The 288358-nt window shown below is 37.8% G+C and overlaps 13 protein-coding genes and 2 long non-coding RNA genes across 46 annotated transcripts in view; 6 read left to right on the top strand and 9 right to left on the bottom strand.

Moving 5' to 3' along the window:
• Positions 1–105463, top strand: part of sox5 (SRY-box transcription factor 5) — a 251157-nt gene extending 145694 nt beyond the window's left edge. For 9 of the 19 annotated variants that reach the window (XM_048154934.1, XM_048154936.1, XM_048154941.1 and 6 more), the window contains 15 exons: positions 8537–8610; positions 37162–37360; positions 43520–43745; positions 65345–65431; positions 68630–68802; positions 70394–70462; positions 79759–79885; positions 82102–82187; positions 88791–88940; positions 92197–92368; positions 95564–95736; positions 98518–98623; positions 99063–99236; positions 100524–100740; positions 101105–105463. In XM_048154934.1, coding sequence (XP_048010891.1) covers positions 8585–8610; positions 37162–37360; positions 43520–43745; positions 65345–65431; positions 68630–68802; positions 70394–70462; positions 79759–79885; positions 82102–82187; positions 88791–88940; positions 92197–92368; positions 95564–95736; positions 98518–98623; positions 99063–99236; positions 100524–100740; positions 101105–101399 — 2280 coding nt within the window. In that variant the 5' untranslated portion in view covers positions 8537–8584 and the 3' untranslated portion in view covers positions 101400–105463. Of the gene's footprint in view, positions 1–8536; positions 8611–27798; positions 27988–37161; positions 37361–43519; positions 43746–65344; positions 65432–68629; positions 68803–70393; positions 70463–79758; positions 79886–81341; positions 82047–82101; positions 82188–88790; positions 88941–92196; positions 92369–95563; positions 95737–98517; positions 98624–99062; positions 99237–100523; positions 100741–101104 lie in introns of those variants that run through there. The other 10 variants (XM_048154944.1, XM_048154943.1, XM_048154942.1 and 7 more) reach the window with 8 other exon arrangements.
• LOC125244736 lies at positions 22576–27355 on the bottom strand. 2 transcript variants are annotated; one of them, XR_007179374.1, is made up of 4 exons: positions 26940–27344; positions 23530–23566; positions 23229–23427; positions 22577–23111 (listed from the first exon to the last, which is right to left on the bottom strand). It is a non-coding gene; the product is annotated as an uncharacterized LOC125244736 (long non-coding RNA). The 2 variants fall into 2 exon arrangements; XR_007179375.1 differs by having other exon boundaries at positions 22576–23111; positions 23229–23566; positions 26940–27355.
• On the bottom strand, positions 30472–119270 carry LOC125244735. Of its 4 annotated transcripts, none has more exons than XR_007179372.1 (4): positions 118945–119269; positions 118644–118740; positions 104357–104453; positions 30472–31428 (listed from the first exon to the last, which is right to left on the bottom strand). It is a non-coding gene; the product is annotated as an uncharacterized LOC125244735 (long non-coding RNA). The 4 variants fall into 4 exon arrangements; XR_007179373.1 differs by lacking the exon at positions 30472–31428 and adding an exon at positions 52929–56343 and having other exon boundaries at positions 118945–119270; XR_007179371.1 differs by lacking the exon at positions 30472–31428 and adding an exon at positions 86654–87463 and having other exon boundaries at positions 118945–119268.
• A 38355-nt stretch (positions 119271–157625) lies between these two features.
• On the bottom strand, positions 157626–174783 carry etnk1 (ethanolamine kinase 1). Of its 2 annotated transcripts, XM_048155939.1 has the most exons (8): positions 174520–174780; positions 170149–170408; positions 168541–168681; positions 167419–167561; positions 164315–164398; positions 164028–164188; positions 160547–160620; positions 157626–160457 (listed from the first exon to the last, which is right to left on the bottom strand). In XM_048155939.1, exons 1-8 carry the CDS (start codon positions 174664–174666, stop codon positions 160385–160387), a joined length of 1083 nt encoding a protein of 360 aa, XP_048011896.1. In that variant the 5' UTR covers positions 174667–174780; the 3' UTR covers positions 157626–160384. The 2 variants fall into 2 exon arrangements, with proteins under 2 accessions (XP_048011896.1, XP_048011897.1); XM_048155940.1 differs by lacking the exons at positions 157626–160457; positions 160547–160620 and adding an exon at positions 165666–165760 and having other exon boundaries at positions 164051–164188; positions 174520–174783.
• Positions 174784–175734: 951 nt separating this feature from the next.
• LOC125245378 (serine/threonine kinase receptor associated protein) lies at positions 175735–185866 on the top strand. 2 transcript variants are annotated; one of them, XM_048155943.1, is made up of 10 exons: positions 175735–175855; positions 177995–178126; positions 178269–178404; positions 178489–178570; positions 179216–179288; positions 179398–179497; positions 180616–180753; positions 180972–181108; positions 181462–181611; positions 185174–185866. In XM_048155943.1, the coding sequence occupies exons 2-10, from the start codon at positions 178015–178017 to the stop codon at positions 185233–185235; spliced, it is 990 nt and encodes a 329-aa protein (XP_048011900.1). In that variant the 5' UTR covers positions 175735–175855; positions 177995–178014; the 3' UTR covers positions 185236–185866. The 2 variants fall into 2 exon arrangements, with proteins under 2 accessions (XP_048011900.1, XP_048011899.1); XM_048155942.1 differs by lacking the exon at positions 175735–175855 and adding an exon at positions 177660–177871.
• Positions 185867–186163: 297 nt separating this feature from the next.
• Positions 186164–207438, top strand: tmpoa (thymopoietin a). 4 transcript variants are annotated; one of them, XM_048155935.1, is made up of 15 exons: positions 186164–186482; positions 194545–194662; positions 195332–195481; positions 195564–195706; positions 198552–198665; positions 198876–198944; positions 201613–201750; positions 202094–202162; positions 202250–202384; positions 202502–202594; positions 202709–202768; positions 202854–203063; positions 203425–203550; positions 203797–203900; positions 205768–207438. In XM_048155935.1, the coding sequence occupies exons 1-15, from the start codon at positions 186246–186248 to the stop codon at positions 206108–206110; spliced, it is 2109 nt and encodes a 702-aa protein (XP_048011892.1). In that variant the 5' UTR covers positions 186164–186245; the 3' UTR covers positions 206111–207438. The 4 variants fall into 4 exon arrangements, with proteins under 4 accessions (XP_048011892.1, XP_048011894.1, XP_048011893.1 ...); XM_048155936.1 differs by having other exon boundaries at positions 186165–186482; positions 198552–198653; XM_048155937.1 differs by lacking the exons at positions 202094–202162; positions 202250–202384; positions 202502–202594.
• A 79-nt stretch (positions 207439–207517) lies between these two features.
• On the top strand, positions 207518–214793 carry slc25a3a (solute carrier family 25 member 3a). Its single transcript, XM_048155941.1, has 9 exons — positions 207518–207606; positions 207912–208026; positions 208154–208298; positions 209965–210092; positions 210182–210361; positions 210524–210705; positions 212365–212537; positions 212654–212764; positions 214415–214793. The coding sequence occupies exons 3-9, from the start codon at positions 208169–208171 to the stop codon at positions 214576–214578; spliced, it is 1068 nt and encodes a 355-aa protein (XP_048011898.1). The 5' UTR covers positions 207518–207606; positions 207912–208026; positions 208154–208168; the 3' UTR covers positions 214579–214793.
• A 4917-nt stretch (positions 214794–219710) lies between these two features.
• ldhba (lactate dehydrogenase Ba) lies at positions 219711–225962 on the top strand. The gene is made up of 8 exons (XM_048154698.1): positions 219711–219871; positions 222268–222403; positions 222737–222854; positions 223278–223451; positions 223564–223737; positions 223872–223989; positions 225121–225244; positions 225351–225962. Exons 2-8 carry the CDS (start codon positions 222275–222277, stop codon positions 225516–225518), a joined length of 1005 nt encoding a protein of 334 aa, XP_048010655.1. The 5' UTR covers positions 219711–219871; positions 222268–222274; the 3' UTR covers positions 225519–225962.
• A 437-nt stretch (positions 225963–226399) lies between these two features.
• kiss2 (kisspeptin 2) lies at positions 226400–227680 on the bottom strand. The gene is made up of 2 exons (XM_048154702.1): positions 226927–227680; positions 226400–226847 (listed from the first exon to the last, which is right to left on the bottom strand). The coding sequence occupies exons 1-2, from the start codon at positions 227027–227029 to the stop codon at positions 226573–226575; spliced, it is 378 nt and encodes a 125-aa protein (XP_048010659.1). The 5' UTR covers positions 227030–227680; the 3' UTR covers positions 226400–226572.
• Positions 227681–228357: 677 nt separating this feature from the next.
• Positions 228358–241503, top strand: gys2 (glycogen synthase 2). The gene is made up of 16 exons (XM_048154697.1): positions 228358–228704; positions 230681–230862; positions 231510–231701; positions 232397–232582; positions 233859–234003; positions 234091–234208; positions 234309–234429; positions 234558–234664; positions 236309–236368; positions 236714–236792; positions 238137–238250; positions 238674–238800; positions 239523–239618; positions 239793–239956; positions 240079–240159; positions 240936–241503. The coding sequence occupies exons 1-16, from the start codon at positions 228584–228586 to the stop codon at positions 241146–241148; spliced, it is 2106 nt and encodes a 701-aa protein (XP_048010654.1). The 5' UTR covers positions 228358–228583; the 3' UTR covers positions 241149–241503.
• Positions 241504–242301: 798 nt separating this feature from the next.
• On the bottom strand, positions 242302–243736 carry spx (spexin hormone). 2 transcript variants are annotated; one of them, XM_048154704.1, is made up of 5 exons: positions 243634–243736; positions 243310–243390; positions 243044–243101; positions 242880–242942; positions 242302–242773 (listed from the first exon to the last, which is right to left on the bottom strand). In XM_048154704.1, exons 1-5 carry the CDS (start codon positions 243637–243639, stop codon positions 242673–242675), a joined length of 309 nt encoding a protein of 102 aa, XP_048010661.1. In that variant the 5' UTR covers positions 243640–243736; the 3' UTR covers positions 242302–242672. The 2 variants fall into 2 exon arrangements, with proteins under 2 accessions (XP_048010661.1, XP_048010660.1); XM_048154703.1 differs by lacking the exon at positions 243634–243736 and having other exon boundaries at positions 243310–243472.
• A 2720-nt stretch (positions 243737–246456) lies between these two features.
• golt1ba (golgi transport 1Ba) lies at positions 246457–252641 on the bottom strand. Of its 2 annotated transcripts, XM_048154701.1 has the most exons (6): positions 252500–252641; positions 251711–251802; positions 248762–248940; positions 248328–248409; positions 247143–247177; positions 246457–246965 (listed from the first exon to the last, which is right to left on the bottom strand). In XM_048154701.1, the coding sequence occupies exons 1-5, from the start codon at positions 252522–252524 to the stop codon at positions 247169–247171; spliced, it is 387 nt and encodes a 128-aa protein (XP_048010658.1). In that variant the 5' UTR covers positions 252525–252641; the 3' UTR covers positions 246457–246965; positions 247143–247168. The 2 variants fall into 2 exon arrangements, with proteins under 2 accessions (XP_048010658.1, XP_048010656.1); XM_048154699.1 differs by lacking the exon at positions 247143–247177.
• Positions 252642–253954: 1313 nt separating this feature from the next.
• stmp1 (short transmembrane mitochondrial protein 1) lies at positions 253955–255001 on the bottom strand. The gene is made up of 3 exons (XM_048154606.1): positions 254830–255001; positions 254575–254628; positions 253955–254390 (listed from the first exon to the last, which is right to left on the bottom strand). The coding sequence occupies exons 1-3, from the start codon at positions 254842–254844 to the stop codon at positions 254313–254315; spliced, it is 147 nt and encodes a 48-aa protein (XP_048010563.1). The 5' UTR covers positions 254845–255001; the 3' UTR covers positions 253955–254312.
• A 165-nt stretch (positions 255002–255166) lies between these two features.
• tcp11l2 (t-complex 11, testis-specific-like 2) lies at positions 255167–268053 on the bottom strand. Of its 3 annotated transcripts, XM_048154605.1 has the most exons (11): positions 267895–268053; positions 264537–264587; positions 263974–264157; positions 262479–262611; positions 260731–260851; positions 260418–260641; positions 259765–259901; positions 257658–257845; positions 257389–257570; positions 257072–257244; positions 255167–256576 (listed from the first exon to the last, which is right to left on the bottom strand). In XM_048154605.1, exons 3-11 carry the CDS (start codon positions 264143–264145, stop codon positions 256305–256307), a joined length of 1602 nt encoding a protein of 533 aa, XP_048010562.1. In that variant the 5' UTR covers positions 264146–264157; positions 264537–264587; positions 267895–268053; the 3' UTR covers positions 255167–256304. The 3 variants fall into 3 exon arrangements, with proteins under 3 accessions (XP_048010562.1, XP_048010560.1, XP_048010561.1); XM_048154603.1 differs by lacking the exon at positions 264537–264587; XM_048154604.1 differs by lacking the exon at positions 264537–264587 and having other exon boundaries at positions 263974–264154.
• Positions 268054–268767: 714 nt separating this feature from the next.
• Positions 268768–282701, bottom strand: pkp2 (plakophilin 2). Its single transcript, XM_048154602.1, has 13 exons — positions 282150–282701; positions 281470–281543; positions 280231–280841; positions 279997–280141; positions 277962–278169; positions 277599–277776; positions 276868–276985; positions 274925–275089; positions 274492–274668; positions 271588–271741; positions 271320–271512; positions 271138–271225; positions 268768–269198 (listed from the first exon to the last, which is right to left on the bottom strand). The coding sequence occupies exons 1-13, from the start codon at positions 282334–282336 to the stop codon at positions 269130–269132; spliced, it is 2367 nt and encodes a 788-aa protein (XP_048010559.1). The 5' UTR covers positions 282337–282701; the 3' UTR covers positions 268768–269129.
• Positions 282702–288358: the final 5657 nt, after the last annotated feature.

Raw genomic sequence — 288358 nt, 5'->3', positions numbered from 1 at the left:
TATCATGTTAGTAAGTGCACAGACATTTTCTTCATAACATGTCCAAGTTTTGCTGTACAGTATTTAATGGTGAACATGCTTTGTAGTGGATATATGTAATGTTTCCACATTCTACTGTGTGCACGTGTGTATTAATGCGAGCATTTATACATGTTGATGTCTGTGTGTCCATGTACTTTTATGTGAATTTATGTTTTGTGTGTTTGTGTAATTGTTTCTATTTGCGTTTGTGTCAGTAATATTAGGACATTCATACAAGTTGGTGTAGAATAAAAAAACGAGCCATTCTTCAGGGGTTCTGCTCCAATGTCAGAGAGACAGCGGTTGCCATGGCACTGTTTACAAACACTTCTCCCTCCCTTTAGCCTTTCTTCCCCTCAAGCGGAGGGGCTGGTGGGGAGGTGAGTACAATCGATTCACAATCGAACCGACATTACTCTGTTTGGAAGCTAATGCACTTTCGACTGAACTGGAAGAAAGAGGAGGGGAGAAGGAAGAGGGGAAAAAAAATGCACACAACAAAAACCAGTCGGAGAGTGTGTTACGCCGAGGAAAAGAAAGGGTTGTATTGAGGCGGAAAACATGTTCTCGGGGAAGAAATCAATTAAAACGAACCTTTAAATTACGCCGCATGGCCGCGCAGTGTCTGTTAGGGGCCAGGGCACTGCTGCGGTCTGAGCGAGCGACGAGCCGCGAGGGCCCACAACCGCTGTGAAAAGTGCTGCAATAATGGCAGACTGGTGTGAGATGTCAAGTTGTGGCGGCGCCTCCGCACTAAACTTTCTTGTGTGGGATTCGCTTGGTTTGCCGCCAAATCCTCATTGCGTATGGAAGGCATTCCAATTTCGATTCAATTCAATTGTATGCTTAAGGAGTCTTTCACAATTGTTATTGTCACCAAGCAGATTAACAGAATTGCATGGAGGTGTCGTGCTCGCATACAAAACAGTCTCAATTAAATATTTATGTCTGGGGAAATGAGCCCCTCCTGCACACTAAAGCCATTGCTAAGAAGCCCGTTATGAGATGTGGATGCGTAGTTTACTTAAAAATTAAAATTCTGTCATCATTTTCTCACCATAATGTCTCGTCAAACTCATTTGTCTTTCTTTTATAATTTGAATACGAAAGAAGAAGTTTTGATGAATGTTCATGCTGCTCTTTTCCATACAGTGAAAGAATATGGTGGACAGGGGTTGTCAAACGTAAAAATGAAGTAGATAATGTACATATGAGTCTTCTGAAGCCTTGCAATAGCGTAACATAATAAACAGACCAAAATGTAAGAAGTTAATCACTTAAGGTGCAGTCACATTTAGTGTTGATTGGCAAATTTTTGGGGGCAAAATCCAGTCATTTCAATAGGAATCCACTCAATTGCAAATTACATGCGAGGATGAAAGCTTTCCCCACACAGATTTCGCAACTGGTCAAAGTTGGTCACATGGATTTGCGATGCTGCTTGGTTTTAAAGTGACTTCTGTGTGAGCTGTGCTTCATAAACTGCTGACAGGAGACAAACTTTTTTCCTTGCAAAATTATGCCGAAATATGCTAATCTGACCACATCTTTAAAACAGGTTTGAAATTGCATGAGCATAAGTAAATGGTAACAGAATTTTTTATTTAAGTCCTCTTGTGGAGTTGAAGTAGAGGGTTCTTTATCTGAGGGACTGGGATGGGCCTTCTTGCAGAGCTGCGCTGTAGGCCCTTCCACTCTGTCACAAAGACAGGCCTGTATAAAGAGTCAGGATGTGTTCTCAGTTTGCGTCCGTACCACAGTGTCTTGTTTGTACAAGGCTGGCCTCAATGTTGTGCTGTTCTACAAGGCCATGTGGCTAGACATAGCTGAGTGCCTCTCGAAGGAGCCACATCAAAGAGCCCTGTATTCAGAAACAGACAGGTTGAGCACGTTACCTGCGCGGAACGGCTGTTTAGAAACGGGAGGGCTGTATTAAATGAAACATATTCAGCACTCTCAGGTAATTACATCAGCATGTAAAAGTCTAATTAGTGATCTCCGTTGGGACACATCTACTGACACTAATTAAATATAGTCAATCCTGCATTCCCCCTTAACCCCACCACTTACACACATCCTGATTCCTAACACACCACACAGACAGGTGAGTGTGTGTGTGTGGTTCAGGTAAACCCTACGTTATGGGGACAAAATGTCTCCAAAAAGATGGCAATATCTGAAATCCTTATCCTTGTGGGGAATTTTTTTGGTCCCCATGAGGAAAACGGCTCATAAATTACTCTAAGTGATGTTTTTTAAAAATGTAAAAATGCAAATATTTTTCTGTGATGGTTAGGGTTAGCAGTACATTTTGGGTTAGGGCATAGAATATACAGTTTGTACAGTATAAAAACCATGTCAATGGAAATGCTCAAGACATGAAAACCCAACGTGTGTGTGTGTGCGTGTGTGTGTGTGTGTGTGTTTGTGTGTGTGTGTGCAGGGCTCAACAGTAAGGTTTTATTCAGACCAGTTGTATAATTTTATTTGCCCTCACAAAAAGAAAAACATTCTCACAATTTTGACAGATCTTCATCAATAGATGGTGTTCCTTCCACATATTTTTATTCAAATTTTGAGATATTACATAAAATGAATGAAATGCCACATCTGAATAAAATTTTCAAAATGTGCATACAAACATACACGCTCGCATGAGGTGGATACTTTTTTATTTTGGTAAAAAAAACATGCATAGAAACTGTGGTCCTCTCTATTATTGTTTATTATAACCAATTCTTTCTTTTTTTCAATGTTCCTGCATGTTGGTTGACCGTATGGTTTTGATTTGGTAGACAAAAGTTATTGAAATATTAACAAGCAGTTTTATTTTTCAAAATTATAATGAAAGATTATACCAAAGTATTTCATATTTCATAGAAGAGATATATTAAAGTCATTGTATGTATGGATTGCATTTTAATGCATTTTTAATGAATTGTTTGAAATTCCTAGTTGAAGGAATCTATTCATAAATTCTTTGCCTCAAGTCATGTGATTGAATAATTCTTTAAATAAACCTAAAAACTAACCAGTGGACCAATACCATAATAATATGTGTGTGTTTGTGTGTGTGTGTGTGTGTGTGTGTGTGTGTGTGTGTGTGTGTGTGTGTGTGTGTGTGTGTGTGTGTGTGTATAATATATATAATATGTTTAATGCTGAATATAAAATCACAAGGTCAACAAATGTAAGTATGACAACACATAACTACCCCGAAACTCTCTCACAGCGGCCTGGGCTGCACTTATAAATACTTCTGGCCCTGGTGTGTGAAAGCTGGTATTTAGGAAAGAGGGCAGGGAATAGATATAGATCGGATACAGCTGAATGTGTGTATTGTGTCTCTGTCTGTTTTAAGGTTCGACTGTGGGCCTCCCGTGGCATTTTTTCGTCTTTCAGTCAGTGGCCTTTGACCTCGAAGTCCTTCTCTGATGACTGCGTTTGTGTGTGCGTCTGGTTTGGAGTGACTTGTGCACGGTTACAGTACTAATTTACTACCCCACCGTTTGTGTCTCTTCTAATTAAGGCCAAGTCATGGCAGACTAGAGCAGGGCCCCATCTTACGTCTGCTCCTTATTATACATCGAGCCTCGCACACTCTAGCACACAGTCGCACACACAAACGGAGAGATTACCCTCAGGTCCAGTTTAATCGCTTTCTTCCTTCAAGTGCAGGCTCGGGGGCGGAGCATGCTAATTCCGGCAGGGGGTCGCCAAGGTAGCAAGGGGCTGCAAGGGCGGGACAATGGCAGTGTGCAGGGCATTGATTTGAACCATACCTCTGCACATTCCTCCACAAAACACAATGAAGTGCATTATCCTGCTCGACTAACCCCCCTTCATCTCTACCCCTTTCCTCTTCTCTCTCCAACAAAGAGCCTTTCACCCTGTAATGTCTAAAGCTTCTCGTCCCACTTACTAACTGTTCTCACCTTGGACACACACATATGTGTGTATGTCTATATATACAGGTCTACATTGCCACTTTGTATACATTGGAACCCCAACTATAACGTGTTGTAAAACTTTTCTGGTTAAACTTTACCCAAAAATATCAATTCGGACATTGAAGAAGCAGTGCTGTTGTCAACTAAAACTATTAAAAATCATTTTTGTTCAATGAAATAAAGCTGAAATAAAATAAAATCTAAATATTTGATTGAAAAAGTTAAGCTAACTTAAATAAAATAGGTTTAAGTACTAAAAAAAAAAGCTAAATAAAATAAAAACAAATAAAAACTAAATATCACATAACAAAATTACTAAAACATTTACTGAAACTTGATAAAAGAAAATTTCTCACCCTCATGTCATTCCAGACTTTTTTCTTCCGTGGAACATAAAAAGAGATGCTTTGAAAAATGTACACGCTGCTCTTTTTCAATGAAAGTAAAGCATATTGTGAAAAAAAAAAGTACAAAGCAACATAATAAAAGCACCATAAAGAAGGTCCACATAATTGGTGTGCTATAATTTCAAGTCTTCTGAAGGTAAATGATCACTTAATTTGAGGATCAGGCTGAAATTTAAGTACATTGGAAATCTCCATCATGGCTCTCAAATCTCATTTGTGCTTCTTTCTAAATTCGCCCCGTAACAACTGATTACATGCAAGAGCGAAAGGTGCTTGATGTCATGTCATGAGCGTGATTAAATAATGACCTCTTTTTTTTTTCGGGTGTATCGTCACTTTAAAAAACAGTATTACTTGTTTCCTGCTTTTTTAACATGGCAAAGTTCCTCAAGACCTGAAGATTTTTATCTATAAATCGAATCGGGGGCCTCATCGCACACAAAATGACAGGGAATTTATCTTTGTATCTGTTTCTTAGCAAATACAGATTATCCTTTAACTCGTGTGGCTGTATGTTTGCATATCAGTAGGAGAGAGAGAGAGCAGAAAAACACTTAAACCATTTTATCGGACTGGTTCGTCGTGTAAACAGCGCAGAGTAAACAGTGTCAGGCTCGAGTGTTGAGTCCAAATCTATTCCAGAACCGTTCAGTTAATTAAAGCCATCCTTCCCCATGTACAAGCGAACAAATCAGCTGTCTTAATTATGATAATTAGCAGCAACATCCTTTCAGATTCCTGCACAAAAAAATAGAGAAATTGAATCGCATGATGCCACTCGTTAACGAGGTCGTCAGTCAAGCAGCGCAGCTAATTACGACAGGAGGGAGATTTCTCTTCAAAGAAACGCAGTGATTTTTCACCAGCGAGTCAAGGAAGATGCTCACACACACCACGCCTGGGTTTCCCAATGCTATCACACACACACACTCTGCTTGTAGCATAACTTCCTGTATACGAAAGCAACTCCAGGCAGGTTTATGAACTCGCCCCGGTGTATATTTGTAGCTCTGTTCTCTTTCACTAACCGTTTGGATGCCGTTTTAAATGGTTGACTGCGTCTCTGTGCTGCCCGTCGTGGTCATTCCAGATGCTTCAGCTCCCATTTAAAAGAACAAGTTGCAGCAGCCTCAGTCTGAGAGTGTACATCTGTATTTGAAAGAGAGAAGAGGATATTGTTGATGTGCACTTATGTAAGTGTGTTATCTGTGTGTGTGAATGTGTGTAGAACAGGGCTGATTGAATTAGAGTAATTAGAGACAGCTCACAGTGTCAGTATTAATCACACTGCAGTCTCATTATGGGCCCTGCACATCATTCCTTTCATCTCGTAATGATCCTCAGTCACCAAGTCACACATATTAACCCACATCCCCCATTTCTCTTCTCTCTCTGTCTCTCTTGTTCCCTTTTACACACAGACATATATGCATACATACACATAGGGCCTATTAAAGGTAACCCTTACCTCCACACACACACACACATATTTATATTAAGTTTTTTTTATATATTTATTTCAATGTAAAACATTTGTTTATCAATTTTTATTTTTATTTATTTTTGATTTTTTTGATTGATCAGCATTAAAGAGTCATATACTGAAAATTCAAATACTGAAAAATGGTTGTGTACTATACATATGTACAGGTAGCTGTAAAAATATGCATATGCAAATACTAAATATTTTTTATTATTTTGTTGTAGCAATACCAACCATAACATTTCATAATATTTTACCACTTATAACTTTAACAGCAAAGAAAATGTCCATGCATTATATTTATAATATAACCGTAATATATTACAGTTATTACAGACCATTTCAGAATTAAATTTTCATATTATTATAAACTGCTGTTTTATTTTATTATACTCACCTGACATGTCACCCATTGAGCATGTTTGGGATGCTTTGGATCGGCGTATACGACAGCGTGTTCCAGTGCCTGCCAATACTCAGCAACTTCGCACAGCCATTGAAGAGGAGTGGACCAATATTCCACAGGCCACAATCAATAACCTGATCAGCTCTATGCGAAGGAGATGTGTTGCACTGCGTGAGGCAAATGGTGGTCACACCAGATACTGACTGGTTTTCGGACCCCCCACATTTACACATTTTAGAGTGTCCTTTTATTGTGGCCAGGCTTAGGCACACCTGTGCAATAATCATGCTGTCTAATCAGCATCTTGATATGCCACACCTGTGAGGTGGATGGATTATCTCGGCAAAGGAGAAGTGCTCACTAACACAGATTTAGACAGATTTGTGAACAATATTTGAGAAAAATAGGCCTTTTGTGTACATAGAAAAAGTCTTAGATCTTTGAGTTCAGCTCATGAAAAATGGGGGCAAAAACAAAAGTGTTGCGTTTATATTTTTGTTCAGTGTGTGTGTGTGTGTGTGTGTATATATACAGTACAGTCCAAAAGTTTGGAACCACTAAGATTTTTAATGTTTTTAAAAGAAGTTTCGTCTGCTCACCAAGGCTACATTTATTTAATTAAAAATACAGTAAAAAACAGTAATATTGTGAAATATTATTACAATTTAAAATAACTGTGTACTATTTAAATATATTTGACAAAGTAATTTATTCCTGTGATGCAAAGCTGAATTTTCAGCATCGTTACTCCAGTCTTCAGTGTCACGTGATCCTTCAGAAATCATCCTAATATGCTGATTTGCTGCTCAATAAACATTTATGATTATTTTCAATGTTGAAAACAGTTGTGTACTTTTTTTTCAGGATTCCTTGATGAATAGAAAGTTCAAAAGAACAGCATTTATCAGAAATACAAAGCTTCTGTAGCATTATACACTACCGTTCAAAAGTTTGGGGTCAGTAAGAATTTTTATTTTTATTTTTTTGAAAAGAAATTAAAGAAATGAATACTTTTATTCAGCAAGGATGCATTAAATCAATCAAAAGTGGCAGTAAAGACATTTATAATGTTACAAAAGATTAGATTTCAGATAAACACTGTTCTTTTGAACTTTCTATTCATCAAATAATCCTGAAAAAAAATATTATACACAAATATTTTGTACAATTGTACACATTAAATGTTTCTTGAGCAGCAGATCAGCATATTAGAATGATTTCTGAAGGATCATGTGACACTGAAGACTGGAGTAATGATGCTGAAAATTCAGCTTTGCATCACAGGAATAAATTACTTTGTGAAATATATTCAAATAGAAAACAGTTATTTTAAATTGTAATAATATTTCACAATATTACTGTTTTCACTGTGTTTTTAATTAAATAAATGTAGCCTTGGTGAGCAGACGAAACTTCTTTTAAAAACATTAAAAATCTTAGTGGTTCCAAACTTTTGGACTGGACTGTACATTCAGTACAGAAAGCTGTGCATTAGCAATGGCAAGTTCAATTCATCAATCTCGCTGACAGAAATGTTGCAAAAATAAACCATTGTTGAAAGAACTCATATCACTTTTAGGCTGAAGTTTGCCCATAGGGATGTAACGGCTTCATTTTGCAGATATTTCCTATGACCTGATAATACCAAAATTTTTGAGCCTCAGGCAGTATGCAGCATCCCTGCAGTGAAACATGGTGGATACTTTAGGGATCCTTCTGGAAACTGGAAAACTCATAAGGATAGAGGGGGAAAATGGATGGAGCTTAGTCCAGATAAACCCTGGAGGAAAGCGTGCTGAAATCCGGACGAGTGCCTGGACCTGGAAGATGATTTAGATTCTAACAGGACAATGACCTGTAACATACTGCAGTAGTTAGACTGGAGTGGCTTGAAACCAAAATAGTTAATGTCTTGGAGTGGTCCAGTCGATCTCAAACCAACTGAGCACCTGTGAAATTACTTACATGCTGTTGTTCATGTAGGAAAAATTGACAAAAATGAAGATACACGATGACAGAGACTTGGAGATTAACATCTGACATGACTGCTGACAAATGTGTCCAAACTCTGTTAACTCTGAGAGACAGTTTCTTCTTTTTATTATTATTTTACTTAATGAAATATCATATGATTCATATGATTCTTTCGGCCTTTTTTTTTACATTGCAGTTCTTGTTGTAACACAGTTCCTGAGATAATGTCCAAAGATCATAAAGGCACTGTGCACATGCACGCTAATCTGAATTTTGTAATGATTGTGTGTTGCAGACTGTTCAGAACGATTTGGCCACACATTCACAGTCACTATAGAGAAGAATGAAGACAGGTGAAGCTGAAGACAGGTAAGAATCGCAGCTCATGGTCACTTCTGGGATTTGACTATAAAATATAATAAAACCTAGTACACAGACACATCTCATTTCCACACTATAAACAGGAAAATTGAGCTAGTTGGCACACGCGTAAGATATCACAAGGACTATCTCTTTGTAACAATAAGATTTTGTGTTAAATGTCCAATTACACGTGTCTCCCACTCTAGGCTATTTATGGTAGGTTCCATTGTGTCAACTTACTCCATTAAGTGTGACAAGTGTGGCATTGTCACAAGCGGTTAATGTGTATCCAGTGAACTGTACATTGTTTTTTTTCCTTTGCAATAACAGCAGAAATGTTCAACATCTTGTTTGTAAATTGACTGTTACACACGCACTGTAAGAATGTATCTAAAGAAAAGAAAAGATACTTAGCATTTTATTGCATTAGTCATTTGGAAATTACAGATCTCTGGTAGAAATATAAGTCAATTATGGACAGATTAGATTTGAGATTGTCCACAAGCTTGGAGTAAATGGGTTAATTTAAATATGCAACTTTTTAAATTCCTGACATAATGAATATCAGTCTGCTTGCAATTATGGATCTTATAAGTTTATGCCAATTATGTTATAGCAGAAATGCTGAAATTAATATCTGGCCTGGGCTCTAGTTTAGGTGCCTCGGCTTTTATTCGTTTCTGCTCATTACATGCTGAACTTGTGTTTACACAACAGCAAAGGGAAAATATCCCTGTTTAAGAAGTCTCCAGTGTTCCCAATGTCATTATTCATTTTTTTTCCTTTTAATGACTTTGAAATAATTATTTGGTTTGAGAAGTGCAATCCCTAATAAGGTGTATCAGGAAAAACAACAGGGGGAAAAGGAATCAGGGGAGCTGCGTCTTTTGAGTACAGCCACTGTGTTTGTGTTAATGAATGCAGGTTGGGTTAATGACGAGGAATAGACTTCAAACAGCGCAGTGAGGCTGTCTGTCTCTGATGGGGGTCTTTTTGATGCTTTTTCATAACCGCTTCTAAGGATAAAGTCTTTGCATTGGCTGCTCTTATCTCTATATCGCACAGTGTCACATACATGCTGAACTCTGATCAGGGCTTTAGGTCAGCAAGTCTCTTGTAGAAATCTGGCATAACACTTAGTGATTGGAGATTGAAAATGGCTCGTCCAATCACTGACTGCCGTCTTCAAGTGCTCGAGAGAGATGCAGCGTGACAGTCCGTGAAATCATTAAACAGGTCTGCTGAGGTTAACAATGTGGGCTGATTTGGAATTTTAAATAACTTAAGGCATCATATTATCATCAAGGTAGTTTTTTTTTATATATATATATATATATATATATATATATATATATATATATATATATATAGGAAGCCTGTGGTGTGTGTAGTGTGAGAGTCGCAGTACAAGTCAGACCGCATCTGTACCTAATATGTGAAGTGATCCTTAAATACACACATATATATGATTTTAGGGCTGTCAAAGTTAATGTACTAATTTAACTAAATGCAATTTAACACATTTACTGAATTGTTTTGTTTGTTTTTTTCATAACAAATCTGCATATACAGGTTTGTGTGGAGGGTAAATTAGTTAATTACCAAAGTGAATTAGTTAATTACAATAGATTAAGTTCAAGAATAATTGCTGTTGTTACATGTATATTAATGGGGTTCCTTGAAATGGGATCATCATATTTGGGGGTCCAAAATAACAGCCTTGTATCTGAACCCTCCTTCATACCTTTCTTTATCTGTGTCTGTTTTTACACCCTCTTTCAGTCTGTTACATCCTATCAGTCATTCTCTTTTTATCTGTCTTGTTTGATGACATAAGTGCATGTTGTCTAGCTGACTGAGGGCTGTTTAATTTGATCTAACCAGATGAAAACAAACAGGCTGTTCCATCACTCATCTCTGTTCTATGGACTTATTTCCTTCCTTCCTTCCTTCATTCCTCCTTTTTCCGGTCTGCTTCTCCTATCATTCTTTTGTATACACACCCATTCCATTCGCTTCTCCTTCATTTCACCCTCTCTCTCTCTCTTTCATTTGTTCATTTTCTTTTGTTCTCTCAATCATTTCCTCCTCCTTTTTTCTCCCCCACAAGCTCTATCCCGCTTTCCCTCGCACTAATTGTGTTGTGAAACACCTTTGCAGTGTGTTCGGGGCCCGAGTCCATCAGGGCCAGTGTGTGTGCGAGTGCGCGTTTGATGTGTAGTGCTGTCCGCGCTGCTCTGTATGCTGGTGAGAAGGGGATCATTATGTGTGCTTGTATTCGAGTCGTTTTTATTTAAGATGCCAGACAATGGACTGGTGATTGAAGAAAACAGCAGGCTGACAATGAGTCTCTGTGTCTGATAATGCAGCACCATCCTGCCGGGCAGCTTTAGGAGGGCCCCGGCTCATTGTGGCTCAGAGGAGAAAGGGAAAGAGGGAGAGAGAACAAACCCGCTGCTTAGTAGGAGGAATATTTTGTCGTGGTATGTCATTATTTTGCAAATTTGTATTATCTCATCATGTTGTCTTCATTGTAATTGCGGCTAATTAGAGGGCTAGTTAGAGGCCGGGCTTTGAGGCTAGCTTTAGCGTGAAAGAAGCCCGCCGATTAGCACTCTCCACCGGAGGAAGCACAGAAAGGGGAGATTAATCTGGTTACCTTGACGACACTCGCTTCCATCTGCGAGGAACAATGAGGTTTTGTTTCTTTGGATCAGTTCGGATCAACAGAACGTGGTGCTCTCGCTTTAACAATGCCCAATTCTCTCTAACCTTCTCTGCCGCCCTCCTGTTTTGGGCCCCCCTGCCACCTCCACTCCTTCTCCTTTAAATCTTCATCCCCTCATTTCTTCAGTACTCAGTTTTCTCGCTTCTTGATGTCCCCGTGATCTTTCAGACTTGTGACTTATAAAGTCTTTAAAGTGTGTATTAGGGATGGCCATTGGGGTTGTTTTGTCTACTTGACAGATAAAAGATAAATCATCAGACTACTCAAGTACTCAACAAAACCATTACCCAACTATTTGACAAGTACATCATCTGACTTCTAGACAGGTAAATCACCTCGAAAGGTATACATCATCTGACTACTCACATATTCAACTGGTAAATCCTCTGACTATTTGAGAACTCAACAGATAGATCATTCGACTTCTTGACAGGTAAATCATTTGATTACTTCTAAACTCGACAGATATAAATCATCCAACTACTCAACAGATATAGTCTCAGATGATTTATCTGTCAAGTTCACAAGTAGTCATGATTTACCCGTCAATTTACCTGTCAAGTATGCGAGTAGTCAGATGATGTATACCATTCGAGTAATGATTTACCTGTCAATTGGCCGTATTATTTATCTGTCAAGAGTGTGTGATTTATATTTGTCGAGTTTGGCAGTAGTCAAATAATTTACCCGTCAAGAAGTCGAATAATCTATTTGTTGAGTTCTCAAATAGTCAGAGGATTTACCAGTTGAATATGTGAGTAGTCAGATGATGTATACCTTTCGAGTAATCAAATGATTTACTCGTCAAGAAGTCGAATAATCTATTTGTTGAGTTCTCAAATAGTCAGAGGATTTACCTGTCGAGTATGTGAGTAGTCAGATGATGTATACCATTCAAGTAATCAAATGATTTACCTGTCAAGTGGCCATATTATTTATCTGTCAAGAGTGTGTGATTTATATCTGTCGAGTTCGGCAGTAGTCAAATGATTTAGCCGTCAAGAAGTCGAATAATCTATTTGTTCAGTTCTCAAATAGTTAGAGGATTTACCTGTCGAGTATGTGAGTAGTCAGATGATGTATACCATTCAAGTAATCAAATGATTTACCTGTCAAGTGGCCGGATTATTTATCTGTCAAGAGTGTGTGATTTATATCTGTTGAGTTTGGCAGTAGTCAAATGATTTAGCCGTCAAGAAGTCGAATAATCTATTTGTTGAGTTCTCAAATAGTCAGAGGATTTACCTGTCGAGTATGTGAGTAGTCAGATGATGTATACCATTCAAGTAATCAAATGATTTACCTGTCAAGTGGCCATATTATTTATCTGTCAAGAGTGTGTGATTTATATCTGTCGAGTTTGGCAGTAGTCAAATGATTTAGCCGTCAAGAAGTCGAATAATCTATTTGTTCAGTTCTCAAATAGTTAGAGGATTTACCTGTCGAGTATGTGAGTAGTCAGATGATGTATACCATTCAAGTAATCAAATGATTTACCTGTCAAGTGGCCGGATTATTTATCTGTCAAGAGTGTGTGATTTATATCTGTCGAGTTTGGCAGTAGTCAAATGATTTAGCCGTCAAGAAGTCGAATAATCTATTTGTTGAGTTCTCAAATAGTCAGAGGATTTACCTGTCGAGTATGTGAGTAGTCAGATGATGTATACCATTCAAGTAATCAAATGATTTACCTGTCAAGTGGCCGGATTATTTATCTGTCAAGAGTGTGTGATTTATATCTGTCGAGTTTGGCAGTAGTCAAATGATTTAGCCGTCAAGAAGTCGAATAATCTATTTGTTGAGTTCTCAAATAGTCAGAGGATTTACCTGTCAAGTATGTGAGTAGTCAGATGATGTATACCTTTCAAGTAATCAAATGTCAAGTGGCCGGATTATTTATCTGTTGAGTAGTTGTATGATTTATATCTCTCGAGTTCAGCAGTAGTGAAATGATTTAGCCGCCAAGAGGTCGAATAATCTGTCTGTTGAGTTCTCAAATAGTCTGAGGATTTTCCTGTCGAGTATGTGAGTAGTCAGATGATGTATACCATTCGAGTAATCAAATGATTTACCTTCCAAGTGGCCGGATTATTTATCTGTCAAGAGTGTGTGATTTATATTTGTCGAGTTCGGCAGTAGTCAAATAATTTACTCGTCAAGAAGTCAAATAATCTGTCTGTTGAGTTCTCAAATAGTCAGAGGATTTACCTGTTGAATATGTGAGTAGTCAGATGATGTATACCTTTCAAGTAATCAAATGTCAAGTGGCCGGATTATTTATCTGTTGAGTAGTTGTATGATTTATATCTCTCGAGTTCGGCAGTAGTCAAATGATTTAGCCGTCAAGAGGTCAAATAATCTGTCTGTTGAGTTCTCAAATAGTCTAAGGATTTACCTGTCGAGTATGTGAGTAGTCAGATGATGTATACCATTCGAGTAATCAAATGATTTACCTGCCAAGTGGCCGGATTATTTATCTGTTGAGTAGTTGTATGATTTATATCTGTCGCGTTCGGCAGTAGTTAAGTGATTTACCCCTCAAGTACTCAGATGATATATCTGTCAAGTTCACCAGTAGTCAGATCTGTCTAGTTATCAAATAGACAGGTAAATCATTTGACTACTGCCGATCTCGACAGATATAAATCATACTACTACTACTACTACTACTACTACTACTAAATCGTACTCAACTACTCAACAGATAAATAATCAGACCACTTGAAAGGTAAATCATCTGACTACTCGAGTACATGACAGATAAATCATCTGATGACTCGGGTAATCAACAGATAATGCTACTACTTTAGTACTTGGTGTACATGTGCACATTTAAAATAATTTTGTGTATGTACATATATGTCAGACTGATCTGATCACTGCTGTTATGATTGAGTACACTGGTACATGTGTCCATCCCTAGTATGTGTTGATTGAAAGGCAGGAGAATGGGGTTGTGTGTGCTGTGACAGGCAGAGGTTACCAGAGGTTGTGACCTTGTCACTCCAAGTCTGAAGATTTGTCCCCAAATCCCCCTTTGGGCTGAAAAGCACTTAATGAAATAATACACCCGCCTGACTGTAGACCCAGCTCAGGGACACCCGTACAAACACCAGCCTCAGAGACTGTGAGCTTTGAGCTTGTACAGTGGAAAAGAGAGGGTTGTTAAAGGTTAAAAAAAAAAGTATTTTGTTTTCTTTGTGACAAGGAGGAAAAGAGAGAGAAGGAAAAAGAAGAAAAAAAATCAGCCTCGCAGATCACATGTAAGTGTTCATTGTGATGAGCAGTTAGAGTTGGAGCACAAAACGCTGTCTCTCCATCTGGTGTTCACTTTGCACTCTGAACAGAGAGGGAGAAAGAGAGAGAGAGACAATTGAAAGAATGCCAGTGACATCTGCTCCCATGGGCGCCACAATGGAGATCCATAGAGATCATACTCACACAGCCCTCACTTACAAAGACACCACTGTACGTGTGTGTAAGTGTGTGTGTGTGTTCACAATCCATGTGATCTGGGACTTCACAGCATCTTGACAAAGCCATGCCCATTGTGCCATCCAAAGATGAAACTCTCAAACTTCTGTTCTGTGTTCTAATTTAGAGAAATGTAGCGAAATACATTTATTTATTTGTGTTTGGATATTGTTGACAGTCTGTTGGTCTGACAACTTTATGCCATTGTTAAATATATAACATATGTGTTTTTAAATGAGTTAAGTAAGGCATAATGTACAGTCAGCCTGATGTTATTGCAAAAATAAACCCAGACAGGATGATCAAGCTTCGTTTTTAGAGATTATGACCAGCTGACTGTATTATTCTAAAGTAAAGATCACTGTAACCTACTTGTAATAACTGAAGTATTACAGAATCTTTCAGAAGAAATTACTAATTATCTAGAACAGTATTCTAAAGTGAAAAGCAAGATAACTCTTTTAAAAACATTAAAAAAATCTTCCCAACCCCAAACTTTTGAATGGTAGTGCATACAATACAATATATTTTCATTACTTTTTACTCTGGACATTATCATTTTTAAATGTACCTGTTTTTGTCCATTCTTCCAATTTCAACCTGAAGTATCTTCAATCCAAACAAACGAGGGTAAGGCTAGTGCGTGTATGTGGGTTTGTTAGTGCGGGGGTGTGTTTTTGTGTGTTTCTGCATACTTATCTTTGAGGAAAATTTCCCCTGTTGTGTTTCATGTGCATTCAAACCGGAGTCTGACGATACGCTCGTAATTTTCGTAAGTCATCTCTCTCCAAATCGCTTCAAAGATTTACAGAGTGCCAAAGATTTCCACCATTTTTCCTTTGGCCAGTTCTGGCGCGGTGCAGCAAGGAGTGATGAAAAAATAAACAACAACAACAACAACAAAAAGAAAAGAAAAATGCAAAAAAACAATATCTAAACAGAAAGTGTTTTTTAAAGGACCTCCGTTGAGATGAACTTTCAGATGTGTCTCCAACGGCACACATCTGCTGCGTGTGGTACATCTGTTCTTCAGCCACTGAAAGCTGACAGGAAATATCCTCATTATTGAAGCGTCGCTGATTATTCATACATTCACTCAATCATTTGTTCATCCACCTGTTTATTCATTCACTCCTTCACTCTCCAAAATAGCTGCTTGATTTGAAAGAAGAGTGTCTTGTGTCTTCACAGAGGAAATGAGGGTGTTTTGTGTGGAAAATTGCTGTGGTTTGAGATTACATATGGAAGCCAACTGAAATGTTGGAATTCGGAGCCAAGATGGCTCTCATCATGCACTTGACCAGATAGAGCTGTGCATGTGTGTGTTTTGTGACTACACCTGATGATTATGCCTGTTTTGGCAGGAGCAGTGGGGGCTATCGTGCCACGTCCTCTCTATGGTCTGCTTACCGTCATGGCAACCCAGCCATGGCCCCACTCTCTTAATGGCAGCGTTTATGACATGATGTCACCTGTGTGAGCAAGCTATTGTTTGACTCCTGCCCACGTGGCATTTTCCCCCCCAAACACACAGCCTCTCTGTTACATATACTCTCAGAGGAAAGGAAAAAGAAATAGGAGCTGGGCTCGCATGTTTCACAATGCTTTCAATTCTACTGCTCGAGTCACGACTCCTTAATAATCTACAACACTTCAATGCATTTTTTTTTTCTCGTCCTCATGTTGTTCCAAAAATTTATGATTTTCTTTGATAAGAATACTTAAGAATGTGCTGCCAGTTCTTTTCAGATATATTTGCTATATTACAAGTCTTCATAAGTCATACAAGCATTATGTGAGAACCAGACAGATATTCACTGAAAATCTGAATATCTGCCCTAGCTCTTACTGGCACATTCATGATGATGTATGAGTCATGGCAATGTCTGAATTGTAAAAATGAATTGCACTGATTCAGTTAATCCAGTTCACCAAAGCTTAATGATTTGTTCACAGGTCGAATTGATCTGGTTGTTAAGTTCAACTCATTGATTCTGTTGAACCTATAACAGCAGTTAAAGGGTTAGTTCACCCAAAAATGAAAATTCTGTCATTAATTACTCACCCTCATGTTATTCCAAGCCTGTAAGACCTTCGTTCATCTTCGGAACACAAATTAAGGTATTTTTGATAAAATCCAATGGTTCAGTGAGGCCTCCATTGACAGCAAGATAATTAACACTTTTAAAAGCCTAGAAAGGTACTAAAGACATATTTAAAACAGTTCATGTGACTACAGTGGTTCAACCTTAATGTTATGAAGCGACGAGAATACTTTTTGTGCGCCAAAAAAAAAAAACTAAATAATGACTTTATTCAACAATATTTAGTGATGGGTGATTTCAAAACACTGCTTCATGAAGCTTTGAAGCTTTACGAATCTTTTGTTTCGAATCAGTGGTTCAGAGCGCGTATCAAACTGCCAAAGTCATGTGATTTCAGTAAACAAGGCTTTGTTATGTCATAGGTGTTTCGAAATTTTAATGGTTCACCACTGGGGGGGCGTGACTTTGGCAGTTTGATGCACGCTTCGAACCACTGATTTGAAACAAAACATTCGTAAAGCTTCATAAAACGTATTCTCGCCGCATCATAACATTAAGGTTAAACCACTGTAGTCACATGAACTGTTTTAAATATGTATTTAGTACCTTTCTGGGCATCTGAAAGTGTTAATTATCTTGCTGGTAATGGAGGCCTTACTGAGCCATTGGATTTTATCAAAAATATCTTAATTTGTGTTCTGAAGATGAAAAAAGGTCTTATGGGTGTGGAATGACATGCGGGTGAGTAATTACTTACAGAATTTTCATTTTTGGGTGAACTAACCCTTTAACTGCAGAATTTAAAAGAGAATATTGCTGAATAATGACTTAAATTCCACACAAATCTATTGTACAGTTTGACTTCAGAAGACTTGAAATATAGTGATTGAGTCTTATGGAGCAATTTTATGATACTTTCATGGTGCTTTGCACCTTTTTGACCTTGAAAGCTCCAGTCCCCATTCATTGTAATTGAATGGATAAGAGCAACCAGCATATTATTCAACATTTCAACTCCTCAACTAAAGTAGATCACTTTTTTTTTTTTAAGAGGATTTTTAAAATCTAATAATACATTCTTGCCACCCTCATATCATGGCACTTAATAGAACAGCCTTGTATCCTAATGAAACAATCAAAAGTGTGTGTAATTATGAACGGGGTGTCCGTGGAGATCAGCGAACAGATGGGAATTAGTCGTTGTTGAATATCAAAGAGTGCATGGCATCGGAAACAGATCCTACAATGAGAGGAAGTGACATGGGAGAGAGATAAAGAATGAAAAGTACAAGCAGTAGAAAAAGATGCAGAAGAAACAGAGTGAACCCTGTACCTTGGTATTGATAATGAGATGCCCTTTTGGGAGGGGAGGGGGGGTTTAGGGTGATTGAGAGTATACCAGGGTATTGTCTACCCCAAACACACACACACACACACACACACACATTCCCCTCCCCTCCTCGTGCCATGCAGTCTGCTTGGCGATGCCCTCTGTGCCATCTGTAGCCTGTGCCCTGTGTGCGTGCCCCTCCCCCGCCCTCCTGCACTGTGCTGGGTGGGCTTAACCATCTGTGTGCCAGAGGGGGATCACAGGAAATGGACATAACACACAAACATACACAAGCAAATATACATGCATGTATGAGCCCTAGTTATGTAATTATATATGAGTAGTTAAATTAGGTTTAAGTTTATGCATTGTAAGGTAAAATGTAGTGACCAATTGGTCAGGCCAATTAATTGGCTAATATTTGGGCCTTTTATTATCTCAATGGTGATAATTAAATTTTATAAATAAAAATGGATTTTTATAATATTTAATTATACAACATTTGTAATATACATTTACTTAAAGGGATAGTTCTCCCAAAAATTAAAATTCAGTATTTATAAGTAGCTTTGCAATGTCCCCATTTAGATAGCCAAGTACTGAACACCGTATTGATTACATTGTAATAATTCCATTGCAAAAACATCACCCCTTCAGTCTTTTTGTTTTCCGTTCTTTCCTCCCCTCTTTTCTGTTTTTCCGCTTTCCTCCTTTGCATTCCCAGAACCCTCCCTGAGGAAGTTAGTGCTGGATGGCAGTATTTGAGGGTATTTGGCAGTCTGGGAATGGGGAAAAGTCTTGGATGTTTGGCAGGTTTAAGGTGTGTGTGTGTGTGTGTGTGTGTGTGCGTGTGTGTGTGTGCGTGTGTGTGTGTATAAGGAAGGATCTAGGATGTTTGGATGAGATTACATGGCACCATGTCTGACAGTTTGGCATGGTAAGTGTTAGCCGTATGTGTTTGTTAGGTAGTCTAGGAGATTTGCTGCTCTGAGGGTCAGCAGTGTCAGGTGTTTGGCTGGAAAGGGGAGGTGGTGTAGGGCTTTGAGCTTGTAGTCCTCAGGAGTTGACAGGACCATGGTGGGCAGAGTGGAGTATTTGGCGGCAAGAGCGCGAGGGGCATAATGGGTGTTCTGGCAGCGGGGTCCAGGATGGACGGGGACGCCCATGGCATGGAGAGGAAACATGGCTGGAGGATTACGCAGAAAGAGAGGGAGAGGAGTCTGGGTGGCAGAGGGAAAGCTGAGAGAGAGAGAGAGGATGTGTCTCCAGGTGAACAGGATTAAGAGAAAGATCTGTTTGGAGTTCCCCTCAGAACTCCTGCTGCCTCTCTCTGCCTTCTCGCTCTCCCTCGAAGGCTAATCGGCTTCCTCAACAGTCATTGCAAACATTATAGTTCCCCAGAACAAACAGGAACACCACTGCCGTACCTTAACTTTCTCTCCCCAGAGGAAAGAAAAATTACAAATGAGATCCCTTTGATATCAACATTGTTTTATCTAGACGGCAATAAAATGACATGGAGAGCATTTGGAATCTCCTGCTTCCCAAGAGAAAGACTGTAGTCTCACGTGTATGGAAGCTTGTTTTCACCTCAGAGATTTTTAATAAGAAATAAAGTCCCATTGTGAGAGATGAAGAAATATAGTTCGTCAAGTCACCTTTATTTATATAATGCTTTATACAATAGAGAACGTTTCGAAGCAGCTTCACAGTAATAAACAGAATCAATGGTGCAAACATCATCAAAATGAGACTAATCCAAATTCTGCTGTTCAGCTCAAGTCAGTTCAGTGTGTATTCAATTCAGTTTCTCTGTTTTTGACAATTATGAAAAGAAATTGTTTCAGCTATACACTTGCAATTACAGGCTTCTGTACATGTGTCTCCTCCTGAAGTTCCTGAGGAGATCTCAACAACATCTCCAACTAAAACCTCTGAACAGTACATTTTTGCTCCAGGTCGTTTCTCAGGTAGACACAAATTGACTTTTTAAACAATAAACTCTATTTTCATCTTGCGGTAGAGCTTTGGTCTTTGCTTCATTCACCGTTAAAAGGCGATTGCGGTGGCAGCATCAGTAGAGGCGTGGAGGCAGGCGGAGGATGAGGAGGTGTTGTAGCTGCAGGCTGGAGATCTGAGAGCTTCGCTCCATCCAGCTTCTCACAGATGGACTTTTAGGAGCTGTACAAAGCCACTGTGGAGAATCATCTCAACGCCGCATTCTCCCTCTCTTGTATTTCTTTCCTTTCTCGTTCCTGCCTGTTATTTGTCAACACAGATCCGCAGGCACAGAAGTGCCGAGGCCGTGTAGAAGCATGTGCTCTTGAGTTTCCTGGAGAGACCTGCCAGCTTCTCTCAGCAAACTCTGTCACATAAAGAACTCAGGACTGACACTTAAATTTAAAAGTGTCTGGGCTTTTGTGAAGAGTTTTATGTACTATGTTGACGTATTGTGCTGTAAAAATTAGTCAGCAGTGGGTTACAAAAAACTACCCAAACACTTTGAAAATAACCCAACAAAATGACCCAACAGGCAGAACCACTAATAAGCTTTATGTGTTTGTTGGGAAATGAGAAAAGAGAAAGAAATTCCCACATTGTTTTTTTTTTTTTTTTTTGTCTCTAATGCTCACCAATGATGCATTTTTTTTAATCAAAAATACAGTAAAAACAGTTCTGTCATGACAACTCTCAGAGTGTTTGGGATGGTAATGGGTATGACAATGTTGATGTTTGGTCTTTGGTGGAATAGATCTGCTACGCTGCTGCTGTAGAGCAAGTACAGGACTTGCTAATGCTAATACGTACATAACATGCTGTTGTGAGCAAGTAAGACATGCTGATGCTGTACAATATAGCTTATATGAATTACCTGTAGCAGATCTATACAGGTGGAGCTAGGGAAGGTGGAGGGTTTCTGAAGTGCGCTGCACTGATAAGGCAAATGCTACCAAAGTATTTTGAATGTTGAGCAGCGAGCTCATTGGCTACTGATACAGCAGGAACCAATCATCTGTGTCCTATAGATAACGATGTGATTGTGAGCAGGTTGAGTTAAAGGACCTATTAGCCTGCGCCATCTAGAGTTTCACGACAGAACTTTGTATTTATGTTTGGAAATGTTATTACAATTTAAAATAACATGTTTTCTATTTTAATAGTTTTTAAAATGTAATATAAAGCTGAATTTTCAGCATCATTATCATTAGAGTCTTCAATGTTATGCGATATCTATATATATATATATATATATATATATATATATATAGGATTCTTTGATGAATAGAAAGTTGAAAGAACAGCATTTATTTGAAATGGAAATCTTTTGTAATGTTATAAATGTCTTTACTGTCAATTTAATCTATCCTTGCTAAATAAAAGTATTAATTTCTTTCAAAAAGAAAGTAGGTTGAGTCTAACACAGCAGTTTAGTGATAGGAAGAGTAGATGAATGAGTAAATGAACAGAGTGAGGTACGGATGAAGGGATTGAGAGAAAGGATGGATGGATGGGTTCCAGAGGGGCATTATCATTCGTCATTATTTGAGCTCATGCAGTGCTCCATCGCGGCTCTAATGGCGCGAAGACACTTGGTGTTTCTTTCCTCTCTTCTTTCTCTCTCTTTCATTCACACTATTCTTTCCCAAGCCTGGTGCTGCAAAGTAGTTTAGTCTGTTATAGAGCTCGTTTCAGCCTTGTTATGCGAAGTGAAACACAACAACTGTCTTGTGAGTACCTGTAATCCAGACTGGTTCTTGACTGCCTAGTAGTGGTGTGATGTCTTCGTTGTAATGCTTTTTTTTTTTTTTTTTAGCGCCTGAGTCGTGTGAGGTTGTATGTCTCTTTGAAAGTGAAATGAAGCGTAATTTTGCCCTCCAGGTTGTGAATTTTCTTCCCCTACTGAGAGCTTCAAAAGACGCACATCTCGCTGGACTTTCAGAGAGAGCAAATGTTTGGTTGTGTTAATATTCATGCCTGTCCTGTACATTCATGTATTTGTGTATCAGGAATTGGACACTACAAAACAGTGTGTCAGAATGTGTCATTGCAATTAAAGCAGGGAGTTTTAACCTTAACAGACCCAGAGACTCCCATCCAAACCAGGGATCAATGTTAAAAAGGTAAATTTCATTAATAAACTTTCATTAATAACATCAATATTATTATGTTCTGTAATACTGCACTGTAAAAAGAATTGCTGGTTTAACTTTAAAAAGTAAGTTATCTGGTTGCCTTGAAAATGAGTTCATTGAAATTAAAAATTTGAGTTAATACAATGAAGGCGATTGGTTTAATCAACAGAAACTCAAAATATTAAGTTATCTGAACAACATTATCTAAGTTGATTTGACAAAAGAAAAAAAATGTGATAAATCATGAAAATAATTTTTCAGTGTGAACAGATCAAAAAGTGGCAGTAAAGACATGTATAGTATTACAAAACGTTTCTTTTTCTAATAAATTCTGTTCTTTTAAACTTTTCTATTGTGTCACGGTTTCCACAAAAATTTTACGGAGCACAACTGCTTTCAACATTGATATAAGAAATGTTTCTTGGGTACCAAATCAGCCTATTAGAATGATTTCTGATCATGTGACACTGAAGACTGGAGTCACAGCTGCCCAAAATTCAGGTTTGCCGTAGGAGTACATTACATATTAAAATATATTTAATACTTAATTTGAAATAATATTTCACAATATTGCTGTTTTTATTAAATAAATGCAGCCTTCATGAGCATAAAAAAAATTTGACAGAGTAAAACGGATGCAATGTGCAATTTCATATTTCTTTCTACTCTACTCTTTTCATTTTCATGTTGGTTTAAAACCATACATTTGTTGTTGTTGGTGGTGCTATTTTTGTAACACAAATCTGTGCATCTGGTTGGTGGGCCATTCATGACTACAAACAGGCAATATAGACAGCCTAGTGGGTGAAACAGAGAAAAACAGTCATTACAACCCCAGAGCACCTTACAGACAAATAAACCTGTAAAACATTTAAAAGCAGTTGTTGTGTATTTTGTGATATGTTGATATTTACCATTGCAAGATGACTGACAGCAGCAGAGTACAACAGAGTGTGTGTGTGTGTGTGTGTGTATGTGTAAAGCCAGTCTTCTGCTGAGGAGGGAAGATAAGGACTCTATCTTAATGGCTTCTCTCGTCTGCCACTCAGCCATCAGACAGAGATTTCCTCTCTCTCAGTCCAGATAAACGCACTTCACAACCTTGTCACACGCCTCACACAAGCCAAAGAGAGAAAGAAAGGAAGCGAATGAGAGATGGGCAATCGTAGAGATCCAGAATGGATTAAAATTAAAATGCTGTCATCATTTACTCACCCTCATGTCATTCCAAACCTGCGTGACTTTACTTTTTCTGTGGAACACAAAAGGAGAAATGTTTACGAACGTGCTGCTCACACTTTTCCATTCAGTGAAACTGAATGGGGACTGAAGTTTTCAAGCTCAAAGGAATCCTAAAAATATCATACTGTAACTGATCCATATGACAAGCCAATCACAGAAGTTTTATTGTAGGCTTTTCACTGGCTTCATTCTATTAAAGTAGTAATATCCAATTTGTGAATGAATCAGTTAGACAGGATGAAGCATTTTATTGAAAGAACCTACTCAAAAGAACAATTCAGTGCAAATTGGGTGGATGCCAATATTCTCCGTAACCAAAGGTGTCATATGACTTCATAAGACTTAAAAAAAATCGCAGACACATCATATAAACCACTTTTATTATGATTTTGTGTCAATTCAGTCCTTATTCATTTATATTATATGGAAAAAAGTGACCTGCACATTTTTCAAAATTTTGTTTTTCATGGAGAAAATAAAGTTATATCCTCCTGAGACCCAAGCACAGACTTTTGTCCACTGTAGTGGACGTTATTTATTAGCGAATATCTCAGTTTGGATGTCCTGTAAAGACCAGATTCAGGGCTTTTCAGAGATACCAAATGTTTGGAAGTTTCACAATGACAACTTGGTCTTTAAATATGACTGACATTGATTGAATGATCAAATTTAGCACTCTTCTGGAAATATGATAATATTTTGTAATTATTATTTAAATCTGAATAATTTTCAAATTGTTTGTCATAAATCAACATCTCAGGAAAATGTTATGGGGTTTCAAATCAGAATATGACTTTCTCTTACGAAACAGGACATCAATTTTTATACGTCCACTGTAGTGGACACCAGGACTTAAAGCATGTAAATCAGATATTTTGGGAGATACGCAATAAGTGAATAGGGAAATAAATTATCAATATTACTATGAAATATTAGATATTCTTATGAAAATGTTGCCAATTATTACTCCCATTATTACACTTTTTTTTTCATTACGTTGCTCCAAGAACACATTAATATGCAAATTAGATACAATATATCAATGCACTGTATAGAATGGGAAAAGCCGCTTATGGCCATTTTACACATATATCACATAAAGTAAAACCGTATATCAAATCATTCCGTTATATTTTTCATAACATAGTTGAGAATCATCCTTATACAATGTTTGGTTAAAGAAAATGTTGAATAAAAAAAAAAATCCATTGTTTTTGCCTATACATGTCTATTCATGCCTGATGTCCAATACAGTGGACAATGCATAACATATGAATAAAATAGATTTTTTCAAGATTTTTTCTCCATTTGTTACTTATGCTTCAAGTAATGTTATGACAATAAAAAAAGAAAAACTAAATTCACAAAACTTTTTTTTCCCCAGGATATGGGTTTGGAACAATGAGGTTACGTAGAAATGTTTGATTTTGTGAAGGATATAAAAACTGTTGGGCTTCAGCCGAAGAACTTTACTGATTTAGGCTCTTAGGGGGTAGTAGCTGAATTCTAGCTGTGTGTGTGTGTGTGTGTGTGTGTGTGTGTGTGTGTGTGTGTGTGTGTGTGTGTGTGTGTGTGTGTGTGTGTGTGTGTGTGTGTGTGTGTGTGTGTGTGCCTGGTATTCCATACTTTTACAATTGTCCCCACAAGGATAGTAATATCAGAAAATGTTATGACCTTATGGGAACATTTATTTGGTCCCCATGAGGAAAAATGCTTATAATCATACTAATGAGGCGTTGTGAAAATCTAAAAATGTAGAAAGTTTTTTTTGTGATGGGTAGGGTTAGATGTAGAGTTGGCCTACTGTATAGAATATACAGTATAAAAATCATTGTCTATAGAATGTCCCCATAAAACATGGAAACGTGTGTGTGTGTGTAACAGTATAAGGGAATTGTTTACTGCCTGTCTGTGTCAGACCCTTACTACTTGGGGCCTCTAATGCAGCACAGCTGTGAGGGGGCTTGGACGCTACACATCTGCTGAAGGGACCTATTGTGTGTTTGCATATGTGCGTGTGCTGGATGCACGTATTTGTGGAGATAAACAGATAAAGACCGAGCACACATGCATGTATGTTTCTTTACATTTGTAGCATTTTTTTTTTTTTTTTTGCATGTATGCAAATACCTTCTTGAACATATGTGCGCAGTGCAGTTTAATTCTCACATAAAAGCCTGTGGTTAGAATGGTGAAGTTTGTAGATTTGTCGGAATTGAACGAATCAGCCCATCTGGAGAGTTTGAACCTTGAAAGCACCTGCCTTCTCCATTCACACTCTCGTTCTCTTAAAAAGCCATCTTCATCAATAGCAGCTTTTAAAGTGGATGAAACTGTTTGGAACTGCTCTTTATTCCTGTTCTGATGGATTTTCTGCTCTCCGTCTTTGTCTCACTGGCTGTTGTTGATGTTATTTCAACTTTTTTTTTTATTTTCATCTATTTCTCCATCACCTTGCAGCCTTGACTCGAAGGATCGTTAAAATGTTTAACTACAGATAATTGCTACCTGAGAGAAGCTAATTAATTTGCCGCTTGTGCTGGTGTGTATGTATGTGTGTGCATTTTATTCTCTACACTCTTTTCCCTTTGAAACATCTCTACAGTATCCTGTCTTCTGTCAGCACTTTGTATTAGTGCTTTCCAAAGCAAGCAACACTTACTATATTGCTCATACTTGGAGTTATAGAGATTTAAGCAAACCCTTGACCCCTAATATTAAATTTTGCCAATGTTGTCCAGCACAGTTTGTGCTATGGACGCATATGAAATTGTGTGGCTTATTGACTAGAATTGTGCTATAATGTTTCTAAACAATCAGATGATTTCTGCATGTTTGGCAATTATCTGGCACAGACTTATTCCCACAGACTTACACTGAAGGGGGGACCGAGTAAAGATTTTCATATACTTATGTATGTATGTATGCACACAAAACCACTCAGTTATTTGTATCAGGGCCGTTTTGCAAGCAGGGGTCAGACTGGGTCGGTGTATGCCTTGAACATTGTCATGCTGCTAACAATTTCCTCAGTGATCAACAGGAAAATGCACAAATAATGTTACCACAATGCCCTAACAACATTATTACAGTGTGTGCTGGAGAGGCCAAGGCACAGTGCTATTCTAAGTTCACTAACTTACTCAGTAAATTGGATTACCTACCAAACATTACATAATATTTTTTCATTCTTATCAAAAATTAAATACCAATGCAAAGGCATTTTTGCTGTAAATATTATAGTGACTTCAGGAGACGTAAAGGAAGTAAGATATTTCCTGCATGTATGTGTGTGCAACTTAAGAGATGTACACTAAATGTGTCTGCAGTATGTTCAGAAGGTGGACTGCAGTGTGTGTGTGAGGGGGTTGAGAAAGACTGACACTCTGTTTAAAGTTCAGCGTTACAGTCTTGCTGCTGTATTTCAATCTGTCAGACGTGCTTTCCTCCGTTTAGAAGAATAGCTCCTTCTCTCTCCCTCCGTATAGCTCTCTCTTTCTCTGTAATAAAGAGTGACAGGGGCAGTGTGTTAGTTACACTATGAAAACACAAAGCATACAGCTCGCTTAAACTCAGATGTGTTTGTATGTGGTTGACGTGCTTAAGCTCTGCATTGAGGAAGAATTCAGGTAAAACGGGCAATTTTTTGTCATTCATCTCCATTTGCCAGGGTTTGATTGTTCACGCCTTTGTAATATTTTATTTTAACATTCTTGTTTAGCCCAAAAAGTTGTGTAATTTTGCAAACCTTAGTTTGCAGACATCTGAGGACGTCCTAAAATGGAAAATGACTGAAAAATGTCAAATATATATACATTTTATTTATTCTAAAATTGAAAAACGCTTCTTTTACGAGTGTAGTCATTAATATTATATATATTAAAAAAAAACAATAGAAGCCTATGATATTGTACAGCCCCATTTAGATAGGCAAAGTATGTGTGTGTGTGTGTATGCGTTTGATCATAAGTGTGTGCATTTGATCAGAAGCACAACAGAGGGACACTGTGGCTGAAGGAAGGGGGCAGTGCTGCTGCGTGTGTGTGCGTGTGTCTGTATGTGTGAGTGTGAAGCTGCGCTCCGCGCTACACCATGTCATGCTCTGGCCCTTTAAGAGGCGATCTAGCAGCTTAGAGCCATAGAAGAGGGGAGGAGAGAGAGAAAAGAGAGAGAGAGAGAGAGAGAGAGAGAGGGGAGGGAGGGAGTGAGTGCGAGGTTCAGCGTGTGAGAGTGTGTGTGCAGCAGAGAGAAACAGAAACAGTCTTTGGTTTTGCGAGAGGTTAGAGGAGCACTAGGCAGCGTGCATGTGTGTGTGTGTTCTCGGAGGTCCCTGGGTGTTGGACGCGTATGTTGTCGTGGAAGGACTCCTGCATCTCAGACCCCTTGTTTCAGCATGCTTACTGAGCCTGAGCTTCCTCAGGAGTTTAACAGGTACGTTCACACACTCACGCACGAGACATTCACTTTTCCAAGCCGTACCGGGAGGAGACAGCGAGGGACAGATAAGCAAAATAAAGTGTGTGTGTGAGTTTGTCTAGGAAACAGGCTACTTTATTAGTTTGTGAGGCATGTTTAGAGCTGGCTGTGTGTGAATGTGTCTGCGGTTTAGAAAAGAGAAGAAAGTTCAATGTGACTGTGTGTGTTTTCTAGACGCACTCTGTGAGCATGGAACGCTGGGACTGTCTTGTCCATATCTCACTTTGAAACTAAGTTGTAAATGTTTGTAGTGTCTGGTCTAACAGGTTACATGTTCTGTCTGCATGTGTTTGTACACTATATGTCTAACTCCCTGTATATTTATATACGTGTGTGTGTGTCTGTGTGTGTTAGATGGTGTTTGATAAGGATCGGTGATCTCCGTCAGTGTTTCCCTGGAACAACCTCTCTTTTTTTTTGCTCATGTTGCACTTCTGTGTAACACACTTGGCAACCAAAAGACAGGGTGTTTTTGTACAGGTTCTTTTGTACAACTTTCTTGCTTTGCAAAGCCTCCCATTTGTCCGTGTTGTTTTAATCTCTGTTTGTGTTGTTTTTGTGTTTTATTGTGGCCAGATGTCTGCATTGGCCTTCTGTTGTGGTGGTCCAAGGTGGGAAATGTTCTCACCTACTTTAATATGTCAACAAAAGTGGCTTTGCTGCCGAATAAAGAAGGTTTGACTTTAAAGCTCCATAGGGAAGATTATCCATAATACTCAGTTTTAATGCGAGCTTCACCCCCCAACACACACACATTTTTTTTTTTTTTTTTTTTTTTTTATTGCATTAGAGCACTGCACTGTTTTACCAGATGAAACTAATCTTTTGTTCAGCGATAAACTCTGGGGTTTTATCCCTGAATTAAGAACACATTTATACGTCAGGAAAATGTGTTTTTAATAAATCATCACGCTCTCTCCGGGGGGAGGATGAGGAGGGGGCAGAAAAAGATAACAACAACTATGAGGAATTAAACATTTAAAGGATTACATAGGAAAGCAGAATGTATAGTCATAAATGCAGGGATTACAATGACTTAGAAGAAAAGGATGGTTAAACTCTACTTTCCAGTAATGCTGGCTGTCAGTGGTTAAAGAGCATGAGACTGAGTGTGTGTGTGTGTGTGTGTGTGTGTGTGTGTGTGTGTGTGTGTGTGTGTGTGTGTGTGTGTGTGTGTGTGTGTGTGTGTGTGTGTGTGTGAGGACGGGAGCGAAAGCGCTGCGTTTGTCCGTGTAGAGTGTATGTGTGGCTGTGTGTGTGCATGTGTCTCTTCTGTTCTGATGCTGACTGTTTCTGAAACACTGCAAGTTTTGGTTTAATTTTCAATTTGTGCAGAAAAAAAATATACGAGAAAAAATTATGCCAGAAAGGAGGAAATGATAATATTTTATGGTTATGTGATTTATAATTGTTGTTCGTATGTTGACACCCAAGAACAGCCAAGAATTTGCTTGATTTCGTCTTATGAATACTTAATTAAATTAAAAAGATGAACCTAAATTTAATTGTTTTCCTTTGAAAACTAGTGCAATTTAAAATGCAAGAGGTTTTGTAAAAAAAAAAAAGTTGTAATAAGATATGATATTAATAGTAAGATGATGGACAGTTATTCATTAAGAATATGTCCTGTTTGGTATTGTTTATTTTATATATTTGACATCTAAAAATACAGGATTATTAAGTGTTTTAAGCTATTAAATGCAAGTTATCTGTAATATAAATAATTGTATATATAATTCTAGGAAATATTGCTGTACCTTAAATATATTATATTAAATGTATTATTAATATTATTATTATTTGGTGTGGTGGTTTGGGTAAGTTTATTTTTATTAGAGTAGCACAGAGGATATTCTATGGCCAAACTGTCACATTCCTCAAAGAGAGAGAGAGAGAGACAGCGAGTAAAAGTGAGGGAGGGGGAAAGGGGACTTTAACACTTCTCCATTTGTCTCCCTCCTTTAATGGATGGTTGTGTTACATCTCACTCTCTCACTCTCTCTCTGTCCGTCTCTGGGTCAGTCAATTGTTCCTGGTAAATATACACAGAAAATACTGAGGGTTCGTTCACCACTGAGAACTTGCTGGTGACATGTGGCTGATGCACTCCCATTTTTGATTCCTTCATGTGGAAGATAAATCAGATTAAACCACCAGCCTGCCTTTACCTCCGTCACTTTAACACGTATTATAGCAAGCAAGCTGCTTTGTAGAGTACACAAAGTATCTAGTTAAAGAAGTGTGTGAATGTACTTTAGTATAGAGACAAAATTGACCATAAAAGCGGGGATAAATCTGACAAAACCTTTCTTAGGGGACATTCAGAGAACTAGTCATTCATTACAAAATCATAAATAATGTGTTTTGTAAGAGAAAAATATATATCTTAAAGGTAAATAATGTGTTAAGGCCAAAGTTTATCAATATCTGTGGCTGAAGGACTATGTTAAGACTGTATTACTATATATTAAGGGGACTAACTGTCTATTGTGGGGACCAGCCAGTCCCCTTGAGGAAAACATACTACATAATGTCTTAATTTGGAAAGGTTTCTTGGGACATAAAATATATTTAGCTTAGAAAAATAATAGAAGTCAATGGAAAGTCTCTATAGTGATAGAAACACAAACGTGTGTATATGTACTTAGCTATAGTTTGGATACAAATTTGTCCCCAAACAAGAGCTAAATCTGACGAAAACTCCCGTTGGGGACATTTAAGGATGTCCTCATTTGGAAAAATGATTAAGTAAATTTTTATTTATTTTTTTTTTCCCTACAATGCTGTAAGTTTAATTTTAGGATGTTAGAGTTAAGATGTGGGTTCATCTATAGCAATTATATTTATGTTATGTCCCTAATTTAGGTTTTGTGTATGTGTGTGAGTGTGGTTCAGGTAAAACCTACATTATGGGGACAAAATGCCCCCACAAAGATGGCAATATCCAAAATCCTTGTCCTTGTGGGGACATTTTTTGGTCCCCATGAGGAAAACTGCCTATAAATCATACAAAGTGATGTTTTTTGGAAATCTAAAAATGCAGAAAGTTTTCTGTGGTCGGTAGCTTTAGGGTTAGGGGATAGAATATACAGTTTGTATAAAAATCATTGTCTATGGAATGTCCCCAAAAAACACGAAAACCCTGTGTGTGTGTGTGTGCATGTGCGTGTGTGTGTTCTGTCTGATTGATGTTGGTTCTGGATCTTCTCTCTGGGTCATTCATTGCAGACTGGCTCCATTGTGTAGTCCGTGTTATGAGCTCTCGCAGCGGCTTGATAACCGTGTCTCCGTGAAAAAAGGAGGGTCAGCAGAGAAGAATGCTGAAGTGTTTCCTCCTCCCCCCTTCAGAAGTCTTCCCAGACCTCCCCTGTGCGATCAGCTGACCGTCGAGACATCCTGTGAGATAGAGGGGAACTGAGTTTTGCCGTTTAGGTTAAAGTCTTATTTATCAAGACCGAGGGGATAATAACACAGAAACCGTAAGACAACAGGTCAGAGGTGAGGGCCCAGACAATTGCATCATGGGAAGGATAATAAACATCAATGGACTGCTTAGCTAAATGTTTTCTTTTGTATCCGATCCCTCAAGCTGCATAATAACAGCTCTGTACGTGCAGGTAAAGGAGGGTGGAAGGATGTTGTATACATCTTTTAGACCCAATTACGGTTGTACGGTCCTATATGAATGGAGTAAATTATACCAGCACGCATTTTCACAGCAGCCGGGGCTTCTGGGAGCAAATCACGACGCACGGATAAACATTTGATGGGTTCATAGACCCTCACGCACTAAAAGAAGACAAGCAGAGGCTGAGAAAGTTTTCATAGAAGTTTGTGTGTGTAATATGTAAAATGTCAGTGAAAACATGAGTCAGTCCAGAGAAAAAAATAATTAAAGACAAGAGATGACAGGAAACTATGCAGACAGATGAAGCGATGACTAAAATACTGGCAACCCCCCTGTATATGTGTGTTGATGCAGCAGTTGCCTTGGCGCTGTGGGCACGACGCGCTCACTGGTGCCTTGTGTCCACCCAGCGGCAAACGCTCACCATTGCCTATTATGCGTTTGTGCGTGCAAACGGGTTGTTTTTGCTTTGCTCATATGACTTTTGATTGTGTGTGTGTGTGTGACTTCACCTCCATGCCTAAACAGTAATGGCTGACAGTGACATTAGGCTCTGTGTTCTTGCCTTTTGTGGCGACGCTGGACAGGAAATTGGGGTGGCCCTGGAGCCCTCGCGTCAGAGGGGAAAACAGAGGCGGCTTTGTGTTTTCCCTGAGTACGTGTGTGAATAATGAGTGTATGTAGAGACACATACGCATGTGTGAAATGATTATTCAGTGACTTTAAGGGTGAATTTTCGGTGAAAAATCTTTGTTAGCACAGTTAGCTAGCCATCGGCTATCTTAAAGACGTTGTAAACAAAAGAAAAACGTTTTGTGATTTGTGATGTGTAAATCTCTAATAAAGTCAAACTCAAGATCCTATTAGCATATTTTTTCTGATGTTAGTTCAGGTGAGAGCACTTCACTGTTACTGAGATGTTGTTAAAAGTACATATGCACTTCTTTTTTCTTCTTTTTTTACTCATTAAAGAGTGGAAATGTATTCTTTAAGATGATGTTCTGGCAAATTAACCCGCAGAAAATCCAAGTGCCCTCACAGCAGTGGCGAACACTGTGATTAGTGATTACAACGTGAATGATGAAGAGCCCTCACAAGTTTGCACTACGGATGAATTTACTTCAGCGGAGTCGCTCTCTCTTCACTCGCTCTTCGCTTCTGCCCTGCTGTCGGCCGCTCCATTCCCACAGAGAGAAAAATTGAGAGTGCTATAAATAGCTGTAAAGTAATATACTTAAAAGACTGTTCAAAACAGAAAGAGTTAGGCACAAACGGTTGATTGTGTAAAGGGGAACGTCCTGACGGGACTATCTGCGACTTTATCGTCCTGGGAGCAGAAGATAAAGAGTGAAGAGAGGGATGAGCACATCTCCTAACATCTGAGTGGATTGTGAGGTATTCTCAGTTTCCTACCGAAGGCATCGCTGTTGTTATCTGTGCTGAACGGGCTGATTGTCTGAACTTTTGGACACACTTCGTTTCATTCCCACAGTCTGATAACAAAGAAGAGCTGACCTCTCAAATCAAATAATCATATTACAAAGGAATTTACCTTCACCTGGTGTAATGATGTTTTTTTTTTGAGTATAATGCCTCACATTAAAAATTAAAAACTAAAAAAAAAAAAAAAAAAAGTTTTGTTGGAAATATGGCAGTGTTTGTGTTGATTTATTTGAAAGATATAAATGCCGCCACAATTGAGCGAAATTTGACAAAAACGTCCTTGGGGAATGTCCTCAAAAATAATTATTTAATGTTTAGTGATTTATTGTACAATATTCACATGTTATTCTTTTGCCGTTTTCTTTCTACAGGCTACAGTTAGCATTAGGTAAAATAATAATAATTACTTGCATTTTTATAAAAACGGTAGGTGTCTATCGTGACTTTTTCAACTATTCTCTGTATATCTGAATGCTTTTTATCGTAGGCGTGTATGCAACATCCGCAAAGCATCATCAAACAAGTTTTTCCGTGGGCCACGCACATCCGAGTGTGTGCGTATGTGACACGTTTAGCCTCTAAATTATGTCCTGTCATTAGAGGCACTTCTGGAGTGTTAACCACTGCTGATGGTGATTAGGTAAAGCTCCTAGATTCAGTATTTAAAGTGCAGCTCCACTCCGCTGTTTAATGGACCCTGTATTTTGGACGATTAGCGTCTGCGGAGAAATGTACATGTGATATGAGAGGGACTTAGAAGAGCGCTCAATCTGTGTCTAAGCTCATAGGGGAAGTATGCCTTTAATCTGGGCTTAGCGTACGCAGCCGGCGGGAGGGGGTCGAGCGGCACACCGGTGGGGCGGCCATTAGCTTTTAACGATTAGCCATGAAAGTTAGCCTGTAGATCTGCAGTTCATCTGCGACGGGACTGGGCGCAAATGCTAAAGTTCATGAAATATGAAAAAGTGGTGGTATTTTCTTTGATAATACACCCTGAACTGAATAAGACTGGTGTTTGGAGATTATACGGACATCATTTGTGTTACTGTATGTGTTTAGTCACCTCATCCGTATCAGCATGTTCGGCTTTGATATTCACTGCTGTTTATGAATAACATAATTCTTAGCCTTGTGAAAATGAATGGCAATAAAGTTATTAATCCACCAGATAATGAGCGAAGACTGCTGTTAAAGTTTACAATGCAAATTAAGCAGACATGACTAGCCTGCAAGGAAGCTTCAGAGACTGTTCTTTGTGCGTCTGTGTTGTGTTAGCGTGTGTGTGTGTGTGTGTGTGTGTGTCAGTGGACAAGGTCTGTGTGTTTGGCAGGCCGGCCTTTATTGGAACCACAGAAGGATGGAGTGAAATTATGCTAATGGCTGCTAATTATGACCTTGGAGACCAGCTTTTCTGCCAATTTATCTGCTTAATAAAACCCTCTCTTTTTTAATCCCAACATCTCGACAAGCTTTAAATGTTTCATGTAGACTCTCCACCATGACAGGTCTGCCAACTTTAAATGAAATAGTGGCTATAACCTGCTCACCCGGGGAGCGGAATTGTATAGTAATTATACTTCAAAGGCTCGCAGGAAAATAGACATTTTATTGCACAAGAGGAGCTGTGAAAAGCTTCTGTCTGTGTGCCGGCAAGGAAGTAGGAAAGAGAGAGGCGAAAGGAAGAGTGCATGAGACAGGGAAGAGCGCAAAAGAGATGGAGACGTGTGCACAAGTAGGAAACGGCTATGAATTAGTTGTAAAATGAATGTCGAAGCTATTTTTATATCACTCACCTATTTGTCCAAGAAATATTGCACTGGGAATGGGAAATTCTGAGAAATTCTGGTTCTGAAACCATATTTTATTTACATATTTTAATATTCTCTTTTATGTAAAGTATTTTTTTACTACAAATCTCTGATCTGAATGTGTACCTACTAGCTTTCCAGCTACTCATTAAGCTAATTTAAGTCTCACAAGCCTTAACTAAACAGTTTGTAAAACAACAGTTCTCGGTTTGAGTTGGATGTGACAAGCAATTTGCTGGTTCTAATAAGAGCCGTTTCTCGATTGCCTACGTTTAGATGAGGGTCGTGTGTGTGTCTTTGTTGGACTTGATGTGTGTATTGGGGGTTGGTGTGTTAGAGAGCGGCACAGAGGTGTGTGTGTCAGAGTGAAACAAAAGGGCTCAGTGTGTGTGAGTGTCTGGAGGTAGAGTAAACAGTGCTGGTGGAGGGGCAGACAGGCCGTGTGGCTCTGACGGCCCAAATGCAGTTTATACAGCTGCACTGACTGCTTTTACTGCCCCAGTGTGAACCAGCATACAGCCACGGTACCCCACGCACACACGTTCACATTCATACAGCCAAATTAACACAGATATAGTCTCTAATACTCACATTCGTACATATAACCCACCTGTGTTACAGAATTTGTTATGAAAGAGCAGTTGATGTCAGACTCTGCATCATAGTTTATCAGTTAAATCTCACCTTTATAGTCTTAAGCATGTCTTCATCATTTCCATAGCTGCAAGCCGTAGGTTTGATTGAGGTGAGTCTTATTTATCCCGTCCAGACGGTTAGAAACTTTATATGATGTTTGTCTTTACAGCTAATCTAAACCAAATAAGCATTAAATAAGAGAAAGAGAAACCTTAGCAGCACTCAGGAGCTTCGCCAGATGTGGCTTCTGAGTCAGACCAGGTCTATGAGAATACCATACAGTTCAGCACACGCAAAAACTGGACCGTACCGAGACTTTGGATGCTAGTTGGTGAAGGATATTTGAGCGAAAAAAGTAACTGCACCTATGAAAGTCTTCAAGTACTGTACATATGAAAGTCTCAGATTCCACCTCAGAGCATAAAATAAAATGAGTAATTGTGTAATATTAGAAATAACATTTTAAGGTATAAAAGTGAGCTATAAAGTCACTTATAAAATATATAAGATATAAAGTCACATTGTAAAAAAATAAAGATGCAGTTACAGGAAAAAAAGGTTCATACTTTTGAGAAAGTCACAATTGTGAGATATAAAGTCACAGTAATGAGAGAGAAATGATGAGATGAGTCAATTATGAGTCATAGTTGCAATTGTGAGAGAAACAAAGAATTAAACTGTGATATAAAGTCGTACTTGTGTGCAGTAGTCGAAATTGTGAGATATAAAGACACGTCGTAAAAAAGAAAGTTGGAATTACAGAAAATAAAATCACAATTATGCAATATGTGTGTTCATTGGCTTCCCTAACTTAAAACTTCCATAGCTTATAAAGCTTATGGAGGAAATCAAAGTTGCTACGACACTGCAGTCAAATAAAATTAGTTTGCCAATTCTTTTAGTTGCAGAGTACAAGCCAAATAAAAGTACTTCTCTCAGTCTCCCTTTATCCTTGTCTGTCTTTTTCCTTTAAAAGAGTGGTACTTATTCCCCAGGGCCATAGTAACACTAGCCCCAAGGCTGAGAAGCGTCTATGAAAGCACTTAGGCAATGCCGTAAGCCAGATGAAATCTTATTACGAGAGCATATTCATTTTTCCTCACCATGCATTGTGGGAGAGAGAGTTCATTTAATAAATGCTTTTTCTTCCTGACGGTATCAGAGGAACACAGACCATCATCAAGGCCTATTTTCTCTGGCATTGTCAACACCATATACACTGTCATTAACATCTACTGTGGCACACACGCTCACGCACACACACACCATTGTCTGTCTGTGTTCTTGGCTAACGTGATATTTGATGTGCGCTGGGCCGTCTGCACTTTTCTTTAATGGGCCGCTCGAGTCTTTACATCAAACAGGCTAGCTAAACACATTGTGCGTGGTACTGCTACAGTAAATGGCTCTGTGATAGTGTAGGTGGGACGTTTCTTTGATGGAGGGATGGATGTGGACAAAGCTATGGCTGTCATTACGCGAGTAGTGTGTGTCAGGTGTGTGTGCGTGAAATGCTCCTGTATGTGTCACTTACAATTAAACAACAGCCACGTCTCTGTCTCTGCCATGTCTTTCCTGAATGCCTCAGTCACTTTTCCTTTCTCATTTTTCCAGGATGTCTTCCAAGCGACCAGCCTCTCCATATGGGGGAACAGATGGAGAGGTAGTCATGGCGACGAGCAGACAGCGATTGGAGGATGAAGAGGTTGACGGACATGCTGTCATTCACTTGCCCCTGAGTTCGTACTGCAGCAAAGTGTCTCCGCGATCTCCTCGACTGCTCGACAGCCCCCCAACACTACACGCGAACATGGTAAGTCACCCCCCGGGAGGCGTCTATACGCTCAAACCCCTTTCACACTACGATTGGATGAAGCCTGTATTAGCCCCTCCCAGTTGATTAATATGCATTTGATTGACTCCTCCCACATAACTTGTCTCAGGATGAGTCCCTCCCATTGTCTCTCTCTCTCTCTCTCTCTCTCTCTCTCTCTCTCTCTCACTCACTCACTCACACTTTTGGTGTGGAAATGCCCGTCACGCTCCAATGATGTCATAGGCAGTGAGACAAGTCGTCTTTTTGAATGTGGCCAAAATGAATCATATGCTTGACTGTTCATCTGTCATTGTGGAGTGTGAGTTCATGATGGGTCAGTGTAGTCATGGAGGATACAGACTGTTTTAGACATTCAGATGCTGTTTGTTTAAAGCCCAAGATGAAATATAAGTGAGATGGACCCTGTAACCCTCGCATTTCCTCACGTTAACACGCACCTGAGCTGTAGTATCTCTCAATGACCTTTCCCCCGACTCCGCTATCTCTTTCTCTCTCGATAAACTTGTGTCGCCACAGGTTTTGAGAAGCAATTTGGCTGTAAAACAATGAATCAGTACTTAAGGAACTTAACAGTAAGCTAATTCTGCAATTAACTGTGATTACAGGGCACGCTGGACTCTGCAGCTTTGGAATCGTTTCCCACAATAAACCAAAGTCCTCAAGCTTTCTCACTCAAGGGTTTCCTTCGTTCTCACTTTACACACTCGACCGGCAGCGGTGTGTGTGTGTGTGTTTGTTTATGACTATCAGTTCTCTTTTTTAAAGTCGCTTGCAGTAAAACTACTACTAATGCGGGTACAACACTTAAAATGATGTACCTATTCTATCCTTAAAGGGGAGTGCATATATGTACTTTAAAGTAATAATATGCCCCATTTACACTCTTAAAAATGGGGTGGGAGGGGGTTGCAGCGATGCCAAAGATTCCTCAAAAAACCTTTTAGTATAGAGTTCTGTGAAGATTATTTTAATAATCTGAAGAAACCTATAAAGGACACTTTGTCCATTGGAAAGGTTCCATGGATGTCAAAGGCTCATCATGAAACCAGATGCCAATAAAGAACCTTTATTTTTAAGAGTTTAAGGGGTATATGAGGCACAAAGAGGGTACTCCCCTGTTGACTAACTAAAAATGTACTCTTTTTTTTGGTAGTGTAGTATGTTTGGATTCAGGCTCTGCAATGTGTCAGTTTAGTCATTCAAATAGTAAAGTTCCAGATGAAAGCAAACAAATGTTTATTGTATACAATTGATTGTTTTTCTTATTAATCGTAATGTGAATAATTATGTATCAGCTGCAGTGCAGTAGTTGTAATTGTTGTGTTATCTGAAAGACTAGACTGCTGTCTCTGTCTCTCGCGCTGACATGACAGACGTGGCATGAAAAAGCAGGCGCACTGTATTTGATGTGGATTAATAAAGCGTATCCGTCTCAAGCACGGGCGGATTTTGGGGAAAGCAGGCTGGCATGTGTGAGACATTAAGTTTCCCTGAGCCGATCCGCGCTGACTGGCAGAAGTGTTGAGTGAGAGAGAGATTTACACGAGTGGGGACTCGGAGGGGCTTTGTCACGGCAATTGTATAAAGTGATAGGGAAGTGTAAATCGACTCGGCGAGTCCCTGGGTAGCGCGCAGCGGAAGATTACCGCTTTATCTTGTCATTGTAAATTAACATGGCAGCGGCGCACACGCACTTCAGACTCTGCTGACCTCTTCATCCTGAGAGGGAGAGAGAGAGACACGCGTTCGTGACGATGGGGTCAGCGGGGCTGCAGCGCACGGAACCTGCTACAATAGAAGTTGGTGTGGTGGTGCGCGTCCATGGCGGTCTGTAAACTCCTGCCAGGTTTTTTTTTTTTTTTTTTTACAGGCGGGAAGTAGAAGGCTTTGAAACCGAAAGGTGGAAAGAGCTTTACACGCAGGTGATAATAGCGAGGTGTTAATTACTCTCCCTTTTGTCCAGTTAATAAGGAGAGGCATTAAGAGAAGACTTGTTCCTATGTGTTCCATGTTAAGATTTGCGTCAAATTCAGCCTTTCAATGTCAAAAACAACAAAATACCCATCAGCCTGGACTTTTGTACTTGTTCTTAAAAATTGCTTTTGTAAAAATTAACACTTTCTATATAGATATTAAATCAATTTAATCTTTTTTTCAGTTTTCCAAAACATCTTTAAAAGCTAATTTAATTTGTTGTCATACTTCTAACTTTATATATACAACCCTGGACCACAAAACCATTCATAAGGGTCAATTATTTGAAATTGAGATTTATACATCATATGAAAGCTGAATAAATAAGCTTTCCATTGATGTATGGATAGGACAATATTTGGCTGAGATACAACTATTTGAAAAGCTGGAATCTGAGGGTGCAAAAAATCTAAATATTGAGAAAATCGCCTTTAAAGTGGTCCAAAAGAAGTCCTTAGCAACTTACAAAATTAATTTTTGATATATTTACGGTAGGAAATTTACAAAATATCTTCATGGAACATGATCTTTAGTTAAAATCCTAATGATTTTTGGCATGAAAGAAAAATCAATAATTTTGACCAATACAATGTATTGTTGGCTATTGCTACAAATATACCCATGCAACTTATGACTGGTTTTGTGGTTTATATATATATAGCTTTTGTAAAAATTCCAAAACATCATTAAAGGCTAATTTAATGTTATATATTTTTATATTGTTTTATTAATTTCAACAGGGATGAGACAATGTAAGGTCTTTGAAACTGTGTGAAGCGTCTTCATCCGCGTGTGTGTGTGTGTGTTCACGGCAGGATCAGGGCTGACAATAGCTTGGTTGAGCCAGGTTTAGAGGTGAGCGGATTGCGCACACACGGTAGAGATCAGCAACACGGGCTTAAGACAACAGACGAGGCGTCAGCACCGCATGAGAGGAGAGATGTCCAACTCGAGCGTGTGTGTTTCAGCAGCGGGACTCTTGACAGTTTAACTGATAGCAAGCATAGAGGTTAGTTTCCTAGCGCGTGGTGAACGCAAGCCAGGGAATCACACTGCCACGTACTGAGTTAGACTCATTAGCTAGACGCTACCTGTGCCTGTAATATAAATGGATTTAAGTTAGCATATGGAAGTGTGCTTTATTTAGGAAGAGTGAACAAATGAGAGAAACGCTCAGGGAAACAGGTTGGAATCCTTCGGAGTACAGGAAGGACAAACATTTAAAAAAAGAAGGGAGAAAAGAGGTGGCATTTGGAGGAATGCTGGCATCTGTGCTGAAGGGAGAAGACTAGAGGAAAAAACTAGAGGGGGAAAAGAAGGCATTTTGCTTTTTTGGCAGGAGTTGAAGTGCGTTTAAATGTGCTCCTGTCACACATGAGCTTAAGAGGACAAAAGTTGTTTAATTCTGTCGCCATGCTGCCGTGGTTCAAGGATGAAGAGAGGGACGTGGAAAGAGGCGCAGTTTCAGCCTTTCCACGAAGAATTGACATCTGCACAACTAAAAGCAGAACCGCCCACACCGCGCAGAACGGCACATCAGAAATGCATATAAATACATATACTCACAAGCACAGGCTTTGCACACTTATTCATATGCGGCGTAAAATCGAACGCACACACAACGAGACGAAGGACAAAACAGGGGTATTAACCTGAATATCTAGACCTGTTACCCATTTAAAGATGGGGGAAAGAAAGCAACACATAAGCCATTAGCTCTTTAAGAACGATGCTTCATCTGTCCGAGACTTAGTGTCACGGCCGAAGACTTTAAAAAGCGAAGGAATACAGTTTCCTCCGACGCCATATCACCTTCTATTCGAATTGTTTTCTAGACATCTCTGGAGAAAGACGCGAGCTGCGGTTTGAAGTATGCAGTGGATTAGATAGATTGGAAGTGACAGGTGTGACCGTGTTTTAAGATGCATGCCACACTAAAGCAGGCAGAGAGAAACGCCTGCCATTCTGCCACTCGCTCCCACTCTCTCCCTGGCTTTCTCGCTCTCGTCCTCCCCTCTTCTTTCTATCTTCTCTGTTAGTTCTTTAACAGCGAGTTGACAGTTTTGTTTGCGAACGACGGGGTGATCTCGCACCTCTTTGGTCATTTATGACTACAGAAGTCTCTTAATCCCAGTTCAACTGGCCTGACTGGAGCTGATGGGGAAGAGAGGGATGAAACGAAGGGGTGTGTCAGGAAAAACATGCTTTTTTGCAGACAGATTACAGAAATGGGAAGAAATCAGTATGCAAGCTGTCATATTTTCCGTGTATCTCAAAAGCCTGTTAAAATCTTTTAAGCCTGCCAGTCATCGGTCTGTTTGTGAATGAGTATCATTGTGAAATGTCTCTCGGTATGTGTTCGTAGCGAGTGAAAGTGTTTCAGTTTAATTAGTTCTACAGTAATTATTATTATCATGATGATGATGATGATGATGGATTGTGGCGAGTCAATCTGTGTGATTATATTAATAACTGGATATATGAAGTGTTGACAACTGTATGTATCTGAATATGGTGTTTATTTGTCTATTTTGTGCAAAAGAAAGTGGTTGATGTCATTAAAAATAAATGGCATATAAATAGCTGAAATTAAGTGGCAACATTTAGTAATTGAATCATTTATAGATAGTTTTGTTGATATTATTCGATGTAAAAAAAAAAAAAATATGATGTTAAATGTCAAAAATTGTTATAATTTTACAACATTTAGTCATTTTATTATTTCTCAACATTTGTCATTTCTCAAAATGTGTCATTATAATTAAATAGTAGGGGGAAAATGCACGTATTTAATAAAAATTGTATAGAATGAATTGTTTTGTTGACAGGGCCCAATCAGATCACTCTACCTAATATCTATGTATTTGCCACTGTTCTGTATCTTGTGAAAGTCTTGTGTAACTCGTTGCATTAAGCTCTAGCAAATGAACCATCTGCTGCTCTCTGTTCACTCTCTGAGTTAATGATTAAAAACAGATGTCATTATTAAAATCTAAGCGGGTGAAAGACCTGCATGGAGAACTTGATCAATCCTGTGAACTTGAGTTTGGTTTGACAATATTTTGCTTTGCATGACTGATGCAGGTGGCACTGAGGAGCTGATGTTGATTGTTGAGGTGTAAATCTGGTCACCATATCCAAACACGTCAGTGGGATTATGCTATTGTCTGATTGGCTGAGGCTGCTGTCAGTCACGCTGGTGGTAAGGTAGATAATAGATGAGGATTAACCAAAGATTAACCCTGATTAACGGACTTGGACTGTTGACCTTGTCTCCAAATACCTGACTTGTTTTGTAATTAAACTTTATAAAGGAGATCCGGAGCTCGGTGAAAGTAACGTGGCGTGTGTGTGTGTGATAATTCGTCATAAATCTCCACATCTGTCATTTACCCAATTTACAGTATGTGTGCACATACATACATAAGTAAATTGATAAAAATAAATTATGTAATTATATTGTATGTATATACAGTTTATAGCATTAGTTTTTTATGCTGTTGCATCTATGAAAGGTTCACTGTAAAAATGCTTTGTCATTTGTAAACAAAATCATGAACTGAACTCATGACCTGGTTTTATTCAAGTCAAAGTTATTTAATTCGACTATATTAGGTTATCCCAATAAAAGTTGTCTTAATGACCCAGATTGGGTAGAGCCCCTTAAGGCAACAACTGCACAATTTCATTTATTATAGTGTACAAGCCTAATTCTGAACCACATTACATAAGAAACCATAAGATGGGAACTGTTATATATTTGGACAGAAGATCAATGCATGAAACATTGAAGATGGTGATTGATATTGCAGCTGTCATGTTGGTCAAGAAGAGAAGAAAAAATGTGGTTGAAAAACTTGGACGTTCTTGTGTGTTTGGAGCTGATTCAAAGTAGAAAAACTTCCTTTCTCAGAGGAAGAGACCGTTCCTGTGATGGTGAAACGACTGAAACTTTTTGCAGCTAATGATTTTGTCTAAAGAGACTTCAGACCGACAGAGGCAGAGAGAGAGAGAGAGAGACTTGCTACAGTACAGATGGGCAGATGAGGATGAAAGTAAATCTAAACATGCCTCAACACTCAGGAACAGGACGAAATAATTAGTGAAGGCCTGTTTATCGCTTTGTTTAACACCCTGTCTCTCTCTCCGTCTCTTTGTCAGGATCAGGATGGTTGTAAAGGCCTGGCCCTGAGCCCCTACCCCCAGCACAACTCTTCTACCTCACCCAGTAAGCAGCAGCAGGAGGAGGGGTCCATGCGGCCAGGGAGCGAACCCAGCTCCGCTTCAGCTCTGGGCACTCCGGAGAGACGCAAGGGCAGCCTGGCCGACGTGGTCGACACGCTCAAACAGCGCAAGATGGAGGAACTCATCAAGAATGAGCCAGAAGGTGAGTGATGGAGAATTTAATACACGTTTTGACACACATGATTGTGAAGTTCTCACAGAAAAAGCTGTTATGAAGCCTCAATTCTCACCTTGTTTACAACGTCTTGAGAGCCGAACAACAATATAACCTCTCCACTACTGAACATGTCACTTCATGGTGATTGTTTGCGTATTTTGAGAACATATATTAAAACCAACTCATTTAATTAAGCATCTTTATTACAAGCTACTTTTGGTGCCATGGAAAGAAAGATCGATTTGAAGTAGGGCTGTCAAACGATTAATCGCGATTAATCGCATACAAAATAAAAGTTTGAGTTTGCCTTATATATGTGGGTGTACTGTGTGTAATTATTATGTATATATAAATACAAACACATCCATGTATATATTTGAGAAATATTTACAAGTATATGTATTTATTTATATTTTTATATAATTTCTATTATATATAAATAAATTTTTTGTACATAAATAACATATTTCTCTTAAATATATACATTAACTTGTGTGTATTTATAAATGCATATGAATTACACACAGTACTCACACATATATTATGCGAACTCAAACTTTTATTTTGTATGCGATTAATCGCGATTAATCGTTTGACAGCCCTAAAGATGTGTAAATGCTTTTGATACCATGGGAATTTGTTTTATTATTATTTATCTATTTAAAAATCAATTGCAATTAATTTATAAATACTTTTGATGCCATTGAGTTAATTTATTAATTTATTTAATGTCATTTTAAATAAAATTCATAGCAATAAATAAAGACATTTAACATTGTCACATCAGACTTTTTTCCAGTGTAGAGAGTTTCTTTGATTAGTGGGAGCTATCTAGCTTTAACTTGTTGTTCTGAAAACTTCCTGGTTGGAGACCAGCAGGTTTTAGGAGTCATTGCACAGCCAATTTTTTCCCTCCAGAACCATTTTTTTTTTTGTATGGAAAAAGCACATGGAGTAGATCCAGATTGGGCACCAGCTCCGAAATCAGCACTGGCACCCTATTGGTGGAAAAAGTTCACTGTATTAGACAGTCAAAGGACATTGGCACACGTGTATGTCTTATTGTGATGAAATTACAATGTGAAACCGACTGAAAAAGTGTGAAGGATTTCATGGTGAGCATCTCTGTCTTTCTCTCCCTCACTCGCTCGCACACACTCATTCTTTCTTCCATCTATCTGTCCTTCATTCCTGACTAACAAATTCTGCTTAATGAGAGCTGTTGATAAAGTCAGGCCTTTGTTTAAGCAGGCAGGGATCAGCTGTTCGGAGCCATTGTGTGCCACACTTTGCATATTCATTTCAGACTGATTACTGAGAGAACGGCTCTCAGCTCCTTCCACAGGATCTCTCTCTCTCTCTGTCTCTTACATCACACCACACTCGCTCTGTAATTAGAGGCCAGTTCCTCATGAATAATCAGAACCTGCTCCCTATGTGAATTAGCCGATGTGTGTGCAAATAAACATGTGAACATACTGATACTGGACGGATTGAAGAATAAATGGATGGGTCGGTCGGTCGGTCGATAGATCGATGTGTGATTGTACAGTATTGTTTTCTTCACCCGTGCACACTGAAGGCTACTTAAAGCTGTCAACCATGTGAAGAATGCAGGCAAACAAAGCTAGCATTCACTGATTTAGCTCTCGCTGTAGTATTTACATACAGCAGGGTTTAGCACGCTCTGTTTTCTCTGTCTTACAACTGTTGAATTACTCCATGCTTTGTCTTAAGCTGAGGTCACACTAGATTTTGCTCCACGGTCTGACTTCCATTCAGGTCAGCAGTTTTAGAGGAAAGTTTTACAACTGTATTATATTTTATTTTATTTTCAGCTCTGATTTGGGGAAAAATCTGCAGAATGGATTTAAATATGATATTGGTATATAAAAGACTAAACATTTAATAGGCAAGGATGCGTAAGACTTCGTAAATGACAGGCGTTGGAGTTTTGCTGGCACTGATTCTGCTCGTTTGTGTGACTATCATTCAATTCTATAAAAAACAAGCAGGTTTTTGCTTCATTTACATTTGATTTTAATAGTTATGTCAGAGAAAATGGTTACATTAGAGAAATCCGAAAGGTCATGAAATTCAACAGCTGTCGTATACAGGAGGCCAGGAAAAAATATAGGAAGGATACTTATAGAACTCTTGAGAAAAAGCAAGCAAGTAAAAGAGACAGTCCATTAGCAGGAGACTACAGTAGCGCATTATCTCTCTACTTTGTTCAAATGAAATGTGCAAACAAAAGAAGCCCCAGTCCCTCAAGAAGCATGGACAGAGAGAAAAAGAAGCAGAAAAGAAAAGAGAAATAAAGTGGGGGAGGTGGGCAGTGCATTGAGCCAGGGCTCTCATAGCCTGATAAAAATCCCTTTTCAACTCGCCTGTCCATTGTTTGCTTGTGTACCTCACAAAGACCATTAGCTGCAAACGGCAGGTTATGATGAAAAATTAATGAATGCTTTAATCATTATGAAAGGGTTGTATTATTACAGTTCCCTTTCTCTCTCTCTCTTCCCACCCTCCCTCTCTTTCTCATACTCTGCTTCTAGCTGGATCAATCACACGCTCGCATGTACACGCGCATTCATCGAAGGTCGCTCGCGCGCTCGGTGTGGTGGAAACGTAGCGCTGGCTTGTAAAGGGAAAGTAGAAAGGAAATGGGTCAGAAAACAGTAAGAGAAAAGGAAGAGGGGGCTGCATGCATCTCACTCCCCATGTGAAATCGGGAGCGTGTTAGTCAGCGTGTTAGCGAGTCGTTTGCTCACCTGTCCCCCCTCGCTGCTCCACTTCCCCCCAGAAAAACTGCCCGAGCTGAGTCGTTTGTTACGAAGAGATACCAGCCAAACTTATACTGGGTCAGGCGAGTGTGTGTGTGTGTGTGTGTGTGTGTGGTTGTGTGTGTGTGTTTGACCAAGAGCAGAGCATTTGGCCTTTATAAACGAGCGTCCGAGTCTGTCCCTAATCGACTGGCCTCAATGATACTGCACATCTTAAAGCAGTTTCCCTTTCTACCTGTTACTGCACACAACTGGTCGACCAAAATGGCTTTATGCAGTATCTAGAAAGCAGGCTGGCATCATATATTAATATATGATGATTATAATTATAAATATTAATAAAAACTTTATATATAAATATATTTTTGTTAAATATATACATACATGTGTGTGTATTTTTAATATACATAATAAATATACACAGTACACACACATATATTATGTAAACGGGTTAGTGACGTGACGGTCATTTTTTTTGTCCAAAGGCCTTAATAATAATAATGAAAAACAAAGAACATCTAAAGTATGTAAGGTAGATCTCTTGTATTGAATCCAAAAGGTTTTAATTATATTTTGCTACATATAAAGGTATTTTAAAGATTTTGAAATGTCAAAAGGTCATTCGGTTTAACCGTCCAAAGGCCAATACAGCCATTTCATTTGTGATTAAAATATCTTAAAATGTAATAAATGTACATATTTTTTATTCTGGCATGATTTTATAACATCATATATCAACATAGTGCAAAATGGTATTAAAATTATGTGTAGAAGTTGTTGCTTTGTTATTAGAAAGAATGTCCGGAAAAATGAATTTCATTAATGTTATTCAGAGTAACCAATATAAAGGGACCATTTTGGATCAAGTCATGTGGTCAATATCATGTGACAGGATGTGACATCATTCAGACACCTGCAAAGGACCACATGTTCATGAAACAAAGTAACTAACACTGTCTTAACTATTTGAAAAATTCAGGTTTTCATTTGCTCATACGCAAGTCCCAAAACATCAGGTCATTCGGTACAACCGCTATAAAACGTGGACAATGTTGTAATATTTAAAAAACTTGTATACTTATATACTAATATATACTTGTATATTATGTACTAAATATAAAATGTTTGATTGTCCTTTTGCTAGCTAGCTATCAGCCTGTTAGCATTGTTTGAAAATATTGTCATTTGGTATAACCAAAAGTGTCATTAAGTAAAAATTCTGGTTAAACCGAATGACTTTTTTGATGACAAATTTTGTCCATCTTGTAAAAAATGACAAAAGCAGTGTTAATTTATGATTATAAAAACCACATAATCTCATTGTTAACACTTTATTAAAACTTTAAAATTAATTATATTTTCATTATGTTTTTTTTTTTGTTTTGTTTTTCACTTTTAAAAACCTTATTCGTCAATGACCTAAACACAAACTTTTATTTTGGATGTGATTAATCGTTTAAAAGTGCTATAAAAATGTTTCAAACTCCTTTTCAAAGATCATTTTCAAGCATTTTTGACTAAAATATTTTTTTAAATGTAGCTTTGAATAGCTTCTTCTCTTGTTTTTCTGCTGTATTGACTCATTCAGATGTGCAAGGAGTATTTATTCATTTTTGTTGGTAGGCCATATGCATTATCTATTGCCAGACAGGCACAGTTATCAGGAGATACCATCATCTCAATATGGTCAAATATCGGGCAATTATTAGGCCTGACCGATATATCTGCCTGTCATTTGTGAAAACTAGGGAGGGGGAATCTGTCATTTAGTCACCTTTTTTCATTTCATGCCTCTTTTTCTCATCTCTCACTATGTGTGTAGCAATATATTTCAAAACTGCAGCAAGAACAGTTTCCAGCAGCGTGTGTGTGTGTGTGTGTGTGTGTGTGTGGTGTGTGTCAGGCAGCAGCGTGCTGGAGTGTGTGTGTGTGTTATTAGCTTTAGTAATGGAAAGAGGGCAGGAGGGCTGTCAGGGGTTCAGAGGGAGCAGCACAGTGTCTCTCTCAGGGGTCTGGACAGCAAACACACACTCACAGAGCACTTCCTGTGTCATCCACACACAGCACACTCTTAAAGACTGACCGCAATCAGACGGCTATACTGCAAATGAACTTCATCCTCATCTTGAACTACTCCAAATCTTTGAGACGCTTTCTTCTTTGATGGTATGATCACGCTCCTCCTCCTCCCCCCGGCTCTCTGTGGAGGAGATGTAGTCCTCACTAGTGCTTGGCAGTCTGTGTTATGTGGGGCACAGATGTTCAGGGTCTCCTGAGTGTCCACGCGTGTGTGTGTGTGTGCGCGCGAGTGTATGTGTTTGTCAGCCTTGGCGCTGGGCTGAGCTTGATTCATGGTCAGGGCCGAGCTTTGGTTCCCTTAGCACTGAACCTTACACACACATACACACACAACTCTCAAGCTGAGCATACGTCACACAGCCCTTTACAGACAATAGTCTCATTCACCTTCCTGTGCCTCTCTTTGAGTCTCCCCACCCTGTGTGCTTTTACACAAAATAGATCACTCCTCTCATCAGTAACTCTCATCCAGAGTCCATAAAGTTATTTTTGCCATACCTGCTAAAAGTCTTAAATAGTATTTAATGGCTGTGAAACTTTTGCATTTTGCATTATTTTGCAAAGGGGACAAGAGAATATATATATATTATAGTGTTTAATATTATACAGTATTATATTATTTAATATAATGTGATTATTTTTAAATTTATTTGTATTTATTAGTGCTGTCAATCGATTAAAAAAATTAACTAATTAATCACACTTTGTTCTGTAATTAATTGCGATTAAAAACATTGGGGTTTTTAATATTTTTATATTTTAATAATTTCACAGTTACTCTCCAAATTAATGTAGAAATGACTTAAAGACAGTATATTTTAAATATTTGCTTAATGGCATCTTTTTATGAATGAAGGTCAATATCACTGATACTAATAACTGATGTCTCTATTAAATAGTTTTTTTTAACATTATAGACATTCAACATTACTGTATAATGGAAAGCTATCAATTTCAACATTTATTAGGCTTTAAAATAATATTTTTTAAATTTAAAACAATCTTCACATAAACCCATTATAATAAATGTCATATTTACCTGTGGTAGAAACGGAATAAAGTTATCAAACACTTTACAGGCTTCACTGCATAAATTATCAATTAAATATGGATTAATCCTTATTAAAGCTAAAATTTTTAGCATTACTGACAGACATCACAGCAAATGGTTTATTAGGCTGCTGTCACTTTAAGACCTGCCGCTGCCGAACATGACACAGATCTGATGCGCATCTCATTTTCTCACAACTCTAAGTTTATTTAAGACATTAATCAACTCATTTAAGAGTCCTCTTATGATTAGACGTGACAAAACAGGTATTTTGGCATACGTGTTATTGTTTGTTCAAGCACTTTTTTTATTGCTTAAATATGTATATTATTTAGAGTTTTATTATATTTGTAACAGAGCAGGTGACTACAGTATTAGAAATGAAGATTTCGATTTTGATTTATTCTTCATATTTTGTTTTTGTTGGCTCAATGCATATAATATTCCACATACATGAGACAAATCAGATTCAACTCTCCTCTCTTTTCCCATAAAGTTGTCATTAGTTCTCCACCTCAGATGCCGTACAGCCCTCTTGAAGTAACCGCGTGGTCTTGTTTACGAGTGCTGGCCCCCTCGCACCGGATGGCCATGGAGTGAGCCGAGATTGATGGTTCAATTTAGACTTGACTAATTGAGTCCCTCTCCTTGCTTCTCTCTCTGTGGGATGCTCCAGCTTCAAAGCCCGTCCTGGGGTCAGCTGCTGCCCGGATGCCTCTATTATCTTACGCTGCCTCCACCGGTCTGGGGTCAGACCGGAGGTGGCTTTAAATGCACAGTGGGCCGTAAGTTGTGCGACTGCACTGTTTTATAGCATGACACTGAACTGTAGGGCACGTCAAATGGTGTTTTAAGATCAGAGCAAGGCTGCACCGCACACACTCTCTCACCGAGTGTACGTCTTTTGTGAGACGTGCATGAGGGGGGTGTTTGGAGGCACTGGGGCATTTTATAAGACAGCACTTAGGCCCTGTCATTGTTAGCCAAGGGCTCACGCATTCATACCCCTCAATGAGAGAGAATAAGAAGGGCGGATACACTGTTCCATGAAGACGAAAGGGGTAGAAGAGCTCTGAAGCAGTTCAGCAGTGCATCTCTGTCTAAATCTCCCCAGGGTCTACTAATCCGCTATATGACTGCTGCTGCGGAGTGCTTTCTCACACACACACACACACACTATAATTTGACCCCAAACACACACATGTGCTTGAAAGCACACATAAACACAGTTGTGCACAGTTTGGTTCTTTAGCAGTTTTTTTAGGATGCTGCATCAAGTAAGAACGAACAGATCGAACAAGAAAAACTACCAAAGGACTTCCATATGCAGCCATAAACAGACAAATTCAGGCAAATAGAAGGCGAGGAGGGCACACTATGAGCGCTGAGAGCGTCTGTGAGCGAAGAGGCAGAGCGTGGGAGAGAACAACTTCCATGTGCAATTTCCAGCATTTGGTAGTAATTAGTTAGATGTATAAATTAACATTAGGAGGAAGGTTTTCACTGGAGTTGTTTGTCATTATCTTCCCCTCGTGCTCTGAAAAACGAGGGCTGAGTTAGAGACTGAAGACAGAAAAAGAGAGAATGGAGAACTACACAAAACAAAATATGGCTCCGTAGAGGTTATTGAAAGAGAGATTGTTGTCAGAGGTGTAACCTGAAGAAATGTATCAGTTAATAAATCAGTGTAAATCTAAAGCTGTTTTCCCTTAATTTTTCTCTTTCTTTTGCTCTATTTTTACTTAATTTTAGTACCTGATAAGTGCTGATTCATCTAATTCTGACAGCCAAGTGACAAATGCAATAATACCTCAGTGCTCTTACTGTACTATGTCAACAATTATCTCATATTTTTATGTCTCCTAAAGAATTTTAAGTTGATAATTGAGCTCTCAAAGAGCAACCTTTGAGCAATAAACCTTTCCTCTGGGCATATCTGTTTAAAAATGATGCAATCCAACCTGATAGACAAACAGACGCCTTCTGAATAAAGTTTTTATCTCTGTTTACTGAATCTAGTGCAACAAAACACCAGCTATTCTAACTCAGCCATTACAGCGCTACAGATTTTTCTTAGTAGCGCCGTCAGTCTTTACTGAGAAAAGCACAAGATGCCTCCTTTTTTCCGAGGAGACGGTTGCATGCCTGTTAATTTGTCTCTGGCTGAATCCAAGTCAGTGTACTTTTCTTTGAGGTTGGCAAAACAGCTGAACACATTAGAGTTAACGGGGCCCTATTGTGAGCGAGCCATTGTTCCAGCGTATGAAAGGCACATTCAAGTCAGTTGTATTGAATTGTTTGGGTCTGCCTTTCAGTTTGTATTCTTCTGCTGCCTTGCACAAGACAATCAATAGGGATGAGCCTTCTCACTGGATGGGTGATATTAGAGCTGAATGCCGCTTACGGGATGGGAAAAGCTGTCTGAGGACACACACACACACACACACACACACACACTTAGAGCCTTTGGCATAACAGCGCTGTGGTCTTTTTTTACTTTAAGTGTGGGCATCGGATTAGAGACTTGAGATGGACGTCTTTGTGCATTACTTATGTGTGTGTGTGTGTGTGCGATTGTGATTGTGTGTCTAAAGTTTTGTTATTGACCTCCTGGTGTGGCATTAAGAAAAGCACAAAAGCCGGAGGTTCATGAATTAGACTGTGGCTCCATAGCAGGGCCATTATAGAGCTGACTGTTCCATAGCCACACCATTGTGGCTCAAGACTTGGACAGTTGCACACAGCCGTCATTGACGTGCATGAATTGGAAATGCTCCTGAGCCGTGATGGCTGAATGCAAGGTCTGAACATGAGGAATCCATATATTAGCAGCTCCGTTTGCCTTGCTGGATTTAATGATGTGCCTGTGAATTGCATAATATGAATATCGCTTATGGAGATGTGTAGAAGATGACTGATTTCGTGAGATGTTTAAGAACTTCTCTGTATGCTAGTGCACACGCAATCGGTACGGCGAGGCAGACCCCTTAAAAAATAATCAGTTCGCACAAATAAAGTGAGTTCTTCACCGTTTGTTTAGTTGTTAAACCTGTAAAGCTCTCAGACGTTGAGCAGTTGTGTCATTCTTATGCTAATTTGCAGAGCACACCCATATCTATTAACATGCTAATTTTATTTTGTGTGTGTTGGCATTTTTGAAGCTAATGCTAAATAATGGAATACAATATCCCATGAATATTCATTGCAACTTTTAAAAACTGAGCGAGCTCTATAAAATATCACTCACCCCTCTCTTTGATCATGCTTTAGTAGATAGAGAGCTTTCTGAATCTCCATCACAGCACTTTTTCCCAATTGCACTGGTGGCTTTTTGAAACACTGTGTGTGTGTGATTTCTGAAAAGGGAATCAAGGCAAGAGGAAATATGGCAATAGCAGGCATGTGCGTATGGTTGAACCGCTAGGCTCTGGCGTGCTGTTGCATTATGGGTAATTGGGGGTCAGTGGTTGTTGGTTATTTTGATGTGGCGTTAGAGGCCTTTCACATGGCTTGCAAATCCCTTCCTCATATCCATTACACGCCCCTGTAAATCTAAATCTAAATCCATTCACTTCTTTTCTAACACACATATACACACTCACTTGAGGCTCAACAGGGTTAAAAAGGGATATGTAAAGTAAATTACAAAGCAGATTTAGGTGTATTTGCTTGGGTTGGAGTAGATTAGAACAAACAGTGGATGTGCACAGGCCAAATGTCAGAGGCTGCTCACCCGCACACAACATGTCGAGCACGTACAAACACACACTCACAAAAAAGTCTTTGGTAAAGGTAAACACACACAAGTCAGGACATTTTTCTGTAGAAGTTTGACTTTAGGCCAGAAACAAGTATGCAAACTTCATTGGCTAATGCATTGCAAGTGCACAGTCCTGTTGCGTACACTTTCACAGTGCGCAAGGAGGTGATAGTTACTTTCAAATGACTTTCTCATTAAACTGGAAGTGTTATATTTGCAGACGGTATTGTTTTCCCCAAACCCCAAATCCCATGTCAAGTCAATTCCACTGGTTAAATCAATCATGCAGTCACTTGTCAAGAAAAGTGCAGACTTTAGTTCAGAGTTCAGAAATATGAATGGATCTGATCACGACAAACCGTAAAGTTATATATCAGAATGTGCTACCAGTACTATACTTAGGTTTTAAGTTAGGGTTAGGAGTTAGTATGTGTAGGCAAATACCACATGACAAATGCAATCTTAAGATTTAGCAGCATTTTTTTTTTTTAAATATCATGCATTATGTCCAGGTAGCTAGCTAAAAATGCTAACAGTTTGGCTAACATAGTAAAATTCTCTTCAAACTGCTGCTCCACCTGACAGTAGTCAACCTTGCTCGCTATTGCACCCCTGGTGGTGATGCTAAGAATGCATTTGCATTGTATTGTCAATTGCAAAAAAGTTCAAATATTGTGCAACCTAGCTTGCACAGCCAGAAGCATTTGCTTTCATGTGCTTGAGTATACTGTGTTTCAGGCCGTAAACTCACAACCTAGCGGTCTGTATTGTGACATGCATCCTTTCAAGTGAAATGGAGAAAAAATGTAGGATGGGAACATGGTCCTGTGCATCAAAAGTTCTTGCGATTGATTGTAAGAAAGTTGCGGGGGTTTAAGCTGACTAAATGATTGGAGGAAACCAGCATACAGCATCGGAAGATCAAGTTATGACATTTTGATTTAAAAAAAAAAAAAATTAAAAATGATATGCACAGATGAATAATTCAAAATAAGATCAACATGCATTTTGATAACAGATAGGATGAATTCCATTTCATGCCGAATTTAATGTGATGACAAACTAAGATCTTCCCCTGGGGATTGTAAACACAACACAGTCTATTAATGACTCTCCATCACATACTACACACTCCATACTACACAGATGCTCCACTTCCTCGTCTTGAGTGTATGAGACTGAAGGCCGGTAGTGGACACCAGTAAGTGAATGAAGCTCCGGCAGGGGGTCTTTGAACATGAGGGGGAGCCTCAGAATTAACCCCAGCAGTCCTGTGGTCAGGCATCACACTTTGAAATGAAGCAATCTGTCTCTGCTGAGCGGCCCTAGGTCAGCACCCTTCGGCCTGCCAGAAAATAGGCCTTTTATTTGAGCCAGATGTTCAGAAACAAGCTAGGCGGATCCCAGTCCTCCCTCTTTCCCTTCAAGTGTGTCTCTCTCTGCCTTCCTTTGCTCTTGGACTCCTTCCTATTCCGCCACTGTTTTCATTTTTTTTCCCCCTCCCTACGCCCCTTCTCCTGTCCCATGGTGGCGGTGCACCCACCATACTTTTCCAGGAGAGAGAGCTCTAGCCTGGCTGCACGCCCGAGCCTGATCCCCTGCCTGGACGTGGGGACCGCTGGAAGACTGAACAGGTGTTCTCCACTTTTTGATTTCAGTGCATTTGAATTAATCCTGTCAGCTCAGCTGTTAAAACAACTGTCACCCCCAGCTGCTAGTCATTTTAGGCTGGATCTGACACACTCCGCCAGTCTACGGCAGTCGCCGATGACATACACACACTCTCACCGTCTGTTCCCTGGCCCATTGTCACGGCCACAAAGCGATCTGCACACGCACGTGCATACACAGACGCGTACGCACAAAGGAAATGCCTCGGCACCTCAGCATAGTCCAAAGAAAATTGAAATTGAATGTTAAAACGTTGTTTATGATATAAAGAACTATGACATAAAGAAGAAAGCAGTGTTCAGATTGGGCTTTTGTAAGACTCTGTTTAACACAGGTTGATGAGGCCTGATAAGGTTTTTTACCTAGCCATTATTGTGTATTATTACATGTGAGCTGTACATCAGCAAATTTATATGTTTATCTAAATGAAGACAGAGACGACTTATAGACACATTTAAAAAAGACTTTTTACATTCAAATTTATAAATGTTTTTATTTATTTAAATTGAAATGTATTTATGTAAATGTATTTCTTTATTTACATTTAAATTCATTTATTAATTAATTTTACTGTTTAGGGTGTCTCCAGAGGGATATTTGTCAAATTTAGGTCATTTCTGGGGACAATTTTGTCCTCCGACTATATCTATCTTCGTAAACCACACAAGGTCGCACACATCACCCGTTTCCTTCTCTTTCCACTATGTATATTTTTAATTATTGCCATGTAAACGTTAAACCTCCGCTTCATCTCCCCATCACCTCTTCTCGCCCTCCTCTGCTCAGAGGTGCTGTGTTTCAGAGAGTGCTGTTCCTGTCATTCATTTGGATCTTTTTCAACCTCCTTTTCTTTCATCCGGATTCACATACCCCTCAGATACAGGTTACACATTCTGGCAAATCTTTCTCGCACATTTAAATATCTGTTTACTTCTTTTTAATGCCAAGAGCACAGAAAAACGCAGTGGGTTAATTACTGGTGGATGATAAATGGTTGATCAGAGGGAGTGTTCAGAAACTTGGGCTGTTTAGTTTTTGCCCTGCCTTCCCTTTTATATACAATGCCAGTCGAGAGGGAATACAAGTTCAGGTGTGTGAGGAAATGTAGGATTCATTAGCTTCATTTAGGGCCAGCGCTCCAACTCTAAGTGTGTCAGGTTTCCAGTGTTTTTAAGTGATGAATTCTCTTTCAGAGGGCCGGGCCATGTTCTAATCTCCTCATAAAGCTGTTCTTACCTTTAAGAGAGAGAGAGATAGATTGAACGCAAAGCAGAAGTAAGCACTCTTTCACAATAGAATGTATAGTTTGTCATGTGTTTGGTATATTTGCTTACAGGCTTATGACGTTTCGGGGACTTTGGACCCCAGTATGCACACAACAGCAGGAGAACAGAGTGAGGTCGTGGATTTAGCCCCCACCACTTTGTTGTTTCTACACAGATAAACCTCTTCATACTTCTTTTTTTGTGCAATGCTGTAGTCTTTTCCAACATTTTTTGTTTTGGGTCTCACCACAGGCCCATCAGTAATGCTTAAGTAATCCATCATTGTTGCTTTTGTAACTATACATGTACATATAACCCTGGTTGAGAATCACTGCATTACAGTGTGTTTCAGTACTGGGTACCGGGATAGTGTACGCAATTAATATTTTTATCTGATGACTATATTTGAGGACCTCTAAAGTGCCGCGTTCCAGTGCATTTAATATGTTAACATTATTATGAGTGCACTGTACAGACTCGCACAGTAGGGGTTTAAATAAACGAATTAAGATGAAACAGGCCGTTTTTGCTGTCCCGTACCCCTGCTGGTGACTAACCAATGGAAATGCAATATAGCTTATTAGTGGGCAGTTATTCCCATGACCAAGCTTATCAAGCAATCAAAGTTTTAAGTTGAAAGCATTTACCGCCATCCCCCACCCTGTCCACCTCCCCTCTTCCTGTCCTACAGATGAAGAGAAAGAAGGAATCGAGTTGAGGGATGTGCCGGGTGGTGGCTGCAGGGGTCTGACTGGTTTGCTGGGCATGGCCAGCTTCTTGGGAGCTGTTAACAATCACCTAATGGCTCTCACATGGCTACCAGTATCTTGGAGCAGTGGAGCCCACACAATGCCGGCCATTCTTACGGCAAGCATTTTAACTGCCCCAGGCACACAGAGACAACAGCAACAATTAAATCCAGTGTAAATCCGGAGTGCGTTAGGGAAAAACATGCCTTTAGATTCCCTACTTCCTGTTTGCACAGGTCAGACGGAGCCATTTTCCTCATTGATAAGCATGTGTCCTTGCCTCCATCAGGAAAAAAGGGGGCGTCCATGAATACTTCACAAACTCAGAAATGAAAAACAATGTGAAGAGGAAGCAAATTGTAATATGGGTAATAACTGTTTTCATTTTTCATTTGTTATGACAAGTTTAAAATGGAGACTTCTGAGTGGGTCTGCCTTGGTTTTTTGTTTGTTTTTTGTTTTGTTTTTTATTATTTGCCTCCAAAATGCAAAGTAGCACTATCATGTCAGCATAGTTTGCCTGTGTGTGTGACAGGCCTGTGACAGCTGCTTTCTGAAAGCCACAGTACACTTCAATGTGACATACAGCAACTGTGATTTTAACAGACACCGTGGCCTCTGCCTTGCGCTTTGACAAATTTTATATATTTATTTCTTTACTTATTTATTTATTTTCAACCGTGCTTCTCAATACATTTCAGTCCGTGGTTCTTGTGATGCAGACTTTGTGATAGCAAGTGTTCGCAACCGTATGTGTATGTGTGGGTTGCCTCAGTCCAAAGCTTTTTTTTTTCCCCTGCTGTCCCGCAGTTAATGCATCAGAGACTCGGACGAACACGTTGTATTCTTTTGTTGTCATTTTAAAGTGATGTAATGAAAGCGGGTGGCGGCAGGGCCCCGGGGCTATGACAGCTCTCTGCTGACTGGGCTGCGCGCGAGACGCGCTGAAGAGGGGTTATTGCCACGAGACAGATTGAAAGTGTCATTTTCCATTATAGAGCACACGGAGGAAGCACAAATATGCCCTGGCCTACTTTAACAGGATGCCTTTGACAAGAGAAATGTGTGCGCTCCTCGGAGAGGGGAGCCCTGAGCCGAGATTAACCCTTTCTTCTGACATACCACGGCATGAGAAATTACGCTCTTGTCGGAATCTGGTTGTAGTACAGATGATCCATTAATATAGGAGGTAGTGTAGTTCACTCAAAAATTAAAATTGAGTCACTTTCATGTTATTTCAATCCCATGTGACTTTCTTTCTTTAGTGGAAAGCAAAAGGAAATATAATTTTTCCCAATAGATTGAAAGCGCAGGGGGGGAAAGTCACAACCTCTTTAAATGATCATGAACTTCAATTATACAAAGTAGGTTCCCTCAGATGCAAAACATAAGCCTCACTGCATACTATATTTCAGACCTAAGTGTCTGCTAACATCATATGTACTACTTTTAGCTTTTAAGAGTTTTGAGATGTTAATCTGTTAAGGCTAATTTACTTAGTCTGCTACTTAAAAGCAAAACTCAACAGTAAGCCACATATGGAATATAAAAAGGCTTGTTTTATAACTGCATTTGTGCACATTAATTAATTTCTGTATGTATGTACAATTGCATATATTTGTGCGTGCTTGCGTGTGTGCGTATCGGTAAGCATGGCTGATACTCAGATGTATGCCAGCCAGATTTGAAGTCTTGGACGTCCTCAGAGAATGTCTTAATTTTCTCAGACTTTCTCACACGTCGTGATGGTTTTGCTCACATTCTTCTTCACAATGTCATGCCCTCCACGCAGTTATTTCAATCTGGCAGTGTAAATTTGGCACCGCGCAAGAGGTGCCAGAATAAATTTGGCGGGAGTTTTGGTTCAAATCAAATTGGACATAAGCACCCACAACACCATCTGTCAGAGAAGGATTGCAGATATGTGAAGGGCACAATTCCGTCAGAGATAAACGACTTTTTCAATTTGTAAATCTCACCCTGCAACTTTAGTTGGGAATTATTTTCTATTAATTTATGGAAAATTGATTTAGCGTCATCTAAGTGAGGACTAGAGCTGAAGAGCACACTTTGTAGTGCTTGTGGGACTTCTGTATAACACTGCATAAATGTAGTTTACATGCAGGTTTTTCACATATTTCACATTTCTAAAATATTGCATTAATTTCTGTAAATTGTTCGTAAAACTCACTGCCAGTTTATGTACAAATGGGTTTGCAAACACTTTACAGTTTACACTATTCTGCTCGTGTTTCATTAATAAGACACATTTAAATGAGGAACTATATATAGTTCCATTTACCCATGATGTCATTGTTCTAGAACAAAATCTTTTTTTTTTTTTTACTGTCCAAAAAAATAATCTGTACAGATGGAGAACAAACGTTTTTTTTTTTTTTTTTTTTCAGGCAAGGTGTTTTTCCTTTTATATTTTGTATTACAAAATTGTTCCTGTTACCCTGGTGACTGCTTTTGAAGGGTGTTTAACATCCTGACCTTTAACTTCATCTCTGCTCTTTCCGTTGACTCCACACGCTTTACACGTTACGACTTCACACACACTCTAAACTCTCACCTTATCTCACTCCATCGCGCTCTGTCCCTCCACGTTTCCCTTTTTCCTTTCTGCTTGTGTCACCTCTCTGAGGCAGGAATGTTTTTTGAGCGAAAAGAAGAAAGAAGACATTCTCTGTGTGTGTGTGAATGTTTGTACAGAGTGTTGCTAAGCGTTGCCTTTTCCTCCATCAGCACACATAATTGGGACTTTTAGCTTGAATGGCGGCTTTTGATGAGAGATTTGGTCCGATGTTTTTTTTTTTTTCTTCTTGCTCTGTGCGTTTCTAAACTCACAGTCTCGCAGTGTCTGCCGCACTGGGAGAAAACACGAGTGACTGCCGATGTTTGAACGTCCTTTAGAAAGAATTTTCAACGTGGTCTCTGGGCAAATAACAGCCGTACATAAATTGATCATCAAGGGTGATTATAATCATCTTTTCATTTGACAGGGGAATTCAGGAGCAGAGTTTGCACAGCATGTTTGTTTCTGAATCAAACTTCTGCCGTTTGCTTTTTAAAATCTCATGAACTTTTTTTAAACATGACATCCTAAATGACTACTGATCTGGACTGCATTAATTGATTACAGTGTTTTAGTCATAAAGGCAGTAATTAATCACTAGTTTAGAGATTGAAACTCATCTTTGTGTGTTTGTATTTACTCCTCACAAAGATCTAAGCGCAGCTGGACTCCTGTGTGTGCGCGTCTCGTGATGGACATATATACTGCGCTGAACTCAAAGTGTGTGACGGTCCTTTCTGTCCAACCTTAGATAAACTAGCTGGGTGCTTGTATAATTGGTTATTCAATCCTGACCTCTGTGGCGACTGGGAGCTGCTGCAGCGTGTTGCTTTCTGCCAAGAGCAGTCAATGTGGAGCTTGTTCTGGTGCTGTGTGCTGGGCCGGGCCCGAGCCAGGGCCTTTCCTGTGAGCCCTCCCCACCCGCGTGAAGCTGGCGCTGGGACACTGGCCCTTTTGTTGTCCACTGTGGGCCTGGCTCTCCTTGTCTCATTCCCCCTCCGTCTCCCCACTTTTCTCCACTCCTCCAAAACCAACCCCCGCCCCCTCTTTCTTTTCCGAACAAAACATCTCATTGGCTTTGCAAATATGAGATAATTGGAAAAATGGAGTTGGCCGGGCTGAGTCAGAACGTTTGGGCAAAAAATAGCATCGCAACGGCAAGGCTTAGAGAAACAGAGAGTGAGTGATGAAATTATTTGTGAAGTACAGAGCCCAGACCGCCCTAAGTTGGACCATGGTGTGTGAAAAATGAAAGTGCGCTCGGTGGTGGCACATCTTGAGTGGTTCTTCCACGCTTTTGGGCCAGGTGGCTGGACATCTTGGCTTCGATTCTGCCAGCTGCTGAAGTCCTCTGGAGCCAATGAACTTTAATAATGCCCCATAATTCACCTATTATTGTCAGATTAACTTCCCCTCTCCAATTTTGGCATGGTTGGTGTGGTGGTTGGTGAGTTTGTGATCTCATATTCGGTTTACAGATGAGTGTGTGCGACCGAAGTGCTTGTTTGTCAGATCTGTCTGCCGAACATCCTGTTCTAGACAAATAGAGATGTATGAGTAGGGACAGTTCAGGCCGGTTGATGGTCCAGGTGTTCTCAAAATTGGATCCAGGGACCCCCAGGGGAAGGAGTGCTAGAATATATATCATTTTTTTCTCACCACTGCCTTTAATTTGCTCACTGTTTTTGCCACTATTTTTTTTTAAAGCTGCTTAGGATTTCAAATAGGATCATTACAAAGAAATAATAATTTCTCACTTTGTCTTTTAACAAACATTTTCTCTCAATCAGGTCTAACTGACATAAATCTAGGCACACACACTCCATTGCTCTGTGTTTTTCCACTGTTCTCTTTCCGCTGTACCCCTCAGGCACTGTTAGTCCCACCAAAAATGTGCTCCCCACCTTGTTAAGGGTGCATACGCAGGGTTCCACCCAGCTGCCACAAACAAGACCTCTTTACACTAATGCATACAAGCTGTGCTGCTGTATTGGAAATAATGGGACCAGTCCCAAAGTTTCTGCCCTTTCTCACTTCTTTTTGTCTCTTTTATGCACACATTTCCATTGCAAATAACCTATTCACATAGCAAATATTAGTTTTAAATATGCAGTTAGTATGTTTATCTTTTATCTTTATAGAACATTTTAGATTGCTCATTTAGACTTAAAGGGTTAGTTCACCCAAAAATGAAAATTCTGTCATTACTCGGCCTCATGTCGTTCCATACCCGTAAGACTTTCGTTCAGCTTCGGAACACAAATGAAGATATTTTTAATCAAATCTGAGAGCTTTCTGTCCCTCCATAGAATGCCTTTGCAATTAGAACTTTGACGCTTCAAAAAGTTCATAAAGATATCGTAAAACTAATCCATATGAATTGAGTAGTTTAGTCCAAATTTTCTGAAGAGAATTCAAGAGACTTGATTGCTTTATATGATGAAAAGATTGAATGTAGGCTTTTATTCACATATAAACATTAATCAGAGACATAAACAAAAGCTTAACCAAACCTGCTTCACACGTGAGAACAAACCTCTTGCGGAAGCTCAAATGTGCTCCATAACAGGAGAATGAACCTCATTGGTTCTCGCACGTCAACCAAACATGCTTGAGCTTTCGTTTACCACAACTGATGTGTGAGTTGATGAATGTTTATATGTGAATAAAAGCCTAAATTCACACGGTATCAAATAAAGAGATTGTATCTCTTCAGAAAATTTGGACTAAACCACTCAGTTCATATGGATTAGTTTTACGATCCCTTTAGGAACTTTTTGAAGTATCAAATTTCATCAGAAAGATCTTCATTTGTGTTCCAAAGTTAATGAAAGTCTTACAGGTGTGGAACGACATGAGGATGAGTAATTAATGACAGAATTGACATTTTTGGGTGAACTAACCCTTTAATGGAGTTTTCAGATGGGTTTTATTTAAGTATTAACTTTTTGCAGTAAGTGTATAGGGCTATAACATTAATATGGTTAGTTTTGATTTTTTTTAAATATTAGATGAGAGATGTTTGAGTTCGTATAGACTTTTCATTTCAGAATTCTGAGCATATTGTGAGATTGTTGTAGAGGAGACATTTCAGATTAGTTTGGCATTTTCTTTAAATTTGAGATGCAGGACACTCCACTAAAATTCTCAATCCATTTAATATCTTCGCTATCGAGAAGAAACAACTGGGATATTAAAGTAGTCTCATTTGTGATTTTTAGTTCACTACACTCAGAGTCTGTATTATTAGTACACTTATATGCTCATATAAAGAGGCTTATTTTAGAATTTTACAATTCCAGCATATGTTGTTTTTCATATTGAAAAAAAGAAAAAGAAAAAAAACAACAACATCACAGGCTGAACTGAAAGGTGCTTCTATCAAAGGCCCGCAGAAAAGGGGCGCCGCAACAGTCCTTTTCTTCCCAAACCATCAGAGAGAATGAAGAACGAGATCAAGACAGGGGAGCTGCCACGAAAGACAGATACATCAGCATATCTGCTTCCTTCTCTGTCCATTTTGCAGTAAACGATTGCACAGATCCCCGCTGCGGGCTGTCACATAAAAGAAGGCTTTCTATTTTTATTAATAGTTAAAGTGAAGGAGCTGTCAGCAGGGACAATAGCGTCCATGTTAATAAATAAAAATAATAACTATTATGGTGCCACGGTGAGAGAGAGGGAGAAAGTACTATACTATACACAGAGAGAGAGAGCAGGCAGGGGGGATAGACGGAGTGGCCATTTGTTGAAACCTTTCGCTTGTCAAAGCTCTTGGGCTTAAAAGCCTCTGTCATTGTTACGCACAGATGCCAGAATAGAGGAGAGAGAGAGAGCCGAGGGCTAATAACACCTGTTGGGGTGACAGTGAGACAGCTGTCAGTAGAAACAGCAGCAGTGAAGGTGATTGGCTGAACGGTGAGGCAGTGCGTCCATAAGACTGTGTCTGTTATAGGCTTGAAAGTGTCAGACTTTGAAGTCCAGAGGCAAGACCAGGAACGCAAAAGATATTCAGAAATACACAAGAGGCAAGAATGCGACAAACTTTAAATTGCAGACATGCCACTGAGGAAGTTTGAGCACTAATCAGACATGAAATATTTGGCAAGTCTTCTTCTATTTGGCAAGTCTTTGAGTGCAAGTGTGTGTGCCGCCCACCTGGGGCCTGTACAGTCTATCAGTCGCAAAGACACAGGTTAGTTCTCAGTGCATTAACTCCAGCTGAATTGGTAATGGTGCCACCTGGTGTTTTTACTTTGGTGGAAAAGAGTTTAACTGTATGTATGTTTGTGTATTTTTGCTTTTGGAGATGTGAATTTTCATTTTATCTAAGGGTTTTAGTGATTAGGATTTAAATGAGATGTTTTTCAAAACACCATTTATCATATAAAAACATGGAATCAAACACATGACCTTTAAATTGCAGGCGTCATGCTTTACTGTCTGAGCTACAGGATGTAGAATGACAAAAAGAAAGGATGAAAATTAAATGGAAAGGAAAAGGAAAAGGAAATCGTAATTGAATGTAAAGTTCATGCGTGTGTGTATTTTTGCTTTTGGAGATGTGATTTTCATATCCTGAAGGGTTTAGTGATTATGATTTAAATGAGTCTGAATAAACAAGTTAATGAGAGAAAGGTGTTTTTTTAGACACAATTTATCATATAAAATGATATGGAATCGAACCCTGACCTTGCCTTTGCAATTATCAGGCTATCTGGATGTAGAATGGCAAAAAGAATGGATAAAAATTAAACGGAGAAGAAAATGCAATTAAATGTGAAGTGTGTGTATTTGGTTTTGGAGATGTGAATTTTAACATTCTGATAGGTTTAATGATTAAGATGTAGAGTAGTCTGAAGAAGAAAAAAAAAAGGTCTAAAGATGTTTTTCAAGACGACAATTATCATTATAAAATAATATGGAATCAAAACCATGACCTTGCTGTTGCAAGCATCATGCTTTACTCTTTGAGCAACAGGATGTCGAATGACAAAAAGAAAGGATAAAAATGAAACAAAGGAAATCACAACTGAATCTAAATGTGTCTAAAGTTGTGTGTGTAGTTTCTCAGGCTGCTAAAATACTGACTGCTATCATTTACCACAAACACACACCTTTGTGTCTCTCTCTTCCTCTTGTTTTGTTTCATATCGCAGTTAATTGTTGTGATGGTGATGCTGGTACTGGTGTGTGCATGTATTTGTGTTAGAGAGGAATACAAGGGGGGTGTTGAGAGTTGTTGTAATTTTCCTCTCTCTCTCTTGTTTGAGACGTCCGTCCTTGGCAGGTTAGTAATTAGCGTGTGGGGTGGAGGGGTTAGCGGGTCCGTGGGGTGTATTAGAAAAACAAAGCGCACAGCCTCGATAATGTGTCCATTGTACCCGGTGCATTAAGAGCCTCTTTGTGTTAGCTGGAGCATAGGGCTAATGATTGGCTAACAGCAGGTGAGGAAGCCGCTCAACTCTCTCTCTCTCTGTCTTTCTCTCTCCTTCTCTCTCTCCATCCTCTCTTCCTCCTGCCCTACTGTTGGTGCCATTAGAGAGACGGGCCTTTATTACAGCAAATGGACTTTAAATGAGCTATATTGTGATGTTGCCTGCCCGTGGTAATTCTCTCTCTTTCTGTCTCTCCCTCCCCTCCAGAGGCCCCAAGTATTGAGAGGCTGTTGTCTAAGGACTGGAAGGACAAGCTATTGGCCATGGGTTCTGGCAACTTTGGAGAGATCAAAGGTAAAATAAAAGACTTTGTGTCTTCATTTGACCTCTGAGTGTATGCATGTTCATGTTCGGCCATTGATATAGCTGGTGTATCTCTTTTTAGCACTACAAAGGTATTCGCTATTCCGATCGGCGATTGGGTCAGAAGAGCTGGTTTTGCGGTTCTAACTTTGAATTGTACCTATAATCATACTTATAATTGTACATATCAAATGTCACATCTTCAAGCGTTCCGAGAGCTCAGGTATGCTAATCCACCTAGCGCTAGCCTCTTCGCCGGCCCCGGTTAATGATCTGCTGGGATGACTTGCTAAGCAACAGCCTTGCTCGTGTTAGCACGGTTAATGATACATCCTGTTAGGTCACTCAGCCGTAGCGAGAACACACTCCACTGTCACTTTAACAAGCCTCTGTACACCTTCCTCACACTAGTGTTCGCGAGGCTAACTCTGGAGTAAATGTACTTCATTAGGCGGCTCAGAAATATTTAATCAAATGAAGCTTGTTCACGCTCCTGGAGCAGAAAAGGGAACGCCATTGATCAAGCCGTCAGAGCGGTAACCCCACTGTGATGACATTTTAGCAAGAGAGCATCCCCGCCATGATCACCGATGACTAGTGGTTGGAAAGGGCCCTCACAACTGTCCTCTCTCTGTGTGTGCGTACCCTTTAAGATCAGAAATGAGCAGACAAATGTGTAAAAAAACAAGTAGGTCATTTTAAACGTGGTGCTGTAAGCAAGTTTTTTTTGTTGTTTTTTTTTAAATATCACGTTTTAGCCAATCAGGAACATTTTCAGTCTGTGAATAATTTTGTAAATTTGTTCATGTTTGGGTTTGCTTACATGTCTTTGGGAATGGGTTTTTATCATGAGTGTGAAGTTTTCAAAACAGTGGAAGTTAGTAAAACAGCTCAAATTGCTTCTAGCTTCTTTTATAAAACAATAAAAAAGAATTAAGCACAGAAATGTTTATTGTATAAAGTAAATTCATTACATGCTATTTTGCCACTAGCAGATATATTCCCTGAAATTAAACCACGGTTGATAGTTGAGTACTGCATAGTGTTATGGTGATATAGAAATATATAATGTATTATCGCACAGCTGAAGCACTCTATTTACCAGCATTGTATGCATTTTATACAACAGATACTGTATAAGAGAATTGTACTTTAAAAAGTCGACTATATTGTACAGTAAAAAAACAGTCTGTGTTAACCACATAGGAGATGATTACAGAGCGAAAGAGGCAAAATGAGAGAAGAAAAGATGGAAAGAAAAGTGGTAATGGACAATAAGAGCCTCGGGCTAAGCTCTTTCTCTCTTTCTCTCCCTCATGTAACACAGTACTGTGCTGCTTTAGGGATTTATCTTTTAAGCCCAGTCATTAATTAGCAGTGAGAGCTGCTTGACAGGTATTACATTGTTACAAATTGGTTAATTACTGTGGTTTGTGACATGAGGCAAGGCAGTAAAGGCAGCCTTAGGATGTTTAGAGAGAGAGGAAACCACTTATTGATCCAGAGCTGAACTTTCAGTAGCCGAGGTAAAAAGCCTTCGGTTGTGATTGATGAGGCTGGTGTGTTTTCTTATGTATGTGTACAAACACCTTCTGTCAACTCTAGTCTTAGGGCATCTAGAGTATATTGTGTCACAAGTTCAGTCACATTTTAACGAGTACATCTTACTGACGGTCTTACTGAGTGGGACGTGCAAAGCTACAAATACTTCTAAAACCAACTTGTTAGTAGGTTGTCTTAAGGAAGCCCTATATAATAATAATTTAGGGGCATGTCCACCAACAATGATCAGTGGATTCTTTAGCATTCATCCTTGCGGTTAAAAAAAAAACAGCTGGACTGAGTGCAGGAGCGTCAAGATATGTTTTTAAAAATGTTTTAACTCGACACTTTGCTATATGTGTTCTAACCAGGTGAGGATTTTTTTTTTCTTTCAGAAAACAAGAAATTATAGATTTATATGTGTCAGAAAAATATATTTATATTTGTTTAATGTTAGGGTTTATTTACAAAAAAATACAATTTAAATAAAAAAATACATTATTTGCAATTGCTGGAAATTCTCTTATGAAAGCTGTGAATTCATGCACACATTCTTGTTAGAAAACAAAGACATACAATGTATGACTCGTTTGATGCTAAAATCTAAATTAATCTCTTTTAAAGCCCCAAATTATTTAAGTAAATATTTAAAATTAAAACATTTAAATTGAATATTTAAATAAAAAAAATAATTCTACCGCAAATGATTTTGATATTCTAGCTATTATCAACTGGCCAGAATTTTGAGACCGCAATAGATGTGAAGGACGGTTAAGAAAGAAAATCTAGATAAACCTTTCTGACCCATCCCTAGTATGAGCAACAGGGTCTCCGAAAAAAGCGAAGAAATAAAGATCGCTTTGATCCCTCTTTTCTCTGGAAGAGTCGTCAGTTTTCACACAAGGCCCTCCCTTGTCCCAGGCCAGCTCGGATGCACACCCTCTTGTGAAAGCCCAGTCTGGGAGCTGTTAAGGGGAGCTGCAGGTTTATTTTTCCAACTGGCCGCCTGTGACAGTTGCCTTTATTGTGCATTGTTGAGTCTGTGTGTGTGTGTGTTTGTGAAGGGGTTACAAATGGAGCCTACTCTCACCTTCCTGCCAGGGCAAAGGGTCAGGTCAGCTGCTATGACTCCTTTCTTTCTCTAGCTTTCTTCATCATCTGTTTTTCCCTGGTGAGGAATGTGGCCCCTCAGAAGGTAGAGGCCGAGAACAATGGGGGATTGTGGGCTGTGCAGACGTGTGTCTGCGTGTGTGTGTTTTAACACAGATATATGACCTCAGACGCACAATTGCACACACATGAACTCATTAACAGACGTGCTCATTTGGACATTTGAACGCTTTAGGGGTTTAGCACACACACAAACACACACACACTATTTGATTGGTGGTAGTCTGGGGTAATACCGCAGTACAACGACATCCTGTCGAGTGATTTAGTCTTCCCCTCCTGCCGTCTGCTCTGGGGCTGCTCGTATGTCAGAGCGTTCTCATCTTTAGCCGAGGTCGGAGGTCAGCTCATGCTAAATGTGTAGCGACGGCTAGGTAAACACCAGGGCGATAGCACATCTCAGAAGGAGCACATCTGGGTACAAGGCTTCCTCGACTAGCTCTTTGACCTGTGGCCTGTGCCCTTTAACCCCTACAGGCACCCCGGACAGCCTGGCGGAGAAAGAGCGCCAGCTGATGGGGATGATCACGCAACTCAGCAGTCTCAGAGAGCAGCTACTGGCCGCCCATGAGGAGCAGAAGAAACTAGCCGCTTCGCAGATCGAAAAACAGCGCCAGCAAATGGAGTTGGCGAAACAGCAACAGGACCAGGTTAGCACATTTCATAATCATTTCAAATCTCAAAATTAAATCAACAATTATTCTGCACAATATGTACTCAAAAATATTTGTGTGATTGATTTGGCCTGGTCATCTACTGTAGGTCCTAACCAGGTACATAATCAAAGACTATATAAAGAAAGACGGTTCACTCCTATTAGTAACGAATGGGAGAACTGCAACGCGCAATATGGCGGAATACTCTAAGTGAAAGAGCCAGTCGCTGATTGATAAAGTCATTGCATCACTGCATCTGCCGTTAGAGGCTCCGGTTCCCATAGAAACCTGAGACTCGAGCTTAGGACTGCACATGTGCATTGGCTCGTCTAGCCTGAAAAATACGCTTTTTTAACGCTATTTGAGCATAAGAAACAACATTTATGGGACAGTTCATGTCAGATTTTGTTGCTGATTTGAAATATGTTATTTAATTGTGAGTTCGCCAAGCAGTTTATGAGATTTCAGAATTCCCCCATTCAAATAGATAGAACTTGGTATTTGATGCCCGAAATAGCTGCCCGGAGGTGTTGCAAACATGGCTGAAGGGGTAAACAGAATTTCCTTGAAAGGGACTTTGCACATAATGCACTAAAGCTTGATGTTGTACCCAATGAAATCTCATTGGTCAAAAATCCTGCTCCAATTAGCTGGATATTAATAATACATTTGTTCTTATAGGCTGTAATTTTGGAAATTTTTGGACAGGAAAATGTCTGGTGCTTGAAACTTGTCTCAAAATTGACTACTTGATGGGTTAAGGAAGCAATGTATATTAGGCGGTTTCCAAGTTCTCCTGACCCTGATCGTACATGTTTCTTAGGAGGCATTTTCATTAAATGCTTTTTTTGTGTGTTCATAAAAAGCTAGATAAAGCACAACTTAATGGAAAAGAATGCAGAAGTCTTGAGACACATTTTTTTTTTTATTGACAGGGATTTTCCGACACATTTGTTGTGTTAATTAGAGCACCACCGCTAAAATATTCAAATTAGTATATAGTATGTTGTTGGATGACCAGTATATTAATCAACCACTGTGACCCATTCCTTCCTCTTGTGTCTGATTATTGTGAAGAACATTTAAATCGCACAGAACAGTGTTATCAGCGAGTGAATGTGTGTATGGAGGAGAGGTATGGGTGTGTAACATTCTAACATTCTTTACTTTGAACCATATTCACAAAGAAACCTTCTGTTGTCTCCTTCCCCCATAAGTGTGTGCGTGTAGCGCTTAGGTCCCCTCCAGCACGCAGGCAGGAGACTAAAGGTGTTTGCATACAGAAGAGTGTGCTTTAGCTTTGTTGTGTGTATAGTTGCTTCTGGGGAGCTCAGTTTTACAAAAGAAAACAGATCTGTATTAACACATACACTAACACACCCCTGTACACACACACACAAAATGCTCCAGGACTGGGCGCAACTCCTTGGTAAATATGTATGAAATACAAAAGCACACCCAAGAGCTTCAAACACACTGTTTACAGTCACCATACATGCATGTGACCCCCCTCTGCACAAATAATGTCCTCTCTTGTTGGAAAAGAGTTTGACGTATTTGACAGTTTGACATGTTCTGTCCGCAGATTGCACGACAACAGCAGCAACTTCTGCAGCAACAACACAAAATCAACCTCCTGCAGCAACAGATCCAGGTGAGTCTATATATGTGCATGTCCACTTGTAAACTTGTACATGTTTTGCTTTTTTGCTTTTGAACAGTTTTGTTTGCGAGATGTCGCAGTGCGAGTCACTTGTCACAATGACTGTGGGGTTTCATGACAATCAAACATTCTAGTCCACCAATCAGCAATCAACCTCACAGTCAGCCAATCACAGACAAGCATCAGTGCTAGTATGCAGAGTCCATTCTCATAGTCCTTTTTCTAGAACAGTCAAAATGTAGCTACACAACTGAAGACAATGATTGGTCCAAAGGGTAAGAAGCAACATTATGTTGCCTTCTGAAATACTGTAGAGATCTCAATCCTGAATGCATTATGACAAACTCAGCTGAAAAAAATTATCCAAGATTACTGACGGATTTAAAGGGTTAATTCACCCAAAAATGAAATTTCATTAAGTATTAACCCTCATGTCGTTCCAAACCTGTAAGACCTTCGCTTATCTTCAGAACACAAATTAAGATATTTTTGATGAAATCCGATGAAATGACCATATTCAAGGTCCAGAAAAGAAGTAAAGACATCATTAATACAGTCAATGTGACAATTTTAGAGATTAAATTGTTTAAAAAAAGTTTTTGTTTAAATATTCTCATCGCTTCAAAACATTAAGGTTGAACCACTGCAGCCACGTTGACTATTTTAATGGTGTCTTTACTACTTTTCTGGGTCTTGAAAGTGGTCATTTCGTTGCTTTCTATGGGAGATAAAAAACCTCTCGGATTTCATCAAAAAATATCTTTAATTTGTGTTTCAAAGAAGGTCTTACAAGTTTGGAACAACATAAGGGTAAGTAACTAATGACAGAAATTTCATTTTTGAGTGAACTAACCCTTTAAGAAACATTGATTATAAATATTATTATATAGTTTCACAAAAAAAAAGAAAATTTTCCCCCAAATTTGTGCATGCTGCATATTCTTAAAGATAATCATGTAGTTAGCTTAGCTATGTTAACATTTGAAAACAATTCTTCCATGCACTTCGAAAAACAGACTCTTTTTTTGACAAAGCTTTTAGGTTAAATAGCATGTCAGCTGCTAGCTATTTGTGTGGTCCTCAAAATAGCTGCCAATGAAGAGCGTCTCAAATCACTAAAGAGGTTCCATTTGGGGTAATATGCTGCCTATATAGGCAGTAGATAAGCAGTGCAATATGTTTTGGAAAAGAATATGTATTCAGTCATATCACTTATGCAAATCAACTTGTTAGTATGATCGTATGATCTTTTAAATAAATGTGTAGGTAATGTCCTGATGGCAAGAAGCATGTGGAAAACTAAACAGACACTTTTTGATGGGTTTGTCCCAGCTGACTTATACATGGGGCAGAGAGACACTGGCCTTCTTTGTGTGTGCAGGTGTGAAGCGAATAAAGGCTTTGTGTGCAAGAGGAGATGAGATGATTCTAATTTGGTTGATAAAATGAGACTTAGCCTTGAGAGGGACTCCGGCAGTTTTGGCCAGGAAGCCACATCACACTGAGACTATTCACACACACACACACACACACACACACACACACACACAGAGAGAGAGAGAGAGAGATCACTGCCGTCCGCTGGACCCCTGCCATTCTCTTTTAGTGCCTGACTGTGTGTGTGTGTTGCAGCTGTGTTTGTTTGTGTGTAACATGTTCATACTACACAGCTTAGCCTGAATATGTGTATGTGAGACTTATCTGTGTCTATTTCAAAATCTGTATCAGCTCATGTCCTTATGTATGTTAGTAGCAGCTGTGTGTGCGTCAGTCCCCAAAACACGTCCGCTTGGGTTTTTCTAGCCCCGCTCGTCGCTCACAGAAACAAAGCTTCTTTTTCCCATGACTTTGCAACCTTTTCCCAAACAAGCACTTCTCCATTCAGCCTAGTGGAACAATAGTTTCTCACAGTCAACACGGAGGAGGAGGAGGGGGGCGAGAGGAGGAGACCCTTGTTATGGGCCAATCATATATTAGCCCTAAATCACCTCCTGAAAAGCACACATTTGACTTGTGTCTAACACACAGGCCGCTAACATACTCTGAGCAAACACTTGCGTCAGAGACAAATATAGCAGTCCTGAACTTTTAGAGTATGTTTAGAGTTTATTACAAGATGTTACTGAGGTCAAGAAAAGGATTCCTTGTTCAAAAGAAGGAAAATAAGCTTTTAAGTCAACATGAAATGAAAATTTATCCTATTTACCTTTTTTATACAATTTTCCTGGTCTTATTTTGAACAATTATTCAATACATGTCATTTGAAACAACAACAAAAATGTTTCTTTTATCATTTTCCTTTTTGGCTGACATCATCTCTTTGACATCACTTTTTTGCCTTTATCCTCGTCAAATAATCTGTTTTACTCAGGTTAAAAAAAAAAGTCTCATGAAAGTCAAATGGCTTGCTAATGCTGTTTCATGTTGACTTTAAAGTGAAGGGCCTGTAGAACCTACATGGACATTTCAACTGAATTCCGTTCCTGCAGCGCATTCAAAACTCCTTGAAGAGTTAGTTCTCTCCTGAAATATGCACACACTTAACACATATATACCTCTCAGTGTGGGGCCACTTCTTTAGGCTCTTGGGGGTAACATGCATACACACTGTTTCATTCCTATTAAAGCTGTGTCTCCACTCAGCACCCCTGACGGTTATCCAACCAGGAAGACAGGCTCTTTTGGATGAAAGAATACACCTGCCGAGAACCATGGAGAAGCATGAGACATGAAATGCAGGATACATATAATGCATTTCCATGCTTAACAAGAGGTGTAATGTTGAGAAAGACCTGTGGGCGCTATGGCTAGGAGCTGCCCACTGGTCCAACCTCCTCCTGTGCTCCGCTGTACTCTAACACTTTCCCGCTGTCTGTTCGCTTTCTCTCATTAGCAGCCTCCTTTCAGCACACCTCCTCCGGCTCTGCGGGGCATCGCGCTGGTGTTAGAAAATTTCCGCTAGCCAGCGCAGGGGCCGAGATGAGGCTCCTCCGCTGTCAAAGTGGCAGTTAACGCAAGTAGCCAGACCTCCCATGAGGAGCTGTTTTTTGCAGACTAATTTGTCGTAGAACGACAGTCATTTAGTACAACGGCATTAGCCACAGCTAACAAAACGAGCACTGCCGTCACGTGTTTTAGCAAACTAACTGGTTTAAGTCTTCAGACACCGTGGCGACAGAAACCGGTGGCTGCTTATAAAACACATATTAGAGTCAACCTACATTTCGGGAAATCTAACCTAATAAAGAGCTTCCACGGCAGTATCTTATACATGTCAAACACAGCATGATCGCTTCATAACTCAATCAGACTCATTTGCCATGCGTCAGTGCCTCCTTGAGATCGTAAATTCGTTTTCCCACGGAATGAGAGTTAAAAAGAAAACGGTTGAGGAGAAAAAAAGACAACAGGAGCGTTAGCTCATCAGAGTTAGACCAGGTCCTGTGCACAGGAGCGGCTAACCCAATTGGCTGTGTAATTGTTTAATTTGTCTCATTATACCTAAATGAATGTAATTGGTGTTTTTCCTGCATGAAGTGGCCGCACTGGTTGTGTGAACTGGGCTTTGTGCAGCGCTGCGAATGACGATAGGGATTATGGAAGAGGGGGGGTCGCCCAACACATGTTCCCGATTGATATGAGCCCTTATTCTTATTATTAAGAATATTTCAGGTGGCATTTCAGAGTTCGTAAAGGTGAATTATGTAATTTCTGCACCATTAGCATTATCAGTTGTTTTTTTGATAGGACTTTAGTGTGCACGTGTCAAGAAACTCAACCTACAAATTACTCACTTAAAGTTGATTCTGCATATTAAGTTCAAATTAAAATAACAAAATTGCATGTTTAATCGGTACGTTTTTGTGGCATCTGTAAATAGATTTTTATAGATTGACTCCAACTTTACAATGTCATTTTGCCATTAAAAATACGGAAATGTTTATTTTTCATGAAAACAAGGAATATTTGTGTCTGTGTGCTTGTTCTGATTCTATTACCTGTTCAGTTTTCCTAGAAAGAAAACAGCAAGAGAGAGACAGGGAGAATAATGTGTCAGACAGACATGCTCATTCAACACTTATTTGTAAGTAAAGGTTTGCTACAGGATCAACAAGACATTGAGCAAGACAGAGAATGATGTAGGAAGTTCAACCTCAAAAGTAGGCATGCACAAAAAATTCTTCAAAGTGCTAAACAAGGAAGCCGAAAGGAGAGAAATTAACAGATACAAAGTGTTATACGTGTCCATTTCCACCTCTACTTCCTCTCCAACCACCGAACAACTGTGTGTTACCTAAGCGACTGGCCCTGAGCAGCATATAACAGCCTGGTGTGTGCCCGTGTATGCGTGTCTTCATGTGTTTGAGTGTGTGGGGAAGGCTTCTCTCAGCCCGGTGGTTGGCAGCTAATGGGAGCTATTTGAGGAAGGACACACAGGCAGAGGAGCAGATGGGCCCTGCGTTATGCCCACCTACAGCGGGCGGCTGACGCACCTCCTGCACTCACACCTAATGGGGGCCTAATAAAAGGCTGGCTGTGCAGACACAGGCTCGCCACTCAATTTCATTAGCCACTAATCAGCCAAAGGTGCCCTTGGCTCACGGAAAAGGACCGTTCGCTGGAAAAAAATGAGAGGCATACTTGAAAAAAGAAAAAAAAAAGAACGAAGGGCATGAGTGAGAAAATGGACATGCGTTAGCGATTTGAAAGAGCAGGGTTGTTGTTTTGGTGGGGTTTAGAAATGCCACGTTTGTCTGGAAACCGCGATCAGGCATGGAGAAGAGAGATCAAGCATTAGGGGTAAAGCCACATGACCTTGAAGCAACTCTCTATTGGTCTAGACTTCAAATCCCACCCGCTTATATAGAGCAACAGTCGGATGTCTGACTGTAATTTATATATATATATATATATATATATATATATATATATATATATATATAGAGAGAGAGAGAGAGAGAGAGAGAGAGAGAGTATTTGATTTTTAAAGGTAATGTATAAAGACAAACCTACTGGAGAGCCGAGATTAGCTAATAATAAATGTTTGTGTAGCCACAAGTCAGTGTGATTTTTCAGCTTAATTAAAAAATCATGTTTAAGTCCAACATTCCTGGTCTATAACTAAACTGCCCATAATCCTAAAGAGAGCTGTTACTTGCATCCAACAATCCAAGTCGTTGTTACGATGGAAACGAGAACTCAGCAGTGAACTCCTATAGAGTATACTACCTCTATCCTCAGGTAACTTTATTGCAAAAATTATTTGCAAAAATACACTTTCAAAATTATTGTATTTTATAAATATAATCAATCATTATAATTGTATATTTTTACATTTTACTTTTTGGATTGCATTGTTCAAAGTGTTTCATGGCATGCATAATTCATTGCATCATAAAAGACACTTGTCTTTTACTCAAGTTTTTAAATATCTTGTTTACAAATTAAACTTTATAATGCTGTCACTCAATGAAAGAGCGTGTTGGTTTGTCTGAAATCCCAATGGACGAAATTAATGGGAACAATACTAAAAAAAAAAAAAAAACACCAAAGTTGCTGAAACAGCGACAGTAACTGTTGCACTGTATTAGGTCCCTGATAGCACACCCTAAGGTGACGCCTTACAATTGTTGTGAAGTAACACTCTCTTGAACAAGATAACATTGACAGCTTCCTTTTTTAGCCATCAATGTTTAACCAGGTATATAATAAGCCGAGACACTTAATAAGCAGGAAGTACATCCATGTATGCAAAAGCTGCATGTTTGTTTGAGTGTGTGCGCAATCTCAATCATATCCACCAGGGACTGTCCTTTCGTACTGATGCCTGCACCAGACTGGCAGTTGTCGCAGGCACTCTGTAAAAGTTAATGGCCTATGCCCACATCCACGGGGCTAATATTAAGTGCCAGTCTGCAAGTATAGTGCGTGTGTGCTAACGCTGCTATGCAGGCGCAAATTAATTATTAGTTATATGGCTATGTGTCCCCTCTTCAGCGCGAGGTCACTGAGGCCCGCCTTTAATTGCCGGAGCATATGGCTGGAAACAGATTTTAGCGGTGGGACTCGTTCTTAACCACCGTTCTTGCACACATTCTCAGATGTGAGCCATATTGTCAATGCTGGCAGCTATTGTTTCACTCATTTACTTCTTAGAGCAAATTACTCCCTAATAATAGCTCTACCTTAGAGTTTTTCTCTCCTCCGTGCCAGCAAACCTGTTCACACTGCATATGTTAATTATCTGCACATCTTCATTATGTTCAAAAAGCTTTAGGTTCAAGCTGTGCCGCCTGGCGAGAGGCTCTGACTCAGTTTTGTGCCAACTTTCCACTTTTTCCCTTTCCGTTTGTTTCTTTCAACATTTTTTTCTTGCTCTTTCACTCTCAATCTCTCTTTTCTTATTAACTAAGAAAGTTGCAAAGTTAGCCACGCTCTTGTTTGTGTTATCCTTTTTTTTTCCTGTCCACCATCTATTTTTCTTGTGGCTGATTAGAGAGTTCTTAAGGTTCTAGTTGTATTTGCTGTAGGTTTTATTTATAAATAGATAAATAGTTAAGATAAATTATGTATGTTGTATTTGTACTGTCTTTATTGTGGAGCTGGTCTATATGACAATTCACAAGAGACTATTTTGTCTTATTTTAAAACAAGTATCATCATATTGTTTTTAGATGTCAGTTCTGAAACCCATTTCCGAGCCAGTTATCTGACATACTCTTATGCTTTCTCAAAGGTTTAAAAGCTTTTCAAGTAAGCCATTCTTCTGACCAGACAGTTCAAAGAGCCAGTATGGAATTCCACAGCCAGCTGTTGGCTGATTAATAAACCGTTATAGAGCTTGCAGCTGGAGTTGACACTTTTGTCATAAGCTTTCTGCAATATTCAACAAGTTTTAATAGTGTGTTACTTATGACAAAGACAATAAGAGAAGTCCTCTATTCATGTTTTCCCTAAACTATTACTAGTTTAGCTGTTACCAATCCAATCCCTACAGTTGAGGCACGTTGTCCCAGTTCAAGAATATTTGTCTTTAACCCTGAGTCCACTTTGTTTCAGCCCTCTACTTTTAAACACGGCATGTGTTCCTGGCCACAGCCAATGCAAGAGATGTTTTGCAAGTGATGCCAACTGTTCAAGGCCTTCAAATTTAAATCTCCTTTGAAAGCAATTGTAAAGTTCACTCCTATTGTTCTGTAGTTCATGATACATGTCAACTGGATGCATCAAACGGCAATAACTGGCCTGAAAATGTCAATATCAGCCTCACCTACTCTGCGTGGGTAATGCTATTTGCTATGTTGATTGAATAGAGAACAGCATGACGGTGTGTTCGAACGCTTTGAGGAGATCCACGAGCCTCTAATTCCATATGCTCCCACACACACTTGCTTACATGTCTATGCGTTTAAGAGAAGAGCGTGTGCTTGTAATTTGCCACAAAAACACTCCATGCTCAAAACCACTGGAGAACACAAACACACGCATGCGTGTTGGCTAGCACATGGTATTGTGACCACAGAGCTTTAGCTCGCGCTGAGAAGACGCAGGCAAAACCAGAGAAGCATATGTCCAATTAGAACTGGAAGTTAGAGCTGCACCAGCCCGTGGGGGGTCCTGTCGAAACGCAACAATAAAACGCCACTGCCTCCTGATCTGGGAACAGGAGGCCTGCCGTTTGTGGTTAACCAAAATGGAGGAATGATTGCTCTGTGGTTGGAATTTAAAAACTCTGACATGCTACTGAGACTAAAGAGATAGAAGAGGAGAGAGATACATTTTTTTTAACCTCTGTTTATCTTAACAAGTGCCTCCTTTCCTCTTAGAGCATGTCACTTTCATAGTATTGTCACTTTTGGAGCCTTTGTGTTTTTCTCGTCAGTAGAACCATCTGTCCTCTTCTTCTTTGGGCCTGTGTGTCTCAAGACTCTCCCTTTGCCAAAGTCTCTGGCTTGTTTTTTTCCCCCTCTTTCTTCCCTTTCTTAATTCTGGAAACCTTGTGAAGTGGTGTGGCGAGGTGCCGAGCATGGTGCTCTGCAGAAATGGTGGCCAGCTGTTGCCAGATCGTGAAGAAGCTCCTTCACGTGACAAGACGTCAAGGGCACCAGCTACCCCAAAAGCCACTCATCTATACATCACTTGTCCTCAGGTGACAGTTGCTGGACAAGTAGAGTCTTTGAACTCATCCTAGGAATAAACTGGCTAGCAAGGGGAATAGTGTAGCCAGATATAAAAGCCACGTATACGCTGTAAAGTTTCAGGAGAGACAACCTCATTTAAATGTGGGAGTGAGTCCCCTAAGTTATAATTCCATGTGTGTACGGAACATGAACATCACTCCCGAAACTGCAATGATTGACACCGTGATAACCATAGCAACATTTTGGCATCTCACATTTTTAGTTTCCACTATTCTGACAAAAGTAATATTACAGAAACAAAAGACTTGTTGCGTTCAGCAATTTTAACTAAAGCATAGTTGACGAAGGCATTGTGTTTTGTTTATGCTTTAAGGCTGTTTCAGCTGAGTGCGCTTGCAGTGTTGCCATGTCCACTTATTATAAGCATTTTTGGGGTTGTTGGCTCATACAACTATTAAGTTTATGGAGTTATTAAAGTGCACAGGTGTGGGTCGTGATATTTCGGTCTTTTTCAGCACAAAGCATTTCCATTTATTTTCTTTTTTATGGGCTTGTTCTTGTTTGCTGATTTGCTTGCAAGTTCTGGCAACACGAGTCAGGCTCATATCGCTTTCCCTGTGATTTCTTGCACCACACATACAGACGAGAGATCTCTGATGCACATTAAAATACGTATTTCTATATACGTATATACATATCTCTCATACCATTAACAACTAGTTGTTCAGTTCTGTTCTGTAGACACTGCATAGAATTTTTGTCAATGCAGTTGTCACTCCTGAACTGAACTGTGTACAGAACAGAATTAAGCACTAAAAGGTGAATTAACAACTGGATTTAGCTGCAGTGTGTACATCGCCAAAGTGTGGTCCACCATGCAGCTTATTCTGGCCAGAAAACGTCCACTTAGACAAGAAGTCTAATCAACATGTAAAGCAACCAACCACAGGCTGTTCTGCCTTTATCAACCATAGATTTGGACCAATTTATGTCCAATATGGCCTCAGATGTTCAGTGATCAAACTGTGTGTGGTCTGAAGTGGAGTCTAGGACTTTGGTTGACAAGATTTCTTCATAATTGACCTATTATGGCTAGACTCTTTGTTCATGACTAACATCATAATTGTTGTCTCTCTATCTCCTCAGCAGGTCCAGGGTCAGTTGCCTCCGCTGATGATACCTGTGTTTCCTCCAGATCAGAGAACTCTGGCGGCCGCTGCAGCACAACAAGGATTTCTACTTCCTCCAGGATTCAACTACAAACCAGGCTGCAGTAAGTATTAAAGCAGCATTTCAGTGATGGGTTGTAAATTTAAAGACTTCAGTCCAGTTTATTGTTCACACTAGAGATTTCAAACCAGATTGCTGAAAGCGGAGTCTTCAACCTAATGTTGGGCAGCATCTCCCTCCTGTCTGGTGTGTTATTAAGATCAGCCAACACCACTGATGCCCGTCATCTCCCGCACATGACAGACTCTCAGACTAGACAAACTCGCTTGCTTTTGTGTCTCTGTATTTCTTGTTCAAAAGTAGGAACAGGAAAAAAAGAAAACTTCCTCTGGGGTTTGTGTTTTTGGCCGTAGCAGTCCAACTGTGAAGCAATGTGTTGTTTACCGCGAGAAACGAGGCGGCAAGTGCCAGCAGCGCAGCAGCAGAACGCTCGCGCTCTCACGGGGGGGTAGAGTGACCTGCCCCAGGTTTCTTCATATTAACACGGGCGGCCGCCAGAACACGCGTCCAGTACGCCTCGCACACGCCTCCGACTCCTCTCCAACTGTACGCGTGCACACACACATTGCATAGATCACACACTCGCACACACTCATAAATGTACATCTCCCTTGTGAGACGAACCGGTCCGCATCTCCAGCTCCGCCCACTGCGCTTCACAGTTTCCCAAACAAGTCCCCCCACCCTCTTCCTCTTCCCGACGGCCCCCCTCTCTCCTAACCATACACCCTCTATTTCAATTACAGCCAGCAGCACCATCAAACCCTGCCCAAAATTTCAATTACGCATGTCATTTAGTTACCATTACAGTGCCTGCTCACGGGGGAGGAAGCCGTCGTTTGAACCCTCAAAACCAGAGAGGAAAAAAAGGGGGACGAAATCCCTCTGGTCACAGGGTCTGGACTAAGGGGACGCTGGTTCCCACCCATTGCTCCCCGGAGCCAGGCCACGGAGCTCTTCCAGTCAGTCTGAAGATACTGCCTCCTCGCCAACAGCAACATGTTTGCTTTCCTTAGTTTTGCTCTTTTGTTACAGCTGTACCCGAGAGAGACATAAAATAGCTGGAATATTTGTGTTTGTTTAGGGACTGAGAGAAAGACAAGAAAAAAAGACAAAACACGCACATCTCCCCAGAATACATCCTTGAACCGGGTCCAGGGCGATCTCTAACCTAGTGGATGAGTATTTTGGGGGGAGGGAAGCAGTGTATGGGAAAAAAGTTTTGGACTGACTGATAGGAGCGTCTGGTTTATTGCTTACAGAGACAAGGTCCGACTTCCTCTACAAACCCCCTTTAACAGATACTCTAGATTCCCGGGCTGTAACCAAAACAAGTGCATTTATGTGCACTTTAAAAATTACATTTCAGTTTTACTAAAGCAATAAAGCAATAATCTGTCTTTTTAATAAAGATGTACATTTATTAATTTACTTCCATCAGATGCCATTCCAATTCTGACAAACTGCATGCACAGAATGGTTGGGATATCGCAGGCGAAGGTCACATCTATGCTGGCTTCAAAACATGACCAGACATGCACTCCATAAATCACTGATTCTTTTAGAATAACAGAATTATCAAAGGCCATCTATCTGGACATTAAGCAGATGCGTCTTCTCCCCTTTATTCTTCCTCAGAGCGCTTGTATCCAACCTCTCCTCTCTTTTTGACCGACATCATTCCATTGTTCATTACGCTTTGCACTCAAAAAAACCTGCAGAACCGATTTGAGGGCACACTCATGGTTTCTCATGTCACAGGCCTTTTCAGCGCGATGCTAATAACCCCCATACCTCCTCTAGCCGAACTGGACTGACCTTTACCTCCCGGTCATGTAATTATAAAGCCCATATCTGCAGGTGGACGCTAATAACTCTCGCTATTCACTCCTCGTGTTCTGATTCATCTCTCCAACGCAGAGGCTCTTGTGCGGGGCCCGAGGAGACGGGGCGCTGACGTTACCTCGTTAATTACCGTCCTCTCCTTATCATGCCTTAGCCTTCAACTGCTATTGTGCTCGGGGTATTAGAGCTGCAGCCACACAATCAGCCTTTCATTAGAATGGAGGGGGGGACTTCACAATGGAGGTCTTTACCGACAGAAGAGAAAGCAGTGAATCTGTCGCTCCATCGAAGGAGAGGAGAGGGGGATGGGGCCCAGACCCTGTGTAGAAGTGTTGGAAGACGAAAGGGATGGGTGATGTGTGAAAAAAAAAAAATCTAAAGATTCTGACATACCCATAATGGTCTTTTCCTCAGGTGACCCTTACCCTCTACAGCTGATCCCCACAACTATGGCAGCCGCTGCTGCGGCAACACCTGGCCTCGGCCCTCTTCAGCTGCAGGTAACGTCCATCTTGTGGTTTTGTTTGTGTGTATGTCCTTTTGCTGTGGGACACATTTTTCCCAACCTCCCAAACAAAATCTCTTTTTCTTCCCTCGTCCCCCCCCCCCCCCTTTTTTTGTTTTGTGATCCCGAGAACAACAATGCCCACTGTTCTCCCCAACTCTTTTCCTCATGCCAACTGCAAGTTGCCATAGAAATGGGCCTTTGTGAGGGGCCAGAGCCCAGAGAGAGAATGCTGCACTGCTGGCTCTGGGGTGCTGATATTGTTCACTGTGGAGCGAAGGGTACCATAGAAACTGTTTTTAAGGGGGACAGAGCACAGAGGGACACTGAACAGAGGGCAAACACAAAAAGATATTATGGGCTGTCTGAATAGAGTCAAACCCTAATGCAGCCTCACTGTGCTGCTCTGAAACTGAAAACGCTGTAAACATGCGTCTCCATGTCTGTCCTTTTTCCTTTTCCTCCCTAGTTTGGTCTCTGGAAGGAGACGAAAAGTATGAACTGGCTGCATCTGATCCCCTTGTCACCAGGTTAAGAGCCTGGCTGTTTGAGATGCATTCACCTGGGGGCCCACATGGCCCTTTCTCTCTGTTACCTCAAGAAATAAAGAGGCCAAACTCACCCTGCCACCATTAGCCAAACATAGATGCACATTAGAGTGAATTTTAACAGGGCATTACACTTACCTGAACACATGTAAAGATATGTACACACCTGCACATCTGTATCACAGATTAAGCATATGTAAGAGGTATAAATGGCTCTCACATACACGCTCACACAGAAACAGGTGGTATTCCCAGGTGCCCTGTGGATAACAGGTAATAAAACAGGATATTTTTTTTCCTGTTTGTTTTTTTTTTTAAACCCTTGCTGTCTGTGCACTCACCCCGCTGTGCTCCGTATGACTGGCTTACTGCGAGAATCTTGTCCCGTCTGATTTTATCTGCTTCCGAGCTTGTCTCCATATGTTCCTTCGTGTTAAGATTCAAAAAATCCCAGATTGAACAGCTTTGTCAGGCGCAATTGGATTTTGCCCGAAAAACAACTGGAAAAAACAACAACAACATCATCCAATGCCACTGTTCTCTCATTCCATCCTCAAATCTCCCTTGCAATAAACACACTCACAGAGAGAGAGATTAGGGCTTTGTCACAATGAAAATGATTTACTAAGGCTAACCTAAATACAGATGTCTCAGACAGAAGCACGTTGGATTTCCTCTGGGACAATCTGTGCATTTGCACGTCTCATCTTCAGACCCCCCAACTCGATGAGAGGCCCAAAATATTTGCCTTGGTCACTCCACAAGGCATTTGTGCACTTAACATGATGTGCTGAATTTGGTTTGCCCAAATTCCTTACCCATCTTCTCAATGCACTTTATGTCCTCTCAACTATACTATATTTAAAATATAATTTTTTGTTTGTATAATACATACAGAGATCATTTAGTAGGCAGGATATATTCTTTTATTTACATTCATGCATTTGACAGATGCTTTTATCCAAAGTAACATCCATTGCATTTATGGAATAGATTTTATCAGTTCATGTATTCCCTGGGAATCACGCCTATGATCATTGCATTGTTAGCACCATGCTCTACTAAACTAGAGGAATGCTAATTTAAGTATTTTTCTATATATAAGTACAATTCATATTCAATAGCAAAATAAAGTGTCTAAAGTCACTGTGCAGCATGTCAACTGAAGGCATGCTGCATTTGGTTACTTGGCGTGTAGACAGCTTTGTTGATTGTAATTTGTAGCGCATTATTGTAATTTTAACACATTATAATTTGGCGCTTGCGTCCTGTGTAGTGTGCATGTCCAAAGTGTTCAGAGTAATTTTGTATAACAATTCTGTTGAAGTTATATGTTTCAACACACACAAACACACTTGTAGATGCCAGATGGATGAAGTCGCAGCTGTGTGTGACTGCTCACCTACACACCAGCCATTAAACAAGACCTCTAAGTGTTTGTGTGCATGTGTGAGTGAGAGGGAGTCATTGCACCAGGGGTCACTATCTTAAAGGTGTTTGCCATTAGTCACAGCAGCCGTTTTTAAACCTGGCCACAAAACCACTTTTCACAACTGCGGCCACAGTTCACACTGGCCTAATATTCCATAACCATCTAAATTAACCTGCGTAACCCACCAAAACCACACACGCAGAAGCTGAGGGACAGCGACTATGACTTTGTTGGAAATGTGAGAATGGAGAGAGAGGAAGAGAGAGATAAGAAAAGAAAAGGAGGGGAGTAACAGAAAGGTATGAGCTGCGAGCAGCATACTGAAGAGGTATAAAGTGGGTCAATGGAGGAGGTCAGCCATCATATGTAGAGGCAGATGTTGGACCATATTGCACCGGATTACTGCAGCACACAGGAGAACGAGAGAGAGAAAGCGAGAGGGAGACTGTATTTAATGCCTTATATCAGCCATAAAAAATAGTACATGTATTTCCATTTGTAGTTCAAACCCCCAGTGATTTATTTTTTTGATGCCACTTGGAGGACTGCATTTGTACGCACGATAAGCAGACTGAATTCCTTTCAGTTAGCGATCTGGTGGCATTGTCCGAGGACGATGAGGTCAGTGACACTGTTAATAGATAGCATGGCTGGATTGATCCTGTCCAGCTTGCCCTATCTGCTCCACAACATAATAAGCTTACATAACATTCCCAGTGTATCACACAATGAGAATGTTATTTTGACTCAAAGCTTCCCACAAGCAGACCTAAAACCTGGACTGAGTACTGAGTCTCTTCCTTGACAATCCGAAAAAAAATAATTAAGCAGAAAAGAGAAAAATTATCCCACCTCACAATAGATTTTCATTTGGCTTTTGTAGTTTTTGTAAACACTAGCTTTAGCTCTAATTGACACTTAAGAGGGAGATTTCTTGGCAGCGGCTTCAGTCAGACGCAACTCATGTCGAAGTTCATCCTGCCTGGCGCACTAATCAAAATGGCACAGAACTCGACAGCCAGTGTTTTGTTTATCGCAAAAAATAACAAGAATAGGAAGAATTGACGACAATGGAAAAAGCAAGAGGCACACAATAGCCAGCGGTGACCAAAATGACAATAGCTTAGAGGATCACTCTGAACTGCTTCCATTTTGACAACAAAGCAAGATGGGAAAAGAAGCTCATAATCTGAGTAAAGCAGGGGATTACTGGAGAGCAAGAGATGTCTCCTCAGCCACATAAAGACGCACAGATCCACTCCGCTGGATAGCGCTGACAGCAGCCCATCTTCCTGTGCTCAGGGAGGGGATGGGAGCTTAGTGAGAATGGGGTGGTGGCTTTGTTAAAACATGTGTCACCAACACTAATACTCTCCAATGAGCCTTACGAGTTAAAGCGCAAATGCCAATCTATCTCCACCCGTCATCCTTCATATAGACACGTAAAAACACACACACACACACACACGCACACACTACTTAATGGAGTCACATTTGACCCACTAGATCAGACAGGCCATGCATTACGCACTGACATTGTGATCTTTCTTATGTGTTGACGGTGTGTTTTTTCTTACCTTTGTTGCCTTAAACACACACACAGAGACTTCTGGTTAGAGAATTAGAGCTGGCCTAAGACTCCTCTGTGGGGATTAGCAAAGAGAGAGAGTGAGAGAAGCAAGGGGAGAAGCTTTAAGAGTTCAAAAGGACGCAGCTTGACTGAAGGAGTCAAGAGTCCTATCAAATCCCTCACAGATACACCCTCCCCCATTCAGCACCTCTGTGTGTGTGTTTTTGTGTAAGGCTGACATTTAAATTCCTCTGTTACATCCCCATTTTTGAGATCAGCCACCCCTTCATCCCCCATTCTCACTGCGTGTGCATACGTGAGCCCGTGGGCACTCGAAGGGCATTGTGCTGTCACTTCCTGTTTGCTCACGTTGACGGCGGGGTGGTAGCGCTTTGAGCGTGTTCACTGGCAGCCCCTGTTGGAAGTGCAGTGTATGTGTGTTTCGGTCTAGCGGTTGTGACTGACAAGAGCTGGCCCTGTAATAGAACTCAATTCAGAAAGAAAATAAAGCAGTCTGATGCAGTGGACCGGACACGGAGCATCTCGCCCTCTCACGCACACACACACGCAGACAGGGCAAGCTCCGGCAGGGGCCGTATGTCACGCTCAGGCACACACACAACCAGGGGCCATGGTGGGAGTAATTGAACAGAAATGACCAACAAGAGCTTTATTTCATGTCCCGCTCCCCTGTGTGGACTACAGCTCATGCACTGAGGTCACCTCCTGATCAAAAAAAAAAAAAAGAAGAGAAATGTGTGTGCGCATTGAAGTGCTGTATGTCTACGCGCAAACTGAGGAATAAAAATAGAAGAATCACCCTGTCAGAGTCCATTTTTAAGATAATGACAGAGTGAATGTACATTATCCCGCTTATTACATACCACATAAAGTATAGATTTGAGCTGAAATTATTTTATGTTAGAAGAAAGAGTGATACAAGAGCTACATTAAATGAATTTCATTGGACAACAGTCGATTATACAGTTTAGCTGTGGAAAACCGATCAGAATCAAATATTCCAAGTAGCAGTGTATTAGTTTTTTTCATTTGGGATGTACAATATATCAGTGATCGTGTTATCAGCCGTAAGTAGTGCCATAATTGTAAGACATAATTGTAAGTAGGTAATATTAAAAATCACATCATTTTTTTTTTTTTTTTTACAATTCAAACAGCATATTCTTTCTAAAATGTGTTTTTTGACTAACTGTAGACATTTTTTTTTGTTTTAAAACAAGCAAAATAGTGTGGATTTAATATTGGCCATCATATCGGTTGGCCATAGCATAAACATAATTCAATATATATGAGAGTTTTTTTTTTATATCAGTTCACCTATACTTTCAGGCATACAGTTAATATAGCAGTGTCCCTTTTTTAAAGAAAAAAATCTGTACTTATTAACTTTATTAGCTCTCTGCGGTGCAAATTTAGGCAGATAAAAGCCAGTGTGAGTGGATAGAGATGTTCTGAACAGAGATATGTCTCTCAGCATGATGGTGTGTTAATCTCTGTGTTCTCATCTGATAGAAATATTTAATTCTAGCAGATACAGCCGACAGAAGATTGTGGAGAATGTGCTGTCGAGGTTGAGAGAGAGAGATAGAACTGCCATGGACATTTGCATAAACCAGTCTTTGTTTCCTGCTGGTGGCTGGCAGCCAGAGACGAACAGAAGGACGGAAGTTTTACTCACAAACAGCCATTCGCTTCCAAACCTTAAAGAGAAAAATACAATTTAAAAAACAGCCCGTCTCTGCTGCTACTGTAAACACAGATTTGGTTCCTCATCTTTTCCCACAAATACAATAAAAAGCTCCCTCTCTCAATTCATTCTTTGCTTTCCTCAAAGTCCTCAAAATTGCACATGAAAGCTGCACAAATGCACTTATTGCAGAAATTGCACAGACAGCTCCGGGAATCTGTTTTACAACTAGCCTGTTACCGTAGAAACATTTGCTCTGGTCCACAAATACACTGAGTTGAAGAGTTGGGTGTTTAACAGTTGGGATATGTTATTGTTTGTGGTTGACTGATAGAGATTTGTTCAATTGGTTATGCAAATAATATCTAGAGACCTGATAGCCAATTTAATATGGATATATACATAACGCTTATGTTTAATTAAATTCAATTTTGTTAGAAATAAATTCAATTATTTGTAGTATTTTATTTTACAGCACTTAATAAGTATTAAAAATAAATACAATATAATTATGAAACTTAAACTTCAATACTTTTATTTAAATACTTAAATTTACTGCTTATATAAGATTGTTAAATATATATTTATTTTATTATATTTGATTTAAAAAATTTAGACATTTTTGTCTAACGAAGCTGAAATATTTTTGTACTGATGAAACTATTGGCCAAGTGTTCATGGTTATTTTAATCACGAAAGATCAGCCATTATATTGATCTGTCATTTAGTACATTTGAAAAGGAGCAAAATCTTTATTTATTCTGTCAAATAGCTGTATGCTACATTTCATTGAATCATGCTGGCAGATATGTTTTCGAGTTTTAAGAGTGTTTTCTCATGGGTCCTTCTGTCCTGGTGTGCGTTCTTAAACAAGAGTAAAAGAATCAATAGGGGGTCCAGCATTTGTTTCCACTCCCGGTGGCAGAGAAATTCACAACTTCTCTCTTTACATAAACACATCCACCAGTTTTTCACCTTGAGAGGCCCTTTTTTCAGTCTTTTCTTTCCTTAGTGAATTTGACCCTTATGGTGAGTGCGTTTTTTCCCAGGATGCACCTTGGCGGGGACATGTCTCACTCAGGCGTCTGCTAGCTGTTAGCGTAGCCCCTTGAGGCCGGATGGTGGAACATAAAGTGACAGCTCTGTCCCCTCACACATAAACAACCATCAGCCCCCTCCACTAATGGCCAAACCAGCTTTTTAGCCTGTTTTTGTTTTTTTTTTGTGCGTTCTGTGTATTCATTTATTCATGGACCTTTCTCTCTTCTTCATCCACTCTTCTGTCCCTTCTGTCTCTACTCTCTCTCTTTCTCTTTCTATCTCTCTCTGTCTCTGAGCAGCAGTTGTATGCAGCTCAGTTAGCTGCCATGCAGGTGTCTCCGGGGGCCAAACACAGCACAGTGCCTCAGGCCAACCTGGCAACCGGAACACTCTCGCCCACCAGCGGCCAGAGCGAGAAAAACAGAAGCACCCCACCACCAAAGCCCAAGGTATGTGTTTGTGGATGCGTATTAGGCTGGAACACCTGTGTACATTTACCATCCAGAGCTAATAGTCTTTGTATGTACTGGTTTTGATGTTCTTTTGGTTGAATACCCATAACTCTAGCAAGCTGGCACAATGCCTTCAATTCTCCATGCCTCACTTCATTGTTGCATTTCAAGTGCTTTGTATGCCAGCTTCTGAAGGTCCTTGGTCCTTGAACCCGAAGTCTAGCTACCACCACCGCTTTGTGCCTTTTCCGATAGCGTATAAGGCTCGGAGCAGGTATCTTTCCCTTTGGCTAGTCTGGCAGCAGGAGGCCAGAGCTATCTGAGCGGAATAAAGCTCCATGAATATCAGGCAGGGCAGAAATAAAGCAGCCTGTCTGGCCTCTCATCCCTCCTGCTGGGCTGGTCATTCTAGACGCCCGGACACCCCTGCAAGCCCATTCTGTCCCGCTCAGCAGTACAATAGCTGGACCGTGGGGCGGCCAGGGCTGGATAAACATGTGTGAAGGCCTGTTGCCCGCTCTCACTCCGGCCTTGAGCCACGGCTGAGCCTGATGCCTGTTTGGAGAGGGAAGAGAACAGACCTGGAGCTCAACCACATGCCTGTTGCATAAGAGGAAGGGCTCAGGATACGTTTCCCTCCGTCAATCTCAGCAGTCGCCATCGACTGGATCTGGCCTCCTGCAGCTCATTGTGTCAAAGGCTAATGAAGGCCGTTTTCCTTAAACATTTCGTCCTTTGTTGTCACATGACCAAGTACATGGAGATAAAGGAGGAGGATAGGGATAATACAGATAATTGGCAGTGCTGCCTGCACCTGCTAGGCCTCCGCAGCCACTGAGCCATGAGAAAATGACCTTTTCCTTAAATATATCTTTCTCTCTCATATTCCTTGAATCTTTCCTCAGAATCTTAAAGTGGATTCAGAGCCCTCCCATTCTCCTTCTCTACCTCCTCTTTCACTCTTCAAATTTTCCCTCAATCATAGCTCTCTTGTTTGTTCTCTCCACGTCTGCAAGCTTTTGCCATCATGAAGGGGAAGGCATGTATATTTCAAGGTTGCTGCCCTGGGGTAGTTGCCACTTTTCCTCTCATTTTGAGGTGTGTGCCGTGTGTCAGACAGCTGGTTGGACTGAGGCATACAGAGCTTAAGTGCTTTACCCTGGGGGAGGCCTCACAACTCGGGTGCATCACAGACTCACTATATCACAGTTTTCACTCTGTGACCTACTCAGATTCACACCCTTATTCCTTCACTCAAGCTCAGTTCTGCCACAGTTGGCTTTGGGATTCTTCTTGAAGGTGCTGCCCATGTGTTGGCAACAGTGGTCTTGGGCACTTCTATCTTGTGGGAGTGTCTCTGGTTTCTTTACAGTCTCTGAAGTAGACTGTATGTGTCAGCAGTTTATGTGAAGAATGTATATATTCATGCAAAATTCAAAAGAGATAACAAAACTACTTGGTGGACAGTGATATTTTGTATATATGTATACAGCCAGTGTATAGTAATTAGCAATAAATAACTGATTAAAACTATTGTTTTAATTTAGAACAATAATTAGCGATTTGCTAAGTCAATGATAAAAACTGTTCATTTTCTCGTCTACACTGGAAGAGCTGGACACACACTTGTCTTGGCATTTCATATATTATATATATATATTTATAAAATCATTGTAAGTGACTCTGTCATTTTATGAGATTTAAGCTTATTCCTTATAACATTTATGACGGGTCTTAAAGCTAGCTTTCCTCCTCTCACACAGCTTTGCCAGTCTTCATTAGTTCTCCTCTCACCGGCTTCATTCTCTTTGGCTAACATCCCACCCAGGGATTTGCTTCTCGAAGAACAATCCACCATCGGGGTGGGAGGCAGGCATTATCTGTCATAAATATTCAGTTTTCCTCTTCAATGCAGCGTCGCTACACATCTTGACACAATATGGGTCATGATACAGTATTCTCCTCAATCACGTCTTAGTGTTCTCATTGAGTAGGGTCTTTTGTCTGTCTCCCTTATGATGGAGTCCACATCCCACTGGTTCCCCTTCCATTGAGAACAGCGCTAATGAGGACAATCCTGTTACGGCCCATCACAGCACGGGTGGTGAGGGAAAGGTCTTAATCAAGCTCTCCAGACCTCAGAAGCTCTGTTCCAAAACCTAGCATGGTGACTCGCTGCCTACTGCCTTTGAAACAGAGCGAATTTCTGCTCGCACTACTGTGGAGGCAAGACAAGGAGAGACACTGTGGCTCTGTGAGATGTAGTCGTCCTCTATGGCTGCTGCAAATGCCTTTTGTGATTCTGGCCATTCATGACAGACGGGAAGGCTCTAGAAACAGGTGTCAGTACAGATGCTGCACTCCCCATGTTAGCTCATACGAGATCCCACTGCAGTGGGAGCACAATAGTGACCTAAGAGACCCTCTGCCAGGCGAGGATGATTGACAGCTATGGCTTGGACGAGGGCTGGGGAGGTCATTTGATCCTGGAGGTTTGCCAGAGTGCCCACGAGCTTCTGATGTAGTTCTGGTATTGAGCTATGAAGCTGTTAAGAACATGAAGGTCTTGATGGCAAGTTTAGGCTTTCATTGCAGTGCTCTGATGCTGTGTACGGGGCAGCATCTGTCATTCTGAGATCTAATTACCCCTTATGGTGCCTTCTCTGATGAGATTATATCAGCATGGTTGATATCTTGGTAGCAGTCATTTGCACCGTATGGATAGACGTCCACCATCACAAAAGAGAGTCAGGGTTATCGGATTATTATCTAATTGGGTCTAATTGACATCTGTGAACATATCTGAAGCTGTAACGTGTGTCAAATAATCATTTGTGCTTATATTTTTGGAATACTTGGCCATTCTGTGTTTGCGTGTATGCTTGTATGTGTTTTTTTTCTTCTCAATGCGCAACATGTTTGGTAAATGTGTGTGAATCTTCTCACCTAAGCATGTTTCTTTACATGGTATGCTCGCTTTGTCCCTGTTCTCTTGTTTGATTGAGCATGGGTGTGCTGCATGTTGATTACGCCATGGCAGTGCGCAACATCAATCCAGTATCGGCAAGTTTTTCAACTGGCCTGCGCAACCACAGTTACTTTTATCCTTTCCTTGTGGCCTGGCCGCATTTGCTGAAAATTTCCTTTTTCGGCGTGCAGTCAGCTGATTTGACTCCCTGCTGGGAGTTTTGATTGGGTCCCAAGTCTCTGAGGAGAAAAATCACACCGGGCCAAACGTGTTGCTGTTTTGCAGGACGAGGGCGCTCAGCCCTTGAATCTGTCGTCCAAGCCTAAGGCATCCGAGAGCAAGTCACCCACCTCCCCCGCTTCCCCACAGGTCCCTGCCCTGAAGCTGGGCCCCGGGTCCCTGAAGCACAGCGCCCCCTCCAGCATCGGAGGACCGCCGTCCAGACTCAGCTCCATAGGTACCCACACCTCCACAGTTCATTGCAATTCAATAAACACATAAATCGCAGCATAACCTGCTTAATGTTATTACATATTGCCTTGAACATATCTCTCAAGAGCATTTCCTACTCCCAGGATATGTTTTTCTGCTGGCACAGACTCTTGTATGAGACGGTAATTGATGTTACATTTTTAGGTTTGTAGAATTTAATTTTGCCTGAAGGGCACATTGTCAAACATTTATTAGTCTAAATGGTGGGGGAGAGCTTGTTAAGCAGCTGTGTTTGGAAGCGAAAGAGAGGGAGACAGCGGATGGGAAGGTTTAGCGGCGTTTATTTCTGTTGTTTAGAGGTGCTGAATAGAGCAACACAAGCCTTCCTGACAGGCGCTGAGATTAGACAAGCCTCTTATACAACTCTGTTACCACCCACAGCACAAACAACATACATTAATAACACAATAAAGCAATATTCTCCCCTCCCCACAACAGTTAGCCATTTCAGACTACTTCCCGGTAATCGCTGTGTTTTTCAACAAATCCTGGGATTTAATAGCAGATTAGTGGATTTGCCGCCCAGATGTTTTTTGTTCTGAAAAATGGATTAGGAAGTAAAGTTTTCACTGGAATCCTTTGGAACATGTCTCAGCGAGAGGTTCTTTTAGATCATTAAGTTTGAGAGTGCCGTATGTCCCTTGATTATTCCATCTGGTGCACATCTTTAAAGGCTCAGGAAGTATTGTAATGTCAAAGACATATTCAGAAACCCACTTAACATGCTGTTTCTAAGTGTATGTGTGTTTACCTGGATGAGTATTTATATTTAAACTTGACAGATCTTTGTACACCCCTTTTTGTGCAATTCCCTCATCTTTCCATCATCCATGTTCTCCACCTCGCTCATCTTTTTGACCTTGCTAAGTGACATCTGTCCTGAGACTTTTCCGGCATGCCCGACCCCATGTGTCCCTTTCTTTTTGTGTCACTGTCACCACGGAAACACAACAGAGGCTGTCAAGTGCTGTGTCCTCTAAGGCCATCACTCTCCCTTGCTTCTCAGAGGCCGAAAAGAAAGTTTTACTCTCAAGATCACTGTAACGTGAAGTGTGAGGTCCTGTTTATGTTTTGAGTTATTAAGCTGATATACATCTCTATTTAAACAAGTCATTTTAAATGTAAGAAAATCTCATATCCATCTCTCTCTAGTGGGGTCGGTGCTCTTAATTAACACCTCAGACATTTTTTGACCCCGAATTAAATTGACTGTCAGGAAGTGTGCTGGCTCCCACTCACCCTTTGACCTGTGGCCATTTTAGCAGATTCCCGAGATATGACTTTTAAAAGAGTTCTCCATCATTTCAAATGAAAGCATTTAATCCATCCTATCCAGCATTAGCGACCGGATTAGGCCAGATAAAGACTCATAATCTAGCACAGGTCTTTGTTAGATCTATCCTGGTGAGATAATGCTCCACCACACACACACACACACATGCAAGAGCCAACAGATGCAGCTAACGGCTTGGGCGGTTAAGCTGCTGAGAATAATACAAATAATAGCCATGAAAAGATGGTTGGAAACATCTTTGATATGCTCGGAGGCAGATGTTGCGGAATGGGCCAAATTAGACTGCTTATGGCTTTAATATAAGTAATCTCCGCTGGGGTTTTTTCCCCCCCACTTTTAAGATTTCCATGAGCTTTGGTCTGAATAAAAGCCCACAGAATGGTAGACAGAGAGAGATATGAGACAAATGGCACTTTTTAGCAAATCTCTGAATGTATAAATGCAGATTTGTGAGATTTTCATCAGACTTCAGCATCTGTTTTCAACTGGATTTCTTATCCCCCATTTGTGTGTGAGAGAGAGTGTTGCTCTGTTCCAAAATCTAGTGAGCTGCTTACGGAGGCAGCTTTTTAAGGCACAGGCTATCCCAAAAGGTAGACACCTTAAAGGGTTAGTTCACCCAAAATGTTCAGAACACAAATTAAGATATTTTGATGAAATTTGAGAGGTTTTATTTATACTCTATTGAGTATACAACAAAATTACCACATTCAAGGTCCAGAAAAGTAGTAAAAACATCATTAAAATAGTTGACGTGACTACAGTGGTTTAACCTTAATATTATGAAGCGATGCTCAAAAACAAAACAAAAATAACGACTTTATTCAACAAATTCGTCTTTCCCCTGTCATTCTGCTAAGCTATTTATGTTGCAGAGCTTCAGTGTTTAACGTCCGAACGACAGCTCAGTATTGGCCAATACTGAGCCGTCATTCGGACATAAACAGTAACGACATGAGGGTGAGTAATTAATGACAGAAATTTAATTTTTGGGTGAACTAACCCTTAAACCCAATACAGCAGACAAAAATATAGAAATGTTGATAAGTAAACTTTTATTCAATACTATAAAGTATCAATGAAAGACTTAATTTTCCCCAGAATCTGTCTGCTATAAAGAATATTGTTGCTGCCTATGTAGGCAACAGACAGCGAGGCAGCTCGCTAGGTTTTGGAACAGCTTGTGTCTGAGTGTGTGCGTCAGTGACAGGGTTCTGATGACAGTTTCTGCTGTAAATAAGAATAGAGATTTTTTTTTCAGCTTCACATGATCATGTTATGTATACAGACTTTAGGCAACCACAGATCTCCAACCTGCTTTCATTATTCTAGTACTTCATGTTTAAAGTAGCTGACAGACCATAATGCTAGCTGATTGAATTAAATGTTAATATGCCTGAGAAGTCAATATTTATCTTCCACACTTCTTTTTTCTCTTTGCTTTGAGTGAATGTTAAGAGCTAGTTGAGCCATAGGCAGACTGAGTCATAGAGGTGACAGTCAAATGGTCAGTGTGTGTATGGTAATGTTAACACAAATGCTGATAGGTGACCTCACAGCACGCTCAGTGCTAATGTGTGATGCCCGGAGTGCCAGCAGTGTTTTAGTGTTGGGTGACTTCACTTTAAGTCCATAAATTGAATCAGAAATGTCAGTGGCAAGTACCAAAAATTTGAAATTGATATTATAATGAAATAATTACGCCCATCAATATGCAAACTCATTAACAGGGCATGGCGTGAAAATTGATGAATTGGTAAATGCATTTGAAAATAACCGCTTCAAGACACGTTTATGCTTTATCTGTCTGTTGTCTTACAGTCATCCGTCTGTGCTCTGTCTCACTCGCACCTGTCATTCTTTCAGACCTGTTGTCATCTATCACCTCTGGCGGCTACCTGAACGACCATGAGGCCGTGACCAAAGCTTTCCAGGAGGCCAGACAGATGAAAGAGCAGCTAAAGAGAGAGCAGCAGGTACTGGACGCCAAAGTAGCGGCAGTCAACAGCCTGAGCCTCAACAATGGACGCTCAGAAAAGGTTTGTTTAACTCTCGTCTTGCATTTACACATTCACCCCATCATGCTCATCACCAATGAACAATGCAAATGAAGTTTAAAAGATGAAAATACACAAACAGAAGCGTTAATTACAACAGAACGTGTTTATCTCGGAACAAAGTGATTTCCCAAAGCTGTTCTTGTGAAGAGGGGGAGTAGAGGTGACTAAGATCTGAAAGCTCTTTTGTTGTACACGATGGCTATGTCTGGGAGGCAGGCTGAGGGCAGGCAGGGCCCAGTGAACAGAACGCTAATTTTAATGGCGTAGCTGATGCTAATGTGAAGTGACTGGAGTGACTCCTCGGCTACACGGCTAAATTGGGCTTGTTTGCTAAACACACTGGAGTCAGCTGGTCCACGAGCCACAGCAAAGGAAACGCCTTCAACCGCAGATAATAAAACACACTCGCTTTCTGCGGAATTTGCATACAAATGCTTCAAAAAGCAGAGTATGTCAGTAAACAAGCATTAAATTATGGACACTTTTGCCTCGTCCACCGCTAATGGCGTGATTGTGCACATCAGCAGAGGAAGACGCTTGTATATACACAGGTGTCCTTGCTTCCTGATTTTCTCCGCCACACAGAGATTTGGTTTATTTCATAAACCTCTGTGTGTAAACTCCTATCAACATCACCAAATACACAGTAGGTAAATGCTTAACAAAAGCATGTTTTTGGATGCGTTGATCTCATCTCTAGTTTAGCACCCGCACGCTCACACTTTGCCGGGGGTTTTTTTTCTTCACTTGGTCAGGCTTAGTGGCAGTGCTGATTGTTACTAGGTTAATGAAGGTGCATTAGGAATAATCCACAATCTCCCAAACACTCTATCCTTATTATGATTTACCACAGATCAGCTGCACTTTTCCCTGACCACAGCTTTACATCCTCACACACACACACACACACACACACACACACAACTGCCATCCACGCTGCACTTTTGCACGTTTAGAGTACAGAGAGGTTATTTTTGATTAAGGCCACACATTCAAATGCTGAGAAAAACAGCAGATTGGTTGCGGTCAATGCGAGGGCAGCACATGAGAAAGAGCTGCTGCAAGCAAAGTTTTCTCTCCTGTATCTGATGCATTTCAGATTGAAAAGGAGCTTTCTTAAAAATAAATAGACTTAATGCCCTTAAATAGATTTGCTACTTAATAGTCTTTTTTGCAGGGGTGTTGGGGAGGGGTATACTTATTTTAATAGAGCATCTGAATAGACAAAAATCTGTAGTGCAGTATGAGTCATCAATATTTTTTTTTCCATTTTCTTAGAATGTAATTTTCAAATGTGTGTTTTTGTCAATGTTTAGAAGTACAGTAGGCATATAGTTGGCTTCAAAGATAACAGACATGGACTAAAAGCCTCAAAACATAATCTTTTAGTCTTTAAACTGGATTGCGGTGGATTGTGCTGAAATGCCACATGGTAAAGTGGCACAGTTGTTCTCTCACTATTTTTTTTCTGTTACTCAACTTTTACCTCCTACGTGACTGAGGTCCACATCAGCCAGCCCATCTGATGTTTGTTTTCCTCTTCAGTCCATTATCTCCTGATTTTAGACAATTACTGTCCCTCTATGTATTAACCTCAACTCTCAGAGAGAGTGCACTGCGCTCTTTGAACATATTCCCCAGGAACACATGGTGCGGTCAAACCCTGCCTTGTTCCTAAACCCGTTTGTGTCACACTAAGATAAATGGATTGTGGGAGATGAGCAAGGTCAATCATCTATGAGATGGAGTTTTAGCGTCGATCCAAATAAGGTTTAGGCCTAGTTAGCCTCTGCTGGTACATGCAAGTACTCCAGCTTAAAAGCATTTTTATCTAAAATTAGCTATGTATTCTGACGAAATATAATTTGTGCTAGCGAATATATGTATACAAGGCTAATATGTCATTATAGTGTAGTAGATTTTTTACTAATTTATTAAAATAGTAAATATACCTGCAGTTGAGATGAACTGGAGTGTTAACGGATAGCTTTCACCAATATTACAGACCTTCTTGTGTATAAAGCCGAAGTTTTTGTGTTGTCACATTATCAAACCCGATCATCTCTCAATCTCTCTCTTTGTCTCTCTGGGGAGAGATTCTCTCTCCATTACACATTCATTTAAACCCCACTCACTAACTCAGTCTGAACAATTAAATCTCGATGGCTGCAAAATGGTGTAATGCATTTCATTACAGAGTCGCAGAAGGCCCAGGTCACTCTCTAATGGTGAGGACTCTGTCTGCGAGTGTGTTTTAAATGTAGCGTGGATTCAGGATGGAGTCTAATTGACTAATTAAGCCCCAGATGCAGCTCTGGGGGGGTGACGGGGGGTGTGCATGTTTAGAGAGAGCAGGGGGTGTTGTGTTGAAATATGCAGCCCAGCTACATTAGCCATGTAAATGCATAGTAAATCTCTTTTTATTGGGTGTAATAAATACCCAGGAGGCTGTGCGGTCCAGCCCCGCTCTCATCTCTAGAGCGATCGCGCTCTCTAATGCATTGACCTCGGGGCTAAGCGAGAGAGACAGAGATCGAGTGAGTAAGAGAGGGAAAGAACAAGTGTAAATAGATTGCAGGTGGCATCCAGGCTACTCGTATTTGATGGATAAACATTAACTCACATTTTCTTCCTTTTTTTTTTCTTCTGATTCTCTTTCAATGCACTTGATTCATCAGTTCATTGGTGTTTATGCAAATTAATCTGTTGATTTGTCGATTATGAATCTAAATGGATTGGTTGTATATTGTGTGTGTACAGGATAAAGCTGCTCTTGAGAGCCTAAGCCAACAGTTAAAACAACAGTCTGAAGAGAGCAAGTTCACTCACGCAATGATGGACTTTGGCATCAGTGGAGATTCAGATGGTAAGACACTTTTTTACCGCCCATAATAAATCACTCTCTCAATTGATTTTATTGTTTTATTAAAAAGTTCGGTTTAAAGTTGCCATGAAATGGAAATTTAAATGTATTTTTGAATGCTTTTTTTAAGACCAAGAATTCTAAGACCAAGAATTTTGTCATACAGCAGACATTGCGAATTTAAAGACACGTTAAAGTTAACGTGAAATAAAAAATATCCCTATTTACGTCCCTATAATATACTTCCATCTTTATTGTAATCTTGGTGGCTGACGCTACCTGTTTTTTTATTTTTTTAGATTTTGTCTGCAAATTTGCTTTCAATCATCATTTGTTTGTTTGTTTTTTTTATTCAATTGATCACAGCCAACCATACACTTATGTCTTATTTTATGTGTACGGTACATATAAGCATGTTTGTCCCCCCGCTTTCCTTCTCCAGGAAGCCCGAGCGTGTCGGACTCACGGATCTTCAGAGAGGCTCGAGGGCGTGGCAGCAGCGAACCGCACATCAAGCGGCCCATGAACGCCTTTATGGTCTGGGCTAAAGACGAGAGAAGGAAGATCCTTCAGGCCTTCCCTGACATGCATAACTCAAACATCAGCAAGATTCTCGGTGAGATAGAGACAGCACCAGTAAATCTCTCCAACCACTTATCTAACCACTTCAGGTTTACTAGCAACGTCACCATTTCCAGCTGTGCAATTTTTGACTCAAGGCTTTTGATAGAGATTTATTTTCCATCCAACTTTGATTCACCACACACTGTATTCCCTAATAGGCTGAGATTTGTGGGTACATTAAATGTGGGTGGGGCTTAAAGGCTGGCTCCTTTAGGAAGAAATATGCAGTCATCGACAGAGAATCCCCTCTGTTCTTCCTCCTCAACACACACACACACACAGCCCTCTCCCGCACTGCATTGTGTAACCACCGCCTAATGAATCGCTCTAGAGGGCCGACTCCAACAATGATGATATAATTCATTATGCATTAAACCAGCTCTCCAGTCTGTCTGACATTTTCTCCAGACCTCTGGGATTGTGTTTGACATTTTAAAGAGCTCCTAAGCGTTTTATAACGCCGGAAAATCTGGTTTTAATAAGGCCCCGCTCTCTCAATTGTTAACAGAAGGAGTTTCCCCTTTCCAGCACTGGGTGCATGTCAGGGCCAGTGGTGACAGCTTTTCCCCATTAAACATACAGTAGGACTGTGTAAATTCAACACAGACTCACATACACATACGTATAACACTCTGAACACACATTTGCTGCAGTTTTTGGGACAGTGGCATGTGTACCAGTGTGTAAACGTGTGTATGTATATATATATATGTGTGTGTTCACACAACTCTATTAATAAGAAAAAAAGAGACAGGCCACAGGTACGCCTGTTGAGCTCTGATAATTAGATGGAGTTATGTTAGTGGCCCACTTAACCCGCTGTCACCTGGAATAATGTCGCACATCACTAGCGTGTGTGTGTGTGTATTTTGGAGGGCAAAGAGCACACTCTATTCTTCTCTGTTTGACATCAGCTCCACTCAAAGGTACTCATTAGACCAAACAAAAACCCTCTCTTACTGCAAAGTGCCAGTTTTTAAGGCTAACGATAGGCACTTAAAAACCATACTGAAGTGTGAGTGTATTAGAGATGTGCAAAATTACATATTTTAAAAATCGAATAGTCACTGGGTTGCCTGAATGATCAGTCAACTACTCTGTCTTAAAGAAGCCCTGTATAATTAGGCTGTTTTGAGTTCACCTGACCCTGCTTTATCACATTTTTATAGGGGACATTTGTATTGGGAAGCTCAAAAATACAACAGCCAAAACATGACCCTCCAAATGTTTATGGCTGTAGCAGAATGTGCCTTCTCTAAACACCTTGTTGTTTCTGCAGGTTCTCGTTGGAAGGCCATGACCAACCTGGAAAAGCAGCCATACTATGAAGAACAGGCCCGTCTTAGTAAGCAGCACCTAGAGAAATACCCAGACTACAAATACAAACCACGGCCCAAACGCACCTGCCTGGTGGATGGAAAGAAACTGCGCATTGGTGAATATAAGGCTATCATGCGCAACCGCAGACAGGAGATGCGCCAGTACTTCACCGTAGGGTTCGTAGTTTCATTAAATAACTTTTACTAATGTAATCTTTTAAAGTCAACATGAAATCAAATTAACCCTGATCAATTTTGTAACACATTCCTGATCTTACTGTAAACGATTAATTTGCTCCGCCTATGAAATTACAAATTGATTTTTCAACTCCTCCCTTTTTCACTATCGAATCAATTGCCAATAGATTAAATAAAGTCCTGCCTCACATTTTTTCTTGTTAAATATCCAATTTCATATAGTAACACGTCAATGGAAGTAAACTGGGTCATCTTGACTAAATTTCGCTAGCATGTATACAACAATCTGACTAATGTTTTCACCCAGGCCCTGCTAACAGATTGTGTGTTTATTGTACTACAGACAGCAGACCCAATTACCCTTGTCCTCAGCGGGCGTTGTGTACCCGGGTGCACTCTCTATGGCAGGAATGCCCTCTCCACAGATGCCCTCTGAGCACTCGAGCATGTCGAGTAGCCCCGAACCAGTCCCGCCCACCAGCCAGCCCTCATACCTCACACACAAAGGGGAGGAGCCTCGTGTGAAGGAGGAGGAGCTCAGAATGGACGACGGCAACGGCGACGCCTACGATGACTTTGACTACGAAGACGACGACGGAGACTATGGCAGCGACAGCGAGAATCACATCACTCAGTAAACCTGCCAATCACGGCCATCTCACCAGTCACCTGGCATCTCACGCAAGCAAACTTCATTCCGCCCCCCATACACCGTCCAATCAGGACTCCTCCGGAGCCAAGCCTGATATTCACAGCAAAGCACAGGACCTGTCAATCAAAGTGACTGTTACATGAAAAGGAGGGTCTTGTGAATGAAGTGTAACACTTGCCCTGACTCCCGCTGAGCGAACGTACCGTGGCAAGTTCTTATTGAATCACGAGTAAGCTATGACTACATAGGAAAAATGACCCTTGACCGGTTTGTTATCAAGACATTTATTACTAAGGACCTGTCAGTCGACCCGTCATAGACACTTTAAAATGGTGGACCTGTTCGTTTCTAAAGAGACACTTTTAAACCGCTTTTTTTTCTTGGTTCTATAATATTCTCACTCAGGTACACAGTGCCAACAAGTGGCTTGTGAATGTGATTTTGTTGTTTTTGTGCTACAGTTTTAATAGAGAAAAAAGACAATTATTTTCCTCTTCACCGTAAAGCACCTGACAGGAGTAAAATGACAAAAATTTCCTATTTTTGTTTTCTCTTCGGCGTGCTATTAGCTGAATCTCTTTCTATCATCCTCACGCCCATGTTCTCTCACTCAAAGATGTCTCTTCTTTTGGACGAAAGGATAGGAAGGGAGGATTCGCGTCCCTTCACTCAGGAGTTTGGACACCGCTGGATGACAGACAATCCCTCCTTCCTCACATCTTTTCCTCTTGACACGCTTTTACTGTTCCTTTCTCCTCCTCTTCTATGGGAACTTTGGATGTTGACGTCTCTCTCAGGTGCGGAGACAAACTTTATGATATAGCACAAGACTTTGTGTTTGGTCAACAGCTGACATGACGATGGTTATCATGGAGAGTGAAGCCTCGAGCAGAATTATTGTACGCGTGCACATTTCTTTGTTTGTTTGTGTGTGTGGACGAATGCGCCTTTTTCTAGGTTTTAAGTTAATTTTTATTACATGTAGACAGTTGATGTGCTGGTCATGTGAACATTAACAACAAAAAAAAAAAAACTATAATATTCAAAACGTACGATTCATGCTAGCTGCCAGATCCGTGCGAAAGAAAACCAAACGTTTAATAACACTGCATTTATCTTTCCTTTTCATCCGATCATTCCTTGATCGATCGTTCGTTTGTTTGCGTTTTCCTCATTCTTTCTGTCTTTATTGCCTGTCATTCTCATCGTCTCCCTGAACAACCTGTTTTTTGTCGTAGCTGGGTGCAGGGAACATTGCACCTCATTCCGAAAGGAAAAGAGGAGATGTGGAGAGAAAATCTCTCTAGAGAAGAGTCTGTGCCTGAATGGCATATTGAAAGAGGAGGAGAATAGAGTTCCCACAAGCCCCAGTGCTCAGCACTCTGTTTTCAAAAGACAGCTCTGAGAGAAACCAGGGATCTCCGCACAAGACAAGCACGAGTGTGCGTTTCAATCAGCGCCCCTTAATATATCTCACATCTCTCCTCCTCCACAGGGGTTTGTGTTGTCTCTCTCTTCCCTTTATTTCCCACACTTTTTTCCATCTATCACTCCGTTTATCAGTGCAGAGGAGTCTCCGAGCCGTGCCATCAGTCATCCACTCTCTGTGTGGCTCTGACTGACCCACTCCATCTTGCTGCACCTGTGTGGCTGCTTTTGGCACGGCGACAGCGTTTGATTGACGGCTGCCCTAACTGTAACTACTCTGCCAGCCTCTCTCTGGCCTGGTGTGGGCATAAGCGGGCAGCTGGATGAGAGAGAGACACAAGCTGTTAGGTGAACAGCAGCCAGACTCCAACCATTAATATCTCTGTTTTGTTTCCCTTTACATCTACCTGAAAGCTGTCCACTCGCAACACATATCAAATCATATATTCCTATTGCACACATTTAACTAAAAACATATTCGACTTTTCTGGCCTACTTGAGATTTTTTTGACGAAAAATGTTATAGGTACTCAGACGCCTGCAGTGCTAGCCAAGTGATGACCGAACGCATTTTGCGCGCACGTCTTTGTCTAGTTTATTCGGTTCGATGAGGTCCGGTCCTGTCTGTTGTTTGTATTTATGTTCTGCCTCCATGTCAACGTCACTCTGCTGTCGAGGTTGGGAGGAGCCGTTTCAGACTCTGCATGTCAATGTTTTAGTTTGTATTTGCAAATACTGTATTTTATTTTCATTAAAACTGCCTCTAGTGTAATAATATTATTAACAATAATTATAAGAATAGGCAGCATTTCCTAAGTTTAGTAAGTTATGTACAGTATAATTTATTATTTTCATCCAGTTGGATTTTTTTTTTTATGATCGTATGGAAACTGCGCTTGATAAAGCATTATATTTAGCTGGGTAGGTATTTAGATCTAATTATTATGTTCAATATTCTGTTTTTTGTTTTCTTTTTTTTTTATTATTTGTTCTTGTTTTTTTGTTGAATTAATCCTGTTCTGACGCTGGTATATTCTCTGAGAAAGTGGTCACGGTGAACTGCTGATATGAAGGAAAAGAGACATTTCTCTTTTTTTCATTTTCTTTTTCTCCTCCGTGCATCATTCATGAACTCCAAACACATTACTTAAAGCACTAGGACTCTGGACATTCGGAGACAAACATAAGAAGAACATGATATTTTTATTTGTAATGGTTTATGTATAATGTGAAGTTTCCTATCTGTTAATTCTCTTTTACTTTTACTGAAGATAAAGAAAACAGCTATATTATACCCCAATTGTTATTGAACAGAAAGAGCGGCGTGGATCTTGTTTACTGATATTTGTCATCCTCTCCCTTATGTTTCATTGGAACATCATTGGTTTAGATGAATACATTTGTTTACCTATTGTGTCAAATTACAGTTCAGGGTTACAGTACACAGCACCTAACCCTTAAAAGGATAGTTCACCCCAAAAATGATGACATTTTGCCAAAACCTGTATGACTTACCTTCTTCTGTAGAACACAATAGGAGACATTTAGCAGATGCTCCGAGCTGCTCTCTTCCATACAGTGAGAGTGGATGGGGACCAGGGGCTCTGAAGCTCTGAAAAGAAAATGAAAAACATCATAAAAGTGGTACATAAAACTGTACTATATTCCTCTGAAACCATATAATAGCTTTGGGAGAGAAACAGACTGAAAAGTCACTATTCACTGAAAGTCTTGCTTGAGCACCATGGTCACCATTCAGTTCTTTGTAGGCAAAAGAGCAGCTTGGACAATCTGCAAAACATCTTTTGTGTTTCACAAAAGGAAAAAAGTGAAACGGGTTTAAAAGACAAGGTGGCGGGTGACTATTCCTTTTAATCAGAAGACATGGCCTTTCTAAAATGGCGATCGGATTGTCTGATTCCAGTGAAGCTCCATTGAATGGCCATATTAGATGTTTTTATCTACAGAATTGTTTTAGCTCCACACTATGTCTCCCTCTGTCAATCAAGCTCACTATAGTGACATCACAATCACACCTTGTCAGATAACGAAAGTCACAATCACAGAATAGCCGCCATCTGGTGTGACCATGCTTTAACAATAATAATTCCCACAATCATATCAATTGATAGAGACACGTATGCTGGAGAAAGGACTGGCTGGTTTAACGTACAAGGTCATGTTCTGTCAACTAATTATTTGTCGGCATGGTAACCTCATGGTCTTTATGAACACATAGTCTGATGATGGCCTGTATTATGAACAATAATTGATAAGACAATCAAAGTCAAGTGTGGAGCTCAAAACAATGTTAAATGACAACAAACAAAAAGTACTTAGAAACTTACCATTTCAACTTGAAAATCGAGAAAGATAATTATGTAAATATAGCATAGAGTTATAGATTTATATTTTGTTCATAACACAGTGTAATATAAGTTGTATATTTCTTTCTCTCTTTTATTGATGTTATTCATGCCACAATAAAAGCAAGAGTTACTGTACTCTTATGGAAAAAAGAAAAAAAAAGCAAGCCGTGGGTTACCACCATCTGTTCTAAGTTGACGTTTTTCAGTATTACTGCCAGTCAAGGCTCAAATAAAAACAGCAACGTGTTCTGTATCTCTACTGTGTGTCTGTGGCTCCTTTTTCTGCCCTACTGCAACTCACCAACTCCATAATTAAACTGTAGCACTGTTAGATGACAGTCCAGAACTGCCAAAAAACACCACACTGCACACTAAATACTATCTGTCTACTCTTACGTGCCAACATATGAAGCAATCACAAGATTTTTAGGCCAAACAAAGGGAATTCCCAGCACCGAACGTCATTGTATGAGTCTGGAATCACACTGGACAGTAGGACACCTGCTGAGATTACAAATATTTGTAGAAGAGTCTTCATGAATTACACAGTATTGTTAACAAATCTTAAAGGTTTGTCTTGATCACTCCCCCTCAAGTAGGTGGTCACAGATGTTATATCATTAGAAAATACTTTCATACCAGACTTTCTAAACCACTCATTTCAATTAGAAATAATATTTGTGACACAAATCAAAAAATTGCCCAGTGTTATCATACAATTACAGCATCCATAGCAATAAAAATTCCACTTTTATGTGCGCATAGAGTATGTCTGGATTAGATTTTTGTCAAAATAACAAGGTTCTGGTGCTGCCCTCAAAAGAGCGTAACAGTAGGATTTTGGAAGTAAAAATCGCATTTATTTTATATACACTGCGGTTCAAAATAAATAAGTCTTTTATGCTCACCAAGGCTGCATTTATTTGATTCAAAATACCAAAAAATACATATATATTGAATTATTACAATTTAAAAGAACTCTTCCTGTGATGACAAAGCTGACTTTTCAGCATCATTCCTCCAGTCTTCAGTGTCACATGATCCTTCAGAAATCATTCTGATATACTGATTTGCTGCTCAAGAAACATATTATCAATGAAAACCGTTGTGTAGAATTTTTTTCAGGATTCTTTGATGAATGGAAAGTTCAAAAGAACAGCATTTATCTGAAATAGAAAGCTTTTGTAAGCCATTTCTACACTACCGTTCAAAGTTTGGGGTCAGAGTTTTGTAAAGAAATGAATACTTTTATTCAGTAAGGATGCATTAAATTTATCAAAAGTGATAGTAAAGACATTTATAATGTTACAAAAGATTATATTTCAAATAAATGTTGTTCTTTTGAACTTTCTATTCAACAAAGAATCCTAAAAAAAGGTACACAACTGTTTTCAACATTAATAATAATAAAAAATGTTTCTTGAGCAGCAAATCAGCATATCAGAATGATTTCTGAAGGATCATGTGACACTGAAGACTGGAGTAATGATGCTGAAAATTCAGCTTTGCTACATTTTATAACATATTCAATTCATTTTATTGATACTTCACAATATTACAGTATTTTTAATTAAATAAATGCAGCCTTGGTGAGCATAACATACTTCTTTTTTCTTTTCTTTTTTAAATGAATTTATGTTATGTTGTAGCATCATTTCTGATTTGATTATGTCACTGCTTCATGGGATTCAAAGTTCATTCCCTTATAAAAAAGGAAACAATCTTGTACTTTTGTCTTTTTTCCAATTTTCAAATACTTTTTTGCTTCAAATCAAGGCTTATAATGTTGTGACTCTATTTGACTTAGTTTCAAGGTTTATAACTCTCAAAAGAAATGTCTGAAATGCCTCTGGAGAAAATAAATGAAATGCTTCCGAAATCAAGGCTGCTTAAAAAGTCACTGCATCTAACTTTTAGTAGTAGTTTTACTAGGTACTTATAGTATGTTATTCAAAAGCAGTGCACCCTATTTTACCACCAATAAGAATGCCAGATGTTGAAAGCACACTGGATCACATCCAATGAAATGACTGATTTAATTAACCACATCAAGCATGGTGGAATGGAAACAACTGAAAGGAAAATGGATGAAGGTAAGGTTATCTTTTGAAAATCACAAACGTTATGTAATGAAATGTGATAGTCAGTGTTAATGAGTTAATGTTAATGCTTTTGTAAAAGCTGCTGGGTTCAGAGCTCTTGTCTTTCTGGCCCTGTAATGCGTTTCCTCTCTGGTGGGTCTGTGCTGCTGTCTTGAGTGTTTGTCTGAGAGGGAGTTAAGTACTCCAAATTTTCGTATAAACGCAGTGGAAAGTGGGCTGGAAAATTGAGTCTTTAAGTCTTTAAGTGAAGTAGCGAAGCTCCTGGCACTGTAAATATTTGATTTTTTGCCTGTAGCTAATACTGAATAGAGTGTTTTGTTAGAGTGTGTGTGCGTTTCTGCAAAGTACAGAAAAGAAACATCTGATTCGTTGAGTTATCTTTCCTGCTGTCTATATCACCGTCTCTGCTGAGTGTCGAACAAAAAAAGAGGGCAAGATGCTTTCACGAAGCAACAACATCAACTGAGGGAAGCAATTTGCATAATTCAGAGTGTGTATTTACTGTTTTTACATGTTTGTAAGCTCATGCTAGCTTATGTATTTTTACAGTTACCATGTCTGTGTACAAGATGCATATGTCTGTGTGTGTGTGTGTGTGTGTGTGTCTGAGTTCCAGAGAGCTTCTGCGACAGCTCAGTGAAATGTGCAGATTTGAAGCGTGGGTGTTTGGAGATTGAGTGAAAACGATGTCACATTAATGATTTAAAGTAGGTAATAGGATGTGATGTGCCTCCAGAGCCGCCAGCTAAGCTGAGTTTAAGACACTCCGCTAATGTATTCATGAAGAGGGGGGGATTAGAGAGTACTCAGAACTCCAACACACACGCAATCACACACACATTACCAATGACAGACAAATGTGTACGCACAGACACCTTAGTGCGACTGAAGCCAAACGCATCTGCACTTGCACTACAAAGGCGAAATGTTAACACGCATGCCATTCAACATCACAGGGGCCAAATACGTACGACTGCCACCAAAGCAAATGTTAGACAACAGGTTAAGCACTAAAAATAAGCCTAACCAAACAAAATCACCAACCACCAGACACTTAGAACTTCACATACCCACGAAAATATGACAAAAACCTAAACAAATACACTAAATGACATTACCTTTCAAAAGTTTGGGGTTGGTAAGATTTTTTTTAATGTTTTTGAACAACTCTCTTATGCTCAGCAAGGCTGCATTTATTTGAACAAAACTAGTAATATTGTGAAATATTATTACAATTTAAAATAACCTGTCTATTTTCATATATACTGTAAAATGTAAATTATTCCTTTGACGAAGAAGCTTAAGAAACTTTTCTTATTAATTATCAATGTTCAAAGCAGTTGTGCTGAATATTTTTGTGGAAACCCTGATACATTTTTTTTTTTTTTTTTAAGAATTCTGTGGTGAATAGTTTAAAAGAACGGCATTTATTTGAAATTAGAAATTTTTGATCTTTACTGTCATTTTTGATCAGTTTAATGCATCCTTTCTTGTGGACAGTCAATTATTTTAGATCAGGCTCCAATCGGATCAGTTAGTCCAAATAATCGGATTTGGACTGACTGTGTGAATGTAGTCTTGATCTCATGTGAGTGAATGTGATTTTTATTTTATTTTTTAGTATTATTAATTTATTCAAGTGTAAAATGTTTTTAATAATGAAAAAATTACTGAGTGCACCTTTATAAAAACAATGATAACGTTTTGTCTAAGCATGAGAATTCAGTGTGTGTGTGTGTGTGTGTGAGTGTGTGTGTGTGGTCTGGGGATGTGCTAGACCTGTAAGCACAGCTGTAGATGGTTTATTCTGCTGTTTTGCTTCAGTTTAGCAGTAGGTGAGAGACAGGCATGGTATTGAGAGGAACAGCACAGCCTAAGGCTGCTGTCCAATCAGCTCTGACACATATTTCCCCTTACAGACGACACATTACGTTTGTTCTCATTCAGTGACTTCATCAACAGCTGGCCTACTCCACCCCCCATCAATGTTCATTCATATGAAATCATATTATTTTGTCTCTGAGAGATGTCTGCCTGCCTTGCATCTCTCTGTTTTATGAATTAGCCAGTTGTTATCTCAGGTCTTAATTCAGATCAGTCTCAGCCTGAGATGGCACACCCACAGCTTATAACTTCATATAAATTATTTTAAATAATGATATTAAATATACATTTCACTTTGACATTATTATTTATAGATATCAACAGAGCTTTATTGATGTATTATATTAAATTACATGTAAATTACAGTTGCAAGAAAAAGTATGTGAATAATGTGAATAACAAAATAAAGGAGATAATACAAAATGCATGTTATTTTTTTAGTACTGTCCTGAGTAGGATATTTTACATAAAAGATGTTTACATATAATCCACAAGACAAAAAATAGCTGAATTTATTGAAATAACCCCATTCATATGTATGTGTGTGTGGTTTTCTGGATGATCTACGACTGTTTGTGTGTTTTGTGATGGTTCTTCAGGAGTCTCTTGTTTGTTCTGAACAGTTAAACTGAGCTCTGTTCTTCAGAAAAATCCTCCAGGTCGTGCAGATTCTTCAGTATTCCACCATCTTTTGCATATTTGAACCCTTTACAGCAGTGACTGAATGATTCTCAGATCCGTCTGTTCACACTAAGGACAATGAGAGTCGGGGGGTGAAAACTTTTGAACAAGATGATGTCCAAATTTTTCTTATTTTGTTTAAATATACATTTTTTCTCATTTAGTACTGCCCTTCAGAAGCAACAGAAGATACTTTCATGTTTCCCGGAAGACAAATTAAATACAATTTACCTTGATCTTCAAATTCCAAATGTTTTCACCCCCGTCTATTAATGCATCATGTTTCCTTCTGGAGCATTAGTGAATTTAGTGAACCTTTTTTAATAGTTGAGTTTGAGTCTCTCAATTGTCCTCAGTGTGAAAAGACGGATCTGAGAATCATTCATTCACTGCTGTAAAGGGTTCAAATATGCAGAAGATGGTGGAAAACCAAAGAATCTGCAGGACCTGGAGAATTTTTCTGAAGAACAGAGCTCAGTTTAACTGTTCAGAACAAACAAGAGACTCATGAAGAAACATCACAAAACAAACAAACAAACAGTCGTAGATCATCCAGGTGACCACACACATTATTAAGAATCAGTGGTTCACATACTTATGAATGGGGTTATTTCAATAAATTCAGCTATTTTTTTGTCTTGTGGATTATATGTAACCATTTTTTTTTTTGTAAAATATCTTACTCAGGAGAGTACTAAATAAAAAAATAACATGCATTGTGTATTATCTCCTTTTTTTTGTTAACGTTATTCACATTTTCACAGATTCTGCAAGTGGTTCACATACTTTTTCTTGCAACTGTATATATATATATATATATATATATATATATATATATATATATATATATATATATATACAGGGATCTATTACGCTTTCTTTCAAAGTCTTGATTTTGTTTTTGAGGACTACTAGAATAGGTTTTTAGCTTGAATGTTCAAAAAACATTATTTTTTCAATATTTTTTCAACATTGTTGCAGCACCTCTCCTTCTAGTCTGTCAGTAACACTCTGTTTAGTTACGGTCTCTATGAAGCCCCTCCTTCTGAAAAGCACAATGTGCTCTGATTGGTCAGCTGAACTAGTGTGTTGTGACTGATCAACAGCTTTGAGTGTGTTTCAGAAATGTCACACCCCTTACCATAACCGCCAGTTTCAACACACTAACACAAGTCAACCAGACTTCCCCCCCTTTTTGCATACCTATGCCTAGGGCAGGAATTATTTAAATTAGGAATATTGTGACTTGTACATTCCTGGTAGAAAACTACAAACAAGGCGTTTCAGGGAGTTCGGAAACAGTGCTTAAAGAATAAATCCATTTGTAGTGACTGCGTGCTTTGCAGGCTATTTTAAGAGGGACCAGACTTTATACTGCAAGAAAAATGTCTGGCTACACTAAACTAAGCTCAAAGTTACGAAAAGCTCTTTGTGCTGTTGATTCTGGTTGTTCACGTGTCATTTTCGGCACAAATATGATCAAAATACCACAGAAATTTCGGCAGTTTTAAAAGTTCTGGATACAGCGATTAACATTTTGTACCACCAGTTTGACTGTGTTTGTGCTTTATCCAGAGAACAGCTTGACTAAGCGGTATGTGAGGAGACCGTTTGCACCCGCTGGCCTCCATTTGTAATTTATCAAATTGATTTTTGAAGCATTTTTCTCCAGCCATTAACACCCGAATCCACACATGCTAATATTATGCTAATAGTATGTTAATTGAGAGGGGAGCTGCTAAGCAGGCCTGCTGTCAGGAGCTCTTGTGAAAACTGGGTGGGGTCACTCGCAAGCTGCAAAACGAGCCGCAACACAAATAAACAAATCTCTAAAAGCTTACGGGAACAGCGCTGCATGTTAACGCACAAAGGAAGGGGGGGCAGTCGGCCACTCATCAGAATAAACAAATGTGTGATTAAAAGCAAGGCTGCAGTCCTGGATATCACTCTTGTCATTGTCACTGGATAAGAGGTGATTCGCACAGAACACATTTTTGCGTTTAAAAATGCGAGACGCAAGGCAGTGGAATGGAAAACGCAAGATATAGAGACGTGCTTCAGGTATAGATTAACTACTGTTAACTTGGAGGCGGCGTGTTTTAAGAACAATCTGTCGTGTTTGAGGCACTGCAAGACGCAAGAACTTAACAGTCAGACATGTCCTTCTACCAGATGCTTATATAAATAACAACAGAAAAGGGGCATAGTTCTTTGGAGAAGGATTTAGTTCAAAACAAAAAAAAATATGAATAAAAAGGTATTAAAAAACTACAAACATGGAAAACGTGTAAGACCGACGGTTAAGTAAAGAGGTTTATGGTGCGTTCAAGTCCTCCTAGGAATTTCGTAAGTCATGTTTGTTATGCATGTAATACTGCTATTCCTCCATTGCGCCGGAAGGTGGCACTGTTATTAGAATGTGGTTTACCTCACGTGTTTTCTACATGTTATGATACTGAAAAACATAACATAATTGGCGACAAGGAGGATTAACTTACCAAGAAGCTAACACAGTGAATCGTGAGTAGTTAGGCACTGAAAGATTTTACCACTTCATAGAAGCTGACAGCATTGATGCCGACAAGAAAGTGCCTGATGACACGGACTCTGATTTAGCTCTGTATAAACTGTCACAGCCAGGAGAAAAGCCCAGGATCATTGTTGAAACCAGAAATTGAAGGTAGGCCACTAGAAATGGAACTGGACACGGGCGCACACTGGACAAGCATTGCGTCCTGAAGGTGTAATCGATGTGCATGTAAAAATGGGCAAGCAGACAGCTGTTCTTCCATTGTATGTCATGCAGGAAGATTACTCACAACTCTATGGCAGAGAGTGGTTGCGTCAGATCAAATTGAACTGGAAAGAAATAAAAACAGTCAAATTGAAGACACTAGAAGCTGTGCTGCAGAAACATGCTGCTGTTTTCACTAAACATCAAAGCTAAATAACATTGAAACCTGAACACAAACTCAAGTTTTGCCAGCCCAGAGTCATTCCATATGCTTTACGTCCAAAAATCGAAGCGGAGCTGAACTGTCTCGTTGAAATGGGAGTATTGTCACTGATACAGTACAGTGAATGGGCTACTCCAATAGTCCCTGTTGTAAAGAAAAATGGAGCAGTGCGCATCTGTGGTGACTTTAAGGTGACCGTAAACCCTGTCTTGCACATTGAAAACTATCTGTTACCGTGCATTGAGGACTTGTTCACTTCATTAGCAAGAGGAAAATGTTTCAGCAAACTGGACTTGTCATATGCTTACCTTCATATGAGGGCCAAGGAGGAGTGGAGTCCAGGAAGTTCCTCACAATTTCCACACAGAAAGGGCTATTCTAGTACAATCACCTTCCATTTGGGATCGCTTCGGCGCCAGCCATATTCCAGAGAGCTATGGAGCAAATATTACAAGGACTACCTAATATCCATAGTTACCTGGATGATATTCTGGTTACCGGGCGGACTGAAGCTGAACACCTGGAAAACCTGGATGCAATCCTTAGATAACTGGAGCAGTTTGGCTTGCATGCTGAAAAAGGGAAATGTGATTTCAAGGACTACCTGGGTCACATAATTGACGCCAGGAAATTTCACCAGTATCTCTAAGGACGGAAATTCATGCTTTTCACAGATCACTGCCCCCTCACTACGGTCTTTGGGCCGTAAAAAGAAATTCCGTCTATGGCGGCAGCACGGATGCAGATGTGCACAACTAATACCATCGTGTACAAAAGAGCCAACATCACGCAAATGCCAGTGGTCTTTCCTGTCTGTCGTTACAAGTAAAGCACAGAGGAAAAAAAGGATGCTGTAGAACTGTTTTACCTCGGACAGATGGAGAAACTCGACGTGAGACTGTGAGTGACTCAACCTTGTCTACAATTGTCGAAATGGTCATAAAAGGGCTGTCAACCTGACTGGTAATAATGAACTCTCACCTTTCATGTCCACACACAATGAGCTGTCCGTCCAACACGGGTGCCTAATGCGGGGCATAGGAGTCATTGTACCCCACAAGCTGCAGAAAAGGGTACTGGAGTAACTGCACACTGACCATCCAGGAATTGTCTGAATGAAAGCCATTGCTCGCAGTTATGTGCGGGGGCCGAGTCTTAATGCTGACATTAAACTGCATTGAAGTGAAGATGTGTCATGTCAACAAATACAGAAAATGCCATCACAAGCACTCCTCCACCCATGGGAGTGGCCAAGCAAACCATGGGAGTGCATTCATGTAGATTTTGCTGGGCCATGTGATGGTCACATGTACCTAGTAGTGGTTGAAGCAGATTCGAAGTGGCCTGATCTGCAGTTGATGCCATCAATAACAGCAGAAATGCAATTGAAGTTTTGCAGAATTATGGACTGCCTTGTGGTCCTTGAAGTCCTTGTGAGTGCTAATGGACCATAATTTGTCTCTCAGGAGTGGGCACATCCAATGGGCAGGCTGAAAGGTTTGTTCAGTCGCTAAAGCACGCAATGAAGGCTTCTAAGGGCTCTTCTACTCTTCAGAGATGGCTGGAGGTGTCTTGTTGACGTACTGCAACAAACCACATTCGACGACAAGAGAGTCCCCTTCCCTGTTGTTTATGGGACGCAAGCTGTGCACGCATCTAGATGCCTTGAAACCCAGTGTAACAGCTGCCGTGCGACTCTCACAGACCTCCCACATCCTCCGCCGAGCTGGTCAGTCTAAGCCGAGACAATTTGGATGCTGTGCTGGTTCGTGATTACAAAGGGAGAGGAAGATGGACATCAGGTGTGGTGATGGCTCAAAGTGGTCCAGTATCTTATACTGTGGATGTAGGAGCTTCTGAGGAATAGAGATGTCATGCTGATCAACTCTGGTACATTCCAAATCAAACAGCTGAAACTCACCTGACACCAGTGATGTATCTGTTCCTGTACAAGCCTCTGTAAACAGCACTTCTTCTGCACCACCAACAAAGGAACAAGATGTTAACACAGTGAAACATCAGTAGAGACTCTGACAAACCATGGCAAACTCAACATCCCATCAGTGCAGTTAAGACACTATCCAGCCAGAGTGACCAAACCTCCCAACCGTCTGACATTATACAGCCATGAGAAACCCCTGCTGGACCGAACTGTAATTAGTTATGTTAGTGAGCCTGTTCTGACATGGGGCAGAATAATTACCGAACTGGCTCGAGGCAAGAGGCAGTCTACCCTCTACAGCAGTATTATAGTATAGTATAAATAAAAGCATAATTTTTGTTTCTGAGAATGCATTGTTTTCTTTGTTTCTTAATTAAGAGGGGAGGAAATGTTATGTATGTACTGCTATTCTCATTGTACCTGCAGGTGGCACTGCCACTTGTAATTATTAATTGTTGTGTTCTTTAAAGTCCGCATGAACCGGAAGTTGCAAACAACTTTTCTCCAGTGAAACGGAATATTGAATAGAGGGCAGGGTTTTACTTTAGCACTCATCCTCTCCATCTCTCGCTCATAGCAGACTAACAGTTGGAGGGGAGTGGTTTAAGCGATTTCAACCCAAGCCATCAAACTAATGTCATTAGAGAAGGGGCACCGTTGCAGAGGGGAGGAGCATTTTCAGATTTTGATTAAATATTATGAAGCCAAACAATTTTTTTGTGTGGATTGACTTGCACGGATGAACTGTTCACCACAAAACTAGCAATTTGAGCTAACAAAATAAATAAGGTCAATTTTGATTTCATGTGCACTTTAAAATAAATTCAGAAGAAGTATAGTATCCCTAAACGTTGAATGTGTTATTTGAATGTGGTTTACCCCACGTGTTTTCTACATGTTGTGAAAAACAATGTTTACGACGTCAGGCATGTTCACGTCACTTTCATCGGATTAAGATGGTGGTGTACCTTCCCTTAAAGGTGCCCTAGATTCAAAATTTGAATTTACCTCGGCATAGTTGAATAAAAGAGTTCAGTACATGGAAAAGACATACATTGAGTTTCAAACTCCATTGCTTTCTCTTTCTTATGTAAATCTCATTTGTTTAAAAGACTTCCGGAAAGCATGCGGATCTTAACATAACACCGACTGTTACGTAACAGTCGGGGTGTACGCCCCAATATTTGCATATGCCAGCCCATGTTCCCAACATTATGAAAGACATTAGACAAGGGCAGCCAGTCACGTCTGGATCTGCACAGGTGAATCAACAGACTAGGTAAGCAAGAACAACAGCGAAAATGGCAGATGGAGCAATAATAACTGACATGATCCATGATAGCATGATATTTTTAGTGATATTTGTAAATTGTCTTTCTAAATGTTTCGTTAGCATGTTGCTAATGTACTGTTAAATGAGGTTAAAGTTACCATCGTTTCTTACTGAATTCACGGAGACAAGAGCCGTCGCTATTTTCATTTTTAAACACTTGCACTCTGTATAATTCATAAACACAACTTCATTCTTTATAAATCTCCCCAACGGTGTAGCATTAGCCGTTAGCCACGAATCACAGCCTCAAACTCATAGAGAATCAAATATAAACATCAAAATAAATACTTTACTCACATAATTCGAAGCATGCATACAGCATGCATGACGAACATCTTGTAAAGATCCATTTGAGGGTTATATTAGCTGTGAACTTTGTAAATGTGCTGTAATATAATCGAGAGCTCGTGTGGCAGGAAGCACGCAAATTAAAGGGGCGGCGCGCTGAAAAAATCAGTGCATAGTTAATGATGCCCCAAAATAGGCAGTTAAAAAAATTAATTTAAAAAAATCTATGGGGTATTTTGAGCTGAAACTTCACAGACACATTCAGGGGACACCTTAGACTTATATTACATCTTGTGAAAAAGCATTCTTGGGCACCTTTAATTAACAACACAAAAATACAGCAAGGTTTTTAACTTTATAGTACTTCTAGAAAATAAAGAACAAAGAATGTACACCAGGTGTATTTTGTTTTCTAAATAGCAGAACTCATGTTCTGAGAAAATATTTTTGTGCAAATAATAGGGATGTAATGGTATTATCAATATCGTGATATCGTGATAGCAAAATTGTCTCAATATCATCGTAGTCACACAACTCTATGAAACAATGTCTTTCGGGAAAAAAGTGTATTTTTTTTCAGCTCAATGGAGTAGAACAGAGGAAAGTGGTAACTAGGGTTGGGAACCGAGAACCGGTTCTTATCCAGAACAAAGTGCGAGGAGCGTATCCTTTAATAGAGATGTCTCACCTCATGAATATTATAACAATGAATGCACTGAAAAGCCCTCACGCTACTCATATATGTCAATGCAGGGAGAGAGAGGTGCACAAAGCTGCAAGATTAATCTTTAAAAGATTGCATTCTCGATTTCATCACCCACATGATCTAATTCCTAAATGACAATGATTCGCCTGTGTAGGCTTTGACAAAAATAAAATTGCGACATTCAAATCTGCTTTTGCACTGCCATTGATCTAGAGAGAGTTGTCATGTTTAGATATAAACAACTTCACAGATAATCTTTTCAGTTGCACATTATTATTATTTCTGTTACAAATATTCCAAATATCACAGAAGTATACAAAAGTTTACTATTCAGATAAACGCTGATGTCTAAGTTACAGATCAAAACAGAATAAATCACCTTTTGAAAGTGGTTCAAATAATGACTGCATCGATTGCATTGTTACACCACTAGGTGGCAACAAATTACTGTTAAAACTATCACTGAATCATTCTTTCAGAAACAAATGAAGTCTTTATGAATCTAACTTGCAAAAATATTGTTTCACCTGTCTGGATCTTACATGTGTGTTCAAGCATGTTATTTGTGTTGAATTTGTGGTAACGTTTTACAACAAGGTTAATTTAGCTAACATGAACTAAACATGAGCAATTCATTTGTTACTGTATTTGTTAATCTTTGTTAATGTTAGTTAATAAAAATACAGCTGTTCATATTGTTCATATTAGTTTACATTGCATTAAATGTTAACAAATACAACTCTTTATTTTAATAATGTTTTAGTAAATGTTGAAACTAACATTAACAAAGATTAATGAATGCTGTAGGAAATGCAGTTCCATAGTTTGAAAAATAATTACTATGGTAGTCAATGGGGGGCGAGATCTGTTTGGTTACTGACATTCTTCCAAATATCTTCCTTTGTGTTCAGAAGAACAATGAAATTCAAACAGGTTTGTAACTACTTGAGGGTGAGTAAATGATGACAGAATTTTCATTTTTGGGTGAACTATCCCTTTAACGGCTTCGCGAAGAAGGAAAAATGTAGGGCGGGATTTGATTTTGTCCATCAGGAATTGATTGGATCATTGTCGTTTGCTATTGGTGTGATCTTATGTGAGTGACTGATTGTCTCGCCCTTGCACCAAAAAACATGTCATCAGAGAAGAGATGCTGCAAGAGGAAGAGCACGTTATTTTGATTAAAAATTACGAGGGCACAAGAATAAATACTGCAATGTTCCATAAAAAAATAAGAATTGTCCATTTTTGTTTAATGGTGACTTTAAAGACGAAATTACCACGTGGTAAAATGTCCCAGAACTTGCCTACTCTTCTGCTACACACTCAAAAGTATGTACGTTTTTATGACAAAAAAGAGTAACGTTACATACTTTAAGGGCTCAGTATAAGTAACGTTAGGCGAGGGACTGGTAGGCGTTCTTGGTATTACTGTAGTTCTTCATATGCTTTCTCTGCTATAGTGTTTTTTGAATGGAGAGCTAGACAAAATAACACGATAAGAAATGACTAATATATAAATGTTTCTCAGACTACTTACGCAGCTTGCTATGCCGTGTATCTGTACAGACGAGTGTCTCCCAAAGTCCCTCTCCAGCCAGACTGCTACACCTGCAGCTTAATGAGGTCTATAATTCCTGGAAAAATGTATCAGTTAGCATTCCCGTTCATTTCAATGGCAGGACCACAATATTAAACAATTTCACACGATATTAGCACGGATGTAAGTTGGTCAGCGCCTCGTGCGCTGTAACGGACATTATAGAGACCAACTGCACTCTTTATCGTGTGATATTGCTTTTATAGCTAATTAAGCATTAATTTAATATTGAGTGACTTACATTCTAGACAGAGTTTTGCCATTTTGCAAAAATAAGGTCAAAATCAACCGTCGCGCGAATATTCCTGAATGAACCAGTGTTTCGAATGAATCGTTTGAGTGAGTGATTCAGTGACTCGGTCCATTATCGCCACCTACTGGCAAAACGATGAAATCTGCAGAAAGTCCAAGTGCTGTTAGTCAACATGAAATCAAAATGGACAATTCTTATTTTTTTTATGGAATATTGACGTATTTATTATATATTATTAATCCAGCACATCCTTTTTTTAAATTCATGTACCCTCCCTCTTGCAACAACACCTCTTCTCTGATGACGTGTTGACCGACGCAAGGGCAGGACACTCACATGAGATCACAGCAATAGCAAACCACAACGATCCAATTCCAAAAGGACAAAATCAAGTCCCGCCCTAATTTTTTTTCTTGTTCGAGAAGCCGTTTCACTCTGATATATGCCATAATTGGGAAGAAAAAAGACAAACTGGGTTTGCTAACCAACCAAACCATGATCCCTTGATGCAGCTCTGTCCTTCACCTCCATACATCCCCTTGTCTCCAAAAGCCCACTGCTGACCTCTTCAGGATGTGGAATTGTCGCTCTAGCCGAAGAAAGGCACCACCTTCCCCCCTCTCAGACTTGTTTTCGCCCTTTCACTGACAGTGCACTGGAGCGCATCTTTAATTTGCCCCGGTCGCCATTTGCTCTGTGCTTAAAGACTTTTGAGTTTGTTTGTTTTTTTTTCTGGCAAATATTTGTTTTTGATTTGCCAGAATGAGAGAGGCCCCACTGGCATGTTCTGGGGCAGCATTGCTCATGCCCTCAGTGCGGTGACCGCTATTGCCAGCTGTTGACTTTGTAGCTGAAATTTGTTTAATATTCACTTTTCTTCATACTCTGTGCCCTCATTCAGAAGTAAAGGGTTACAGCCTCAAAGCCTCATTACTGCATACATGCAATAATATTTAGTAATAATTAATAGTAATTGTATTAATAATGGTACATTTTCTAAAGCTCCTGTAAATTAAGGGCTTTTAATTGTTATGGTTCCATGGACCCCCACATATGAAGAACCCATTATCGAGGGACCCCTTTCCTGAAACATGAAGAGAGTTATATATGTTCATGTGTATTTTCAAGGCCTATCAGTGGTGCATGTGCATTATATAAAGACAGCATGTTCTTTCCCCATAATAATTGGCTTTTATATTGTCTTTGCACTGAAGCCAAAGCAAATTAGTAATTAAAAAGTAATTAAACATAACTTTGTATCTTTTGCAGAGAAACATTTTTAAATTAAAAATTATTTGTAACAAAACTATATGCAGGTTTTTATTTCTCACTTCACAAACACTTTAATTTAATTGTGATTATAAAACGGTTAGTTCCTCTCCTCTCCTTGGTCAATAGCCATGTTTTATTCATGATAAATACTACACAACACCCTTAGCAAGCACTCTTAGCAGCGTAAACTGTTTGTTCTCAATCTAAATTGTTAATTGAAGCTTACTGTATTATGTAGAAGAGTATTGTGAGAAAAAGATCGAGTGAGTGAGTTTATTACCTGCATTCAGATTTAGCATTTTCCTTCAGGTCAGTCCTATGTTCATAATAAAAAATCTGTTTAAATGTCCGCTGCAATATCTTGTCCTTTTAACAGTTAAGGGGTTTTCCCGTGACTGACAGCTCTAGTCAAAGCATTTGTCAGTTGCGTCTTGTTCAGTGTTCACAACAATTCAGTCTTTTCAATGTAAAAGTCTTCGCTACTGACTGACACACTCATAAAGACAGTCTTTTCCGCCATCTAATGGCGTAATGATGTAACTTCTGTTCACAGTCAGGGACTATTTTTTCCAGTGGAAGGAAGGCTTTTAGTGGCTTTAATATTTGTATTGTGTGGTAACCATTTTATAAAAGCAATAAGGTACTCGAGGCTAGTGCTGTATGCATGACTTATTCACGATACAGCACAGCCTCTCGTACCTTATTGCTTCTTTAAACTGAGCATTTCTAACCAGTGTTAAGAAAGCAGAAACAATTATAAAATCAAATTCAGTAACTTTTTTTCCCAATTTTTCTGCAGACCCCCTTGCACCCATTCAAAAGTCAGTGTGAATTGCTGTTCACAACCCATTTTACATCCATGATGTGCTTTAATGTGAAAATAAATGAATATTTTAACCATCAAAATGGATTTAGATTGTAAAAAAGGTGCTATATAGCCAGACCAAATGCAAAATTATGTAAAATGAAGCCTAAATATATTGATATTTATATTATCCAATAGCCTACGTGGCTTAAGTCAGCTGAAATAAAGATTGCAAAGAAAGTTAAACCTTTTTTCTTCAGAACAATATGCACCAATGAATTATTCATAATAAAAACAGGAACATGCATTAGGGAGTAAATAGGATAAATTTTGATTTCATGTTGGCTTGAACATCTAATAACATTGCATGTCTCTGCTTCAATTATGACTGATTCTTCCAAAGTTGGAGCATCTGGCATGGAGAATAAGTCTATCAGGGATGAAAGGGTAGGTGTTTTTACAGCCCAGCTAACGTTATTTGCATGAGGGACACATTAGTGGCCTTTGCCATGAATAGCATGATAGAGTGAGATGAGAAGGTTCAGACAAGACATCAGAGACCACGAGATCGGCAGGATTTGCGCCAGTGTCCGGGGATTACAGTGCATTGAGCACACACAGTATTTTGAGTGAAGGGGATTTAACCGTGGCCAGATAAATCTCAGGGTTGTGTAATTGTTGAGCGCTGAGCGTTGTTCGCGCGGAGCGGCCCTGTCGAACAGATGTGGGGTCATCCTGCGGTGTCTGTTAGTCCTGTGGTTAGTCCTTTAATAAGAGCATGGGGACACTGTTCACCACAAACTACAGGCCTGTAAACTGCGCCTGACTGCCTGGGAGTGAGCCACAGTACACACAGACATGGGGAATGTTGGTTTTGTCTTGATTATTATTTGATATCTCAAGAGAATTCGGTGAATAAAGGAGAGCAGTCAAATCAGAGTTTTATTTTTCAAGCTGATGGACAGAGAGAGCAGATACTCGCATGGACGGAGTGTTACTGCATGTTTCCTAGGCTTATGGATTATGATGTTTTTAAAGTAATGTCTTCTAAGCCAAAAATACAAGTCAAGCCCGCTATTTTTTTCCCCAGTTTTGACAAGAAACGGGATCGCAATGAGAACATCCTGAATGCTTTGTGTTATTTGAGGGATGTGTTTGAGGAGCCGAGCCAGACTCCAGCTCTGATAAAAGATCACAGGTCACATTAAATGAACTTGAAGAATTTGGAAAGGAGAAATAAGTTTGAATGCTCTTATATGGAAGAAAGGATAGTGTGCAGACATCATGTCATGTTTGTCTTTGCAGAGACTCGAGAAATCTCTGTTAGAAAATTGTTTCATTTAATTCACTCCTGTCAACCCATAACGTACAATGTGAATATATGAAAGGACATTAAATATGATTTGTATTTGGCACAAAATATCAAGAAGTGACAGCAGAGTCCTGCCTTGCGAAATGCTACATGATTAAAATAAATGGTTCCAATTCTAATTAGAGATGCACAGGATGTCGATATTAATTTTAAAAGTTTTAAACATTTAAAAGTATATTTTATTTATAAATATTTATCATTATTGGTTGATATTGGATATTTAATTATAGGGTGAAACAAGTATTTTTACATTTAGATTACCTTTAAATGTAATCTTTAGCAAATCTCAAAATGAATATTAATTTTTCATATAGAATATTTTATATATATATATATATATATATATATATATATAAAATTCATAATATTTTCAATATTTATCATCATCAGCCATAACATGGAAATAATCATTGGCTTCAGTCATTTTATATATACTGTATATATACCTGTATATAGATAGATAGATAGATAGATAGATAGATAGATAGATAGATAGATAGATAGATAGATAGATAGATAGATAGATAGATATTCCTTTATATAGGTACATACATTTTAACTTAAGGACTTGGTGTTGAAAATAAAAAACAAAAAGTTTTCTACTACATATTAAGAAATAAAAATTAGGAGAATAGGTCTAGCATTACTTTTAATTATAAAAATTTTGTCTGTCTTTCATACACTGTCCACATACCACTCTTTTGAGAGTAGAAATACATAAAAAAAATCTCTAGACAGACATAATTGGTGTGTCTGAAAAATTGCAAATAACAGTAATTATCAGATATTACTTGTTCTGTGGAAACAGCCACCATGTCATTTTCTGTTTTGATTGCCATGGTCAGACTCAGTTTACAATGCAACATTAGAACATCTTTGTTTTGAGGATGTCTTTATTTTGAAGTTGAACTCTGTCACATTTTAATGTTTTTTTTTCTTTCTTTCTTTATCAAAGAAAAGAAAGAAAACAAACAGAAGTCAGTGCCTTTTGTTTCAGATTCTTATAGTTGATGATTTTCGACCCTTTAAAGTCCTCTGATATCCGGAAGTGTTTACAGTCTAATTACTGTCTGTGTTCAGCTCCCCTCTAGAGTTCCCAGCTGTGGAGCGGCTCGAGATGAAAAACACACGCGGGGGAAAGAGAGAATGAGAGAATTAATGGAAAGAAAGGGGGGAGAGGATGGATGTGTGTTGACAGTTGGAATGTCTCTGGTTCCGCAGGTCATGCGGAGATTCTGTCCCCTGAAAGTGATCCAGATGCTCTAGGCTTTGATTTGGGACCAAGAGGCGTCTCTCTCTCTCACACACACACACACACAACCTGTGTGCCACTGCTTGCGGGGCTGAATACACACGAGGGAGGGGTGGTAGAAGACCCTTGCGCATTGGGGATCCCCTTTTGCCAAAGACACAGGAGTAAGTGAAGGAACGCCCTCGCCATGTCGGGATAACATTATTTCCATGTTGCTGACAACCTGTTTCAAATGGAAAGCAGTTTGAGACTGTTTTTGACAAGGGCAGAGATTCACCCTTGCCCTTGTCTTCATAATTAAAGTGTCTGAATGTTAATAATGCAGACAAAATCATAGTATAGAAACACCCTCGAAATCAATCAAACATGCAGCATCTGAAGGGAAACTTATGAAAACAGGAAATAATGGAATTTAGCAACACTTTTGTCTAATTTGTCTTTTTTTATTTTGTTGCATCTGTGTGGACGGACCATCTTTGTGCTCCTTCCATCTGCATTTCTCCCACTGCAAATCTGCATCGCTGACATTTGCGAGCGATTTGAAGTGCGTCGCAAAGGTTGTCAAGGGATTAATCTCGTATCATGCTGTGTTGGAGAAAAACGGCCCCTTCCAAGAATTAAACACAATTTACCCATCAAGCCTCCTTATTCTCCACTGCAGACAAGCATAAATAATATCTCTGCGGTCCAGATTCGCTAATTTACCAGCTTAAGCCTCTCCTAAATGTTATTAGGGAAGCTGAGGAGCTTCACAGACCTCCTTCCGGCAGTGATTTGTTATCCGGCCGTGCAGTGCGTGTGTGTGTGAGAAACGTACCTGACACCTTCTCCAAGCAGCCTGTAACCTCAGGGCCATGTACCCTGTGCTTGGCATCCACTCTCCCCTTCATCGTCCAACACACGACTGTCTCTGTCTCTGGCTGCTGAAACCTCTGTATTCATTACATGCCACTTGCATTAATGTAATTTTATGTGCAGAGCTGAGCTTATTTGTTTAAAGTTTGCTTGATACACTAAACTGGTACATAGTGTTTGCACACAACTGTGTACACTAAGATCCATTGAGTGAGCTGCCTACAGAGGCAGCATTTCAAGTCAATATAGACGTGTTCCTGATGTAAAGGCAGTTGCAAAAGGCAACTTACATCTATGGATCTGGCATGATGCTTTTATCCAAATGACTTACATTGCATTCAAGAGGGTGGAAGAAGTGAGAGAATGTTGATTGTGAACTTAGATTTCATTATTAAAAGGCATCAAATGGTTCAGTAGGCCTATAATTAAAAGTAGATTATTTTACTTGATATTTATGTATTTTTATGCTACTGAGTTGTTAGAAATATATTAAAATCAGACTTTAAAAAAAAAATCAACTGCATGTTGAGATGATTTTGTACAAAAATGATAGCCAATACTATGTTTTTATATGATTATAAGAACATCAACAAAGATGGTCTTATTATTGGGAGATTTCCCACAAAAGCATTTTATTCAGCGTAATGAGGCCTTTTTTTTTCCAACCTTGGAGGCTTGCCTTAAACCGGCTTTGGTATCAAACCGTTAGCTTAGTAAGATGCAAACAGCAAACACTGTTGAAATCAATTTGAGGGTTGAGATGTTTCTTCAGTTCCGAAAATGTTAGTATTATTAAGAATAGATTATTTTATTTTGGTATTTTTATGCATGTTCAGTTGTTAGCAAGTCAAGTCAGTTGTTGAGATGATTTCTTTCAGTTCTGATAAGTGTCAGTAAAATAGTTGACTATATCTAAAAATTAAATTTTTCAAAACCAATAAGAGCCAATAAAATTTTTATGTTTATTAGAGTACCAAGCTGTTAGCTCAGCAACATGCTAACATCAAACTCTATTGAAATTGATTGCAATTCAAGATGATTTTGTTAGTATACTATAATAGTTTACTATAGTCACATTTCCACCAAAATTACCCGGAACAATTTGTCCCAGGAACTTTTTCCCCACAAACCTGTTGCTGTCTGCGTTTCCATCACGGTCTAAAGTAACGTGAAGAAGAGTCCGGTGACGTAGGACTGTGCATGACTTTCCAGTTCCCACTGGATTTCGTCCCCCACATATAAGGTTAATAAAGCCTGATCTTCGCTGTCAGTCCATCGGTCGTATTTTTTAAACTCCATTGTTGAATCGAATAGCGAACAACTCTTACTGCACGCACCGCAACAGACTTTTAAAAATGGTGGTTGAAATAAAATGCTGCGTGAAGTCAACCAATCAAAATGCTCCATGAACTCAACCAATCAGCATGTTCAGTGCCCCCGAAAGTTCCTAAACTTTGAAAAAGTACTACCCCGTGAGCAGGGACTTTCTGAGGGGGGGATTTTTACCCGGAACTTCATTTAGACCCTGGTCCCTGCGGTCGAAACACACCGAGTCCCTAGTTCCCTGGGAAAATTCCTCTGGTGGAAATACAGCTTATAAAATTGACTATTTTAACACACATTTGTTTGTGCTGTTTTTATATGATTAAATGCGTGATTATTATGATTGAGTATCACTCTGTTAGCTTTGAAACATGCTAACATCTAATATTTGAATCAAGATGCTTGTTCAATTTCAAAAAGCATCATTAAAAAAGATTCAGTGTAATTAAAAATAGATCATTTTACCCAATGTTGTGTCATACTTATTAGAGTATCAAGCTGTTACTTAGCAACATGCTAACATCAAACTCAATTGTGATTCTCCAGTGCAGAGAACTCTTTGTCTGTAGTGTGGAGTTTGTCGTCTATGTAGAGTATTTCTAATCAGTCACTAATGAGCTTTTATTTCAGTCATGACACTGCTTTAAAAGACAGTTGCTTATTTAGGTAGTAGGCAGATCATAAGCAGTAGCCCTGTTCTCCCTCTCAGCATGTCCATCTTTGCATGTGTGCGCAGACTGTCTAGATCTCACGGTGTATGTTTATCAGGGTGCAACCAAGTGCATCCCCTGAGCGAAAAACCTGTTATTATTCTGACAGTCCTGATTGGAGGCCATGCTGGCAGGTTGGCTTCTCTAGCAGGTTAGCAGTAGAGAGCTTAGCTTCACCTGCCAGCCTGTGTTAAAGAGGTGAAGACTTTTCCACTGACTGGCTTAGTGTCATACACGCAGGGCCTGTGTGTGTTCACTGGAGCCCTGTAGGGGTTTCCCACACCGTCCGTCCCTGTGTGAGAGAGGTGGAGCCAGGTGTCAAGCGCTGTCAGAACTCCTCACTTCACCCGGAGTGAGAGACGTGTGCGACACATTTTTTCAACTTGTATCCAATCACAGTGCTTAGGTGTCTAAGAGTAGGCGGAGCATGTCTTGACTAACGATGTACACATGCATGTAGGCTACAGAATAAACGCTAAGGAATCAGTTTTTATGATTTTATTGGTGACCCTCTTAAGCCCACCTCAATCTAAGTTTTGCATGTTTGCCTATATATCTGAATAGCATTCCCATAAAGTAAATATTAAATCAAATATTCAAGCGCAAACATGATATGTTTAGTCATAAACAGGGAAAAAATTGCAAACATGACAAGTCTGATGAGGATTTATAAGCTATATGTTTACTTTTAATGCTGCCTTCACATGCTATTGGAATTATTGTAAATACGAGTTTCCTAGTTAAGAATTGGACATGAATGCTCTCTCATTTCGTATTTACCACTGGGAAGCTCGGGGATAATTCTGATACCCAAATTACTGAGATGGGAGGGCCATAAACTTTGAATACGGCGGAGGGGAGAACAATTGCTGCTGTGACTGGTATTATTATTAATAATAATTTTTATTAGTTTTTTTCACAACAACAATTACTATTAGTTCCCTTTCGAATGGGAACTTGCACTGCGTCCTAGGATGCTAATGGGGAATGCCTCCAGAATGACTGGTGTCTGAAGTAGAAAAACAAGACAATAACATTGCCCGGCAACAGACCATGATTTCACTACTGGTGCAACCAGAGTATAAATAGGGCGCCAGTAGTACACTTCATCCTCTTTCTTGTCTTCAGGATCCATTAGTTTATGGCCAAGCGTTTCAGGAAGTATGAGCCTCTGTATCAGAGACAACACTTGAGGACACACAACTTGTACGTTATATGTTTGAGTAAGGAACACATGCATTCAGCTCTCAAGGGAAATTGTGAGGCTTGCTTTGTGATGTTTTCGCGAGACTGACTGAAAGAGAAAGGTAAGAAGCCTTTTCTTCTTCGTTCTCACCTGTGGGATAGAAGTCAGTGTTTTCTCAAACTTGTTCGACTCTTGAAGTAGTCAAAGGCACTCACAGTGATGTGTTTGTTACTGTTATACGCATGATTCCTGATTAGTGATAGAGTCTGGCGTTTGAATAGAGCTCATTCAGCTCTCGAGGGAGTTGAACATCCTCTTTATGATGCGGTTGCTGTGATAAGCTCCTTTGTTGTTTATTCTCTCTGGAGGAATGAGAATAGAGCGCCTGCACCCAGTGGTTCAGGTCCTGCAGCCGACATAGTGGCAGGTCGGTTCAATCTCAGAGGTGGTGGGCGGAGTAAAGGGAGATTCTTTATGAGATTTCTTCCCTTTCTGGTCTGCTATTATTAATGTGAGAGGCCTAATTCTGTGTAATTAGATGCAGAGAGTATGAAGGCAGTCATTTTTTCAGATCTGCCTCCTCTGCTGGCCCGCACAATAGCAGCGCTCTGTGGTGGTGATCTCTGGAAACCAACAGGAAGCCGTTTTTGCCCTAGTTGCGAACCCTTCCTAGTTGTAGGCACCTTTGTGAGTGTTGGAGTCTAGAGAACCTGTTTTTTCTTTGGGTTTGACTGAAGAGCAGAACCCTTCCCCTGAGTAGGGTCTTGAAGCAGGGTCTTCCAGTCCCTAGGATGAGCTCTTTCAATCTCGAGAACCTGACAGAAAGGGGGATTTCACCCCAGTTTGCAAACCCTTCTATGTCTGGTTGCTAGGTCTCTTCTTGCTTTAGAGAGTTGTCCTGCTGAAGCCTCTGCCCCCAGAGATATGCCTGAATTTCAGTATTGAGTTGTCAGGCTCATTTGTGAGCCTCCTTGGTAGCAGTCCTTAGTGTAGAAAGTAGTTAGGACTCCTCTCGCTTTAGAGAGTCATCTTGCTGAGACCTCCCTTCCTTGAACTCAGTCAGGGTGGTTACATCGAGTCGTATGGCTCGCTGTGAGCCTCTTTGGGGGAACCACCCTTAGGGGGGTTGTTAGGTTTCCTCTCGATTTAGAGAGTAGTCATGCTGAGACCTCCGCTCCCCAGAAGAATCTCCACATAAAATAACATTTCCAAGTGGTATGGCTCTCTTGAGCCTCCTTGGCAAAGTGGTCTTTTAGTGCAGAGCATAGTTGGGCAGTGGACTGTGTTGTAGGCTCTTTTCGAGCCTCCCAGGTTAACTGTCTTCAAGGTGGGCATTGCTAGGTCTCCTCTTGCTTTAGAGAGGCATCTTGCTGAGGCCTCCATCCCAGAGCTCTGCCTGGACATCAGTATTGAGTTGTCAGGGTCTTTTTAAGCCTCCTTGGTAAGCAGTCTTTAGCGTAGTATGTTTCTCCTCTCCTCTTGCTTTAGAGAGTCATCCTGCTGAGTCCTCCACCCCACAGCTCCACCTGGATAGCAGTGTCAATTTGTCCGGCTCCTTTCGAGCCTCCTTGGTAAGCAGTCCTTGGCGTAGAATGTAGCTAGGTCTCCTCTCGCTTTAGAGAGTCGTCTTGATGAGGCCTCCATTCTTTGGGTTCAGTTATGCTGGGTTGTATGACTCTCTTATTAGCCTCCCTGGCAGAACCACCCTTAGGGAAGCGTTGTTAGGTTTCCTCTCAATTTAGAGAGTCTTCATGCTGAGAACTCCATTCCCCAGAGATCCACGTAAGATAACCAGTCCAAGTTGTGAGCCTCCTTGGTGAGGTGGTCTTTTGGTGTAGTTAGGTTACCTCTCACTATAGAGGGTCATTGTGCTGAAGACTCTGATCTGAGGCTCCGATCTGCCTTGTTCCATCAAGGCAGTGGATTGGGTTGTAGGTGCCTCCCTGATTAACCCTCTGGGGTCTGAGGATTTTTGGGGCCCTGGAGAAGTTTTGACATGCCCTGACATTTGTGCTTTTTTCAATTGTTCATAAACATATTAATGGAAAAAGTGTCATTACACTGTATTCAGCACAAACTAGGCTACAATAATATGTGAGGAACATGTATGTACATGTTTGTGTTTTTGAAGGAATAACATTTATGCGTAATAAGTCACTGAAATAAAGCCACATAAAATATATAAAAATTGGTGTTCACAAGACTTCTGGGTATTGGAGGTTGTAGACTAGAGTTTTTGCTTCAAAATGATGTAAAAATGATGCTGGCTACTCGTTCATTTATAACAATATATTGATTTAGTTTTTGTAAAACTATATCAATATATTGTAAGACACTTTTGTAAGACGCTTTTTGTCAAGAAACACAGTATGCGTGGAGGCGTGAATCATCATGAATAATCATTTATGAATAATCAATAATCATCTTTTACACCTGAGATGACAAAAGAATCACATAATGAGTTGTAATGACCTGCATATTAATGAGGCCTTTCAGTTAGGTAGGCTGTGAAAAAAACCCTCTGTGATCATGTCTCAAGCTCATCATGGTGTATATCATACATACAGAAAAAAACAGCAATACTGTGAAATATTATTACAATTTAAAATAATGGTATTCTATTATATACTTTAAAATATAATGTATTTCTGTGATGCAAAGTGTCTGAACAATTATGTTACCTCTATGGCATTTCATATAACCTTTTAGCTTAAAAGCATGCACATTTGGAGAAATATTGATGGATTCTCATATGTTTATGTCAATTTTCTATACAGAGGAGTAATATTTATTCAATATTTATTGTCATCACTATGAGCGCTGGATACTGTGTTTTCAATTCATACTTGCAGCCGGAGGGCGCTCTGTGCACCTTTAGTCCACAAATGTCTCCTAAAAGAAGAACAACCATGTGACTCTCCAGGAACTAACAGAGGCAAGAGATCACTATAACATCCAGATAAACACTTTTCATGATAATAAATACACAATTGCGATGATGTATACATGTATTGCCTCAGAATTTGCATCTGAATAGTGCTCACTCCGTGGGCGTGGCCGCATTAGCGGATAATGAGCTGAATCACAGGGTCTGACATGTGTCTCTTTTCATACAGATTACATAAACACAGAATTTTTGTTTTCAATTTGACTTACACGATTTAAAACCTGACATTTCAACATTTCTTTAGACGTAAGTCTAATTTTTTTGTGATTAATATTCTCTAAGTCAGTGGTTCCCAAACTTTTTGCTTGGAGTACCCCCTGAAGGGATTACCATTCTTCTGCGTTCCCCCTCTCTTCCATTTCGACTGCAGTCACACCTTTTCCATTAAGGGACAATATTTGCCCCCTAAATTGATTTTCCAGTGCATTTTTTTACCTTTATGAATAATTTTATAAAATAAATAATGTTTTAAATAAAAAAATGTTCAATAGAGAAATGATGGTGAAACTAAGTAAAACTTTTAAATATTAAACTAAAACCGCCAGCAGGTGGCAGCAAGTCACTGTTTTTATGAGTGAGTCATCGAGTCATTCATTCAGTAATGAAGCAAGTGGCTGTGAATGAATCATTGAATCATTGACTCTCACGATTCGTTCAAAGCCGCAGAATTGTTCACGAAACACAGACGTGTGTTGTAGTTCTGCTGTGGTTTTCGTTAGAACTATTATTTCATTGCAAAATACAGTAAATAGGCTACTACTGTGTTTAAAATGTACGTTTTATTTTTTGACCTGTTGTATAATAATGTCACATTCGCAGTCATGTAGATATTTGGGAACCATTGCATTCTTGCTCGTTATCAATATTAAATACAAGAACTCACACAAGGTATGTTTTTGTATCGAAGAAAGTTTGAGTCTTAAATCGATATCAATCCACTATCTGTGTCTATATTTGTTCTTCATGCGAGTAAGTGCTAAATCCCCACTTTTACAAAGGTGCATTGTCGAGAACGGCAGTAATTTAGCGTGATTTAAGGCAGCAGAATCTGCACGCAATCTATCATATCCATGCTGCTTCTGTGGATACAGTCGTTTTTGACTGCAAATGATGAGGTAATTTGATTAAATGTACTGGATTTACAACATTTTGGAATTTGGAAATACATGCTCGATTTTAATATTATTTTAAGGTAGAATTAAATGAACTACTCAGCATTTTGTTCGCGTACCCCCTTTTGTCACCTCACGTACCCCCAGGGGTACACGTACCCCAGTTTGGGACGAGAGATCACGCATTATGTTAGTTTTCTTTATTTTGCAAAAAGCACAACATTTTGTTTTTACTCTGAGTGTACACAAATAAAAGAAGATATTCCACAGATTAAAATGGTGTATAACTCTTAATTGTATGTGCAACATTGACAGAGTATTTTGAGTCTCTTTGACACTGGTAAGAAAAAAAACGAGGTGGTATCGCCAGCATGACCGCCGACCCGAGGGAGTTAACTGTCTTCAAGATGGTGTTGCTAGGCTTCCTCTCATTGAGAGTCGTCCTGCTGAGGCCTCTGCCCCAAAGCTCCGCCTGGATAGCAGTATCGAGTGTTAGGCTCTTTGAGCCTCCTTGGTAAGTAGTCCTTAGTGTAGAACGTAGCTAGGCCTACTCTTGCTTTCTTACTAAGTACTCCCTTCTTAAAGCTCCCCTAAATGTTGGTAGGTCTCCTCTCATGAGACCTCCACTCGTCAGGGGTGTTTCCCCTTTGGCGACTGGCAGGGTATATTTTTATCCTTGGCCATATTTCCTTTAAGGTATTCTTGAATACCAGGTCCTGAACTAAGCTTATTTATCCAGGGTTTCTGACCCTAGGGAATAGAGTCACAACGACTGCTGGTGTGTACTGCTAGGACAGATCAGTTCCGTTAAAGTCTCTGGCTTAGGTCAGCTATACAGCACTCAGTTCTTCAGCATGGCGGAGTGGACATTTGTTCCCAATTTGCATCCTAGGACACAGTGTGAGTTACCATTCGAAAGAGAACGTCTCAGGTTATGAATGTAACCATGGTTCTCTGTGAAGGGGAACGAGACACTGTGTCCCGTCGCCATGCTTCAGGCATGCCTGCCCACGTCTCCTTTAGACAAGAATTGGATGACATGTACTACAGGTGCCCTATTTATACTCTGGTCGCACCAGTAGTGACATCATAGGCTGTCGCCAGCCAATGTTATTGTCATGTTTTTACACATACTTCAGACACCGGTCATGCCAGAGGAATTCCACATTAGCATCCTAAGACGCAGTGTCTTGTTCCCTTTCTCAGGGAACCATGGTTACATTCGTAACCCGAAATGTTTTGATAATTAATTATTCGTTTTTTCCACAACAGCTACATTGCGTTGTTTTGTCGTTAAAGTAGTGCATATTTACATATATGAATAATCATTTGAAGAGTATTTTATGTTTTATACACAGCAAAAATAGCCAGTTTTTGACATAAATTCCAGAATCTAGATAGCACGGTGAATGTTTATACAGTTTTCAATGAATGGGACGCTAAATATCGGCTTTAGTAAGATTTTTCCCAATACATAGGCAAAACCACTCTGGTGTCCTCCATGACTCTGGTTCTTTCTGACAACAAAGCACTTGAATGCAACAAACTTGTAATCACGACTTCAGAAGTGGGAAGTAGGACATTTCCGTAGGAACTGTGTTCCAAAACAAGCCCACTATGTGTGCTTTAATATAATAATGCTTATAAATAAACACTTAAAGTTTGATTATTGTTTATTTGTCAACCTAAATAATTAAAGAACAGCTGATCAAACTGGACAGATCTTTAAAAATAAATGTTCCAAAATGGAAGATTATACAGAAGAACTATTTTGGGCTCCCCAAAGAACCTTTCAGTGAACAGTTCTTAAAATAACCTTCTTTTTTTCCTTAGTGTGGAGAACATTTTAATAATCTAAATACAATTATTTTTATCAGAGTGTTTATTTTGTCCACACAATGAAAATAATCTAAGTGGTTAAAGTTTATGAATTAAATAATCTGTTACGAGCACAATTAATCAACTTAAAGTTGTTTAATATAAGGTTTACAGTGTTCTTAGTTTAGTTAGCTTATTAGGAACAATAGGGGTCAATGAAACGATCCTAGTAAGCTCACTTGACAAAAACATAATATTTCTGGATTATAATTATAGACAGAGCATTATAATAATCTTATTTAGGCTCAAGTTGATTCTTAAATATGTTAATTTAATAAGATCAACCGTTTTATTAATTCTCTCTGTTCTACTGCATCAATATGCATAACCATCACTCAGGCAGTGTCCTGTGCTCGCTACAGATATAAAATCCATCTTTTAAAATAAATATTATTGCTTTAAAATACCATGAAAATCACATCAGATAACATTTTAATTGTTAATCTGATCATTTTAAAATTCTAATCAATACTCAGCCAGTTTTGTTACCAGAAACTAGAAAAATTTAATCTTTGGAGGGCTTCTCAAATAGCAAGAATTTGACATGACAATACAGACAATAATACTTGATCAGAAATGACTCATAAACTACATTTTAAATAGGTTACAAAAAGTAAAATAACAGTAACAAACATGTACATTTTTTATATCTTTTTTTATATTGCAAAATAAGAGAACAAGTGAGTTTATTGTACATTGATTTAAGGCCCCGATATACTTCAAGTAAACTCAAAGATCAAACTCTTGTGATGTCATTTCGAACAAAACCAGGCCAGAATGAAGTTCGTTTGTAGTTTGTCTGGGGAGTTCGAAACAGCTTGCAAGCTGCTAAACAACCACTAGTCTATGGCAATTATGTAATAGAGTGGTGCAAGGATGATGTCAAAATCCAGAAGACTAATTCGCCACTGGTTCTTATGGGGTTGTATATGGCGTTTACCAACTTATGAGTAAATTAAGATCTGTGGTAAACATCATTTGATGAAACTTACCGACACACACATATTGAAAATGCACATTCCGAAGCTGTTATTTTTATTTGAATAAATGTTTGTTTCTAATAAGTAACTAGATAAGAATATTTGGGGTGTGAGTGTGTGCAGTTTACGTTATAGAACGAAACGTTCAAGTATCGTCAAGTTATGTTTACCACAGGCCTTATTTTACTTATAAATTATAAAAACCCATAGGAAAACCAGTGGCGAATTAGTCTTCCATGTTTTGAAGTCATCCCTGCACCACTCTATAGGTGTGGTATAGGTGTGCTATGTGTTATGGGAGAACTGAAACGCGGAATATGGCAGAATACGTCCCGCCTTCTAAATAAAAGAGCCAATCACTGTTTGATAAAGTCATTGCGTCACGGCAGCTGCCGTTAGAGACTATTGAATTAAGACACTCTATTAAAAAATGTGTTTCGAAACTTTTTACCCCTTAGCTAAGAACGATAAAGAACTTTGTTGTGAGTATGTTGGGGCCTCTAGGGTCACCTCCCCCTAAATATTGAGAACTTCGATGATTGGCTTTCAAGGCTTGTTTTAAATGTCATTGCCTCTTATTTTGAAGGACATTCAACTCCAAATGTTTTCTACCATCATTCTTATTTTACTCTTTTCTTTTTTTTTTTTAGGTTCTGGTCTGTTTCAAATGTGGTGCATGTAACCCATAAAGGTCCTCTTATGTGAGAGGCTGAAAAAATTATGCCTAAACAAGCGTTCAAGGTCAGGTAACATGGTGGCTAGTCAACTTCAATACACTCTAAGTTGAGATCACACATACCTGCAATCTTTTTGCGTCTCTTTTTTTAAGTCACCCGCAGTGCTTACCGTCCTGCAGACCGGTCACCCTGGTGAGGTCATCAACTGACTCCAGCTGTAAGGCCAAATTACACTTGTTAACATCTTTCATCTCGACTTCTGGACAAACTTCATTTTTGACAGGAAAATGATTGGTGAATTGCTTCATATCAAGCAGACAAGATTCCCGCAGTATGAGATCATTCCGCACCATGTCTCTTCTTGATTCTGCTCAGTGTTGATGTGTCTGACATTAATACAGTGAACTGGTACTCAAAATAGGTTTCTGGGCGAAGGCTCAATACTTAGATAAAAGGCGTTGTTTTTAGAGTTTTTTCCCCTTTTGGGGCAAATCGCACACAGGAGACAGGTGAAAAGTGACTTTGACACTCACATGAGCACACGCACACACACACAAACAGAGTGGATCGTTGTGTCTCGCGCCCACGCAGGCCTGGTTTTTCCCCTCGCCAAGTCACAGGGTGCCGGCGGGGTTCGAGGTGACAGCGCGGCATCAATATCACGCGCCGCCGACGCCTCCTTGCTCTCTCTGGCAACGTGCACCTCGCCAACCTTTCTCTCTCTCACACACATACAGACATACACACTCACTTTCACTCCTCTCACCTTCAGTGCTGAGCGCTCACCATCTGCAGCGCTGCTAACACCCAGCCACTGCCAAAGCACAGGCCCCCGCACGGCCTAGTCACACACACACTCACGACATACGTGCAGTGCACACGCACGAACTGTCATATCCTCACACACTTAAGCACAGAAGATGAGGGCTTATTCCCAACTAGTCTGAGACCAGTCAGTCAGCTGACTGCCTGATGGATACTGGACTTTATGTATGGCTGAAATCACTAGCTATGTTCAAATTGTCTGATCTTCCTTTATTTCCAGGAGTAGGAGCACACAAGCAGTCTGAGTCCACTTGAAATGAAATATTAAAAAGGTTCTGGGTTTGATACAATTAATAGTTTTGAGGAAGAATTTGCAAAAGTTTGCAAGGTGAACAAGGTTTAGTGAAAAAAAAAAACTAAAATGTATTTGAAATGTTTATTTTGTGCTAAGTACTACAAATACATTTACAAGTGCTAATTAAAAAACCCTGCAATTGTACTTTTGGTATACTAAACTGGTATACTTAAAGTCTGCTAAATTGGAACAACTAATTTTGTACTTAATGTACTTTAATTGTGCAGAAGTAATGCTGAGGTCCAACTAAAGATATACTATATGATTGCACTAAAATGGAACTATTGCAAGTAAGTATACTTTAGGTACTCTTTAAATATCTTGCATTTAATGACGTATTACAAAGATCACACAATCCTGATCAATAGTCATATTAAAACACTTTTTAGGCATAATATTAAGAAACGTTTAAAGTTTAATTATAATTTTATATCACTAAGTCTTCAGTGTGATATAGTGATATAGTGTGAAATAAATGTCTTTTAAATACATTTTGGCATAAGGTTTTTTTACTCGGGTAGTGGCATCAAAGCTTTTTTTTTTTAAATAATTGATATGGACTAGCACACCTATATTTAGCTTGCAAGCACACCTGTAAATTCAGTAGTCTGTGAAACCAGTCCTTACTCATTTTAGATGGATATATTTGTTTAATCACTAAAAATATTATAAATATATTAAAATATATGTAAAATTCCATTCAATTCTTAATATATAAAAAATTATATACTGGTCATACTATTTAAATTTCATATTAAATATATTTATACTTACATTAAAAACAATATTTAATAATTATTAAATATTTACCACAATTTTATATTATATTTTGTACAACTGTGAGCAATGATTACATTATTTTAATATTTATTTTCTAATTTAATTAATTTAATATTATTTTATTATGTATATATTGTTAAATTATTTTATAATATTTTATTTTAGAATGTTTTTGTGTAATTTATAAATAATGTATGCTTGTGTGTTAGATATAATGGTTAAATATATAGAGAGAAAGAGTATAATATATATAATTTACCAGTCTGAAATGTTAAAAATCTAGTAGTATGTTTATAAATTTACACTACCCTATTAATGACTGCTGTATGTCATTCTTTGTAAGTTAATGAAACCCAATGCATTACCTAACACTAACAAACTTAAAGGGATAGTTCACCAAAAAATGAAAAGTCTGTCATCATTGTTCCACACCTGTATGAGCTTTTTCTTCTGTTCCACAAAAAAAAAAAAAAGATATTTTGAAGAATATGGGTAAGCAAACAGTTAATGGATCCCAATGACTTCCATAGTATGGAATAAAATAGTATGGAAGTCAATGGGGTCCATCAACTCTTTGGTTCAAAATATCTTCTTTTGTGTTCAGCAGAAGAAAGAAAATTATACAGGTGTGGAACAACTCGAAGGTGAGAATTTTCATTTTTGGGTGAACCTTTGTGCTGGTAGTGAAATGTCTGACTAGGTGAAACTAATTCCCTACAAACACTGACTGCAGAGTAAATAGAAAGGAGAGCGCATACCAGGCAAAGAAGATCCTTTTTGGTGGAGAGCGAAAGCGCATGTATGACCAAAGCGGAATGTTTTAGTTTTTACCAGAGAAAAAAAAAGCCCCACAGGTTTATTTAATTATCTCTCAGTAATCGAGGTCCCAGGTGATCGTTCCCGAGAGGAGAGCATGAGGGCTTGATGATATTACACACTGAATTACGCTCTGAGTGCGATATTACTGTGAGAAATTTCACGTCTTCCAGGCTAAACGTCTTGTTGTGGAGTGTCTTAATTCATTTACCGCTGTTTGCTGCCTGGGTGCCCCTGAGCAGAGGTGAATTAATGGTGGTCATTTCTCGCCCTTCCTCATTCCATTAAACGGACACGGGCGCTCGCAGGCACCCATCGGAAAAAAACTCCATCTCATCCAGGCCTCGAAGAGAGGAGCCCATGAAATGTGTAGTGGAGTTTAATGACTTATAATGAGATTCATAAAACATGGCTGAAATTGCTCGGAAAAAAGCGACGGGAGAAAAAACAGTAACGAAACGCATTGACAGCAAGCAGGCTTGACATTTGGCCTTGTGTAATTAGGAATGTGCCAGCCTTCCTTCCCTCTAAATCTGGGCTCTAAATCATTATTCTCCACGGTGTTGACTTTGTCATGTTTCTGCGCTTAAGCTTTACCATTTCTGTAAATATTGCAGCCAAAATTACATTATAGTTTTTTTTCTACCCCTTAATTGCTTGCCCTCAAAACACAATCTGCTTTGGCAGTACATAAGATGGTATAGGAGTTAACGGAGGCTGGGAGCTGGCACACAAGCTGCACGCGCTCAGAAGAGGCCGCTAAGAAGAGGAGATGAAGAGTTGAGAAGCTGGAGACAGCTGATCACACACACAAGCTGTAGAGCAGCAGGCAGATGCCATCGGAACATGGCTGTCTGTCAGCAAAACTGGCAGTACAGAGCAAGCCGAGAGAGAAAGAGAGAAAGATGGAGTGAAGGTGACGGGAAGACACAAGTGGAGACTGTAGGATGGAGAGGAGAGATAAAAATACTAATGTACAGGAAAACAAGGGAAGAGGCACTTCTATGAAGGAAAAATTGCTGAAGAATTAGTTTTTTCTAATTGATTTGACAGTGGCCACAAAGTATTTAGAGACTCAATATAATACCAAGTGGCATTTATTTTAAAGAAATATAGCAAAAGGACATTTTAAGTAAAGTATCGTACAAAGAGAACTTTGTTAGGTTTCTGTTTATAAAATAATGGATACTGTCACTGGTGGACTTAGTCTTAATTAAGTGAATTTAGCTCTGAGTAAATCTCTAGCATCATTTGCTGATTCGACTTGCTTGGATTTTTTTCTTTTAGTTTTTGTTTTAATTCAATGACATTTCATGCATTTTAAGTGTCTAAATACTTTTAGGGCCACTGAATCTCCAAACTAAGGTCAGTGCTGTCAAAACAATTAACATAGCGATTGAAACTGACTCTTAATTTTCAAAAACAGTTCACTTTCACTGCATAATGACATTCTTTTCACATACCACATTTATTTTGATGTGGGTTGGACTTATTTTGTTTTGAAAGCACTGGCGATAATTTAGAAGTAAAAGCACCTGAGAAAAAACTGTATGAGAAAAACAAGTGGAAGGCTGCAAAAAAAGCTTAATGCCTCACTGATTGACACAAAAAGTAGAGAAAGCAACTGATAATTATTTTAACTGGAGAGTAGCAGACATTGAGAAGGACAATATTTAGATCAGTGGTCAATCACTGTTGGATTTTCAGTGCCCAATTAAAATATTTGTTGTAGTGTTGTGGAAGTGGGGAAAAAAATGGAGAAATTGTGAGAGAGATGAATGGGGGATCAAACCAGAAAATAACACACACACACACACACACACACAAAAAAAACTATTTTTATGCAGTGGGCTCCAAATATCTGAGAAAATCTGTGTTTACTTATTTATTCAATCCTTCATTTGATGTCTATTTCTTTTTATTTTCTTTTTTTACATATTTCACTGCTTTAAAATTCAAGAAAATTGATCCTACATGATTAATGTTTCTCCATTAATGTCATGAAACTCACCGTTTCTCAACTTCTCTTAAGTTTCCTTATTAGGCTATTCATCTCCCCTTCTGCTTCATTTGATGCTCGCTGTGAAACACACTTTCCTCAACTTTCTTTCCCTAAGAGGCTGTTGAAAGGGATGTCATCAGGGGTGGAGAATCTCTGTGATTGTTTTTGCGAGGGGTGGACGTGGACTTCTTCCGTATAGCTTTTTGGGAAGGGTTCTCAGCGTCCCCGCTAAGCCGCTAGCTTTCGGACTCTAATCCCCTACAGCCAGTGGGGAGCGATGACACTCCGTAAATACCAATAACAAATAATGAAGCATTGCTTTATCTGTGTGATGGGAGCCGAGTTAATCTGTGGACCACTCTTGACACTCAATTAAAAGTGAAGAATGTGTCCCTCTCCGAGTTTCGAAGGAGTTCAAGGGTGGACCGCGCTCGCAGACATCTGCGCGCACCATCCGCTCGCGCGCCCCCCTCACAGTGCCCGCGAGCTCTCTGTTCTCGCTCGTTTGCAAAATACATGGAGATGAGAAAGTTCGGTGACATGTTGGGATCTCAAGAGCCTTTGGCTGCCTTGTTTAGCTTAGTGCTGCGGACTAGATACGAACAAACATTGAGGAGTCGAGATAAGAGTTAAATTGAGTCTAGTTCTGTATGTTGAAGCAATAACAGGACATCTGAATGCAGTGGACAGAGCAAATGTGAATGTGTCAGGTGAACGTTAGAGATAGATAGATAGATAGATAGATAGATAGATAGATAGATAGATAGATAGATAGATAGATAGATAGATAGATAGATAGATAGATAGATAGATAGATAGATAGATAGATAGATAGATAGATAGATACCCAGGTGAAAATTTTTTTATCTAGATGCCACTTGTAGTACATTTGAACCCATAGTGTACTACAAGTGGTAACTAAATATATTTTTTAAATACAGAGATAGTATATTAAAAGCACATTTTAGTTCATATTTAATGCTGTCTCAAAATAGCAAAGTTGAGTACACACAGATGTTCTTAAGATGATCTTAATAAGTACTAAAGATGAATTTTTAGTATATTAAGTACAAAATTAGTGCATGAAAATAGAGCACTTTAAGTATATTATAGAAATGTACTTTTTTCACCTGGATAGATAGATAGATAGATAGATAGATAGATAGATAGATAGATAGATAGATAGATAGATAGATAGATAGATAGATAGATAGATAGATAGATAGATAGATAGATAGATAGATAGATAGAACTTTGTCTTTGCAAAGTACAAGTACTCATCAATGAAATGCAGTTTAGCATCTACCAGAAGTGCAAATAGTAGCATTGTGCAAATAGACAAAAGTGCAAATATAAAATATGTATCTGAAATAATAAATAAATTGTTGAATAATAAATATATTCCTCAAAAAGAGAATATATATATATATATATATATATATATATATATATATATATATATATATATATATATATATATATATATATATATAGCTCCAGTGAATATATAATATTTATAAATTGCTCAGGTGAATATTTCTTAGCACTATGTTACAGTTTAAGTAACAATGGGGCATGTTGTCACAATGTAATCCACCATGCATGAAACAGCAAAAGTCAGCAAAAAATGCAATCTGTAAGAGAATTATGAAGCCTAATTAATGAAAAACCCAAATCTGCAACATAAAAATATAAAGCAATTGGGTAACACTTTATTTTACAGTGTCATTGCTACATGTAGTTACTATGGTAATAACTAATTACATGCAACTAACCTAAACCAAACTCTAATCCTAACCCTATAGTAAGAACATAATATTGTTCAGTACTTAAACGTATAATTACAGTGTAACAAAGACACCTCAAAATAAAGTGTAACCCAGTTGTTTTAGCCAATTAATTTTGTAATTAATAAAGTGTATAAATTACAGTAACATTCAAAATGGATGAGATAACTTCTATGAAAAAACAAAACAAAAACAAAAAAAAAACAACAACAAAAAAACAGGTCAAGTAAAAGGAAATGCATCATGAAGCTATAGTTTAAATTCATGGTTCTCAAGCAGGAGGCCAGGGCCCTTTAGGGGACTCAAGATGGCCTAAAATAATTTAAAATAAGACAAAACCAGCATTAAAATAAGATGAAACAAGTAAAAATCAAGATATTTCTTATTTAATTCACCCCCTCAAAAACTCCACTCCCTTGGAAAATCTAAATATAATGGAGGAAGCCTAATTTTAAACATGCCATTATAAGACCTGGAAAAGTCATAATAAATAAATAATAATAAATTAATTAATAAAATCTTGCCATTTTTTATACATTTTATGAATATATATTTTTCTAGTTATTCCAAGCTCTAAAACATTTTATCGGGTAGAAATTGTCTGTTATATATATATATATATATATATATATATATATATATATATCCAGTAAATCAAATTCATGGGGGTTTTGAATTTTGTTTTGGACAATGTTGTCACAGGAAAAAAAAACCTGACTTTTTTAGAAACCAAAGAGTCATTGTTTCCCATTTTGAAATTGCAGGATGAGGTCAGTGGAGTTCAGTGCAGTGCTATATAGTCTACTGCATGTTCATCTGGACAGGATGCTGCAGGGATGGGTTTCTGTCACACACCAGGCCCAGGTAAGCACTGTGTGCACCACCCCATCATTATGTGCCTATTCAAGCTATGCATTTATGTATAGTGAGACACACATCCCTTTATCAACCCAACTGGTGTCTGAACCGGCAACCTTTTGGGTTAGAAATCCAGATTCGTAACCATTAGTCTACCAGGTGTTAATTAGCTGCAAGTAAATAAATAAATATAATCAATAAAGAATAATTTATTAGAATAAGCATGTTTTTCAGTGAGATTCAAAAATCGAATTTAAACCTGGAATTACATATAAAGTTTTAGGACTGTAAAAAATTTGACTATTTGACTTAAATGAGTAAGAAATGGTTTTCAATTTCTAGGTCACTAATGAAATAAGCACATTTGTGGCTTTGATCATGTGACTTCTTTGTACAGGCGGTCAGGTTTGAATCATCTCAAATCATGCTGAAGATCATGAAGATCCTTAGGTTTCACATAAATTCATGCAGCTTCTGTCATTGACGTATAAGAGGGGAAAACCAAATACCATTATAAAATTCATGTTTATAATTCAACTTTTTATACTCAGAATGATTTTATAATAGAAAAAAAATGTTGCATTGTATTAAAAAATGCAAAACAGAATCAAATATAATTTTCTTTACTTTCACTGAATATTGAATTTCCGAGCATGTCCTTGCATGGCTTTGTGAAGTTTTGACATAACTTGCTTAGACCAGTGTGCTGACATCAATAATGTGGGTCACATGATCACGGTAACCGATTATTCCTCTTGAAGCCATTGATGTGGGAGTGACGTGGCAGCGGCTCGTGTGCGAAGGTCTGTCTTTGACCCTGACCCATGCGTGTCGTGTGGGCAGAGGGGGAAAACACTGCGCTGCGGTCCGTCAGCACGGGGCCACACGGAGCCAACATTCTGCAGTCCATTTCCATTCCTCACTCACAGAGGAAATACACTGGGCTTTGTTTATGCTTCAGGGGCCTCCACTGTTCAGAAATGTGAGAACGGCAGAGAGGAGGAGGGAGACGAGAACTTATCTTCTACTTTCCATGACGATTTAGAGGTTTTTACGAATTTTACAAAAAAAGGATGACACCTCAGTCCCAGCAGATGGTTGTTTGGAGCCGCGTGTTCTTAAAAACAATCTGTAATTCCCCCCGTTTAAAGATGTTCTGTGGTCACCCACTCTGCCCTCAGGACTGTATCTGCCCTCACATTATTAAACTCTCAGTGCATAGAGAACAGTCTGGCATTGCTGGCCCGATAGAAATGTTTTGACATCGGCACCATGCCGCCCTCTCACCAGACGCAATCACGCCGGTTTACCTTCCAAAACACAACGCAATCTATTTATTTATTTTTTTATTTATCCTGCAAAATGGATTTTTTTTTTGTCTCTCGCTCTTAAACCCTCCATTCTTCTCCCCCAAAGAGGTGCCTCTGTTCGTTGCAGATAAATAGGAATTCCAAACTCCAACGCTTCATTTGTCATGGTATGAAATCCAAGAGTGGAATCTAGAAATAGCTCCAGCAATGTTAATGTGCAGTGCCTGAGGCCTGATAACATGTAGGAGGTTTTTAGTGATATTTGCCTCTTGCATATTTTGTTCCGGGTTTTTTTTTCTTTTCTTCTTTTTCTTTTTTTTTTTAAGAAAGAGAAGGGGAAAAAAATCAGATCTGCACTTTTTTCGCTGCAAATATTGCGAAATGATATTCCTTTTTCCTCCTCACTGGCTGAGCCCATTATTTGGCTATGACATTACAGTTTTAATTGAATTGAATGCAATTTACTCTTTAAGAAAACTTTTAATTAAACACCATATGGACAGATCGTGGGGAGAAGTGGCCTCCACAAAGTTCCCTGAGGGAAATTTGTGGTATAATTAAGAATATGAACTGTAATGACACTCCGGGATTTAATGAAACTTGCAATGCAAATAGGGCTATGTATAACCGGCGTTCATCTGACAGAATGAGTGAAGTTTGGAGATGCGTCTGGGGAAGCCTCGTTCCCCTGAGTCTACTTTGTGGAAAATACGAGTGTATTGTGGGGGTGGGGAACTGAAGGACCGGCCACATGAGAGCTCTCATGACCTTACTGAGACTAATGGCGAACTCTGAAACATTTTGTAAACGATTTGCAACACATCCCAGGCTCCGTGTTTAAAAAACTTGGGATGACGCCTCGGATTCAATTGAAATGTTGACCGCAAAGCAACCTTGGTTATTTTTGAAATAGAAATGTGCCAGTCTCTTGTGGAAGGTTATCAAGCAGTCACCTGTTTTCTTTTGACCGCTTGGCCATCTTTTCACACCACATAACTGCTGCGAGCACTTATTTATGGCTCTGCGGAGATGAAAGCTGTGTTATTTTTTCAAAAAAGACTCGTTGGTCTAATGGAGCTTTGTTACTCTTTATCCAAATGTCTGTAAGGTTCTTTTCGTGACAATTACAGCTGTCCTACATTGGTATTTTGACCTTTTTTGAATTAAGTTTGAACTACGTTTTTTTAATAATTTCCCATGTATTAAAATAATACTCAAGTCATTGAAAATATTAAATAAAACAAATGGAAGTATGAAAGTTATAATGAAGTTAGAATGTGACCTAATAGACAAATAAAAAACTTTTTTCTTCAATTATTAGTAGAATATACTAATATAAATATATATATGGTAACACTTTACAATAAGGTTCATTAGTTAACATTAGTTAACTAGTTAACATGAATGAACTGCACTTCTACAGCATTTATTAATCTTTGTTAATGTTAATTTCAACATTTACATTATTACAATACATTATTAAAATCTTGTTAACATTAGTTAATGCATTGTGAACTAACAATGAACAACTGTATTTTCATTAATTAACGTTAACAAAGATTAGTAAATACAGTAACAAATGTATTGCTCATGGTTAGTTCATGTTAGTTAATACATTAATGTTTAACTAATGAACCTTATTGTAAAGTGTTACCATATATACATATACATATACATACATATATACACACACACACACATATATATATTATGTAATCTGGATTACGTAATCAAATTCCATAAATTAAGTACTTGTAATTAGATTATATTATGTTTTAAAATACTCGTAATCATTGTCATTGATTACATGATTTTATTGATTACATGTTGTTGATAACAAAGAATGGAAAAAAAAAATATTTTGCTTCTTTTGATATTTTTTTATATTATTTGGTATATTTTTATATCAATATGGTACAAGATGATCCTATTCAAAGCAATGTGATAAATGAGTTAGGTCAAAAGTAATCTAAAAGTAATCAAAAAGTAGTCCCATTATATTACCTTAAATGTGTAATGTAATGGATTACGTTACTAACTAAAATTTTTGTCATGTAATTTGTAAGTAATCTACCCAGCACTGTATATATATATATATATATATATATATATATATATATATATATATAATACACAGTGCTGGGGAAAGTTACTTTTAAAAGCAATGCATTACAATATTGCGTTACTCCCTAAAAAAGTAACTACTTTTCATAAAAAGTAACTAAGTAACGCAATTAATGCGATACATTACTTTTGTCTTACTTTTTCTCACCCGGGCTGGGCTTGCTTGTTTGTTTTTTAATAAACACAAAAAAAGGCTGAAGGAAATGCATATTTATGCTTGTACAGTAGAGGGCGCAGCTCAAACAAACCTTTCAGCTGTGCTGCTATTCTGGATTAAAGAAGAATAGGGTACAGGAAAAGGAAGTTCAACACTCTTATTTCTAAATCTAATATAAAGTCATTTTTGTTTATTAGTATGGTTGAATTAAGTCATTGAAGGTCAGCAGCAAAGACATTGGTTAATTAAGTGAGATTTGAGTAAGTTAATATAGTTAATTATTACAGGTTTGCATAAAATTCTGAGATTGCATTTCACAGTTTTTATTCATTTTGAGGAATTCTAAATGTTTTCATGCAAGTAAGTAAATGCATGTTCACATTCAGTCTAGAACTACAATAACCATCATATTCACACAGCGCACACAACACCTGTGCGTTGTATTTCTCTCAACATGGCGACAGGAGAGTCAGTCAATAAATGTGAAAAACCCTAAGATATTTTGTTGTAATTTGAAAAATTAATGTTACTGTAATCTGATTGCATAACTCAAATTACTTGTAATGTGTTACCCACTATATATATATATATATATATATATATATATATATATATATATATACAGCTATGGAAAAAATTAAGAGACCACTCCAAGTTCAGAAATCAATGTTAAGTGGTCTCTTAATTTTTTCCATAGCTGTATATATATATTAGAAACAAAAAAGATCCTCATGAAAAAGCATTTGATGGGAACTTTCCCTTTGGTTTGGACAAATGTTACAGCAAATACTGCAGATAGTTTCATTTCAAAACATTTGCAATGAGACATCGGAAGAAATAAACAGTGCGCAAAACCATCTCTTCTCGTGCAGCGCTGAGGCTCTTCTGTGCTTGTTTACTCTGTGATCCTGATGCATCTCTCAGGGGTCACAGGGGTGAGGGAGGACATCGCCTAATTACCAATAAAAGCTGAGGTAAAATGTCTTCTGTTGCACAGATTCAAAGTCCGGGGTGAAAGCAGAGAGGAGAAATAAATAGCCGGGCAAAGATGTTAAAAGCCTGGTACACAAAAGAATTTGCAGCGGGAGCTTCATGAAAGCCAGGGAGACAGTAAATATGAGAGCTGGGATGACAAGAAACAAAGGCAAGGAATAGAAAGAAAAAAAAAAACTGGGAGCTGAATAAAAGACAGGAAACACAGTGTTTTCAGCACAACAAACTCATTTACAGATAGCCTAGGACTTGAAAACAATTATCACCCATCTTTCCTATCTCTATAGCTCCGTCTCTCTCGCTTTGTGAGGGCCCTTTGTTTTTCTCAAGGACATATTAATTATTTTAGATCAGCCTGATTTTTATGCTCAGAATAAAGCTTGCCTTTGTGTCGTCTAAGATTGGTCAGCCTTTTATGTTTTCCCTGCGTCTGAAGGCTGGAGAGACACATTTCAAAGTTGTGGAGGAGTGTTTGTTCTAAGGTAGGTTCATTAAAGCTTATATGTCCTCTGCGTTAAACGCACTTTATTATGTTCAAACCACACAAACTGTACTTCAATAATACACGAATAGGCTATCCTGCATTTCTAAAGTTTTCTAGTTTGATCTGAGCAAAAGAAAAAAACCCTGAATGTTGTTCAAAGATTTAAAGTGTGATAAAGTGGCTCTAGTGTATATGCGGCTATAGCAGAAACACGTTGACATCCCTAGTGTTAAATCCGAGTGCTAAAAAGACATGCTAACTTCGCATTAGGTGATATTACTCTCCCTCACTCCACAAACCTCTTTAAAGAGACCTTTATATTTGCCTATGAATAAAAAGAAAGGGCATATATACACACAGGCTCACCCCAAAAAAAACTCTGCATTCCACATTTAATTGAGAACAAAATCCTACAAACAGAGTCGGTCCAAAGTAAACGATTCAAAACCCCAATTCAGCCAATCAGGTGAGGAGCTTTATTCTCCCTGGCAATGGCGTCTCCACCCTCTTGTGTGGGGCACAGATGACCTATTGTCCCACTGACTCGCGAAGCACACAAGCCGTACTGTAACACCTCCAAAAAGCTCCGTCACTTTCACCTTCAGAGACTAAACACACTGCTGTAATAATAATGCAGCGTTTCTCTGCTAAGAATGACTTCATTCTTCATTTAATGCTTTATGGAGTCAGGAAAATGTAAATATGTCCCTTTTATATGGCTTAATTATATGTTATTATGAAAATATCATAAATTGTAATTTCCATAAGAGTATGAAAACATATTCTGGATAACAGATTAAATGTATGAATGATAATATATGATCTGATTTAATTAAATGCAAAAATGATTAAAAACAGTTTGATTATACATTTTAATTATATAATTGATTTATGTAATAAATATATTCAACGTGTTCTCAAGTGTTTACCCCATCATTTGTATAGTCTTTTACAAAATAATTGGATAGCATTTTAATTACCTCAAAAAATAAATAAAAAGCAACTGACAAATAATATAGGGTTGATATTTGTATATCATTGTGTATATTGTTGTAAAATATTTAAATAAAACTATTTTGCACCATTTTATTATTTATTTATTCTTGTGCTGTTCAATTAAATAGTCAAAATTATTTTTTTAAATCACCAATATTGCAAGAATTTAAAAGTGAATTAAAAACTGCATGCACAAAAGAAAGAAATACACACTGTCATGCCAACTGCTTATATTTTTTACTATAAAACACACTAATATGGATTTTATTTTTTTGCTATCAACATCATCATACAGAAGAAACATGCCTCAATTCTACTGCCATCCAGCTGTTCAGTTTATCATAACTAATAGGACATAAAGGAACTGCAGATCTTGCAGTTACTGTAGCTGAAAGTCATATACCACAGAGCATATTTATAATCTCATGTACAGTTCATAAAGAGGCCCTTTTAACTAATAAACCATGGATAGCACACTGCTGCCATCTGTTGGCCATTTTTGGTGGCGCAAAGACATTTTGTGGCATCAATTACCTTATTAGACTTACAAGATATAGTCTGCTTTTAAATAAAGTCATGTAATAGCATTCTTTATCATGGAGTTTTACCCTACATTTCTGAATTTGAAAGGTATGCTGATTTAAGACAAAGATTAATCATCAACATAAAGACTTGCCCTTTACAGAGAGCAATACAAATTACTCCAGGCTCCCCTAGAGTTAAAAATACACAAACAGCAAAAAAACACAATCAAATGTATTGAAATTGAGCCTTAGTAAGAAGCTGATGGGAAGCATGCTTGATCATAATCAATGACCATCTGCATGACATTATCATCACCCCACAGACCAGTCTGACTTCTGACCCCAAAGGTAATGGCATTAGGAACATTAGGAACTGAAGGTTAAACACATGATTCCTGGTGTGCAATCATGAATATGGAGCATTTGGATGTGGAGTGTTGGGAAAAATTGACATTTGTCTCATGTTATAGTGTGTGTGGGTCAGATAGTGCCATTTTAGTGGGAACCAAATGTCCTCTCAGGGATAGTAAAACCTGAAATGACCTATATCAAGGAAAATTACTACAAAATGTTGTCTTAAAGTCGCCATGAAATCAAAATTGACAATTAAATATTGCAGTATTTCCTTGTTCGAGAAGCACTTTCACTCAGATATATATCACAGGGAACCTGCAGACTTTAAGGAAAATATAAAAATGGCAAAAGGTTTCTGTGAGGGTTAGGTTTAAGGGACAGAAATGTGTGTGTGGTCCTGGAAACCCTACGTTATGGGGTCCAAAGTCACACTAAATTAAGTTTTTTGAAAATGTAAACATGCGTAACGTTTTCTGTGATGATTGTGATTAGGTTTAGGGGATAGAATATACAGTTTGTACAAAATCATTATGTCTATGGAATGTCCAGTTATGTTACATAACTGTACAGCTGTTATTTGTGAAATTTTCAAGAAATTTCTGAGTGAAAATTGTTTCAAAGTAAATCCTAAACCTTTTTTTTTTCTTTTTAGTGTAGAAGACAATGAAGAAAACAAGCTGATAATGTTTCAGAAATTAAAAGACTTGGTGTTCGTAATGCTTTGCATATTCTGTACAGTATAATGCAAGTAAAATGTTATAGTATTAGTTCACCCAAAAATGAAATTTCTGTCATTAATTACTCACTCTCATTTCGTCCCACACCTGTAAGACCTTCGTTCATCTTCGGAGTACAAATATTTTTGATTAAATCCAAGAGGTTATTTTAATCCCCCATAGAAAGCAACGTAATTACTACATTCAAAGTCCAAAAAAGTAGTAATGACATTGTTAAAATTGTCAACATGACTACAGTGGTTCTATCTTAATGTTATGAAGCGACAAGAATAGTTTTTGTGCGCAAAAGCAAAACAAAAACTAATGCTGTTTACATTGTATAAACAGTGCAGGCTTCTGGGTTCTACATCTCGCATCCGTTGTTCTGCTCACATGAACAGCGCCGGCCAATACTGAGTCTGCGTTCTGACGTAGAAACCAGAAGCCTGTACTGTCTATACAACGTAGGAGAATGATTGGGGAGAGAAGAAATTGTTGAATAAAGTGTTTTTTTTTTTTTTTTTGCTTACAATAAGTATTCTCGTCGCTTCATAACATTAAAGGTGCCCTAGAACCAGTTTTCACAAGATGTAATATGTCTAAGGTGTCCCCTGAATGTGTCTGTGAAGTTTCAGCTCAAAATACCCCATCGATTTTTTTTTATTAATTTTTTTAACTGCCTATTTTGGGGCATCATTAACTATGCACCGATTCAGCGCACGGCCCCTTTAAATCGCACACTCCCCCCAGTATACAAGTATACAGTGCATGCAGTTCACACAGCTAATGTAACCCTCAAATGGATCTTTACAAGATGTTCATTATGCATACTTCATGTATGCGTCGGATCATGTGAGTATTTTATTTATTTGGATGTTTACATTTGATTCTGAATGAGTTTGAGGCTATGCTGCGTGGCTAAAGCTAACATTACACACTGTTGGAGAGATTTATAAAGAATGAAGTTGTGTTTGTGCATTATACAGACTGCAAGTGTTTAAAAATGAAAATAGCGATGGCTCTCGTCTCCGTGAATACAGTAAGAAACGATGGTAACTTTAACCATAACATAACAGTACATAAGCAACATGCTAACGAAACATTTATAAAGACAATTTACAAATATCACTAAAAATATCATGTTATCATGGATCATGTCAGTTATTATCGCTCCATCCGCCATTTTTCGCTATTGTCCTTGCTTGCTTACCTAGTCTGATGATTCAGCTGTGCACATCCAGACGTCCTGCCCTTGTCTAATGCCTTGAACATGGGCTGGCATATGCAAATATTGGGGGCGTACATATTAATGATCCCGACATTTACGTAACAGTCGGTGTTATGTTGAGATTCGCCTGTTTTTCGGAGGTCTTTTAAAAAAATGAGATTTACATAAGAAGGAGGAAGCAATGGAATTTGAAACTCAGTATGTCTTTTCCATGTACTGAACTCTTATTATTCAACTATGCCAAGGTAAATTCAATTTTTGATTCTAGGGCACCTTTAAGGTTGAACCACTGCAGTCACGCTGACTATTTTAACAATGTCCTTACTACTTTTCTAGACCTTGAAGGTGGTAATTATGTTGCTTTCTATGGGGGATAAAAAAAAAAACCTTTCGGATTTCATCAAAAATATCTTAATTTTTGTTCTGAAGATGAACAAAGGTCTTACGGGGGTGGAACGACATGAGGGTGAGTACTTAATGACATAAATTTCATTTTTTGGGTGAACTATCCCTTTATGAATTGACTAAAACAGTAATTCTATCAATGGAGACTTTGTGTGGACCACACAGGCAGCTTCTCATTGTCGACAGTGAACACTGACATTGTCTGATTTGCTCCTGTTTTGAGCGCTGACAATTGCGTTCACGCCATCATTTTTGTTCCGCAGACAGCAGGCCTGTAACAACACTATCACAGTCAGGATTTGCTCAGTGAAAAGAAACGGCAGCGGCGGCGAGATTAGTTTTGGAGCCCTCTCGTAAGAGTTAAGTGCCGAGCGGAGCTCTGATACAAAGCCCGTTTGATCCTCGGGGATTGTGGGATGTAAAGCGTTTGAGTCTGTCAACCCTTTTGTCATGATAGCACATGTTTTTCTCCATCTTCTTATTCTGCTCGTCCGTCTATTGTTATTATCCGCTCTAGCAGCAGCTGCTGGCATTGTCATAGCTGTTAATCTGAGGGAATATCTTTAGCTTCCCGCGTTACGAACAGCTGTCGGTATTGTGCTAGAGTCGTTAATCTGATTCGAGATCTTTAGCTCCTCAATTTGAGGCTTTGATCCAGGCCATTACGCCGCCTATTGCATGTATTCTTTGTTGTAAATCTGAGCTGGAACTGTTCCACATCTGTAGACAAACACTGCAGCGGCCTGCTGTTGCCAGATGTTTCTCCGCTGCAGTCTTTCATCGTACAATGGCTTGTTTAGTTCTGAATCTGAATCTATTTTAACAATTGCTCCTCTATGACAGGAACATATCGTGTAGCCTATAACTCTAACACAAGTGTGGTTTGATGAAAATAATGTCAAAATGCATCTGGATAGTATCAAACCACATTCATTTAAAGGGGCAGTTCACACAAAAATGAAATTTCAGTCATTATTTACTCACCCTCATGTTGTTCCAAAAACCTATGTGACTAAAAATGTCTGTTTTTTTCCATACAGTGAAAGTTTAATGGGGTCCAAATCCCATTGACTTTCACTGACAAAGCCTTTACACTTTTTGTTTTTCTTTACAATTTTTTGTTTTTTGTTTTAAAGGATTAGTTCACTTTCAAATAAAATTTTCCTGATAATTTACTCACCCCTATGTCATCCAAGATGTTCATGCTTTATTCAACTTACGGAACGAACGCGGTGCCAGTTCCGTTATTTTTTTCGTAAGTTGAATAGGGAAGGTGTCGGACATAAAGCATAAGCTTTTTGAAGAATACGGAAAACAGAAGAACGTGCAAGGTGATCATTTGTGTTTATTAAGCATATACAGTTGAATTTTTTTCGAAAATGACCAATTGTTTCGCTAGATAAGACCCTTATTCCTCGTCTGGCCCTTTGAAGCCCTTTGAAGCTGCACTGAAACTGTAATTTTGACCTTCAACCGTCTGGAGGCTATTGAAGTCCACAATAAGGAGAATAATCCTGGAATGTTTTCATCAAAAACCTTAATTTCTTTTCGACTGAAGAAAGAAAGACATGAATTATAATGCTTGGAAGAGCCAGGATATTTTTAAATATACCTCCGATTGTGTTCGTCTGAAAGAAGAAAGTCATATACACCTAGGATGGCTTGAGGGTGAGTAAATTATCAGGAAAATTGTATTTGAAAGTGAACTAATCCTTTAAGCCTTTACACTTAAAGGGATAGTTCACCCCAAAATTATAATTACCCCATGATTTACTCACCCTCAAGCCATCCTAGGTGTATATGACTTTCTTCTTTCAGACGAACACAATCAGAGGTATATTTAAAAATATCCTGGCTCTTCCAAGCATTATAATGGTGAATGGGGGATGTGTTATGAAGCCAAAAATAAATGCATCCATCCATCATAAATATAATCCATACAGCTCCAGGGGGTTAATAAAGGCCTTCTGAAGCGAAGTGATGGGTTTTGTAAGAAAAATATCCATATTTAAAACTTTATAAAGTACAATAACTAGCTTACGGCAGACGACCATACGCATACTGCATAAGTTTAGGCGCCTCTCGCCGTTTGAACAAATAGGGCTGGACAACATACACAAGCTCTTCTCTTATATCGAAATCCTCTGACATTTCTCTTTAAAATGTCTAATTTTAGACTTCTAATTTGTGACAAGTGTTTGGTTTTGCCCTCTGAGCTTCCGCATTCACCATTGAGTCATGCGTCGAGTCAGGGATTACTCTTCCACCGCAAAACGCCCAAGCTTGAAAGACCCAGGATATTTTTAAATATATCTCCTATTGTGTTCCTCAGAAAGAAAATGAGGGTGAGTAAATCATGGGATAATTTTCATTTTTGAGTGAACCTACCCTTTAATTACTGTTATACTGTTTTAAGGTAAAACACTACAGGCAAAACCCCACTTCAGTAACACTGACACCAAATGTTTTAGTTAAAAAAAAACTTTCTTTAGTATTTTTTCTGATTGATGGTGTGTTTAAAAAAAGAGATATACAAAATCCTCTTCTGTAAAAACCTTTAATACAGTGGGTACAGAAAGTATTCAGACCCCCTTAAATTTTTCACTCTTTGTTATATTGCAGCCATTTGCTAAAATCATTTAAGTTCATTTTTTTCCTCATTAATGTACACACAGCACCCCATATTGACAGAAAAACACAGAATTGTTGACATTTTTGCAGATTTATTAAAAAAGAATCACATGGTCCTAAGTATTCAGACCCTTTGCTGTGACACTCATATATTTAACTCAGGTGCTGTCCATTTCTTCTGATCATCCTTGAGATGGTTCTACACCTTCATTTCAGTCCAGCTGTGTTTGATTATACTGATTGGACTTGATTTGGAAAGCCACACACCTGTCTATATAAGACCTTACAGCTCACAGTGCATGTCAGAGCAAATGAGAATCATGAGGTCAAAGGAACTGCCTGAAGAGCTCAGAGACAGAATTGTGGCAAGGCACAGATCTGGCCAAGGTTACAAAAACATTTCTGCTGCACTTAAGGTTCCTAAGAGCACAGTGGCCTCCGTAATCCTTAAATGGAAGATGTTTGGGACGACCAGAACCCTTCCTAGAGCCGGCCGTCCGGCCAAACTGAGCTATCGGGGGAGAAGAGCCTTGGTGAGAGAGGTAAAGAAGAACCCAAAGATCACTGTGGCTGAGCTCCAGAGATGCAGTCGGGAGATGGGAGAAAGTTGTAGAAAGTCAACCATCACTGCCCAGTCGGGGCTTTATGGCAGAGTGGCCCGACGGAAGCCTCTCCTCAGTGCAAGACACGTGAAAGCCCGCATAGAGTTTGTTAAAAAAACCCTGAAGGACTCCAAAATGGTGAGAAATAAGATTCTCTGGTCTGATGAGACCAAGATAGAACTTTTTGGCCTTAATTCTAAGCAGTATGTGTGGAGAAAACCAGGCACTGCTCATTACCTGTCCAATACAGTCCCAACAGTGAAGCATGGTGATGGCAGCATCATGCTGTGAGGGTGTTTTTCAGCTGCAGGGACAGGACGACTGGTTGCAATCGAGGGGAAGATGAATGCAGCCAAGTACAGGGATATCCTGGATGAAAACCTTCTCCAGAGTGCTCAGGACCTCAGACTGGGCTGAAGGTTTTCCTTCCAACAAGACAATGACCCTAAGCACACAGCTAAAATAACGAAGGAGTGGCTTCACAACAACTCTGTGACTGTTCTTGAATGGCCCAGCCAGAGCCCTGACTTAAACCCAATTGAGCATCTCTGGAGAGACCTAAAAATGGCTGTCCACCAACGTTTACCATCCAACCTGACAGAACTGGGGAGGATCTGCAAGGAGGAATGCCAGAGGATCCCCAAATCCAGGTGTGAAAAACTTGTTGCATCTTTCCCAAAAAGACTCATGGCTGTATTAGATCAAAAGGGTGCTTCTACTAAATACTGAGCAAAGGGTCTGAATACTTAGGACCATGTGATATTTCAGTTTTTCTTTTTTAATAAATCTGCAAAAATGTCAACAATTCTGTGTTTTTCTGTCAATATGGGGTGCTGTGTGTACATTAATGAGGAAAAAAATTGACTTAACTGATTTTAGCAAATGGCTGCAATATAAAAAAGAGTGAAAAATTTAAGGGGGTCTGAATACTTTCCGTACCCACTGTATGTCTCAAAATTAAACAAGAATTTTGAACCAATCCAATGTTCAGATTTCTGTTCTGGAAATGCTTGCAAATGTGTGCATATTTAATTAGATAATGTCTCGTAAACATTACAATTGAGAAAACGATACAAAACGATTATATTAATGTACTGTGATTAATCAAGTGGGTAAGTATTGTGATCTAAATTTTTTACCCTAATTCACCTGTGGTGTCACAAATGCACATAATATGATTTAGTATTGACCCGGCCAGCCATTTTGTGATGTGTATAAATGCTTCTAGCCATAAACAAAACCATCTTCATTAATATCCTCAAAACATCTGATCAGCCTTGCAGCCTATTAAAGCCATCTCATTGTGAAGATACACGCATTAGCCTCGACAAGAGCTTCCATTAAACAATGAAAACTAATGAGGTTACAGTGAAATAAAACTAGATCGAGCAAGCTGAGTACAATTACCCCAAATATAAATATCCCCCCATGTTTAAAGAGCCATTAATCAGATAAAAATAGACTGAAGAAGTCTTTTGTGATTAACGAGGTGAGACTTGTGCTAATTACTGTTTCCTCCGCTTGTAATTAGGTTGGCACATCTAATCAAGATGAATGAACGCCCTGACCCGCTACACATTGTTTGCAGCTCACAAACCCAGCGGCTTTTACATCTTTATTCCTCAAACTGTATTATCATGACCTTGTCTCTATGAGACACGCTCCCATAACTGCGTATTGCTTTATTACACCCTCCTGCCGTGTGTTAAAAGAGATGCTGTGAATAAGAGCTTTGTCTGTTCCGTTCTGCCTACAGCTGCTTTTAAGCTTTTTCAGTCATTTAGTCCATGTCTACCACCTGTTGTGGAAAAAAAGCGGATGCATGAATAGATGTGTGTAGTGTGTGCATGGGCTTTTTGTTCGATGCATCTTGCTTTTAATAACGAAAAAGTGTAGAGAAGTTTGGGAATGCTGCAGGAAACTTGTCTTTTTGCTCATATTATTGTATGTAAATGAGGCACAAGAATCAACCGAAACGTCGATATGTTTTGCATCTCGCGCACTTGTAATTATTTCAGACAAGTGTTTATAATATGACCTTTGTAAAATGGAAATAAGTTGAGGCGTGAATACAGATATTGAATTTGGTAATTAATGCGGAGCTCTTGGTGGAAGTCGCTGGAGGGACTGGAACTAATTCAATTACAGTCTGAACTGGAGCGCCGTTATAATTATTTCTTTCTGAAACACTCTAGCAAAAAAAATAAAAAATGCGCCCCCCCCTCCCTCCCTCTCAATCTATTACTCAGTGTAACTTTCGTTATCATTTTTGAATTGCTCTTCATAAACATACTGAGCTATGTGTGCGCCTATCATTACACATCAACTAGGTGAATTGCATAAAATATTTTTCATGGCACAGTCTTTTACTTTTATGCAGAATGAGAAGTCAAGACAAGAAATGAGGCACGTGAACAGTAGAACTCGTAGATTTTTTATTTCTATTCAAATGATTTGAAACAGAATCTACAAATGCAACACTTCAGGATTTCATCCCCAGATTATTATTAAATCTACATAACAGTACTTCTGTTTAGAAAAAGAATATCTCTGTTTAGTTTTGCGCAATGAACATTGTTTAATAATAAGCAAAGATTTTCTTCGTTTGTTTACAGTTGTACATACACACCTACACTAAAAACCGCCAGCAGATGCTTGCATGAGGCAGTCCTATACATTATATGTTCACCAGAAGCACTTCATTGGCTGAAAGTTGGAACCACCCATCACTTCCAGTTTTATACAAATGCTAAAGAGTGCAAAGAAATCAGTTATAGAAGTGAGAAATTTCCCAATATTATGATGAACCTTTCTGGGTGTATTACTATAAAAAAAAAAGAAATAAAAATAAAAATGTAGCATTCTGTGTGGTCCTTGACAGTTCAAAAACGTGATCAAGGTGCAAACTTGACAGTTACAAAAGAACTGGCATAGAAAAAGAAGCATACTTTAAAATACAATAAACAACCCGAAGTTCACAGTTTCTAGTATTTACAGAATTGTATATGGTTGTTTGTGATATAGGCAAACTGACACAGGATATTGAGGTAAGTGAGGGTAGCCAGGCGGTGCGAAGGCAAGTCTCAGAGCTGAGGTTTGCACAAGAAAACTTCTTGGAATTCAAGGAAAATCTTGGTCACACTTTATATTACATTGCTCATGTGTACTGAGCAGCATCAGAAATTAACTGGAATTGATTCATTTCTTACATTTATGATGGCTATTCTTTTTCCCTAATATCATTTATGTCCATTTTATGTCCAATAATTAATAATTTAATTGAAATGGTCTAAACACAAGTAAATCAGCATATTATGAAAACAAATATTACACTGTTCAAAAGCTTGGGGTCAGTAAGATTTGCTTGGTTAGGTTTTTGAAAGAAGTCTCACCAATGCTGCATTTATTTGATCAAAAATACAGCACAAATTGAGAAAAATTATTTCAATTGAAAAGAGATGTTTTCTATTTTAATATATATCGTAAATGTAATTTATTCCTGTGATGGCAAAGCTGAATTTTCAGTGTCAATATTGAAGACAATTGTGCTGGTTAATATTTTTGTGAAAACCATGATCATTGTTTTTTCAGGATTCTTTGATGAATAGCAAAAAAGAACTGAATTTCTTTCAAAAAAAAAAAAAAAAATCTCAGTGACCCCAAACTTTTGAACAGCATTAGTGTATGTAATGATAAAAAAATATTTCTGTAAAGAAAAAAATTATTTACCACAACAGGGACGTTGTTTTCCACCACATTTTAAATTCTAGTACATTTTTGTCAATTTCTGGCATTTAGATTAATTTCTGACCTTGGTTCTGAGTAATATTAATTAAGTACTACGTCATTACTGTGCAGAGCGACTTGTGGAAACATATAAACTCTATTTACTATAGCAGTTCAGTTTAGTAACATGTGTAACAGGGACCCTGTAAAATAAAGTGTTACCAAAATCTCTACTCCCAACATGTGCGGTTAAAACTACGTCTTAAGCAGAAAGAGCGGCCCATCGCAAGATAAAGTGAGGACTGGTTTTGTTCTCAAAGCAGTCGGTTTGTGCAAAAAGGCCTGTCGTTTAGCTATGCGGACGGGGAGCATGAATACAAAAGCTTTAGTGCGTTCAGCAGGCGACGCCATCTTCATTAAGGCTTCCAAAAAATACATCCATTACAAAGAATTCACCGATACCTCCGAGAAAAAAGTGAGTGATCTCTTTACCGGCGCCATTTAAATAAGTACAAAATCCACCGTTTGAACTGTAAATATTACCACGTTATTTCTAATGTGGAAAAATATACTGTGCGTAATATACAAGCAAGAAATATCAGCACTTTGGTGTGGGCTTCAGATTAGCTACCGGCTCATTGTAGCCACGGCTACTGTGCATCTACCTTCTCCAAGCACCACGCTGAGAAAACAATGAGAAACATTATGAATGCGTTATACAGTGGTTCACAGTGAGAGGTTGAGGGAGGAATCGTCTGCCAGAAATGTACAACGAAGCTTCTATTGGTCCCTGAATTACACATCTTATACCACAGCTGTGCCAGGAACAACCCTCGTAGGAACAGGCAGGCCCAAAGTTTGCCGTTTAGACACAATCAGAGACTATGAATACAGTAAACCCAACAATATCTTACAGTACACCGATTTCTCCCCTTAAAAGTTGTGTAAACAAGCAGGAATGACCTTTAGGATGATAGTTAGTTGCTAAAAACAGACCCAGTGGGCCTCCTCTCTTGTCTTTTGATAATAATTGTTGTTGTCTGAGGTTCCCTGTCCTTGGAGGATGGGTATCTGGGGAGCTTTTCTTTATTTAAGATTCTCCCAGGCTCACTCTTCATATACATTGGCAAGTCAAGGCTCCAGAGTAAGCTATCTATATGTCAGTTGTTTGCTTCCTCAATTGGCAATATCATGAACTAGGGCACTGGGGTGACCCTCTCTCTCGATCGCCACATAAAAGCGAGGAGGAGGAGGACTTAGGTGCTTGGTTTTCTACAACACTAAACCAACTTTGAGTTCAGAAATGATTTTGGGGCTTATCTAAAATGACGTGTTCAGACAAGTAAGTGCAGTGTTCAGTCTACGAACTGAAGAGACCTCCAGCTAGTTCTTAAGTCCACCAGGGGGAGCCCTTCTCTAGAGTAGCGCAAGCCACGACCTGAGAGATTATTCTGGAAGGTGCAGTGAAGTCACCTCGGGTTTCATCTTGAAGTACTGGTTGAAACGGAGAACTGCATATCTGCGAAAGAAAATGTGGTGGAAAAGAGTGAGAATACATTTTTTGAACCTCGATTATGTGGATATTGTTGTTGAGAAGATAAAACTTACCCCAAGAAGTCAAAGTCAATGGTGGAGTACTGAGCCTGGATTAATGCCCACAGTCCCCAGAAGAAATGAGATGCCTGGGGAGAACGAAAACCAAACACCATGAGGAAAAAATGAAGAACTTTTCCTTTACTTTTTTCACAGAGGAAGAAATCGGGGTATTGACGGGTAAATCTAAAAAAGAAATGTCATATTGTATACCAAAAGAAAAAAGAAGAAATTATATTACTATATAATTTAATATAATAATTTTATAATTTAATATAATTTAATAAGAAATTATTAAATTATATTAATATATATATATATATATATCAGTGTTGTCATTGTTGACTAAAACTAAAAATGTTAAAAAATAATTTCCATTAACTGAAAAAATGTTTCGGTATTAGATGAAAAACTCTGATCAAATTAGAAATGTTGCATTGGCAACTAACTTAAAAATGACTAAAACTAAAATAAAAATAAATTAAAGTTAAAATATAAATGAATAAAAATGACATAACACACATTAGAAAATTAGTAAAACTTGAACATTAAAAAAATACTACAGTAATATATAAAAATAACTATATAAAACTCTATTTGTATATTTTTTATTAAGATTTTTGGTTTTAAAATATAGACATAATTATTAATATATATTTTTTTTTACTGGAATCAGTTCAACTTAAATTCAGTACAACAAACACTACCCTAATGTATTAATATTTTAGATTTTTTTTTTTTTAAATAATTTGTTCCCATTAAATCAATGAGTTTTTTTTTTTTGCACTGAGAAGAGGAGGTGGGCACTGCTTTAAAAATAATATCACAATGCACAAATCTTAATGTTCCTCCAAAAAGCAGGCTTCATTTAATAAAAACAACATTTTTTCTTAATGATTTCAGGGTAAAATGGGACTAAGAAATATTCTTGACTGGCATAGTGAGACTCTCCCTGACACTGGAGTTACTGTGACAGATTGTGTGTTGTATTGTTGCTTGGAAACATTTGACCCACGCCTTTCTAAGCAAAGACTGCTTCCTTTTAGTGGACCCATTAAAAAAGGAAAAAAGATAACTACATGGAAGTTATTTGTGTTGATTCTGGATCACTGACAGCAAAGTAAAAGCTTATAAAATGTGGCATATATATATAAAAGCCCCTCTGATGAGACTGAATCACTCCTGCCATCATGTGAGTAAAGATCACGGGTTTGCTGGCCTATAATAAAGTCTCTATCCTCAGTGTTTTTCGCTCAACTGCACAGAATAAATGTTTGTCTCTGCTAGAGTCAAGGGTCCTGAACCCCCTCAGACACTATCTCTGAGCATATTCAGACCATCTTTTATAAAACTCCATGTTTCCTGGCCTAGGCATGTGAAGATGGTGTGTAAACATCAAGGTGACGTACTAAAGCAAGAGCTTCGATGGGCACCACACACTCACATCCGTCTAAGATGACAAGTCCTTGGAATATATAGAGATATTATTTGGCAATACTGGTTAAATGAATTCAATGATATCATTATTTTATTTAAGTTTAAGTTTAGGACTGTATTTATTTAATCAAAAATGCAGTAAAAACAGTAATGGTGTGAAATATTATTATACATGTATATTTACAAGGACAGCAATAATCTAATTACTGATTAATATTCCTTTTATATTCCCATTTTACATGTTATAGAACATAGATCGATTAATAGCACACGTCCTTATGCCACGTCATCTGATGTTCCCTCCAGATTTTCAAGTATCAACATAAATATTTTGGGTTACGGCTGGGCGATATATCGCATGCGATTGACACGCGCATTTCGTCAGTAAAGCCGGTTCCCTGATTACCGCTAAATCGCCATCACCTGCTTTCAAATGGAGCTGCATTTAATAGACATAACCATAGTTCACTGACAAGCTACGCAATATCGCGTTCATTATCGCAGATGAATCGCCTTCGATAATGAACGCGATATTGCGCAGCTTGTCAGTGAACTACGGCTCTGGCTATTAAATGCCGCTCCATTTGAAAGCAGGTGATGGCGATTTAGCGGTAATCAGGGAACCGACTTTACTGACGAAATGCGCGTGACAATACCATGCGATATATCGCCCAGCCCTATTTTGGGTGTTTCATTTTTTTATTATGTTCAGCCGAAAGTATGTAACCTTCTTCCCCCATTCGTTCTGCAACTGTTTTAAAGATGTCGCCATCCTGTTCTTGCGGGCACTTCATAATATCCATTTCTTTCATAATTCTTAACATTACTATCGTTTCCTGCTAAGACCAAAAATGTGCTTTCTAGCTTGAAGCCAGGCTCTTTGCGTTTGCCGTCAAACGGTTGAACACTGCCATGTGTGTATATGTCCTGTTGCAAAATGCAGCGAACATGTCTGTACATGTCTATAATGCACTTCGATAATGTGACTAAAATAGGAATACTCCACTTTTTAATTCGGTTTGCGTTTACTCCGATCGTAAAAATCGTCACCCAAAATTACCTTTGTTTCACGTTATATCATTTAAATGATATAATATAGGTAGAATTTTAGATAATGTATACTGAACATTCATTTATGATTAATACAGGCATAAGCCAGCTGTCTTATTCAGATTTCCAAAAACCAAAAATTTCCAAAAAAAATAATTATAGTTTAATCTGTTTATGGCAGGTTAGTTTGTTTACATGATGCTTACATAATCAGAATATGCCCATATTCTGATTAATATCATTATATTCTTGGGCATCTCTTCAGTTTTCTCTGAGCTCTCAAATAAGGCCTCAGAAAAAGGAATCCAAAATGAAGGCAACAAACACTCGCATCCATTCACTAAGCCTCACCTCACATTCCTCTAGCATTTGTTTTAGCATCTCTCAAGGTCCCTCTCAGAGACAGAGAGAGAAAATGGTGCCTCTCTCAGTTTTATTCGCCAGTTTTCTTTGCAGAGATCCAGAGGATACATTTTTTCTTTGAGGGCTTTTTTCCCTCTTCTTCCCCTGACAGACTGGAAATTAAAAAATGTCTGCTCTGCTTTTAACACATCTACTGATCACAAAAGACTGAACTGCAAGAGTAAACTGGATTTTCAATTAGTTTTCCTCACTGAAGTAAATATCATCATCAAGAAAGGACTGAAGAGCAGGTGTGCAACTCGATCGTCAAAGAATGACCTGCACGCACACAAACACCCAGAGGTCCTCTCATTAGATGCTTGTGAATCTCTAAAAAGGTGGGCAGAATGTCAAGGCTCCTTCTCTGACTACTTGCAATCACTATTCATACCTTTGTCTACTTTCAATCGTCACTCTAATACAGACGATCTACCTGCTAAATAGTTAAACTGCTCACGATGTTCCAGTTTACTTTGTAAAATGCTGGCATTAAAGAAAGTAATTAAATTGAAAAAACAAAAGCCTGATGTTTAGTTTGGCAGCGTGCAGATGGATCAAAATGCGTCACAATTCCAGACCGTGGCGGATAAATCCAGTTTCAACTCACCAAGGCGAAGCGGTTGACTTGCACGTAAAGGACCTCCACTTCAGTATTAGAGACCTGTTTGCCCTGTGATTTGTACTCCTTGTAGGCCTCCAGATAGGCTCGGAGCCACTGCAACTGGAGCTCTCGACTAGGATAAAGGGTGTAGTCCACCTCATTCAGACCTGTCAATCACAAAAAGCCCACACCCACCACCATTCACATTATATCTTTGAATCACGGTTAAGCAGGGTTTTTTTTCTCTTGTACAAGTGCCCAAAATGACTTAATTTTTGGTCTTATCGCATTACCTGCAAATTCATTGAAGTGATTCCCAATGTCAAAGGCTTGGTAATTGTACCCAGCATATTCGTAGTCAATGAATTTGACATTTCCTGCAGGAGGGGAAACAAATGAGATTTTGTTTAGAAAAGCACACGGGCATTGTCTTCTTAACCCTTGTTCTTTTTTACTGTAACAATCTATTGCCTGTATTAGCAAACCAACACTACATGGACATTTTCTGCTATTTAAATGACTCAAATCACATCTGGGAAAAGGAGTAAGGATTTGCATTCTGGTGCAAGACAAGAAAGAATAAACAAATGACAGAAGATGAACAAGACATGGGGACAGATGTCATGCACTCATAGCATGTATGTAGGGGAAAAAAATAGCATGCTAGATTTGGGTGATTCTTCAATTAGGGACACTTTGAAGAGCGAAGTTTCATTTCATTTAAAAAAAATGTCACATCCAGTAATCCCGATCAAGTACTGATCAAGGCTATTGGAGGTTTTTGATTTTGTGTTTTGGACAAAAACATGTACATACAGTTCAGGTTTAGGGATAATTGAAAAAAATTATATTTCGATACAATTTATAACTAAAATTTCCTGTGTTATTAATATAAAAGTGTATCTTATTAATGAATCACCCATTTACATGAGTCTGCTGAGAGGAAAAGTGAAAAACTTGCAATCAGTTTTCATTTTGGGAATTGTGCATTATCAGAATCATTATTAATTTTAGGATATTTACAAATGAAAACAAACAATAATTCCGACTCGATTACAAATTATTAAGAAAGTGAGCAGAGCCATTGCAAATTTTTGACCTTTTCCAGGAAATCTTGTGGCTGGTAAAAGAAAGAGCGCCTTGCGCAAACAGTCTTCTGTAAAACAGTGAAAGTAAAAAAAGAGTAAAATAAAGCAAAAAAAAAATGGAAAAACCATTCAGGGTTAGAGAAAAGTTTACAACTTTAGAAAATGCTAAACGAAAAAATGGGAGACGGCTGTACTGTAAGACCAGGGCTGGAAGGACAGAGGAGGCAAAGGAGAGAAAATGGGCAACGTCGCCATCTAGTGGCACATAGTCTGTATAGCAGTGGTCTAGCAAGCAATGACTTGATTGGTCATGTGATGTAAAGAGTGTTGAATTCAGAATACAAAGCCTTACTCCTCTCGTTCTACGTATGTGTAATGTATTATTGGTTAAATCACTGCCTGGTCTGTTACATGTAACATTAGTGCACCTAATGTGTGTTTGACTTTATGTGGCCTTGCATTCCCAGTGCTCTAGAGCTTATGGTGTGTAGAAAAAAGTTTGATTGACATTGGACAGAAGTGTTGGTCTACAGAAAGAGACACGTGAGGTGGTTACCGGACCCGGTGGCGTCCTAGCGGGACACACTGAACACCTCCAGTCAGTGGCTATAGCCCTGTGCAGCAGATGAAGAGATTTGGGCAAACTCACATCTGTCACAGAACACACACAGCTTCACTGCAGAGAGGCCATTGGGCACCTCCCCCTTTAAGAACAAACACGGCTCATCTCATAAACGCACACCCCCACCACACAGCATCCCCATTGGTCGATTAGCCATCCAATGAGGCCCCAAGTTTTACTGGCTCTATGCAAATGCCACGATGGCTTCCTGTGCAGGTTGAGCCTGTGGGACTCTCAAACTTGAGTGTCAACAATAGGCATGAAAAACAAAAACAAATACGGTCTCGGAAAGCAGGGCTATATTGCGTAACGCTCCCGCTCTCGCTTTCTATAGGTCTCGGCGGGAAGGGGAGGGGGCTGAGAGTGCAGGGTTGTCAAAAACTTAAACATTTTACAGTGAAAACTTCCTCTCACCCCTCGGTCTGCGTGTTAAAAGCGAGTTGGAGGAAGTGGCTTGGCTTTTTTTCTGAAAACAGAGCCTCCTTCCTCTCTCAAAATTCAAATACAAACAAGTGCCCAAGGTCGTAGTTGCCCCCAAGCCCTGTTCTCGAAGCAGATTTCCATGACCCGATCGCTAATCGCTTCTTGTGAATTATTTACTGCTCCAAGAACAGTTTTTAGGGGCAACTGATACCTTTAGGGCAACTGATACGTGCTGGTTATAATCGGTTTGACCGCCTCAAAAGAAAAAAAAAAAAAAAAAGGTGAGAGACAGGAACTATACGTTCTCACACTACTGCTGTGGCAGAGCAGCCATTTTCTCATGCTCATATTCTTCCATGTGGGTCATTCCTGTTATGCTGATTATTTTAGTGTCCCCGTCATATATGTCCTGATATATAGGGTAAAATATAAAGCCCATTTTATGGTCAGAATTAAGTATTAAGTTACATTAATAATGTAATAATTTAAATTTATTTCATTTATTTTTTAATAGTAATTATATACACATTTTATTATTTATAGTTATAAATAGAATTTATTATATAACAGTTTTAATATAGTTTTAACACTTGAGAGCTTGACAAAAATGTCAACATCCACTGAAACCAAATTGAAATTATTGCATTGCAATTGTTTTTTCCTTGTCTAATTTACATGTTTTAGATAAACCTTGTTTTACTAAATGTAAAAACGTGGTTAAAAGTCATCAAATGGCTTATTTTAGCTTTTATTTTCCTTCCTGTTTTTTTTTTCTTCTTCTTGCCATTGTATAAATAAAGCTGAAGTGCATAAGCCTGACCAGAGCATATTTATGAAAGTCAAGTATAGAGTTTTATACTTCCTAATTTCATAATTAAATTCACAGAAATGAAAGTTCTGCATAACAGGAATGACCGGAGTCTCACTCTCACTCTCCATCCCGTGGCTCAGGTAGCGCAGACAGTCGCCAGCCTCTACATCATGAAGATAGTAAACAGCATCACAGCAACATTCCCCAGAGCAAACAAAAACACACTTTTTGCTTTTGATTTTCAAGAACAGAAAACACATTTATGGAAACCAGTGGATTCTCCTGATCCCTTGATGAAATTGGATGAGAATGTAATATTACCATCCTTTAGGAAAGCTCATCCATGCTATATTTCAGAGGTGAAAACACTTAATTTAAGCCTACCTTAGGCAGGGGGGGTTGGGGAAACAAACGCTGTGGCTGAAGGAAGCTGGTGGGGTTTGTTGGACTCACCTTCCTTTTGGTTGTAGATGATGTTCTTACAGAGCAGATCGTTGTGACAGAGAACGACTGGGGAACCCAGTTTAGAAAGGCTCTGCTGAAGCCAGATCATCTCGTCTCTAAGACATGCGGAGCTGGGCACCTCACTGTTCAGCCTGGGAACAAATGACACATACATGCATTCAGAAAACACAAACGCGCTTTTGTGTTCCAGTGTGATTCAATTAAGGCACATTGTACCCATATCTGCCTTACTCAGTCAGATAAAGATCATAAAAACCTTCATTTCCGTTACTGATGCCAAACTACTTCAAAATATGAGTGCAAAAGTATTGTCTATAAATAGTAAGGTAACCACAGAAACACTGTATGGGCATGTAATATGTTGTTACAGGTTGTTGCACAATAACTGATGGCGCCTTAACTTTTTAATCCAACACTAAATTCAAGCCTACCTGAACTATTTATATTGCTCAAACTTTACTTGGACAAACACCCTAGCAACCTACATAGCAATGTGGTAAAAAAAAAAAAAAAAAAAACACTCCATGTCCCAGTTTTGCAGTTTCGTACAAGCATTTCCTTCAGACAATGTACAAATTTAGTTGCATCTGCATTTATGGCTATTTACCAACATTAGAGAGGCAATGACTTTAAGAATATTTAAATCTAATCATAAAACATTATTTCAGAACAGCCTAATTGCCTTTTAATTGTTTTATTATTAAAAATGTCATACATGTTCATATTGTTTTATAATTTATCCTTTTTCGTCTCATGTAAAGCACCTTGAGAAGCTAACTTTAAAAGGAGTTATATTAAAAATATTATTATTATTAAAGAGTATTTCTGCTAAATGAATTTGTAGAAATTAAAATTTGACAATTTTTTAATGTGTTGTTCTGAACTTGCACCTGTACAAACATGGATCCGTGCCAGGATGAATCATGTCATTTAGCATTGTGAGGATTCTCAAACCACAAGCAAATGAATTTGAGATCTGAATCTACTTGTATTGACAGCTTCTGTATCTCCAAGACGTTATACCTAAGGGTTTTACTCTACATGTTCTGCTTTGCTAAACAACATCAAAGCATACCAAAACATGGTGCAATCCTTAAATTTAAAGCTCACCTCTGGTCCATCTCAGGGTCCTCGAAGTGTGTAGGAACAAGAGAAAAGTACTTGCTCATTCTCAGCCAGAGGTCTGACTGGGGCACCCAGCCATTGTGGGCATGTATGGCATGATATTTTGCCAACTGCCTTGCAATGTTCCTGTAAACAAATAAAATCAGTTTATTTTCAGGTTTAGACTAAATGTTCATTTTTGAACCCTACAGTATGTAATACTTACAAACCGTTCAAAAGTTTGGGGTTGGTAAAAATTGTTCGCTTTTGAAAGAAGTCTCTAATGCTCACCCGCCATGGCTGCATTTATTAGATGAAAAATACAGTGAAAACAGTAATATTGTAAAAAATATTATTACAATTAAAAAAAAAAAAAACTTTTTTACTTTAATAGATTTTAAAATGTAATTTATTCCTCTGATGGCAAAGCTGAATTTTTACTAGCCAGTCTTCAGTGTCACATGATCCTTCAGAAATCATTGATTTGGTGCTTATGAAACCTTTCTTATTATTATTAATGTTGAAAACAGTTGTGCTGCTCAAGAGAAATTTCAAAAGAACGTTTATTTGAAATAGAAATATTTTGTAACATTATAAATGTCTCTTTTGGTCAATTTAAAGGGTTAGTTCACCCAAAAATGAAAATTCTGTCATTATTTACTCACCCTCATGTCGTACCAAACCCGTAAGACCTTCGTTCATCTTCAGAACACAAGATATTTTTGGTGAAATCCAAGAGATTTCTGTCTGTCCATAGACAGCAATTTAACCACCACTTTCAAGGTCCAGAAACGTACTAAAGACATCGTTAAAATAGTCCACGTGAGTGCCGTGGTTCAACCTTAATTTTATAAAGCGACGAGAATACTTTTTGTGTGCAAAAACAATACAAAAATAATGACTTTATTCAGGTTCTATTCCGGGTTCTACGTCAGAACGCCGGCTCAGTATTTTTGTTTTGTTTTTGCACACAAAAAATATTCTCGTCGCTTCATAACATTAAGGTTGAACCACAGCAGTCACATGGACTATTTTAACGATGTCTTTAGTACCTTTCTGGACCTTGAAAGTGGTGGTTAAATTGCTGTCTATGGACAGACAGAAATCTCTTAGATTTCATCAAAAATATCTTAATTTGTGTTCCGAAGATGAACAAAGTTCTTACAGGTTTGGGACGACATGAGGGTGAGTCATTAATGACAGAATTTTCATTTTTGGGTGAACTAACCCTTTAATGCATCCTTGTTGAATAAAAGTTTTTGTTTTTTTTTACTAACCCCAAACTTTTGAACAGTATAGTGCATTTAAAATAGTTTAACTGCCAACATTTTATCACGTCATCACCCTGCTAACACAGTAGCCTTGTTCTCTCTCAGCTGTCTGAGACCTGACACGTATTGGCGGGAGGCCTGGGTCAGTGTGTGAGAGAGAGTGCAGTGCGTCATTCATGTCTTAAGGGATTACTGGGTAAGGTTTGGGGTTCTGTGACAACTGTCTGGCTAGTTGGAGGTCAACGCCGGTGTCTCCATCTCCGTCACGCCATCCTGAATCAATTAGCTCAGTATTATGAGGGATGATCTGATGATCAGCCCACTTGAACATGTAGTTTCTAACCTGAAGATGGCAGGGCTGCGGATGTGCTCGGGCTCCAGGGCCACACCCTGCAGAAACTCATAGCACAGGCCGTTGTTGAAGGTGCAGTAGAGTCGCGGAGCGCACCGGTGTGCCTGCAGGACACGGAAGCTCTTCACTTCGTTTTCACGGTCCACAAACAGTTCCGTCTTGTTCCCGTAGACCCGTACCAGGACTACTTCCTGCATGGACCCGCCGACGTAACAGCCAATCAGCTTGTTTGTGATGCCATCAGTGAAAAACTGCAGAAAGAGGAAGAAAGAAGTGAAGAGGTTATCATTTTTAGCTCCTTAAGATGGTTTGAGGTTAAACTTTAGTGATGCTTCACATTAAAAGACTCTTTGTTGGGATCAGCATCACATGCCTCGTGTTCCTTTTCGGTTTCTCGGCACTTGATCAGCTGAAGAGAAACCTTATATTTATAAGTATACAAAAAGAGGAAACATCAAGCTCAACATAACCAAAACAACAAAAAAAAATGTTTACTTTTAGTTTATTTAGGATTAAAACCAGCACAAAAGAAGGTGCATTCAGTGTGACAGAGCTGAACAAATTTACATTGTCTACTAATGGAGCGTTTGGGACGCCAAGCATTCCAGACCACAATCATCTGTACTATATGGGATTGACTGGCAGTGGGCGGAACGTCAGGAATTTGATTTCTGCCAGGGTCAGAGCCTGGCATGTGCTGAGCACTCAATTTTGTTTCAAAGTTGATGAAAACAACCCAATACATATCTAGTTTCCCTCCCACATGCGAGCGACGTGACACACCCCTACCAACTTTGTTTATACAAGGAAACACTGTTCAGCACCTCAGGCTAAACAGTGTTCAGTTTGCAAGAATATTATTACAGACTGCTGACTTTTCATCCGGATGGAGGCTTCGGATGTGCGGGTTTACACTGTAATGGGGAAGTGAGTTCATTTGTGGTTTATTTGTAGCTTAAAGTGACAGATAACTTCAAAATGAAAATTCTGTCATCCTTTACTCACCTTCATGTCACTCAAAAACCTTTATGACCGAAGGATTTGTATTATATTTTGAAGAACATCTTTAGTGTTTTCACACAGTGAAGATCAATGTTGTTTGGATGCTCTTCAAAATCCCTTGAGCACCAAAGAAGTTTCGAGGCAAAGTCATTGTATGACCAATAAAGCACCAACTACATCATGGAAATTTCCACAATCCAAAATGCAGAGGAAGTTCGATCCAATGTCATTACTAAACACTTGAAAAACTTGATTCAAGGTGTCTCCCCTGGTGCACAGTTAAAGAAAGCATTCCTATCTCCACAGTCCTCAACAACACCAAGGAGACGGAAACCTGAACCGTCACATTGAGCATTGTTATCGCTGTGGTCAATAGTCAATAGATGCAGGTTCCGTAATCAGTGAAACTGACTTAATAAGCTTCCAAGAAACTACTTGAGAAGCTGCTTGTCTGGAAAGACCAAAAACTTCTAGGAGAATGAGAAGTCATATGAAATGTATTTGTTCTTGGAAAACTCCTTCACTGTACTCCTGAGTCCACCCATCTCAGGTTAATCAATCTTGTATGAACGCAGAGCACTCTGAGCTGCACAAAGCAGTGTAATGTCACCGTCACAGCCGTCTTTCTGTGTCGACTGTAAGCACACACCTACTAGTGATACAGTAACTTCACTGGATAGCAAACAAATGCCTTTACTTTGACTATCCTACATAAATATTGACTTCGACCCATTTTAGAAATGAGGAATGCTGTATGACCATAATGCACTGCTGTGGGAAGAAAATCCTAAAATAGCTTCCTCATACTTCATACATTTATCATGTCAAACTGTAAGAACAGTAAATGACATTAAACAGGGTTTTTCAAAACCAAAGGACCCACCGATTCTCATCGAAAGCACATTAAACTATATCACTTTATAATAACTTTCATTAAAAACATTACCTAGCATTACTATGTTATATCATTTTTAAGAAATCATTAACTAATGGTTATTCAAAAGCTTTTTTTAAATGTTGGTAACACTTTATTTTAGTGTCCTTGATACATGTAGTTACTATAATATTTACCACAAATTGAGCATAATTACATGCAACTAACCCTAAACCACACCCAAATGTGGTTAATACATGTAGTTACGTATTATTACTCAATACTTAAATGTTTAATTACACTGTAATGAACACCATAAAATAAAGTGTAACCAAAGTGTTGTATACATACATTTCCAGTGCATTCAGGCCTCATTAATTGGTTCTAGTACCTAATAAGTAATAGCAAAGCTATTTAGCAAATATAGCAAATATTTATATTTAAAAATTACTTTTTATCTCACAATTCTGACTTTTTTTTCTCACAATTGTGAGACATAAACAATTGCGAAGTATAATATCTGATTTGCGAAATATAAACTCGCAATTCTGAGATATAGTCGCAAGTCAGAATTTCGAGATATAAATAATAAAAATAAGTTTTTTCTTGCAATTGCGAGTTTATATCTGGTCATTTTGACTTTTTATTCTCATAGTTGTGCTTTATATCCCTCAATTCTGACCTTTTTTTCAGAATTGTGCTTTATATCCCTCAATTCTGACTTTTCTCTCACAATTGTGAGACATAAACAATTGCGAAGTATAATATCTGATTTGCGAAATATAAACTCGCAATTCTGAGATATAGTCGCAAGTCAGAATTTCGAGATATAAATAATAAAAATAAGTTTTTTCTTGCAATTGCGAGTTTATATCTGGTCATTTTGACTTTTTATTCTCATAGTTGTGCTTTATATCCCTCAATTCTGACCTTTTTTTCAGAATTGTGCTTTATATCCCTCAATTCTGACTTTTCTCTCACAATTGTGAGACATAAACAATTGCGAAGTATAATATCTGATTTGCGAAATATAAACTCGCAATTCTGAGATATAGTCGCAGGTCAAAATTTCGAGATATAAATAATAAAAATACGTTTTTTCTTGCAATTGCGAGTTTATATCTGGTCATTTTGACTTTTTATTCTCATAGTTGTGCTTTATATCCCTCAATTCTGACCTTCTTTTCAGAATTGTGCTTTATATCCCTTAATTCTGACTTTTTTTCTCACAATTGTGAGACATAAACAATTGCGAAGTATAATATCTGATTTGCGAAATATAAACTCGCAATTCTGAGATATAGTTGCAAGTCAGAATTGCGAGATATAAATATTAAAAGTAAGGTTTTTTTCTTGCAATTGCAAGTTTATATCTTGTAATTTTAACTTTTTTTCTCACAATTGTGCTTTATATCCTTCAATTCTGACTTTTTTTCTCACAATTGTGAGACATAAACAATTGCGAAGTATAATATCTAATTTCCGAAATATAAACTCGCAATTCTGAGATATAGTCGCAGATCAAAATTTCGAGATATAAATAATAAAAAATTGCGATTGCGAGTTTATATCTCGTAATTTCAACTTTTTTTCTTGCAATTGTAAGTTTATATCCCACAATTCTGAATTCTGATTTTTTCCTTTCAAGTCATAATTGCGAGATATAAACTCAGAATGTCAGAATTGTGAGCTGAACTCACAAAAAAAAGGTCAAAAAATGCGAGATATTTTAGAAAATGCAATTTTGACTATATTTTTTTAGAATTGCGAGGTTATATCTCACAATTCTTACTTTATAACTCGCAACTGCATTTTTATATCTCACAATTCTGAGGGAAAAAAAGTCAGAACTTTGAGAGAAAAAGTTGTAATTACATTTTTTATTTTATTTTTTGGCGGAAACAAGCTTCCAGAAGAATAGTAAACTAGTATGTGATGAATAAGTACTAGTGGCTAACTAAAAAAATATACTAATCACTACTGGAATACTTAATACAGTAATTTATTAAGTAGTACTAACATAAAAATAGATACTAAGTAGATTAAAGGAATAATTACCTTAGTTAAAAGTAACAAATAAAAAATTCAACGCACAAATTCCAAGAATCCACCACCCACCATCTTCCCTTTGAAATTTTGCTTTATCTTTATCACCGTTGCTGTAATTTTCACTGCAATTGTAATGGTGCAATAAACACTTTGTAGCATGCATGCAATAGCTATATAGTTTAATGAATGAGCGTTACAACATTAACGCTTTGACAGCTCGCATTGGCTGCAGTGCCTCTGCTTAGCGCCATGGTGCAGACTGGGTCTATCTGGTGACGCAGCTCCGGATTTCAAGGCGCAACACGCTTAACTTCGCTTTTTTGCATTATATAAGACGTTAAACGAGCTGCTGTCAGCACATGCCGACTTTCTGCTTTAGTTAGGGTCGGCGTGCGACCACCCGAATTGTAAGAGACGACAAAAGACACGAGAATTACCTTCATTTTGACCTCAGAAGGTTTCCAGTGGGGTCTGAGCGTCTTGACGAGTTTCAGCGCTCCGGCTCTGTAATCGTGCTCATCTACAGTCACGTCTAATTTAGGAACCTCCGGTGCGCCATCTGGGACATGGATGTAATTGGCCATTGCTGTAAATGCTCGCTGTTGCTGCTCTGAGACGAGGAAGGTTCAATGAATGCGATAATGTAAAGCAGGGTGCGGATTTAAGCTCAGGTTCTGCACGGATACGCCTCCAGTGGTGCTGTTCGATTCGCGAGTCAATCGTTCTTTTCAGTCGGATCTTTATCACAATTCAACTGAACCGATTCCCAAATGTGAAAATTGTTCATATTGTTCCAAACTTTTTTATGTATAGAACACAGAAGGAAATGTTTTTCTTTCTGTTTTAAAGATGTTTTCTTTGGATTGTTCGACTACTCTAAAGAGAATATTACATATATTCATTTATGTTTCCTACTGGCTAAATTTCACATACATAAACAAAAATGTACTGGCTCTAAACCTCTCTTTTCTCTATTCAGAGATGATCTAGACAGGTATATCGAAACTATCAAATGCTCTATTAATCCCAAAGCGGTTTCTCTTTATTCATCCGCATTGTTGTTGTTCTATTACCATGGCAACTTATCTGTGTTTGTGTATTTTTCTTTTTTGTTTTGTTTTACATGTATCTGTATTGATTTAATGCTCTGATATTTTGTACTGTTTAATAAAAATAAATAAAAAAACAGAAGGAAATGTTCTCAAAAAGATCCAATTAATAAATGAATGGTGATTCTCTTATTCTCTTAATTCTGGTTAAATATTCTATATATTTAAAATGATGTATATAATGTTTTTTAATCAAATATCAGTTAATTTGTATACGGTGTTGCTGAAAAATATTTTATGATGTTATAATGTTATGTTGTTGCAATAAATTTGGTGTGATTTTTTCATAAAACATGAGACAAACAAAAGAAACAAGTTTGAAACAACGGATGAGTAAATAACAGAATTTTCACTGTTGAATTTTCATCATTTTTAATCACTAAATATGACGTTGATAATAACATCATAAACAACAAACCGAAAATAAACACGAAACTTAAGCGACGGTTGAAACAATTCAGTGAATTAGCGTTGGAACCGGTTCACTGAAGTGAACTATGCGAACGAACCGATTCGCTGAAATGACTCGGATTTCTCCGAGTATCAGATGATCTCCCACCCCTGTGTGTTAGGAGACTGTCGCGGTGCATGCTGGTACTATATGACTCACACTGCTTTGCATCTGAAGCTTTCAGCATTTCTATGTCACTAAGATAATACTCAGGTAGTGAGGCGTCCGTGTTTGCTTTTCTGTTTTCCTGTCATGAAAATGTGTGCTTACTGTAGATGTTCATCTTAAATGGCTTTTAGCAAGATTTCTAGATAGATAAAATTGTGTAAGATCTGTAACAACCTGTGATTAATGGCAACCACAAGCATTTACAGTGATTTTGAATAGTTTAGATTGATGTAACTTTAATAAATATGTGTTTAATTTCTTTGTCAGTGTATTATAGTTAAACAATAGGCTAAATATATACATACATCCATCTAACTAGCGTATCATTCCAGAAATTTCTCCGGAGGCTATAAACCAGCCTACGCGTCCCGTGACACTAGGATTATCATGACAACGCAATGTGTAAATTTATCTCTGGAGGAGGTTATCTAACGCCACAACTCAAAAACAGCGAGGCTTGGGCGCACTGTTTCCATCTGGATGTCTTTATGTAAAGCATTTCTCGCCGCAACCTGTCCAGGTGTAAAATATGGTTGCCACTGTATTTAAAAAGACAGTAGCGCATTTCTAATTTGATCCTGCATTGATGTACTTACATACATGAGGCGCTTCGTGGCTTAAAGGATTAGTTCACTTTCAAATTAAAATTTCCTGATAATTTACTCACCCCCATGTCATCCAAGATGTTCATGTCTTTCTTTCTTCAGTCGAAAAGAAATTAAGGTCTTTGATGAAAACATTCCAGGATTTTTCTCCATATAGTGGACTTCAATGGTGCCCAAACGGTTGAAGTTCAAAATTACAGTTTCATTGCAGCTTCAAAGCATTCTACACGATCCCAGACGAGAAATAAATGTCTTATCTAAAGAAACCATAGCTTATTTTCTAAAAAAAAAAAATTAAAAATTTTAGAAGTTTTAACCATAGATGCTCATCTTGAACTAGCTCTCTTCTTCTTCTCTATTTGAATTCCAGCAGTGTAGACGCTGCTAAGTGTATTACTGCCCTCCACAGGTTAAAGTTTGAACTAATTGTTATATACTTGCACTAGCGTATTGTATATGAAAATTTAGTTCAAACTTTGACCTGGGGAGGGCAGTAATACACTTAGCCGTGTCTACAGTGTAAGTACAGTGGTTCAACATTAATATTATAAAGCAACAAGAATATTTTTGGTGTGCCAAAAATATTCTCGTCGCTTTATAATATTAATATTGAACCACTGTACTCACATGAACCGATTTAAATATGTTTTTAGTACATTAATGGATCTTGAGAGGAAGTATCATTGCTCCCTATGGAGGCCTCACGGAGCCATCGGATTTCAACCAAAATATCTCAATTTGCGTTCCGAAGATGAACGAAGGTCTTACGGGTGTGGAACGGCATGAGCGTGAGTAATAAATGACATTATTTTAATTTTTGGGTGAACAAACCCTTTAATTTCTTTTTGACTGAAGTAAGAAAGACATCTTGGATGACGGGTGAGTAAATTATCAGAAAATTTTAATTTGAAAGTGAACTAATCCTTTAAACAGTTTACTTGATTGATTTTAGGTTGAAATGTGTTTCATAATTATATTATAATTTAATAATATTGATAAACTACGATCTCATAACGACAACTTTCTCGTTATTTGGAGTTCGTGTCTCATATAATACTGAAAAATATTTTCATGTTTAACGGTTTCCTACCACGAAATCTTTTATATTACACCATAAATTTAAAACATATAACATTACGTGTTAGAAAACACGTAATTAACGTTCTTCGGTGAAAAGAAAGTACTTCTCGAAGCGCGTCACGTGACACCATTCGGACCAATACTGTGGCGTCGCGTGCCGGAAATGATGTCCGGTTTTCACGCTAGCACTTCCATTATGTTCCCTTAGCGTTAGCGAGGGCTCGAGTTTAGCTTACACACATTCACACACACACCTCGTGTAGCTGGTGGCACAGCACTGTAGCTGGGAGTGCAGCTCTGAGCTCCACAATCCTCCCCGACACTTAATTTGGCCACAAAGTACTGGAGTGTGTCGTTGTTTTGTTGTCTTTGCAAGGTAATGATTGATTTCCCTGCTAGCCAAGCTTGAGTTAGCCAGCACATCTGTTCTGATCACTACCTCGTTTTTAAGTCTTGATTTTTAATAAATGTGTAGCTTGGGTCTTGTCATTTTTTTTAGGTGCCCACTGCCCAGTAAATATGGCTATGAGACAGACTCCTCTCACCTGCTCTGGCCACACCAGACCTGTTGTGGATCTGGCGTTCAGTGGAATAACTCCTTATGGATATTTCCTTATTAGTGCTTGTAAAGGTAGGTGTTTTCTTGAATCTTATTATCTTGACAGTAATCCTGTTCTCTCTCTTTACTGGGCAGTGAGCATGAAGAGTAACCATTTAGGTTAAATGTCTGCCAGATAGGTCTGAAAGTTTGTTTTGGCATTTCAAAATTGCAGATGGCAAACCTATGTTGCGCCAGGGAGACACAGGGGACTGGATTGGGACGTTCTTGGGTCACAAAGGTGCTGTCTGGGGTGCCACCTTAAATAAAGAAGCTACAAAAGCAGCTACGGCCGCCGCAGATTTTACAGCGTAAGTAACAAAACATGATATGGGTGAAATAATATTGGTGACATATTATTTTACCTTTTGTTTTTATTTATTTGAATCTGACAGAAAGGTATGGGACGCTGTCACTGGAGATGAGGTCCTCACCCTGGCGCACAAGCACATTGTGAAATCTGTGAACTTCACACAGGTAAGACTGATGATGCACAGAGCCAGATGCTCACAACGGCACCAAATCAGCATATTAGAATGAAGGATCATGTGACACTGATGACTGGAGTAATGATTGCTGAAAATTCAGCTTTACCATCACAGGAATAAATTACATTTTAAGTATATTCAAATAGTAATGATGTTTTAAATTGTAATAATATATTAAAATAGGAAATCATTATTTTAATTTGTAATAATATTTCACAATATTAGTTTTTAATGTAATTTTGATCAAATAAATGCAGCCTTGGTGAGCATAAGAAACATAAAAACATTAAAAAAAACTACTGACACCATACTTTTGAACAGTAGTGCAAAATAAAATCAAAGTATTACCTTATTTTTAACTATTTGCTTATTATTTTAATTATTATTTTGCATTCAGCATTTTAAATCTACTAGGATAAAGTGGTTCCTCTGAAAACACTACTATTTTGAGTCATTTCAAATACAAAAAGGCTGAACAACATTGAGATCTGTTTTCTGAGCTCTATTACTCAGCAACTACCAGATGTTCACAACATGATTTCACTTCTTTTCATGTCTCCAAACCGTCTCTGTTAATCGTGCCGAGCCGTTTTGCTAAATGAAGAGTTTTTACCAGTGTATGTTGAATCAACAGGACAGTAACTTTCTCCTGACTGGAGGGAATGATAAAGTACTGCGCATCTATGACCTCAACAAACCTGAGGCAGGTATGTAGAGTGACCTTTTTCTTTTTGCTTTGATATCAATTGCCAAAATCCTTTCATAAATGCTACTAGACGAAATAGCACATAAGGCTATATGGCATTTTTAATGCAGAACCCCTGGAGATTGCTGGCCACACCTCTGCCATAAAGAAAGCTCTGTGGTGTAACAATGACCAACAGATTCTCTCGGCTGCTGATGACAAAACTATCAGGTGAGAGTCCATGATGATACTGGACAAAGTCTTTGAACTGTACAGTATGTACGTTGCATATATAGAACACAGATACTGCATTATATATATATATATATTAGTCCCCTTGGAACTATAAGGTTCTATCTGCATTCTGAGCAGTTTTGAGATATTGAGCTTCAAAGTTTTTGCATTCCATATAGCAAAAACTATATGGGGAACAAGTTTCTTTCAAGCATGAAAATGACAGGGACCCTAAATTTATTCTAAATGTACAATATCAAAATCCTCTCAAATTTGTAAATAGGGATTTTTGGAATGGGTCAAATGCAGATAGGATTTCGCTTGGAATTATAAGGTTCTATCTGCCAAAAAATTAATTGAAGCAATAATTTTCGAGAAACACAAACAGTTGACTTATTATTTGTTTTAAAACACAAAATTGGTGTTGTAACAATGTGTTGACATGCATGAGAATGTTAAATTTAATGGTTTTTATGACAATTATTTCATATTTTAAATGAATATTTTTTTTCTTTTTCAAGTTAAGCATAAAAGCCAGTGCTAAATATTTTGTCCAGTGCAGATGTTAAATTTTAGGTAGGAATATGGTGGATAATTTAACACATTATCGCAGGAACCGTTTAAGTTTCCTTTTTAGACAGAAAGCAGCTGTAATACATCTGAGCAGGACTTTACAATGACATGTACAATGGCTTTCTCTCTAGACATCAGTATGGCTGAAATACCATGCTAATGTTTATAGTTGTAATTAAGACCCCATCAATTAAATTGAGTATTTGACCTTTATGCAACAACACAGTTTTTACCAACAATGTCAAATTTAACTTTAATTTAACTTTAATCCAGTGTGCCATAGCGTAGAGCTATATAGCTACATAGTACATAGATACAGCTCAGTACAAGTACACAGGATGGATCAAGGTTAAAACATAACCTAACATAGAAACATCACATAATGTAAATAAGTTGTCACAGAATATAGATATATGAATATCTCAATTTTGACAAAAATGTCAGATAGAACCTTATAATTCCAATGGGACTTATATATATGTATGTATGTATGTATGTATGTGTGTGTCTGGTTCTGAGTTTGTATTGTCTTTCATGGGTAGACTTTGGGACAAGAACACAAAGGAGTCAGTGAAGACTCTGTCGTTTGAGGCCACTGTCAGCAGTATGGAGTACATTCCTGATGGGGAGGTTCTCGTCATCACGTATGGGAGAACCATCGCTTTCTACAATGCCCACAGGTAAACGGCTACAATCTGTCCTATTATGCAATATTACCTTGAGGACCGAGTTGGACAAAAAAACATGTCCTTAAAATGTACGGAGAATAGATAATGTATTTTATTTGTATGTTTTTGTAAAGCTCTCTGAGATGCAACTATTAAAGGCCCCATATAAAATAGTTTATAATTATTATATTATTAGATAATGTCAGTCTGTTGTTGTCTTTTACCTTCAGTTTGGATCTGATTAAGACCGTGGATGCCCCTGCTTCTATTCACTCTGCCTCACTGCATCCTGACAAAGACTTCTTTGTGGCTGGAGGAGATGACTTCAAGCTTTATAAATATGACTACACCACCAAAGAGGAAATGGGTAGGAATGTCATTGATAATTAAGTTAATATAATTAACTGCAGTATGAAAAAACATAAAGGAACTTGTTTTATTCTGTTGATTCTTTTGAAAAGGTTTTTCATCAAGTAAATCCAAATTTAGTTTTAAGGGGTTTTTTTTGTTTTGTTTTGTTTTTTTTGGAAAAAAAAATCTGAAACATCTTTTAGTTTTATTTTTTAAAAACTTAACCTGTCTCGTGCCATTAATATAGCCATAGAAGCTGGCATGGCAAGAAAGAAAGAAAAAACATAAAGCTTATATCTATAGATTAGCTAATGAATGTATACATATTTGTTCGTGCTTGACAATAAAATGTGTTTGTCTCTCTTTCAGAGTCATATAAGGGTCACTTCGGGCCCGTACACTGTGTGCGGTTTAGCCCTGATGGAGAACTGTATGCCAGTGGTTCAGAGGACGGCACTCTGCGTCTGTGGCAGACGGCTGTAGGGAAAACATACGGCCTGTGGAAATGTGTCCTGCCTGGTGAGTTTACCTAGATATTGACTATTTACCTAATGTGTCAATACACAGTCAAGTATGCTAGCCTGTAAGGCTGCACAATCTATCGAAATAAAACCGAAAATGCAACTATGAAATTGCAAAGGCTGTGATTTTAATTAAATATATGTGCTGTATGTGTCAGAGTGAATCACAGTACTGTATTCTTTTACATGCGAGCAGCTCATGATCCAGTGTTTCTGAGCAAGTCTGTTTGCAGTAAATGCTATTCTGAGATTGGGTTGCTTATAATGTGCTGCTTTTGGGAACTTTTGGGAACTTGTAATGATGACATACCATAAGAATCTCTTAACCCGGCTGTTGTCAACAAAATAGAAGTTTTAATGCAGGGGTGTGAAAATTCATTCCTGGAGGACCACAGCCCTGCAGAGTTTAGTTTCAATTCTAATTGAATGTACTTGATCCAGCTAATCAAGTAGGGTTGGAACTAAACTCTGCAGGACTGTGGCCCTCCAGGAAAAAAATTTGCAGCCTTTTTAAGTGTGCTCTTTGGTTTTGGCAAAAAAAAAAATCTTGCCACCGGTTTCACAGACAAGGCTTAAGCTAGTCCCAGACTAAAATGCATGTTTGAGCTGTTTTAACTGAAAGTAACACGTACTGACAGATCTTAAAATTACATTTTGTCTCAAGATGCACACCAGTAATATTTTTTTTCTAGTGAACATTTATAAAAGCTACTTAAAAGGTTAGTTCACCCAAAAATGAAAATTCTGTCATTTATTACTTACCCTCATGCCGTTCCACACCCGTAAGACCTTCGTTAATCTTCGGAACACAAATTAAGATATTTTAGTTGAAATCCGATGGCTCCGTGAAGCCTGCATAGGGAGCAATGACACTTCCTCTCTCAAGATCCATAAAGGTACTAAAAACATATTTAAATCAGTTCATGTGAGTACAGTGGCTCAATAATATTATAAAGCGACGAGAATACTTTTGAAGCACCAAAAAAAACAAAATAACGACTTATTTAGTGATGGCCGATTTCAAAACACTGCTTCAGGAAGCTTTGGAGTGTTATGAAACAGCTGTTCGGAGCGCCAAAGTCACGTGATTTCAGCCGTTGGCAGTTTGACACGCGATCTGAATCATGATTCGATACACTGATTCATTTATGCTCCGATGCTTCCTGAAGCAGTGTTTTGAAATCAGCCATCACTAAATAAGTCGTTATTTTGTTTTTTTTGTTTTTTTGGTGCACCAAAAATATTCTCGTCGCTTTATAATATTATTGAACCACTGTACTCACATGAACTGATTTAAATATGTTTTTAGTACCTTTATGGATCTTGAGAGAGGAAATGTCATTGCTCCCTATGCAGGCCTCACGGAGCCATTGGATTTCAACTAAAATATCTTAATTTGTGTTCCAAAGATTAACGAAGGTCTTACGGGTGTGGAACGGCATGAGGGTGAGTAATAAATGACAGAATTTTCATTTTTGGGTGAACTAACCCTTTAAATGCCCTAATTGAACTAAGGCCTAACCCTGGTTTAGGCTAAGCCCTGTCTGTGAAACCGGGCCTTGATATTTTAACATTGATTATGAATTGGGACTGCCTTAAATATTAGTGTTGTAATTTTACAGTTGCTTTGGGCCAAATTGTACAACCCTACTAACAAGAAGTGCAAACTTTGAGCTTTTTATTTATCGTGTTTATCTGAAAAATCGAAATTAGATTTCCACCAAAATGTGCTCATTAGAATGTAAGTGTACGCATGATTTAATAAAAGTGTCTTAAAGACTTAAAGTATACGTACATTCTCAGTTTAATACACTTCTGTTAAAGGCACAATATGTAAGACTTTAGTATTAAAATATCCAAAATCCACTAGAACAATGTTAAATATTTTGTTGACTTGTGTACTTAAATTATCCCAGATGTTTCCAAGTATGTTTAAATCCAGAGAAATAAGCAATTTTAACCAGGACACGAACCATGTCCGTTCGTCGCCTATTAATGACATCATACCTGCGTTACCCTCGATTTCCGATTTATTTTGTAGAAACCATGGAAACACCAAAGACGCTTTAATATATTATGTTTTATTAGACAGGCGAGCAACTGTTTGGATACATTCATCGACAGAAAACTAATCGTTATATAGCTCAACACGTTTAGTCTTTTTGTTCGAATCTCGTTTTCTTTATTTTCCGTGAGTACCGTGTTTTCACCATGCCTCAGAGAAAAACACTATTTTGTTAAGTGCCTAACATCGCATAATCAGATACAGCTTTATTTTTAGTAACAGCAAAGTCCCTTTAAGACAAGTCATTTCACTCGACGGCCATCTTTGAAACGCCTCTCGGGCATCCTGGGCATCATGCAATCTCTTTGAATGGGGAAACATCAAATTCTCCAAAACTGTTCGCCAACCTTACGATTAAATTTCATATTTGAAATCACCAATGAAATCTAACAACAACCGGCTCATAAATTTAGTTTCTAAACGCTCGAATCATGACAAAAAAAATAAAAATTTTCAGGCTGGATCAAGCTAATGCGCAGACCTAAATGCACGTCTCTTCGGAGGTGCGCGTCTGACTGTTTCTATAGAAACCAGTGATTCTAACGGCCGCTGTAGTGACGCGATGACTTTACCAGTCGGCGATTGGCTCTTATTTAGAAGGCGGGACTTATTCCGCCATATTGCGCGTTACACTTTCTCCCATTCAAAACAATACGAGTGACACGTCTTGTGTTATTCTATAGTCTTTGATAACAGTAATACAGCATTTTCTCCATCATACAATGTTTTAAAATTAATTACATGCCATTTAGCAACACAAGCCATCCAGCATTTATAAATATGATATTCTAATATCGATCTAGCTTTCAGCAGTGTGCAACAAGTGTCTTACAGCAGCCACCGAGCAAACGCAGAGTAACATTATAACAATTTTCAACGCTCAAATGTATCTAATATGATAAAACAGCTCTGCTTCATACTACAGTAACGTTAATAATCTCAGCAATGAACATAATTTCTGCCCGAGTCCCATTCCAGTTCTTTTCTACTGGCTGTAAATGTGAAGACGGCACTCAAAATTTAATATCCTCCAGAATAAATGCTTGCAATATATGAAAATGTAACAATGCGATTTATAAGCACAAAATCCAGCAACTAGGGGCAGATTTTGAAACGCTTATGACAGATGTTGCTGGCTTCACCTCGATTAGTGACACGTTGTGTGTTTTGCCTCTCATTTGCTTGAAAGAAATGCCCTATTAGCTCCACAGTCATTCATACAATACCTCGCACAATGAATGAGAATGAATCGAAAATGCCAGGAATATGTGGAAGCTTGTTTCCGGCACGGAATAAAAAAGATAAAAAAGGTCATTACAACTTATCTTGCAGAATTGTGAAATATAATTGCAAGGGAAAAAGTCAGAATTGTGAGAGAAGTTACAGTTACCTTATTTTTATTTTTATGGAAACAAGCTTCCATAGGACTAGGCTTCAAATATGCCTTGTGTATCAGATTATATATCCTACACTAAAACCTGTCTGTCCCTTTCAGAGGAGCTGTCGTCAGAAAACTCGGAAGCGCTGTACTGCCCGCCAGCAGAGATCAAGGCCTGAGTTGGGATAGAGAGGGAGACAACAAGGCAAAAGAGGAGAGGTCACAGGAGTGGGAGAGGTCAGGGGACGGGACAGGTCAAGGAAACCACACCCCAGCAGAGTGCTGTGCCACCACCCTTTTTCACTTGAGATGGACCGCACTGCCGAGCATGACTTGAGTGTGGAGATGAAACAACACACACATTCACATTGTGGAAATGAGCATCAGGAGACGGCGGTAGAGCTGAGAGCGCTAGTGCAAATACTAACCCTCCAGCTGCCTGCTCTTTCTTTGATACCCATGATACACCAGTCAGCTCCTTCATAAGTGGTCGGTTTCTGCAGCACTGTGATCACTTTGGTTAAGATTTTGTTTTTTTGTTTTTGTTTTGGTGTTACAACAATGTGCTTTCAATACATTTTGTTTGTTATTGCAAGAGCTCAATGTTCAGTTTGATGACATCTCTCAGCGGACGTGCTCCTGAGGAACGTGTTATTCAAATGTTTATCAATAGTAGTGTGAACTTGTAAATGTTTTCCATGAGAGAAAATATGTAAACATGCTTAAAAGTGACTTAAGTTCTTTAATAAATTTGTCTTTGGTTGCAACATAAGTTGCATCATTTGGCCAATAAAATGTTGACATACCTTATATCAACTTTGTGTGTGTGTTTAAATCAGATCATATAGTCTTAATTTCAAAGCATTTCTGTGATGTTCTGTTGCCCATCAGTCCACCAGTAGGTGGATCCTTTCCAGTTTAATTTCTAGTCCAGTCTTAAATTTATTGTTCTTTCTCCTAGTGTGCAATATTTATTTTACATGCACATGATTTTAGTAAATGAATCTCCAGTAAACGAGTGGTTCATCCCGTCTGTTTATTGCTAGTGATTTTAAATAGTCTATCTGCCAATCAGAGCGCTTCTTTCTGCGGAACGCATCCAATAGGGGTCTCTCTCCTAAGATGGTCACTGATCCCATAAAAGAAATCAGTCTCAGCCAGCGATAGTGTCCTGCTCAAGGCAACAGACATGTCGGAATTTCTGGAAGACCCGTCTGTGCTCACTAAAGATAAGCTTAAAAGTGTACTGTTGGCCCATAACGTGGCTTTGCCGAACGGCGACCAGAGGAAGGACGTGTACGTGCAGCTGTACTTGAAGAATCTGACCGCGCAAAACAAAAAGAGCAGCGGCTCTCCAGATGTCTTCTCCAGCGACGAGGAACTCCCTCCAGCCCCCGTGGTCTCCAACAGGAGCCGCTCTGGCAGGGTGGGTTGGCTTATCTTCCTTGGTTTGGGGAAGCTTGCTTTGTTTTGGCTGTTGATATAAAATGCATCAAATTGTGCTGATGCAGTTCGCGGTATTGATTTATGTCGTGTATTTTCTAAAAGCGCGTTTGTTGGAGTAAAGTTGGGAGGTTAATTAAATGAGTAAATAAATGCGCGGTTTGCCCATGCACATGAAAACAAACCGGCATGGCGAACTTTTACTAATGGTGTCCGGTTCGTGACTGAATCGTTATTTTGAGTTGATTTTCTGTGAATCAGTTGAGCCAGAACACAAAATCGGTCTGAACGATTCGTTCGCGAAGTGTAGCACAAATCGTATTGGAAATGTGTTTACGAAAGAATTGTATCACACTCACGAAATAGTGTTGGGCTAAATGATTACATTTTATTAAACATGCAGTAAATACTTTCAGCTGAGGTTTGAGAATGTTTTACTATTGATTAATAAAATCCAAATTATAAGCTGAATCATATAGCTGTTAGAAACCTGACATGGAATGACAATAAACGCCCTTAAAATATAATTGTGTTTTTGTATATATATTATATGTAATTATATATTATGTGTTTATCACTTTATTTGAACAGATAGAACATGTAAATTTGAAACTCGTAATTACGCAGTGCTATAAAAGAATCGTTTTCAGAACCGGATTTTGAAACTAACTGTTCGAAAGAACCGATTCGAACTTCCTATCACTACCCGCTTAAATGCGTCACTATGATTCATTGATGAAGTTTCACTCAAGTGTTTACAAACTATACTGATATCTGTCAAAATAATAAATGTATGACTTGCAGAAATTATAACGTCCGGGAAATCTTGCAGTGCTAAATGTTATCTCAGTTACACATCTGTTTTAGGCGTGTCCATCAGGAAAAGTAGTAAAGATCCCAGCTTGAATGAACACTTCAGTAAAGATTCATAATGTGGAAAATCGCTTCCCATAGTAAATGCACACGGATCTTAGTTTGGATTTCTTTTTGTATCTGAACCTGGTAATGTTGCTGGTTATTGGCATTCTTGAATAATATTGATGAAACAGAAACACCTGGTGTTTCTTAGAGAAGTGGGAGTGTTTCCTCCCCCCACCTCTATATTTGTTACTCGTTTTTAATACCCACAGCCATTTCATAAAACTATAATATGAATAGTGTGCACTTGAATTTTTTTCTTCTATGAGGGTCTGTTTTTGCCATTATTAAGACACTTTCCACAGTAAATACTGAATACTACAAGTTTCAAGATATTTCTGGATATTCAGCCAACTCGATTACCTCAACCCTCCACCCAGACAACTACACAGAGTCCTTTTATGTTATAGCAGAGATGTTTGATGTTAAAGGCACCTCTCTGTACTCCAGTGCCAGTGAATGAGTGCGGCCTGTCATTGTGAAATCTTCCTGTTCAGGCATTTCCCTGTCATTAACCCCCTCTTCATCTTCACAGTCTGACAGCATGTTTTTCTTTAGCAATAAAAAATGCCAGAGTCCATATTTATAAGTTATGAAATACTATTGTAAGTTGATAAACAACTCTCTTAAATCGGGTATTTTCAGTATTTTAGATGCCACAGACTCCCAAACTTTGTGCAAGGGATCCCCATCCTTAAAGGGTTAGTTCCCCCAAAAATGAAAATAATGTCATTAATTACTCCCCCTCGTGTCGTTCCACACCTGTAAGGCCTTCTTTCATCTTCTGAACACAAATTAAGATATTTTTGATGAAATCCGATGGCTCAGTGAGGCCTCTATATACAGCAATGACATTTCCTCTCTCAAGATCCATAAAGGTACTAAAAACATATTTAAAACAGTTCATGCGAGTTCACTGGTTCTACCTTAATATTATAAAGCGACAAGAATACTTTTTGTGCTCCAAAAAAACAAAATAGCGACTTTTCAACAATATAGTGATGGGCCGATTTCAAAACGCTGCTTTACGAATCGAATCAGTGATTCGGAGCGCCAAAGTCACGTGATTTCAGCAGTTTAGACGTTTGATAGAAGATCCGAGTCACTGATTCGATTTGTAAAGCTCCGAAGCAGTGTTTTGAAATCGGCCCATCACTATATTGTTGGAAAGTAGTTATTTTGTTTTTTTTTGGCACACAAAAAGTATTCTCGTCGCTTTATAATATTAATATTGAACCACTGAAGTCGCATGTTTTAAATGTTTTTAGTACCTTTATGGATCTTGAGACTTTATTTATACTGTGAAAAAATATGTGGGAAAATATTTTTTCTTTTACATTGTGATTTAAAAAAAAAAAGTAGTTGGTTTAATCCTATTTTTTATTATTTATTTATTTTATTTTTTTATTCTAGCACTCCTTTGCGGCCCCCTGGGGGTCCTCGGACCACATTTTGAAAATGCCTAACTTAAATGAATGAGCGGGAAGGTATAGGTCCAATAATTGTATTATAGTTTGAGTGCAGCACAAGGCTGTTTTCATAGTGGGTTTGGTCCCTTTATTGAGGAAATACTTTCTTGTGAAGAGGAATTTGTGCTTCGGCTGCCAGATGTGTGTGTGCTTTGCATTCCTCTTTGAAGTGCCTGTCTCTCAGATAGTAATTTTCCCACATGACACACACATCTCTGGTATGTTTTTATTTGTGTCTACTTCATTTACAGCTTTTGTAATTGTATGCCATAAATGTTTGATTTTATGTTCAACCTCTTCAATGCACTGAGTTTTTGGACCAGAGTTGGTCATGCTTTGGTGTTCAAATAAACTGGTTTAGAGACTGTGCTGCGAAAGCCACAATTGGGCAAATTGTGGGTAACCAATAACATCATGCCTCATTATTACAAATTTCCAGAGAGCTGACATTAACATTGAACCATATGTGATGATGATATGCTTTTTGGTCCGGTGTGAACCCACAAGACTTTTTTGCTCAGGTCTCTCATACCCCTTTTCCACCAGAATAGTTTGCGTTCTGGAGCCAGAGCCTATTCTCGGGCAGGTGAACTGGAGCCTGTCGCAAACCGGTCGCATGTTTCCACAGACTTGAGGAACGTACGCTGCTATGAGTTGTTTACCTAAATATAACAGTCTAAAAACACATCCTGGTGTTTGTGCAGGTAGTGCAGCACTTCTGTTTTGACGTTCACAGTACTGGGAGTGATTCTAGCGAATGGGTGCTGAATTTCCCCCCTCATTGAAGTTGCTACCTGATTTCCTAATCTTAAAGGGTTAGTTCACCAAAAATGAAAATTCTGTCATTTATTACTCACCCTCATGCCGTTCCACACCCGTAAGACCTTCATTTATCTTCGGAACACAAATGAAGATATTTAGTTGAAATCCGATGGTTCCGTGAGGCCTCCATAGGGAGCAATGGACACTTCCTCTCTCAAGATCCATAAAGGTACTAAAAACATATTTAAATAGGTTCGTGTGAGTACAGTGGTTCAATATTAATATTATAAAGCGACGAGAATATTTTTGGAGCGCCAAAAAACTAAAATAACGACTTATTTAGTGATGGCCGATTTCAAAACACTGCTTCAGGAAGCATCGGAGCACAGATGAATCAGTGTGTCGAATCTGCTGTTCGGAGTCACGTGATTTCAGCCGTTGGCAGTTTGGCGCTCCAAAAATATTCTCGTCGCTTTATAATATTAATATTGAACCACTGTACTCATATGAACCGATTTAAATATGTTTTTAGTACCTTTATGGATCTTGAGAGAGGAAGTGTCATTGCTCCTATCGGATTTCAACTAAATATCTTAATTTAGTAACAAGCCTGTCTTACGGGTGTGGAACGGCATGAGGGTAAGTAATAAATGACAGAATTTTCATTTTTGGGTGAACTAACCCTTTAACCCCACACCTAATCCTAACCCCTCCCACACCTACTTCTAAACCTACCAATACTAGGGGGGTAATAATCTGGTATAGGGGGTCGAAATTCGGCACAACACCTGTACTCTCATCGGTCCTTTTTGGAGATAAATTGCAACTGAAACCATTGATTCTCTCTCACGCTGGGTCTCTCTCGCACATAGTTTTATACAATTAGATATAAATATATAATATTTATTATATTAATAAATCCATTCCTGGCTCTGTTTTGAGACCAGCAAGTTTTTAGGGGCAGAATTGAACTGATCTTTTCAGCCCATATTTTCTGTAGTGGAAATGCGCGGAACGGTTCTAGAATGGCCCAATCTGGAACCACTTCTGTAGAAATGCTGTGTTCAGACCATGTCGTATTTAGGCCGAGTCCCGAGGTAACTACATGCAACGTTCTATTCGGAGTTGTTCACGTCCTCGGACTAGGAATTACGCATTTCTATAGGTGCGTTCACGCCATGTCGCAATTACTGTAACTATGAGATTCTGGCTCATAAAAAGCATTCACATCCTCTTAGAGCATGTATTTACAGTTTGTAAGCTGGGAGTTTTCTGAAAGCTCCCGTATGGACACTGTACCACCTGACCGCTCTAGATTTGGTAGTGGTGCCATAGAAATGCATAATTCCCAGTTCGAGGACGTGAACCGCTCCGAATATAACATCACGTGTTGTCATCTCAAGATTACGGTAATTACGCAGTGGCGTGAATGTAGCATATGCCAACACTATTAGTGCGTAAATGAATCTGCAGTGGTCAGGTGGTACAGTGGTCATGTGGTACAGGTAGGAGCTCTCAGAATATTCCCATCGTACAAGCTGTAATTACGAACTCTATAGAGGGTATGCACGTGACGTCACTGAGTGGCAAAAGACTGAGTGGCAGCATTGGTTTTCAGCGTGAATGCCGCGGAAAAACCATAGACCGTAAAAGAAATGGACACAGCGACCCCATTGGAACTCAATTGAGACAAGTGAAGCCCATTTTTAGCGATTTTTAGCACTTCCGTTTCTGACGCGCAGACTGAAACTAAGCTTGATGACGTCAGCAACCTGTCTGACAGATGTAAATCTTCTAGTAGCTGTGCGTGCAAACTGCCATCGTTAATCTTGCAGAGACGGCGAGCTTGAGCGGGGAGTTCTTTGGCGTGAGTGAGCAGGAGTAAGTATTCTGACTAATTATTTTGTATAGTATTTTAAAATGTAACGCCAGTACGCCATATTAAGATAATGCATACTATTGCCTGCAAGCTTCTCCTCCTGCCTGTACGGTAATTTCTCTACTGTGCGACAGAGAGTCGAGTGGTTATGACGCAATCGTTAGCCTATTTTTACAAAAACTGTTTCTACGGGGCCATAATGTAACATAGAAGGTAATGGAGCCCTTTATACATTGTCGTGTATCTTTAGAAATAAATAATGGACAAATGGAGTCTTTAAACGCCTCAGATGTAAAGTTATTCGCTGTCAAAGTGATGCCAAAATGAATGGGAGTCAATGGGATGCTAACGCAAGTGAAGTTCTGCTACAAGATGGCGGCACGCGGCCGACTTCAACTTCCGGTCGACTTCCTTGGGCACTGGGAAAAACACACAAAACACATCCAAAACGGGAAAGAGCTTTGCGACTGACTGTACAAATAGCTTTGACACAAAACCTGAGGTATATATTTAAAAACTGCAGAAAGCAACAGAAAAAAAAGCAAATTGATCACTGCAATTCACAGAAACAGCTCGACTCCAGGTAAAGAAACATGTTTTGCAGTTATCATTTTGTCAAATTGTTGGATTTTGAGGTAAAATCATACCGTATATATTGTATTGTTATATATTATGTTGACAACTCATCAATTAAATACTTTCCATCTTATATTCTGCATAATTGGGTGTTTTTAAATAAACAACACTGACAAAAACTATACTATAAAACTATAACGTATATGTTTTAGGGCTGGGCAATATGACGATATAACATTGATATAAGTGATTACGTGGATTTAAACCTACCTATATTGTAGTTATATAAAATATTTACAGGCAGATTTGCTTTATGTATTTCCCCGCCGTCGAAATCGGGCACAAATGTCAGGAAACACGACTCCTGGCTGCATGTCAACATCCATGGATTAGGTTTATTTGACAAGTTGTAAGGAACACATTCAATTCCAACCTTTAGTGTAATTCGTTAGTTTTACTCGCGTTTTCGCAGTTTCCCCTGTTAAATCCAGTCATGCAGCAGGTTCTTTTGCCACTCAATCCAGCTGAGGGAGCGCGTTTTCGGCGGGAAAGTGACGTCGATACATACCCTCTATATAAAGACGCGAACGCTTTTTCCAAGCTGGAATTTCGTAATTACGGGAATTCTAACATGGCGCGAGACACTTTCCAGATTGAATAACCAGCTCTGCAACAGCCCATAAAACTTCTCAAACCATAAATGTCAAAAAAGGAAAAACTCAATCTGGCAAAAATGTTGTGAAATAAAAAATCACTTCTATTATTATCAACAAATCTCGTTATGCTGTAAACTCCACCCACATTATCTTCTGCTTCCAATCATACTAATAATTTGGATAGTGTGATAGTGATGACCAAGAATGATGCTTGAATGGCAATATGTAAGATTTGTTCAGCTGAAATATCTGGAGGCGGATCGTTGCCTTAGAACTTCAGTATGACTGGTTTAATTTATCACCTGAGAACACAACAAGCTGAACAGCATACCAAGTTCAGTTACCAAGTTTAATTATCCAAAAAAAAAAAATTCAGTTTCAGTTTTTTGGCTAAATGAAAATATTAAAGTTTTGGTCCCAAAAAATCTCATTTTTAGGTGTTGAAATAGTCATAATTTAGTTCTTCAGTCAGTAAGAACAAGCAACATTTCAGTGAAAAAGGGACCAAATGAGTTTTGTCTGTGTCAAACCAATGTTGTTCACAGGCACATGCTGAGTCTGACGCTGTAAAAACTTTATAAGTGTGAGGGGTGTTGTCTGTGGACCGAGGAAAGGTTTTTTTTCTCTCCATTCTGCTGGAATGCTGTGATTTATGAAACAGTTTTTTGAGTCGGCAGCGTTCCAGATCAGCCCTAGTGAAGGCCCCTCACTGAAGCTCATACGCCTTCACAATCTCCTCCTGCCCCTCGTTATACATTCTCTCCTTCTCCATTTCACTGTTTTCGCCATTTATTCTCAGTCACATGGTTGCATTTGTGGAGAAGGGCTCAACTCCAGGGAATGTGGCTGGATTTGCATTGTTCATGCTTTGTCCCATTCAGTCTGAAAGTTTGCGTTTATGCCTCCAGTCCCTGATGGCACTATCACATAAGCATTATTGAATGTGTTTTGGTTTTTTCACTTTTCATTTCATTGCCTAATTTAATCTTATTGGTTTATCAAAATTAACATTTGTTCTGCAGTTGCATGCTAGGCACATGTTGTCTTCACACAGCTTGTTTTTAAAGCCTCTGAGCGGTTTCTGATGTATTAATAGTGTATATAGTGTGGTATTATGTGCTGCGAGGATTTAAAGAATGTACTCACACTTCTTTTAAACTAGTTTGAGTTTCAGAGCAGTAGGGCTGTGACGGTGATGAATTTTCTTTTTTTTTTTTTTTTTTTTTTTTTTTTCCACTCCCGCAGTTCATCTATGTATCTGATTTAAAGAGTTACCAAAATAAACATTGTGTGGTTTCTTGCCATCACGCCATTCAATCATTTCTGGGAAAATGAGCAGCCCTCTCTCTTGTCTTTAATGTTTTTGTATTTCTACTGATATTCCAAACCAACTGACAATGACAGTAAAAGTTCAAGAAGAGCAATCTTGACTTCTGCAAGAGCAAGGCATTCATATTTGATGTTTTGCATTGCCCGGGAAATTGAAACAGAATTACCGTTGTGTGAAAGAATGCGCTACACAAATAAACTTGAGTTTAGGAGGAGAGATGAAGACAAAGATATTTCTGAAGCCTGAGAACACAGTGTGACCAAGTAAAATTCGCTAATAAACCATTATATAGCCATATAGTTCAAGTTCAAATACCTTATGGTATTATCATTTTAACATTTTGTACTACAGCTCTGCAATGTGCATTCATTAAAAAATGTGACTTAAACTGAAAATGATAAACCGCATGAGTGATGATCACTATTGTAACAATAATGTGACTGTTTTTTTCACAGAAAGCCACCAGAAAAACTGACAAAGTTCGTCCGGAGGATGTTGACGTCACTGAATTGAGCAACGAGGGTTTGAAAGACCTGTTGCTGAAGTATGGCCTGAATGCTGGACCCATTGTTGGTGAGCCGGTTTTGAGATTCAAACTCAATAATACAGTGTGAAGAGTAAATATTTGCAGATATTGTACATTTCCTTAGATCATACAGTGATCTCAAAAAAAATTTGGACACTTAAGCCATACTTCATTGTATTGGAAAACAAAACATCAAACCAAATGCCATTTATGTTAAAGCCTTAAAACACAACAAATACAAATAGAACACAAAATGACATTTGTACATTTTTAACTGGTAAAACAATACATATATGGCTCAAAATTAACACTTTCTGGCTGTCAAATGTTTGTAGAAAACAGTTAATGTGTTTTCATGTTACATGCAAAAGGATGTGAAATATGTCTCATGAAATATAAAAAGTGGTATACACAAAAATCTTGTCACTAAACCAGCAACTAAAAAAAGGTTTATGTTTCTGGAATAATCCAGATTGTCTCGTGGTGTTGCGCAAGGCTATCAGTAAATCAGCAGTTTCACCAGGCCATGCAGCTTTGCATGTTTTGCAACCCTGAATAATGTCCTTAAATGGATGTTGGAAAGTTGCATACTTTCTCACTGCTTTCTACAAATAGGAGATTCAGCCTCTAAATAAAACATATTTCAGCCATGACGTTTGTCATGCTCTGAAGTACTTTACTGCTTTGACAAACGCAAAACAATGTCTTCACATCAGCGTCCACTCGGAAGGTCTACGAGAAGAGGCTTCAGAAGCTGCTGGATCAGGGTCCTCCTGAGGCTGTGGCCCCTCCTTCAGAAACATCACAGACAGACGGCAGCCAGAACGGCAACACAGACTCGGACCATTACAGCGACAAGGAAGAAGGTAACAGATAAACAGATCCCTTTATTTAACCATGTGATTATAGAAATGAATACGCCAAAATGCTCTCTTGCCTGTTCGTCAGAAACCGTAGCTCCAGCCCCTGTGTTTGTGCCCGAACCCGAACCGGAAGTCGAGCCTGAACCCCTCCCAGTTGTGGAGAGACCAGTCAGGAGCCGAGGGAAAACGCCAGTGACCAGCAGAACACGCAGTGGCCAGCACAACAAGGTGAGGATGAAATCTGCGCATTGTTTGCTCATGCTTTCACCGACTTTTGCTTTCGATCTGATGTAAATGCCAAAATACATCTCAGTTAAATCAAAATATATAATCTGTTTAACTGCGAGAAAGAAAATGGGATGTTGTGCGCTTAGTGGTTGATTTATGTCAATATGTAGAGAGCGAGGTGGCAGATATACGCTACCATTCAAAAGTTTGGGGTCAGTCAGATATTATAAAGATGTACTTAATTCAGAACGGAAGTATTAAATTGACCAAAAGTAATCAGATGTTTATCATGTTACAAAATATTTTAATTTCAAATAAATTCTGTTGTTTCTGTTCTTTCTATTTAAGGAATCCTAAAAGATGTGTCAAGGTTTCCATAAAAATATTTAGCAGCATAACATTTTCAACATTGATTTAAGTCGGCAACTTAAAATGATTTCTGAAGGATCATGTGACATTGAAGACTGGAGTAATGATGATTAAAATTCAACTTTACCATCATAGGAATAAATTGCATTTTAAATATATCAAAATAGAAAATGGTTGTTTTAAATTAATATTTCACAATAGTACTGTTTTTACTCAGGGTTTTTGTGGGTCTTAAAAAGGTTTTAAAATATCTTAATTCACCCTCAAACAAAATAAGGCCTTCAAGTTTTAAATCAGAGCACAGACTTACATTCATGAAGTCATGGCATTAAGTGTTACATGCACTGCAAAAAAAATTATCTTCTTTGATATTTCTGTCCTGTTTTCCAATACAAATATCTAAATATATTTTAATCAAGATACATTTACTTGAGATGCAAAACAAAGTCTTGAAAAATTGTACTAAATGGAGTTTATTCTTAAAACACAAACAAATTATATGTACGCCCCCAATATTTGCATATGCCAGCCAACATGTTCCCAACATTATGAAAGGCATTAGACAAGGGCAGCCAGTAACGTCTGGATGTGCACAGCTGAATCATCAGACTAGGTAAGCAAGCAAGAACAATAGCAAAAAATGGCAGATGGAGCAATAATAACTGACATGATTCATGATAACATGATATTTTTAGTGATATTTGTAAATTGTCTTTTTAAATGTTTCGTTAGCATGTTGCTAATGTACTGTTAAATGTGGTTAAAGTTACCATCGTTTCTTACTGTATTCACGGAGACAAGAGAGCCGTCGCTATTTTCATTATTAAACACTTGCAGTCTGTATAATTCATAAACACAACTTCATTCTTTATAAATCTCTCCAACAGTGTAGCATTGGCCTGTTAGCCATGGAGCACAGCCTCAAACTCATTCAGAATCAATGTAAACATCAAAATAAACACTGTACTTACGCGATTAGACATGCTGCATGACGAACACTTTGTAAAGATCAATTTTGAGGGTTATATTAGCTGTGTGACCTTTTTTTTTTTATGTTGTTTAAGGCAAGCGCAAACTCTTGGGGCGGGGAGCACGAGATTTAAAGGGCCACACACCCTGAATCGGCTCATTTCTAATTATGCCCCAAAATAGGCAGTTAAAAAAATGAATTAAAAAAAAATCTATGGGGTATTTTGAGCTGAGACTTCACAGACACATTCAGGGGACACCTTAGACTTATATTACATCTTTTAAAAAAAAGTTCTAGGGCACCTTTAAGACCTTTTTAAGACTAAGTTAAGTTTACCTTCATAAAACCTGCAGAAACCCTGTTACTGTATTTCTGATCAAATAAATGCAGCCTTGGTGAGCAAAAGAGGCTTCTTTTCAGAAACGTTAAGAATTCTTACTCTCCTTTTCATAATCTGAACAATACCTGATATATAAAATGTCTCATTCATCCTTTTAATTGTTTCTATTTCACTCAGAAGTAAAATGGGTTATGAATGTCATTTCACACACAGTGACTTTAATGACAGGAATTGGATGCACAATGTTTCTGAATACTTCACACAGTATTTGCTCAATTTACTTAAATATTTGAAAGAAAATTAGTTTATTATCCATTAATAAGTCTGGTGGTTGGTTTTTGAAATTGACACAGACAAACTACCACTTCAGATAAGCAAATACAGTTAATCTAAGGCTGATAATCTCAAAATGGTCTAATATCAGCTGATCAATAATATTGTGGATATTATTATTATATTCACAGTAATATTGTGAATATTTTGGCTTCAAAATATTCTTGGATGGGCAAGTTTCACAACCACATTGTAAATGAAGCAAAAGACTGAAGATATGAGGGTTCACATGATTTCAATTAGAGCTAGCACCCACACTGTCTTGTATCCTTTTGCTTTTTTTTTTTTTTTTTTTTTTTTTTTTTTTTTACTTTAGCTGGACTTGGCCCAGACTTTAATCCTCTTTTATCTTCTTATTTCCTCCCTTCCTCCAGACACACTTGGCTTCTCATTCCTGTGTAATTTTCCTATGTGATTCCTGTCTTGCATCTCTGTGTAAACTCGAACCTTTTTGTTTAGGACACTTGTAAACAGCTAGCCAGGAGGATACTCTCTTCAAAGACTTCTTTAAACCATTTAAAGTTCTTTGTTCACATAAAAGCTGTTCAACTATTTATGCAGTACAAGCAGGGCATGCTGTCGCCCATTAGTGTAAAGAATCAGTTATTTTGTCTCTAATACAAACAGTTTTTTTCCCATGTGACGTTCCCACCTGCATATTTTCCCACCATTATCTGTTAAGGGTTCAGCAGCACCACCTGCTGTAGAAGAAATCTGACCTACTTCAGGTGGTCACATGACTTGCTCCACATTTAAATGTTGTCATATCTACTGTGGAGATAGGCCATTTGCTTCTCTATGGAAAGTTCTAGATCTTTTACTGTGATGTGTAGGAGGATGAGGAGGAGGAAGATTGGCCAGTTTTGAATGTTAAGAGAAAGCTGAAGAGATCTTCTCACAGGCTGGATCAGATGGTTCCCGCCAGCGACGACACCGTAACTCAATCTGTGGTTATGTTGTTAATGTACATCACCTGGTTTTGGGGTGTGGTAATGAAGTCAAAAAACATTTTGGATCTGCACAAGGCGTGTTTTGGTTTGCACATGGGTGTACAGTGGTTGGTTGAGCTCATATTTGTTTCACAAATAAGCCTAGGCCGTAACACACTTTGTTACTCAATTGTAAGCAAGGTTTGTGTGAATGTCTGGTGTTTGCAGGAGAACTCTGAGCTCTCATCTGCAGAGTACTTTCCTGTTTCCCAAGACAGGAGGAGAACAGGATATGTGGTAGGTGGCCTTGACACTAACGTAGAGCTAATGGTCTAAATCAGGGATGGGCAACTTCGGTTCTGTAGGGCCACTGTCCTGTGTAGTTCCTACCCTAATCAAACACACTTAAACAAGCTAATGAATAGGTGTGTTCGACTTGAAGTGGCTTGAGAATGGCCCTGTTTACACCTACTGTTAAGATGCTTTTTGGTCAATCGGATCTGGTGTTTTAGCCTCTTGTCCACTGTTGACCACAGGGTCTATGGGCTGGCTTTCGTCTAATGGACAAAATAAGTTTGCAGTATTTACATATGAACGGCTGGAGATGGCGGAAAAACATACGAAGAGCATCAGTCTTCGTTTCTGCTCTGACAGCTGCGCGAACACGGTGAATGCGTGTTAGAAATGAGGAATGGTGAGAGAACATTGTGCTTGGTTTTTCATCTTCAAACCTAACTTGGGTCTTCAGCCAACAAAGTTTAAATCCCATCTGGCTAGCGCACTTCCCATAATGTTTACTCAAGTCAGCAGGTGTAGAGTAGGTGGTCTTTTGTGGCTGTTCGAACACATTTGACCACATGAGCGTTTTTGACTACCTCTGGAAGTGGTCAAAAGTGGAAAAGCGCAAAACGTTTTACACCTGTATTTAGCATCGTCCTCTTCAATACAGTTGACCAAAAGTCAACTCATCTTAAAGGTGCCCTCGAATGAGAAATTGAATTTATCTTGGCATAGTTAAATAACAAGAGTTCAGTACATGGAAATGACATACAGTGAGTCTCAAACTCCATTGTTTCCTCCTTCTTATATAAATCTCATTTGTTTAAAAGACCTCCGAAGAACAGGCGAATCTCAACATAACACAGACTGTTACGTAACAGTCGGGGTGTACACCCCCAATATTTGCATATGCCAGCTCATGTTCCCAATATTATGAAAGGCATTAGACAAGGGCAGCCAGTATTAACGTCTGGATCTGCACAGTCGAATCATCAGACTAGGTAAGCAAGCAAGAACAATAGCAAAAAATGGCAGATGGAGCAATAATAACTGACATGATATCATGATATTTTTAGTGACATTTGTAAACTCTTTCTAAATGTTTCGTTAACATGTTGCTAATGTACTGTTAAATGTGGTTAAAGTTACCATTGTTTCTTACTGTATTCACAGAGACGAGCCGTCGCTATTTTCATTTTTAAACACTTGCAGTCTGTATAATTCATAAACACAACTTCATTCTTTATAAATCTCTCCAACAGTGTAGCATTAGCCGTTAGCCACGGAGCACAGCCTCAAATTCATACAGAATCAGAAGTAAACAATATAACAGTATACAATACTCACATAATCCGACGCATGCATGACGAACACTTTGTAAAGATCCATTTGAGGGTTATATTAGCTGTGTGAACTTTGTTTAGGCACCGTTTAAGGCAAGCGCAAGCTCCGTGGGCGGAGAGCACGGGAATTAAAGGGGCCGCACAGCATAAATCAGCTCATATTTAATGATGCCCCAAAATAGGCAGTTAAAAAAATTAATTAAAAAAAATCTATGGGGTATTTTGAGCTAAAACTTCACAGACACATTCAGGGGACACCTTAGACTTATATTACATCTTGTAAAAAAACGTTCGATGGCACCTTTAATACTAGCTGTAAACAGGGCCAGTGATTAGAAAGCAGACGGCTCTATATGCCTTCAAAACGCTCTTCCGGTACTTTGATGACATACACTGATCGGTCCGCTTCAAGTCGAACACACCTAATGTCTTCAGGGATTACTAGAAAGCTACAGCCAGGTGATTAAAAACATATAACGCCAAGGCATTTGAGGATTAGGAAAATATAAAAGGCCTTTATTCACTCATGGCTTCAAGATTAAAAACGCGTACATACATCCGCACACCAACATGTTGCGGCTAATAATTCTTCATCAGGGTGTGGAAAACAGACATGCTCAGATGGTGCGTTCAAGTCATGTCGGAAAGATCGTATTTACGAGCAGAACCGACATGAATGCCACCACAATGTCGTAAATACCAGTGGGAAGCTCGTAATTTTCTTTAAGCTCCAATCTGTACGAGTTGGGGGCGTGTCAGTCAGAAACATAGCGAAATACCACAATACTTGCAGGTACTTAGCAGTGACATTGTCAGGCTTTTCTATTTACAACGAAGTAAGCTGATTCCCAGCAAAAATACGATAGCATCACAATATAAAAATGTAATATGTAACAATACATTTTACAATGGCTTCATAAATTAATTAAAAACATAAAAAAGCAACATACAACTAATGCACATTCTTTGCTCTACATTTTCTAGAAGCAGAAGTGTTGTTATTTTGTGTAATTAATTTAGAGAAGGCACACCGCCATCTTACTCCGACGAAAGTGACTTGAACGCACCTACCGTCGTACACACGACTTCCCACCTCGTACATACGAACTTCCCAGGAGGACTTGAACGCACCAAGAGTCCTCTTATAAGACCATAAATTAGTCATATGATATGGTCACCTGATTAGTCATTAACAACACAACAATGTATATATTCAAAATCTACAGACAGGTGCATTTTATCAAGGTTGGAGCTAAACTCTGCAGGACAGGACCGAAATTGCCCGTCCCTGGTCTATATGATTAGCCTGACCTCAAAAACCCGCTTCTATCCTCCTATTAAAGGCAGCAAGAAAAGAGCCCAGACCTTTGCTTACAGACAGGACATCAAAGCTCTCGTCTAAGACTGAATATCTGAAGCGACGCAGTGCACCAGTCCACTCATTTCGACCTGATTTGAACGAGGCTCCCGCCACTGATAAGGTGTCTCTCCTTAAAACCCTCTTTGGAGAATTCTGTTTGAAATGGAAAAAAATATTGACGTTCTCTCTAAAATTATTAATACTTCTAAATGGTTGCATTATCAGGGTCATTCTCGTCATGCAGTGTCTTTCAAACTTTAACGTTAACGTTTGCATTAAGGAAGTATTTCTATTAATCTGTTTTCTCTTTTAAGTCTTTATTTAAAAATTTAATTAATCCAATATATTAGGCAAAACATGATGGGGACATAGAAATGTACCACACAGTAAGAATAACCCATTGGCCATTTTTGGTATGAAAGTTTCTGCTTCATCCGTTTGTTTGGAAATCATATGTCTCGTAGGATTTCTTTGAGCACACAGTAGTGAAGGAGGTGTCTGTTCCTCTGGTGAGGATAAAAGCACATCCTTTGGTAGGTCCAGAAGAAACCTCACACATGAACATGAGGATGCAAGTCAAATTGTAGTGCCACAGTGTTTCTTATGGTGTCCTGTTAAAGGCAGTGCCAAAGGAACCCAAACCCTCAAAGCGCTCCTCCATGTCTGCGGCTGACTGGTCAGAAACACTAAAACATCACAACTCTTCTTACCAGTCCACCATATCCAGTTTACATGGTGCCGGTCCTGTTGACAAGGTGCTAAAGCTCTCTTTCATAAATCTCTTTAACTTGACTATGACAGCAGCATGTTTAGTAGCATTAATAGAGCTTGTTATTTGGATCATTCATATGTCTTTTGTGGTTTCTCTGTAGTTTGATGAGAATGCCGCTGACATCATTTCCCCTCCGATTAGACCGTCCAATCGAGAGCCGCTAGTTTCCCTTGTTAACACTGCTTGCATTGAGGTGATCATATGCACACTTTCATTTTTAGTTCATGCTTTCAGCTTTACTTCATGGTCCATCTAATCAGTCTACGCATATTTATGCAACATCAAGTGTCTTAATTTAAATGTTCAGGTTGATGGCCAGGGTATGCAGGACATCCTGAGCTGTAGATCTGCGAGCCGTACTCCTGTGGTAGGTCTCGCAGCTATGCAAGGATGGTTCATAACTGTATTAAACATTAATTTTAGTAGCTCATGAGTTTGTTTCTTCTCTGAAGGCTCAGGAAGTCAAATCTGTCTCTGTATCAAAGTTCTCAAAGCCTCATTTGTGTCAGAACAAACCTTCCAAACCCTTGATAGACATAAGGTCCCATCTTTCACCTTCCTGCGATGGCCAAAGCGATGTTTTCCCATCACACTCAGTTTCTTATAGGGACTCCCGTGTGGCTCCAGAGGACTCTCTTCCCGTCTCGTATGACCTTTCCCAGGTTTGCTGTTGATAGTTTTTGATTTGTGGACATTTGGTTTTTACATGGACCACTCTTAAAAATAAAGGTTCTTTATTGACAATGGAACCTTTCCATTGGACAGAAGGTTCTTTTATAGTAGAAAAGGGTTCTTTAGATGTTCTTCACACTAAAAAAATGATTCTTTTAAGAACTGTTGACTGAAAGATTCTTTAAGGAACCCAAAATGGTTCTTGTATGGCATTGCTGCAAAACGCCCATTGTGGAACCTTTATTTTTTTTAAGAGTGTATTAAGTTTTATTTACAATGGTACATGAGTTTCTAGTTATCAGGGTCATCAATAAAGCTTAAAAGCCTTAAATTACATTGTTGGTTTATCAGGGGAGCTGTGGCTCACCAGAAACCCAGCCCAAGACAAGACAGTCCAAAATCACTCCTTTCCTCTCCCAAATCACTTCTGTCCAAGGACTTGATGGCAGCCAGACGGAGACACCAAAGAAGGAGACGGTAATTTCATGAGCTGTATGGTGTGTCTCCACTGGTGTATAATGTTGAGGAAACTTGGTGGGATTCACGCACTTGTTTACCTCGGGTCATACAAGGTTGTGGTGTTATATGATGTTTTTCTTTCTTTTTGTTTTTAAAATGACAGCTGAAAACTTTGATCTTCAGAATTGAAGATCTTGCAAGGCTTTATTGTGTTCTTTCCGGCCTCAGTGTTCACATCATTGTGGTTCTTGTCTTTGTGCGCAGGTGGAAAAGGTGTCGGCCATTGATCAGACCCCAAGGACGGTAGAGAGAGATGTGCTAAAAGAGATCTTTCCCAATGAAAACCTCAGCACTCCCACTGGAATCAGGTATGGCGGGGAAGATGTTTCAAGCATTCACACTGAACAAACACCAGGGGCCAGACTCACAAAACATTAAGAAAAAATTCTTCTTGCTTTCTAACTTAAAGGGATAATTCTGTCATTTGCTCCCCCTCAAGTTGTTCCAAAGATCTGCTTGGTTACAAACATTCTAAAATAACTATTTTAACTTGACACGGCACATTAAAAATACGACACTGAGTGATTAACTCCCATCAAGCCAGTCTTGTCGAAAATAGTCTGCGCTCTTATTTTGATAACTATGGTACAAAAAAAAAAGATGAGCTTTGAGGTGTTTGTCATTCAAGGAGTCTTCAGCAATACTCGCCTTTCAATCAGATAACACCAAAGGAAACATTTCTTACGAAACCATTTGAGAATTCTCAAGAATTTTTCAAGAATTGCACTTAGACTTTCATGAAAAAGTGTGTGTGACCCTTGTTGTTGACATACAGTGCAGTCCAAAAGTTTGGAACCACTAAGATTTTTAATGTTTTTAAAAGAAGTTTCGTCTGCTCACCAAGGCTACATTTATTTAATTAAAAATACAGTAAAACAGTAATATTGTGAAATATTATTACAATTTAAAATAACTGTGTACTATTTAAATATATTTGACAAAGTAATTTATTCCTGTGATGCAAAGCTGAATTTTCAGCATCGTTACTCCAGTCTTCAGTGTCACATGATCCTTCAGAAATCATTCTAATATGCTGATTTGCTGCTCAATAAACATTTATGATTATTTTCAATGTTGAAAACAGTTGTGTAGTTTTTTTTTTTTTTCAGGATTCCTTGATGAATAGAAAGTTCAAAAGAACAGCATTTATCAGAAATACAAAGCTTCTGTAGCATTATACACTACCGTTCAAAAGTTTGGGGTCAGTAAGAATTTTTATTTTTATTTTTTTGAAAAGAAATTAAAGAAATGAATACTTTTATTCAGCAAGGATGCATTAAATCAATCAAAAGTGGCAGTAAAGACATTTATAATGTTACAAAAGATTAGATTTCAGATAAACACTGTTCTTTTGAACTTTCTATTCATCAAATAATCCTGAAAAAAAAATATTGTACACAAATATTTTGTACAATTGTACACATTAAATGTTTCTTGAGCAGCAGATCAGCATATTAGAATGATTTCTGAAGGATCATGTGACACTGAAGACTGGAGTAATGATGCTGAAAATTCAGCTTTGCATCACAGGAATAAATTACTTTGTCAAATATATTCAAATAGAAAACAGTTATTTTAAATTGTAATAATATTTCACAATATTACTGTTTTTACTGTATTTTTAATTAAATGTAGCCTTGGTGAGCAGACGAAACTTCTTTTAAAAACATAAAAAATCTTAGTGGTTCCAAACTTTTGGACTGTACTGTATGTTTTTAAAAATGTAGTTTAAAATACAAGTTCTTAGAAATGTACTCTTAATATTCATGTTGGTTTAATTTGGAAAACAATTTTTTTAAGCAGTTTAAAAAAAAATATGCCAAACTACTTAGGGTTTTCTTTTCAGATAGTTTTATCACTCTGAGTGATTGTATGCATTGCATTAATTCTTTTTTTTTCAATTAATATTTTTTTTTAAATGAATAATCTTGTAAATTAATGAATCTAAACAAAAATGAAAATCTGAAAATTGTCTACACACAAACAATATAGTGGAAGATTCTGTGCTGCAAAAAATATAAATATAATTTTAAAGTATTAAAAGTATTTTTGCATTTTGTCTTCTATTTTAGTATTATTGCCTTGTTTTTGTTTTTAGTAAAATGTGTAAACCTTTTTTAAAACAAGAAATATTATCTATCTTGAATTAAGTATATTTTTCAAACGCGTTTTTAGTGCCACCTGTCGCCGACCAATCAAAGGAGCAGCCGGCCGGCCCCTGGGTGAGACATGGCTGGACGAATCCCGTCTCCGTTATACAGAGTTCAGAGAAAGCAGCTCGTCTTCCTACAAAGAGACCCGATCTGTTCCACGTGTGGCCGCCGTCCCTCTAGCCGCTTCCAAGCCTGCGGCGCCCCCTGCTGTGAAGACCAGAGCGCGGCGCAGCCTGCCGGTGTGGGTGCAGCTTCTGCTGCTGAGTGCGGTCGCTGGATTCCTGTTCTTTGTCTACCAGGCCATGGAGACTAATGAGGTCGGACTCTTCAAGCAGAGCGGGGCAGATGATAGCACTAGCAAATGAACGTCATGCAGTTTACCCAAGTCTTTGCCCTCTTTATCATACTCAGACTCAGCCAGTGCTTCTCTCTGTTGATTCAGCAGCCGTGGACTTTTACCTGAGATCTTTATATATTCATACAAAGACTGAAACTCACAGATTTTGCATTGTTTTCTCTGCTATATATATCCTCTTTGAGATGAACTGGTTTAGAGGAATGAAACCCGGTTTTAATTTTAAAAATCACTTTTCTTGCCTTTTGTATGTTTGTCTCGTTTTGTGTTTTCTTTCTAATTTTACAGATTAATAGTGGTGCTGTCCATAAATGGAAGTCTAATTGAGTCGAAGTGCTGAAGGATTTGGCTAAAAACACTTTTGTTTGCAAACTACATTTAGTGTCTACTTGTGACAATATTTTTGCATTTATTTTCACATGTAGCTCTTTAAAGGTGCCGTATCCATCTTATCGTTGATGTAGTATTTATGTACCTGTTGTTGAAATACAAATATTTTCAATAAACTGTTTTGCAATGTATTGTGGAAGATAACGCTATTTTACTATTTTTATTATAATTTTAATCATTTCATGTTTGTTATTTCAGTATCTTGGAATCACAAGTTGTTTTATAAAGCATAACATTTCAGCAATTAACTTGAACAGCGTAATACCACCAACTGAAAGAGATGTTCTGTCAAAGCTTGTATTTGTTTGCTAAAATTTGAAATGTATACACTATAAATTGTCACTATTAAAATTTAAATGACTTTTTTTTTTTTTTTTTTTTTAAATATGACTTTGAAACAGAATTTGGGTTAAAGGGATAGTTCACCCAAAAATGAAAATTGTCGTCATTTACTCACCCTCAAGTTGTTTCAAACCTGTATAAATTTCTTTGTTCTGCTGAACACAAAGGTAGATATTTTGAAGAATGTTGGTAACAAAACAGTTTTTTTGTTTTTTGTTTTGTTTTTTGTTTTTTCCAATGATGAAATGATGTCCCACAACTGTGCTTACAAACATTCTTTAAAATATCTTTGTGTTCAGCAGAACAAAGAAGTTTATACAGATTTGGAACAACTTGAGGGGGAGGAAATGATGACAGAATTTTCATTTTTGGTTGAACCGTCCCTTTAATAAACATAAGATCCTGATACTTGATATATTACATTGGTAGAACTGGACAAGGAGTAAAATGCCCATCATTATGCTGTTTTCTCTGCTTTTACCATTTACCATTTAATATTTCTGAATCTGTATTTATTTTACGTTATAAGGTGCTGAGAGGATTCAGGTACTTTTTATGTATATGACAGGATATGGTTTAATAAAGCATTTTGCCTTGTATCATCTACATTTCAGTTGGCTGGTTTATTAATTAATTAATTTTTTTTAAGTGTGTCTATATGTTTGACCTAAAATATTTCCTGTAATAAATGTGTTGTCTTTAGGGTTTGCTGCGGTGCATTGCAGTTCTTCACAGAGGCACTGGAAATTCTGACCTCCCTTTGATCTTGTATAGGTAAGGAGGATATAACTGTGCAAGACTCTATGCTCTGGTCCAGGAATAGACTGTCTCATTGAGTTTAATCGCCTTACACCCCCACTGCTGTGCGTAATAAGCTCACACACGCTACCATGAGCTCAAGTTTGCAGTGGGACTCAACTATACAGTAACTACAAATTAAGTTGGATGCATATTTACACCAATACCTTGATATACTGGTTGTTTTTTTTTTTTTTTTTTTTTTTTTTTTTTAATGAATGCTAGTATGGCCCATAATACCATCATACTTTTTTTCCAATGGGTTGGTGTTCACGGTGAAGTCTCAGTGTGGTGACGTCACAGAAGGTCAGGGCGATTTAGTCTGAGGTCATCTGATGTCTCAGATTCGCCTGCCGCTGATGCACCCAGGAGGCGCCGTTTCTTTACAACCAACAAGTGAGTGTACTTTTTCTTTTTAACATGAATTTTCTGAAATATTTGAATGAGAGAGAAATACTGTTTCTTAGCAATGTATGCAAAAAAACCTAACTTTTGTTTGATTTAAATTGTCTGTTTTTGCCAGTAAACCCTGGTGAAAATGTACCCAACCACCCTAACACAGTTGGCACGGTCGAATCCTTTCCAGACTCCTCTTTTTTCCATTAAACCGGATCAGCAACAAGAGAGCCAGCAGATAAAACGCAAACTTGCTGCAGCATCTTACAAAGGTAAGAAATTGCTGTTCCTTATCTTCTGAACTGGATAATTTGCCAACAGAATTAGACTAATGGAATTATGTCCAAAATGTTGTTTTTCTTGTTTATTTATTAATTATTACTTGTTTGTATATGTTTTAATATTTGTTTATTTTTATGTATTATATTGTTTTATTTGTATAGATTTGTTTATATTTTATTTATTATTTTGTTTGCATCTTAGTTAGTTTGTTTGTTTGTTTGTTTGTTTGTTTGTTTGTTATTATTTGGTGTAAGATTTTAGAAAGGTCTCTGGTGTAATGATAAAGCTCAAAGTGGACTGCTTGTCATTCCATTCGTAAAGAATTAACTTCCTTCACAAGGATTACACGTCTGGCTAATAGACTTTACCTTGTCATGATTCCCTGCTAATTCCTATGCACTTTTTCTCAAGAAAATCTTGCACTTGAATACAAGTGATACATTTTGAATTATGCGCTGATTGTTTTTTTTACAATGAATGAGGACAAAAAGCATGCAAAATCATTGTAAATGTAGTCAAAATTGTTTGTGAATTATATTCCAAGTCTCCTGCACTCATGCAATAGTTTTGTGTGACAAACAGGCTCTTTTGTCCACTTATTCACTGTTAGATGCTGCAGCTGGTTCATTGGGTCAGTGAGCCACAAAATCGGACTTGTGAATAAATCATTCAGGTTCAACTGGATCAGACTCAAAACAACAATTCATTCTCAATTCAGACATCAACACATTTATCATGAACTTTCATGATCTAGAACTAAGCTAGATTTTGCTTCCTTGTCCTCCAAACACATTAAATTGGCTTAAACTGCACTCTTAAAAATTAAGGTTCCAAAAAGGAGTTTTTGCAGCAATGCCATTTAAGAACCTCTCAGTAAACAGTTCTAGTTTGAAGATAAAAATAAAGGTTGTGTATTGGCTTCTAACCTTTAACATCCATGAAACCTTTTCAATATACAAGGTTCTTTATAATAGAAAAAGGTTCTTACAATTGTTAAAATGTCCTTTACACAAAAAAAAAAGGGTTCTTTTAAGAACTGTTCACAGAAAGGTTATTTGGGGAACCAAAAATGGTTTTTCTATGGCAAAAACACCCTTTTGGAACCTTTATTTTTAAGAGTGAACATTTTAATAATCTTAAGAAACTTTTTCCACTATAAAGAACCCTTTGAGAAATGGAAAGATTCCATGGATGTTAAAGTGATAGCTCACCGAAAAATGAAAATTCTGTCATCATTTACTCACCTTCAAGTTGTTCCAAACCTGTACGAGATTCTTTGTTCTGCTGAACACAAAGGAAGATATTTGGAAGAATATTTGTAACCAGGCAGATCTCACCTCCCACTGTGGTAGTCAATGGGGGGTGAGATCTGCCTGGTTACAAATATTCTTCAAAATATCTTCCTTTGTGTTCAGCAGAACAAAGACATTTATACAGATTTGGAACAACTTGAGGGGGAGTAAATGATGACAGAATTTTCATTTTTGGGTGAACTATCCCTTTAAATGTTCTCCATGGAACCATAGATGCCAATATTAAAAGCGTGACTTAAGTATGAATTTATTTTTCCCTCTGTATCACACACACAGTATTGATGTTTGTGATCAAATTGAAAGGGAAATGTTGTGATGTCAAATGTGTGTTTTCCGCCCTCAGATGCAGATGTGAGCTGTGAATATGGGTCAAATAAATATTACGCCCTCTGCGGTTTCGGTGGGATTTTGAGCTGTGGCCTCACACACACAGCAGTCGTACCCCTCGACCTCATTAAATGTCGCATACAGGTAATGTAACGTTGTGTCAAAATGAAACAAGTCACCAGCTTATTTTGACTGATTTCATTCACTAATGCATTATTCCTGTTGTCTTCCAGGTGGACCCGGTTAAGTACAAGTCCATCTTCAATGGTTTCTCAGTCACCTTGAGAGAGGATGGTGTGAGGGGGCTGGGCAAAGGCTGGGCTCCTACATTCATTGGTTATTCCATGCAAGGCCTTTGCAAGTTTGGTTTCTATGAAGTCTTTAAGTCCCTGTACAATGACATGCTTGGAGAGGTGAGTCTCTAGATTTGGGATACAAATAAGACAGAAAATGAGAGGGAACTAATTTGGGTCTGCAAAGATTGTTCCAAAACAGTTCATTTAATATATTTTTCCATATCTGTTTGCGATAGATCACCAGCTAACCTGTGTTGTTTGGTTTGGTCTGCTGAACAGGAGAATGCTTATTTGTGGAGGACGTCCGTTTATCTGGCCGCATCAGCCAGCGCTGAGTTTTTTGCTGATATTGCACTGGCTCCTATGGAAGCGTGCAAAGTGCGCATCCAGACGCAGCCCGGCTATGCTAACACCTTGAGGGAGTGCGCCCCCAAAATGCATGCTGAGGAGGGGCTAAAGGCGTGAGTAGATCCTTAACTCTCTGATGTTCTTCACTTAAGGGGCACACTTGTGTCAAAATAGACTGGAGACAAAAAGCATATTTTTTTTTATAAATATTTAGATTTGTTGTATACAATGATATTTATTTCTATCAGTTTTATTTTAGTTTTATTTTAGTTGTATTAATATTTTGAATTAGCTTTTATTATATTTTTAGTTTTAATATTTAATTTAATTTTTTAGTAATTATGTACTTTGTTGTGCTTATTTTTTTTTTTAAATATTGCTATTTAGGTTTAATACATTTTTATTTATTTTTTATTTATTTATTTTTTTAGTTATAGTTTTTATTTAGTTTATTTCAAGGGCAACATTTATGACAATTCATTTATTTATAAATGAACTACGGAGCCCCGGACATGACATGCAGGAAAAAATAGGCTAAATCGTGCAAATTTACAAAATTTACAAAATAGTAAATTGTGTGCACGATTTAATTTTTTTTCTTGCATGTCATGTTCAGGGCTCTGTAATGAACAGATTTTTTTTTTTAAGTTTTAGTTTAGTTAATTATAATAGGCTAATCATGATTTCTGGATAAAATAATATATTCAATTAAAAACAAATCATATTTAAAATTCAAAGTAAAAATGGAGTAAAGGTGTGTGTGTGTGTGTGTGTGTGTGTGTGTGTGTGTGTGTGTGTGTGTGTGTGTGTGTGTGTGTGTGTGTGTGTGTATATATAAATTGTATATATGTATATTACAGAAGAGGATTAGGGCCAAGCAATAATAAAAAATAAAAAAAACATCTCGAGATTAAAGTTGTTAAATTTCAAGAAAAAACTCGTTAAATTTCGAGAAAAAAGTTGAGATAAAATGTTGAGAATAAAGTCATTAAATTACGAGAAAAAAGTCACTAAATTACGAGAACAAATTCGTTAAATTATGAGAAAAATGTTGTTAAATTTCGTTAAATGTCGTTAAAAATGTTGAGAATAAAGTCATTACGAGAACAAATTCGTTAAATTATGAGAAAAATGTCGTTAAATGTCGTTAAAAGTGTTGAGAATAAAGTCATTAAATTATGAGAAAAAAGTTGTTAAATTATGAGAACAAATTCGTTAAATTACGAATTTATTCTCAATTTAACGACTTTTTTTCTCGGAATTTAATGACTTTATTCTCATAATTTAATAACTTTATTCTCAACATTTTATCTCGACTTTTTTCTCAAAATTTAACGAGTTTTTTCTCGAAATTTAACAACTTTAATCTCGAGATGGTTTTATTTTTTTATTATTGCTTGGCCATAATCCTCTTCCGTAGTATATAGATATATTTTATATAGAGTTTTTTTTTCAGATATAGTTAATTACTTTTATTAGGTTTTGCATTTGGATATTGTCAAAGATTATTTAATTGTTGCTGAATTGTAGATTATACCCCAAAAATTGCTGTGTATTTCTTGTGTTCATACAGCAAATGTCAGAAAACTCAAGTTTTGTACCATTCTGATAAATAAAACTAAAAAATAAAAACATTTTTCGGGCTAAAACTGACTGAAGACCACCAGAGTGTTAAGGCTGACAAACAAAGTTGACTACATTACCCATGAGGCCCTTCAGAAGGCCTAGGTTGTGTGCTGGAGTACTGATTGTTGATGTGATCATCTGTGCAGGTTCTATAAAGGGGTTTATCCCTTGTGGCTGAGGCAGATCCCCTACACCATGATGAAGTTTGCCTGTTTCGAGCGAACCGTGGAGATGCTGTATAAGCACATAGTACCAAAACCCCGCAGTGAGTGCTCCAAACCTGAGCAGCTGGTGGTGACCTTTGTTGCTGGTTATATTGGTAAGTGCTTGGGCCCTTAGATACAGCATTTACCATGGTATGTCTGTGTAAAGAGTGTTGACTCAACTTTGCATAAATATAGATACATGTAAGCTTTGCTGTGTGTCCCTCCTCAGCTGGCGTGTTCTGTGCTGTGGTGTCCCATCCCGCGGACTCTGTGGTGTCTGTACTGAACAAAGAGAAAGGCAGTTCAGCTGTTGAGGTGCTGAAAAAACTGGGACCCGTTGGTGAGTCACTGCACACACATACTGTACAACATATAGCAGTCAACAGCTGTGGATCAAAAACAAACTGAGGGGCAAGACAGTACATTATCCTGCTTACCAAATAAATAAATTCATGGACATGAAATACTGATTTGAATTTGTGAAAGTTTCTTTTAAAGTAATCTTTATTTTATTACAAACAAGATTAAAGAAGTAACTTTTAGAGTCATTCATAGGATATGTATATATCCTGCTAAACATTTTCTTGTTAAATTTAAAAAAGATATACATATGTAAACTGTTGCTTTTGCAATTTATGGCATGTTTTTAATGACTATTCATTTGTTTTGGACGTACAAATTCTAAGGAAAGAAACCACACTTTTTAGCATTTAAGAAACAAGTAAAACATTATATTGAATACATTTTTCACTCAAACAAAAACAGAAAGCTATTCAGATTGTATAGGAAGATATTTTGCGTCTTTGTGCATTGTTTACTCCCCCTAGCAAATTGATTGATTGATTGAAATCTGTTTATACTTGCTTATATTGTTCATTTGATGTGCTTATTAAAAAAACTTTAGACATTTAAAGGGTTAGTTCACCCAAAAATGAAAATTCTGTCATTTATTACTTACCCTCATGCCGTTCCACACCCCGTAAGACCTTCGTTAATCTTCAGAACACAAATTAAGATATTTTGGTTGAAATCCGATGGCTCCGTGAGGCCTCCATGGGGAGCAATGACACTTCCTCTCTCAAGATCCATAAAAGTACTAAAAACATATTTAAATCAGTTCATGTGAGTACAGTGGCTCAATATTAATATTATAAAGCGACGAGAATACTTTTGGAGCGCCAAAAAAACTAAATAACGACTTATTTAGTGATGGCCAATTTCAAAACAATGCTTCAGGAAGCATCGGAGCACAGATGAATCAGTGTGTCGAATCTGCTGTTCGGAGCGCCAAAGTCACGTGATTTCAGCCGTTGGCAGTTTGACACGCGATCTGAATCATGATTCGACACACTGATTCATTTATTACTCCGATGCTTCATGAAGCAGTGTTTTGAAATTGGCCATCACTAAATAAGTCATTATTATTATTATTTTTTGGAGCACCAAAAATATTCTCGTCGCTTTATAATATTAATATTGAGCCACTGTACTCACATGAACTGATTTAAATATGTTTTTAGTACCTTTATGGATCTTGAGTGAGGAAGTGTCCATTGCTCCCTATGGAGGCCTCACGGAGCTATCGGATTTCAACTAAAATATCTTAATTTGTGTTCTGAAGATTAACGAAGGTCTTACGGGTGTGGAACGGCATGAGGGTAAGTAATAAATGACAGAATTTTCATTTTTGGGTGAACCCAAACCCTTTAAGCACCATTACACTGAAGTTGCAGAGGGATGTAATACTCTTCATTACCAAAAGAGGCAGCTGTTGTTCCTGGATTTATTCCCAGTAGATCACATCAGTTTCATAGGGATCTCATTAGAAAACCATAATCACCAATTTTGTGCACATATTCATTTTGCTCTTTTATCTCGGTTCATTAATTATTTGCATATTTTAAGTAAGAGGGGGTAGCACAGCAGAGTAATATTTTGTAATAATTTGTGTATAAATCAAGAGTTCATATAGCTTTTCTTTCTCCCACAGGTATGTGGAAGGGTCTTGTTGCTCGAATCATTATGATTGGTACGCTGACCGCCCTACAGTGGTTCATCTATGACTCAGTGAAGGTGTACTTCCGTCTGCCCCGTCCACCACCCCCTGAGATGCCCGAGTCCCTTAAGAGGAAGATGGGTCTCCTGGACTACTAGACTCCTCCCTTATCAACTGTATCCTGAGTAACTGCACAAATACAAAGATTTATTTTCACATTCACCACTTGCAATAAATGCCACAGTTCCTGGTGTGTTTATCAGCGCTGAAAGCACTATTGAATGATCATAAGACAAAGGGTTTCTCCAGTGTCACTGTATGAATATTAGAGTAAAATCAATCTCAAACTAAACATCTGTTGATTTTTATTTGAGTTCTGTGTGTTTTTTTTAAACCTTTTTGCTCTCATTAGGTAACTAAATACTAAAGGAAAGACAAAAAACATCGAATTATCTTCTGGAAAGAGAATTTTCGTTATGTTATTTGTATGTAATAAGTGTTTTGTCATTACGTCTAGAATTAGGCTACAACATGTATCCTTATACTAGGTAATATTTGTATACATATTTCATATGTATAATAAATGAGCACACTCATAGCCATGTGATATGGCTGTATATCAGCATGGATGTGATTCACAGTGAACTAATATACTGCCATACCGCACAGTTATGAGTGTGATATTGCGTTTATACAACAGTTTGATGGCACGAGTGTGTAAATAAATAAGAAATAACAAAGGAGTGTATTATTTCTATAAGAGCCGGTGGCAAATCCCTGAAGCACTGGCTGAGATGAAGCTGTTCTCGGCGGGTACACGAGCACTGAACGGCTGCTGATGGCCTGGAGCGCGCATCTCCGAAAACATCTAAACAAATTGTAAAATAGGCACTATGAATAAATATAAGTCACATATTTCAGGTCTAAACAACTACATTCTTGCCTAAAAAAAACTCTTAAAACTACAGTTCGTGGTACAACAAGTGTAGTATCAAAGACTATAGAATAACACAAGATCTGTCTCTCGTATTGTTTTGAATGGGAGAAAGTGTAATGCGCAATATGACGGAATAAGTCCCGCCTTCTAAATAATTGCCAATCGCCGACTGGTAAAGTCATCGCGTCACTGCATCAGCCGTTAGAAGCGCCGGTTTCTATAGAAACAGTCAGACGCGCGCCTCTGAAACATGGCAGAAGAGACGCGCAGTTAGGTCTGCGCATGCGCATTAGCTTGATCCAGCCTGAAAAATAGAGTTTTTTGTCATGATTCGAGCGTTTGGATAAAATATTTATAAGACAGCTGTTGTCAGATTTCATTGGTGATTTCAAATATGAAATGTAATTGTAAGGTTGGCGAACAGTTTTGGAGAATTTGATCCCCATTCAAAGAGATAGGGCATGATGCCCAGGATGCCCGAGAGGCGTTTCAAAGATGGCCGCCGAGTGAAATGACTTGTCTTAAAGGGACTTTGGTAGTATTTATAAAAAATTAAAAAAAAATACAGTGGATTTGCTCGGCCTCCATGACAGTCGCTTCAAATACAAACGGTGAAAAGGAGTGCTGTTATCACTAGAATATCGCACGGCTCTCAGCCAATCAGATTCAAGAACCAGAAAGAACTGTTGTATAAATTATATATATAAATATATAAATTATTTTATACAAAAGATAGCCTACTTTTATTAAAGCTCATTTATTATACAATTGAACAAGTTTTCAGACGGTGTTGTTGTTCATTAACTAAAACTATTAAAAATCATTTTTGTTAATTGAAAAAAAGCTGAAATAAAATATAAATGAAAAACTTAAATGATAATTTTATATATATATATATATATATATATATATATATGATAAGAGCATAAAATGACTAAAATATAAACTGAAATTAAAACGAAAACTGAAAATATATATATTTTTTAAAAAAGCTAACTTTAGGGGAAACTGGGAAAATGTAAATTAATTTAAAAAAAAATCAAATACATAAATAAATTCATATTTACTGAAAGGTAAGCATTACTTGAAGTAAACATTTTTAGGTCATACTGGTTTGGCTAACAAAAGGCGAAGATGGAAACTACTGCTCAGGAATATCATTTGAATGCACCTTTAATTAGTTTCATTTATGAATGTTTTATAGCATTTCAGTGATGTGGTATCCAGTGTCTCGATTGCTTTGAGTGGACAGCATGAGTGATGAACTAATACAGTCCATTTTGATGTCACAATGAACGTTCTCTTTCCTATTGTCATTAGCTTGATGTAAGCAACAGGAAAACGGTGACCTGTGACCTCAATACAGCCTGTTTTGAGCTCTCAAAGAGAAATCCTATCAGGAACACCAAGCAGAGAGGGGTCATTCACTGCACAGAGTGTGCCTGCATTTGGGCATCTTTGTAAGAGTGTATGAGTTTTTGAGAGGGAAGGACTGCGCGTGTTCTTGTGTTCTCATGTTCTCATGTCTGTGTGCTCCATTGTCGTCATTATATCCCATTTGGTTTGTCTTGTTAATGTGGTTTGCAGTGGTAGCACTGTGAAGATGAATTCTGAGAAATAAATGCTCTCTGATTTGCTTCCTAAGCCGCTGATGCTGAGGGTCAAAGGTCACGAGGTGCTGAGCTGCATTTCACTGTAACCTTTTTGCCACAAATGCATTCACTCTGTAATGGCTCCACATGCACCTTCACCTCCCTAGTTAGTATTACAGCATCAAGCCATCAAAAGTGTGTTAAAAGCACATGATTTCACTGTGCTTTTGGTATATAAATGAAGTTTAGTTTTAAAAATCATACAAACCGGAATGAATGAATAAATCAATCAAAACCCACATGAATGCAAAATACTGTTAGTCTAGCTGACTATTTTTAGCCCTTTGGTGAGCACATGAGCATAGTGTTAAATGTTAAAGCAGCTGTTTGTGAAGCTCATGTGATCATGTGCAATAGAATTACACCAATTAAATTTGACTGTAGATTTGAGTTTATGTTGTGAAAAGTTAAAAAGCAGCAGCATTTGGATGAAACTTTTAATTAGACTGTCAGAAAAAAAAAACTTTTTGTTGAGTTGAAACTGTAATAAAGACATTTCTGATTTTCATTTAGTTTAACTTGATGTACTAAAATAACTGAAAGTGAAATAAAAATAATAAAAACTGTATAGACATATTTAAAAAACTAATCAAAATGACCAACTTTAGCTAAAATTAAAATGGAAAATATAAAGGTAAAAACTCATTTAAAATATTTCAATGATACTAAAAAAGCACTGGTTAGAAATCATGTTTTGTTAAAATCTCTGATAAATATGCTGTATCATATTGCATAATCTGCAATATTTATGCATGTGGAAAATTTCTAACCAATTATCACCTCAAAATTGTTTTAACTCTAAAAAAAATTCAAAAGGGAAAATAACTGAAAGGACATTCAGTACATACTTAGGCAGTACTGAAAATTTGCTTTGCTTTTCCTTTAGTTATGGTTTCATATTTGACAAAAAATAAAGATTTGGTACTGTTTTCATACAAGTTGGGTAATAAAGGAAGAACATTTCGGCAGAAAAAGAAGAGGTCATAACCTGAAGTGAGAATAGTGTGGGCAAATACCATACTCTATGTTTTTGGGTATGCGTGTGTGTGCTAATGTGTCTGTCTCTCTCTATTGTTGCAACCCTTGTCTCATAAAGGTCAGTCTGAAATAGCATGCAGTCCACTCGCCGGGTCACATGGGTTCATTAATAACCAAAGGTTTGGCAGCCTCTGTAAAATTCCATGAGAGGGATTGAAGAGCCTAGAAGCAGAATAAAGATGCTCAACATTGAATTACATTCATTATTAGTTTAATTAATAATAATAATGCATATTCAGTACATATAACTGATATAAAACATACTAAAATGTTTCATATACTAATAACTGTTTTGCTGACTCATAGTCAGAGCTTACTATGGATGAAATCCTGTACATTTCCCATGTTCCAGATGCTCTCATTTCCCTAATGAAGAACAGCTGCCTTTTTCAGGCCAGTGATTGGCCACTGGTTTGATGGGCGGTAGATTTGTGCTCACTGATTGGTGGGAATATATGAGGCAAACTATAAAACCTATGATATATACAGCTACTTCAGTTTTTAGACAGCCATGGTAATAGATAAATATTTAACTAAAATTTCTCAACTGGCATCTGATAACTAATTTCAATGACATGAGGCATAACAGGTTGTATTTGTACTTCAATATTTACAAAATGCCATTTTTAGACTAAGAAAAGTCTAAATTTAGCAGGATTGAGCATGCGAGTTAAGCATGGTTAAGTGTTCTTTGGCAGCTTGATAAGGGCTTGTGTGCATTAAAGAAACAGTAAACATGAAAATGAGGGTGAGTAAATAATGAAAATTTAAAATTTCCAGGAACTATCTATAGTGCCTCCATTATAGTGGCCATCAGGATGGCACGACCTAGAGGGGCACAGATGGTTATGTAATACACGCAGCCTATTACACAACCCATCACTAACAGCAAGGTGTCCCATAATCCCCCCTAACACACACATGCACAGCTCTTCTTCTCTCTTGCTCTTTTCTTCTGTTTCTTTCTTCATCTTCATCCATTTATTTATATTTCATCTCTCTATTTCCTTATTTGATGCATGCAGACAAAGCAAATAGTGACAGTGCCCTCAATGCTGCTCTGATGTCACAGACATGCTCTTATTGGACGAGCCAGTGGGAGGATCAGAGGTCTCATTGGTCCCCATATTTAGGATTTAAGAAAGTATTGTTTGATCATGAAAAGAAGGGTGTTGCTTGTTGCTGAGGTGCCAAGCACAAACATGTCTAAATTGAGGGAAGTAGCCAAGCAAGTTTTCTTGATTTTTTCAAATTTAATGTATTAGTTAAAACAAGCCTTACTCATTAGGTTACCGCATCTGGATGTGTTTACTAGGCAGTTTGCAGGTCAGGGTTGCATAACACACACAACCCCACCATGCAGTCCAACTACTCCATTTGGGCAACTAACATATCATATAATCTAATGAAAGCTAATAAATTCAATGTTTTAATTTTAATATTTAACTTTGCATAGTGATGATTGGGATATACGACTTTAATAGGGCATTATTGACAAATATTGCATTAATACAAATCCCATTAAGGTGCAAGGTCAGTGAAGAGGAAGTATTTTTATGATAACAATTAAATCCTTGACATAGTCCTCCAAGGGGAAAGTGGGCCGGTCTGTCGTTCTCATATTCCTCATATCAATAAGGGCATCGCATGCACTTGCACCAGTAGGTCATACGCTGTCTGCGTAGCGCCGCACGCTCAAATTCTGCTCCTCCACGAGTCACGCGACCACGCACGCACGCTCGCTCACTCTCACCGGTGTTCAGCGGCTCGCACTGCCCTTCCTCCTGCAGTCAAGGATACTTATTTAACATTCCTGCAACAAATGTATGTATATGGTTTGAATGGCTGTTTTATTGCTTCGCATATGCATCATCTAAATAAATTCTCTCGATTAGCATTATGTTAAACGAGCACCGTCGACATGGTGCGATGTAGCCAGTGTCGTTGACATTGAAGAGAGGGGTGAATAAATCTGCGGCGATGATTGCGACACATTTAAAGTTTTTAAAGTATTTTGTTGCTTTCCAACCTGAATTGTTAGATGAGCAGCCAAGGACGTTTGTGTGTGGGGTGGTGCACGAATGAACATGGAGGAATCCGGTGCACGCTGAACGTGAATTTGGCCTTGTTTAGAATGATCTGATGGCGGGAGGCCAAACTACGAATGTATGATTAACTCGAGACGGTTAAAATAAGAGTATATCGATTAACATCATGATTTTACAATTTACTGTTTGTTTTCAGATGCAGTTGCTGCATCCGAATCGTCAAGGACGTCGTAAGGACGGTTGCGTCATTATAGTTTTTTTTTAAATATAATGTTTTATGAGCGCTGAATTAAGTTGAAATACTTTTTTTTTCTTCTATTTTTAGAACAATTCAAATTTTCTAATGTGTACAGAATAGCAACAAGCTATGTATTTAACGAGTAAATAATTCAAATTATTATACATGATTTTTATTTTCGCTTTAAATAATGTGTGAATGAATAAACAAAGGCCAATTTTCACATCATTTTAGTTCATTTAATTGATTTATTCATTAGCGTACCACGTAGCTTACTGTTTCACACATAGCTTAGCTATCCACCAAGAGTCAAACCTTTTGTAAACACCTGATTTGGTTTGTCAGTTTTTACATTACATTTTCAAGCCCTTTATTTTGATGAATGTGGTTTAGCATAGAGTACTCTTTAGTACTGTGTAGGCTTCATGAAATTCATTGAGTGTTTCACACCAATATCAGCTCATTAAATGATAGTTATGTTAAGTAGCAGCAGCATTGCAAGATAAGGCTTGGAGATAAAGGCTGTGTGATGCTGGCTATGACCCTTGAAGAAGTGCAGTTAGACCTTTTATGATGGCAGTATCTAACATTATCTAGATGATAATATCTAACGTCTAACATAATCCTCATGAGCCCATTGAGGATTAGTGTCACAATTGAGCTCTGTGTCAGTGTGTGTCAGAGTTTGCATGCTCATAAGCCAGTGAAGTGGTGTCTTGTAGGTTTGTCTAGCCAACTGTAATAAACTTAATTGACTGGAATTCTGTCCAAAAAATAAATTATGGTTTCATTTGTATAATGCATCTAAAAGCTTCCTAGACATGGCAAACTATTATTAATAATAATTTTAGTTTATATCCGTAATAAATTAGTTTTTCTCTTGTTTGTCTTGGACAAATTGTCCATTGACTAAAATGGACATGCATTGCCTAATCTTGCAGTGTGTAGAAACACTCCTTCAGTTTTCTAGATTTAGCAAATGGGGGCAGAGTGACTTGGCTCTAGTGGCTAATTTTATTATCGAATGGGCCTCTGCTGGAAATGGGTAATTTGCTCAGTATGGAGTAGTGGTTTACGCAGTGAGGGTGACCTTGTTACCTTGACCCAGCTTTGATGCCTGACCATGTCGAACTTAACTGAAACTTAAATCCAGTTAAAGGAACACTCCACTTTTTTTTTTTTTTTTTTTTTTTTTTGAAAATGGGCTCATTTTCCAACTCCCCTAGAGTTAAACAGTTGAGTTTTTACCATTTTCGAATCCATTCAGCCGATTATTGGGTCTGGCGGTACCACTTTTAGCATAGCTTAGCATAGTTCATTGAATCTGATTAGACCGTTAGCATCTTGCTCAAAAATGACCAAAGAGTTTTGATATTTTTCCTATTTAAAACTTGACTCTTCTGTAGTTACATCGTGTACTAAGACTGACGGAAAATGAAAGGATGTAATATCATTGCTCCTGCTGCACCCATGGTACGGCAGCTAAGTTCCTTGATTATTACGCCAGAATGAGAGTATAGTTCCTAGCCATATCGGCCTAGAAAATCACAACTTTTCATTTTCCGTCGGTCTTAGTACACAATGTAACTACAGAAGAGGAAAATAGGAAAAATATCAAAACTCTTTGGTCATTTTTGAGCGAGATGCTAACGGTCTCATCAGATTCAATGAACTATGCTAAGCTATGCTAAAAGTGGTACCGCCAGATCCAGAGATCGACTGAATAGATTAAAAAAATGGTAAAACTCAACTGTTTAACTTTAGGGGAGTTGGAAAATGAGCCTATTTTCAAAAAAGTGGAGTGTTCCTTTAACATATACACAGCAGCTCCCTGAGTTAACTTTTTTTTTACTTTCATTTCTATTATTTATGGTTTAGAGATGGTACACTCTTAATAGTTTGCATTGTAAACATGATCTGTCCTGTTCTTCCAGCGGGATCATGGCTTCAGTAATGCAGAAGCTGATCACTCCTTTGGCCACCGGCCCCGCTGAGCCCCCCAGGAACAAAGTCACAATTGTTGGCGTGGGACAGGTGGGCATGGCGTGCGCTGTCAGCGTCCTACTCAGGGTAAGAGACCTTCCTCTTAACCACCAATGAATGACTCTACATGAATGTACTTAGCAAATGTTTTTACTTTGAATTTTGGCACTATTCATGCCTTGAATATGTTAGATTTATTGTTTGTGGTCACATGTACTGTTGCTAGGTAAAATTTTGTGGGCAAAATCCAGTCATTTCAATAGGAATCCATGCAATTGGGAGTTTTGCATGAGCTACTGTACACTAGACAATGAGCCTTTTTTGCCCGCTAAATTTAGCTAATGTGACTGCACCTTAATACAAAAATAGTGTCCGGCATTTAAAGTAATAGTTTCATACCGTTTCTTTCCTGTCTTGTAGGAGCTTACAGATGAACTGGCTCTGGTGGATGTTGTGGAGGATAGACTGAAGGGAGAGATGTTGGATTTGCAACATGGCAGCCTTTTCCTCAAGACCCCTAAGATTGTGGCTGACAAGGGTGGGTTGCACTTATGTGCATGACTCTTTATTAAAATGATCAGATTATTTTAGATTGTATATTACTATACATTGAGTTCTCATGATCTTATAAAACTTTCGAGCTTAAGGCGCAGTTTTGCAGGCAAAAACTATTTTGTCAATAGTGTAGCAAGGTTTGAAGCACAGTTTAAACTGAAGTTACTTTCAAACCAAACAGCTTTCTGTCGGTCAATGCCACAGATCTCTGAGACCAACCTGATCCCCTAGCAAAATCTGCATGAGGAAAACCCAAAATTTCTGCTTCTGTGGATTCATATTGAAATGGCAGGATTTGCCTGTGAAAATTTGCTGAATAACACACCTTTATGCTGAAATTCTTAAAGTTAGTTTAATTTAGTCGTAGTGTCTGAAGTTTTGAGTTTGTGTTTGTATTTTTTGATAGACTACTCTGTGACCGCCAACTCTCGTATCGTGGTGGTGACGGCCGGAGTGCGTCAACAGGAGGGTGAGAGCAGACTGAACCTGGTGCAGAGGAACGTCAACATTTTCAAACACATCATCCCTCAGATTGTCAAATACAGTCCTGACTGCATCCTCGTTGTGGTGTCCAATCCAGGTGAGCAAACACTCACTCACAACATGCTTAATTTGAATGTTTTGCTGTTCAGCACTTCAGGTTCCTGTACTGTATTGTATTTATATTAACCGCTGTTTATGTGTTCATGCAGTGGATGTTCTGACCTACGTGACCTGGAAGCTGAGCGGCCTGCCAAAGCACCGCGTCATTGGCAGCGGGACCAACCTGGACTCCGCCCGTTTCCGCTACATCATGGCGGAGAAACTGGGCATCCACTCCAGCAGCTTTAATGGCTACATCCTGGGAGAGCATGGAGACTCTAGCGGTGAGAGAGAGAGGGAGCTGAATGAAGAGAAAGATGGAGGGTGCAGGGGAAGAAAAGTAATCAGAGGGAGAGGATGAAGGGCTGGCAGCCCTATCACAGCATATTTTTAAAGCTGCTGTTCTTTTATTTAACAGTGCCTGTATGGAGTGGAGCAAATGTTGCAGGAGTCAGCCTGCAGAAACTCAACCCTGACATTGGCACAGATAAAGACAGCGAGAACTGGAAGGAAGCTCACAAGATGGTTGTGGACAGGTAGGGGACATCTTGTTTCGAGGGCTGTTATATGACTGATAGGGAATTAGGATAAAGATTATTAAAGGGTTAGTTCAGCCAAAAATGAAAATTCTGTCATTAATTACGCCCCCTCATGTTGTTCCAAACCTGTAAGACTTTATCTCTGTTATCAGAACACTAAGATCTTTTTAATGAAATCTGAGAGCTTTCTGTCCCTCCATTGATAGCCTTTGCAACTACCACTTTCAAGCCCCAGATAGGAAGTAATCCATGTGACTCCAGTGGTTTAACCTCAATTTTATGAAGCATCACAAGTGCACTGTTGCAAAAAAAAAAAAAAAAAGTAACACTTTTACAAAATATTAATCTCCAACACGTGTTCCGAAGATGAACCGATGTCTTGCAGGTTTGGAACAATATGAGGGAGAGTAATTAATGACAATTTTCATTTTTGGTTCAATTTTTCAGTTTTCAATTTTAGTTAACCACAGTGCTGTTGAGAAGGTGAATTTAAAGAATTTCAGTATTTTTCATAATTTCATTAAATAGTTTTAAATAGAGTTTTAATGTTTGACACACCCATATACTATAATTTTTTTTTTTTTTTTTTTTTTTAAGAAATTTGAACGTGAAAGAATAATTTGAAAGGGGAAAAAAAAAAAAAATATATATATATATATATATATATATATATATATATATATATTTTTTTTTAAACAATTTTATATATATATATATATATATATATATATATATATATATATATATATATATATATATATATATATATATAAAAAATATATTTTAATTTTTTTTTACTTTTTTTATATATATATATATATATATATATATATATATATATATATATATATATATATATATATATATATATATATATAAATTCAACTTTTTTTTATTAAAATAAAATCCAAAAAAGTCCAATAATTCAGACAGAATTGTTTTTTGTTGTTTGTTTTGTTTTTGTTTTTTGTTTTTTTTTAAACACAAAAAGGAGAATTTGTATTAACTCCGAAAAGAAAAATGTAAAAATCCTCTCTCTTTTTAAAAACAAATGTGAGGTTTGGCATTACTAAATAATGATAAAAGGTAAATATCCATTGTTAATTAATTGCTCCCATGTTCTCATAGTGCCTACGAAGTGATCAAGCTGAAGGGATACACTAACTGGGCCATCGGCCTCAGTGTGGCTGACCTAACCGAGACCCTGGTGAAGAACCTGAACCGGGTCCACCCTGTCTCCACCATGGTGAAGGTGAGAGGAGTTTGCACTGTGTAGTCATACAGTTTCATATCCCAGAACTGCACAGAATGTTATTGTTATTGGTGATCACTTCACGTGTCTCTTATGTCATCTGCAGGGCATGTATGGCATCGGAGACGAAGTGTACCTGAGTCTGCCCTGTGTGCTCAACAGCAGCGGAGTGGGCAGCGTCATCAACATGACCCTGACCGACGAAGAAATCGCTCAGCTGAAGAAGAGCGCCGACACTCTGTGGGGCATCCAAAAAGACCTGAAGGACCTGTAGAGCCACCACAGGATGCCACACACTCCTTCGCTTTTCACACTCCCTCAGTATCTTTACACACTCTCTCTCTCTCCAACTCTGTATCGGTCCTTTCTTCTCACTTTCTTTTGGATATGCTTGCTTTGATGTATTTTTCCATGGTGGTTAATGTAGGCATAATAATCTAAAATGTGAAATTTTTCTTCTAAAGAGAACGATCAAAGGGGAACATCTTTGCACTTGTTAAGTCACTGTGTAGGCAATGAAGAAAGAACAAACACCTCTCTTGTCTGGACATAATTTAGTGAGATCATTAGGGAACTTTCTGTCGCTGTTTAAGTCAAGAGGAGAAGGGGCTGAAGTGAGGTAGAAACAAATGGATTCATTCTGAATGATTTTGTAAGTGTTGGTCATATTGGTGAGTGTGTGTAAGATGAAGTTAATAAATTAATGAAATGGTTCAAATCTGTCTGGGCTGTTTTTGTGATCTTACGGATGCAAGTATTTAACACCTCCTTGTGGTAAAAACCTTTTTATATTTAAATAACAAGCTGTATTACTTGATAAACTTTCAAAAAGTGTCCAAATTATAACACTGACTTTAAAAATGGACAGCTAGTTTTCATCTCGCGTAACTCATATGTTTTGTTTTTCAGCTAAACGTTTTTAAAGACAAGTTTTTGTGACACTTAAATGTTAAAATTACAGTATTTTGCCAATGTTTTATCCTAAAATGAACAAAAGTGCTAGAACAGACTTTACCTAGCCTATTGTTTACGGTCAAGGCGAGTAGGTTACTCTCTAACTTTGAAACCCCTTACTGAAAATAATATTTTTAAAACCCCTTAACCTTTTGTATTAACGTCTTGTCTGCTTCCACAATTATAATTCAAAAGCCATCAAACAATATAAAACGTTTATTGCACAAATACAATAACTCAATGAAACAAGTGCGCCATAAAATCCCATGATTAAGAAATAAAAAAGCATAATAACAGGCAAAGCGTGCCTGAAATAATTACCCACAGTTTTCAACCAAGCAAACCACATCCTTCCATCTGCTGAAGAGTGACTTTCACGAAGTTTCTAATTGTTTTCTCAGGTAAAACATCATTGGCAGCAGGTGCTTTTGTTTGGGTCCGTCAGAGTCCGTAGTTGTCGCTTGATTTCGCTTCCCAAAGCGCAGCCCAAACGGATTGTAGTTGAATTTGCTGCGTGTTAATCGATGTTTGCAGGAAATTTTACTCGATTCATCTTTTTCTTGGATGAAAAAGCAAAGGCTTGCGTCGTCCGAAGCGTTGGGCTCGTCAAATTGCCTCCGCTCCATTGAGAGATAGTGCTGCTTGGAGTCTGTAAAGTAAGATATCATTTTCAGTACACTCTTTTACAAGCATTAATCATGTATTTTGATTGCAATACATCAACTTACCTGGAATGGGCTCAGGTGTATCCATGTCAGTGAATGGTGCTCTCATAGCTGTGGACTGACAGATCATTGCTGACAGGAAGAGAATCAGTGCCTTGATGTTCATACTGCTGAATTGTAAAGCTTATGGAGCACTGCTGAGCCTTTCTCTCTTCAGTGAACAAACCAATGCTCTGCTGTCCTCCTTCAATATAAAGCTTTGCTGGTGACATCCTCTGACCTTATTTTACATGTATGACTGTGTTTGGAAAGTAGGACCTCCCTGCCTCATCCCTATTAGAGCATTTAACTGTTAAAATTATATCATTTTTTTTTTTCTTTCTTGGAAATCCATGGTAAATTGTCCACTGCGATTATTCAAATAGCTGCTGAAGTTTTGCTGCGAAACCCACCAAAAGCACATTATATGTGTTTTTATACAAATCACACATTTTAATTTGTTTTCTCTCATTCTGTGCCAGAGAAAAATATGATATGAAAGTAAAATAAGGGTCTTGTTGCAGGAAAACATGAATGGAGCCACCATAATGGTGCACAATCATGGTCAATTTCACTGCATGTTTGTGGGGAAAATATAGTAAACTTTCATTGTCATCTTGCCTTCAGTATTGTAATAAGGTGATACCTGGATATCATAACTAGAAGAAAATGTTCCTGGCATAATGAGTAGGCAACATTATCTTACATGTGAGTATGAATTATGCAGAAGTCTGATGGTTTTTAGTACATTTGTGATGGAGCACTGATAAAAGCTTTTTACTCTCAGCTTTCAGGTTGTTGTTGGTCTTGTTTTGTGATGCTACAAACACCCAAAATGTAAATCTGTTGAAATTACTGACAGTGAAAATGTCATATTTAAATGGTAATGATACTTTTGAACACACTTAGGGACTGTATTTTACTTTTAAACTGTTTCTCAGGTAAAATGGTACAGATCATCAGTGAAAGTTAGACACTCAATCAATCTATCTGCATTTTGGTTTTAATTTGTCACTAGTCCACAAACTAACATTATGTAGAGCTTGATTCACAGTTCTGTGCATGAACTTTATTGTATCCCATTTAATCCAACAAAGACTCTCCGGAAAGCACATTTTCTCCACAAAACTAAATAGCAAATATTGTTCAGCAGTTAAACGCGTAGTAGACGTGCGTCATCACTTATGTATTTACTTTTTTCTCTTTTTCTCTGAATTTTTTTTTTTTTTTTTTTTTTTTTTTTGACTTATGTGAGAAAAAAATAATCATATATTGCAATATGCTACTTGTTTTACTTAAGTAGGCTATTAGATAGACCAAAAGATGAATATAGTAGTATGTAGGCTATGGGTGCGTGTGCACGTGTCGTCTAGGTCAGAGAGGTTCGCGCGCAGCGGCCAAATTTCACCTTGATGCCTGTGGACTTCAGACTCGCTATCAGTGTGCACATGAAGATTTTTTTAGACTTCATTAAAGGTTAGGAAGAGACCGAGTAACAGCTCACAGTGAGCCGAAGTGTCTCCAGGACCTCCAGGCTCTAAAGAGAACCAGAACTTGGCGTCTCAGTGGCTCTTTAGATGGTTTTAGGTTCTTTACATTTACCACATAATTGTAATTCGGCCTTTCTTTTGCATTTGGAACTCCAGTTGACGGATAAAAACGATTTCTAAAGGTTTGTGAGATGCGACTGTCCAGATCTTTGTCAATAACATCATTAAGTGGACTTCCACTATTGGAAGAGGAAAGTCTACCTGTGGAAGATCTCCTGCTCTTTGAGGTCGCGTGGGAAGTGACTAATAAGGGTAAGAACCTACAATACTGTTTGTATATTTTCACTGTGCACTTTTTTTTAATTTTGTAATTTCGTTAGTGTGTATTTCCACTTAGGGCCTAAGAAATTTCGTCAAATTATTCAAAAAAGGTATGAAAATAATATATTTATGGTATTTATGATACATAAACTTCTGTATGAGATTAGCCTTTGCCAGGCAAATATATAGGCCATTTTATTCCCTAAATGGTTACACTTTATTTTGATGGTCCACTTTAAAAATTCTGTTGACTATAATTAACGTTGCACCTACATGTGAACTAACTCATTAGAGTCATTAGACTGAGTATTAAAGGATTAGTTCACTTCAGAAATAATATTTCCTGATAATTTACTCACCCCCATGTCATCCAAGATGTTTATGTCTTTCTTTCTTCAGTTGAAAAGAAATTAAGGTTTTTGAGGAAAACATTCCAGGATTTTTCTCCATATAGTGGACTTCAACAGAGATCAACAGGTTGAAGGTCCAAATTGCAGACGAGGAATAAGGGTCTTATCTAGCAAAACGATCTGCAATTTTCTAAAAAAAACACCCAAAACAAATTATATACTTTTTTAACCACAAATGCTTGTCTTGCACTAGCTCTGCGATGCGCCACGCATTGCATAATCATGTTGAAAGGTCACACATGTCATAGATGAAAGTACCACGTTAGGGCGAAAAACTAATTTTCTCCTCCAACTTCAAAATCGTCCGACATTTTTGTTTTACTTTTTTTGTAAAGGCCTTTTGACTTAGTCTTTGCACATTCGGTTCGTAAACACTGGGTCGGTACTTCCGCCTACGTCACGCATGACCTTTCCAACATGATTACGTAATGTGTGGCGCATCGCAGAGCTAGTGCAAGATGAGCATTTGTGGTTAATATGTACATAAATTTTTTTTTTTTTTTTTTTTTTTTTAGAAAATGACCGATCATTTTGCTAGATAAGACCCTTATTCCTCAGCTGGGATTGTGTAGAGCACTTTGAAGCTGCATTGAAATTGCAATTTGTACCTTCATCCCGTTGGTCCCCAGTGAAGTTTACTATATGGAGAAAAATGTTTCTTTTCAACTGAAGAAAGAAAGACATAAACATCTTGGATGACATGGGGGTGAGTAAATTATCAGGAAATTTTAATTCTGAAATGAACTAATCCTTTAAATTGAGAATTAGTTGACTGTTAGGTTAGGGTTCAGGTTAGTACAATAAGTTGTTAGTACAATCTAGTTGCAAAGTTACTTATAGTCAGTAGAATGTCTGTTGGGGGACCATCAAAATAAAGTGTTAGTAGATATTAGGCAGTCTACTAATGAGAGAAAGCCAAACTTACAATTTACCTGTGATGCATATATGTCCATTGTCCACAAATTAAAAAAATGTTTCTAAAATTCAAACATTCAAAAGTAGCCTACTCAAAGCTGAAGAATCACTTTAAACCTCACTTTACAATTGTCGAAATCTTGTTTGCTTTATCTCATTACCAAGCAAGCACACATGCATTTCTAAATGTATTGCATAACCTTAGCAAGAAGGTAGTTGTGTTTTTGGCCCCTGAAAGTGCACACATTTGACCTCAAGACTGTTCACCCCATTATCAGAAGACTTGAAAATGGTTCAACAAGACAGAGCTGTCATTTAGTATGCATGTGTGCAGGATTCATACACTCTTGTATCATTGGGGCCGTGTAGCTGGTTAAACATTAAGCTCCAGATCAATAACCAGACCTTTTAGAACAGTGGGTTTGAGTCTTTTAAATCCAAATATGATCATCCTCATGAGAGGGTCTCTATCCTAAAATGTAAAAGTCATATTTTCAAGCATAAAATCCCAATTAATACTGTGGAATAATTAATATTATAAATGTCGATTGTTACATTCCATTTTTTTTCTGTGTTCTGTAGTACATTTTATTTTCTCATTCATAAATGTTTTATTCCCTACACAACTGTGTCTATTTCCAGTGGGGGGTATATATACTGTTATTCAGACTAAAGCAAAGATCACAGTGGACGAATGGGGCGAGAACTATTTTATGATGGGACCCTACTACGAACACAACTTCAGGACCCAGGTGGAGAAATGTGAACCTCCAAGCCAAGCCATCAAAGCTGCCATGGACTCCTTGATAAACAACGGTTGCCAGGTATTGCATATACAGTTATTGGTGTCCTATCAGGGTGTCCACATTGGCAACACACACATATAGGCCCTGGTCAGGTTTAATGAGGGTCATAGTTATTTAACAAAAGTTAAATGACTATGACAAAGTTAACAAAAATGTTTAAAAGCTGTTCTGGCGTCAACACACCTGCTAGTATAAAAAATAAAGCAGCTTTGTATCTTGGGTATTAAAAAAAAAGGTTTGTGGTTCTTTTTTTCTTAGTCTCATTCTGACCAGAAGATGACGCTAGAGGATCCCTGTAAGGGGAAACTGATGAAATATCCTTTTTTGAGTGAAGCAGAGGCACTATGAAATGATATAATCTTAAGTTGCAGTTCTAAAAATGACTAAAAAATAGACTGAAAATATAATAATAAAAGTTCATTAAAAATATTAATAAATATTATAATACTAGAATAACACTTGTGATGGGACATAAAACATGAACATAAAAAATGCCTTTGGCCCTGTGAATTTGGACAGCAAAGCACTCTTTTTTTTTTTTTTATAGATTCCAACAAAAATAGAAATGAGTGGGGTGACATCTTCATGCCATCTTCCTATTGTTGCCTGTGTTGGCATATTTGCCTATTTTGATGATATTGCCTTCACTTTCTCTCTACATGCAGGTTCACTTTGGCCGCTGGTTGATTGAGGGCAGTCCGTACGTCATCCTCTTTGATATTGGGTCAGCTGCTTGGAACCTGGACCGCTGGAAGGGGGATCTGTGGAACTCATGCAGCATCGGGCTGCCCTATCATGACAGAGAGGCCAACGACTCGCTCATCTTTGGTTCTCTTGTGGCCTGGTTCTTCAAGGAGGTGAAGAAATCCCTTTTGTAAACTATACACTATCTGAGTGTGCTTGCCTGGATTTTTAGCTGTAGTTTTCCAGTCTATCCAGGCTGGAATATTAAAGGTGCCCTAGAACGTTCTTTCAAAAGATGTAATATAAGTCTAAAGTGTCCCCTGAATATGTCTGTGAAGTTTCAGCTCAAAATACCCCATAGATTGTTTTTAATTAATTTTTTTAACTGCCTATTTTGGGGCAACTTTTTTAACTATGCACCGATTCAGGCTGCGGCCCCTTTAAATCTCGCGCTCCCTGCCCCCCCGAGCTCTCGACTATAATACAGTGCATTTACAAAGTTCACACAGCTAATATAACCCTCAAGTGGATCTTTACAAGATGTTCGTCATGCATGCTGCATGCATGCTTCGGATCATGTGGGTATAGTATTTATTTGGATGTTTACATTTGATTCTGAATGAGTTTGATAGTGCTCCGTGGCTAACGGGCTAAAGCTAACATTACACACTGTTACGTAACAGTCGGGATCAGACTGTATGTCATTTCCATGTACTGAACTCTTGTTATTCAACTATGCCAAGGTAAATTCAATTTTTGATTCTAGGGCACCTTTAATCAATTCAGTGTACGTTAACTTTTCAAGGTTTGAAGTAGACATTGGGAATAATCTGCTGATGATATTAAACCTGTCTGTCTCCGTCTGCAGCTAACAGACCAACTTCAGGACAAGCCCAATGTAATCGCTCATTTCCACGAATGGCAGGCTGGGACAGGACTTGTACTGTGCCGCTCCCGCCAGATTCCCCTGGCAACCATTTTTACCACACACGCCACCCTACTGGGGCGGTACTTGTGTGCTGGTAGTGCAGACTTCTACAACAACCTGGACAAGGTGAGAATATTTTTCACATTGTACATCAGTGGTGAAGGCCCCTCACTGTCCAGCATAATATTCAAAGGCCCCCTACAGAATATAATATTGCATTATATTATATATATTGCATTCAATATTTCAAATAATCAGAATGATTTCTGAAGGATCGTGTGACACTGACAACTGGAGGAAAGATGCTGAAAATTCAGATTTTCCATCACAGGAATAGATTACTTTTTAAAATCTATTAAAATAGAAAATAGCTATTTGAAATTGTAATGATATATCACAATATTACTGTTTTTACTGTATTTTTGATAAATAAGAACATGATGTCTTTCAAAAACATTCTTAAATAGATAACTAAAATTAATGTTCATTATTAAAATGAATGTTATTATTATTAATAACAATATTAATATATTTATAATAATGATTATATATTATATTGAATTTTCAGCATCATTACTCCAGTCTTTAGTGTCACATGATCTATCAGAAATCATTCTAATATGCTGCTCCAGAAACATTTCTTCTTATTATCAATGTTAAAAACAGTTGTGCTGTTTAATATTTTGGAGAAAACCGTGATATATTTCTTGTCAGGATTCTTTGATGACTTCTGTACACCTTATCCTCATAACACAAAGGTTATATTATATACATAAATATTTTAAGTGAACCACATTAAAAACGTCCGCTTACGGGCATCATTATTCAAAATACTCAAGTTTTAAAAACTTTTAATTTTCACCTTTTTAACAAAATAGTACAATTAAAAAGTACACTACATCCCACACATTTTTCTACTATTTAAAGTGTGCCCCACAGAAACCAAGTTAATTGGTGTAGTGAACACTTATTAGATAAAGGTGGAAGTGAGCAAGTGAGAGTGCATGCAGTGATAATTGGGCCTGGTGTAGTGAGCATAAAGGTCATCATGCCTGAAGGTTGCAGGGGTTGACTGAAGAATAATTGACAGCATCTTATGATTTACCGACTTATGCTATCGCCCCAGAGAGACTTCCTTCACCTGCTGATGGGGGGAAGCTCTTTTTTTTTTTTTTTTTAAATTAACATTGCACTGTTTTTGAAGAGAATTTTTTGAATCATGTTCATTATTCTAATAATGACATCAGGATTGTGACTAAAAGTTTATTATTATGAAAAAATATATATATATTTTTGATCTGTAAATTCTCAATTCAGCAGAGTTTGGACTCTGCATACCAGGCATCCATGAGACTATAGTCTTCTCCTTTCAAACTGTTAATTTAATCTAGTTTTCATGCAGTTTAACATAGACCAAGAGGCAGGAGAGAGGCAGATCTACCATCGCTACTGTTTGGAGAGGGCTGCTGTACACTGCGCTCATGTCTTCACCACCGTGTCCCAGATTACAGCTGTGGAGGCCAATCACATGCTCCATAGACAGCCAGGTATTACAAATCCCCTCTTCTGCCCTATAATTAGCTTCTGAATACATGATGTTGAAAATATCACGTTTGTATATACGGCCCTTGCAGATGTCGTCACACCAAATGGCCTGAATATTAGGAAGTTCTCAGCCATGCATGAGTTCCAGAACCTGCACTCCATGAACAAATCCAAGATTCAGGAGTTTGTAAGAGGACACTTCTATGGGTTAGATCTCTTTTCTGTCTGCACAATAACACACACACACACACACTTGTAAACAAAAATGTATATTATCGTTTTCTAAAAATTCTCTTCTCATTGGCAGCCATCTGGACTTCAATCTGGAAAAGACCCTGTTCTTTTTCATCGCAGGACGATATGAGTTTTCTAATAAAGGAGCAGACCTGTTCCTCGAATCTCTGTCCAGATTAAACTACTTGCTAAGGGTATGAACAGCCACTGCTGTACTTATACCACTTATAGTTTCTCAATAAAATATAATTATCTAGTTTAAGCATACCAGACAAGGCAAAGATGTTCATTATTGATTGTATGTTTGTGTTATGGCTAACAGGTTCATAAGAATGATGTTACAGTGGTTGTGTTCTTTATAATGCCTGCCAAAACCAACAACTTCAATGTGGAGTCTCTTAAAGGACAGGCTGTACGCAAGCAAATGTGGTGCGTAACTGCTTGAGTATATAACCTTTGACATTAATTAATGAAACATCAATTTAATTAATATGTATATATGAGTGATTCTATAATTGCTGGTACATTTGGTGTCCAAAATCAATAATATTTTCTGTAAAAAGTATTCTATAGCTGAAAATCATGATTTCTTGTTGTCTGAATTAGTCAGTGTCAATTCAGCTCTGTTACCAAGGTAGAGTAACAGGGTTGACAGTATGTAACAGAATTGACAGTCATACACAGAGAAACACACACTCTCTCTCACTCTCTCACACACTCACATACAGTACATAACTGTCAACACTGTTACACTACCTTGGTAACAGAGTTGACACTGACTAATTCGGATAGCAAGAAATCATGAAAAGTAGAGAAAAGTAATGACTTTGGACACCAAATGTACCTGCAATTTTTGAATAATCCAAATATAAATATTAATATAATTATAAAAAGATATATTAATTTATTAATTTATAATATCTAACAATAAAAAAATAATAATAATAATAATTACACACACACACATAATATATGTGTGTATATTAATATATTTTATTAATTTATATTATAAAACGGTTAGTTCCTGTCCTTGATTCTGATTGGTCAATAGCTGTGTTTTATTCACAATAAAACACGGCTATGAACACTTCACCCAACGGTTCTGTGTATCACTACACAACACCCTTAGCAACCACTCTTAGCAACGTCAACTATTTGTTCTCAATTTATATTGTTCATCGAAGCTTACTGTATTATGTAGAAGAGTATTGTGAGAAAGAGATTGGTTGAGCAAGTTTATTACCTATATTCAGATTTAGCATTTTCCTTCAGGTCAGTCCTATGTTCATAATAAAAAATCTGTTTAAATGTCCGCTGCAATATCTTGTCCTTTTAACAGTTAAGGGGTTTTCCCATGACTGACAGCTCTAGTCAAAGCATTTGTCAGTTGCGTCTTGTTCCGTGTTCACAACAATTCAGTCTTTTCAATGTAAAAGTCTTCGCTACTGACTGACGCACTCATGAAGACAGTCTTTGCCGCCATCTAATGGCGTAATGATGTAACTTCTGTTGCTGTTCACGGTCAGGGACTGTTTTTTTCCGGTGGAAGGAAGGCTTTTAGTGAAAGTTTACTTCATGAAAATTGCATTGATACATATTTTAGGCTTTAATATTTGTATTGTGTGGTAACCGTTTTATAAAAGCAATAAGCTTCGCGTCGTGCCTAACAACGACCTTCAGCCGTGACTTATTCACGATACACCACAGCTGCTCGTACCTTATTGCTTACATATATAACAATTAATAATAATGATAATTATTATTATTATTTATAAAATGTTTTTTAAAATGTCATTATTATATATATATATATATATAAGTTAATTCGTTTGCATATTTTTTTTTTACTGCCACCTTTTTACTTTTTTTTTTTTTTTTTTTTTTAATGGGCCGAGAGTTAATCTCTCATTGTAATTTCTCATTGTTAATAACACTAGTAGAGTAGAGCTGTGATACTGGATCAAATTTACCACAAGCTATACTAATATTACTTATTTGCCAATGAAAGGAAACGGCTCTTCTTTTCAGATGGCTTTAGTGACTTCTCCAATATATCTTTCCTCTGTCTCTCAGGGACACAGCTCAGTCGGTGAAGGAGAAGTTTGGCAAAAAGCTTTACGAGAGCTTGTTAAGGTTGGTGATTTCTACTCTCTGTAAACCCTCTCTCATACAGATCTAACAAAACAGGACTCAAAATTGATGTGACCGTAAATGTTGTCAGTATGTGATGATGAAGAGTGAGTATGAACATCTGATGTCATAAACAGGAGTGACTGCGTAACCTTCAAGTGTTAGTATTTCACAGTGTTTACCAGGTGTTGATGAGAGTACACTGCACTTCCTCTGGGAGTTGTCAGGTTATAGGATATTCATAATGACACTGTGTGATGTCAATAGGTCATTTCCCATGTGTGATCCTGGAGCAAGATAGTGTGTGTTTGAAGGATCTCATCTAATGAAGCTTTTCTGTATTCACAGGGGAGAGATCCCAGACATGAGCAAAATCCTGGACAGAGATGATTTCACAATCATGAAGAGGGCCATTTATGCAACACAGGTCAGACAAAATGTTACACAATTCTTACATCACAAGAGGCCACATTGAAAAATAACCAAATATATATATAGAAATATTTTTTTCCTGTATATTTAGCCATTGTTATTTCGTGGCTATGGAAGACTAGAGTGCCACAAATAATAAAAGATTTAATTACCAGTTTGTTACTTTAAAAATTGATAAATAGACATTTAAAACTGGTTATTTAGTTCATGTTCAAGTTCATTGGCTACTCCTACGTACTCAAACTGTTCAAAGACTTTTTTAAAGATTTTTTTTTTTTTAAGAGAAGCAATTTGTAAATGTATTAAACCATCTCTTGTATTACACCATGCTCTCTTCTCGCATGTTAAAATAATTTTCAAGTCTAATCACTGTGTCATGTGCATTTATTTATTTGATAAGTAGCCTTGAAACAAGAAGGATAATGTATAGTCAGCTGGTCATTATCACAAAATAAACCCTTTCAGGATGATACTATACATTATCCTTATGTATTAAACTTAACACTGTCTAGTTTTGATTTAATTTATTGTGTAAAAATATAATCTAATGAATATTTCCTTCTCTTTTTGACAACATCACTTAATCGTGTTTTAGGACAAACTAGGATATGGGTCTAAAGATGGACGTCTCTGAACTGAGTAAATGTTTTCAGGGGGTTTTCATTCATTCTCTCCTGCAGCTGTTTTGTATGAATGGACTCTAATCAAAGGTCAGGTGGAGGTCATAGTGAATATCGACATATTAAGCCTCTGTGGAGGAATCCCCTGCATAATTCTGCTGGATACTGGCAGAGTGGCTTATGATACAGAGCTTAGTGACGTATTTAACCGCGTTTCCTGACTGTCTGCGGTCGATAGATTGAATGTGTTACTGAGATTTATTCTACAGCTCGTTAATGGCAGTGTTATGAGCAGCACGTCAATATACAGCCACTCCGGTTAGATTTATTTGGGTATCAATATTTCGAGGAGCTACCAAAGGAGAGGTATTGATCTGTTAGTGTTGGTGTTTGTTTATAAAGTGAAAAATGAGCCTAATTTTTCTGGAGGGTTAAAGTCCATTCACTCGTTTCCTATGACTCAGTCTCTGGAATTTAATAGCAAGAATAATGTATATTAGAAACATTGAAATGGTGCAAGTAAAAGTAGTAAAAGCAGAGCAGGCAATTTTGATAGCAAGATTATTTTTTGACGTTAAATGGAATTTCGAAACTTTGATCCTCATGATTTTTATTCAACTACTGCTTATGGATTGCTGATTTTATTTGTTAAACTTTTGTATACTTCCATTTACAAATACACTCACCTGTAATTATGTTCATGTCTTTGTCCTTCATAGAGACACTCTCTCCCTCCAGTAACAACTCATAACATGCTGGATGACTCCACAGACCCCATTCTGAGCAACATCCGCCGAATCGGCCTCTTCAATGGACGCAATGACCGTGTAAAGGTGTGCTTTCCACTATGTCTGAGCCCAACAGATTTTTTATAATAGCAGTCGAAATGCAGGTTTTAAAGAGATTTTACTCAAAATTGAAAATTCTGCTATTACTACTTACCCTCAACTTGTACTAATTTATTTCTTCTGCTGAGAACAAAAGAAGTTATTTTGAGGAATATGGGTAACCATACAGTTGATGGACCACATTGACTTTCATAGTATGGAAGAATAAAAAAAAAAAATACCATGGAAGTCAATGTGGTCCATCAACTCTTTGGTTGCCGACATTCTTCATTCTCCAGGTTGTCTTCAGTTCATGTTAAGTGCATCATATGATGCATTAAAGCTGTTTTGTATTGATTGATTGTGGTAAATCTTTATAAAATTGTGTGTTTGAATGGCTTCAATGTATTAATTGTCAGTAATTGTCAGATTGTGTTCCATCCGGAGTTCCTGTCCTCCACCAGTCCCCTGCTGCCCATGGATTATGAGGAGTTTGTGCGCGGCTGCCATCTGGGAGTGTTTCCATCCTACTATGAACCATGGGGCTACACGCCAGGTTTCATACACAACGCACATACATATGCATTTCAGTACCTGTCACGTCTTTGATTCTGTCACAATCTAGCATCCAGCATTTTCGCTCGACTTTAAATTACATATTGACATCAGAATTTGAGCTTGATTTTATACATTAATATGGCTCAAATTTATTTGGAAAAAAAAATCAAGAAAAAAATGCTTGCCCATTTTTACCAGAATTATGCTTTATATTTCTAGTCTCCGGTGTTTCCAGTTAAATTATCATATTTTCCGAGCTGATAATGTAATGTTAAACCTATGAAAGTGGTTTAAAAAAAGCACATGGCTCCATAGTGCCATCAGTGTCGCAATGACCGAGTTTTGTCAGTGCCTCACCATTCAAAGTGTATGAGTGCATAGATGATGAAGCAGCCCAAGGTTACCTACAATGAAAACAGAAGGGCGCTCATATTTTACATTCAGCTCCCGATCGGGGTGAAGTTCGCTCACATATACCTTCTTTGGGGAGTATTTTAACTTAAGTGCTGCAAGCTATGCTCGTTTTCTCTTATCAGTCTTTGGCACTGAATGTGAGGCATACGTCAGCGTATACTGACATTTTTTTTCAGATTTGCTGGTGCCCAAAACAAGTACTTACCAGAAATTCCTTCAGTTTATTGATGATGTTGTATAAATATTAATACATGTATTGCATTATATGACGCTTGTTGACAATTATCTGTAATCTGATGTGTTCAGGCGAGTGTACTGTAATGGGAATACCCAGCGTAACCACCAATCTATCTGGGTTTGGCTGTTTCATGGAGGAACACGTCTCCGACCCGTCTGAATATGGTAAGTGAATCATTCAACGAGTCACTGCTTTTCAAAACTATTTGCACAGCTTAATTATATATTTCTATTATATGTTGTTTTAAATACATTCCAATGTTTTATTTGACTAAATCAATAAATACACCTGTTACAACTCTCCTCATCATCATGAGTAATATAATATTTTTGTTGTAGGAATTTACATTGTGGACCGGCGATTCCGTTCTGCAGACGAGTCGTGTAACCAGCTGACTCAGTTCATGTTTTCATTCTGCCAGAAGTCACGCAGACAGCGAATAATCCAACGCAACCGAACTGAGAGACTCTCTGACCTGCTGGATTGGCGATACCTCGGACGGGTGAGTATCTTCTCATCGCATACCTTTATTTCATCGGTTAAGGACATTGGTTAGTTTGCATCCGACATATGGCATGTTTTCTTTATCAAATGATATGCGGTGGCCTGTGTTTCTTCTCTCAGTTCTACATGAACGCCAGGCATCTGGCCCTCAGCAGAGCCTTTCCTGCTAAATTCAAAATGGACCATCTCAACCTCCAATCGGTGAGCCCTGTTAACACTCACAGGCCCTGTTTCCACCTGGTATTAAGATGTGTTTTGGTGGATCGGATCACAGGTAGACGAGGAAGACACATTTTACATATGAACATGCACGGAGATGACGGAAAAACATTACATTTATTTTTTTTAGGTGCCCCATACAGAGTCCCTAATATGACATTTGCAGTAAAAATAGATATTTAGGTTTTTGCATGTTTCATGAAGTTTCTTGTATATGGCAATGGCTCATATGCATAGTACTTACTAGCAGCCCTGAAGAGCAAAGTGAAAAAATTACATAAGAAATAAACTTCCTTCCAATAATCACTCAAATGCACCTTTCGCTGAAAGATACGCATATGACATGATCCATAGACATCATTAAATCATTATCAGCATTAATGCTGACGAGGATCAAACTTTATATCGACTTTCACCTCATCTCTCTGCTCTCAAAATTGCTAATCCGAGTGTTATTGAATGAATGTATGACGCCTAACACTCCTGAGTGATGAGGATGAACCGCTGTTGAGCTTCATTCTTGAGTTTAATTGACAGGATAACATTTACCTGCTCAGGAAGATGACTTGATTCCTATTCGAGCTCACTCACAGTTGATCTACACAGGCTTTTCAAAGACTACACACACACAAAATGGCATATGCATGAAATCAAAGAATGTAATTGATTTTTTTTTTATGTAATGTAATTATGATTCATTTTGTATCACTCATTTACAATCAGTATGACTGAATCTTTTTTTGTTTTTGTTTGCACAGACACAAGGTTTCCGTTACCCCCGACCCTCCTCTGTCCCTCCATCCCCGTCGGCTTCCCTCCACTCCACCCCTCACCACAGCGATGAGGAAGATGACGACACCTATGACGAAGACGAGGAGGCCGAGAGGGACAGGCAGAACATCAAGGCACCTTTCACTCTGGGTGCAGAGCCTGAGGGTAAGAGGAAACAGCCGCTGGAAAATGGGAATTAAGATCCACACCCTCCTGCTCCTGTAGCTCAGAAATATTTACACCTGCTACCCTTTGAGAATGTGCTACAGTTTTTAAATGGATTATTGATAGCTCCAAAAAATGAACAAGAAAATATCTTTTACATACAGTGGCGTAACATAAAAAAACAAAAAAACATTTTCACTACTAGTCTCAGACAGACCACTGTATGAAATGTCATGTATGTTCCATTAGTGAGAAAATCTGGATTTTTTTTTTTTTTATCTTGTAAAGCTTAAAACTAAATTTGGTAGATTGGTGCCATGAGGCTATAATAGAGAAAATGTTGAAAAAAAAAAAAAAATAATAATTTTTTTCCCTAAAACATACCCTGGACCACAAAACCAGTCACAAGTTGCATGGGTATATTTGAAGCAATAGCCAACATACATTGTATGGGTCAAAATTATCGATTTTTCTTTTATGCCAAAAAATCATTAGATATTAAGTAAAGATCATGTTCCATTAAGATATTTTGTAAATTTCCTACCATAAATATATATATTAAAAAAAAAAAATTTGTGAGTGGATATGCATTGCTAAGGACTTTAAAGGTGATTTTCTCAATATTTTGATTTTTTTGCACCCTCAGATTCCAGATTTTCAAATAGTTGTATCTTGGACAAATATTGTCCTAACAAACATCAATGGAAAGCTTTCAGATGATGTATAAACCTCAATTTCAAAAAAATTTACCCTTATGACTGGTTTTGTGGTCTAGAGTCACATATTACCAAGATAAGCAACATTTTAATAACACTAATGTGCAAAAATGTAAAACATTACACCCATGTTCTATTAAAAAGTTTGCAATTTTAGTGTCCTTGTTATGTATGTTACATGCACTTACTATAGTAATAACAGTAAATTATGTTTAATTAAATGCAACTAACCCTAAACCAAACCCTAATTAATATTGCTTTGTACACAATGGTATAATTACACTGTAACAAGGACGCCTTCAAATAAAGTGCAACCAAAGAAGTCTCACTCACAGTAGTGGTTATCAGTGCAAATTTAGTTTAATTAATTGAGAAAAAGTTCACATATTCTCAAATATGTATTTTATAGACAATTCAATTCACATGTTGATTTAACATGAGAAAATGAAAAGGGAAAAAAAAAAAATCTGTACAGTTATTTTATATTACACAGAATTTCAATCATCATAAATAGTATTTTTTCCAAGATCTGTCTTGAAAAAACAACCCATTATTTCACCTGAAATAAAACAAGAAATTAAAATACCTCAAAATCAGTCTCTGCTCTATTCCTTGAGTTACTTAAATTATCAGTCCAAAATAAGTCCAAGTGGAATGATACAAATAATCTGGAAACATACATAACTCAACTCCACATTACTTGTGATAATGTTGAACAGTAAGTGATGAACTTTTAGAGAAGTTAAAACACGGGCATCGTCGTAGCTGAGGATGAAGTTGAAAACATTAAATTCCACATGATTCAGATGTAACAGTGAGTTGTTTGAGCTCTTTTAGCTGGTTTCAGTAAGGCTCATCCTCGTCTCTGGCTTGCTGGAGAACATTTAAGAGAAATGCAGCCGCTTTAGAGATCCTCAGGTTTTCTGTGTTTTGGCTGCGTGACTCTGTAGAGAGAGTTTACACTTTACACTAGTGTTCATGCTACAATGTAAAGTAGATATTTGTACTTACACCATGCATAAATAACGATTGATAATTAATAATTCATACCCAAGCGTATTGTGTCGTACAAGTCCCCTTCATTTCTGTCTTCTGACACAAAGCGCCGCCCCTCTAAAATAAACATGAAAAGTTCATTCAAAAGCGTATGGAACAAAATGAATCATATTTGCACTTTTAGACAGCGATATGGTTGAAAAACAGCAGTAACTTACGTGTTCCCTTAAGATATAACATGGCTTGGGGTGTCCAATTCCGACGCTGAAAACTGCCCTTTAATCAAAAAAATAAATATATATAAATTATTTTGAATATATTTGCACCGTTTAATGTAGAACAGAAGTTTTATTTTAAAATATAAAATATTTATAAATAAAAATAAAATAAATGTAATTACACAAGTCAAATTTAAAAATTAAAACAGTGTTTAATAAAAAAAAATTAAACAATGTTCACAGTATAATATCATGGATCTCATTACCCTGGGCGCACTCCGGGAATGGGACACGAATGTTGCCAGAAGTAACAGCACAAGTGCGTACGCCGCAAGAGTCCTTAAATCCTGGAAAGGTGAAGTTATGTTAAAATTAATAATTTCCCATGTGCACTGCATTGCAATTAGCCTTTTATAACACTGTATAAAGCCTCTTATCTCTTCAGTATTAATTAGATTATGCACAATTATGTCAGTACAAGATTCCTAATGGTAAAATGACTAGTAGTACCTGGTGATAGTCACTTAAAGTAGTTGTAAGTTAATTGCCGAAAGTGTTCAAAACGAGTACAAGCATGAATGTGGACTTACTTTCATAGTGTCAGACGTCCTCTTCAGCTGTTGAGTCTCAGAGGCAAGATCAAGAGTGAAGAGTGTGAAGTCTCTCCTTGATATTTATAATCATCAGGGTGGGGGAATGTTGAATGAATTAGTCTTCAGCTATAGGTCAAGTCCCATTGATTCACGACGGGGCCGGACCACGAACCTTTCGGAGCGATTAGTTAACCCTTCCTTTAAAAATAATAAACCTACATTATAGCTATGACGTTTGAAGACACGCTCGCAGGGCTATACATCTGTAAGCTAGGATGTTTTGCAGCTCTGCTGAAGGGAAATTTCCATTCAGGTGCACTTTTAATAGTAACTAATGAAAAGAAGAGGGCGGAAAGTATTGATATGTTTACGCCTTCAGCGATGAAGCGTCTCAAATACACCAGCTAATCGTTTTTTATGAATGAACAACAGTTAGCGGCTGATGGGGTTTCCCTGCTGACACTACATATATAAATATCTGCTGGGCTCTGCCTCCAAATTTGCCTCGCAATTTATGTCTCTTCTAGAAGGGGATCATAGATAAGAAACAACCTTATATGTTTATGGTCTCTGAAATAGATTACAAATGACAAATCTTGGCACAGTAAAAACTAGGTTGAAGAAAAGACTCATTCCTCACTGTAAAAATGATACTTCAGACACCATTTGTCATTCTTCAGATACCCAGAAGAAGAAAAAAAAAAAATAAGCATAACAATAAAACATAACTTTAAAAAAACATAACTTTAGTATATTAATAGTACAAAAAATATATATATATATATATATATATGTGTGTGTATATATGTATTAGTATATTAATATTATAACAATTATATTTATTATTATTATTAGCATTTTTTAGGAAATCAGCAAATATTTTTCAATCATTTTTATCGTATACAGAAATAAAACTCATGGTTTTTAAATTTATAAGTTTTTGGCAGCTGAACCATTTTCATATATATACCACCAATATTAAAAAAAAACCTCATATCAGGATTTTTAAATTTGTATATATTGCATTATTAATATCATAACAATTATATTATTAATAATATTAGCTTCTTTTTTTTTGGAACTCCAGTTGGTACCACAAATATTTTTCATTCATTTTTACAGTTTACCCCAAATATTATAAGAATATAAGAAATAAAAACTCTTTTATTTAAAAGGTTTTTAAATTTATATTTACAACAGTTTTTGGCAGCTAAACCATTTTCATATTTTATATATATATGTGTGTGTGTGTGTATACAGTGGGTACGGAAAGTATTCAAACCCCCTTACATTTTTCACTCTTTGTTATATTGCAGCCATTTGCTAAAATCAGTTAAGTCCATTTTTTTTCCTCATTAATGTACACACAGCACCCCATATTGACAGAAAAACACAGAATTTTTGCAGATTTATTAAAAAAGAAAAACCGAAATATCACATGGTCCTAAGTATTCAGACCCTGAATATTCAGATCCAGGATATCCCTGTACTTGGCTGCATTCATCTTTCCTTCGATTGCGTCCTGTCCCTGCAGCTGAAAAACACCCCCACAGCATGATGCTGCCACCACCATGCTTCACTGTTGGGACTGTTTTGGACAGGTGATGAGCAGTGCCTGGTTTTCTCCACACATACCGCTTAGAATTAAGGCCAAAAAGTTCTTGGTCTCATCAGACCAGAGAATCTTATTTCTCACCATCTTGGAGTCCTTCAGGTGTTTTTTAGCAAACTCCATGCGGGCTTTCACGTGTCTTGCACAGAGGAGAGGCTTCCGTCGGGCCACTCTGCCATAAAGCCCCGACTGGTAGAGGGCTGCAGTGATGGTTGACTTTCTCCCATCTCCCGACTGCATCTCTGGAGCTCAGCCACAGTGATCTTTGGGTTCTTCTTTACCTCTCTCACCAAGGCTCTTCTCCCCCGATAGCTCAGTTTGGCCGGACGGCCAGCTCAAGGAAGGGTTCTGGTCATCCCAAACATCTTCCATTTAAGGATTACGGAGGCCACTGTGCTCTTAGGAACCTTAAGTGCAGCAGAAATTGTTTTGTAACCTTGGCCAGATCTGTGCCTTGCCACAATTCTGTCTCTGAGCTCTTCAGGCAGTTCCTTTGACCTCATGATTCTCATTTGCTCTGACATGCACTGTGAGCTGTAAGGTCTTATATAGACAGGTGTGTGGCTTTCCTAATCAAGTCCAATCAGTATAATCAAACACAGCTGGACTCAAATGAAGGTGTAGAACCATCTCAAGGATGATCAGAAGAAATAGACAGCACCTGAGTTAAATATATGAGTGTCACAGCAAAGGGCCTGAATACTTAGGACCATGTGATTTTTTTTTTTTTTAATAAATCTGCAAAAATGTCAACAATTCTGTGTTTTTCTGTCAATATGGGGTGCTGTGTGTACAAAATTGTGAAAAATTTAAGGGGGTCTGAATACTTTCCATACCCACTGTGTGTGTGTATGTGTATGTAAAAATAACCACATCAATAAATACCACCAATATTTAGAAAAAAAAAATCATATCAGGATTTTTAAATTTGTATATATGTAAATTTGTATATATTATTAATAGAAGCATTTTTTTAGGAACTCCAGTTGGTTTTCATTCATTTTTACAGTAAACCCTGAATATTATAAGAATATAAGAAATAAAAATTCCAGGTTTTTAAATTTATATTTACAAAAGTTTGTGGCAGCTGATTTTTTTTTTTTTAATCCCAATGTTCAGATTTACAGTGGCAACAATTGGAAATACATTTTTGAAGACAAAGAACAAAATAGTAATAACAATAATAACATCTCTGTATGCCAGTCAGATAAGTAGTAACAGTTTAATTTTATAAGAAAGTGTAAATATCACACTTGTGATAGAAAATCAAGAAATTAGAGTCATCCAGTTCTCCTCCAGCTTTAAAATACAACTATAGACACAACCATGTAACAAGGCCATTGTTGTAACAGAGTACAGTCTCTTCTACACATTCAACATTCATGGGAGGGCATCCATTAACGTCTTCATGAAGTTTGCGTTTATAAAATAGGGCAAAGTTCTTCTGGGATGCAGTGATGCTGAGTGTTGTGATGCAGTCTATAGATTGCTTTGCTTTGTCTGGCAGGCGAAAGTGTGGCTTCTCTTCCACGCAGCACAGTTTGCTTCTCGTTGATGTAAATATCACTCAGACGTCCTGAATATAAAGCTTCGGTTATACGAGCTCTATACTTCACATGGCTGTTTCAAGATAAAGCTTTAGAAAATCCATCATAAATAAGTGGTAAAAAAGAGTCTGTTAAACCATGTTGTTGCTTTCACTCATTTTGTCCACGTACTGGAAAAAAAAATATGGAAGGATTAGGACACTTTCAAAAAAGAAATTAATTTATAGATATAAAATTACAATATCTCATCTGATTCATGGCACATTTATCACTTTATCAAAATATTTAGTGCACACAGGACGGCATGATTCATGCTCACATGCAAGACAGAATTAGCAGTGACTGACCAAGATGGCTGTCTGTCCGCTCAGCCTTAGGAAGGCTTTAAAAGAACAACAAACACATGTTGAAAGACACTCGCAAGAGCCTCTTTTCTCAAATGCAGGTGAAAACGGGTAGGAATCCTGCCCAAAAAATGTGTTTATCTAAATGCTTGTTTTATCCAAAACAAATGTTACCACTTAAATTTTGAACTACTGTTCAAAAGTTTGTAGTTGGTAAAATTATTTTTTCTGTCACTTATGCTCACCAAGGCTGCGTTTATTTGATCAAAATTTCCGTAAAAACTGTAATATTGTGAAATATTATTACAATTTCAAATAACTGTTTTCTATTTTAAGATATTTAAAATGTAATTTATTCCTGTGATGCAGAGCTGAATTGTCAGCATCATTACTGCAGACTTCAGTGTCACATGATCCTTCAGAAATCATTCTAAGTTGATTTGCTGCTTAAGATATACATTGATATTATCAACATTTTTGAGAACTATTCATGATTCTTTGATGAACAGAAAGTTCAACAGAAATCTTTTGTAACATTATAAATGTCACGTTTGATTAATTTAATTCATGCTTGTTGAATGAAATGTATCAATTTAAAAGAAAGCGTCTACAAACTTTTGATCAGTAATGTATGAAATTTAGGATATCCACCTCAGATACTACTAAGATTGTATTTTTCAGAACTTTCAGAAATATTACTACACAAAGCCCTTAAAGGGATAGTTCACCTAGGGCAGAAATTTAATTTTTGTGTGAACTAACCCTGTGATGATAAAATATTTGAATATATTTAAATAAAAATATAACTTGTTTTCAAAGATGTCCCCTTTGATTTGCATTACATTTAGTGGAAAAGCCTGTTAGTCTCATAGCTGCTAAAGCAAGCAAAAGCATTTAAAGTGAATTTACATGAGAATGTGTGTCCTAACCAGATGTGACATAAGTTGATAATTTGTCTGTCCACACTGATAGTGTAAATGCTAGCACAATCACATCCAATCAGAACTAATGCCTGCTCATTTACACTCTGCTCTTTTATAACTTGTCACTTTATCGCATATGTGCCTGGTTAGGACACGTGTTAAATTCACTGCAATCTCAGAGGTTCCTTGCATAGAAATAAAAGCACGAGAGGAAAAAGTACAACCGTGCACTCTCGTCTTCATCACCCTGCTGAGTAAAACTTACCCCACTAATGAAGGGAAGGTTGAGCAAATATCCCAGTACAGGAATCCTCCTGATGAAGCCTACGACCACTGGAAAGAATCCCCTACACATGAAGAGAAGGCATTAGTGTGTGGACATACACCCATATATCATCAGCAATTATTTGGGATCATTTTGAGATAATTGCCATTGCACTTTTGTCAGTTCCAAAATTGACAGACAGACTACATGAATAATTTACATTTTAATACAATAATGTTTTAAATAATATTACCTAATTTCCATTTTGTTGTCTTATTTATGTATCAGTATATAATATCTATATCCACCTTTTGTCAATCTTTATTGACATCAGGAATTTAAAAAACAATCAAACTGTAACATCGCAAATTAGCTACTAGTTATGTAGAATAATTTGCCTGGATAAGAGCTTCTTAATCCTATAAAAAAAATACCTGAATAGAAGAAAGAAGCCATAAAACTCAAGAACGACTCCGACGATGGGCCATCCGATCAGCACCACCAAGACGCCTCCTAAGAAGAAGATGGTGGCTTTCATTTTGTGCTTCTGAAAGAAGAACCTGAACGTCCTCTCCAGCCCGATTACGAATGACAGGCCGACAACAAACAGGATCTGAGATGAACGAAGACCAAGAGAGAGGTGAGAGAGAAACTTTTGAGATTGAGGGATCTGTGCTTATGAATCGCAACTAACTCAAGCTAACATAAGTTTTACAAAAGAAACTAATCAGAAAGAATGCAAACCTATGTGTAAATATACTATATATGCTATATACTATGAATATATATATATATATATATATATATATATATATATATATATATATATATATATATATACACTGCCCTCCAAAAGTTTGGAAACGCCCAATATTGGCATGAATCCTTTTTAATTTGTGATAATTTTGCACTGATAAGGGACAACACAAACTACGAAAACATATTTTATTACATAAACAGTTTATACATAGAAAAAACTTAAATTTTCGATTCATCAAAATATCCACCATTAGCAGCATTCTGACCTAAACTGGGTTCTAATTGGTTCATTGAATTCTAAACTTAATTGGCAATCAATTGTTGAAGCTATTAAGGTGTGCTGACCCAAAAATCTTTTACAAACCTGGGCCAAGTAACCAGGCATCACAGCTGGCAAAGGGGCATGTCTGACTTGACATGTATATATTGCCATTATTATGTAATCAAAATGAAAATTATTACTGCTGGTCTTCAATGATAATGTCAAGTTACTTTAATGTATTTGTATTTATATATATGCAATTTAAATAATATAACTTCATAATAATTAAGGCGTACAAACACGCGAGTCTAAAATACACACACACATTTTTTATATATATATATATATAAGGGCTGTCAAATAATATACAAATAATTATATTTCTATAATATATGTGTGAGTACTGTCACTGTGTGTAATTAACATGTATATATAAATACACACAAATTAATGTAAGAGAAATGTTATATGTACAAAATATTTTATTTATATATAATATAAATAATATAAAAATATTAATAAATATACTTGTAAATATTTATCAAATATATACATGAATGTGTTTGTATTTACATATACAAATCTGATTCCAAAAAAGTTGCGACACTGTACAAATTGTGAATAAAAACAGAATGCAATGATGTGGAAATTTCAAATTTCAATATTTTATTCAGAATACAACATAGATGACATATCAAATGTTTAAACTGAGAAAATGTATCATTTTAAGGGAAAAATAAGTTGATTTTAAATTTCATGGCATCAACACATCTCAAAAAAGTTGGGACAAGGCCATGTTTACCACTGTGTGGCATCCCCTCTTCTTTTTATAACAGTCTGCAAACGTCTGGGGACTGAGGAGACAAGTTGCTCAAGTTTAGGAATAGGAATGTTGTCCCATTCTTGTCTAATACAGGCTTCTAGTTGCTCAACTGTCTTAGGTCTTCTTTGTCGCATCTTCCTCTTTATGATGCGCCAAATGTTTTCTATGGGTGAAAGATCTGGACTGCAGGCTGGCCATTTCAGTACCCGAATCCTTCTACGCAGCCATGATGTTGTAATTGATGCAGTATGTGGTCTGGCATTGTCATGTTGGAAAATGCAAGGTCTTCCCTGAAAGGGACGATGTCTGGATGGGAGCATATGTTGTTCTAGAACTTGGATATACCTTTCAGCATTGATGGTGCCTTTCCAGATGTGTAAGCTGCCCATGCCACACGCACTCATGCAACCCCATACCATCAGAGATGCAGGCTTCTGAACTGAGCGCTGATAACAACTTGGGTTGTCCTTGTCCTCTTTAGTCCGGATGACATGGCGTCCCAGTTTTCCAAAAAGAACTTCAAATTTTGATTCGTCTGACCACAGAACAGTTTTCCACTTTGCCACAGTCCATTTTAAATGAGCCTTGGCCCAGAGAAAACGCCTGCGCTTCTAGATCATGTTTAGATATGGCTTCTTTTTTGACCTATAGAGTTTTAGCCGGCAACGGCGAATGGCACGGTGGATTGTGTGCACCGACAGTGTTTTCTGGAAGTATTCCTGAGCCCATGTTGTGATTTCCATTACAGTAGAATTCCTGTATGTCATGCAGTGCCGCCTAAGGGCCCGAAGATCACAGGCATACAGTATGGTTTTCCGGCCTTGACCCTTACGCACAGAGATTGTTCCAGATTCTCTGAATCTTTGGATAATATTATGCACTGTAGATGATGATAACTTCAAACTCTTTGCAATTTTTCTCTGAGAAACTCCTTTCTGATATTGCTCCATTATTTTTCGCCGCAGCATTGGGGGAATTGGCGATCCTCTGCCCATCTTGACTTCTGAGAGACACTGCCACTCTGAGAGACTCTTTTTATACCCAATCATGTTGCCAATTGACCTAATAAGTTGCAAATTGGTCCTCCAGCTGTTCCTTATATGTACATTTAACTTTTCCGGCCTCTTATTGCTACCTGTCCCAACTTATTTTTGGAATGTGTAGCTCTCATGAAATCCAAAATGAGCCAATATTTGGTTTGACATTTCAAAATGTCTCACTTTCAACATTTGATATGTTATGTATATAATATAAGTTTATGAGATTTGTAAATGATTGCATTCCTTTCTTATTCACAATTTGTACAGTGTCCCAACTTTTTGGAATCGGGTTTGTACATATTAATTACACACAGTACACCCACATATATTAGGCAAAGTCAAACTTTTATTTTGTATGCGATTAATCACGATTAATCGTTTGACAGCCCTAAAATATATATATTTATATAATTAGAATTTTACATACAATGTAATGTAACTTATATAATATATACTTAAAATCTTAATATATTAATGACAACATAATGGAACCACTCACGTTTCCTATGGCAAGAAGGGCTTTATCAAAAAACAGGATCATCCCAAAGAACAGAAAAAATACCCCAAATCCTGTTAGGCCCATTCCAATTTCTGTTAAGAGAGGGAAAGCCATACATTATACCACTATGAAGATATTTAAATGTGTTTATAACAATTTTTATATAAATAATATTTTAATCTGCATTTAATACCACATACATGTTAGATAAGGTAATAGTCTAAATTGTTAACATTAGATAATACATTAACATGAACTAACAATATATTTTACAGCATTTATTGACCTTTGTTAGTGATAGTTAATAAAAATGTGCATGTTTGTTCACAGTGCATTAACTGATAACAACTTTTGATCTTAAAACTGTATTAGTAAATGCTGAGATTAAGATTAATAAATGCTGTAGAAGAACTAAACTAAACTTAGTTAACAAAAGTAGTTAACTAATCTTAACCAATGAAACCTTACTGTAAAGTGTTACCGGCAATTTATTACATTAAAATGTTCTCTATCATATGTATGATATTGTGTTGATAGGATTATTCTAACTTAATTCAAGTAGTCTGGTTTATAAGCCAGAACATTATTCGTCTATTTCCTGACGTGCAATTCAAGACTTCTACGTTAGACTTATCACTGGTGGTGTGACATCTGCATGAGTCTACTCGCATATAAATACAAAGACAGGCGATAAGATAAAGACGACAGGCTTTGTACATGAATGCACTGACAACATACATCGTCTGACGAAAAGCTGTCAGTGAGTGAGACAGGTTAAATCGTTCTTACTCTGGGAGTCGGTAAGGGAGATCATCTTGGCTCGTCTACTCTCGCGCAGCAGCTGTCACAGGAGCGGCCACGCGTACCGGAAACACTCACTCTCAACATCCGGAGAAACTTTCCGCGAAAAAAAAACTTTGCAAACTTGATGCATTTCGTATTAATTTAATATTTTGAATAACTACGTGAAAAACACACTACGCAAAAAATAAATAAATAAAAAATAAATACATTTAATGTATTTTGCGTTCCCAGTCTTGACGTGGTAAAAGTCACTGTAGTTAATATTAGATTGTCTAAATTATTAATTGTAATATTTGATGTTTATTATATACATAATTTTAACATTAATAACCCTGATAAATGTATACACAACCGTTTATTTTGGATATACTGAAAAGCTTTTTACTTCCGTGTTTACCGCGCCATCTGGTGGTCTTGTTTGTTTGTTTGTTTTTACAACAGCACACTACACTTTTTAAACACTCTAGAGTCTAGAGTCTAGAGCGAGAAAATACATTGTTCAAACCTTTTGACGGTCTGTATGTAATTCATGACCGTTCTTAGTTTATGATTTTGTCTGAAGTATAGTTTTATTTGAGAAGATGAACGATTTTTTTGGGCATTTTCAATGAATAGTGTCCTTTGGTGTTCAGTTAAGCATTGGATACTTTTTTTCTTTTCTTTTTTACATTTTTGATCAGGAAATATTACTTTTTTATTATTGGGATAACAATAGGGAAATACAATGACATTTGAATCTGTAAAACAAATTCTGTATCTTATCACAAATCAATCATGTTTCTAATACATCAAGTATCCTTTTCAACATCTTAGATGTTTTTACAGCTTTTTGATTGTTCTGTATTAAAGTTAGAGTTGTAAAAATTCCTCAAATCAGTGGAAAATAGTCTATCATTTGGTACAGTCGATATACATTTTGCTTTATGTATATGATATTTCCCTAACAGAATAAGAAGTTTAATTATATTATCCAATAAACCAGTATCACAATCCATAAACAAGACCATTATATCAGTTATAGAGACAAACTTGTAAAATAACTCAAAAAGAAACTTGGGACCAAAATAATTTGGTATAATTACAACTGAAAAATAAGAAAAACTGTATAATGGCGAAAACCCTTCTTTAAACTGTGACATGGATAGCATCTGTTTATTATTTTAAAGTGAGTTTATTTGACTACTATTACATATTTATTTATATCTGACCACAAATTCAAGGGAGTGACAATCCTGTTTCCACTACACCAAGCATTAGATAATCAAACCCCTTGTTTCTTGGGTGTATTTTATTTTAGATTAATTATTATCCATCATAAGATTTTTATAGCATTCATTTTTTTTGTATACCTCCAAAGTCTTGTCTAAATTTAATTAACAAAGTAAACAAAGTAGAACAATATTAATATTACTAGAAAATAACACCACAATGCCGACAATGAACTTTTATTTGTATAACCTTTATTACATAATAGTATAAAGAAGCTTTTAAAACATACTTCTGTAATTTGTTCTGAATAACTGATTTTACATGCAGTTTCTATTTGTCCACAGCAATTTGCACTGCAAACATGTTTCTCAATAAATACAAAAATCCCAAGAACTGAGAGAGAGAGAAATAGAATACAATGCAAAACAATGCTCAAATGAGATGTTTAGGCACTATTTGACACTATGCATCTTGAGGGCTCTTTTATACAATAACATCAACTATATTATATGCTTGTTCTTAAATGTCCCTCCATCTTCATATATTTTATAAATAGCCATATGATATTTCCAGGCAGGGCTCTTGTCCGTCACTCCGGACCAGGGGGTTTCTTCTTGGCTTCCACATCCTTTTTAAAGGCCTCGATTTTCTTTGAAATATTGGGTACCTTCAAAACAAGTTATAAGCAATAAACAGGTTAGTCAATGATCACTAAACAGTGGAGTTGTTCTCTGTTCAAGACTAATGGTATCTAATTCAGACTCATTAAAACTCGTTTATAACTCAGGATTTTAGACGGACACAGACAAAATCAGACAGTTAATAATGTGAATGAATATTATTTTTATAACCTCGTAGTTCTGTGCCAGATACATGCCAACCACGTTACCCAGAGTGAAGCCAAGCTGTAAAAACAAGATATACTCTATCAACAAAACATGATAAATACATTCTTCCATATTATAAAATATCCGGCTGTTTATTTTAAACTAAATGTTTATATTTATATATGAGAGAGTCCTGACTTGGTTACTAGCTTCTTCAATGCGAATTAGCAGGCTACTAAACACACGATTACAATCTCACAAACACACGTTAATACTTACGATAAACTGCATCATGATTCAAGCTTTGAAATTGTGAAAAACTATATAAAAGTAACACTGATCACAAAAATTAGGATGGTCGTTAGTTTGACACGGTTAGCCTTCAATTTGCTTCCTATGTCGTCAGTATGACAACACCAACACACAGGAAGTATTATTCTTGCAAAATAAAAGTCTTAATTTTGACGTAAAGGGGCACAGGAAATGTTTAATTGCGCTAAAATAAATTAAATGTAGAAAAGATTAATATTATTGTCCTATACCCATAATATATTAATTTTTAAATTAATAACATAATTTTAATGTAATATAAAAGAAAATTATACAGAAACAAATGTTTAAAATATATATTAGTTTTCACACTTTCTTTTATTAATTTTTTTTTAGTGCTTGTCACACTACATATATTGTGTTGTTCTTATATGGGTTCTTACATCTGAAACAATACACATTGCAAAATTGTTAAATTGAAGGTCTGTCATGTTGATATGAAAATGGCTTTCCACACAAAGATGTCATTCCTTCAAATGACACACAAAAATAAGCACTAGCAAAACAAGGTTCTTTAACTATTACCAAACTGCATAGATCAAGTAAAACTATCAACACAATTGAATTATATAACAAAACATTAACATTATATAAGACAATCCCCTTAATTTCCATAAACAACATTAATAAAATAAACATGCCTGTAACTAAAGCGCAGTGACATACAAAACTAACCCAAATGTTGATGTCTAGAGGATAAAAAAAAAGGAAAATACAAATAATCATGCAGTCATAATTATATAAAATAACACTACCAGGACCAAAAATCTAATTAATTTAACAATATTGTTCTTGCCAGAGTTCTGGATTCTCCCTCTTTATGTAATTTCAAGTTTCTTCCACTTCAAATTACACAATTTTTTTCAAGTATAAATACAGTTAACAATTGTAATACAATACTTTCAAAAAATGTGTAGCAAACACAAAGTATAACTTTACTTTGTCACTGATGGATTTTAATATGCTCCAATAAACATTTTTAATAATCTTAGAATCTGGGCATGGGATACAACATACACGGGTGTCTCTAAACGGACATAACAAATGCATATTCTCAAATGTCTTTAAATGATCTATGTAAATATATTAGCCTCTTTTGGCTACGTCTTTAACAGCTGTATGTGTGTGTATATATGAAAAGTTTCCTCCTTGCACCTAAACATTGTCAATATACTGTAAGTAATGACTGAATTTCTATTGCAGTAACACTGTCAAGTGAATACTACAGTTAGAGAGATGCTTAAAATATTACTTGGCAAAAAACATTGTTTGTAACATCCATACTTTTTCATTTTAAGCACCATAGCACGCGTTGTTCTTCAGTCTTCAGTGAATCCCTAGAATCAATCATCAAATAACTCACTTGGAAACACATAAGTGAAATGTCTGGGTATGATAACTGGGAGCAGATGAAGCATCCTCGTCTAATTGGACTCCAGTGGGCTGCTGGGTAGACCCTGTGTGATCCCATTTTGCAGACTTGGTGCTTGCGTGTCGATAAAAAGTAGATTCTTCAGGATGCTCACGTAGAAAGGACCGTAAACCTTTTTGTTGAAGTTGACGAGGCTGATGAAACTGACGCCCAGTCCCATGAGCTCCAGCTGGATCAGACCCAAGCCTGGCGGTACGGGAGGGGGCGTCCTGTGAGAGGTGGTAGAGGCAAGGACCACCCTTAAGTACTGCTGTACCCTTCCCTCTGTGGGACATTAAACAGATACAGGCTTTAAGGCAATATTATGAGTTTAGTACAAGTTACAGGGACAGTTCACCCAAAAATGAAAATTCTGTCATCATTTACTCACCCTCAAGTTGTTCCAAACCTGTAAAAGTTTCTTTGTTCTGCTGAACACAAAGGAAGATATTTGGAAGAATGTTTGTAACCAAACACATCTCGCCCCCCAATTGACCACCATAGTATTTTTTCCTACTATGGTAGTCAATGGAGGGGCGAGATTTGCTTTGATACAAACTAAATATCCAAATATCTTCCTTTGTGTTCAGCAGAACAAAGAAACTTTTACAGGTTTGGAACAGAATTTTGAAATGAAAAATGACAGAATTTTCATTTTTGGGAAAACTATCATTTTTAAGAATGTTTATATATTTGTACTGGAAAACAAGACAAAAGTAATTTCTGCATAAATTGCTGTTGCATAAAACCACACATTCCTTTAAAATGTGTTTTCCTTACCAACAAGAGTGCGTATTGGGTTGTTTTCCTGGGTGATGTCACAGATCTGGCCCTTTAGAGTTGCCTGCAGTTCAGCAGGGAGAGCTGGGAAGTTTCTTTCAGCCAAAGACTTATTGACCTCACAGCAGATCTGAGCACTGACGTTACTAAGAGCTTCATTAAGGTTAAAGTCTCTGTAAGCCAAATGGATAGAAAACAAAGTCTTTTAGATTGAGACACTGATTATTGCATTACGTTTATAAAGAAGTATGTGTGTAATAATGTGTGCATGTGTTGGCCTGTGCAGAGTTTTGGGGAAGGACACAGATCGGACGTACGCGCTATGCATGCCCTCCAGCAGCACTGCTGTCATCTTCTTAAGTCGCTCGACAAGAGCGGGCAGGCCTGACACGGCCCCTCCTATTGAGCTGTAGACTATCAGCAGAACAGATGCGACTTTCTGATACAGCTGAAGAGAGCGCTGCATCTCCTGCAACCTCGATTCATCCGTAATCAAAGTCTGCAAGTGCAAAATACAGAATGTTAAAGATGCATTATGAATTTAATATCAAAGCTCAATCAGATAACTGTGTGTTTGTGCTCCAACCTCAGGCAGAGGGCCCTTGCTCTCATCCCAGGTGAGCAGTCTTATGTAGGCAGTATTTAGAACAAGTGTAGGCCCTGGTAAGTGTTTGCTGCTTTGCCCAGAATCACTGCTCTTCTCTGTTAGTGGCATGACTTGACTGGCCTCCTCTATTGAAGATCTGATCCACTCAGTTGTGTGGTCCAAAGCACCTGGGGGAATTTAAATGATATCCAAGGTTAAGGGCCCAGATGTGCAAAAAGGGTCCAGACACTTTTGGGTGAACTATCACTTTAAATGAACATTCTGTCATCATTTACTTGTGTCGTTCCAAACCTGTATGACTTTCTTCTGTGGAACACAGAAAGAAGACGTTTTGATTTAATCCATACAATGTATACTTTTATTGTACACTGTAAAAAAATATTGTAATTTTAACTGTAAAAAATGGCTAACAGTAAGTTCAGTAATACAGTAAGAATATACAGAGAAAATCTGTAATAGATCTAACCTTACATTTCATGTAATTTTACAGTAAAATACTGCAAAATGTAAAAATTTTTGGAAGTAAAAAGAACATATAAACATAATTTACAGTGAACGAAACATAATTATAAAACGGATAGTTTCGGTGTTGTGCCGAAACTCCCTGCCAGATTATTACCCCCCTAGTATTGGTAGGTTTAGGAGTAGGTGTGAGTTGAAACAGAGATTGTATATAATGGGGAGATAAGAGGGTCTGTATGTCTTACCATTGGAGAAAGCGTAACGGCTAACTTAATCACGTGTGGCACCTCTCAGCCTATCGTGTAATGGCAGTGACGTCAGTCGCAACGTTCCCTAGTCTGCCTTCTCTTAAAAAAATACATTTTTATCAAGCTAAAATCTACATATAGTTCCCAACTAAAGTATTGTTTAGTGTAAAACATTCTGAAGATTGGCAAACAGGCTGTACATTAATTAAATGATTAGCTATTTCCCCACAAAAGCTGTTTAATCAGCATAGTGAAGCCTCTCATCCATTGACTTCCATTCAAAAAACAGCCTCTGGTCTCCTTCCCTGCGTACCGCGGGGGGCGGAGCGTTAGCGTTAGCCGTTACGCTTTTTTGGCTAAAGGTTGCAGGCTTGCCTTCCAGTGGCTTTGGATGAATTTCGCCACAACACCGGCCCTTGATTCTGATTGGCTGAGCCGTATTCAAAGCTGTTGTAAAATTCCCGAAAGCATACAGCTGACCGCATTACATAAGTATCGCTCTTAGCAACGTAAACGTATGTTTTCCCGTGCCCGGCTGACACTGACAGCGCTAGTCAAAGTATTTGTCATTTGCGTCTTGTTCTGTGTTCACAACAAGTTTCAATATAAAAGTCTTTGTGATTAAGTGACTCGCCCATAAAGCCATCTAATGGCGTAATAATGTAGCTTCTGTTGTTGTTCACGGTCAGGGACTATTTTTTTTCCGGCGGAAGGAAGCCTTTTAATGATTTTACTTCATGAAAGTTGCATTGATACAATTTTTTTGGCTTTAATATTTGTATTGTGTGGTAACCATTTTATAAAAGCAATAAGCCCAGTGAAGCCATGGTTTACAGTGAATTTATAACAGCAAAGGTGGTTTTCGCGCCTAACAACGCCACTTAGCGGTTATAAATTCACTGTAAACCATGGCTTCTTGGGGCTTATTGCTTTAATTTACATTCCCACAATTCTCATTAACGCTTCACATTTGATTGGTTTTTAATTTTGATAATTATGCCTACTGAGTTTTAACTTATCAGTTATGTAAATTGGGATTTTATGTTCCATCTTATGTTGGATGTTGGATATACCAATTTAAAATGTTTTTTTTTTTTTTTGTAAATTATGGTTTAAAATTGTAAAATTTACAAGTTGTTGTGTACATGTTTATTCTGTAAAATAAACATTAAATAACCATAATGAACGTATTTTTTTTTTTTTTTTTTACAGTATATGGATAAACAGTCAAAACATCTTCAAAAATGTTATGTTTCACAGAAGAAAATCAAACAAGATTGGAATGACATGAGGGTGAGTGAATGATGACAGAACTTTTTTTTGGATGAACTATCCATTAAAATAAATTTCATCTCAATGTTTGTTTGTGGACTTACTGGGAGTTCTTTCCAGAATGCTCTGGAATTTGGCTCTCTCATACTCTACCGACTGTCTCTGAAGCTCTGGCCTGAGGCTCTGGATAGTAAAATTCACCATGTCCATTTTCATCAGGTCCAGCACCCGGAAGATCTCCCTTTTACAACACAAGTTACCATTTAAAACTCAATTATTTTGCCACAGGCGATTATTTGCATCACATATGACGGTTAGTGAAGAGAACGCCATTTGTGTCCCACATCACCCTCAGTTACTGGGTCTCATTCACTAATAATTGCATGGATAATCTGCAAAAAAACACACCCAAACCATCTCCATATAAGGGATTTCCACACAATCTTTCTTTTACAGCTTTTTGTCACTCTCAGCTATAACACCCCTTATATATGTGATTAAATATAGTTTCTATGTGTACAATTTCATCTTAACAATAACACCTTTATAAGGTCACCTATTTTTGCATATGCATGGTTTCAGTTGTTCCTGTTTTAATTGGTGAATCATGATTTGTTCATAAAAATGTACGTATATGCAAAAATTTGTGTATGCATGATTAGTAATTAGGGCCCATTATTTGTCATGTTATTACACCAGCCAATGCTCTCGGATGTGAAATTTGCTTAGTTCTGCAAAGGCATATAAAAATACATACTTGAACAGTGTCACAATGTCGCTTGAGTTCTCTTTGAGCTTCTTGATTTCATCATCTCGGACCGGAGCACAGAATTTGCCCATAGTATTGATGACGTAAGACACAAGGCCCTGGATATCAACCACATTGTTGTCAGCCTGTTGGCGAATCAGGTCCATATCCAGAACCTCCATAATCTGAGTACGCAGGCGGTTGGCCCCGGGGTTAAGGAAGGACAGCAAGGTCTTTGATGATAGGAAAAAATAACTGATCAATGAATCCTTTATCATCAGACTGTTTTTCATCATTGTATCAGAGTAAATGTGTAACCTACATCTCTGATCTCTTCCAGAAGTTTGATGGCATGATCGTACTCAGGGGGGTCATCGTTCAGCTCAGATTCAAGACAGTCCCAGAAAGCTTTGTGCACCATATCCTTAACTCTCTTCTCCAGGCTTGAGGAAAAACAAAGGTTTGGAATCAGTTGTTTTATATTTATTATACATATTCATTTTTAAGATCAACTATTATGCAAAATTCACTTTTACATGGTGTTGAACAAATGTGTGTCAGCAGTGTGTGTACACAACCACCCTATAATGATAAAAATCCACCTACTCCTTTTTTATTTTTTAAAAAAATCCCCATAAAACCTACAACAAGCCGTTTTTATTTTCTGGGCAATGTGATGTCACATTGCTTAGGCCCTGCCCATGACTGCTGATGGACGCTGCCGTTGTGGTGAGAAATCGATTCCCCCAGGAATTGGGTCTCCATTGGTGCATGGTTCATGACTGAAGCTATAGGTTGTGAAATCAAGCATTTCTCGTTCTTACTGTGTTTTAATTAGCTTACGTACTAGCGTAGCATACATAGCTAGCTTAGCTTGTATTATATTAGCTATGTTTTTTGTTTCCAATATCCGTTTCCGGTTTGTTTTATTATGCAATACTTAGGCATTCATTTTATATTTCGAGCATGTTGATTGTGCACTTTATGTAATAAACATCATGCAATAGTGAAATATAATTAGTCACGACAACAGCTTTTGATCAGGCATTACCGCCTGGGTCCTAAAGGAGACCCGATTCCTTGGGGGGGGACTCAATTTCTCATGACACCGTATTAGCATAGTTTCCGCCCTGAGCGAGTTGTACACTGTCCGCCATTGTCTTTACGCCGGAGCAGCTGTAGCGACAAGAATGTCTGGTAAGCAGTTGAGATGTTTTGTTGTTGGATGTAAGTATGAATGCACCACAAATCTAATATACACATGCGATTTCTGTCCCTGCTGTTTACGTTCACAGACATAACCGACTGTGTTTATGTGAACTTTGTGTGATTTTGACATAACCTTGTGTGTATTTGGCAGTTTAAGAAAAATAAAACGTGAAAGAGAAGTTAGTTTAATACTCACAAGACGTACCGTCTGACAGCCAGCTTTCTGTGTGTGTGCTTCAGATGTGTGCGCTCAGAAAACCATAAATTAGAAGTTTAAACTGATATAGCTTTAAAACGCATGCGGATAATAAACTTTAATGATGAAGAAGAACTTCAATGTCCCTGAGCCGAGCGTGATCGCGATATAGAAGATAATCAAAACCAAGCAGATGTCTTGTTAGTATTTGGCAGAGTATCCGATGCAGGCAGGCAGGAGCTGTTGAAGGAAGCGCTATTCTGGATAGGGGGGTGGGGAGCAGCAGCTCATTTGTATTTAAAGACACATCCTCAAAAACAGCATGTTTTTGCATGCACTCAAAAGTGGGTATTTACAACATGTAATAAATAATAAATATAGTATAATAAATTATCTGTGAGGTATTTTGAGCTGAAACTTCACATTATGGGGACACCTGAGACTTAAATGACATCTTCTTTTTAAAACTTTTTTTAAATGATTTAAAGGGGTCCTATTATGCCCCTAATATGTCCCCTTTAAATCATTTTAAAAAATTAAAATGCTAAACTGCATACATGAAGAAAAATACTTTAACTTTTTAAATAATTTAATTGTATATCATCACCCTTAACTCATGTCTACAAGTGGGACTCTGATCTGGAAATTATAAATGAGTTTAGTACCTGTTTTGAGGTAGATCTGGAGGCTCTAGGTGGAAGTTCCGGTTGACTACGATCTCATGAGCCAGGCTCAGATTAGAAAGGTCCCGGGCCGAGGCCATGACCTCGTCAAGCGTTAGGGTTTTTGGTGGGCTGCCTGAAGACAGAGTGGCAATACAAGTTAAAATTTGACTTTTATAATCCAATATAAACAACAGCAAAATATGTTTAGATATTGATACTGTTAACTAAAACTAAAACAAATAAAACTGTTTTTGGTCATTGAAATCCAGCTAAAATAAAATAAAACACAAATATTAGAAAAACTTTAACTTGTTAATGAATAAGCAGTTTAATTTTCTTTTAAGAAATAAATTGTTAAATTAAAATAAAGCTTAATTGAAATATTAAAAATAAAACTCATGACAAAAGCATGTAACAAAATGACTAAAACAAACTAAAAATGAGAATGAAAACTGAAAATATAAAAATAAAACTAATTCAAAATATTAATAAATACTATAGGTTATTATACACACTACCGTTCGAAAGTTTGGGGTCAGTAAGATTTTTTTAATGTTTTAAAAGAAGTATCTTCTGCTCACCAAGCCTGCATTTATTTGATTAAAAATACAAACAAAAACAGTAATATTGTGAAATATTATTCTAATTTAAAACAGCTGTTTTACTGTCAATATACAGTAAAGTGTAATTTATTCCTGTGATCAAAGCTGAATTTTCAGCATCATTACTCCAGTCTTCAGTGTCACATGATCCTTCAGAAATTAATCTAATATGATGATTTGATGCTCAAGAAACATTTATGATTATTATCAATGTTGAAAACAGTTATTTACATTTTTATTTCATGATGCTATGATGAATAGAAAGTTCAAAAGAACAGCATTTGTCTGAAATCTAAATCTTTTGTAACATTAAACACTACCGTTCAAAAGTATGGGGTCAGTAAGAATTTTAATTTTATTTTTGGGGGATAGAAATAAAATTAATCAATACTTTTATTCATCAAGGATGAGTTAAACCGATCAAAAGTTACAGTAAAGACAATTATAATGTTAGAAAATATTCTATTTTAAATACATGCTGTTCTTTTGAACTTTCTATTCATCAAATAATTTTGAAAAAAAATTGTACACAACTGTTTTCAACATTGATAATAATAATGAATGTTTCTTGAGCATCAAATCATCATATTAGATTAATTTCTGAAGGATCATGTGACACTGAAGACTGGAGTAATGATGCTGAAAATTCAGCTTTGATCACAGGAATAAATTACACTTTACTGTATATTGACATAGAAAACAGCTGTTTTAAATTGGAATAATATTTCACAATATTATATATATAATACTAAATTAATAATGTTTATCAAACAGTACATTCCTACAGAATGCATGTTAAACTCTTTCTGTGATGAATCTAGTGCAAAATAAATCTACACAAATAAGCCTGTGATTTATTTGCATTTGAATTTGCATTTTAGTGGGACACCTACAGGAAGGAGAGTTGTGTTTGCTGGACGAATCGCTGGTGAAGCTCTGGCGAGAATAGTCCACATCGCTAGACGAGGTCAAACTGTCGCACCTTTCCGATGACTCAGTGTCACTGTTCTGGTCCTCACTGGCCACCGTAGACGTGGAAGTGGGACGTTCATCGTTCAGTGGCATTGTGCGTGGCTGCTGCAAATGAATTAATAAGGTATTGAGGAAACATACACATTGGAGTCAGTCTTGTGGCTAAAATGAAGGGTGATTTTGGGACAAGCTTGAAGCTGATGCTTTAAATGGAAAAGTTAAAGCTGGAAAATTCCACAAGGACATAAAGCTTCGTTGACATGACAAAGAAAAGTGAATAGCAAAGGCTAGAGAAAATATACAGGCAACAAAAGGGCTCAGTGATATTCATGTGGCCCACAAAAGGGACATTGTATTTTAAATGTGATTCAGACGTTGACCGGTGCTGTCTCCTGGGTAACAGATAACGCCTGATATCAGCGTGATCTTTAAAAGCAAACCTATCTCGTTACACCCCTCTGCCTTTATAGGCTCCAGTACACACCTGTTTCCTGATGTAACCGAGTAACTGCTAGTCTTTTCAGTTTATTCAGCTCTAGTAGAAGTTGAGTCAGCATCCAAAAAAAAAAAAAGAAATCAACAAAGGCTTTCATTAATTAATAAAAATGCATTCAGATACTAAGCTAGACACTAATCCTTCCTATTATGCATGATGCTTTGACAAAACTGATTTGTTTATTTAACTACCTTGTAATTACAAGTTTATCTATTGCTCATTTGGATTAATGACTATTACAACAGAAGAACAAAACTTTTCTGAGAGTGCTACTGTAAAACAACAAATTCTCTGCACATTTTGAGAGTTAAAGGAAGAGTTCATCCAAAAATGTTTCATTTCCTCACCCTCATGTTGTTCCAAACCTGTATGACTTTCTTTCTTCTGTGGAACACAACCTCAGTTACCATTTACTTTCGTTGTATTGGAAAAAATGCACTCGTTTTGTGTTACACATAAGTAAAAATTCAAACCAGTTTGGAACAACATAAGGGTGAGAATGTATTATTGTTAACTAAACTAAATCTACTAAAAAAGCTTTCATTAAATAAAAATCAAATATTAATATTAGCCTAGATGAAAAATGTAGACTTAAAAACACCTTAAACGAAAATTCAGAATATTGACTTGACAACTAAACGAGTTTAAAGCTGCTGTCCGCGATTTTTGGCCCTCTAGCGGTTAATAAATGGAACTGCACGCGTGTTGCGGAGGAACATTCTAGCCGGAGCTACTTTTCTCCGTGTATGTCTATGGCGAGTCACGCAGTTACTGTGATACTCTGCGGCGAGTCCTACCAGTCCGGTCTGAAATAGTCAGAATATAAACACTTATTATAAATGTACCATAATGATTCAGGATAAGACAAAAACACGGTTTGGAAAATGGATTCATGTTGTATATTCTCATTATATAATATTTGTAAATTTTTAACACAAAAAAAGTTGCGGACTGCAGCTTTAAAGGTGCAGTAAGCAATTTCTACGAAACACTGTTGATATCTGAAATCACCAAAACAAACACGCCCCTACCTAAAATGATCACACCGATGTCCCTCCCACCTAATGAGTGTATACGCTCCTTTCTGCTGATTGGTTCAAGTGTGTTTTGGTGCTCTGTTTAGGGTGACCAGACTTCCCGTTTTTCCCAGGACAGTCCCGTATTTCAGCTCCATTTTAGTGTCCTGACTTATTAAGAAAAAAAAATCATGTTTTGTCCCGTATTTCATCTTTCCTAAAATTTCTTTACGACTGGGTAATCATAGAATGAGTAGTAGAAGTGGTCAAGTGAGAAAAGCCCAATCAATTCGTCGTAGAACAAAACTGCCATCCAATCACAATTCGTTATTGATTAACATGCCGTTAGTGAACGCTGGATTGGCGGAATCGCGCTGAATGACACACACCAGATTCGCTCTCTCGCGCTCTCTCTTTCCATGCGTGCGACCCCAGTTCTCTCAGACAGCGCGCGATCAGTTCTCCTTGCGTCTGAATGGTCAAATGCACACATAGTCCACACGATTGACATTTTGAAAAACTATCTCATGTAAATACAGTCGGTTATAACTAATGGCTTAAGTGAACTTAAACAGGTGGGTGAAAATCGGATGTGTCAGTATTAGGGCTGGGCGATATATCGCATGCGATTGTCACGCGCATTTCGTCAGTAAAGCCGGTTCCCTGATTACCGCTAAATCGCCATCACCTGCTTTCAAATGGAGCGCCATTTAATAGATCACTGACAAGCTACGCAATATACGCAAGGCGATTCATCTGCGATAATGAACGTGATATTGCGCAGCTTGTCAGTGATCTACGGTTCTGTCTATTAAATGCCGCTCCATTTGAAAGCAGGTGATGGCGATTTAGCGGTAATCAGGGAACCGGCTTTACTGATGAAATGTGCGTGACAATCGCATGCGATATATCGCCAAGCCCTAGTCAGTATATTACGTCCATAAATTTGGTCTTAAAGGGACAGTAGCCTAATTAAATATTTATCTGTCATTAATGTTAATCAAACAACAAAAGATGTTAAACTTATACATGGTAAATAAACCTACTGTATCTGAAAAACAAGTTTATTTCATTTGTATGTCTATCGTATTTGTCGTATTGTTTGTAAATTTCTTATATCATGGTCACATTGCCCACCCCTTGCTCACCCGTCCCGTATTCCACCATGAGAAATCTGGTGGAAATCTGAGCGTTTCTCAGAAATTGCTTACTGCACCTTTAAGTACTAAAATTACTCTACCACAAAAAAATTAAATTAATACGAATTAAAGCCAAATAGAAATATTAAAATAAACTCTAAAAAAAACTACCCAAAAATTACTAAAAGTTTAAAATGTAATCTAAAACTGGAAATATTTATATAAAAAAAGCTAATTAAAATAAAAAATAAATTATACAGCTCACTAAATAAATTACAATTTTAGGGTGACTGTCCCTTTAAGATCCTTTTGTCACTTAATAATGAAGTCACTATAATTTTCAGAAATTCTTACATTATGCTTATTTAATTATATTATAATTTTAAAACCATAATGTTGACTTCACCATGCAAAGTAATATACTTATAAGAACCGCGTATCTGTGTGCCTCAACTTGCTCCTGACTGGTCTAAAGTCTATAGCAATTAACACAGTAACAAATACCAATACGTATATACCAGTGTTTGGAGCCTGATTACAATAGAAAGCCCAATGACATAACATGTTCAAGCCCTTCCAAATGAGAGCATCTATTTTAAGCATAGGGGAACAACACTGTGACCTCTTCTTGTAATAGTCTGGTCCAGTAGAAAAGAAACAGAAAGCCATGCACACGCACTTCCTCAGTAAGGTTTAAATTGTTAGGCATCGATGACAGCACCACTGGCACCGGTTAAAGCTCTTGCAGTTTTGGGCCCTAAAAGGAGGTGCTGTAACTGCGCGAGAGACACATACACACTGCGCTCAGCTGCGATGCACACGTGACCTTATCTTCAGTACACAAACAAGGACAAAACACGAGCAGACTGTCAAAGCAGACGGGCAGGACTTTCCAGATCACGCAAACCCCAGTCCGTTTAAAGACGAGCAACGTGAATTTAGTAAACAGTAACTTCATGGGTTGTATGCGAAAAAAATATTAATAAACAAAATGGTGAAAACGCGTCATTTAATAAAGCGAACAACGCAATGACGTACGTCTTCCATTTTATTTTCCAATAATGCTTGATTATAAACGCATAGTAATACATTTGAGTTAATGATGCAAACAAAACCATAGTCCAGCTCTTTGAACTTAACAAGAAATATCACTTATATAAACTCTAAACGGATAAAACTATGTAAAATTACCTGAGACAAGTCCCCGAGAGAGGAGACTTGGCAAAAAGCAGTGGACAACCGAGCGTTTCTCTATTTGTAGATTAAATATATCGATACTCCTTCCCTACTACACTGGGACTTTAAAGGGCTCTTTAAAATGCGACTTGGCTTGTACCGTGTTGTGAAATAGGAAGAAACTTTTACTACTCAGCTATAGGGTTTTCGATATTTTGTCTTCGATAAAAAGCGTAAAGCTAATTAGAGACATGTATATACACCTGGTGGAAAGTTACATTAAGTAAAATAATAAGAACAAGAAAAGTTTTAATTTTATTAAAAAATGTGTTTTTTCAATAAAACAAACAAAAAATCCCGACAATGTCGGATGTACTCGACTGACACGCACCCCCTAGTAACATAATGGTACAGTCCAGCTAGCATGAGCTTCTTTGTTTACGGATGTGACGTAAAAGTACATTAAAAATGCGTTGTGGTCAAATCGAGCTCATGTACAAAGTATCAAAACATAAAACCTTAGTAATTTATTGTCGACGAATGCGCGTGTCAGTTTCATTGGAACGTTTTGTATCTGTTCTGATTCTTTCGAATGCGAGTTCGATCTTTCGCTTAATCCCTCCCACCGAGGATTATGATGATTTGTTATTATTCAAAAGACTCATAAGCACTATGATGATTTGTTATTATTCAAAAGACTCAATCACTTCCTGAACCCGATTCTCGAACTTCAGAATTCAATCACGAGTGTCAAATTATTATGCCAGATTCATTTGAGGGTTTTATTAACGCTTTATGCTTCAACAAACCGTGTTTACTAGAGCGTTGAGAGCAAGCTGTACTCAAACAGAACCATGGTAACTAAACAAACAGACATTAACCCTTCAGTGACTGGAGAAAATATTGTAGTTTATTTGAAAATATTATACAGTGTTTTACTACACAAGGTTAGGAAGTGACTACCCATTGCAAAATAAAACAACAAAATAAAAACAGATGCACAAAAAGTAGCTTTGTTGATGAAAATTATTTTAATATTGCTATTTAAACAGACAAAGGCAGTAAAAATCTTAAAAAGGTCAGTAAAAAAATAAATTAAATTGTAAAATCTACAGACATAACTGTTGTTAAAACACAAAGTGTTAAATTAAGACAAAACACAATAAACAAACACCAAGGCTATGTTATTAGCACCGTTAGTAATCTTCCCAAAGAAAAGCCTTTTCCTTGCAATACATTTCTGGATCCCATTAATCACGAGCAGAATTCACAGCCTTCACTGTCCTGTTGTTTATGAAGTCGGTTTTCCTGTAACCAGCCTGCCATAGATTGAAAAACAGATGACAAGAGTAAATACATAATGACGTGAAAGACAAAATCTGAAACACTAACACGTGAATTCATTTTTGAGCGCTCTATAGATCAGTGGTTCCTAACTTCCAAGCGGGCATCAAGATGACTTGAATAAAAAAGACAAAACAAGCTTTAAAATAAGCTAAAACAAATAAAAGTAAACATATTTCTTGTTTTAATTTACCTCCCCACCCCCTTTAAAGAACCAGGTTTCCCCATGGTTGTGGAATACACTACCGCTCAAAAGTTTGGGATAGGTAAGATTTTTAATGTTTTTAAAAGAAGTTTCGTCTGCTCACCAAGGCTGCATTTATTGAATTAAAAATACAGTAAAAACAGTAATATTGTGAAATATTATTACAATTTAAAATAGCTGTTTTCTATTTAAATATATTTTATAAAGTAATTTATTTCTGTGATGCAAAGCTGAATTTTCAGCATCGTTACTCCAGTCTTCAGTGTCACATGATCCTTCAGAAATCATTCTAATATGCCGATTTGCTGCTCAAGAAACATTTCTTATTATTATCAATGTTGAAAACCGTTGTGTAGAATTTTTTTTCAGGATTCCTTGATTAATAGAAAGTTCAAAAGAACAGCATTTATCTGAAATTCAAAGCTTTTGTAACATTATACACTACCGTTCAAAAGTTTGGGGTCAGTAAAAATTAAAGAAATAAAAGAAATAAAAAAAAAATTAAAGAAATTAATACTTTTATTCAGCAAGGATGCATTAAATTGATCAAAAGTAACAGTATAGACATTTATAATGTTACAAAAGATTTTATTTTAAATAAACACTGTTCTTCTGAACTTTCTATTCATCAAAGAATCCTGAAAAAAAATATTTACAATTGTACACAATAAATGTTTTTTTTTGAGCAGCAAATCAGCATATTAGAATGATTTCTGAAGGATCATGTGACACTGAAGACTGGAGTAATGATGCTGAAAATTCAGCTTTGTCAACACAAGAATATATTACATTTTCAAATAGAAAACAGTTATTTTAAATTGTAATAATATTTCACTATATTTCTGTTTTTACTGTATTTTTAATTAAATAAATGCAGCCTTGGTGAGCAGAAGAGACTTCTTTTTAAAAACATTACAAAATTTTGAACAGTAGTGTGTACTGTATAAAGTAGCCACATTTTTTCATTAAAGTGTGTGATTTAAAGTATGAAATGGTAGTTGCAATAGTGGGCTTTGCAAACAAGAATAAATGTAGGGCGGAACTTGATTTTGTCCATTGGGAATTAATTGCATTGTTGTGGTTTGCTATTGCTGTGATTGTTGAAAATAGTAAAACTTTGTTATAATGAATGTACATTTTTCTAATTATGCCAAGCTCTAAAATATATTTTTGGGTTATAACTTAAAATATTTAAAATTAATAAAAAACAAAAAATAAAAATTTAAAAGTATATAGAACTTTTGTTTTTGTTTTTAAATGTGTTTTGTTCTGACTATTTCTTACATTTTACTCACTATTACTCTTATTGTTGGCCTTTTTGCCACTTTTGTAGATGGGAGAGAGAAGGAGTGAGGCATAAATGATCAGGACAAGGGGGAGTAGAGTAATGAGATCAGGAAATAATGTGAAATGACACAAATTTGCTTTACATTAGCGTAACAAATCAATGTGTTCATGCATGTAGACTAACCACTAAGTTTTGTTCTAATAGTATTGTCATGCTTTTAATTGCGGTTAATTGCATTCATTTTTTTTTTTTTATTGTAAACACTGTTAGCCTAATATCTTTAGTAGCTGGCCTAAATTGACTTTAGTCTTTGACTACTGGTTATACCGTAGTTTATGTATTTTTTCCCCCCAAAATATGTTGAGAATAACACTTTATTACTTCATGGACACTGTGTGATGCAAAAATGTAGTAATCTCACCTTCTTGAAACTGCTGTGCAACTCTGAATGTCTCCACAGGGTATGAAGTAAAATACAGGCCGCTTGGCCCGCCCGTGTTGGTCCAAACCTATATTTAGTTGAAAATTATATTTATAAATTAAACAAGTCATATAGCTGAACATTCATGATATATATATATATATCTGAAAATGAATCCGTACCTGTTGTCTTTGGAGCTGATGCTGATGATCTTGGGTAACGCTCCTTGGTTTATGATGGCAGTAGTGTTCGATACAGATGCATGGCTCAGATTGATGAGGATGTGACATATTGTTACCGTGACCTCTATTGGCTGCTCTACGCTTTGATCAGAGTTTGGCAGGATGGCAACCAGCTCTGGCAGCACCTGTTTAACTGTAGAGATGTTCATTAGCCTTTTTCCTGAAAAAACTGCCATGTGCTGTATATTGGTATATAATGGCAGCTCACCAATATCAGTATGCAGTTCTCGGTAGCGAGAGATGTTTTTCAGCAATGACACAGATATTCTGATCTCTTCCTTCTCTCCTTCTTGAAGCATCTTCTTCACCTGAGACAGGCCTCCCTCCTTGTGCACGATGAAGTGTGCGATGGCCTGGGATGTCTAAAGGGATACAAAGACATTAAAAGGTTAGTTCAACCCTAAAATTAAAACTTACTCTCATGTCGTTCCAAACCCATAAGACTTTTGTTCATCTTTGGAACACAAATGAAGATATTTTTAATGAAATCTGAGAGATTTCTGTCCCTCCATTGAACGTCTGTTCGCCAAAAACTCTCATGCTTCAAAAAGTTCATGAAGATATTGTAAAAGCGATTTAATCCAAGTCTTCTGAAGAGACACGATTGCTTTACATGATGATTCAATTTAGGCTTTTATTCACATATAAACATTGATCAGCAAATGTACATGAAGCACTAAATTTTGTAAAAGGAAGCTCAAGCATGCTTGACACATGAGAACCAATGAGGCTCATTCTTGTATGTTACGCAGCACGTTTAAGCTTACGCAAGAACCATTTTCAGAGCAGACTTTTTTCAGAGGCATCTGCTGTAAAAAGCTGTATAAAGCCCTAAGATCACTTATAATTTTCCACAGCTCATGTTGTCTGGAGTTTTTTGTGTATTGAAATTCCTTGTAAGGATATTTTACTCAGTGTTTCATCAGCAGAACAGTCCAAAAACACATCAAATAACAGTACAACCCACTAAAGATATGTATGTCTATTCCTCACAGCCTCGCTTTCATTCCCGTTAAAAATCAAAGATGGTGTATAGTATATGAGGTTTGTTCTCACTTGTCAAGCAAGTAGGTTGAACTTCCATTTACCATATTTGAGTGCTGTGAGTGTAAGTGAATAAAAGCCTAATTTAATCTGTTGATCATACAACGTGATCTCTTCAGAATTAAACTGCTCGATTCCTGTGGCTTTATTATATGATATCTTTATGAACGTTTTGAACCATCAGAATACATTGTCAAATGTTTTGGTACTTAGAGCACGCAGACAAAATGCAATAAAGTTATCTTGCTTTCGGAAGCAGATGCACAGTTGTGTAAGAGAGTTGGGAGATAATTATCTGGGAGATAATTATACTGAACCACTTTGATGACAGACTTTGGCAAAGGCATTTCAGAATCACCAAAACAACATTTCAGATGCAGTGCAACGAGATCAGTCCGCTGGTTGGTCCAGTTATGCTGTCCCATTGCAAAATCTTTTTTGATGCGCACCAACGGACTTATTCAGTAAATGTGTTTCCATCATGGTTTATGCGCATGTTTTCTTATTGGATAAAAAGTTTATCTGACTCAATTTAGTTTTAGACTTTATGCACTTTTTGGAGTTTTCATTAAGTTTTTTTATGCGATATCCCAAAATGAGCATAAAAATAGGTGGATGGAAACAGCTATTGATATCCTTAGTGATTATAAAGGGAGGGCTCTTCTTATTTTTCTGTTTAGTACCCATTCACAATCTGAATACAAGTATAGTTTTTCATGCTGCTAAGTACACTGCAACGTTTCTGGATTGACAGCCATATTTAAAGGTGCCCTAGAATTCAATATTGAATTTATATTGGCATAGTTGAATAACAAGAGTTCAGTACATGGAAAAGACATACACTCCATTGTTTCCTCCTTCTTATATAAATCTCATTTGTTTAAAAGACCTCCGAAGAACAGGCGAATCTCAACATAACACCGACTGTTACGTAACAGTTGGGGTGTACGCCCCCAATATTTGCATATGCCAGCCCATGTTCAAGCATTAGACAAGGGCAGAACGTCTGGATCTGTGCACAGCTGAATCATCAGACTAGGTAAGCAAGCAAGAACAATAGCGAAAAATGGCAGATGGAGCAATAATAACTGACATGATCCATGATAACATGATATTTTTAGTGATATTTGTGAATTGTCTTTCTAAATGTTTCGTTAGCATGTTGCTAATGTACTGTTAAATGTGGTTAAAGTTACCATCGTTTATTACTGTATTCACGGAGACAAGAGAGCCGTCGCTATTTTCATTTTTAAACACTTGCAGTCTGTATAATGCATAAACACAACTTCATTCTTTATAAATCTCTCCAACAGTGTGTAATGTTAGCTTTAGCCACGCAGCATAGCCTTAAACTCATTCAGAATCAAATGTAAACATCCAAATAAATACTATACTTACATGATCCGATGTATGCAAGCAGCATGCATGACGAACATCTTGTAAAGATCCATTTTGAGGGTTATATTAGCTGTGTAAACTGTGTTTATGCTGTTCAAGGCAAGCGCGAGCTCCGGGGGAGGGGGAGCAGCAGATTTAAAGGGGCCGCAACCTATATATCGGTGCATAGTTAATGATGCCCCAAAATAGGCAGTTAAAAAAAACGAATTAAAAAAAATCTATGGGGTATTTTGAGCTGAAACTTCACAGACACATTCAGGGGACACCTTAGACTTATATTACATCTTTTAAAAAGTTCTAGGGCACCTTTAAATGCATTTTGGAATCAGAAACATCAGTTTTTTACTCCGGTACCGAAATAATTGGTACTGAGAAAAGCAAAATGTTACTGGTATTGGTACCAACTACTGAAATTTTGGTACCGTGATAACCCTAGTCAGAGTTTTGGGTGAATAGACTTTCAATGAAGGCACAGAAATCTCTCAGATTTCATTAAAAATATTGTCATTTGAAAATCACGAAAGTCTTAAGTTTTGGAACGACATGAGAGTGAGTAATTGATGACAGATTTTCATTTTTGGGTGAACTAACCCATTAAATCTAAGCCTGAATGTAATTGTAGTCAGTGCTGATTATGGTTATTTTAATGAAACTGGTTTCCAGATCATACCTCTCCAGAACAAGCCGTGAGGTTCTGTAGTGCTCCAATGGATGCCTGTTTTGTGTGCTGGTTTGTGCTGACGGCAATGAGGGAGAGATACATGCGGACGGTGATGGCGCTCCAGAGCCACTCCACACCATGAGGGCTGCCATTCTCCTCGAGTAGGGGATAGTCTGTATCTGCATCCTGGGCCACAACATATGATGCCACATATGAGGTCAATTTGTTTTTCTACACCACAGCCTTTGCATTAGGGATGGGCATTATGGTCAGTCTTACAATCAATATACAATATATATTTTGAGTACTCAAGAGAAAAAAAAAAGTCAGTTGACATTTATGCTTTCCTAATTGATTGCAACATCAGCTATATTATTAAATCAGCCTAGTTTGAATTTGAAAGATCTTTTTTTAAATATAGGTTGTAAGTTGTAACACTAACCTCCTCAGAGTTTTTAGGACTGTTGAGAATGAAACAGCCAGGATTGCTAGTTTCTACATTGTGATTCTGTCTGGGCTGTTGTAACACCGGGGAATCCACACGAGGCACCTCACAATCAAATCGATAAGAAAGGTTGTGCAGGATGCACACACAGTTTTCTGTGGCCTGGAAAAGAAGAATTAATCATTAAGTTGGAATAATCATTTGGGATCACGTTAGATAATATAACATTACATCAACATTTTGGAACAAATACAAACCCGATTCCAAAAAAGTTGGGACACTTTACAAATTGTGAATAAAAACAGAATGCAATGATGTGGAAGTTTCAAATTTCAATATTTTATTCAGAATACAACATAGATGACATATCAAATGTTTAAACTGAGAAAATATATCATTTTAAGGGAAAAATAAGTTGATTTTAAATTTCATGGCATCAACACATCTCAAAAAAGTTGGGACAAGGCCATGTTTACCACTGTGTGGCATCCCCTCTTCTTTTTATAACAGTCTGCAAATGTCTGGGGACTGAGGAGACAAGTTGCTCAAGTTTAGGAATAGGAATGTTGTCCCATTCTTGTCTAATACAGGCTTCTAGTTGCTCAACTGTCTTAGGTCTTCTTTGTCGCATCTTCCTCTTTATGATGCGACAAATGTTTTCTATGGGTGAAAGATCTGGACTGCAGGCTGGCCATTTCAGTACCCGGATCCTTCTTCTACGCAGCCATGATGTTGTAATTGATTTAGTATGTGGTCTGGCATTGTCATGTTGGAAAATGCAAGGTCTTCCCTGAAAGAGACGACGTCTAGATGGGAGCATATGTTGTTCTAGAACTTGGATATACCTTTCAGCATTGATGGTGCCTTTCCAGATGTGGAAGCTGCCCATGCCACACGCACTCATGCAACCCCATACCATCAGAGATGCAAGCTTCTGAACAGAGCGCTGATAACAACTTGGGTTGTCCTTGTCCTCTTAGATAAGGCTTCTTTTTTGACCTATAGAGTTTTAGCCGGCAACAGCGAATGGCACGGTGGATTGTGTTCACCGACAATGTTTTCTGGAAGTATTCCTGAGCCCATGTTGTGATTTCCATTACAGTAGCATTCCTGTATGTGATGCAGTGCCGTCTAAGGGCCCGAAGATCACAGGCATCCAGTATGGTTTTGCGGCCTTGACCCTTACGCACAGAGATTGTTCCAGATTCTCTGAATCATTGGATGATATTATGCACTGTAGATGATGATAACTTCAAACTCTTTGCAATTTTCTCCGAGAAACTCCTTTCTGATACTTTTTTTCACCGCAGCATTGGGGGAATTGGCGATCCTCTGCCCATCTTGACTTCTGAGAGACACTGCCACTCTGAGAGGCTCTTTTTATACCCAATCATGTTGCCAATTGACCTAATAAGTTGCAAATTGGTCCTCCAGCTGTTCCTTATATGTACATTTAACTTTTCTGGCCTCTTATTGCTACCTGTCCCAACTTTTTTGGAATGTGTAGCTCTCATGAAATCCAAAATCAGCCAATATTTGGCATGACATTTCAAAATGTCTCACTTTCAACATTTGATATGTTATCTATATTCTATTGTGAATAAAATATAAGTTTATGAGATTTGTAAATTATTGCATTCCTTTTTTATTCACAATTTGTACAGTGTCCCAACTTTTTTGTAATTGGGTTTGTATAACATTGACATAAATGTGGACAGGTCACGTGCTGATGCCTTAATTTGTGTCACAATGCGAGTGTTCAGACTCGTTGTAGTAGCTTAGTTTCAATGAACTTTGTTGTTGTTGTTGAAGATTTTGTGTTCTGAAAGAGCTCTTTTATCTTCAAAGATCAAGGAAAATGTACTTCCTTGTGATATGACCCCTTTAATTATTAGACAAAAGAAAGACTGTTGATAAAGATGGGGATTTAATGTGAGTACCTTATCATCAGGTTTGTAGTCTGCAATGGTACCACGGATATAATAGATGACAGACTCAATGAGATCCTCACAGTCCCGCATGGCTTTACGTCCATCTGGACCGGCTGAACTCAAATTTCTATTCAAAATAAAAATGTGACAATTATTAATAACACTTTATATGGAAAAAAATCAATAATATATTTTATTATTATATTATATATTAATATATTTTAAAATGCATTTTATTTCTGTGATGACAAAGCCGAATTTTCAGCCATTACTCCAGTCTTCAATGTCACATGATCATTCATTCTAATATACTGATTTTCAGCATAAGAAACCTTTTTTTATTATCAATGCTGAAAACAGTGTTGCTTAATATTTTTGTGGAAAGTGGAAACTATGATACATTTTTTATATAAAGTTCAAAAGTTCAAAGCGCAGCATTTATTTGAAACAAATCTGATGTAACAATATACATTTCTTGATTGTTACTTTTGATCAATTTAACAGATCCTCGCTGAATAAAAGTATTAATATATTTAAAGAAAATGTACCTAACACCTTTAAAATGAAGTGCATATTAAAATCAAACACAGTTAAAATTGGTTTATTAATAATGCACATGATAGTGCAGTACTAGCACTATTTAGCACTACAAAGAACAGCCTGGCTTGTCAAAATAAATATGCTCCATTTTCAACCTTTTGCATCTTATTATACAATCTTTGTATTTTAGCTGGTAATACCTCAGGCAGCCAGTAGCATTGTAGAAAATTTCAGGGTCAGCTAGGAGCTCCAACTTGGGGTCTTCCCCTTCAGAAATGCCTGAGCAGGGCACAAGCACACAGTCTGTGAGAGGTTTGACCGCTTCTATAGCGAGCTGCTCTTTCAGAAGGTCATGAGAAGACAGATTCCACAGCAGCCCTGGAGAGAGAATAACATCTGCAAGATTAATGGGAGGGTACAGGTCACGCTTTCAAGATCTGGATGTTTTCATAGTTGGAGACATGGCTGAAGTTTTAAGCATCAGCTAAAGTGAAGTCATGTTTATCTGCATTATGAAATATATATATGGCGCAAAGCTAAAATACTTGGAATGGCTCCCTTACCAGTGAGCTGCCGTCGCGTCTCGATGTCTCGGTTCTTCTTGAGCAGTCTTAGGATCACTGGAAGCCCCTCACAGTCTTTGACTTCCATTTTGTTTTCATTGTTTTCGAAAGCAATATTTCGGAGCGCGCTGACGGCAGCCCGCTGGAGCTCCTCGCTCTCATTCTGCATGAGCGTCAGCAGCTTTGGGATGCCTTGAAGATAAAGTACCTGAGCAGATGGAACATGATAAAATAAGAAACCTCAAATTTAAATGGGTCATATTTTACACTTTTGTAGCATTTTATTTTTTCTCCCATAAAGGGATAGCTCACCCCCAAAATTAAAATTCTGTCATCATTTACTCACCCTCAAGTTCTTCCAAACCTGTATGAACACAAAAAAAGATATTTTGAAGAATGTCAGTAACCAAACAGTTGATTTCCCCATTGACTTCTATAGTATTGGGGGGAAAAAACTATGGAAGTCAATGTAGCCCATCAAATGTTTGGTTACCCATATTCTTCAAAATATCTTCCTTTGTGTTCAGCAGAAGAGAGAAATTCTTACAGGTTTGGAACAACTTTAGGGGGAGTAAATGATGACAGAATTTTAATTTTTGGGTGAACTATCCCTTTAAGTCCACTTATGTTAGTCAAGGTTCTTGCACCAAAATAGTGGTAATTTTTTTTTTTTTTTAAATGACCAAATTTTCAGCATCATTACTCCAGCCTTCAGTGTCACATGATCCTTCAGAAATCATTCTAATATGCTGATTTGCTGCTCAAGAAACATTTCTCACCATTATCAATGTCGAAAATAGCTGCGTTGCTTACTATTTTTTGTGGAAACCTTGATATTCTTTTCAGGATTCAGAGTAGAAAGATCAAAAGAAGAATTATGATTTTTTTCAAAATTGAAAGTTTTTGTGAAATTCTAAATGTCTTTACTATCACATTTGATTAATTTAATGCATCTTTGCTGAAAAAAAAACCTTTTGAATGGTGGTGTATGTAATTGACCTTTTATGTTAGGTTAACCTCTGCATACCAGTGCAGTTCAGTTCACAGTGTCCTTCATCAGGAGGACGGGCGAAGTTGCTGAGTACTGAATTACTGTTGAGTAAACAACATGGGCGGTCATGTATGTTTGTGCTAAGGGTTGTATTGTCATGCCCATGACAATTCAGAATAAATTGCAGGTTAGTTTTCATAAATGTTATGGGGGGATATAGGGGAGCTTTGTGATTATTAACATAATAGTTAATCTGCATACAGTAGTACATTAAAGAAAATCCAAATTTTCAAAACTTTCCTAAACTGTAACACTAACATTATTTATTTTTTGGGACGCACAGTATATTTGTACTGCATTGGTTATTATTTAGAGATTTTAATATCTCATAATTGGCTGATACTGGATATTTAATTGTGCTTGTTTCCTCAATTTATACATTTACCATCATATAATGCTTACTTAAAGTTAATTTTTAAAAAACATTAATATAACACTGTTAAATGTAATGTTTAGCAATTCTCAAAATGAATATCCATTTTCATACTGTACATTATAATGCCTAAATTCACTTTTAGCATTTAAAATGAATTGTTTTTTATTATTATTTTTTCAGACAGTTTTAATATTGGCTATTCTTGGATTCAAAGCGAATGCAGGCAATCCCCTGGAGCTCCCTAAAGGATTCAACAGAGATAGTAATGTTTTAAAGTCTATAAAAGTCAAGTACTATGGAACAGCAGAAAAATAACTCTACAAAGACAATGAAACACTGAAGTCATCTTAATAACTTGCTGTCTGACAGCACTGTAAGCATGTAAACCACACTAAATACTTTCCTATCACTTTCTTCCACACCCCTTTTCCACTTAATTAAAGTGCCACCTCAATATGTAGTACTATGACTCATTGTTTTATTTTGCCAAAGCGTTTGTTATCAATGCAACCGTTGAGGCTAGACTTTGAGCACTGTGAGATATATCATTATCATCTTTTGGGTGGATCATAGTAGCATGTGCCATTTTAGAGTAAAGTATCACTTACTTTTTTCTTGGCATCAGGACTGTTAAAGCACTGGTTCTGTATAAAGTTTGCCGCAGTGATTTGTGTTTCCATGTTATCTTGTGCCAGGAGATTTACAGCCTCTTTTAGAGTCATCACTGTACCTGGTTCACCTTGTCTGCCCTTCCTTTAACACACAGACATAAGACAGAAACGCTTTAAAAACACAACTTTAACTAAGATTAAGTAGCTAAAATGTATAAACTACTGGCTTACTTTGCTGACATTGTCATTGCATGTTGCTTGTTGACATCCAGCTTTTCTATCCTCGCTAAACATCCTGACTGCTCCTCCATGCTGATTAGTGAGCCAGGTGGGGAGGGTCGTCTTCCTGCAACAATATCCAGGCTCGGCTTCCGGATGTGGCTCTGCCAGGACACGTTCTCTGATTGTTCGAGAGCACCGAAACCCCCCTCTCTTGGCTTGCAGAGGGTCCTCTGAAGGGTGTGTTTCTCTAACTCCATCCTGTTCCTCTCTGCAGGAGCATTGTGTGGGGTGCTGGGTAAAAATACTTCATCTGTATCATCTATGTGATTGTTCTCATACACAGAGTTACTGGGGAGCTGAGTGACAGCCGACAGGCCCGGGTTTCGGAGAACCTCAGAGCGGGCATAACGTAGAGGGTGTTTTTTCAGTTGGAAATGGTTGGCTGCAGGGTCCGACGGGAGAGTGAAAGAATTGGACCCCCAGCGTAAATCAGCTCTTTTAGTGGTATAACGAAAACTTCCATAGCCTCTGTGAAATCGAGGCGGCTCTGTACTTGACCACTGAGAACGCTCAATCATCCGCAACGACCTTGTAGCTTCATGATTGAAGGGTATCGTCCGCTGCAAAGTATAGTGTGTGGCATTATCATGAGTGAATTTAGGGACATTAAAGGCTGGACTATTCCTGACACAAACAGCTTCAGTAGTGTATGAACTACTTTTACACTACCTTTAAGGTACTTTTTGCCTTTTTTCTTTAGAGCTTGACAGCCCTAGTCACCATTCACTTCCATTGCATGGACTAAATGATGACAGTATTTTCATTTTTTAACGAACACATTTATCTAGGGCTGTTAAATGATTAATTGCGATTAATCGCATACAAAATAAAAGTTTGAGTTTGCCTAATATATGTGTGAGTACTGTGTGTAATTATTATGTATATATAAATACAAACACATTCATGTATATATTTGAGAAATACTTACAAGTATATTTATTTATATTTTTATATAATTTTTTTATATAATATAATTTTTATTATATATAAATAAAATTATTTTGTATATAAATAACAAATTTCTCTTAAATATATACATACATTTGTGTGTGTTTATATATACATAATAATTATACACAGTACTCACACATATATATCAGGCAAACTCAAACTTTTATTTTGTATGCGATTAATCGCGATTAATCGTTTGACAGCCCTACATTTATCCAAGTGGAAAATAGTTTTTACCTTTGTGTGTAGACTTCCTAAAGATGAACTACTTGAAATATGACAGCTGGACAGACTGTCTGAGAGTGATGACTCTGCAAAGCCCAAAAAACACATTTAAATGGCATACAATATGACACAATGGAAAACATATTTCTCATGCTCACGTACAAATCCTGCTAAATAGGTTTGAATGAGTGAGTTCTGACAAACTAAGGTAGGGTTCACATTTCTCTACCAAAAAGGTATCAAATGTGTTTATTTGGACATTGTATATTGTATTATATAACATAGTTATAATATTATAATAAATATTATATATTTATAGCTATATTTGGACTTCAAATATTCTTTGAAGTAGCTTGAAGTACTATGTAAATATTACAGTACATGAATATAAACCATTCAGTACCATGTTATACATCAAAGGCACATAATCTACACAAGTATAATAAAATACAATTAAAAATGAAAGAATAAATCAATATTCTTTGGCATGTTATTTTACACAAACAAAATGATGATGAAAGGACAGAGTTGAGAACAAAGGACCAGTGAAAGCTGACCATAAACATTTGACTGACATCCTGTATTTATATATAAAATGTAGGCCTATACAACTGTATTCCTATTCCAAGCCAAAACACTTTATTATCTTTACATAGTTTGTTTTTAATATAATGCGGTTTCATTCTACATACCTGGCAGTTTTGGTTTCTTTCTTTTCCGAGAGAGAGTGAGCTGCACTTGTTGCTGTAGTCTGTTGAGCCGGTGAGTGTCCGCGAGAGTTAGTTTGTCCGCCTCAGGTAAAGCTAAAGAAGAGTCTTCCGAGTGAAAAGCGCCGCGAACGGGCAACACAGACCGCATAAAATCTGCCTCCTTTGCCATCGGGTCGTGCGCAGATGGAGTCGGGTATTAAGCGTCAGGTGTTTGAGTCTCTGTTGGGCGTGAAGCAGCGCTATGATCGTTCTTTGTGTACAGGGTGTGGTTTAGACATGCGTCACCTCACACAGATCGTGTTTCTGCATATTCTGTGGCTGAACACCTGCGTTCGTGGAGGTGGATGAAGGTTTCCACTCCGGACGTCGACTGGACTCAGCTCAAGCTGGGCAATAACGTTAGTTGGCAGTGAAATGTGGGCTCAGCGTTAATCATTGTAGTACTATAAACCTTTTAAACCCCTTTTCATATGAAGCGGCCCCTCCCACAAAAGAGACGTCACACTTGAAAGTTTGTATAGGTGAAATACTCTACCATGGTAACCATTTCTGTCAACATGCAACAGGGATTGTAGATTGCTTGTAAATATCAATAGACACTTTTGCTCTACAATTGGCTACACTAATTGTTCTCAACCAGGGGCCAGGCCCCACTAGGAGAGCTCAAAATTACTTAAAGTGGAACTCAGTAAGATTTGCGAAGGTTCCTTCAATGAATCACACTGTCGTAAATACCTTCAGGTTCCTTCAATGAATCACACTGTCGTAAATACTCCAAGCGCAGCTCTGGACTACAACGACTACAACGCTCACCAGCGCAGTAGTTTTGCAAATACAGTACAAGAAATCTCGATGGAGGTGGGTAATTTTCGAAATTGTCTTATAAAGTCATAATATATACATTTTGTCACTCTCGCGTGAACGTGAACATGAGGCGAGATTGTGTCGGGTCGGCGCAGCTCAACTTGCAAGTGCTGTTTTTTGGCGTAGACGTGCCAGAGGGGGTTAGTGCTCGCCTCAAACACACCACTACAAGTCAATTAACCATTGTAAGGACTTAGAAAACTATTTATGAAGATAAAAAAAGTTACTTAGTTCTGCTTTAAATGCACAGGACAAATTCAGAGTATGGGTTACCATACTTGACCTTCACATGGCACTTTAAAAAAACAAAATATACGTATTTCCATAGCTACACATGCACACCCTGCTTCTCAATCAGGATTTGGGGTGCTGCGTTTTAGAAGGATGCATTTTGGCTGCCATGTCATCGAGCTCCGTTGAAAGATGTCTCAATTTGAAGGATCCTTTGAAGGCAGCCTTTATTTTGCATTCTTCATTTGGCTTATTTCGAAGGATGCAAATGTGTATCCTTCATGGCCTTTCGTTTGAATATTGTCAATATAGTACAAAAGGGCAAAGAACATCAGAGGTCTAGCTTTGTCTGTTTTTGTGTATGTGATTTATTAAATGTATTTATTGTCTACTTTTTAAATTGTATATTTAATACATTTACAATACAATACAATGCAATGCATTAAACGGTCATGTATTCACCTGTGTTCTAACTTCTGGAAACACTGCAAATCATTAAAATGACAATGAACTACTTTAAAACCCTTTAACTGCCTGCTTGACTAAATGGTTGAGCACATTTTGAGTCACTATATTTCATTGAGAGGAGTACCTAACTTAAAGGTGCTACAGAGGATCTTTTCGTCGACTGAGAATCCAAAGACTGTTAGTGAGTTTTTGAAATGAGCGTATGCATAAGAACAATCCCCCTCCTTCACAACTAATTTCGAGGGAACGCCTCCCAAAACGTGTGCACGAGTATTGGAACACGAGTGTTTACCACCGGCATTCGCTGTGTCATGTTAGTGGATTCATTATGTCGGACTCACCGCAGGTAACTCATAATCTGCAGTTGTTACTCCTGTCTCCTGACAAAAACATTGCATGCGGTGCCTGTGGAGTGTGGAAAGTTACTGGAGCGCGCAGCCGCGCAAGTCTCTCACAAGAAACGTCATGGCAGTGATTGACAAGCCAGAGGGCCAATCGTTTACGCGATGATCGGCTGATGTTTTTATGGCCCTACCTCGTGAGAAGATGATGTATATTGATATTATTCCTTTCAGTGCACTTAATAAATAGTCTTTTATCAGTTAGTAAAGACTTAGTTTCAAGTAATATTGCAAAAATGTATAAAACAAAACATCCTCTTTAGCACCTTTAACTCAAGCTGATTGAGCCATCTCTACCATCTGGTTGAGGTATGTTATGCCAAAAACATCCACTAGATGTCAGAGTTTTAATCAACAGCACTTGTCGCAACACTTCCTCTAACAAGGATGTCAGAAACAAAGAAATCACTCCTGACATGTGAACTGTTCTTGGTGAAATTTTGCAAGGTAAGCAATTTTTTTTGACATATTACACTGTAAGAGCCCTAACTTTACAAAATGATGTTACTTGGTGCCATGAAAAAACTTTAGTATGTTTTTAAAAAAATTTCAAAAACGTGCTCAACCAAATGGTTGATTTGTCACTTTACAGTAAACACAGAAAAGCTAACGTAATCTTTTCAGATCATCCATTTCTGCAGTCAGAATGGACTATTTGCTGAGAAACATAAACTCCTGACCATTAATAGTTATGAATATGACAGCTATTGTTATTTCTTCATGAATATGCTGAGATAATTTCTTAAATATGTATTTGTTTTTGCCACTTTTGCATATTTTTTTGAAGTAAATATAATGAATTAATTTAATTAATTTGTGGAAATCATAATTATCAGAGGCAATTACTTCTTAAATAGGTGTACTAACATTACTAAAATTGTAAGAGATTGTTATTTATTTGTTTGTTGTTGTTTTTGTTTTTTTACAATTACTAGATGGATGTCAACAGTTCCTATGGTACAAGAACTTGCACTCTTCAGGCCCTTGTCCCAGAAAAACCCCAAGATTCTGATGCTGATCTCAGAGATGTTGATGACCCAATAGAGGATCCGGATTATCACCCTGTCCGAGAAGAGAAATGTTCATATATCTAAAAAAAAGAAGGAAAAAGAAAAATCCTGTTGCACTACCACACTTGATGGCGTGTTTCTTGAATCATAAAAGCCTAAAATAATACTATCTTTTGCTATTTTGTTTTTAGTTTTTGAATGCAGAAAGAATGTAATGTCTTTAGTTTTGTTACTTTTAGTTATTTGTGTTATTTTAGTTTATTGTTAAAAAAAACAAGAAAACATGTAATTTCCTGTGTTAAAATGAAAATCTGAAATATTTTATGGAATATTTCAATAAATAAACGAGTCAATATATAAAACTATTTTATTTTGATTATGTTTTAAAATAAATTTGTATTATAGTTCATATTTTCTGATTTTCATACTGTGTGTATGCATTTCATTTTTTTCCAATTGGTAGAGGCTGATATTTAAAAAAAATATGGGATGTGTTGAAAAAAAAAATACAGTGAGTGTGGTAACTAGTGACATAATGAGATAAAAAATGCAAACAAATTTTTTTTCAAATGACTTTTTCTTGGTGGGGCAGTTAAAGGGTTAATAAAATACTGCCTGAACGCCATACTGTATATAATGGAGTTCACAGATTGCTTTATTTTATTTATCATAATTTTAATTTGTTAAACACTGAGAGGCACAAATTACTTTACACAAATACAGATGCAGTAGCAATGCATCAGTTTAACCTACAGAGGGTGATATTGTAATATGCTGGGCATATGCTGTAACATCAATGAATATTTTTTCATAGCATACTATTTAATACATAGTAATATTTAATGCATAGCAGATATATGTTGAATGAGCATGAATATTTAAAATGTGTATATCACTGCAGTAATGCATAATAAATTATTAAGTAAAAGCTACATTATTATTTTTGTTGTCTGTAACCGCTTTTCTTTTTTATCAATTCTGCCTGGCACATTATAGATAGGTATTTAAATATGATAACATTTGACTTGAATATGTAAAAACTAGTGCTGTCAATGGATTTAAAAAACAACTAATTAATCGCACAGTTTACTGTAATTATTCGCGAACATTAAAAACTTGTAATATATTTTTATATTGTAATTTACATTGAATCTCCAAATAATGTAGAAACAACATCAACAGGGTATATTTTAAATATTTGATTAATGGCATCTTTTTACTAAGTAGAAGGCCAGTATCACTGATACCAATATAACCTTGTTTTTTTAATAAATAAGGTTGTTATGATATCAAAATGTTACATATCAGTGAAATTTCACAATGCTCGACTCTAAACTAATAAACATTCTTAAAGATGCGTAAACAGTAATTAGTAAAATAGTGATAGCACAAATAAATACAAAATCAACAAAGATACAGCTGAAATAAACTGCTTTAGGTTTTTCAGTTCAGTGGTATTCAGGACAGGTACGAAATACAGAAATTGAATAAAGTAATCAAATGTAATTTGTTTATCACTGTATAAATTAAACATATAATAATCCTTATTAAAGTTATTCAGTCTAGAGCAGTGAGTGATTTTCTTTGCCTTTTGTTCTTGTTTAACATTAATAGCACAGACTGCATAAAAGTAATGGAGAGGCTGAGACAGGAATCTCTGGGCTTTTACATGAACCTGGGCGGCCATAAGAACAACTTCTGGGATCACAATGACAAGGTGACAGGGCATTTTGGGACGGGTGTTACCAAGGCTTACCAGCCTCGAAAGGGATCAGGGAAACTCTGTAAACCATGAATGGAGGAGAATTTCATCCAGTCCAATCCGCTGGCTTGGGTGCCTCCACAGCGATGGACATAATCCCTAAAATCTTCACACGGCGAGGGATGCTCTAAGGCCATGATAAATTAGTCAGCCTGCTCCTGCCAGTCCAGTGGCTCAATGATCTTAAGGAACTTTAGGATCCTGATTGACCAGGATTAATAGGCCAGCCTCCAAAGAGAAATCATTTTATGACTGTTAGATGGAGCTGCTTTCTCAAATAAAGATTTAGTCCAGTCTTGGACAAATTTTTTACAATGTAAAACTGTGAAAAAGTAGTCTACTTACAATGTTGATGCAGTTCTTCTGCTTTCTGGCAAATTTTATTGCCACCTGTTCAACAAAACAAATGGACAGAGTGAGATCAAACAATTTGCTTGCTAGATATTATAAAATTACAATACCTCACGGCCATCCTCCGAGTGTGTCCGTACATAGACGCCGCCGAATCCTCCCTGACCATTTGGCTGATTTTCTGATTCTCATTGGGAGGGAATTCAAGTCAAAGAGGCTCTAAAGACCCATTAGGCCTATAGCAGAGACAATGTCCGGTAGAAGATTCTGATCTAAAGCAGAAAATATAAAATGATTCTTCAGTTGGGGGCATTTTTGATTAGGGTTAGAGTTATTCTCATAACAAGGTTACTTGATTTACCTTCAATGCCTCTCTCTCACTGCTGAGTCTGAGCCTGACCTGGGCTGCGTTTATGGTCAAAGAAAGACTCCTCAACACTATCAGTCCTCCTCCTCTTTCTCTCTGGCCTCCACATCAACTCCTGCACTTTTGCAGGATGTACTCTCAAACAAATTGTGCATGCTATGTGAACTCTGTTTTCTCTTCTGGATGGCGGAACACTTGGATTCATCTGTGTCGAACTTCTTCCTTAATCAAACTTCTGAAGTCAGAAACTTTACATTAACTGTTACTACGTCTCACTCAGAAATGTTCAGTTTTATTCAACATAATATGCAACATTTAAAACAGTAGTAAGTTATGCTGTTACAATATAAAATCACTCAGAAATATACATAGTCTACTAGTGCTGTCAGTCGATAAAAAAAAAACTAATTAAACACATTTTCTGTAATTAATCACGAGTAGTCGCACCTAACATAAAAAAAAAATTAATATATTTTTATATTGTAATACATAATTTCACATTGAATCTCCAAATTAATGTAGAAACAACAAAAAGATGGTAGATTATAAAAAATGCTGGGTTAAAAACAACCCAAGTTGGGTTGAAAATGGACAAACCCAGCAATTGGGTTGTTTTAACCCAGTGGTTGGGTTAAATGTTTTTTTTTTTAAACTCAACTATTGTTTAAAAAATACTGTATTGCTTCCTTAAAATGAACCCAAAGTATGTTAGAAATTAACATTTATTAATAAGTTTA

This window comes from Megalobrama amblycephala, linkage group LG14 (genome assembly GCF_018812025.1).
Source record: "Megalobrama amblycephala isolate DHTTF-2021 linkage group LG14, ASM1881202v1, whole genome shotgun sequence".
Taxonomy (NCBI): Eukaryota; Metazoa; Chordata; class Actinopteri; order Cypriniformes; family Xenocyprididae; genus Megalobrama; species Megalobrama amblycephala.
Note: the sequence above shows the minus strand (reverse complement) of the source record. Positions and strands in the feature narration are given on the sequence as shown.

What these genes read in the sequence shown, in the direction of transcription:
- etnk1 (XM_048155939.1), bottom strand. Translation starts at nt 174,666, where the DNA reads ATGGCCAATTACATCCATGTCCCAGATGGCGCACCGGAGGTTCCTAAA. An exon ending in GACCCTGAGATGGACCAGAG is followed by an intron (nt 167,562 to 168,540) that starts GTGAGCTTTAAA and finishes ATTTGTTCCCAG; the next exon opens with GCTGAACAGTGAGGTGCCCA. An exon ending in CATCTACAACCAAAAGGAAG is followed by an intron (nt 164,399 to 167,418) that starts GTGAGTCCAACA and finishes CCCCTCCTGCAG; the next exon opens with GAAATGTCAAATTCATTGAC.
- LOC125245378 (XM_048155943.1), top strand. Translation starts at nt 178,015, where the DNA reads ATGGCTATGAGACAGACTCCTCTCACCTGCTCTGGCCACACCAGACCT. An exon ending in GCTTTCTACAATGCCCACAG is followed by an intron (nt 180,754 to 180,971) that starts GTAAACGGCTAC and finishes TTTTACCTTCAG; the next exon opens with TTTGGATCTGATTAAGACCG. An exon ending in GTGGAAATGTGTCCTGCCTG is followed by an intron (nt 181,612 to 185,173) that starts GTGAGTTTACCT and finishes TGTCCCTTTCAG; the next exon opens with AGGAGCTGTCGTCAGAAAAC.
- tmpoa (XM_048155935.1), top strand. Translation starts at nt 186,246, where the DNA reads ATGTCGGAATTTCTGGAAGACCCGTCTGTGCTCACTAAAGATAAGCTT. An exon ending in GGAGGAGAACAGGATATGTG is followed by an intron (nt 198,945 to 201,612) that starts GTAGGTGGCCTT and finishes CTCCTATTAAAG; the next exon opens with GCAGCAAGAAAAGAGCCCAG. An exon ending in GGATAAAAGCACATCCTTTG is followed by an intron (nt 202,163 to 202,249) that starts GTAGGTCCAGAA and finishes GTCCTGTTAAAG; the next exon opens with GCAGTGCCAAAGGAACCCAA.
- slc25a3a (XM_048155941.1), top strand. Translation starts at nt 208,169, where the DNA reads ATGTACCCAACCACCCTAACACAGTTGGCACGGTCGAATCCTTTCCAG. An exon ending in TGCTGCAGCATCTTACAAAG is followed by an intron (nt 208,299 to 209,964) that starts GTAAGAAATTGC and finishes TTCCGCCCTCAG; the next exon opens with ATGCAGATGTGAGCTGTGAA. An exon ending in GCTGAGGAGGGGCTAAAGGC is followed by an intron (nt 210,706 to 212,364) that starts GTGAGTAGATCC and finishes TCATCTGTGCAG; the next exon opens with GTTCTATAAAGGGGTTTATC.
- ldhba (XM_048154698.1), top strand. Translation starts at nt 222,275, where the DNA reads ATGGCTTCAGTAATGCAGAAGCTGATCACTCCTTTGGCCACCGGCCCC. An exon ending in CGTTGTGGTGTCCAATCCAG is followed by an intron (nt 223,452 to 223,563) that starts GTGAGCAAACAC and finishes GTGTTCATGCAG; the next exon opens with TGGATGTTCTGACCTACGTG. An exon ending in CACAAGATGGTTGTGGACAG is followed by an intron (nt 223,990 to 225,120) that starts GTAGGGGACATC and finishes ATGTTCTCATAG; the next exon opens with TGCCTACGAAGTGATCAAGC.
- kiss2 (XM_048154702.1), bottom strand. Translation starts at nt 227,029, where the DNA reads ATGAACATCAAGGCACTGATTCTCTTCCTGTCAGCAATGATCTGTCAG. An exon ending in TACACCTGAGCCCATTCCAG is followed by an intron (nt 226,848 to 226,926) that starts GTAAGTTGATGT and finishes CTTACTTTACAG; the next exon opens with ACTCCAAGCAGCACTATCTC.
- gys2 (XM_048154697.1), top strand. Translation starts at nt 228,584, where the DNA reads ATGCGACTGTCCAGATCTTTGTCAATAACATCATTAAGTGGACTTCCA. An exon ending in TGGCCTGGTTCTTCAAGGAG is followed by an intron (nt 231,702 to 232,396) that starts GTGAAGAAATCC and finishes CTCCGTCTGCAG; the next exon opens with CTAACAGACCAACTTCAGGA. An exon ending in CATGCTCCATAGACAGCCAG is followed by an intron (nt 234,004 to 234,090) that starts GTATTACAAATC and finishes CGGCCCTTGCAG; the next exon opens with ATGTCGTCACACCAAATGGC.
- spx (XM_048154703.1), bottom strand. Translation starts at nt 243,441, where the DNA reads ATGCAGTGCACATGGGAAATTATTAATTTTAACATAACTTCACCTTTC. An exon ending in ATTCCCGGAGTGCGCCCAGG is followed by an intron (nt 243,102 to 243,309) that starts GTAATGAGATCC and finishes TTTTGATTAAAG; the next exon opens with GGCAGTTTTCAGCGTCGGAA. An exon ending in GTTATATCTTAAGGGAACAC is followed by an intron (nt 242,943 to 243,043) that starts GTAAGTTACTGC and finishes TGTTTATTTTAG; the next exon opens with AGGGGCGGCGCTTTGTGTCA.
- golt1ba (XM_048154699.1), bottom strand. Translation starts at nt 252,524, where the DNA reads ATGATCTCCCTTACCGACTCCCAGA. An exon ending in CCCTTCTTGCCATAGGAAAC is followed by an intron (nt 248,941 to 251,710) that starts GTGAGTGGTTCC and finishes CGTTCATCTCAG; the next exon opens with ATCCTGTTTGTTGTCGGCCT. An exon ending in GGCTTCTTTCTTCTATTCAG is followed by an intron (nt 248,410 to 248,761) that starts GTATTTTTTTTA and finishes CTTCATGTGTAG; the next exon opens with GGGATTCTTTCCAGTGGTCG.
- stmp1 (XM_048154606.1), bottom strand. An exon ending in ATCTGGCACAGAACTACGAG is followed by an intron (nt 254,391 to 254,574) that starts GTTATAAAAATA and finishes CTTGTTTTGAAG; the next exon opens with GTACCCAATATTTCAAAGAA.
- tcp11l2 (XM_048154605.1), bottom strand. Translation starts at nt 264,145, where the DNA reads ATGCCACTGAACGATGAACGTCCCACTTCCACGTCTACGGTGGCCAGT. An exon ending in GCAAGGGCCCTCTGCCTGAG is followed by an intron (nt 257,571 to 257,657) that starts GTTGGAGCACAA and finishes TTGCACTTGCAG; the next exon opens with ACTTTGATTACGGATGAATC. An exon ending in CCCAATACGCACTCTTGTTG is followed by an intron (nt 256,577 to 257,071) that starts GTAAGGAAAACA and finishes AATGTCCCACAG; the next exon opens with AGGGAAGGGTACAGCAGTAC.
- pkp2 (XM_048154602.1), bottom strand. Translation starts at nt 282,336, where the DNA reads ATGGCAAAGGAGGCAGATTTTATGCGGTCTGTGTTGCCCGTTCGCGGC. An exon ending in GCAATGACAATGTCAGCAAA is followed by an intron (nt 280,142 to 280,230) that starts GTAAGCCAGTAG and finishes TGTGTGTTAAAG; the next exon opens with GAAGGGCAGACAAGGTGAAC. An exon ending in GACGCGACGGCAGCTCACTG is followed by an intron (nt 277,777 to 277,961) that starts GTAAGGGAGCCA and finishes TTCTCTCTCCAG; the next exon opens with GGCTGCTGTGGAATCTGTCT.